Below are 258,726 nucleotides of genomic sequence, written 5' to 3' on the forward strand. Positions count from 1 at the left end.
CCACCAAGTATCTGAAAACACCTTTCAGTGCTCTCCAATGCTCCTTGCCAGGGTTAGCCATGAACCTGCTAACTTGGCTAACTGCATGTGCAAGATCTGGTCTACAACAGACCATGGCATACATCAAACTCCCAACTCCTGAAGCATATGGAATGCTCTTCATCTCCTTAGCTTTCACCTCAGTCTGTGGTGACATTGTCTTCGAAAGATTGACATGACTGGCTATTGGTAATGCCGCCGGTTTCGTTCCATCCATGCCATATCTCCGCAATACCTTCTGATGTAACCTCTCTGAGATAAATGCAACACCTTCTTGGTTCTATCCCTGAAAATCTCCATGTCTAAAATCTTCGTGGCTGGACCCAAATCCTTCATCTCAAATTTTCGAGATAAGGCTACCTCTAAGTCTTCTATAATTCCTCTACTCTTGCAAGCAATCAGCAAGTCATCTATATACATGAGTAGATATAATCTAGACTCATCCTCAAGAGTCTTCACATAGACACGAGGGTCATACTCACATCTGGTCATGCCAATGCTCCTCACATATGTGTTGAACTGCAAGTACCATTGCCTTGATGATTGCTTCAACCCATAGAGTGATCTCTGCAGCAAACAGACCTTTCCTTCTGACCCTGGCTCACCAAACCCCTTTGGCTGCTCCATATAAATCTTCTCCTCCAAATTTCTATGGAGGAAGGCTGTTTTTAACATCCATTTGCTCCAACTCCAAATTCTGGATGGCAACAATGCTCAACAGCATCCGAATAGAAGTATGTCGAACAACTGGAGAGAATACTTCATTATAATCAATGCCCTCCTTTTGGGAGTATCCCTTAGCCACTAACCTAGCCTTGTATCTGATGCCTTCTCTATATGAAAGTCCTTTCTTGCATTGGAACACCCACTTGCATCCAATGGGCTTCTTTCCAGTTGGCAACTGCACCAACCGCCAAGTCTGATTTTTCTGGAGAGACTGCATCTCTTCTGCCATAGCTTAGACCCACCTATCACTATCCTAGCGTGCCAATGCCTCCTCATAGGTCTCGGATCTCCATTCACAGTAATCAATGCATAAGACATGGTTTCGCCAAAACCATACCTCTCCGGCTGCCTCACAATCCGCTTAGACTTGTGCAGTACGACTCCGATGCTTCTTCTGGAATCTTGTTCCTCCCTTTGCACATCTCGTCTCCGAGTTTGCATCTCGCTCCTCTCCACATGTGGAGGCACCTCTAACTGGTGCTCCACCTGAATTTCATGTCCTTCTGGTGCACCTGCAAAAGGTAAAACTGAATAAGAAGTTAGCTGTCCAACCCTGTCCGGCGCTCTTCTTTCACCCTTTGCATCTTTAGGACTAAATTCTCATCAAAGACCACATCCCTACTGATAGTAGTCTTCTTCTCCAAGGGATCCCACAGCCGATAACCCTTGACTCCGTGCGGATATCCTATGAACACTATCTTTCGTGACTTGGCATCCAACTTGCTCCGCTCACTGAGATCAATGTGCACAAATGCCGTGCACCCAAATACTCTAAGATGGCCAACCTCCACCTTCTTTTCAGACCATAGCTCCTCTGGAATCCTCCCATCTAACTTTGTATGAGAAGATCGATTCACCAAGTAGCAGGCTGTGTCTACTGTGTCCACCCAAAAAACCTTGGGAAGCTCTGCCTGCAATCTCATACATCTAGCTTTCTCCATGAGAGTCCTGTTCATCCTTTCGGCCACCCCATTCTATTGAGGAGTCTTTCTCACTAAAAATTGCCTCTTAATCCTACGATCTTCGCAAAATTTCAGAAACTCCTTACTTGTAAATTCGTCATCATTGTCGGACCGCATACACTTCACGCAGCATTTCTTCTCTTTCTCTATCTCTGCCCTTCAGGCTTTGAACTTAGAGAAGACCTCTGACTTTTTCCTCAAGAAGTACATCCAAACTCTCCTTAAAAAGTCATCAATAAGGGTTAGAAAATACGTTGCCCCATTTTTGGCTGTGACTGGGGCCGGTCCCCAAACATCCATATGCACTAGCTCCAGGGGACCACCGTTGCGTGTAGTACTGGTAGCAAAGTTCACCCTGTGTTGCTTTCCCAACTAGCAAGGCTCACACACCTTTAGAACTCCTCCATCTAGATCTGATATCAGTCCATCTTTGCTCAGCATCTTCATACCATGATCTCCCATGTGGCCCAAGCGGTAATGCCACAAACGATATGCTTCCTGCTGGCCCTATGCCACTGCTGCTGTTTCAGATCCCCGCACACCACGGACCCTTCCATCCTGTACAAATTATTCTCCAACCTCCTCCCCTTCATCACAACTAGGGCTCCTGTGGATATATTCAAAATACCACTTTTGGAATGGCAACTAAAGCTGTAATCGTTCTTCTCCAAGTAGCCAAGTGACACTAGATTCTTTTTCAGATCCGGGACGTGCTTTACATTGGTAAGAGTCCGCACCATCCCATCAAACATCCTCACCTTGATGGTCCCAATGTCGGCCACCTTGCAAGGATGATCATCTCTTAATGTCACACTCCCCTCATCGATTTTGGTGTACATAGCAAACCAAGACCGATTTGGTGTGTAGTGATGAGAGCAGGCTGAATCCATTGTCCAGATATCCGTGCTGTTCCTATGATCATCCGAAACTACCAAAAGGTCATCCTCCACCTTGAGATCAGCCACGGCACTGACTGAATCATTGCCATTCTTCTCTCCCTGAAGCTTCTTCCAAAACGGACAATTCCCCTTGAGTCTAAACCTAGCCCAAGAATGACTTAGACCCTTAGGAACATAAATCATGAAGTCCCTAAGCCAGTCAAAGACCAAAAATTTCCGTCATTGACTGAATGGCACGCCTGGCACGGTGTTGGAGTCGACCCCCGCAGATCAGGGGTCGACCCCTCACAGACAGGGGTCAACCCGTCCTTCACTGGGGTCGACCCCTTTCTGAGACGATAGAAAACCGCTCTCTGTCGTCTCTCTGTGACTTTCTGGGGTCGACCCCACCTAAGACCGACAAAGAAGTGCTCTCTGTCGTCTCCCTATGATTTCTTGGGGTCGACCCTTCCTTCACTGGGGTCAACCCCAGCTCTTCATGGGTCGATCCCAGCTTTCCATGAGTCGACGCCAATCTTGCAGAAACTAAATTTTGAGCTGATTTTTCTTTGGATGCGCCACACATGAGCCTACACCGAGCTCGACAAGACCCAACCTTCCGAGCTCTTCAAGGGCCGAGGCCCGCCCGAAGAGGAGGCCCTTTTGCCCAGAGTGGGTGGTCTACGAGGATGACTCGACCCTCCACGATGCCCAAATTATGTGCCAGGTATTCGGTTGCACAATGCTTCCGGTCGACCGGGCCGAGTTCGAGGCCGCCGACTTTGGCAGCCTTGTCAATCAAACCTACTGCTCCGCCATCCGGGTAAGTTAGCTTCTTGCCTTAGCTTTCATTTTATTTTGAACTCTTGACCTTTGCTTACCCTCATTTTTTCTTCTTTACAGTATATCCAAGAGGTCGACATGTTGGTCGCCGTGGCGGCCGACTATTAGGACAAGGTTCGGAGGAGCCAGAGGGGGTAGGAGGAGGCCAAGAGGAAGCTCGGCGAAGTCGAGGCCTCGTGGAGGGAGGCCATTGCGAGGGTGGAGGCCGCCGAGGTTGGGCTGCGATCGGCGGTCGAGCAGCTCGAGGAAGAGAGGGCCTCGCATGCTCTGGCCAGGCGGAGCTTCGCACCTTCGAGGCGCATCTATCTGAAGCCCGCTCCGCGATCGTCGGCCATCAACACGAGGCGGGGATCGCCCGGCTGAAAATCGAGCGACTTGAGGCTTGAGAGAAGAGGCCTTTGGAGCAAGCCCAGAACGCAGTGCAGATCTTCCGAAAGTCGGAAGAGTTCCGCAACCTGATGGAAGAGGAGGCCGTGGATGGGCTTATCCGTGGCTTCGAGGACTTTCGGAGGCAGTGTTAGATGTATGCCCTAGAAGCCAATCTGGCTGACACATTGTTAATTCTAGGGACATAATGTTGTACTTGACTATTTATTATTGAATAAATAAAAGGCATCTTTTCATTCATATTATTTATGTGTCTATGAATCGTTCAAGAAATTAATAAGATGATGATACATATTCTCAAGAGTTGAGAATTTGAGCCATGTATCATTGGTGATTAATTTCTAAATGCTCCTGATCAATGGATCATCACGAGGACGGTGATCGATCCGATCAGTGCACAGATCACTTTTCTTCTGGATGGACGAGACTTGAGTCCACAGTGTAGGGACACTGAAGTGATAGTGCAGGTGCTTGTTAGAGAACAAGGGTACTGAGCGTGACCAAGACAAGAAGTCACTTGGATGTCTATCCACTCGTCAGTGACTTGCTTGATGTTGCAGTAGTGTGACTGGTCCTTTGACCTGTGGTGCTTCGGCTACTCACAGTGAGGTTATTGTAGTTTGACTGCACACATACATGGTCTCTACCCATATGGGTCCATGCAGTGTAGATTGGCTGCAGTAGGTTCACTGTAGGAGTAGGGTATGCACCTACAAGGAATCTATCGACCTTGATAGAAGAGGAGTGATCTTATGTAATTTGTTAGACTGAGTTCTAAGACCTTGGCCAGGGCAGTAATATAAAGTGGAGAAAGAGTTTTCCACTATCGAACTCGAGTCGAATAAATTTTGACATATGACAGACGATGGGGTTTGACGAGTTGTCCATGACCTCCGTCCTGTAGGGATCCACGATAGTAGGACTGTATCACATGGTAACTGCACCTAGAGGTTCATCTTTCTATTCTACTGGGTAGCCACTACATGCTGCTAGGTGTCACTGGTGGATGGTGGGACTCACAGGGATTATCTCGATGATCGATAAACCCTAATGAGTTGAGTTGGAATCGTTCCAACCCATTGAAAGGAGTTTTCAATGATATAGTGATAGAGATCACAATATATCTCACTACCAGTCAGAGTAGAACCTATGGGGTCACACACACTAGAAGTATTGACCGATCCGATGGTTGAAAAGTGATTATGAATCACAAGTAATCAATTCGATTGATATTTAGTTGAAGAAGGAACAAAGGGAATTAATTAATTGGACTTGAAACAAGAGTCCTACTTCGAGTAGGATTCCTAGAGTCCTAATTGGATTAGGACTGGGAATCCTAGTTGGAGTAGGACTGGGATTCCTACTTGGAATAGGATTCCTGCAATCCTAATGAGATTAGGAGTTTTGAATCAAAATTGGATTCCTACTTGGAGTAGGATTCCTAGAGTCCTAATCGGATTAGGACTTCGGATTCAAATAGAGTCCTAATTGGATTTGGACTAAAATTATATATGTCCTAATTTGGATTAGGGTTTCTTAAGTCACAATTAATTATTAATCTAATGAATCAATAAGACTCCTAATTGGATTAGGATTGAAGAGTTCAATTGAGTCAAAATTGATTTAAGTTCTAATTGGATTAGGACTTACCTAGATTGGATCCAAATTGGTTCACCCTTGGGCTAAGCCTAATTGGATTAGGGCTTGACCACATTAGGGCATTCCAATCCCTACCTAATATGGATTAGGGTTTACCATGAGGAAGGGGATAAGCCCCTCCCCTTTCCACGTGGAGAAGGGAGAAGAGACGGCGCCCCCTCTTAGGAAAGACATCAAGAACTCCTAAATGTTAGGAGCTCCACATGTCTATAAAAAGGGACTTGTGGGCGGCACCTAGGGCGTAGAAGAAGTCCTCTTCCTCCTTGCCGTACGCCTCCCTCTCCTCTCCTCTTGGTTCAGCCGCAAGCAAGGAAGAACATCCAAGGTGTTGGCGGCTTCTTCCCTGCTCCATCCTTGTTCCAACGCAAGGAAGAAAAGAAGGCTGCGTGGGGATTCTTCTTCTTCCTCTTCTTCATCCTTCTTCTTCCTCCTCTCAAGCATATTCAAGAGTTGAAAGAAAGAGAGGAGATCAGCCATCAAAAGAAGTCTTTGCAAGGGAGCTAGCACCCCGGAAAGACAAGAGATCTTTGATCAGGTCCTCTGCTTCGTGTGGATACCCGTAGAGGCCGGATGTTTGAACGGCTTCAAACGAACCCTCAACCTAAAACCACGAGCTTCAGTTTGCGGTGATCATCTACCCGCACAAGGTGAAGATTTGATCTCCCTAAAAGTTTTAAAAGTATTAATCCTTATCTAACTACGAACGGTCTAGAAACAGCGTTCATGCGATGAACGTCGATCCCGCTTATGCCGATTCCGCTGCAATCTGATTTTTGTTTTGAAATATCAGCGGCATAGGCGGATTCCCAACAGTGGTATCAGAGCCTAGGCTTCGTAGATTAAGGTAAGAATTAATTATCTAAAGGCTTATTAGATCTGAAAATTGAATGATCATGCATGCTGAAAATTTCTGCATGCAGATTTTTCAGGGGTGCTGATTTTTGCATGCTGATTTTTATGTGATAAGATGATGATTCTAATTGCGTTGTTAATGAGATTACAAAGTTTAGAATCATGATTAGCATGATTAGCAACCTATGTCATGATATAATCAGTTAGTTTTCAGATCTGAAAATTATAATTGTTGCATATGGTGATGATCATAGGATTCAAACTCTTTTGGTATCAAATGTAATGACCTGCGATGTGATCTGCAATGTCATGTAATTTTTCAGATGCTTGCATGCATCTTATTTGATGTTTTGAGAGGCCTGCGTGCCTCCTAAAAGGAGATGTAATTTTTTTTTTTTTTATTTACAATCTGGTTGTATTTGTGTGATGTGATGTACGTCAACGATCAAGTTGAAGATTAGGCATGAGATGAACAGGTGATCTAAGCGGTTGATGGCGATTGGATCAAGAGTTGATCAAGGATCGGATCAAGGAGGCTTGGAACCAATTCAAGAGTTGAAGACCAGTTGATCGATTGACGTGCATGTGCTTGTAATACGACCTAACTAGAATCCATGATCATCACCTATTTAAAGTTTAGCTTTAATTATTGCTGCGATTATAACTGCCTGCAATGTGCCGTTTGCATGTGATGTGAATGTGAGTCGGGTAGATAGGTTTACATGTGATGTAGCAAACCCAATTGAGATCTAAATTAAAACCTCCTCAATCAAGTCGAGAGTGAACCAACATGAGCGAGTCATATTAGATTAATTGATCTAATTGGTGTCTAGGAAAGTATGAAAGGTGGTTACTTAATTAGGACCTTACTCTCTGAGTAAGGGGAGCCTCCCACCTGCTTACCTGACCAATTGTTCGATTACCTCTTATGAAGAGCTCAGGTTGCAAACACTAAGACCTGATTAACCAATATTAAGTCAATAGGTCTTCCACTGTAGTAGAGCTGCTAAGGCCTTTCTGATGTTGATTTGTCTCGGCTGGACACAGTGGTCAAGTTGCATCGGGGGGCTGGACCTCTCTATAGACATGAGATGTTATAGGGTAAAGGTGGGGTTGGGCACCAATAACTGTTAGGTGAGGATCCAATGACGACTTTATTCCTACGTTTATACGGTGGGTCTGACTTAACTAAGAAATGGGACCAATAACTGTTAGGTGAGGTTTTCATGGCTTAGAGACCAAGTTGCACTGCAACATGCTTGAGAAGCATTGTACAAGAGTTGTACATTCATCAATCTATGTGTCACCAATAACTGTTAGGTGAGGTGGCATGTAAATCGGTGGGACCGCAGTACCCACTAGAAACCCTAGTCGTGTGGGATTTCCGTTTTCCTACCAGGGGAGTATGAGGAATTCGAGAAAATAGTGGGAGTTACATTTGTTCTAAAAGACCTTAGAACAGATTAGGATCAAGTACAAAAGTCTAACTAGAATCTTTACTCTCTGAGGATTATAAAGTCAGCTTCTAGACTCTTAACTCATATCCTATAGAACAACCGTTTGACCAAACCCAATTATAAAGATTGGCTCAGCAAATTTCAAAAATAGTTTTGAATTGTGAGAAATTCGAGTATATTCTAGACCATGGAATCCCCATGTTACCAATCCGTCCGATCACTGATCAGCGTAAGACGCTTGTTAAGTGGACGAACAATGACAATAAAGTTAGGTGCTGCACAATGGCATCCATGTCCAATGCATTACAATGCCAGCATGAGAACATGAAGACTGCCAGGGACATATTAAATCACCTGCAAGAGTTGTATGGTGATCAGAGTCACGCAGCTCGGTTTGAAGTGTCCAAGAGGCTCTTCAAAGCCAAGATGCACGATGGATAGTCTGTCCATGATCATGGTTTGACCATGATAAAGGACTTAGAGAAGCTTGAGAAGCTTGGCATGACCATGCACAAGGAATTGCAAATGGATTTGATCCCGCAATCCCTTCCAGCTTCATATGAACAGTTTATAGTAAACTACCATATGAACAAGGTTGTATGCACTAAAATAGAATTGTTAAATAAATTGGTAACAAACTTAGGGACCTTGAAGAAGTTCAAGGGGCATCATTTTCGCTGTCAAGTTGGTTTCTACTTTCAAGAGAGAGTCTACTTGGAAGAAAAAGAAGCCTGCTAAGAAGCAGAAAAAGGACAAGAAGCCAAAGAAGGAAGTTCCAAGAAAAAGGCCAATTGCAAGGAAAAGTATTTCCATTGCATCCTGGACGGCCATTGGAAGAGGAACTGTCCTACATACATGGGAAGCATAAAGAACATGAAGGGTGACAGACCTTCAGAAGGTATGCCAGATATGCTCAGGATACTTAGGGACTGTTACCTATTGCTAGCAGAAATTTGATTTCTGTATTTTATTTAGCATAGAAAGATTTTTTATTTGAAAAAATAAATTGATTCAACATGGTTTTATGATTGACAGTCTCTATCACATACATATGGATGTATCTGTGAATATACCTGAGCAAACAGTGAATACCATAGGATCTAATAGATCCAAAAATGAGATAAATCTAAAGTATTTGTGGCACCTCAGGCTTGGCCATATAGGAGAAGACAGAATAAACAAATTGGAGAAACATGAGCTTTTGGGCTCATTGACTTCCGAGTCATATTTGATTTATGAATTCTGCCTTCAAGGAAAGATGGCCAAATTATCCTTTGTAGGACACAGGGAGGTCCACTGAAATACTTACCCTAGTACACACTGATGTGTGTGGCCCATTCGATGTGCAGGCTAGGGGTTGTAATTTTTACTTCATTTACCGATGATTACTCACGGTATGGATATGTGTATGAGACACAAATATGAAACTTTTGAAAGGTTCAAAAAGCTTAGATATGAAGTAGAAAAATAAGCACAAAAACTCATTAAGCTTCTTCGATCAGATCGAGGAAGTAAATACCTTAATGGAGAGTTCCGTGATTATCTCAAGGAGAATGGTATAGTTTCATAATGGACTCCTCCTGGTACACCTCAGCTCAATGGAGTGTCAGAGAGGAGGAATCGGACTCTATTGATATGGTCCAGCCCATGATGAGCTTCACTGATTTACCCTTGTTTCTTTAGATAGATGCCCTATTTTCAGCTATTTACTTGTTGAATAGAATTACCTCTAAAAGTCCGTTCCTACCACACCATATGAGATATGACATGGTAAGAAGCCGAGTCTTGGTCATCTCAAGATTTGGGGATGTCCGGCCCATGTCAAGAGACTACAGGCAGACAAGTTAGAGGCTAGGACCATAAGTGCTCGTTTCATAAGATATCCTAAAGAGTCATTAGGATGCAATTTTTACGTCTCAGAGGATCACAATGTGTTTGTGAGCCGTCACGCCATCTTCTTGGAAAACCAGTTTATCCTTGATAGAGGCAGTGGGAGGAAAATTGAGCTTGAAGAGAAAGTCTCTGAAAAGCAATGAGTCATGGATCCTATTAAACCCATTCATACAGAGCCAGTACACGATGTCCCTCGACCACCTCGTAGATCTAGTAGGGTCTCCCATTCTTCCGATAGATACTTAGGCATAATAGAAGAAGATACCGAGAAAATGTTCCTAGTGGGAGATAGGGATCACATACAGGATCCCAAAACCTACAACGAGGCGATATCTGATATCGATTCCAAGAAATGGTTGGAAGCTATGAAGTCAGAGTTAGACTCCATGCATTCCAACCAAGTCTGGACCTTAGTAGACCCACCAGAAGGTATTGTACCTATTGGATGCAAATGGATCTACAAAAGAAAGATAGGTTCGGATGGAGAGGTAGAGACCTATAAGGCAAGGCTTGTGGCGAAAGGGTATAGTCAGCGCGAAGGCATTGACTATCAGGAGACCTTTTCACCTGTAGCCATGCTAAAATCCATCCGAACATTGCTTGCCATTGCAGCATTTCATGATTATGAAATCTGGCAGATGGATGTGAAAACTGCTTTCCTGAATGGATATCTTAATGAAGATATCTATATGGAACAGCCTTTGGGTTTCACTTCCAGTGATGGAGATCACAAGGTCTGCAAGCTGCAAAGGTCCATCTATGGACTAAAGCAAGCGTCTCGGAGTTGGAACACTCGTTTCGATGATGCAGTCAAAACGTTTGATTTCATCAAAAACGAAGAGGAACCATGTGTTTACAAAAAGGGTTAGTGGGAGTACTGTTGTATTTCTCGTACTGTACGTGGACGACATCCTCCTGATAGGGAATGATATTCCCATGCTAACCTCGGTCAAGGTCAGGTTGTCAAAAAGGTTCTCCATGAAAGACCTTGGGGAAGCATCCTATATTTTGGGAATAAAGGTCTATAGAGATAGATCTAAAAGGATGCTTGGCCTATCACAGAAGATGTACATAGAGGAAGTGCTGAAAAGGTTCAGCATGGAAAACTCTAAAAGGGGTCTCTTACCCCTAAGGCATGGAATTAATCTCTCCAAGAAGATGTGCCCCAACACATTTGAAGAGATTCAACGCATGAGCAAGATCCCCTATGCATCAGCAATAGGGAGCCTCATGTATGCCATGCTATGTACATGACTTGATATAGTACATGCTGTGAATGTCACGAGCATATGTCAATCAGATCCAGGCAAGAAGCACTGGATAGCTGTGAAGAACAGTCTTAAGTACTTGAGAAGAACTAAGGACATATTCTTGGTCTTTGAGAGAAGATCAGAGTTGAAGGTAGAAGAATGCACACATATTGATGATAGAAAGTCTACATCAGAATATGTGCAATGGTGGTTCAGTAAATTGGAAGAGTTCCAAACAACCGATTATTATAGATTCTACCTTAGAAGCTGAATGTTAAGCCGTATCTAAGGGTGCAGTGGAAATCTTCTGGTTAAAAGTTCATTGCAGAGATAGGTGTAATGTCATTAGATGCCATAACACTTTACTGCGATAACATTGGCACCATAGCACTAGCTATGGAGCCAAGGTCTCATCAGAAGTCCAAGCACATAGAGCGGCGCTTCCATCTCATACGCGACTATGTTGAGAAGAAATATGTAGAGGTGCAGAGAGTAGACTCCGCGGATAACGTGACAGACCCGTTTACTAAGCAGCTAAGTCAGCAAAAGACTGAAGCCCACCTTGAGAAGATGGGGCTTAGATATATGACTGATTGGCTTTAGTGCAAGTGGGAGATTGTTAGATGTATGCCCTAGAAGCCAATCTGGCTGACACATTGTTAATTCTAGGGACATAATTTTGTACTTGACTATTTATTATTGAATAAATAAAAGGCATCTTTTTATTCATATTGTTTATGTGTCTATGAATCGTCCAAGAAATTAATAAGATGATGATACATATTCTCAAGAGTTGAGAATTTGAGCCATGTATCATTGGTGATTAATTTCTAAATGCTCCTGATCAATGGATCATCACGAGGACGGTGATCGATCCGATCAGTGCACAGATCACTTTCCTTCTGGATGGACGAGACTTGAGTCCACAGTGTAGGGACACTGAAGTGATAGTGCAGGTGCTTGTTAGAGAACAAGGGTACTGAGCGTGACCAAGACAAGAAGTCACTTGGATGTCTATCCACTCGTCAGTGACTTGCTTGATGTTGCAGTAGTGTGACTGGTCCTTTAACCTGCGGTGCTTCGGCTACTCACAGTGAGGTTATTGTAGTTTGACTGCACACATACATAGTCTCTAGCCAAATGGGTCCATGCAGTGTAGATTGGCTGCAGTAGGTTCACTGTAGGAGTAGGGTATGCACCTACAAGGAATCTATCGACCTTGATAGAAGAGGAGTGATCCTATGTGATTGGTTAGACTGAGTTCTAAGACCTTGGCCAGGGCAGTAATATAAAGTGGAGAAAGAGTTTTCCACTATCGAACTCGAGTCGAATAAATTTTGACATATGACAGACGATGGGGTTTGACGAGTTGTCCATGACCTCCGTCCTGTAGGGATCCAAGATAATAGGACTGTATCACATGGTAACTACACCTAGAGGTTCATCTTTCTATTCTACTGGGTAGCCACTACATGCTGCTAGGTGTCACTGGTGGATGGTGGGACTCACAGGGATTATCTCGATGATCGATAAACCCTAATGAGTTGAGTTGGAATCGTTCCAACCCATTGAAAGGAGTTTTCAATGATATAGTGATAGAGATCACAATATATCTCACTACCAGTCAGAGTAGAACCTATGGGGTCACACACACTAGAAGTATTGACCGATCCGATGGTTGAAAAGTGATTATGAATCACAAGTAATCAATTCGATTGATATTTAGTTGAAGAAGGAACAAAGGAAATTAATTAATTGGACTTGAAACAAGAGTCCTACTTCGAGTAGGATTCCTAGAGTCCTAATTGGATTAGGACTGGGAATCCTAGTTGGAGTAGGACTGGGATTCCTACTTGGAATAGGATTCCTGCAATCCTAATGAGATTAGGAGTTTTGAATCAAAATTGGATTCCTACTTGGAGTAGGATTCCTAGAGTCCTAATCGGATTAGGACTTCGGATTCAAATAGAGTCCTAATTGGATTTGGACTAAAATTATATATGTCCTAATTTGGATTAGGGTTTCTTAAGTCACAATTAATTATTAATCTAATGAATCAATAAGACTCCTAATTGGATTAGGATTGAAGAGTTCAATTGAGTCAAAATTGATTTAAGTTCTAATTGGATTAGGACTTACCTAGATTGGATCCAAATTGGTTCACCCTTGGGCTAAGCCTAATTGGATTAGGGCTTGACCACATTAGGGCATTCCAATCCCTACCTAATATGGATTAGGGTTTACCATGAGGAAGGGGATAAGCCCCTCCCCTTTCCACGTGGAGAAGGGAGAAGAGACGGCGCCCCCTCTTAGGAAAGACATCAAGAACTCCTAAATGTTAGGAGCTCCACATGTCTATAAAAAGGGACTTGTGGGCGGCACCTAGGGCGTAGAAGAAGTCCTCTTCCTCCTTGCCGTACGCCTCCCTCTCCTCTCCTCTTGGTTCAGCCGCAAGCAAGGAAGAACATCCAAGGTGTTGGCGGCTTCTTCCCTGCTCCATCCTTGTTCCAACGCAAGGAAGAAAAGAAGGCTGCGTGGGGATTCTTCTTCTTCCTCTTCTTCATCCTTCTTCTTCCTCCTCTCAAGCATATTCAAGAGTTGAAAGAAAGAGAGGAGATCAGCCATCAAAAGAAGTCTTTGCAAGGGAGCTAGCACCCCGGAAAGACAAGAGATCTTTGATCAGGTCCTCTGCTTCGTGTGGATACCCGTAGAGGCCGGATGTTTGAACGGCTTCAAACGAACCCTGAACCTAAAACCACGAGCTTCAGTTTGCGGTGATCATCTACCCGCACAAGGTGAAGATTTGATCTCCCTAAAAGTTTTAAAAGTATTAATCCTTATCTAACTACGAACGGTCTAGAAACAGCGTTCATGCGATGAACGTCGATCCCGCTTATGCCGATTCCGCTGCAATCTGATTTTTGTTTTGAAATATCAGCGGCATAGGCGGATTCCCAACAGGCAGATGCAGCAGATCTGCCCCCAGTTCGACCTCAGTGGTCTTTAGCTCGGTATGAGGATCGTCGAGGATGAAGGCGAGCCCGGGGGTCCGGCGGACGGCGGTGCGACCAGCGGCATGCCTGCGAGCCCTGAGGCCGAACGGGAGACCATCGAGGCCGAGATCGAGGCGGCCGAGCAGGCTGCTCGGGAGGCTCTCCCTGAAGAAGTCGCCGAGGGCACCCATGAAGGAGCATCCGAAGCTGCTCCTGAGGTTGCTGGCCAAGCTCTGCCCAAGGCCTCTGCAGATGCTCATGGAGACGGACCAGCGGAGGATCTCGAGGCGGCTCCTACTGAAAATTTCAAGGTGATCGTTGTGGATGACCTCGAAGTCGGCGTCGAGGCTGCTGCTACTTCGGATATGCCCTAGGCCTTAGCTTCTTTCTTTTCTTCTTTTTTTTCGTAAATGAGGTCGGCTGTTACGGCCATTGTGCGGCCAGGTGGGTCGGCCTCCTCATCAAATTTTGTAATCGGCCTTAGGGCTTTTTATCAATGAAATGCATGCTTTCCTTAACTTCACTTTGAGTTGACTTTTGCTTGTGTAATCAATGAACTTCCTGTCTTCGGCTATATGAATTGAATTCCGCACATTGTTCGCTTCCTCAGTAGTTCCAGTGTTTTTTGGAAAAATTTTGCTAAGTGTTTGGGCTCGGCTTCCGGAAGAGTCCTCTTAAAACTTTGATCTCGAACTCCGGAGAAATCCCGCTAAGCCTTTAGGCTCAACTTCCGAAGAAATTTTGCCAAGTTCTTGGGCTCGGCTTTCGAAAGAATCTTGTTAAGTCTTTGAGCTCGGACTCCGGATAAATCCCGCTAAGCCTTTAGGCTCAACTTCCGGAGAAATTCACCAAGTCCTTGGGCTCGGCTTTCGGAAGAATCTTGTTAAGTCTTTGAGCTCGGACTCAATAGCAATGTAGACCGAGGCTGAGCTGCCGTCGGATCTTGTATGCTCTTTGATCTCAAACTTGGTCGAGGCATCGTTAGGCAGGACTTGAAGTTGAGTTCACGGCCAATGTGACTGGGTATCCCCGAGATTGGCCGGGACATCATCGGGTAGAGCTCGAGGTCGTCATTGCAGGCCATCTCGAACTAGGTTGAGGTGTCCAAACCTGGCCGGGCCTCTGAGCTCGGTCGGAGGATCGCGCGCGAGGCCGATGGAGCTTGGGCTCACGATCGGCTCTGCGGTGCTTTCCGAGGTCAAGGGAGACTTGGCTCGCGGTCGACTCAGCGGGGCATCCCAAGGTCGAGGGAGACTTGGTTCGCGGTCGACTCAGCAAGGCATCCCAACCTTGGTCGGGGGATCATGCACGAGGTCGAGGGAGCTTGGGCTCACGGTCGGCTCTGCGGTGCTTCGCAGTGCTTTCCTAGGTCGAGGGAGACTTGACTTGCGGTCGACTCAGCGGGGCATCCCGACCTTGGTTGGGGGATCATGCGTGAGGTCGAGGGAGCCTGGGCTCGCTGTTGATTCTGCAATGCTTCCCGAGGTCAAGGGAGACTTGGCTCACGGTCGACTCAGCGGGGCATCCCGATCTTGGTCGGGGGATCATGCACGAGGTCGAGGGAGCCTGGGCTCGCTATCGACTCTGCGATACTTCCCGAGGTCGAGGGAGACTTGACTCGCGGTCGACTCAGCGGGGCATCCCGACCTTAGTCGGGGGATCATGCATGAGGTCGAGGGAGCTTGGGCTCGCGGTCGACTCTGTGATGCCTCCCAAAGTCAAGGGAGACTTGGCTCGCGGTCGACACAACGGGGCATCCTGACCTTGGTCTGGGGATCATCCCGAGATCAAGGGGGCTTGGGCTCACGGTTGACTCAGCAGGGCATCTCGAGCTTGGTCGAGGCATTCCGAGCTTGGTCGAGGCATCCCGAGCTTGGTCGAGGTCTTGTCAAAGATGGAGATTAAACTTGGAATTATCGCGACGGAGCATCCCGAATTTAGTTGGGGCATTCAAACTTGGTCGGGCATCCGGACTTGGCTGGGCATCCTGAAGTTCACAAGTAGATTAACATCAGGAGAAGTATTGAATAATTAAAGAAGAGCCGTAAGTAGATTAACACGAGGAGGAGTATCAGTTATGTCCTCAACATCGAAGACCCCTGGGGGATTCATTGATAATACATTCGGAGATTCTCAGAGTTCCAACTTCGGAAAATGGAGGTCCCTATAAGGGAGCCCAACTTGTACACTCTGGGCCGCTGGACTCGAGAACTCGGTATGGCCCCTCCCAGTTTAGGCAAGCTTTCCTTACTCGGTAGGTTGAGAAGCTTTAGCTTTCCTCGGAACAAGATCCCCCACCTTGAAGAGCTTGATCTTTACCCTGGAGTTGTAGTACTGCACCACTTTCTGTTGGTATCTCGTCATGCGGACTCGAGCAGCTTCCCTTGTCTCCTCGACGAGGTCCAAGTTGCTTCTGAACTGAGATGAGTTTGAGGCTACATCGTAGTTCTCCACCCTTAGCGATGGAAGTCCGATTTTTAAGAGGATAATAGCTTCCGTTTTGTAGGCCAGATTGAAGGGGGTCTCGCCCGTGGAGAGTCGAAATGTAGTCCTGTAGACCTAGAGAATATTGTAGAGATCTTCGACCCACTGCCCTTTGGCTCGGTCGAGTCTGGCTTTGAGTTCTTGGAGGATGGTGTGGTTCGTCACCTCGATTTCTCCATTCGTCTGTGAATGAGCGACCGAGGTGAAACGATGGTCGATGCCGAGTTTGGAGCAGAACTTCCTGAAGCAGAGATTGTCGAACTGGCGGCTGTTGTTGGATATAAGGATGCGAGAAAGTCCAAATCTGCAGATTATTAACTTTCAGATAAAGTTTTGCATCTTTGGCTCAGAAATCCGGACCACTGGTTCAGCTTCCACCCACTTGATGAAGTAGTCGATGGAGATAATAAGGAACTTTCTCTGCCCGGTGGCTTAGGGGAATGGTCCCAAGATGTCGATCTTCGATTGGGCAAATGGCTAGGAGACACCGATCAAGGTCAACGGAACTAAGGGTCCGTGCTGAATGTTGGCATTTCGCTGTCACCGATCGCATCTCTGGACGAAGTCCACAGCGTTCTTTTGGAGTGTAGGCCAGTAATATCCTTGGTGTAGAATCTTGTGGACCAGGGCTCGACCTCTTAAGTGGTTTCCGCAAATCCCTTCATGAACCTCTCGCATGGTATAATCCACCTCTGAAGGGCGGAGACATCTAAGAAGGGAAGAGGTGAATGACCTACGGTAGAGCTTGCCTTCGTACAGGAGGTATCGAAAAGCCTAACGTTTAATCCGGTGGGCTTCGAGCTCGTCATTGGGGAGGACTTCGCTCTGCAGGTAAGTGACAAACGCATCCATCCAGCTCGGCTCGGTCTCGATGCAGAGAGCTGGTTCAGGCTCCTCGATGCTAGGTGCTTGGAGGTACTCGAGCATTGTAGTCTTCGAGAGCTCGCTAATGCGGAAAGTCCCCAGTTTTGATAATTGGTCCGCCCTCGCATTCTCCGCTCTGGGGATATGCTGAATGTCGAGGGTGCTTAGCGAGGAGGTGATGTCCCGCACCTTTTGGAGGTACTTCTGCATTGACGGCTTCCTTGCTTCAAAATCTTCCAAAGTCTGGCTCACGACCAATTGGGAATCGCTGAAGACTTTCAAGTTTCCAACCTTCAGCTCCTTTGCCAGCTTTAGTCCGGCGATAAGCGTCTCATACTCCGCCTCATTGTTCAAGGCAGGAAATTCGAAGCGTAGGGCCTGCTTTGCAACTACCTCGTCCGGGCTGGTAAGGATGAGGCCCACTCCGCTACCCCCCAAGGTCGAGGAGCCGTCTACATGTGGAACCCATGGCTGCCTCGGGGTTTCTTCTGTTGGTGTGAGCTCAGGCTCAGGATCATCTAGCAGAGTGCATTCTACAATAAATCAGCGAGCACTTAGGCCTTGACGGCCGATCTCGGGCGGTATTCAAGGTCGAATTTTTCGAGCTCGACCGTCCACTTTACAATTCTTCCCGCACGATCCAACCGTTGCAGAACTTGCTTTATAGGCTGGTCGGTCAATATGGCCACGGTGTGGGCCTGAAAGTAGGGTCGAAGCCTTCGGGCTAAGATGACCAGTGCATAGGTCATATTCTCCAACTTGGAGTATCGGGTCTCGGTATTCGTCAAGACCCAGCTGGTATAATATACTGATCTTTGAGACTTGTCCTCTTGTCGGACCAGGACCGAGCTTGCCGCCACCGGAGAGACGGCCAGGTATAGATAAAAGAGCTCGCATTGCTGAGGCTTCGTAAGCAATGGAGGAGAGGCAGGTGGCATCTGAGCTCTTTGAAGGCTTGTTGACATTCCTCTAACCATAGAAAGTCCTTTGGCCGCTTGAGGATCTTGAAGAATGGGAGGCATCGCTCGGCCGACTTGGAGACAAATCTTCCTAGGGCCGCGACTCGCCCCGTGAGCCGTTGTACCTCCTTGACTGTTTTTGGCGGCACCATTTCTTGCAGTGCTCGGATCTTCTTGAGGTTCGCTTCGATTCCGTGCTAGGTTACCACAAAACCGAGAAACTTGCCCGAGGTAACTCCGAAGGTATACTTGATGGGGTTGAGCTTCATCTGGTACTCTCTGAGGGTGGAGAACGCTTCATTGAGATCGGTGACGTGATGCTCCGTCGTCTGGCTCTTCACCAGCATGTCGTCTACATAAACCTCCATGTTTCAGCCTATTTCGTCTTTAAAGACCTGGCTGACCATCCTTTGATATGTCGCTCCGGCATTCTTCAACCCGAACGGCATCAGTTTGTAGCAGTAGAGGCCCTTGTCGGTAATGAAGGCTGTCTTTTCCTCATCCTTGGGCGCCATCCGGATCTGATATCCCAAAAAGGCATCCATGAAGGTCAGCAGTTGGTGTCCCGAGGTGGAGTCGACGAGCTGGTCGATCCTAGGGAGGAGAAAGCTGTCTTCTGGACAGACTTTGTTCAGATTGGTGTAGTCCACGCACATGCACCATTTTTCATTAGCTTTCTTTACGAGGACCACGTTGACAAGCCAGTCAGGATAGGAGACCTCTCGGATGAAGCCAGCCTCAAAGAGCTTGTCGACCTCCTCGGCTTCCGCTCGTTGTCGCTCCAGTGCGGAGCTCCATTTCTTTTGCCTTACAGGTTTGCAGGTCGGTTTCACCTAGAGTCGGTGAACCATGACCTCGGGATCTATTCTCGGCATATCTGTAAGCGACCAGGCGAAGACATCCATGTTGGATTGGAGGAACTCGATCAGGCGATCCCGCTCACGAGAGCTCAGGCCGGAGCCAATCTGCATGGTTAGCTCTGGGCAGTCTCTTCTCAAGGGAATTTGGATGAGGAGCTCACCAGGTTCCACCCGTTCTCTCTGAGGCTCGTCCCGCACTTCCAGGATTTCAATGGGCAGCACCTGGTCCGACACTTGGGCTAGCGCCTCAATTGATTGCTCTGCTCGGCTCGATGCTTTGGCCAGTTGCTTCGCTTTGAGGGTCGCCATGTAGCATTGTTTGGCTGTCATCTGGTCCCCACGAACCTTTCAAACGTCTGTAGTAACCCCAACAATTGGTGATAATTCACTACAGGTTTCGTCATACGAAAATGAGTGAGAAAAAGACGGTATGATCCAGGCAATGAGTTTAGTATGGCATCCTTCCCCAATTGATCATGAAGGAAAAAGCCAAGAGAGCTTAGACGCTCGATCAACTCAATCATGTACAGTACATGATCAGTTACCGAGGTCCCATCTTTCATTCGGGCGCTGAAGATGGCACAACTAGTTTTGTGCCTCTCAACGTCGTCAGGAACGCCGAATGATTCATTCAACACTTGAATGATATCTTCCGGCTGTGTATTCTCAAAACGCCTACTAAATTCATTACTCATTGCTGCCAACATGATGCATCGAACAGTGATCCGGTCACTGAGCCACTTCTGATAAGTGTCTCTGGCCGATCTTGATGCATTAGCAGCGGGCTGCTCAGGTGCTTGATCCGTTATCACATAAAGGATCCTCTCATGCTCTAGCACTATTTTCAGTTTCCTATGCCAATTATTGAAATTTGGACCAGTCAACTTGTCATTGTCCAACAATGAGCGAAGTGACAAATTAGTGGTCATTTCTGCATAAAAAGAAAATTTGGCTATTAGTATATGAATTGACTAAACTCAATAGACTTGGACTTTAGTCTAAAGGTATTCCCACTATTTTATACAAATTGGTAGCCTCTACCTCTAATTCGAAAAATTACTCCTAATTCTTTAGTGGGCACTAGAACCCAATAGATCACATATAGGCCCGAGTGTGGCTCGGCCAACCCATATGCACCTATTGGTAGGTTCTTAACCAATTGCTTCACCAAGCAACTTCTAGTGATGATTTTGCCCTAGGTTTTCCGGCAGGCGTGTGGCGCCTCCACCGAATACCCTAGTTAGGTCCAACCATTAAATGATAGGGTTAAGTCTAATCAACTAATAGACGACCAAGCCCGAGTGTGGCTCGGCTCACCTGACCGCCTATTGAAGGTACACTTAACTCATCATATATTGAATGACAATTCCAATGCTTGATAAGTACCAGGCGTATGGCGCCTCCAATAATTATCAAAATATTGGACCCATTATCACCCAACTTAATGGGAGGCTATGACCTAGTTATCCCCATAACCATTTCATTTTAAGGACCTAATAATTTTAGAGGATTTCATAATTAGTATAGATGAGAAGATTCGGTTAGTCTAATTTCTCCCACTGACTTCACCAAATCAGATTAGACTCAAACCGGTTAAGAAGACACCTAAATCAGTCATACTGATTTTTCTTAAGGCATGGGCTAACTCGAATCATTAAGTGATCCAATCAAAATGTGATTGACCATGTCGGCCAGGTAAGTGAGATCGATGGAAGGGATATGCCATTAACTCGACAAAGACGAATCAGTGCGAGTAGCTCCCAATTAAAAACCACCGGTCAAAACTGCCAAACTTACCTTAGACACCGACTGGTTAATCAATTTCGATTTGATTACTCAAATGACTCGAGCTACACCTCTGAGCCTAAATCAAGTTCCATCTTGGTCTAATCAAAGATATGGAATTGATCAATCTACAACTATTGTATTTAACCTAGAGTTTCCTTGACCTAATCTAGTTACTACTTAATTAGATTTGATCAATTAACTCTAATTAGACCATGTTTGATTCTAACCTTAGGTCTAACCCAATCCTAAGAACTTGATTCAAGCTAACCCATATGCCCAAAGAATTATGCAATGTCAATTAATTGAGTTACAATTCTATTTCATAACACTTAATTCTCAATTAAGTTTAGACTTACGAAAGTTTTGATCATTGCATATTTCTTTTTAATTACATATTAATTACAATCTTTCAGTTCTTAAAACATATTTTCAAATCTGAGTTTTTGTAATTAATCACATGTAATCAGATTTAATTCATGTTTAAGTCATTATGTTTTATGTTCATGCATCATATATACATAACAACATGAATTAATACAAACAACATACATCTTATGTATTTGTTTTTTCACTTTTATTTTCAGATCTGATTTGTTCATTAAAATCAGAGATCATATGAATCATAAACTTTATTTAGATCTAATCTAAATAATATTATGATTTCAGATTTATTCATGTTACTAATCCTAACACAAACATGCATCATATGCATCCAAAATTTCAGATCTACTTAATCATGCATAATCAGCAATTAAATCAATCATAAAAAGCACTTTAGATCTAATCTAAACATGTTAATGATTTCAGATTTAATTGCAAGAATTAAAACATAAAAGTTTAAACATAAATGTGGCTCTGATACCAATGAAAGTTATTCCTAGGTTCTTCGGTGTTTAACATGCTGAATATTTTTTTTTTTTTTGAAAACCATGGCTGAACCTGATCGGGTTGCCTACGTACCCCTTCACAAGGAGAATCAAGCCACACATAGTTCTTTTAAAATTTCAAAAATACAGCGGAAAAATGAATCAAACAATTTAATTCATGCATGCTTACAAGATCAAATCTAGAGATCAGCACATTAAGAACACATAGGATTATGCCGGAATCGTTTAAACAATTATGCTAAACTTTTATGCATGATTAACTATCAGATCTGAAACTTAAGAACTCTATTCCAATTAATCTCCGAATATCCATCGAATGGATTCTGGAGATATCTCCGTGAGGAGCCCCAAAAGAGGGTAAAACCTCGGAGAATCGGACCTAGACCTTGACACCATAATAAATGATTAATGCTAGATTAATACCTTTTATGATGGATGAAAGTTGTGAATCTGATTCTTGACTTCGCAGCCATGCACACGAATGGCCTCTACGAGAAGTATACGTGAAGTCCTGAAGGATCTTCTTCCGCAACAGTGCTAGCAGTTGCAGAACACTTGAAAGCTGAAATCTGCCGTCGGGATTCAATCAACTCTTGATCAATCGTCTTGAAACAGATGGAGATGAGGTTTGTAAGGAAAGTAGAGGACTCAGATCTGATCTTGAATCTTCTAGATATTCACCCTGAAAACCCTATCTAAAATGGAGAAGAAGAGGAAGAGGAGGCGGGTGAGGAAGAAGGCTGCAATGGATATATTTTTGGTGCCCATGTTTGACCCCTTTTAATGGCCTCCGAATTTTCATTCAAAATTTGAAATTTATTTTCAGAAAACCTCTTTTAGTTGGCACATGCAAAGGAATAGGAACAACCCAAATCAGATCTCAACCAAATCTGATTTAAATTTAAATTTTAAACACATGTGCAAGAGGGAAGGAATTTGAAATCCATGCGGCAAGGTAAAACACTTCATAATTTCGAAATCACCCCTTAAAATTCGAATTTAATCCATTCAAAAACTCATACGCCACCTTGGCTGATGGTTTGAGTGATTAAAATCATTTAACACATTGCTTAATGTTTGAATTTAAATTCAAATAACAAACAATGTCGTCATGTGTCAAGCAATGGGTCCATGTGCCATGCAATAATTTTGGTTTATTTAAAATTCATGAAATCCAATTCCATGTCACCAATAATTGCCACATCATCTGAGCCTAATCCCCTTGGGTTGCACCTAATCAAATTTGGTCAAACCCGAATTAAAACAAAGCAATTTGGTTGAACCCAATCTAATCAGGTCAGACCCTGATTGAGCTCAAATTGAATCCAATTCAATTTTGGCTCATGCAAACTCAATCAAATTGAATTAATTACTTTGTGTTGGACCTAATCCAATTAGGTCAATCCCCAATTAAGAACAAATTAATTTAAAATTAATTTGATCAGCTTAAGTCCTTTTTGGTTCTAACCTAATCCAATCAAGTCAAAATCCTGATTGAGCCCAAACTTGAATCCAATTCAATTTGGCTCATCCTTAGCACAATTACTCAATCAAATTGAGTTTATTAGTAATTTAATTACTAATTAATCCTTCAATAATTACTTTAATTATTTTATAAGATAATTTGCCAATCAAATTGACCAAATTATCCCTGAATGATTCTTAATCATTCATCAGCTTTTTTGATCAATCAGGAATCTTCTATGCGTGTGACCTCATAGGTTCGAACCTAAGCCGGTAGTATAGGAACAATTTTCTACACTAATTGATGTGACCATCTAGCAACGGTACCCAACGTCCGGATAGGCCGAATATATGCGAAGCAAATATTCTGGAACCCTGAACTATGGTTACTATATAATTCAATCCCTTTGACTCCTAATGCCAGGATGACTTAGAGCTCACTGTCAACCCTATAATTAGTACATCCATTATGTGATTAACTTTAGATATCCCGTGACTCCTCACTGGGATTACCCTGGCCAAGGTTTTGCTAAATTAATCACAAGACATTATCTCCTGTTTTCAGGAGGGGTCAATTTCATCTTGACTCACAACTGACTACGCAAGTACTTGACTGCACCCAGTGACCTTCCGTCACTGAATTAGATATTCAGGTAGTCCGGTACCAAAGTACAGTGAGTTGCTTGCTAGTCACAGGTTGCGGTCTCAGGTCAGAGGGCCAAACTTATACCCATATCCACTTGGAACATCTCTCGACAGTAGAGCGTTCCGGAATTGGTCACGTTCAGTGAAATGTACTCCTACACTTCACCTATGTGGCATACCAGTGTCTCCACACTTCTTGGTTAAGAGGACAACCAACGTATATGTCACACAACGACCTAATCTCGATAATGTTGTCGTCCTAGTAACAACATATCATTTGGTCGTGAACAAGTTTAAGGACTCAAAGATAAATCCTCCTTTATCATAACATAAGTCCTAAGGACTTCATCATATAAGAGTTTATTTGAAGATGAAATGATGAATAATGCCAAATAACACTTTATTAATTTGTCAATTCATTTACAAAATTCAATTATCAATATGCTGCGATTGACATTTAGGATACAAATCCCAACAGAAATGACGTTATTGAACTTGAGATACCACTGTCGGGATGATTGTTTGAGTCCATATATAGACTTATTTAGCTTGCAAACCTTATGACTCTGTCCTTCTGAAACAAAACCTTCAAGTTGTTTCATGTAAACTTCTTCCTCTAAATTTTCATTAAGAAATGCAGTTCTCACATCTATTTGGTGCAGCTCTAAATCAAAATGAGCCACCAAAGCCATAATTATCGTTAAAGAGTCCTTTGAAACTGGAGAGAGTGCTCTTAATGCGTGTATTAGAGAAGGAGTCTAACAGGCTATTTATAGCCCTCTCCAGGGACCAAACGCCCGTGAAGAGTCAACCCCCCATCAAGGTAACCCTTCAGTGCTGTGAAATTACCTCAATGCCCTTGTGATTATCAGGATTTACAAGTGACACTTGTCAAGATGTGAGTTCTAATTAAACAGGATCAGGGTTTAATTAAACGGGATCCAACATTCTCCCACTTGGACCATATTGACGACATTTGTCAATATGAGCCACAACTTGACGGGATCCCAACACTTTCACCATTGCTGTTGCTGCCACTTCTGGCCATCAATAATATCGGCACCTCCAATGCCTGTCACTACTACTATTATTTATGCTACCATCGCCATATTTATATTTTAACAAACATATTATATGTTTAAAAATTATGAAAATAGAAATAAAAATTTTATTCTATTTCTAAAATTTAAGAAAACAAAAGTGATGCAAAACATCATCTTAGCATATGCTACCTACCATAGCTTTTGTTTTCGCCTAAGAACATATCTTTCACTTTATTTTAAAAATAACAATAACACATAGATCATCTTTACTAATATTTTTTTTCTAAAGTTCAATTCAGCAAGGAAATATTTCTTTACTAAATAGATATCCCTCCCTTCAAAAAATATTTGCAAGTTATACTCAGATTTCAAGGTCTTACCTAGTGCATTATTTAAAAAATATTGATGAAATAAATTGTTTTCCAATCCGTTTATGCATTTTAATTACATTATCCGAGTTTTTAGTAGAAATGCAATGTCACGTTTACCCTCTAATAAAATATGGAAGGTAAAACATTCCTATACATGGAAAAAAGAAGAAGAATGTAATAGTTAAACTTTGTGAAACAATTTTGATTTATTTAACAACAAGCTGCAATGAATCAATTATACGTAGCTTTTTGAAGGGAGGGCAAGCAGGACCATCAAACTCGGGGTGACCATGGACCCAAAATTATCTGTACTTGTCATGGCATTTACTTGTCATTGGCTAAACCATGAAGCAATATTAGTTGCTAGAGGACATTTTTTGTGTTTCTTATATTTTTTAAAAAAGTTATTCACATAAAAATAAAAACCAAAAGTTAATTTAGCTTGTCCTAAAAATATTGTTATCAAACACTTATTTTTACTGTAAAAATATTTTATTATTTCAAAAGTGTAAATATATTTTTTTAATTAATACTCCGAACGATCAAAAAAAAAAAACTTGTAATATTTGAAGGGGTACAATAAAATGACTTTCCAAACAGCATCCAAAATTTATTTTTGGAACATCAACAACTTTAGATTTTTTTTTTTTTTAATAGAGAGAGAACAACTATTTTAACTACTAAGATATTTGCAGCAACTAATACAATAGATTAATTAACATGCTATTGAGATGGTAATGGTGATGCCCAATTTCGATCAATAGTCTCCACCCTCCTAAAATTTGCTGAATCGATCGCCAACCACTATAGATTTTGTAACGTTAATGGTTATATTTTCCTGTCTTTGCTATTTTCTGAGAGCATGTACACCAAAATCACCTAGACTCATCAGAGCCATCCATCCATCCATCAGATAGAACCAATCCGATGCACCTAATAGTAGCAATTAACGTTTTAGAAGCTTCTAGTCCGACGTCCCTTATCCGCACTTCATCGTTCCCTTCGTCTCCCTCGCATCGCCATCCAGTGATGGCGCTCCAACCCTTCTCGTCGGCCGCCGCCGCCGCCGCCGCCGCCGCCGCCGCTCGGAGGCTGACTCCTTCGTCTCTCCTCCTCCCTCCAAGAACAGGTGCCCTCCCCTCGCCATTTACGCCCTTCATGTTTTTATTTGGAAATTTTCACTCCCGAAACGAAACCCGCATGATAGAGTTCGCAAATTCTTCAGGTCATCTTGATATCCTTGAAAGTTCGATGTCTGTTAAACGTGTAGGATCCTGGATAGAAGCTTTCACTATCGTGGGCATGAACTGTTTGCATTAATGCTTCAGCAAAGTTAGCCATGTAGTAAAGCACTAAACCTTCATATATCTTAGGCAAACTGCCGGAGATCTTCTTATATCGAGGGCTTCTAATTGCACGAAGTATGATAGTGTACAAATATTTAGCCATCAGTTTTGCGCATAGAAGTCAATTTCCCTGGTGGTTATTGGTTAACATGATGAGGAAAGCCAGTTGATTGTTCATTCTTGACGAGATGCATTCTCCAAACCCTGATAAAAGCCCATATCATCGTCCATTATGTTTAACGATCCTTGGATATTCTTGGTGATTAATTCATCCTTCCAAAGTCCAAAACTTCTATAGCCGGTACATCTTAGTGCACTTCATATTTAAAATTTCTTTGCTGTTTTGACTCGACCTTTGTTCTCAATTTCTTATGGAGCCTTCATAATCAGCTATTTTGATTTCGATTTTCTGATTTTATATGTGGAGAAGGCTGGAGATTCCGCCATAGGTAAAGCTGGAAAAGGGAATTGATTTTAATTCTGTTTTTCTTTAAAAAATTATTGCTTTGTTTGTTTATTTGTTTATTTGTTTATTTTTAAGTTCTATCCTGCTTAGAGTCTTTACTCAATCTCTATCACCATGTAGAATGAAACTTTGAATGACCTGAAGATTCATGTTCAAAGAAAACCCACAGATCACCTATCAATCCTTCGTGCATTTTAGATTTGATTTGATTGGAAAGTAAACTTATCTCAATACTTTCCAATTAGTGATACACTTTCTGATGTTTCAATACAATTTAGCCAGAAAAGAGGGGAATTCATATATACTTGTCAAACAGGAAACAATCACTCTGGATTCCCTGGTACATGCATGAATAAGTTATCATGGAGCTCTACTGTAAACTACGTAAGACTACAGGTCGGAAATGCATTCTCAAGCAGGCACTTGGGTACTAAACTCATCAAGAAGAGGCAAGTGCATCTCTCCGTTTTGCTTTTTGTGGCTGACTTTCAAAGTGCACATTTTTTCCTTAACCATGTTATGCCTCATCCTCAGAGCAGGAGTCTTGAGGTGTGCAACTATTGAAGAAATTGAAGCTGAGAAATCTGTGATTGAGAAGGGTGCTGTAAGTGCATTTCTGATTGTTTTTGGAACTACAATATATTGCTGGAAAAGTTCTTGTGCTGTATTGGTTTTGTGCATTCAGTGAGCTTAAATGTATTTCAGAAAGAGAGGATGGAAAAGACCATTGAAATGGTTCAAGGAAATTTTAATGCAGTGAGGACAGGGAGAGCAAATCCTGCCATGCTTGACCGGGTTGAGGTATATAGCGCAGCTTTTTATTGCAAGTATACACTCCATGTACTCCATCTGTTATCCAGCAAGCACTTGCCAAAATCTAATTTTGATAAAAAATGGTGGCCCAGTGCATGAGGGTCCCGCTATTGTGGGTCTGGGAAAGGTAAGATGCATGCAGCCTTGCCTCCATTTGCGGAGAGGTTGTTTCTGTATTTCGAACATGAAATGGAGCAGCCAAGGCTTGCCCTCCTAATTTTGATCAATTATGATATCAATATAGGAAATGCTACTGCATCTATCAAATCCAGTTGGAAAATTTTGCTAGCCTATTGCTATCCTTAATTTACGTATTATGTGGAGTTTCTTTCCTTTATAAGTGTAACACTAAATTATATTTTTAATTTGGATGCTCTAAGTGGAAAAGGATTTAAGTTGCAGTAGCAGTTCTTTGTTGTCTGTGTGAAAGGTGATAATCAAGATATCCTAGAAAGCATACAAATATAATAAGTTATATTTATTTTGAAGTTTTTACTGGTGTCTTTATTGATGAACTTCATTACTATTATCTCAGTTTAAATGTCGAAATAACAAAAAGCTGTATATTATATGAGGAATTTGGGGCTGTTGCTAGTGGTACTAGCATTATAAAGAAAGATTTAGAGTGAGTTCATTTTGCAGGACACATATAATTCAGCCAGTTAAGTGCACAAAATGGTGCATATTGGTTGATGGGCACAAATTGATGTGGACTGATACAAGCTAATGTCACTGAGTAATCTTGTTCTCTTTCTCTTTTTTTTTCCTTTTTTGGGGAAGGGGGCATGTAAGCTTGTTTTGGATTTTCCTAACTGTTGGAACTAAAATATTTTTTTATCTTATTTTATTGTTGTTGTTGTTGATTAAAGCCTGATTCTTTATGCTCTATTAAATTATCAAATTAGTTGCTTGGCTTATTGATATTTTCCCACTTTGCTTGTTAATTTGAGAAAGGAAAGAAACTGCAAATTGTTAATATCTCAACGCCTTTTCTGCTACTTTTGTTAAAGCATTTTCACCAAGCAGAGTTGCATGCAAGAACTTAGACGGAAGCCTTCTGCCCATTAAGCTGTTTGTAGTCATAGCTTAAAACTATCAATTACTACAAATATTTTGGTTCTTTGTCGGATGATGATATTGGTTTTTCTAGGTTGAGTACTATGGAAGTCCAGTTAGCTTGAAAAGCATTGCACAGATCAGTACTCCAGATGGAAGTTCACTCCTTGTGCAGCCATATGACAAGTCTTGGTAAACTTCTTTGCTATTTAAAATATAAATTTTATGTTTGTCGTGTCTTCAGCCTTTCAAGTTTTGACACCCCAGATTTTTTTTCCCAGTCTAAAAGCTATTGAGAAGGCTATAGTCAATTCTGATATTGGTTTGACGCCAAATAATGATGGAGAAGTCATAAGATTGAGCATTCCCCAGCTGACATCTGAGCGAAGAAAGGTTTGCTGTTTGTTTTCTTACTCTTTCTTTTTTTTGTAAAAAAAAAAAAAAGCATGGGTTAGAAATCTGAATTGAAAACATGTGGCTGTCTTGTATGGTTCACAGAGATTATTTTTACCAATGGTATTCCTGGAGCTATCAAACTGGCTTTTATCGTCAAAGTACAAGAGAGCTCTTCCTTATGGTTTTATAGACTCATTTTGAGCTTTCTCATCTGATACTTATCGACTACTTAATTAAAGAAATTGGAAATGTAGCTGTATTCTTTGTTTGGAGTCTACCAAGTGATGGCATGAGAATTGTAGCTTATTTTATGTTTAATTAGAGGTCCTCTGAGTGTGGCTTGCATGTAATAGAAATCAAATCAAGTTACATCAACTTTGATGGCCATCACTAGGAATCCTTATTAAATAGTGAGAATTATTCACTAAATCTTCTTTCACCTTCATTCACATTGAAATATATATACATGCTGATGCACTAAATACAAATTCTCATTCTGTAATCTTCCCAGACATGTTCAAATTAAAAAATTGCTGGATAATTGAACTCATATCGCCCGTGTGTAGTAATGTCTAGTTCAGATTCAGCACTTAACTATCTGATAAAGTACACAAGTTGGTGGGGAAAAAAACATACCCAAGTACAAAGAATGTGTTTTTTTCCCTTGCTTTTTTTTGTAAAGCACTTAGATGATGAATAATTTGCTTAAAATTATCTCTTGACATCTCCCAGGAAGGACAGGACCAAGGTTCGCCGGTCGCCTACCAAACCCGGTACGGTTCCGGTTCGTTCTGGAACCGGCCGGTACGAACCGGCCAGCTTTTTCCTGCCGGAGCCGGGGAAGAAGAAGAGAAGGAGAGAGAGCGCGGGGAAGAGAGGGAGGAAGGAGACCCGTGGCCGCCATTGGAGAGCCATGGAGGGGTGGCGGAGGCCGGGGGGGCGGCGGAGCCCCCGGGGGGGGGGGGGGGGGGGGGCGGGGGAACCCGCAAGGGCACGGCGGAGGCGCGGCTTTTTAAATTGAAAATTTTAAGTGAAGTCGGCAAATGGGGTGCCGACTTCACTTAGAAATCCCCAAATTAAAATCCTCAATTTAAAAAACCGTCGAAACAGGGGACGCGGTTGTGGCCTCGGCCTCCGCCGCGCCTCTGCGGGTTCCCCCGCCCCCTGCGGACTCCCCCCCATCCTCCGCCGCCCCTCCGCGGCTCTTCGATGGCGGCTACGGATCTCCTCCCTCCCTCTTCCCCACGCTCTCTCTCATTCTCTTCGTTTTCTTCGTCTCTGGCACAGAATCGGCCCGTACCGGTTTCCACTGCTCCGACGTACCGGTTACAGGCCGGTACAGGATGGTACGGGACGGTTCATCAGATCTTGGATAGGACCTTCCAACTTTATTGGCAGAACTACTATTGCATATGCATACTTCTCAGTCCATGTATTCCTATTGGGCTTCTATGTCATTAAATTTATTTGCTGATTGACTTTATGTATTTAATGCTGAAATATGTCTGATATAGCTGCTATGATCTATACATTAATATTACATATTCATTCTTTATAGATTTACCATTTAAGAGATTTAACTTGGTAAAGTAGAGTTAATACAGATGTATTTTTCATAAGCTATTACAAAGAAGTTGATCTATACTTCTTGAGCTTGGTCTGCTCCATGACTATTTTAGTTGCCGCCCATCAATAGTGAATGATTCATTAGAAAAGATATTTACCAATTAAAAATAATTGAAGCTTTGCACGTTGGAGTTGAGGGTGCAATATAGGCAGATTGGGTTGGGTATTGGCTAATGTAAATCCAACTTGCCCAATGACACACTCAATCCCAGCCTGACTTAAGCCAGTAACCCAACTCTGCATCCATCAAGTAGAACACAATTTTGGGTGAGTTTGGTCTGAATCTTAGGTTGGGGTTTTCTAAATCGAAGCTGCACAGGGTTTTGTTCTAAGAAATAATAACCAATATTGGGATTGGTAAACTTAAAATGTATAGAGCACAAAGGTCTAGGTAATTTCCTTCTGGATTTGTAGAACTGGAAGAGACATGACCACACAATATTGTAAGGATAATGTGATGAAAAGCAGTTATTAACTGCAAACCAGACTTAACTCAGCTGTCCGGTATGCCTCTCCAGCTGGGAGAGGTCGAGGATTCGATCTCCATGGTGGCATCGCGACCGTGTTTCTCATGAAAGAGGAAAAAAATATAACCAACTATTTTTATCATGTCCTCACTGTAAGAGTCACCTAGTTGTGTATTGCTTATTGCCTGGGATGTATTACATGTTATTAATTACATATATTTTTTTATTTTTTGGTATTAATTAATTAAATATACTTATCATGTATATACCAAACTATCTGGTATAAGTTTTGGTGAAGTTCACGCTGGGTCGAGTTGAGGGTTTTGATACAATATCGATTAGGATTTGTTTCAGGTTAATTTGGGTTGCCCAAGTTATCTGTCCAAACTTGACCCAGCCTGAATATTTTTGTCTCCCGGTCTAAGTTTCATGTCTTGCCTACTCGACCCATATTACAGGTTAGATCAAATCAACCTCCCCTGATCAGTGTTCCTACCTGAAGGATAACAAGGTTCAACTGATTTCAGAAGTTACACATTGTTTATTTTCGTGATGCAAGCTAAATTTCAATTAAAAATGCTAAAAGAACTACATCAATCATCTAACATTTTGTTTTATGGCTGTAGGAGTTGTCAAAAGTTGTTGCTAAACTGGCCGAGGAAGGAAAGGTATGATAAGCTCATTTTATTGTTCCAAGAGTGGCGCTTCACTACTCAAGCAATATCTTCAATTTTTTGATTGCTGGGTCTTGATAACTTTTGATTTCTGTCTGATATTAATGAAATATATTCCTTTGTTTATCCATATCCGATTGCTTTTTGTCCTTTGAAGTTCACGTATGTGTATACAAACTCTAAAATAAGGTTGAATTACAGTCAGTACTTGTTAAGAAACTACACACACATACTCCTAAATATTGCCCTACATGAAGGTTGGAGTGTGTCTTGTTAGAACCTTTTTTTTTAGAAGAGATAATTAAGCTAATGCAATCTTCATTCAACCTTAGAGGGTGAGCCTTGGTGCAACAGTAAGGTTGCTCTATTAGGACCTAGTGTCATGTGTTTTAAACCTGAAAATAGTCTTTCTACATTCAGGGGTAAGGCTGTGTACATTTGATCCTTCCCATATGCTACAGTAGCAGGAGCCTTGCGGCCACCCTTTTTTAATCTTCATCGAACCTTAAAAATGATAACATATATCAATTAAGACTGCTGAGGTCCGGTTTCACGATCAAAGAAGTATATAATGGAATGCAAATAATTATCATTAGCTGTGATTAGAGCCATCCTTCTGTAGTATAGGCAAATAATGGTGTTTATTTTTAATCATGCCAAATACTGCTTTTGCATGTTTTAATTGTGGAAACTTTTTGTTTCTCAGTCGGTTAAAGGGACTTCTTGAAATGCCAATCATATGCTTTTTGCAGGTCGCTATTAGAAATATAAGGAGAGATGCCATTAAAGCCTATGAGAAACTTGAGAAGGTTGCAACTTTATTGCATATTATCTGTTAGGATGCTTCTACTTTTTTCTTGTTCATCTGGTAGGTGCTAAATTTTTCATCTTGTGCCTTTCTTTCATAGGAGAAAAAGCTTTCTGAAGATAATGTTAAAGATTTGTCAAGTGATCTGCAGGTGACAATATATCCATGCTTTTATGCTGCTATTCAATACCTTAGTATTTGCTTTCCCTGCTTATGCACTTTGACAGAGATACCAGAACATTTTCCTTCAAATGCTAAGTTGATGAGCTATCGCATTAAATTTTATGAACTTTAATTTGCAGAAAGTGACAGATCAATACATGAAGAAGATTGATTCCATCCAGAAACAGAAGGAAAAGGTATACCATCAGATAGTTTCCAGTAGCTTCTAATCTCCCTGCATGTTATTGTGAACACGTGTCAGGCACCCTCCCTGAGCAACCAATGGAATTGAGCATCTGTTAACATCTTTTGGTTACTTTCTGCACCACACTTACATAGCCATATAAATAGTGAACAAAGATAATGTTGGAAAAGCCATGCCAGTAGTTGCTGAAAGTGAATTCATTGTGTTTGCTTATATTGAATATCTCAACAGTGCACTACAAGAGAATTTTGTTCTAGTCTCTTTTCATTTGGGATTGATTTTTGAAACCTTTTATTGTTTGTAAAATGTGTATGTTCACCAGGCTCATGTAGGCAGGGATGTCAGTTTGTTTCCTTGTGAACTTTCAGGACAGTTTAAGAGTTCACTATCTCATGGTTGATGGTGGTTTTGAGTGACCACTTCAAAATTTTGCTAGTTGTAATGTTTATATTTTGTCAACCTGTTATAATATACTCACTTTTCTTTAATCAGTAATATGTTCTGTAGTTGTGGTACATTCTCACTTTTGTTTGTAAATTTCTATTAACATAATATGTTACACTTTAGAACAATGTCCACAATCTCGGTATTGGTACTGTAGTGGTTAGGTACCAATATGGTGCAGCATTGAATTGTATTGACACTCTGTAGGTAGATGCATACCGGTTAGGTACCGGTTCAGTATCTTTAGATTATGATTATAAGGGTATTTTAATGTTATTTCATATTGTTCTCGAGAGATTGTATGATCTCTTAATGCATGCAATTGTAATAATTGAACATAGATTTGTAACTCGATATGCAGATTCATATCATTGTATGCCCTGATTCTTGTCATCTATATCTTTCATCCAATCGTTAGATAATTTTAGCATGTTCCCCTATTGCTACGTCCTATTTCTGGTTTGTACCAGCTTTAATGCCCAAATTAGAAGTCATGTCCTATATATGCACTCCAAGTTACAAAATACCTAAAAAATTAATTCTAATTCAGATTAATATAGAATTTACTAGGGTACTACAAAATTTTGGCAAGATTTTTCTTGATTTTACCAATTTTGACCTATTTTAGGCATAAAAATGTATTAAAAAGAGAGAAGTATGAAAAGGAGGAAGGGCTATTTTAAGAATAGAGAGGAGAAGGCTACGAGATGATCTTCTCTATTATTGGAATTGCGGTGGCCCGAACCGCTCCGATTCAGGCCCCTTTTCTACCCGACCTATCTTTTCGACCCAATAGCATACTAGTTTTGGGTAGTTCCATTAGGTTTGGGCTAGTTCGGGCCTCTTACCGACCCAACCTACCCTTTTGACTTGATACTACGCCGATTCGGGTCGATTTGGCTTACCTTTCTTTAGAGTTCGTACATTTTAATCTTCTATCTCTCCAAATAAGTCAAATGTGATGCACCGTGCCTTTGTCTTGATATTACTCTTCCTTTTTGTAAAAACTTTTTTCAAAGCAAAGATTCTATGACTTCTTATATTCATGACTAGTATCATAATCATTTCTCTTTGTTTCCTTCTTGTAAAGATTACTTTGCCACTGTTAGTGTCTAGATTTCATTTTATCATTCTTTGCTTATGACCTTAGCCTCGTGATTTATCAATATTTTCTTACCTAAAAAGTTCCGACAGGCGTCATGACAAGTAGTAGTCAGAATTTCATTTTGTAAACTATACTTTTGCATTAGCAGGGATTAGCAAAAACACATACACACACGCATGTATGCACGTGGAGAAGGAACAACAAAAATGGCTTGCCTACATGTCAAGTAATTATTGAATAGCTAAGTTTTAGTCCGCGTGTTTTAAGACAATGATCTGCGTTATTGATTTATAAATGCCAAAAAACTCATTTTGCTAGTTTCTTGAGTAGCCACCATTAATGTTCACTTGGCTCATAAGTAAGAAAAATCTGAATTATGTGATTTTTTTCATTTTTAAGCATATTAGGTGTCATAGACCATGATAAAGGTGTAAAATCTCAATCTTGATGGCCGATTGTTTGATTTGCATTAATATTATTCTAGCTCAATTCCTTCTATGACTTGGTGTACTGGTCTTTACTTACTTTATTTCTATCTACTGCCTTTCTTATTTGTTTTATAATCACATAAGATTTAGATTTCTTAGGTCATATCATGAGAAGGCATGGCTGTCATAACAGATTTATGTGTATGGTTATCTGTTTTCTGTTTTGTGTACCATTGAATGCAATTAAGAAGGGCATGAACTACGCTATCAAGTTGTACTAGATATGATGATTGTGCAAGTATCACCTACCCTGCCTGCCTGGAGCTTGCAAATCTGAGGTCCACAATGGTATGCAACAAAGTTCGAGTACCATCTCAGAACATGCTCCTGGTGCTTGTGTTCCAGATAATATATGTTTATAGACTCATTGCATGCTAAAGTTTGTTGTGCTGGTTGAGGCCCTATAGAATTGTTCACATTTTTATGACATGAGAACAACCATGTTAACTTATACAATGAGACAGTGTTTAGCATAAATTCAAGGCTCCCGAAGTAATTCTTATGTTACGGATGTGCTCCATTTCGAGATGTTCTGGAGCTGTTACATGCAAAACATCCTGTGTCTTTATATCTCACCTGGTGTTATTGGACCAAAATTATACCCCATTCTGTTTCTACTCGGTCAACACAACCATATGTGGTTAGTGTATATCTTCTTTTCTACCCTCATGCATGCATATGTGGTTGTATGCCTCTTGTTTGCAGTTACAGATTCCTTTGCATGTGCCCATGCTATGTAATGATATACTGATTCGGATGGTACCATTTTATTTGACTACATTTACAGTTTTTTTTTCTTGTTCATCCTCACGTCATCTGTGCACTATTCTCCTTTTCATGCTCTGATGAAATGTGCTCTCATTTTCAGGAATTGCTGACAGTATAGCTATCTAAAAGCATGTTCAAATTCCTGTGTGATATCAACTGGTAGTGTAAGCTGTAGCGCTTCTCTTTTCCATATTATATCTGGTGATCATGTCAAAGTTGATCTCTTTTTTTTCAACAAAAAAGCAATTGATTTGATGGTTTTTCTTATGTTCACAGTTGAGCTACATTGTTACATGTATACTAAGCACTGAGAATTCTCTTATAATTGTCAGTTTTGACTTGGATATCAGTTGGCAATTGGTCGTGAATAGAGTTGAGCTACTATACCTGTTCTTGAGAGGATTTTGATGGATGATGATTCCAATGAAGCACCAAGCTTGCAAAGAAGTCATTGTGGACTTGGTATATATATATATCATGTTTCATGCTCATCTTTTTTCCTCGTTTGATTGTGTAAACATCAACAAGAAATTAATCCAAGTTGAGGATTAGTGCTCTTCTAGATGAACAATCACTAAGATGCAGCATTTTTATCTGCTATCAGCAAATCCTGCTTAAATTCTTTCCTTCGAAAAACAATATGCATCTCTCCCTGTTATGGAATCAGAGTTGTGCAGATTTTTGTTCACTGCTCTACAATCCTTTTGGGATCGTTCGGTCTAATGATCATTAGGAGAATTGTATTGAATACTCTATGGAAGCTAAAATGAAGCCCGGCCAAGCATACAATGACCATCGAACGAAAGAAGATGGTGAACCAGAGTAGCAGCTATATGAATCAGACTTGAGCTTCTTTTCCTTCATCTGGACTCCTTCCCAGTCCTACCTTTCTAGATGATTGCAGAAAGTTTACCACATGCTCTGCACCTCTCTTTGGCCTATGGTATTCTTGACCAAAATCTCCCACCAATGTGTAAATAATTTTCTCTGGTTGTGGAAGGTTATTGCTTCCATGCTTTTTTTTATTGACTACGGTCATCGCATTTGTTTCCAACAAGCAAGTTCAAAGTCATATCATGGGAGCTGAAATGGACAAAGTTCGGATGCCAAACGACACTTGGAGTTGGAATCTGGAGGAATAACGATATTTCGATTCTCCTGTGCTAGCTCATTTAAGACCGTGGATTCGTCAATCTAACTCCCCGAGAAGGCGCGGTTAAAGGCGTGGCACGGCTGGGCTGCTGATATTTTTGTGGATCTTCTGAGACGCGATACCATCGGAGAGCGACTTATTATTTATGGTGATAGAAACGCTTGTGGTGTTAGCCTTGGGTCTGGTGGCTTATTATTTTACGGTTGGCGACAAGTCAACAATTTAGCATGTACCTTGTCGCATGGCAATTGGGCAGGGCGCCACCAAAAGCTATCAAGTTGCCAGGGGCATGCTTTGAAGAAGCGAGAAAAAGAAGGGTTTCTGTCTGTTACTGGTCAGTAATAAATAAATCGACTTTTTTAATCCAGAGAAGGAAGAAGTCTTAAGTTAGCATATCTGGACAACTGAATCAGTCTCTTAGAATATCAATGCACCATTTATATTGGGTTGTTTAGGATCCAGGTGCTTGTGTAACATGGCTTCAGTAACAAATCTAACACTAGACAATGGGACATAATAATATATGGTGCTTCCTCGCAAGGGTCTAGTAGTAGAGGTAATCAGGTGAATTTGGTTTACCAAGATGTGGAAATGGCTGCAGACTTGCTTTTGCAATGGGGAGCAGCCCACTGGCACTCACTATTAAGTAATAGACAACACAAACTTATGGTGGTCTTTATTGGCCCTTTGCTTTCTTGCCTTACGAGCAAGCCACCATGCTCTCTCTCTCTCTCTCTCTTACTATGCATCCTTGACTTCACAGCCGCTCAAGTATTGCAGCTTTCTAGCTTGCATCAGGCACCATATGACCACCTTCAATTTTTTAAATAAATTTTTCTAACACTACATGAATTATGTTTAATTTGTTATCTATCAATCTATCTATCTGTCTGTCTGTCTATCTATCTGCGTGTCTATCTATCTAGTCATCCATTTATTGTGCATCCTTAACTAGACAACCGCTGAAGTATTGCAGCTTTCAAGTTTGCATCAGCCACCGTATGATCACCATCAATTTTTTTAATTAATTTTTTGAACTCCAAGTGAATTATGTTTAGTTTATTGTTATCTAGATAACTTACAAGTACAAAGCTTTAGTAGCATGAATATACAATAGGAGAAGATTTAAGGAGCACGGAAGTGAAAATATGGGGGTTGTGGAAGGCGAAGCTATAATAATCCTCTTGTATGTTAAATGTGTACATAATGGTTGGTTGAACTGACCTAGCTCTAATAAATCTAGCACATGTAACCTATGGTTCATACACGTGCCTCATATCACAGTGGCATCAATATATGTGGACATACATGTCATTGGTGGGGATGTTTCAACTTTTTCCTAAATGAATTGGATATTGAGAAAGCCCTTGCTGCATGGCTCCTAAAATTAAGTACAGAAAAATAATATAACCATCCCAATCTTCACTCTTAGAAAAGAACCACAAAATTTAACAGGTGGGGAGTGTAAAGAGGCAGGCATGTTTATTTTCAAAGAAGGATGGTTGCTAGAAAGCTGTCATCACCTCCTGCCTAATAATATACCTGAGCCCTTGTGTGCCCTCCTATTTTCTGATTTTGTTGGTCGCATTCACACTCGTCGCGTGTGAGCCGCCGCTGTACCAAGAAAAATGAAAGGATGGCTGTGACTTATGAGGGTTTTCTTACAAAGGTCGTCATCATGATACTGTTTATAAAATAAACAGAACTGAAATCAGGGTGGATAGAATGCAGTGATAGCTAAGAATTTTAGTTAGAAGAGTGAACTGCAAGCATTGGAAAGTGGATTTGGATGTTGAAGAGAAATAGCATGGTGGATGCGAGTAACTTAAAGGGTAAGATTCTCGGTAAGAAGATTTTGAAACAAACGGCTTGAGATGGTGACCCGGACCCAAAAATTTCAGAGGCTGTGCAAATCAGCAACGAAGATTTGCCAAATATTTTATAGAAGGTTGTTGGATATTGTCCATACGCTCCTCTTGTTCAACATTTTATAATTATGATGGGGCTGATAGACTTGGCTCCCCTTAATTTCAATATGGTCAAGGGAGGGACCAGCCTAGGATTGGGTCCCCCTCTTCAGGCATCTTCACGCACAAACCTTTTTAAAAGCTCAGGAAAAAGGAAGAGAACAAAAGGAGGGCTTCAATTCCAGTGTCGTGTTTCAGTGGACCGCTCGGTTGGCGACGAGGGTAGGCAAGTCCAATGCGGCACGTGAACTCCAATCTTCCACAATTTTTAACTCCTAACCTATATTAAACATCATGAGTTTGGAGTATGATATGATAATCCTAATATAAATAATGCTGTGCAATCCATCTTGTAGAGAGAATTTATATTCACAAAAAAAAATTATATTTCTTTGAATTTATCAAAATAGACTACCTTGCAGTTCGCTGCATTTATATAGTTTTACTGTAAATTCTTCTTTTTCGTCTACGACTACACATCGAATGAAATGCAAAAAAAAAAGAGTACTCATAAATAATATCTAAAAAACACTAAAAATGCATGAACCATACGTTCCGCCGAACACAATTTCTGCTGCAATTGTATGATTTTTTTTTATAGTTTACTTAAGTCCAAACCATTGGAATTATATTTTGCATGCATCTATATATATATATATATATAGATGCAATAAACCTACATTGTTTGTGTGAGCCATTTGCATACATTTTCAGCATATGTTCATTAATTGAATCAAATGTATGCCGACGTGGACAAATGCATGATGATAGCGTAATCAAGTCCAAAACAAATCAGTTTTGACAGGAAAAAAAATATATATATGTGAGGTCATGAGGTGACTATATTCGATTTCTGGAATCAACCATCTGACCTGCTCTTTATTAGTAGGCTTGGTTAAATTTGGGGAAACAGGGCAAGGATTGGTTCTTGCTGCTCCTACGGATCACGTTAACGGTTGAGGCACAAAGAAGCTGGCCCCATCCTCCACGTGGTAAGATGCGGCGCGGCCTGTCTCAGGTGGCATGAAAAATGTACATAGATACAACCCTGACGCCAGCTGCTTCCTTGCGCCCGCATACAATTTCTATGCCTCACACTATGTGATCCTTTCTAACCCTACAAGTTTAAATCATGATTTTTTTTTTTTTTCAGCAGCTGCTCATCCTACGCTGGTACAAGTACAGTCCTAATAAATCCAAAAAATCTCTTCGAACTGAGCTGCATAGAAAGCAATTCAGTCTGTGATGCAGTTCGTCTCTCGATAGGCATATATTATCTGAAAGATGTTGCATTCTTCCATCATTTGCTTTGTGGAGTAGAGGGTTTTCATCTTCCATCCATTCCTCCTCTCATATCCAATCATGACTCCTTCAATACTATTATTTTATTATAATTGTCATATGTATATCGGTCATTAAATATAAGATATTCTCAAATAGTTTTGCATTTAATTTTTAGTATGATATATTTTAAAACGGATTTGATAAAAATAAAAAAAGAATTGGAGTGCTTGCTCTGTTGAAATGTACCTATAAATGCAGAAGAAGGGTGGTCTACTGCACAGCGTACTAAGTTGTGCGGTGGGGACTCGCCTTCTGTCCCTCGTCAATGCCCTTCAACCTTGCGGGAATTTTGGGGAATTTTCATTGAGGAAAACGGTACCAAACATCGTGCTTGTGGGCCCGGCCCACCGAGACGGATCCCGTAACTATTGTCCCTACTCGGACTCGATGTCGAGGTCGCCGCTGTACCCACTAATGGTGTGGCTCTTGCACATGGAATCGCCGATTCTACAACCCCACCGCCGCCCCCCCCCCCCCCCCCCGCGGCGGTAAAAAAAGAAATCCAACCTCCATTCTATAGTAAAAAAAAACAGCATGACATAATGACCATCCCGTGATGTGATGTGCGTACCTATGAAGAACAATATACATATATAATATATAATTAATATATATATATATATATATATTTGTATTCTATTTTTTAGAATAATATACTATCTCAAGATGGGGGCCATGAAGATCCGTACGTGGGGCCCAAAAGTGCATGCTTGATGGAAGGCATGTAATGGGGGCCCACGGTCAGCTTGCCTAATCCTACTCCCCTCTCGCTTTCATTGCTTCCGGGTTCAAACCTATCCATCCGGAAACTACTTCTGAATGAATGAGATGGGCGACTTCAGAACGGCTCTCGACAAGGCGTCGGCTGGGTAATTGACCGGGGGCCTCAAAAAAGGAAAAAAAGGGGTTATATAATAGAAAGATTGAAGTCAGGTCTTCAATCATCTCTCTCTCACAGCAGCGTGTAGTTTCCGCGTGGGGTCCAGAGTTCGTTGCCGTGTGGTTCCTGGCCTCGTGGCCGGATGGAGTCCATAATTAGGTAACGAAAGGGCCACCCCACCCTTGACTCGCATCGCAATTGAATTATGTTATACTTTGGATTATTTTATAAATATTTTTCTAAAAATTTAAATTTATATAAATATTTTTAAAAAATTATATTTATTTTTATAAAATATTTTTTATGAGTATTTTAATATAGCGGTTTTTCTAACACCATTAATAAAAATCTTATTTATTTTAATTAAAAATAAAATAAAATTTCGAAATTATTTTTTTTTCCATCACCACCGTTTTATAAATATTTATTTTTACACATCTATCCATTAAAAATATTTTAGTCATTTTATTTGAAACCGTTAATTTTTTAAAGACATTAGATCGCGTGGATATATATATATAAATAAAAATAAGAAAATATATAATAGCAAAAACAAGCATTATACAATGGTATATATGCAAATATTAATTTTAAAAAAATATTCATGCATAATTCAATATCTAAAAGGATATTAATGTAAAAAAATAATATAATTTTTTTATAAAAGTCGTATACTATAGAAGGAGGGAATTTATAATTATAATTAATACTTCGATCATGGTCTAATTTTGCAAGCTATGGATGGTACCATCTTTCCAACTATTGACACATAAGGGGTCAAAATGAGAGAGCCAGTGATTTTTGCAGCATTCAGAAGGAACAACAGGATTGGACCATAAGAACCAGGTGTTGGGTAATTTAGCAGAGTTCCGGCCGTCCCAATTATTGTAGAGGTGATAGGTGATGGGCCATAGGACATGGATGTTTTGGACTTGTCCGGCAACCTGGCATCATGTGATTAGTGGATAATCTAGTGATTTGAAACACAGTTGGAGAGGATGCAGACTTGCTTTAAAGCGTGAAACAGCGATTCACATAAATGGGCCGGGCTCTACTTTACCGACCTCCACTTGCCTATAAAATAGGTGAAGTAAGAAGACAAGAGGATGAATTGACTTAACATAACCTTTTTACCACCTAAATTTCCACTACATTGCCAAGAATACGCTGGATTCAAGACTTGCGAGGGCCCACCAAAAGGAAGGGGTGTTTTTTTCTTCTTACCTGCTGCATTTCCAGAGCCAGTGAAGACACAACCCCAAGGGAGGAATCTTAGAAAATAAAACACGAGAGATGACATTGAAGTCCATGTTACCTTTCAGTAAAAGCTAAACACGGCCTCTTCCTATTTTATTGTAAACAATTCCAGAGAGCAGTTGGGCCCTTGCTGTGCTACTGAACCCCATAACATACTGCTGATGCTCTAATAATATAATGCACAACTGTCCAACTTGGATCCATTTCTTCAGAACTTTTCCATTTGCTTTTGAATCAAGACTTATAATAATGGGTGGGAATCTAGAATAATGATCCCATGCTGCTATCTCACCCTTCCACCGCTCACTCGCTCTGCGTGGGGCCAAGAATTCTGGCCACCTTTGACAACTCCCAAGCAAAAAGAAGACGCACATCATACTCCTTTGTCGATTTCACCGGATTAGATCTGCGATTTTGATCGATAATAAGATAAAACAAGTCCGCACTCTAGAATTATTTTATGATGATGATGATAATAATGATGTTGTGATTTATAATTAATCTCATGCACTCTCCGTGTCCATCGCTGACTCCCCGTAATTGCCATCACAAGACTGGCAAATGAATGGCAATATCCATTTAAAAATTAGATATATATTGTCTTTCTAAGCAATAATCATAACTGCAACAATACTAGTTTAAACAAACTTGTCGTGGGCAACTGCCATCTTCTCATAAACTAATGCACGAAAAGGACATAAATTGGCAGCACTGTGCCCATAGGTCCAAATAATTTGCTTTAGGATATTCTAAAATAAGACAGCATTACACAATAAGAGGCTTGCTCTTTTTCACTGTAGATTTCTCCTACGGCACAGATGAAAGCGCTGTTGACTAGATAGTCTCGTATGTCGTTTATTACGTTAAAAATATTTTATAGATCGGAAAAAAAATTATCTAAAGTGCTTTAGAATATATTATTTTTTAATTTTTTTGAATATATTCATACTAAAATTATATAAATTATTTTTCTCAGTAAAAAAAAAATACCGCCCGCCAGCCTAATTCTCTTAAAGTTCTCTGCAAGGTCATGAAAATCCCTACTTTTCAATTAAGAAAATGAGAGGAGATGAAATGCTAAAGCTCGAAAGATTGAAGTATGGTGAAACTGTGATTGGTGGTGTGCAGCTGTGCATGGATAAATCTAAGCATAAAATATCAGCTTTATGAAGTGGAGAAAAGAAAGATAAGGAGGGGAATGTAGTATTGGCTTCCAAGTTTGGTTGTAATCATAACCACGCGAAGCTTTGCATTCTGAGATGATTCCACGTAGGCATGGTGACATGGCAGACAGGTAGACGTGGAAACGTGGGGGTCGCACGCGTCAGGCACGAGCAAAAGGTTTTCCAGCTTTACTTCCGGCAATGTGGGTCCAGCGGCGACGATGCCGGAGGGGCCCACCAGGTATGACAACAGTGGCTCGCCACGCGTCGCGAAACAGCTGGGGAACACGTCTGTTAGCTCTGCACGTTGCACTACAGCGGTGCTTCGGGGCATGAGAACCTAATAGGGTTGGGGCCCCCGTGCCGGTGAGATGGTGTCGTTTTGGGTGCTTTAAAGGTGAATCAGCTAATTAGCATGGCCCCCACCGTTGGTTCTTCAGATCGGGCCCGGACATGGCTATGCTCAGCTTGCAGCCTTAGCCCAGTCCGAGCATGCAAAGAAGCCAGGCTCTATTCAGATGATGCCTGAGTTGGGTCCAAGTTTTCCTCTCTCTCTCTCTCTCACAATCACGAATAAAAAATTAACAGCTTACTGAAAACATATCATTCATCATGTTGCTGGGATTTTTGTATTCTCCAAATATCACTGCTGGGGCAAGGAAATTAGATTATACTATAGTATTTAAAAATTCATACACAGGTTTTTTTCTTCAATTTTTTATGAATTTAAATTCATACGCAGCTTTAGCCCACTTTCAAGTTTCCTCAAGGTCAACTTCAATCAATGCATTTTGCAGAGCGGTACGAGGGGAGGTGCGGGATTCATTGTCAAAGGTCAGGACTCTAGGATGATTGCGGCCGGGGGTTGCCACTTGTTTGGTACATCGGTGTCAGGGGCGGAGTTGAGAGCAGCCTGGTCAAGCTTGTGCTATGTTCGGCGTGCCTTGCAGAAGAGAGACGTCCTCCTGAAGGGTAATCCTGCGATGGTTATTAGGTGGATCCTGTAAGCTTCTAGGGGCTCAGCAACTATCATCCGCTGGTGAGAGATATTCAGGCCATAGTTTCTGACGAGCTAGTATTTTAGGCGAAGCATGTATTTTGAGAGGCTAACGGGGCGGCAAATTGGGTAGCTTCTTTTGTTGCTAACCACTCGAGGACCACCTATGAAAGGAAGAGGTGAAGTTGCCTACTGCTCTCCGTGATGCATTGCCTTTTGATTTTCTTGGTTGTATTCGTACACATTATATATGAGATTTTCGTTTTCAGCAAAAAAAAAAAAAAAAAGAAAAGAATGTAGACCTCAAAATTTTTAGATATAAAAGATAAAAATAATGTAAATGAAGATCGATCATGCACCGTGAAGCATGGAAGAATTATTGTTGCGGTGAAAGAGGGTGCGAAGGTTCAGCACTTTAGCTTTAGCATCCTAAAATAAAGGTCTTGTATTTAATACAAGAGTCCTCAAGCCTTACTCAAAAAAAGGGTGGAGTGTTTTCAAGATTCAATAAAGAAATAATCACATGAAACCTGATAAAGATGGTCAATAATCTTGTTAGGCTTGCATTATTATTTCCCAATCAAGGTCAGCCTAGTTGGTAGAAGATATTGCAGTACGTGTAACTCTTATCTTATTATCTCTTTTGTCCCAAACAGTGCGGTTTTGCATGTAAGTCTTATCTTATTGTCTCTTTTGGCCATAATAATGTTGTTTACGAGTATGTCGATTAGTTGAGCAGGTAAAGTTTTTAGGTATAAATACTAGGGGTGCTTCTCTTTGGCCCTCATCTTCTTTATCCTAAGGTAAAATTGCAATCCTAAGCATGGCTTCACCTGGCTGGCTAGCAACCATAAATCATTCACAGGAGCTCTTAGTTTTTATATTCATCAACTTGAATGTATAGAATTAGGGTTCGTATGCCGAGTCTCGTTATCCACTTGAAATTTAGGAGTTCAAAGTTTTGAAGAGGAGTATTTGTACCGAGTGGAAGTTTCTTGACATGGACTATGGAGTGGAAGCAACCCATGATACGTTAGGGGATTTTACACACAGTAAACCTCCATGTTTACTTCCTACTTCCTATCTCTTAAATTTTTTTCGAAAAAGAACATGCATTGACCAATAAAGACAATATATTTGAGAATGGAAACCTTCTAATGTATTTGCTAATTTTACAACAATTCATTTGCTGAATGAACAACTCATAGTCTAGATGCATGAAATGTTGTGATACACAAGGGACTGTAGATGAGAGATGTTAAATGACAAAGTTTCCAGTATAGAGTAGCACATCAATTAATAATGGAGGATTTTAGTGTAATGTGGAAAATATGGTACATTTGTTGATTTAGAGCTATACAATAAATTGTTCATAGACTAGAGACGTAAAATTAACAATATAAAAGAGATGATTACATTTTAAAAAAAAAGTTCTTGCTTATGCTTAATGTCTTTGTAGTATTTGTGATTCTCTAAAGAGAGAACAATGCATTCGGTGAATTCTTAAAAATATATAGTTTCTCTTTGATACAAAAGGATATAGATTTCATGAGAAAAATTATACAATTCATTTGATGTATTGAGGACTATCTATTTTTCAAATAAATAGTTCATAGTTTTGAGGCATGAAATCATTGTACATTCCAAATATATGCTTTATGTTTTGGATTTTTTTGCACGTATACTCTTAAAAATATACAAAATTGTATGAATATCCTCATAAAATTGCTATTTATATGTATACCCTTATAAAATACTTATTTTATATGTATACTCTTTATATATATATATACCCATACCATCTAACGCCGTTAAAAAATTAAACAATTTAAATTTAAAATGACTAAAATACTCTTATAGATAGATGCGCAAAAAGAAAACTTTATAAGGATACACATGTAAATAGCAACTTTGCAAAGATATTTATGCAATTACGCATATTTTGGAGGGTATATACTTACAAAAAATCAATAAAAAATAATCAAAATTCAGTAAAAATAATTCAATTATTCCTAATAAAAAAGGCAGCAACAAAAGATTGATATTATCAGAACTAAATGGAGAATAGCATTATCAAAATAATGAAGAATATACAGATGTCATAGATTTAATAATAATAATTATATCAGAATCAAATGGAGAATAGCATTACCAAAATGATCATCTAATATTTTAAGTTGACCGATTCATGATCTTAAAAAATAAAATTGATAATGTGGCTTAATTTTTTGTTGACGTGTCGATTCAACTGAATCATAAAAAGACTTAGCAAGTTCCAACGAAGTTTTTATCTTTTGATTGTGGATTTTTTGAATGTATATCTTTCTAAATATGAGAAATTGTATGAATATCCTCGTAAAGTTGCTATTGTATGTATAGATACAATTAGTAATTTTATGAGGATATTTATGTAATTTTATATATTGAGGAGGGTATATATATACAAAATTGTTTGTTTGGGAAGTGGAGCATTCAGTGAATTTAAAACCATCCATTTTTCAAACTAATGATTCATAGCCAGGAGCATTAATAATGACGAATATGAGATTATACACATAGGAAATCTCAATTTATGGTGCATCTCTTTCTTTTTAAATTTTTTAAAAGAAAGAGAAACCGATGCACCAATCAATTTGGAGATTGTATATTTTATAAAAAATTAATATGGTTAATCTCTAATTTTAAAACTATTAATTTTTAAGTGTACAGGGTTTATCTTTATTCTCGAAGGCATATGCACCAAATCTCAATGTTATCTTCATATTTATGTACCTCCACTTCATGGAAGGATGAGTAGTGCATTAACCATAAACAAAGAGCATGAATTTGGTAGGAAAAGCTACGGTGCACTTATTGATTTTAAAATTATCTAATTTCAAATAAATGATCTTTATTATGCACATATAAGGCATCTTCGAAATGAAAAGTTATAATTTAGCAACTAATATTTTTTTCTAGCACTAGCGACATCATAATATACTTCTATATATATTTAGCATATTATTTAACTAATTTCTCATCATAATATATTATCTTTATTTCGTGGCCTGTTGCTTATTGTTTAATTATTTCATATAACATATATAGCCAGTAACAACATATTAATTGATATAGATGAGTGAATCTTTATGCATCAATCGTCTCAAACTCACAGCTCTATGGGCCAGGGATCCCTAGATGAGTGATTAAGCTTGCTATTCCCATGCATTGCAGCATTTTCCAAAACATTGAATTAGGATAACCAAAAGAGGGAAACATATAAATAAATTAGAAGTCTCATAAAAAAAAAAAAAACCAGGGTTTGGGAATGTATCATTTGAGTTGTGGTGGGTTTTTTTGTTATTTTGACTGGTGATATAGTTTAGATCATAGTATACCATATCAGTCCGAATCAAATAGTAGGAAACAATTTTTGATACCAGTAGCGTGATATTTTGTATGCTAATAAAATTTTATATTGATATTATACTAATATAGTACTGATGTGAAGTTTAATGCTGAAACGACCTAAGTTTAGGTGTCACAGCTGCAGCATGTAGCATCTAACATTTGGATTCTTTTTTAGTTATTGAAATCGACCATTAAAGTCACCAACGCATTACGCGTAACGCTCCAAATGCCAGCCATCTGCATCCGGTCTTTGGCACTGGGATGCCGTCGAACCACAGCCTCACGAGAGGTCTATATTCCACTATTATTATATAATAACGAAATCAACAATAATATTATATAATAGTTATTATTTTTTTATTGACTTTTGAGGAGGCAGCGCGGTGGTGCTGGTGGTGGTGGGAAGTGGAGCCGGATGACGTCACCGGAACGCCACGTGGGCGACCACGACACTCCCTGCGACGAGATGGTACTCCGATCGGAAGCGGTTCCCGTGGGCCCCGCCAAGGTCGCGAATTTCGTGAGCTCCGCCTCGGAGCAACGTCAGAAGCACGCCCACCGTTGGATCATGAGATACGGAGAGATGGAGATGTCTCTATAGGCTCGGGAACAACGAGGCGGAGGCCCCTCATAGCCAGCTAGGCTTCGCTTCAAGCCGGGCGCCCCCGGCTGGACCATCTCTGCCTAACGGTACTGTCGCCACGTCATCTGCGAGATCGAACGGTTTCCAGTTTCCCGAGGAAGGAATCAAGAGATCTTCACCGTCGATATTCATCCCGGCACTTTCGCGGTGGGTCCCGCGGTCAAGTGGGCGAGAGAGGATGATTAGAAAAGGGCAGGCGGCAACCCGCTGAAAGTGGAAATTATGAGCTTGACTGGCCCTGTCCACCGCCTATAGCCGGTGCCGCCACCGGACCTTTCCCGTTTCGCCTGCTCGGTGCTACACGTGTCGATGACGGCAAGGTGCCTGAGTAATTCGCGGTCCTTGGGGAAGAAGGAAGCGATATTTATTACGAAGCCTGGCGGTTCAGTGCCGTAGCCCCCGTCAAATCGCACGGCGAGGAGTATTGCCACCGTGGCACCGCACAACATTGGCCGTCGGATTGAAGGAGGGGGATCGGACGCACCGGATTGAAGTGAGGGCGTGAAGGGGCGATCTCTTCCGTCGGTTTGCACCTCAAGCGGGGCTTGGCGAGTGACAAAAACCGTAAGGGGATGAGACGGGCGGCAGAAAGTGGAGAGGAAAGCAAACCAGAGGAGAGAAAACAGAGCAGAGGAGGCGGGGAAGAGAGAAGAGAGAGGAGGGCACAAAGAGGTGGAGGACAAGAAGATCCGAGCGCAGAAATCCTCCTTTTTCCGATTTCTTGAAGGATTCCGACGAGGCTAACCGATTCCATACCTCGGAGGGGGCGGTTTTCCGCGCGTTTTCGGCGAAAATCCGTCTAGAAACGGCGGAGATCTACTTCGGAGATCGGTTCTCGGAGGAGAGGGTGGTAGGAGGATGACAAGAACCGGGGAGAGGTGATCTCATTGGATGAAGGAGATCGAAGGGAGATGGAGAGGAATCGGGAAGCAAGGAGAGGAACCATGGCGGCTGTGAACGGTGGGGTGTCGAGGAGGAGGCAGAGGAGCAGCAGCTTGAGAGACTCTCCTGGTCCGATTCATCAGATCCCTCGTGCTGTTCTTTAGTTCTTTTTTTCTTTTCCTTTTCCGGATATTCATGGTTGTTTTTTGCTGAAAACTTTTGCAGAGGAGGATGGAGGGATGGAGTTGGCGGAGACGACGAGGCTCCGGGATCGAGGGAGCAAGAAGGATCGGGATCGGGATAGATCTAGCCGGTCCAAGAGGAGGAGAGGCGAGCGGATGCTGCACGGGAACAACAGAGACGAAGGGGATGATAGCTCCGAAGAGAGCGTCGACGAGGAGGAGGAGGACGAGGAGGACGACGTGTCCGTGGCCGTCCGGCTGCCGCCGCCGGCTCCTCCTCCGCCGAATCCGGCTTCCTCGTTCTCTTCCCTACCTCAGAGCAACCACCATCACAACCACCAGCAGCAGAACCGGAAGAGTTTTCCAACCAAGGTCTCGACGAGGACTCCGCCGGTCTGGAAGCCAGACGAGATGATCGGATTCTCGGTGCCGAGAAAAGCCCGGTCAGGTAAGGGGAGAAGAGAGTCACAGGGAGTAGATATGGCTTGGGATTTGTAGGGCGAAAGTTTTGCGTTTTTTGATTTTTTTTTTTTTTTTTGTTCTTTTCTATATCACGGTCCGACTGGTTGAAGCCTTTGGTTTTATTTTTTCTCTTGGTTGGTGTTGCAGCTTCTACGAAAAGGTCACATGAATGTTGGGTTTCAGGTGGCTCTGGAAGTGGAGAGCAGGTTCCACGGCAAGCTCCGGCCTCTCCGTCGAGGCTTAGCCCTGCCTCTACCACCCAGATCTCACCCTCCTCCAACGCCACCGCTCGCAAGAAGATGGTCCGACTCTCTCTGTTTCATTTGATCATCTTTCTTTAGTGTTAGTCCTTAGCGAGCTTATACTGATGGTCTCATTTGTTTCAGAAACCGATGAGTGGACCCAAGCACCGGCCACCGAAGGTCTCCAAGTCGCCGTCTTTGATCGAGGAGGATATCGAGATCGAGGTCGCTGAGGTGTTGTTTGGGATGACGAGGCAATTCCAATGCCCGCCGAAGCAGGAGAACTCCAAGATTGATTCCAAGGAAATGAATGGCAGTGCGGGCAACGAATCTAAGTCGAGAGTCTCCTCACCAAACGCGATCTCTCCTCCTCCCCCAGTATCCCAGACATCTGTTCTTCCTCCCTCGAATTCTACCTCTAATCCCAGTTCCTTGTCTGCTATTGGTGAGCAGAGTGGGCCAAATGCTTACTTTTTTTTCTCTTCATTTTTCCACACACTGTGACTAATGGCGTGACGCCGATGTTGCAGCTCCGAAGAGGAAACGGCCAAGGCCTGTTAAATTTGAGGATGAAAGCCCTACGAGTCCTGTTGGCCTAGACGCTCCTCCAAGCACATCTGTGTCTTCTTCAGCTAAGTTGGAATCTGAGCAACCGGGGAAGACCGAGGCTTCGTCGCCCAGATCAGAGAAGAACACTGCTTCTCCTGCCATCGAGAACGGTGGCGGTTCAATTGATGTCTCTGTCCCTCAGGTGGCTGCGACCGCTTTGGATGTACAGCAAGAATCGGCAAAGACGGAGAACAATTCAGTTCCTGATGCGAAGCTCTTGAAGGGAGAACTGAATGGCCAGAATCGGACAGAGAGCCGTAAAGAAGCTGCTTCACCTGCAAAGGAGACTTCCTGTGCCGATTTGGATGTCAATCATGTTGAAGAAACTGCAGCAAAGAGGTGAGCTTTTGAGATCTGATTGGTGGTCATTGATATTTATTCCAATTTAGGATTCTGGAGAGGAATTCTCATTTTTGTTTTGGTTTAATTTTACAGATCTCCAACGGCTGACAGCGTTCGGGAAGAGAAGTTTAATATTGATCTTATGGTGGGTTCCTCTCTGATTCTCTTAAAGTCCGCGAAAACTATTTGGGCAGCTTCACATATTAAAAAGAATTTTTTATTTTGCAGGTTCCTCCTCCAGAAAGGGATGAATTGTGTGATTTCGATGCATATCTCAAGTCGCAAGTTCCAGAGATTGACATGGTGGGCGATCTGTCTGCAAATTTGTTGTAAAGGTTTTTAGAATGATTTAGTTTAAGTTCCATTGATTCGGTTTTTTTTCTCTCTTTTAGGTGTCAAAAATAAGCAGGGAGAAGAAGGAAGAAGGAAAGGCGGTGGAGAGAACAACCCAAACAGATGAAATTCCTGCGGACGACCGGAAGGTTGAGAAATCCACCAAGGAGGAATCCAATTCAAATTCAAAGAAGCAGATGGGTAAGGAGAGGACTTTTGACCTGCAACTTGATTTGGAGAAGCCAGATAAGGACAGCCTTGATGGTGGCAGGCTGCCGTTCCAGAAGCAGCAACCAAAAGTCCCTAAATCAGAGCCTGAACCAGAGAGGACTGGTAATTGCCTTCGTTTCTATCTCAGTATTCTCTATTTGCTTTTACCTTTGTTATCTGCAGAGGTGATTTTTATTCTGTTCCTCCAAAATTGCTTGCAGCATCATCTGCTTCCGTGCCTATGCCGATGGCTGTCGCAGGCTGGCCTGGAAGCTTTCCATCTTTCGGGTGAGCAGTTTGATCTTTTTCCTTCTTCCCCTGTCGCTGTCGAGATTTCTGGTGATTTACCTTCTTCTCCATGGACAGGTATATGGGTCAAGTCCCCTCTCTGCAAGCAGCCGTTCCAATGGATGGAACGCCAGGGTCTTCTAGTATCTTGCAGGTATTACATGCTGCCTTTTTTCCCTACCCTGCTCCCTGCTTTCTGCCCTCCCTCTAAATCTCTGAATTCTAATTGATTCTGATATTGCAGCCTCCTAGCTTCCTTTCGCCGCAGCCCCGCCCAAAGCGCTGTGCTACACACTGCTACATTGCACAGAACATATCCTACCATCTGCGACTTGCAAAGATTAATCCTTTTTGGCCTGCAGCAGCCGGCAGCACGCCACCTATCTACGGGGTCAAGCCATACAATCTCAATGCTGTGCCACCGGCAGATGCATTCGCCGGCGGCTTCCCGGGAAGGAATGCGAGCTCCTTTCAAGACAATAAGAGGGCGGCTGCATCAGTGTCTGCGCTCTCCGTGCCTCCCTCAAAGGAGATGATGCCATCGGCCAAACATAGTACCGCAGAAGCTCCCCAGAGGAAGCAGCAAGGCCACCAGCAGCCACCGCAGCCTGGATCGGCAGCCAATTCTCTAGTGAGTCTTCTACCCTCATTTCCATTTATTTTACTCTGTATATGTTGGATTGAGAAGTTAATTATTCTTTTCTTCCTTTCCCCCCTATTTCTTGTTTTCAGCCTGGCCCTGCATTCGTTTTCCCTCTCAACCAGCAGCAGGCTGCTGCAGCTGCCGTGGCCGCTGCTGCCACCCGATCTGGTGTGTCAAAATCTACTCCAGGGCCGCCGTCTTCTGGTGCCTCTTCTTCAGCAGTGATGGGCTCGGCAACTGGCGGACCGGCAGCACCCATGAGCTTAAGCTTTGCGAGCTTGCCCCCAAATGAGACGCAGTACCTGGCTATATTACAGAACAATGCGTACCCTTTTCCTATTCCTGCTCATGTTGCAGGAGCTCCACCTTATAGAGGAGCAAGTCCTGGCCAAGCAATGCCCTTCTTCTACCCTTCCCAGGTGCTCCACCCGTCGCAACTCCAACAGCAGGGACTGCAACAACCTCCCCATGCCCAACAAGGCCGCCAGAATACGAGCACATCGAGTGGATCATCATCCTCCCAGAAGCACCTGCAGCAGCCACAGCAGGCTTTGGGAGGTGGAGCCAGTGGTGGCGGGAATTCACTTGGTTTTCCAGCCACAAACCAGAGGCAGCACCTGCTCCCCCACCAGGCTCGGCAGCAGGAGTCTGATAAGGGATTGGAAGACAGCCCCTCCACCGCGGATAGTAGGGTTTCTCAAGCACAGAAGAGCATCTACAGCCACAGCTTTGCAATGCCGATTTATTCTCAGAATTTTGCCTTGATGTCTAATGCCAGCACCGCTGGTGCATTGGGCACTGTTGGGGGACACAGTGACAAGCAATCTTTGCATCATCATCAGCAGCAACCACTACAGAACCAGACATCGTCCCAAGCTTTTCCAATGCCCTTTGCATTTAGTGGGGCTGGAGCAGCTCCACCGGGCCTTGACTTCCCTTCCATGGCACAAAAACATGCCCTTTTTCAGAGCTTCCCAGAGCAAGCGAGGCATGGATACCACCACTTCGCCACAGCTGCTGACCAAGCAGCGCAGCAGAAAAAGGCCATGGAAGATGGGAAGCCTGCTGCGGACTTGATGAATGCAAGTGCTGCGCCTGAAGAGGAGAGGAAGATGATGGCCGGCAGCAAAGCTCCAGCTAGTGGTTCACAGCATTGCCTTAACTTCTCCAAACCAGATAGCGAGCCTCCCATTTCTTCTATCATTGGCAACAGTGTCATTGAGAGCTCATCTCGAACACTGAATCTCATTCCAGCTGCTTCAAATGCTGGTCGAACTGCAAACCGGTCCGGTGGTGCCGCTCCCTTGACCACATTGGCTGCCACGGCTTCGGTCAACCTTTCCAATTCCCAGCAACAGCAACAGCTGCAGCAGCAGCTATTTCTGCTTCAAAGGCAGCAGCAGCTTCAGAATCTGCACCAGCAGCAGCAGCAGCGACATCTTGCATCAACCCATGTGAAGTCCTCTACATCAAGCAACGGTGCAAGTGTTTACTCCGATCGTCTCCCTGGAGGCTCTACCAAGTACCCACAAACTCTTCCCAATTTCCCTCAATCTCTCATCCAAGGAGGCAGCCCCACCCAGTCACCGCAATGGAAGGCCTCCGCTGCGAGATCCGGCACGCCTGCCCCCGCCCCTGCCCCTTCTCCTGCCCAGTCGGTAGTGAAGAACAACCATCTCCTTCAGCAACAACCTAGTAGTAGAGCGTCCCAGCAGCATCTTCCCGCCGCAGGCCACCAAACTCAGGTATCTTTTGGTGTGAACTCGATGAAAACGGTATCCACTGGAGGACAGCACCACTCCGGGGCAACCGGCAATCCATCTCCATCTCCATCTGCCACTCCCATGGCTGTTGGCTCCCCCTCAAATTCACTTTCTAAGACCGCCGGCGGCAGTCCCCGGGCTTCGGCAAGCGCAAAACCCGGTCAGCCAGCAACCGCAGTGCCTCTTCCCCCACAATCATCTGCCAAGAGTTCTGCGTCGAGTTCAAGCTGCAAGTCATCGCCGGCAAGGAATCAAAACGTTCCATCGATTCTGGGCCATCCCCACATTACTTCTGCCCCTAGCTCTGGTTCTAAACCCCACCAGACGCAGCAGCAGCCTCAGCAGTTCGCTAGACCGCATCCATTCCCTAATGCTCCGCTCATGTTTTCCAACGTCTACCCGCTGCTTCAAGCACGGTCTCCTCAAGCCAACGCTGCCGCGGCTGCAGCTGCTGCTGCCGGGTACTACCAGAGACACCCATCTGAACAACAGCTACCACAACAGTCTCAGCAGCAGCATCAACACCAGCCAAACGCGTCAGCAGCCTCCACCGGGATGCTTGCCCTCGGCGGCCCTTCTGCTCTAATGATGGCTGGTGCCTCCACGACAAACGACCCTGCAAAGGCTGGGGGAGCTGCCGCTGCAAGCAACATGAAGGGATTTTCCCCTCCAGGCGTTATGCATGCTGCGCAGCTTGCTGCGGCTGCCCAGTCTGCTGCTGGCGCTCCCCACCATATTATCCCCGGCTCATTCCCTTATATGATGCCGCCGGTCCCCGTGAAGCCTGCAGCTGATCAGAAGCCTGCAGCTGGTAATTAGCCATCTTCTCCATCCCTCTTTCTTACTTAAAAATGGCTCTCATTAATTGGTTGGCGGCGTTTGTCCGTAGTTGTTATGGAGGTCTCGATTTTTAAAGGAACGGTTGATTTGCCCAGGGAATGACAATTTGCATGCGTGCTGGCAGCCTGAGAAGAGATGATGGAGCTGACGCTGCTGCTGAGGCCGAATGGGACCCACCGATGCCCAGGCACGCCATCGGGGGGCCATCTTCTTTCTTGTTTGGGTCCAGCGGTGCAAGGGGGATGCTTGGTAGGCTTTTGCGTCCGCCATTTCGGAATGATGAAAGAGGCCGTTGAAACTTCGCCTCGGCGTTTACACAGGTGAAGAGTTTGCAGGAAAGGAAGTTGGTGGTCGGCCATAGTCGGGGGACGGACGGGCTTCTTGGTCTGGGTAATGCCTTGGTTTTCGATCCTTCTCTGCTGCCGTGAGCCGAAAAAGAATACGGGGCTGAGACCCAGAGGAGGGGGGTAGCGGGCGAGATAAGGACAAGCACCGAAGAAGACTTCGAAACAACGGCATCGATGTGTGTAGAATTTCCTCCTATCTCAATTTTGTATTTGGTGCTCTGATGCCTGCTGCCATCGTTTCCGCGCCTCTCTTTTTCCTTTTAAATTTATTCTAACTTCATATCAAAAAGAGAAGAATGACAGTGATTATTTTAGATTATTTTCTTCTTGATGATTGCCTGAACTCAAGCAGGTGCACCCAACATTTGGTTTGATCGTTCATACTAAGATCAAGTTGGGTGCCCGATTTTAAAACTGGGCAGCCCAACATTGGAAGCTAGAAACTGTGTGACAGCATGGTTGGCTCTACTGTCGGAAATGTAGTGAAATTTGTTGGTGAGGTTGGAGTATCTGAACACAATCGCAAGTCTCGAATTCTCTGAATGTAGTGTATCCATGGATTGATGTTGGTTTATAGGTTTTTCTGGATGGTGAGATTGATTTCCTTGTTCCTCTTTATCATGTTTATCTGACAAATCTGGCCCTGACTGGGCAAATTATGCCCCATACTGCATGCTCCGATGTGGTGGTGCGTCATGTTGATTTACCTTCACGGCATCCAAATAAGCCTGCTGTCCTGAAGTAGTAGGGGTGGCTGCAGGAGAACATCCTTCTTTTTGTTAACAGAATTGAAAACCCTACTTCCTAAGCTAGAGGTTTTCGTGTTGCAGTTGGTTGGCGGTTGTTTCAATCAATTTATTAGCCTTCGAGGTCTTTACATAAAGTGGATTGCTCATGGGCACACGCGACCCCTCCATTGACAGTAATGTCCCATGGACCTTGCTGCCTTTGCGTCTGTTTATCTTCAGGGTTGATAATTCTAGTTGCCTTTCTTCGTTGAGCGGTAGAAAGTTGCTGTGTACTTCTTACAAAGTGCAGACAGGCTAACTAGAGAATCTTCAGTTTGTTCATTAGACTGACGTTGTTATGAAATAATGAAAGGCCACCTTTATTGCATTGTGTTCGCTCTCCACTAATTGCGTGTATGCGTATTTGATGATCTACGTCTATTTACGTATTCTTTTTATTAGCTTCATTTAGCTATTTAGCGTAGGTGCCTTTCGTGCGACTTTTGAGTCCTGATCTAACTTGCCATCTGGCCCCCTCATGTACCTGTTCTGCCGGGATGTCATCATGCCCAGGCGTCAATTCTCTTCGGCACGACGAGGAGGATTAGACCGCGATAGTGATGAAATCCAAGGGGATGGGGCACTTGTTAATTACAATCACTGGTGGTTGAAAGTGTTAATTAATAAACAACAATGTTAATTACAATCACTGGTGGTTGAAAGTGTTTAAAAAAATTAAGCCAAAGTAGTCTCCTATGAAGGAAGTACTCTAGTTGTAATGCTACCAGAAACTTTCATCCTTAGCATCCCAATTATTTCCTTCAAAACGAATGAAGTATTCTACTTTTTCTTTCAGAAGGAATGAAGTATCCATGGCCTGCAAAAACTCCTATGCTGTTACTGGCTCCGAAAGCCAACCGTTGTCCCCATGGTCCAATGAAGTAATCTGATCATAATGGAACTCATAACCTGTTTTTGATTAATAAAATTTTTGAACCAGCTAGCCTCCTCCAGAAAAAGCGACGTGGAACATACTTCTAAAGCAGTCCACTTAACAAGGGCTCTAGAAACTATCGTTGCAAAGCATTAGTTTGTTTTATGTTGATATCAATATATCATTAAATTTTATTGCTTATTATGCAGTAGACATCAATGATGCTGATATTAATGTGCTCAACCATCACTAAAATCAATTACTTAATATGCAACAAAAATTTTGATATCAAACTCTTCTATTTATTATAATTTATATTATTGTGATATTATATTTTAAGAGTAGTTGAAAAACAAGATAAAACCATGCCCTGTACTAATTATGTGGATATTGACTATCAAAATTTTTGCATAGAGGCTTGACTAGTGCAGAATTCTCCATAAGCCATGTGGACGCCAGCACTAATAATGTATGTTTCTACTTGGCCAATCAGTTTCTATTATCATTAAAGCCTTTGCTTAATATGCAATATCTACTAGCAATTCTACCATTAAAGTGTTCAACCACGTGCGTCATGCATGGTCAATATTAAGCTTAGCTTGTATAGAATTCCCCATTCACTATATAGATGCCAATAATAATGACATAAATTTTTGCCTGAGCATTATTAAAGCTCATTATCTTAATATGCAACAAAACTTTAGCTATCAAAGTTTTTATTTGTTATAAATTAAATTTCTAGATTGTACTTTAAAAATAGTTAAACAAAAAAGAAAAAAATGCTGTACCATGCGTATTGTGTGGCTTCTAATTAAACCTCAGATCCCAAGATCAGTTCAAAGCTGTCTCTTAACCAAGCATGGTACATACTCTTGCTTATTTCTAATGTTTTATTTGTTTGATGAAGCTGGAATGGCGCAAAGAGATTGGATCTCGTAATTTTGAATTAATTTGGAAGGAAAGTGAGGAGATATGTTCGTACAATAATTACCCAGACTTAGATCTTTTCTAAGACGCATCATTAAAGAATTAAACTACATCCAAATTCTCTTGTCGTTAAGGAGAAGGTTATGATCATTGGAGCAAGCCCCGCTTCACTCACAAGGTCACAATCTGAAATCATCAACCAAACCTACCGATGAATGGATATTATTATACTGATTTAGCCGGTTGATTAGATTAATGTTTGATAACACCTCAAAGCACCGGCTGCAGTTCCGGACACACGAATCCCACGTGGCCGCTTTCTGGCCTCGCGCAACATCCGACGTGGCATCTTCCTAACCTGACAAATTGCGGGTCGATGTGGGCCCAGAATCCACTGCAGTCCCTGACGTGTCAGCTGTCGGAAGAAGATGAAAACGTGCGACAGTGCCCGCACCACGAGGAGATCTCCTCCCCCAGCAGTAGATTCTCTCCTCCCTTCCCCACCCAAAAAAAAAACTGCCGTACGATTCGGAGCTCCACCAACCACTCCACCGTTGGATCCTTCCCGTTTAGTACTGCCATTATTACTCCACCACCATGTCCTGTCTTCTACTCCCCTTTATCTTTTTGGAAAATTACTTCCCTTTGTCTCTGCGAACAGAGATTTTTTCTTTTTTTCTTTTACCGTGACCGGAAGCTCTGCAGCTAATTAAAAGCAGCCAAATCCATGCGGTGGGTGGGGCCCTTCCCCTCTCCTTCACCCATCTTCCCTTCTTTAATTTTCATCCCCGGTCGCAGCCAAATTTCGCCAGCGTCTCGCCCAGGCGATCCTGATCCGCAAGTCCTCTCTTCTAGAAACAAAGAAACAAGAGCCTTCCTCCTCCCTCACCTCATGGGTGGGCCCCAGTTGCTTCCCTCCACGTGGCGTCTGCTCTCACGTGGGACCCGTCGCTACAGAGCTTTTGTCCTTCTGCGACGCTTTGCCACACGTGGACCACAGGCCAGAGAAAAACCCGGTACCCCATCCTGACGCGGGGAGCGGGACGTGACCCCTGCTCTCGGCCCCCCATCCCGGCCGTCCAGTTAGAAACCAACGGGCCCAACCATCACGGGCCCATGCTTTTTGATAAGACGTGCGGATGCCAGCTGCTTTATGGGCGTGGGGCCCACAATATACCCCCGGCTTTGGTGGGCCCGCCGAGGGCTGGGGTTGGGATTCCGGTGACGCCGACGGCTGAACCAAAGCATCTGCCTTTTTATCCCTTTCCTTTTCTCTCATGCGCGGAGCACTGGAGCCACACAAGACAAGCTAACTAAAATGAGGGTGCTGCCGTGGGCCCGCCGGCTCCCATCCCATCGTAAATAAAAGATATCTCTAGAGTTTGCGTGAAGGGGAGCTCACCTCCGTCGGCCGGACCGGGAACTACCAAATTGGGGGGGAAGAGCCGCCTACGGCCTACCGCTTGTACGACTACTGCTGGGGCCCGTTTCTTGCCCTGTTTTAATAATATTTATATGATAGGAACAGACAAGGAGACAAAGTGGTAATCTACAATAGAGGTCACGTGGAAGCATGGAGCCAATAGAGAGAGAGAGAGAGGCACGCATGGCTTCTTCATTCACCAAACCCGGGACTCACGTGAGAGCCACCCAATTACATTCAAAAATCCAGTCCCGTACCCAAACCCAATCTTGGGAGCCATTAAAAAGAAAGTGCTTACAACTGTAGTCCCCACCATATGCAAGCATGTACTGTTTAACAATAAAAAAAAAACGTAGTAGATAGAAACATGAAGATAGAGACCTGGGAGAAACTAAATTAATCACCTTCAGTATTTCGTCTTTAGGAAAAAAAAAAAAAAAAAAGAGAGATAAGGGGTAGGAGTGGTGGGCATTTTGACCGCCGCACGAGGAAAAACTGAAACAGTAGGAAATCTAATACACATCTGCAAATCTGATTTCCTTGCTCTTCAAACTGTTCCCCGCCCACTCAGCTCTTGCACTCTCCCCACCTCTTCCTGGTTCTAGTACCCGAATTTCAAAAAAAAGAAAAGGTCAAGCTGGCCCCTCCTTTTCCGCCAATGGTGGCCGACCACCACCTTTCCTTCCCCAATCCTTTGCTTTCGTGCTCTCCTCTTTCTGCATCCTTCTCTTCGCAAGCACTTCACCAAGCAGCAGCAGCAGCAGCAGCAGCAACAGCAAAAGATGAAGTGGGGGCAGGGGGAGGGTAGAAGGATACAGCCTTCTTTCCAAGACGGTAGGCATGCCGGCCAGGTCCTCTCACATCAATAGCACCCTTAGGAGGAACAAAAATGGATGAACTCCACAGGTGCGCCTCTGAGCAGCAGCAATCCCCATCTCCATCATCATCTCTTCTCAGGCTGCCAGCACGCATGCAGATTGTCATTTCCTGGGCAAACCAACCGTTACTTTACAAATGAGACCTCCATTAGTAACCACCATCTACTACTACTACTACTACCATCACTACAACTAAAAGAGGCTTTAAACTCTTTTCGGTTTTAAAGAGCGCTCAATAGAGAGGAAAGAGGGAGGGACGGTTACCGGCTGCAGGCTTCTGATCAGATGCAGGCTTCAGAGGCCCGGCCGGCACAGTCATATAGGGAAATGAGGCAGGCATAAGAGGGTGGGGAGCGCCGGAGGCTGACTGGGCAGCCACAGCACGATGAGCAGCATGAAGAAGGCCTGGTGGAGGCATCACTTTCATGCCATTGGCAGCTGCCGCTGCTGCTGCTGCAGCTGCTGCAACAGCCTTCACAGGATCAGTCATGGTGGATGCACCTCCTAATGTCGCAGCTGTGGGACCAAGGGCCAGCATCCCAGAAGAACCTGGCGCAGAGTTTGACTGCTGCTGAGCTTGCTGAGATGGTGGTTGCTCGGATGGACGTCTTTGATAATACCCAGCGGCAGCGGCAGCACCAGCATTGGACTGAGGAGACTGGGCTTGCATGCAAACATTCGAGAAGAAGAATTGAGCTTGAGAGAATGGCTGCTGCTGCTTCTGTACTTGCTGAGCTTGCTGCTGTTGTGGTTTCGTGCTCGAATTGGGGGCAGGATCAATGTGCGGATGGCCAAGTATCGAGGGTGCATGTCGGTTGTTCGCTCGAGAAGACTTGTGGCCTGAACTTGATGCAGAACTCCTGACAGATGATTGGTGAGGCAGTGGTAACACGGCGGACGACAAACCGGGTTTCGCACTAGCAGAAGCCTGTGGGCTTCCATTGGCACTCTTGGACACTGAATTTGGGGGAGAACCAACGGTAATGGCAGAAGCAGATGAGGATGATGGGTTGCTTGTCCCTCCAGCAGGCACTGCTTTCATTGAATTCACACCGAAAGATATCTGGGTTTGGTGGCTTTGAGCAGGACAAGACTGTTGAGGTGCTCTGCCTTGCTGCTGGAGGGGAGGATTGTTCTTCACCACTGTTGGAACACAAGATTGGGTAGGGGCAGGTGTTGCCGCTCTAGTAGTAGAGGCCTTCCACTGGGGTGAGTGAGAGGAGCTGCCACCTTGCATGAGAGATTGAGGAAAGCCAGCCAAGGCCTGAGGAAACTTGGTTACGCTAGAGCCCGCACGCTCACTGGCATTATTGCTTGAGCCAGAAGACTTCGTGCGGGATGATGCAAGCTGCTGCTGCTGCTGCTGCTGCTGCTTTTGAAGTTGAAGAAACTGCTGCTGCTGCTGCTGCTGCTGCTGCTGAGAGTTGGGAATGTTAACTATTGGCACTGCAGCAGCTGAAGTGGTTGTGGAAGCGGCACCAGAAGAAGAACGGTTCGCCGGAGCCGGAATGAGACCCAAGGTCCGAGATGAGCTGTCTATGACATTGTTGCCAAGCATGGAAGAGAAGGGAGGTCCACTATCCGGTTTAGAGAAGCTAAAGGAATGTTGTAAACCACTACTTGGACCTTTGCTGCCTGTGATCATCCTCCTTTCCTCTTGACCAACAGCATTTGTACCCATTGATTCTCCACCAGCAGGCTTCCCATCCTCAGGGCGGGTCTTCTTCTGCTGTGCTTCTTGGGCAGCAGCTGCTGCTGCTGCTGCAGCGATCTGGTTGTAACCATGTCTAGCGGGGTCAGGGAGGGCCTGAAAGATAGCTTGGTTTTGTGCCATGGAAGAGAAATCAAGGCCTGATGGAGCAGCAGCAACCCCACCAAAGGAGGCAAACGGCATAGCAAAAGCTTGTGAGGTTGCGAACTCCACTTTCATACCGTGGTTCTGCTGAGGTTGCTGCTGCAACATAAGCTGCTTATCACTGTGCCCCCCACCACTGCCCAGTGCTGCTGCCGTGGCAGTAGTAGGCATCAAGACAAAATTCTGAGGATATATCGGCACCGCAAAGTTGTGCGCATAGGCATTCTTCTGAGCTTGAAAATTCCTACCATCTGTGGTCGATGGGCTCTCTTCCAAAGGCTTATTGCCCTCCTTCTGCCGCGCCTGGTGGGGAAGCAAGTGCTGCCGCTGGTTCATTGCTTGAAACCCATTAGTGCTTCCACCAGCACCACTGGCCCCACCTCCCGGAGCCTGCAGTGGCTGTGGGTGCTTCTGGGAGGATGATGATCCGCTAGATGTGCTTGTGTGCTGGTGCTGGCCTTGTTGGGTGTGGGGAGCTGGTTGCGGTCCCAGCAGCTGCTGCTGCTGTTGAAGCTGCGAGGGGTGAAGCATCTGAGAAGCATAAAAGGGCCCATTGAAGAAGGGCATTGCCTGGGCAGTGCTTGCTCCTCTGAAGGATGGAGGTCCCCCGACATGCGTAGGGATAGGAAATGGGTATGCATTGTTCTGTAGTATCGCCAGATATTGAGCCTCGTTTGGGGGGAGGCCAGTAAAGCTTAAATTCATCGCAGCTGCGGATCCCCCACCAGTTCCATTGCTCGCTACTGCAGAAGTGGAGGCACCAGAAGACGCACCCTCCTTGCCAGTCCCTGGAGCAGATTTTGACGCTCCAGATCGGGTGGCAGTGGCGGCAGCTGCAGCAGCAGCAGCAGCTGCTTGCTGCTGGTTGAGAGGGAAAATAAATGTAGGGCCATGCTGAAGACACAGAAAAATATTGGAGGAGGAAAGAATTAGAATAATTGCTTTCTCGAACCAGCATTTCACATTGTTACAAAGTGAAAGGAGGAGGATGAAAGCCTTACAAGCATGTTGGTTGCTGCTGATCCAGACTGGGGCATCTGATGGAGGACTAGCTGCTTCTTTTGGGCAGCTTCAGTGGTGGCATTATTTGCTGCCGGCATCCTCTCCTGCGAGGGTGGTCCTGTAAATGCTGCTACTATTGGTGGTGCCCCCTTGTTATCTTGAAAGGAGGCCTTGGTCCTCCCATCCGAAGGAGGCACGACACTGAGATTGTACGTCTTGGCTCCATACAGTGGCGCACCGCCAGCCGCTGCAGGCCAGAAAGGATTCATCCTCGAAATTTTCTGGTGGTAATCTATATTCTGTGCGATGTAGCAGTGTGTCGCACAGCGCTTTGGTCGAGGCTGCGGTGAGAGGAAGCTGGGAGGCTGCAACACCAGAGTCCGTCAGACAATAAGCAGGGAGGGTACAGAGGGAGAAGTTTGGAGAGAGGACCGGAGGAGACCTGTAGGCTATTGGAAGCTCCTGAAGCCCCATCCATGGGAACCACCGCTTGCAGAGATGGGACTTGACCCATGTACCTGTTAATGGGAAAGATGAATCTTCTTTCCAAACACCATGATAACAAATCTAGAATGAAGAACAAGAACAGGTTGCTCACCCAAAAGGAGGAAGGCTTCCTGGCCAGCCGGCAATTGTCATAGGCATAGCAGGGGGTGGCGCAGATGGAGCTACGGCCAATTAAAGGAACAGAGGATCCATATTAGATCCCTGGGACATAAGAAGGACAAAGCTAGCAAACAAACAAAACAAGTCATTCAACAAGAATTATTACCAGGCTTCTCATGTTTAGGCTCCACCTTAGGTGACCTTTGTTGCTGCTTCTGCAGCTGGAGTTTGCTGCTGCTGAGGACGTCCTTATCCGGTTTCTCCAGATCAATTTGCAGGTCAAAAGTCTTCTCCTTCACCATCTGCTTCTTTAGATCGAATTCCTCCTGCGTGGACTTGTCGACCTTCCTATCCTCCAGAACCATTTCATCTCCTTTTGCTATCTTCTCCACAACCTTTTCTTCTTTCCTCTCAATGTCAACTTTCGGCGCCTACGAAAATAAATAATAATAATAAAAACTTTAGACCAAACAGAGCGCTAACTTGTGCAAGTAAATTTACTCAGGTCTCTCACCACTTCAATCTGTGGACCCTGAGACCTGCGATCTGCATTGAATTCGCACAAGCTGTCCCCCTCTGGAGATAACTTCCCAGGGGGAGGAGCCTGCAGTAAACACAGATTGCCTCAAAATCCATGGCTGCCGAAACAATTCTGAAGAAATATTCGTGGATCGAAGAGGTACCCACCATTAGGTCAATGCAGAATCTCTCTTCCCGACGGCTATCCATTGCCGGAGCTCTGCAAAATTAACGAACAAAAGGAAAACATCAGGAATCCATCTCAGAAGTCTAAATAATAGCCTATAAAATAGGGGACAAAAAACTGGTCGGATCTAAAGCTTACGTCTTTGCTGTAGTTTCTTCCCGACGGTGGACATCCAAATCAGCACAGGGAGTTTCCTTTACAGGAGGAGTAGGTTCTTTCTGGTTCTCCATCCGATTTTGGCCATCTGGTTCGCCCTTCAAAAGCTTCGAATCAGGAACTGGATTGCTTTCTATCTTTGCTGATTCCTGCTGTACATCCAAGGGGGCTGCTGCAGCCGAAGGGACAGAGACATCAATTGAACCACCACCATTTTCCGTAATTGGAGATGCCGTGCCCTTCTCTGATCTCGGAGACGAAGCGCCTGCCTTCATCTGGTGCTCCGATTCCATCTTAGAAGTTACCGGTGCAAGTGGGCCCCCCGGACTCGAGGGGATTTCCTCCTCAAACTTCACAGGCCTTGGTTTCTTTCTCTTTGGAGCTGCAGAAGAGCAATAACACTATCAATCAGACAAAGGGAAAACAAAATTAGTGGAGAAAATTAGATCTTTGGTGCACGCTACGCACCAGCAGTAGGCAAGGAATTAGGGTTAGAGCTAGAATTGGTGGGGGGAAGAACAGATGGTTGAGATGCTGGAGGAGCAGGGGAGATCGAGTTCGGAGAGGAAACTCTGGATTTGGCTTCATTGCCCGACCCACCATTTGTATCCTTGGAATCAATCTTGGAGGTCTCCTGCCTCGGTGGGCATTGGAATTGCCTCGTCATCCCAAATAACACCTCAGCGACCTCGATCTCGATATCCTCTTGGATCAAAGACGGCGACTTGGAGACCTTGGGAGGCCGGTGCTTCGGTCCACTCATCGGTTTCTGAAACAAACGAGGCCATTAATGAAAGTTAGGAAGGATTAAAGCGAGAGAAGGACGAGCAAATGAAAAAAAAAGGAGTCGGACCATCTTCTTGCGAGCAGAGGCGTTGGAGGAGGAGGGTGAGATCTGGGTGGTGGAGGCAGGGCTGAGCCTCGATGGAGAGGCCGAAGCTTGCCGTGGAATCTGCTCTCCACTTCCAGAGCCACCTGAAACCCAATATTCATGTGACCTTTTCGCAGATGCTGCAAGACCAAACAAGAGAAAAATAAAACCAAAGGCTTCAACAAGTCGACCGTGGCATAGAAAGACAGAAAAAAAAAAAAAATCAGAAATGGAAAAATTTCTCCTTCCAAATCCCAAGCCATATTCACTCTCTGCCACTCTCCTCCCCTACCTGACCGGGCTTTTCTAGGCACCGAGAACCCGATCATCTCGTCTGGCTTCCAGACCGGCGGAGATCTCGTCGTGACCTTGGTTGGAAAACTCTTCCGGTTCTGCTGCTGGTGGTTGTGATAGTGGTTGTTCTGAGGCACGGAAGACGAGGAGGCCGGATTCGGCGGCGGCGGCGGCGGCGGCGGCAGCCGGACGGCCACGGACACGTCCTCCTCCTCGTACTCCTCCTCTTCGTCGACGCTATCTTCGGAGCTGTCATCCCCTTCGTCTCTGTTGCTCCCGTGCAGCATCCGCTCGCCTCTCCTCCTCTTGCTCCGGCTAGATCTATCCCGATCTCGATCCTTTTTGCTCCCCCGATCCCGAAGCCTCGTCGTCTCGGCCATCTCAATCCCTCCATCCTCCTCTGTAAAAATTTTTAGCAAGAAAAAAAAATTAAAATACAGAAATGGAGATGAAAAAAAGAACTAAACAGTAGCGAGACGGATCTGAGGAATCGGACCAGGGGAGTCTCTCAAGCTGCTGCTCCTCTGCCTCCTCCTCGACAACCCACCGTTCACAGCCGCCACGGTTCCTCTCCTCGGTTCCCTATTCCTCTCCATCTCTCCCTTCGATCTCTTTCATCCAATCAGATCATCTCTCCCCGCTTCTTCTCATCCTCCTACCACTCTCTCCTTCGAGAACCGATCTCGTCAATAGATCTCCGCCGTTTCTTTACGGATTTTCGCCGGGAACGCCCAGAAAACCGATCCCTCCGAGGTATTAAATCGGTTGGCCTCGTCGGAATCCTTCAAGAAATCGGAAAAAGGAGGGTTTTTTACGCGAAGATCTTCCTCACCTCGACCTCTTTGGACACTCTTCTCTCTCTTCTCTCGTCTCCGGCTCCTCTGGTATCTTTCTCCCCTCTCTGGTTTGCTTTCCTCTCCTCTCGGTTGTCCCCGCCCCCCCCCATCCTTTCGGTTTTAGTCCCCCCCAACCACACTCCGTGCGCCACCTGAAGGCCCGGATCGATTCCCCATTCCGGCTCTCAATCTCGTGCGTCGATTTATCGTCTCGATCCGATGGCTGTGATTTATCATGAGCCACCGTGGCTGAACTCCGACCGTCCGATTGTTTTAGGCAATGAGAGACCAGACTGCAGCGGCGCCTGATGGCCACGTGTAGTAGATTTCGCTCCTTTCCCTGCAAGGATCGCCAATTACTCGTTTTGGATTAGTTAAACGCTTTATCGTCGCCAACCGACACGTGTCCCAATTAGCGTTATAGAATCCCCAATTGTCCGGTATCAGCACCGGCTGTAGCCCGTTGCTTGGAGGTCTGGAGCCATTCTCCTCCCCATCCCGGGAGGACTCATTGCCTTCCCTTCTCGGGCTTGATTGCGGGACCCATGTTGAAAGCGACCGAAGCGCAAACCAACGGGTCGGATCACGTGATGCCGCCCCTGAATTGCTTGCATCCGTCCGATCTCCAAGCTGACGTGGCGACAGCCTTGCAGGTATGGTCAAAACTAGGGCCGCAACTTTCGCGAGGCCTAGCTGGCAGCCACGAGCACCTGCTCCGGCCGCACCGACCCATTCCGCCCGTTCATCTCGATAAATCCAACGGCTGATATGCCCTTATCTCTACTCCGAATCAGGAAAAGTCGCGAAATTATCTCTACGTGCCGGTGGGACCCGCCGATCGGGCAGCGACTATTTCCTCGCGCGCCCACCCTCCAACGTCCCGCTCCGGTGACGTCATCCGGCCCCACCACGTCACTACCTCCCCCAAAAAGTACATTAAAATAAAAAATTAAAATTACCATCCCACTTTGGACGGCCGTGATCGTCGTAGGCGCGGGTCCGCCCCTCCACCCGCCCGCCCCCTCCGTCCTTGTACCCTGTTGCAGTCCACGCGGTATCGGTGCATCACGGGGCCCTGCCAGATCGACACGTGTCCTAATTACATATCTTATCCGTTCTGATGGAAACGTGGCGACCACTGGGTATCTCATTGGTCCTCTCGGACCTGTTTATTATTGGGCAGCGGCTCCCACTTTCCCAGGCCAATCGCCACCAAATATCTTACAATTATCACGTTATTATATTTAAAACCGGCAGTAAATAATGACCTTAGTTTAATAATATTTAGTATTAAAAAAATTCGTGCTGTGGGCCCGGGTGTTGGTGGGGCCCGCGAGGGCTTGGTTGTCGCATGCGCCCGCTCATTCCCCTCGCTTTCCGATGGATGAGTCTCGATAAACGTGCGAGGCTTCCACGTGTTCCATCCTGCCACGTCAGTAATGCCAGCGTCCCCCGCGCGGTGGATGCGGGCCCGGGGCAGCCCGAATAAAGAAGGAAGTGAGATTATTATAACCATATAAGAGAATAAAATACCACTTCTTAGTTCTTATCCTTTCTCCTTTGAATCCAACAACCAAATATATTATCCTGTGGTCTCAACGTTTCACCTTTCTCCATCCTCGTGCCAATCTCCCACTAGAAAAAGAAGTTTTTTTTTTTTTTTTTTGAGAGAGAGGCAGGGTGAGAGCGAAACTTTGGTGCTATATTAAATTTCATTCTTTAATGGGAGGGGGGTAATTAATTGATTAACTATGTGGAACAGCTGAACTTGTGGGTGATCTCCAGTGACCTTCGTGCTATTTTAGCATTTGAGGTTTGCTTAAATGGAAAGCATGCCTCTTGGGAATATTTAAGGGCCTATTTATTGGAAAGATCGAATAAATTAATGTAGATCATGCTTTTATAGGGAGGAAATCCCAAGAGGGACGCCTTGCATCTGCACTGCACAAGAAACCCACGTTACAAAAGCACGAGCTTTTATTATATTATATCAATACTTTATTGCATTAGGATTATGCTATCATGTAGCATATTTGTTTAATAACCATCCTATAGCACTTTTTTTTTTTTATTGACTTGTGCTTATAATAGTGCTGATAGATCAACAACGATATTTTACAGGTTAGATGGCGAGTTGCCCAAGAGAAGATTGTTGGAGTTAGATTATTCTTGTCATGGAATCGATACTTGTACACCTTTCCTAAGCAGATGCTGCATTCATGTATTTGTCCGAGGAGAGTGCATATATTAAAAGAGAGTATTTGTACTGTCGTTGTTTGAAATAATTATTTTAACATCAAATTCTGCAGTGGTCTAAATTAATGACTTTAGGGTGCCCATTTTGGCCCCCGAATTGTCAAAGGTGAGGAACGCACCCAGCGGAGGGTTCCCGTAGAAGACTTAGAACATGGTGGATGACCATTCCAATTAATATATTCCCACTTTCAAAAGCAATTGTAAAACTTAGTATATTATTAGCACATCAGACTCTACTTATATATATATATATATATTTTTTTTATGAGTATCATGATGCTAGGGATATGAAATTGGATAATCTACTATACGAATAAAAAAAAGACTGCGGTGGAATTATTTAACAAGTAATTTTATAGCGCTCCGGTCGGTCATACAGAGAGTTATTTTATGCCATAAGATTCATAGGGATTGACATAGTTCATTGGTTTGATTTGAATCAGAAATAGCCACATCAGCATTAGCATGAAAAAAAAGATTAGGTGAACGAACTAGAACCCAATCATATTTTTCTTATTTCTAATTTACATAAGTTTTTGAAAATAGGATGACTTGTGCTTGGAATAAGATTGTTCAGTTTAAAAATATTTAAGTAACCAATAAATCCCAAAAGATTATAACCAGATTAATTAAATAAATAATTAGTCTAGAGGGAACCCGAACGAACACAAAATCATACCAATGCTGAATGATCCCGAGAGTTAGAACTGATGGGAGAAGAATCCCGAATGCATATTAAGTTTAACAACCAGGGTGGTTCGACATTGTTCAGGCCTATTAAAGGATGGCGCAGCCACTTATAAACTACCATAACTAAAAACTGGAGATATAGGATTCTCGCTAGGCTTAGGATTCGCCCTCTTTAAGCCAAAACTGGAGATATGGGAGGGTGGTCCGCAAGAACGGCGGAGAAAAAGACTTTGACTTGGTTGAGTGCGAAAGTTCCTAGTGCCGTGGACCATTCACTGTTATCCTGAGAGTCGAAGCCACTCCACCCAAATAAATTCAAAGAGAGATGCTTTAAAAGATCCAGCGAACATACAGAGGAAGTGTGCTTTCCTCTTAGTTTTTCGTTAGGACATTTCTTGCAACGCTGGATATTTGTAATAAAGCCTTTCTACGTGTGGCCACTCATGCCCTCGGCCTTCCCCACGACTACCACGCTAACCAGAGGCCACCTTAACCCCCAAGAGTTTAATAGAAGCCTGAACTCCAAATATAAGGCCAATCAGAAGTTACACGCTAAATGCAAGAAGGAAACTCGGGATCACAATATAAATGGGAGAGACCCCCCTAGTCCGTTGGTCTAACACCAACACGGATGGATCCAAGTGGCCCAACCACGAATTGGTGTTTCATTATACGGCCACTGCTAACTTGTGTTTGCCCGGAGCATATTTTAACAACAAATCTCGAATTGTGCTAAGAAACTATTGGATGTTCAATCAACCAATATTTAAGCACTCTTTTTACTTGTGCTATATATGTGCAAAATATTTTACAGTGATATTAATCAGTCTTCTGCAAGTTACCTCGTAATCATGGGCAACAAAGAGTAGGAACAAGCGAGAGCTAGCGTGCTGGAAGAGGTCTTGTGTTATTCCAAAGCCATTCACGAGCAGAACCATCAAGCAGAGGTGATACCTGCATTGATAATGCAAGAAGTTTTCGATCATCAGCAACATCAAGTCAATTGGTTGCCAATAAGGCTTGCCAGAAAATTGAGAATATCTAATGAATAATTTCTGCAACCCATGCAATCATGCACAATAGCAGAAGAATATTTGTTGGACGGCCATCCCATCAATCGATGAAATATTGGGAGAGTTTTGGCCATGAGGTTCTTGTATTTATAAGACGAAATCGATGGATGTCCTCAGCACTCAATCTCCATGATTTCTAGAGACAATCAAGCAATGTATCATTTGTTTAGATTCATCTCGTAGAATTGATACATCCACTCCCACAATGTACGAATAGATAAAGACAGATTTCTTAGTTAGCAATGTAAGAAGAAATGCCAGGGGCATCAGCAGATTTGAAATTAACATGTTAAAGATTTGTAGCGGCACTAATCAGATCACAGGGTCAATTTCACATATGGCCTATGGATGCAGGTCAATCATTCAAGATGTTGACTTTTTTCCTTCTTACCAGTAAGCAAGGTATAGTTAACTTTTACCAACTGATGAATCAAATGATAAAAAACAACCGGAAGGAGTTGATGTCCCTTCTTAGGCAATGAAGTAGTGAAGCATATATAGGACTCGGCTATGCTTTGTTTCTTGCAGCCAATGAACAAGGAAATATTCCCTTAATAAAATATTTTGCTTCTATGTTTATTCCCCCATTGTAACATCTCTTCTACAATTCTACACAAAGATCAAGCAATATAATACAATAGTTAGAGCAAGGTACACCATCTCTATACCGGGCCTTATACCGGTACCACTATATCCACTATGTCAGTACACCCAGTCTGTGGCCGATTTGGCGTACCAAGTGTCGGCACGCTCTTTATACCATGTATTGGTACCAAACCGGTACAATACCGTATGTTCTGTACTGTCTGGTTCGGTACAGTATAATGTACCATAGTTTAGAGCTATTCTAACCAACACTGTCAGTATACCACTAGCCGGTATATATTATATAATTGTATGATTGCATACTTGGTAAGTTTTACTAGATTGTGAATATCAGATTGGTGAGAGCATAGAGAAAATAATGGCATATTAGGATATAGGATTTTTAAGGTAACTGACCTTATCCCAAACTTGTGAATGGTAATCGTTGAGCCAATTGATCTCCATAGGAGATAACAGGGATACATCAACTAGTTTACTCTGCAAAATAGTGCCAGTAAGGAAGTAAAACTAGCATAGCTGGAATAGGACTTCTTATAATAAATTTTAACAAATCTTGATACCATGCAGCAAAAAAATCCAAGAAAGATGACAATAATAACATAATATGGGTTTATCAAAAGCCATTTTGGTGCTTCACAGATTATATCACTTTGTGCTACAATGTCGCATAAAGCATCAAATAGGAACCCACTGCAGTATGTTGTGTAACTAGTCCAACTGAAACTTGAACGTTTTTCTAATATCATATGCACTATATTAGAAAACAAAGAAATTCAAGATAGTCTAAACCAAAACTTTAGCGCTTATTAAATCCAGCTGAAATGTGACCTTCCTTGACAATGGTATATGCCATGATTCAAGTACAAGATTAGCTACTAAAACAAATATTGATACCAAGAATTTGAACCCAACAACTACATAAAGTCATGGGAAACCCAAGACCTTGTTCGTTTAATTTGATCGATATTTGTACACAAAAGGAAAGACAAATTTTTGAGCTGCCACACATTTGCATATATTCAAATCTTTTAAGAAAGTGCTATTTCACATAATGAATGTTCCAGTAGTTAATAGTCTCATAAAATTCCAAGTCAGTAAATTTAGTAGATGAACAAAACCATTTTTGATCAAGCCTAAAAACCTAATTAAAATACACATTCTGAAAAAAGTTTTTAAATAATGCATAACCCAAAATGTCCACGAAAATGATCTTGCTAGAATATCTATTTTCGTTCAATTGCATTGCTCTTGGCAAGTAAATAACCAGACCTCATATTAGCAGTATGAAAGAATTCAAGATGAATAAAAAGTCAAAGATGAGTTGTTAGCACTTTTTTGGACTGCAGGATTCCAGATTGTCCTGGAAAATAGGAAGGGTGTAAATAGTGATGGAATAAAAATTTTAAGAACAAAAACTCAAAAGATACCTGCCTCATTGGAATTTGTTTAGGAATAGCATTGGTGTGGATAGTGACTTGTCTAATGGATAGATTGGTTTCATAGCATTTTGTTGCTTAATAATGACAACCATCCATTTACAAATGTGGATGGGTGGCACTAACTCAGTATAGTTTGACACTATTCTGAATAATATTGGAAGCAACCTTTAAATTGAAACCATTCCCTAGGAGCACCATCCATATTTGATTCAACATAACCCATCAATTTTAAGTCATAACACAACTCTAATCCAAGTGATAACAACAAATAAAAAATCAAGGTATTTGACAACCCACCGCAATAATTGGTGAAGCATAGAAATCCTGTAACCAGCCCCATCCCATTACCCCCCCCCCCCCCCCCCCCCAAAACACACAAAAAAAAAAAAAAAACTATACATGCCACTCCCTGGCTCCAACCATGGGTGTAAATCTGGTGGTAAAGATATATGGTAACATTTTCTACATATTAAACCATTACAATTATGTATGCCAATTAACATAAATTACACAATGCATAAGAAAACAGAAATATAACAAAATGTCTAGATACCTGAATTGGGACAAATGTAAGTTTTTCAAAACCAAGATATCCTATGCCTCCAAAGCAATTTGGTAATTTAACCACTTCAACAAGAAGGAGATTCTGCAGAGAAACATGAAAAAGTGTAACATTTAAGCAACAGCTAGCAACCACAACAATTTTTTTTGGAAAAATTAGTGTCCTGCCAAGTCAGATAGAACATACAAACAATGGATCCATTTAACAAAGTAAAAAGACCACACAGGAACAACGATGCAAGAACAGAATAACAATCTGCCACTTCAAATTATGGAGGAACTGGACCTACTCACGATAATCTGGACTTTCAAAATTTTGACATTACTTAAATTGGATCGAGTAATAAAAAAAAATTACATTTAAAGCAGCATCAGGAATATAGTGTTCTTGTTAATCTAACATAGATACACTAAAAAATAAAAAGTTTAAGGATAAACTAACAAATTAGATAACTTTCTACAGAAACCAGCTTCAACAAACTAAAAATAAAATATTGATAAATCAGGAAACATGTTGGATTGGTGATTCTAAAGTTTGGAAAGTAAAATAAGCTCGATATTTGAAAAGATGAAATGTAAGAAAATGTTGAAACAGGTAGCTAAAAGTTTTCAGGTTGTTTGTCCCCATAAAAAATGTTGGTGGTTTCAAACCATCATTATCTTCTCCCATGCTCCACCTCTCTTCATATTTTCTACCTTCCAATTACTCCAATTTATCTATATACTACTATACAGGTGAATATCTTAAAGGAAATTCTTCTAGATTTTATGAAATACAATAATTAGGCACAAGTGAGTGAGCGAGAGCTAAACCAATTTGCTGTCTAACCAGTTGGCTCGTCTCCATACCATTTCTACAAATATAATTGAAATGAAATCCTTAGAACATATCATGAAAACTGAAATAAGCTCAAAGAAAAGGCCATAGAACGAGAGGTCAGAACTGTAGTTTAGACATAAAAGCTTATAAGAAAAATTCTATTAATGGGTGTAAAGGTTTCAAAAGAAGCTGAAACGCATTCCTTTTTCTTATGTGCTACAATTGATGGCAGGATTTGCAAGCTCAAGGTACTAAGCTTATAGGCATTCCAACATAGTAATATGGCATACCATGGTTAAATGATTTTCTAAATTTTAAAAGAACAGAAGTTCTTCATAAGGAGGGCGAGCCTTAGCATAATGGTAAGGTTACTCCAATGCGACCTAGTTGTCATGGGTTTGAAACACAGAAATAGCCTCTCCATATATAGGAGTAAGGTTGCGTACATATAGCCCTCCTTAGACACCACAATTGCGGGAGCCACGTCCACTAGGATGTCCTTTTTCAGAAGTTTTTCAAAAACGAATATTTACTGCATCACTAAAAAAGGGTTTCACCAACTAGGAAATTTTATACATCACTTTGGCAGTTGCATTCGTTCATCCACATCTACAATAGTACTACATCTGGATTATTAGTAAATAAGCAAGAAATTAGGCATAAGACATTTGCTAAATGAAACTTTATTGTAATTAGATGTACAATAGGCATGAACAGGCATTGAACGAATGAAGTATGGATAGAGTACTTTCAACGGCTTGCAGAAATTTTTGTGTTGAAATGTATAAATTGTCCAAATTGATACCTACCTTTTGTAGTCAGTTGATTCTATATGTCATATTATATAACATCAATATATTTGCAGACAAAGGAGATTCATGAATCTTATCTTTCAGGAATCAGACGAAAAGATTGCTTTGTGAACTAACAAATGAAAAATCACAATTTTTTTAGATGAAAAATAGCACACATATTAATTTCTTTGCAACAGAGAAAAAGATTGTCATAAACTAACATTTTAGCCAGATGTTAGTAGTACTACATGATTGTATACTAATTTAAGGAATTAACATTCAAGTGAAAGAGTTTGAAAGAACTGGCTCATATACCTTTTCGCTTAAATCAATCATCTTTTTAAACAATTTTGTCAGCAGAAACTTAAAGTTTACCTTTCCATGTAGGGCACAAAAACTATGAGCCATTGGTTGTGCATGACATTGTTTTTGGGAAAGGAATTGGTCATGTAACTTACATTATAATTTCATATGGGTAAGATACAGTATCTATAATATAACAGCACAGATGAACATAAAAACAAAGAAAAAAAAAACTATGAAACCTACCTCAATCCGAATACCAAATGAATTGTCTTCGTAATAGCCAGGTTCGTTGCTTACAACCATACCCTTCTGCAAAGCAGTCATATTTCCATATCGGAAGCTTATACTTTGAGGGCCTTCATGGACATTTAATGCAGCTCCCACCCCATGACCAGTCCCTGAAACATGTAAAGGTAAAATCCAACTTGATTACGTAGAAAGTATCGGTCTTTAAGCAGTCATAACATGTGAAAGATAAATTTGACATAGATCCTTCAAGAAAATAAATAGCTGTTTGAAGAGGAAACTACCATGTCTGTAATCAAGCCCAATTTTCCATAAAGAAGAACGTGCTAGTACATCCAGTACAAAACCAGGAGTGTGCTCAGGGAATACTGCCTGATCAAGAGCTATATGACCCTGAATGAATAAGATAACTCTATTTGTAAGGCCAAAATCCAGTTCAAATTACAATCAAGTGTAAATAACAAAAAATCTAGTAGTTTGCCAATGTTTACAAGCAGGCAAGAAGATATCTGGACAGGATCAAAACAAGTTAAACATCTTATTTACAGTTTACATACTATAGCATCTGTATACCTTAAAGGGAAAATGTCAAATGAACAATTTACATTAAAAAAATTCAAATAAGCAAGTCACCTGTAGAACTCTTGTGAAGCACTCTTTTTGTCGTGGTGTAGGTTCACCAAAATGTACTGTTCTTGTTATGTCAGTTGTACCATCAACATACTGACCTCCACTATCTAAGAGGAAGAGGTTCTTGTCATCAACAACACTGCAACTATCTGGTTCTGGACTATAATGTATTACAGCACCATTTGCACCATAACCTGAAACAAGAGTTACTTGTTGGTTAACTATTGAGACACTTTGTTCCATTTTAGCCAGTAATAAAGAAGAACTTAAAGCTAAATTACTCAAAAAGACCATACAGAGATATGTAGTGTAAGAGCTATAGCATTTATTCAAAAATTCCAATGGAGGATGGAACAATAAACCTGTCTTTCATGCCTACAACCTAAAGCATAGCACATCAAATTTGAAGTGCTAAACATGGAAGATAACAGTCTCTTGTCTGAAGGGGGGTTGTATGACAAGGCCAAACTATGAAGAGAAATATGAAATTGACAGGGATGGTAATCAAGTAAAGCTACGTATACAGCTTCGTTGATCCCTACAACAGACCAGGCTCAAGAAATAGCACAGCGGATATTCAAGAACAAGTTAAATAAAGGAGAGGGCTAGATAAGATTCAAGGGAGAGTTGGAGACAACTTTCAGAATCTGTTGAAATCGAAATATAGTGGATCTATAAATTTAGAAAGAGAACCAACCATGGTGGAAAGCAACTAAAAAAAGTTGGAAGAAACAGAAACTTTCAAGAAAAGCCAGGCATCTTAGTCAACAAGATCTAGAATGTTAATTGCCCGAAAGAGCGATTTAAGGGAATAGAGGTTAAGTCTGATATTGCTCAAATTACTTAAAGGTAAACTAATAAGTCTGAAAACAAAGATTATATAATTAACTATAATCTTCATAAAGACAGTTTGGCTTGTGAAGAAAGTTGCTATCAACTGAATGATTGTAACTTCCTAGAAACAAATGTAGCAAAAAATCATTAATTTCATGTGTGAGAATTTACAACAAAAACTGGTGGCTTATGGTCATACACAACAGATCAGTCTAGTAATATCTATACACTTGTGATAGATTACTTTACAGGTGATCAATCTGAAATTATGGTTGACCTGTAATTAGTGTTAATAACTGAGATGAAAACAAAGATGAAAAATGAATCAGAATTATGACAGGAGAACATACAATTGATTAAGGGTTACAAATAGGTCTAACAAATTAGAATCTACTGAGTGCAATTTCTGGGAGAATTTGAATTAAAACTGAGACCATTACAGAGATTGACAGCCAAGAAATGCCTTAGAATGATTACATTCACTATATCAGATCCCTGCACAAAAGAAATTTATTAGAAGTCAGAGAAAATGATGAAGTTATACCCAGAAAAGTTAGACCAAGGCAAATAAAATGAAGGACGGAAAAGAAAATGTCATTGTGGGCGTGAAGGATGTTTCAATAATATAAGCACAGCATTATAGAGAAGATGAGATCAAGGTGGTGTGCAGTAGAAGTAGAGTTACAAATACATATATTCGAGGAATTCTAGATTGCTGCCATAAAGGATAAATTGGTGTATGGCTGAAATGACACTGTTTGAATATCCAACATACTTAATGTACAAGTAGGAGTCCAAAAGAACATTGTATGACCTAAATAGTTGCATCAGTATCAATGAGAGAATCTGCAAAACTTTTGTCAGAATACATTTTAGTTTCAATAGGAAAAATGACAAGCAAGGGGCCATACATCAAAACCAAGGGGATAAGTTGAATTGCTCATTGATATGGCAAATTAAATCAATTTCCCTTTGTTATTATGAATAAACTAACATAACTTTCTCACAATGAATTTTGAAGTTCCATATTAGAATAAAATCTTGTGTAGACCTTCTCACAGGATCAGAAAATATTAAATTGTAGCATAGAAGACATGAAGAAATTAGGGAAAAGAAAAGAATGAAATAAATTTACCACTAATAGTATCAAAGCTTGTGTCCATGAAACCAGCTTGCTTTTTACGAAATTCAAGTAGCTTATCAGCCACTTCTACTTCTGTAAGTACTGCATTCTTATGAATTTCCTCTTCCATCCAAGCCCAAAACTCCACCAGAGCAGCTGCATCTCTGCAAGAGTTTGCATTACCAATGATAAATTTTGTGGCATACCCCTTAACTTTCATCTCTGAGGATAAAAGAGAAGGGTTGATGCAGTTGAATCTTATCAGTTCCGCTAACACTGTCTCAAAGATAACTACATACCAACATCTAATGTTGTCACATAAAATATATGGAGAGAAATAAGACTCCACATGCAACCCGTAGCTCATTTAGTCCTATTTAAGCAGGGTTTCAAGCATCTAAATTATTGTTTACTTGTAGCTCATTTCCTCTGCATGCCAACCCAACAGATAGAGGGTGGGATTGTGGGAGCAATTGTCATAGCAAGTGGTAGGAGTTCCAATAAAGTGTTTGCATAGCATTCTTGCACATGAGATACTATCCTAATTTAAGCTTGCTTCCACCTTTCAGTAAATTAATTAATGTAAAAATACCAAGGTTTCAAACTATATATAATATCTTTACTTCAAATCATTTTATACGGACTCGTGATAGCTATAACTGGTGGTAAAAACTAAAAGAATCTAGAAGCATCTGAAAGTGGGAGCTGGAGTAACAGAGAGAGTGGTTCACACAGCTAAAATATATTCAAGAGTGCAGCTTGTTTTTCAAATGGGTGCAAGCTGCTGCTGGTGGTAAAAACTAAAAGAATCTAGAAGCATCTGACAATGGGAGCTGGAGTAACAGAGAGAGTGGTTCACACAGCTAAAATATATTCAAGAGTGCAGCTTGTTTTTCAAATGGGTGCAAGTTGCTGTGCGTAAATGGATGCTTGCAAGAGCAAAAGCCATGGACTCACAGAAGCAGCCTTTCATTTGCAAGTGAACATGCATCCCACCAATCCTTAATGATGGAGCAGCAAAACACAAGCTATTTTATTTTATTTAAAAGAAATATATAAAGAATAATCAATGTTATGAGATAAAGAAACAAAAAGGATGTTAGGATTGCATCTAGACTTGCTCACTTTTTCAAATTTTGCTAAATATCCTGTGTTGCATGCACTAAATGTGCAGAACCAAAAAAGAAACATAACAAAATGTGTTATGTTGATCAACACTAAAGTACATACGCTACCATAATTTGGCATTTAGGGGAATATTATTTTTACTATTTGTTGTGCTATGTCTGATATACATTGTCAATACTTTCCCTATCAATTTAAGCTTTTGCGGTATAGTAAGTTACATTGGTATTAGAGACAAAGATCATGGGTTCAAATCCCATTCAGGCCAATTTTACCCATTTGGTTTCTTTTCTTATCTAGACTCATTTCCAGCTATTACTTGAATCATTGTTGACTTGTCATCTTGACTTCTTCATGCCTTCATCTGCGTGTTCCGGGCTGCACAGGTGTTAAGGCCTGATATGAATTGTTGATCCTATCCCTACTAGTTTAAGCTTTAGGGATTAGGTGGTTATTTAACAGTGTCAGAGCTCAGGTTTGCTGTAAGTCATGAGTTCAACTCCCCTCAAGTTCAGTTATTTACTTAATTATCCCTGATTATTTGTTATTCTTATACCGATCTTTCTTGACTCACTTACCCCACCACATTAATGGTCTGGGCCACATGTGAGGAGGGGTGTAAAGCCTAATTTACATTGTTGACCCTTTCCCTATCAGCTTAAGCTTTTTTGAATTAGTTGGTTAGTTGACACATTGGCAGTGAAACAACCAAAGCCTGGTGCTTCTTGTGCCCCACATCCAAGGCATAAAATGGCAAGACTCAAGGTGTCCGTCTGCATATGCTTTGTATGTGATGCATCTGTCTCACCTAGAATGTAACCTTCCCATGAGCCTCAAGGCATCTCTTCAGAGCCTTCCCTTAATGTATGAGGTGAGGCAAGTCCCAAATAGGTCTTTCTAAAACCATGCTGTCAAATAATTTTTTCAACACACAAATGCTTATATAGATAAAATGCATGTATATGCTATGGTAGAAGAATTTCTGTTTGGCTAATTCATGTACTACTCTAAAGAACTTTAGTTCTGACTAACCTTTTCAACACATTTCCTTCTTGGCTGCATAATTCATCCAGTTGTAATTTGCACCACAACTAAAAATTCGTATTATATTCTACAGGTTAAATCAAAAGGTACCTTAAATGACAACTGCGCATCCCGTCAATCTCTGACTTATTTTTCACTGCTTTGGCCAGGGTGACAGGGGAAAGCTTGTACAATCCAGTTGGCCCTTCAATCCGAATATCTTGATGCTTGTTTGTTGCCATATCTGGAGATGTTTCTCCGTCAACTTTTTTGTCCCTTGCTTGCTTTTCAAATTTTGCAAAATGTTTATTACAAGCAGATTTAAATCTGCTAACAATTGCAGCATTTACACTAGATGTATCCAACCAGAGTTTTGCTCCTCGTGCTGCCAAACTGAATAATGGTTATTATGAACATAAGAGCTTAAAAATAAAAAGAAAAGAACTACCTTATAATGGACACGACAAACTTAAAGTTTTGAAACTAAATTGAGAGATGAGATCATTTTTCCAGTTTAGATGCTTGGATGACGATAAAAAAAAAAAAAAACAAACCTGTTTGCCTAGTAAAGCCATTATACCAACAAGCTGTTGCAAAAGCATGTATGACACCAAAGTAGCTGCCTAATAAAAAATTGCACACTGAAGCAAGATAAAAAGCAATTTCCTATCAAACTGATACATGACTCTTTTTTGTTTTAATTTTTAACAAGACTCACAAGCATATTCCTATGACCACTCAAGCTAAACCAAGTCAGCTAGTTAAGAATAGTACTATGAAGAGTTTTATAAAAGTGAGTGAGAAGAAACACGGCCACCGCAAGACAGTGAGTGTCTAATGCTTAAAGAAATATATCAGAAACTGAAGCAATCAAAAGCAGGACAAAAATCGTCAAACTCTAAGTACCGACTTCTGATATCTGCTATGTAACTAATGAGGCCAACTCAAGATGTCACATAATACTACTGTTATGTAGCATCAAATTTTTGATGCTGGGAGAACCTCGATTATGCTTTGATGGTTGTTTGAGTTCAACTCATTTTGCAAATAAGCCAGATAAATCTGACCCATTTAAGATAAATCAAAAAAATGCCATATATGGCAGTATATATTGTTCGCAAATATCACAGAAATATAGTTAGCTGAGTCAAGCCAACTGTGACACAATCAAGACAAGACAGTCTTTTAAAGCCTGGTTACACAGTTACCAGTTACCATCACATTGATCAGCCAATCGATGTTATGTCCGGTTGACTCATCTAACTGAAAATCCATCATTATTATGTAGGAAAGGGAGAAGAGGACTTTTCAAGAAAGATTTTGTTGAAGGGCCACTCTATCAACAACACTCACATCTGAGAACCAAAATCACAGCCCTTGTAAATCATTTATTTCTTCCACATTCATTCTTCTAATCTCGCTAAGGCATCACTTGAACTTCATGCTTTAAGCAAAGTTAAATTTATAATGAGGCAAACTTATTTTTTCCAATCCAGAATTAAGAGTAAGCTATTGACTCAAGATCCAGAGAAGCATTTCATCTACGTCTATCATCTAATTCTCTCTCTCCACTTCAGCCGAAAACCTAAACATCCACCTCTCCACTCCCTAAAATTCATCCTTTTTATGCTCGCAAAACTTATGCTGCTAATTGAATAATTGATTGTCACACCCCGAGCCCGAAGCCCGACAGACGCCGCACGCCCGCACGGTGGGCCGTACAGGCGTGCAAGGCTGATCATAACAAAGCTATTATAGATGCTTAAAACTTACTTAAATATTTATATATATTCAAAACAATTTTACAAAGTTTCAAAATAGCATATGTCAACATAATTAAAGTATTTCAGCTAGTCTAACCAAAATTCTGATTTGAGCAAAATCTTCCAAAAAAATCCATCGCACTCCCCAATCTTGTGCAATCAAGCCTCTAGATGTGAAGAATAGACAGAATAGGATAATAAGCTACACTAGCTCAGTAAGCAACATAATACCTCAAAGTGGGGTCAAAGCATACTAGATATTTAATCAAAACACAAAATAATGACTGAAAATTAAGTCACAAATAAGCATATATTTTTTTCAAAACTTATTATCATTTTCACAATAACTCTGATATCAGACTCCTAACATTAATAAACTACGGCCACGTAACCCAGTGGCATGGGTTGCACAAGTGCCAAAAACCACTATTATTAACCATCAGTGGCAACGATGTCCAAAAACCACTATTCTAATCATCGGTGGCAACGTTGTCCAAAAACCACTATTCTAATCATCGGTAACAACGGTATCGAAACTAGTGTCTCACAGATACAAGTCGACAGGGCCAACAAATAATCTCCATTGGCGGGGCCAGAACATAGCCATACTGGGAATACATTCATACAAAATAGGTAACTTGCCCAGTCAAATTTTACATATTTCATAGCATATAACAAAATTTTCAAATGGTATTTAATATGTCTGACCCATTTTACTAAGTACAAAACATATCTCAAAATTTAATCCACTGATAATTAATTTATCAAATAATTTAGAAAATACACTTTGAAGTATTAAGTTACTTACCTCTTTTCGCTTAAATCCCACTTCACACAAACAAGTCAGGTGCACCTATTTAAATATCATTAGAATATAATTATTTTTTCATTAATCTCAGAGCTAAGCAAAACCAAAAATACTACTGGACACGGTCCAACAGGATCCCACACGGTTGAATTGAGCTGGGCTCACAATAGATACGACCCAAATAAGGCCCAACAAGACTGGACTGGGCCCAAGTTAGGCCCACAAAGGGTACGGCCCAACTGGGCCCAAGTTAGGCCCGCAATGAATAGAGCCCAAGCTTGGCCCAGTTCGGCCCACGATGGGCCCTTTTTTTTCTTTTCTTTTCTCTCTTTTCTTTTTCTTCTTCTCTTTTCTTCTCCTTTTCTTTTCTTGTTTTCTTTTCTTTTCTTCTTCTTCTTCTTTTCTTTTTTTCTTTTCTTCTTCCCGAACCTTCCTTTCCTCTCTTCTCTTCTTCCTCTCACCTTCCCCCCCTTCTCTCGTGAACACAAGGGAAGGAAGATCCCAACCCGGGGTGCTCAGGAGAAGAACCCACGGCGGAGAGGGAGCTCGGGAGGGGAACGGCATGAGGCCGGCAGTGCCGGCGGCCGGCCAGTGGTGCCTGCGGTGCCCGCAGCCCAGCCTCCTCTTTCCCACGAACACAAGTAGTCCCTCACCGGAGTGCTCGAGAGGGCCAGGCCGAGACCGGCGACGCCTACGGCGGCCGGCCCTCACCTTCTTCCCGTGGAGGAGACACGTGCACGGGTGAGCCCCCCCTTCTTTCTTTCTCTCTCTCTCTCTCTCTCTCTCTCTCTGTTATCCCGAGTAAATCAGGAGGAAGCACGGAGAAAAAGAAACGAGGGGGTCGGGAGGCTCACCTAGTTCCGGAGAGGAGTCACGAGCACCTTCTCCGACGACACAGACGTCCGTTCAGGAAGCCCCGTCTCTAAGGAAGGAGGAGAACAGTTCGACGACTGAGCCACCGTACATCAATTTTTCCCCCTCGAAGAAATAGGTAGTGGCCTCCAGATGGGCTGCCGACTTTGGTCCAGGTCAGCCCATCTGGCGGCCTAGTAGTCACATTCTTTCGTCCTTTAAAAAAATTTCGTTCTCGAAATTTAACATACCTTAGCTTGCAAAAAGGTCCGGATATTTTTCCATCTCGTCCTCCAATTCCCATGTAGTCTCACGTTTTGAGTGACTACTCCACTGGATCTTGACATAAGGAATCGTGTGCCTCTTTAATACTTGTTCCTTTCTATCAATCACATGTACAGGCTGCTCAGCATAGGTCAAATCCTCTCTAAGCTGCATAGGAGCTACTTCTACCACATGGCTCGTATCTGGAACATACTTTCTAAACATGGAAACATAAAATACATTATGAACTCCAGACAGTGACGGTGGATGTGCCAGCCTGTATGCAACAGCTCCAACTAAAGGGCCCACATAGCGCGGATTGAGCTTTCCGCGTATTCGAAATCGCATTACCCCTTCAGTAGGAGACACTCTCAAGATACATGATCTCCGACCTGAAATTTCAATTCTCGCCTTCTATCATCTTCATAACTTTTTTGTCTGCTCTGAGCTATCCGGAGGCGTTTTTTGATTAGCTAAATATTTTCTACTGTTTGTTGAACAATCTCGGGTTCCATAAATTTTTTTCACCTATATCATCCTAACAGATACGAGATCTGCACTTTCTCCCATACAGCGCCTCATAAGGTGCCATCTGAATACTTGCATGGTAACTATTATTATATGCAAACTCAACTAAAGGCAAGTGACGGTCCCAAGAGCCTCTCATATCAATCACACAAGCCTTCAGCATATTTTTTAAGATCTGAAAGTGGTCTCCAAAGCTTTATGCAGACTATCTCAAAAGTGAGATACAAACCGCAAGTCCCTAACGGAAACAATGGATATGGGTACTCCATGCAACCTCACTATCTGCTTAATATAGAGCTCCGCAAACTTTTTCAGTATCATTCCCACTTTGAATGCCAAAAAATGTGCTGACTTAGTCAATCTATCTACAATCACCCATATAGCATCATAACCTTTAGGAATACGAGGCAACCCAGAGACGAAGTCCATTGTGTTGTGTTCCCACTTCCATTCAGGAATTGAAAGGGGATGTAACAATCCTGCCAGTCTCTGGTGTTCTGCCTTAACCTGCTGACAAGTCAAACACTGGGCTACAAACTATGCAATTTCTCTCTTCATGTTATTCCACCAAAATATATTTTTCAAATCTGTATACATCTTAGTACTCCCAGGATGCACTGTATATCCAGTATTATGAGCTTCCCTCATAATTTCTCTCTTTAAATCAGAGTCATTTGGAATACAAATTCTGTTCCTGAATCTCAATGATCCATCCTCATGAAGTCTGAACTCTAACTGAGACCCTGATTCAATGTCACGTCTAATCTTTTGCAACTGAGGGTCATCTGCTTGAGCAATCCTGATCCTCTCTATCAACGTAGGTTGGACACGTAGATTTGCCAAATGTGCATCAAGATCATGCCAACATAACTCAATTTCTGCTCTCCTCAAATCTTCCAAAATTTTCCTCTGAGAGGTGAATAGAGCAGCAATACTACCAGTAGTTTTTCTGCTCAGTGCATCAGCCACCATATTAGCTTTTTCCGGATGGTAATGTATAGACAAATTATAATCTTTTATTAACTCTAAGCATCTTCTCTGTCTCATATTAAGTTCCTTCTGAGTAAAGAGATATTTTAGACTTTTGTAGTCCGTATACACTTTACAAGATTCACCATATAAGTAATGTCTCCAAATTTTCAATGCAAACACAACCGCAATAAGTTAAAGATCATGAGTGCGATAATTTTCCTCATATGGCTTAAGCTGTCGAGAGGCACAAGCAATCACCTTATCATTCTGCATCAACATACAACCTAATCCTTTCTTTAAAGCATCATTGTAGATGATATAACCTTCACCACTGGAAGGAAGGGTAAGGATGGGGGCTGACACCAAACGTTGCTTAAGCTCCTGGAAGCTCTGTTCATATTTATCTGACCACTCAAACTTAACTCCATTACGAATTAGTCGAGTTAAAGGCGCAGCAATGGGAGAAAAACCCTCAACAAATCGTTTGTAATATCTAGCTAGGCCCAAGAAACTACGAATGTCAAAAACATTGTTTGACCTACTCCAGTTGACCACTGCTTCGACCTTCTTTGGATCCACATAGATTTCCTCCTTAGATATCACATGTTCTAGGAACATCACACTGTCCAGCCAAAATTCACTTTTCTTCAATTTACCATACAGTTGCTCATGTCTTAGTGTTTACAGTACTGTCCTCAAATGCTGCTCATGCTCGGCCTAACTTCCAAAATAAATTAAGATATCATCAATAAAGACCACCACAAATTTATCTAAAAGGGGTCTAAACACCCTGTTCATTAGATCCATAAAAGCTGCAGGGGCATTTGTCAGCCCAAAGGATATGACCAAAAATTCATAGTGCCCGTAACGAGTACAGAAAGCAGTCTTAGGCACATCTTCAGCCCTTATCTTTAACTGATGTTACCCAGAACGAAGATTAATTTTGGAGAATACCTGAGCACCCTCCTGAACAAATAGGTCATCAATTCTTGGTAGAGGATACTCATTCTTTACTGTCACTTTATTTATCTTCTGTAATCAATACATAACCTCAAACTACCATCCTCCTCCTTTACAAACAATACTGGAGCTCCCCAAGATGAAACACTGGATCGAATAAAGCCTTTATCAAGCAAATCTTGCAACTATTCCTTTAGTTTTTTCATTTCAGCTGGAGCTATTCTATAGGAGGTTTTGGAGATTGGTGTGGTACTTGACAGATGCAATCGACAATGTACTTGACACCACAATGTTAGATGCCTGAGCATCCTGCTGAGTTAGTGCGTAAACACAGCCTGTGTGCGCGGTCTCTCCCCTTTCTGTTGCTTGGGAGAAGAAGGCTAAGCCGACTGAACTGGAGCAAGAGAAGCTTGCACTTGTTGGGTCCTTTTAGCTTGAGCCTTTGAACTGGTTGAGAGTCTTGTTGATTGCAAGGGACTCCGCTATCTTATGACCCTGATGGCCGCATCTAAAGCAGGCGCCAGATAATCGTCTGCAATGTTCAGTCTTATGCATACCACCACATGCATCACATTTAGGCTGGTCTTGCTGATGTTGAGTAGCCTTCCCATAAGATCCCCGCTTCCCTGATTGCCAAGATCTATTGCGAGATTTTGTAGACCTGACAGAATTTTGTCCACTACGATTATCGAAATCTCTGCTCCTCTTCTTTTGTTTTCCTTCTCTAGTATCCTGAGTCTCCTTCCAGATAATTTCTATATTCTTGGCCCTGACTACCAGATCAACATAGTTTACTGAGTGCACTACGGCCAAACCTCGACGTGAGGCTTCAACCCTTCTTCGAATCTCCTCATCCTGGATTCTACATCCATAATGAAGGTGGGAGCAAACCGAGACAGCTTATCAAACTCTACCTTATACTCATCTACAGTCTTGGTTCCTTGAGACAGATTAAGGAATTCCCTCTCTAGCTCCCTCAGGCGACTAGGAGAAAAATATTTGGAGTATAAGGCTGTGCGAAACTTCTGCCAGGTAACTGGCTCATGCTCGTCCGCAGACTTCCACAGACTTCCACCAATGATGAGCTCGGTCCTGAAGCATATAGATGGCAAATCTGGCCTTCTCTTCATCAGTGCACTCTATTGCCCTGAAGGCTTTCTCCATTTCATCTATCCAAGCTTCGGCCTCTTGAGGACTAGTGGTGCCCTTAAAGGCCATACAAGAACCATTTTTTTGAATTCCATAATAGTCCTTTGCTCAAAGGAACCAACATCCTGCTAGACTGATTGCTGAGGTTGCTACCTCTGTTCACGTACTAGCCCAACGACCTCTTCGATTAGTTTGAGCACCTGGGTCTGGTTTCCAACAACATTTCCTAGTGTCAATGTCGACTGACCCAGGGTTGGCTGATTCACCATTGATTGACCAGCCCCTCCTGGGTGAATTTTGAAGGCCTCATTCTGGTTAGACTAGCATAAATACTTGAATTACGTTAACGTATGCTATTCTGAAACTTTGTAAGATTGTTTTGAATGTATTATTTTGAATGTATTAATGTTTAAGTAAATTTTTAAGCATTTGTAATTGCTTTGATATGATCAGCTGCCTTGCACGCCTGTACGGTCCGCCGTGTGGGCATGCGGCGTCTATCGCGCTTCGGGCTCGGGGCATGATAGATTTGGTGGTATCAGAGCCTAGGTTTTAGGATTTCTAGGATCCGTTAGAAAGGTTGAGTGATGGGTAGAATTTAGACAAGGGGATAATATTAATTGTTTTTTGCTAATAACCTTTTGATTAAACTGTTTGGATGATCTTATGACATTTGCCTATTTTCACTAAATCAGAATGTCGCCTCGCCGTACTCGTAGTCCGAGACAGATGGCTGGGCGCTCTTGGAGTAGAGTTCCTACTAACCAAGCGGCCGAGGCATCGCAAAGCCCGAGGCCCCAGAATGAGGCCTTCGAAATTCACCAAGAAGGAGGGGCTAGTCAATCAATGGTGAATCAACCAATCCCCAGTCAATCAACAATGACTCCAGAAACTGTCGCCGGAAATCAAACCCGGATGCTCAAACTGATTGAGGAGGTCGTTGGGTTAGTACGCCAGCAAAGGCAACAACCCCAACCAAGGTCCGCCGTACCGGTACCGGTCGGCGTACCGGTGGCCGGCCGGACCGGTACGGTACCGGTCCGGTCCGGTACGTACCGGTCCCGTACCGGCCGGTACGCGGTGGTTTCAAAAACCACAGCGCGCGGCGCTGTGGTTCTAAAAAAAAAATCGTACCGGTGCGAACCGGCCGGTTCGCACCGGTACGAGGCCGGTACCGGCCGGTTCGGATAAAAAATCGGAAAATACCGGTTTTTTATCCGTTCCGGTACCGGTCCACGGCCGGACCGGTACGTACCGGCCCGTACCGGCCGGTACGGACCGGCACGTACCGGCCCGTACCGGCCGGTACGGGCCGGTACGGCATTCCATGACCCCAACAATCAATCCAGCAAGATGTTGGTCCTTCCAAGCAAAGGAGTGTAGAGGAATTTAAGAAATTGGCTCCTTCAGCCTTTAAAGGCACCACTAGTCCTCAAGAGGCCGAAGCTTGGATAGATGAAATGGAGAAAGCTTTTAGGGCAATGGAGTGCACTGATGAAGAGAAGGTTAGTTTGCCATCTATATGCTTCAGGACCAAGCTCATCATTGGTGGAAGTCTGTGGGGCGCACATTGGCACATGAGCATGAGCCAGTTACCTGGCAGAGGTTTCGCACAGCCTTCTACTCCAACTATTTTCCTTCTAGTCGCCTAAGGAAGCTAGAGAGAGAATTTCTCAATCTGTCTCAAGGAACTATGAGCGTGGATGAGTATGAGGCAGAGTTTGATAGGCTGTCTCGGTTTGCTCCCACCCACATTATGGATGCAGAGTCCAGGATGAGGAGATTCGAAGAAGGTTAAAGCCTCGCTTATGTCGGGGTTTGGCTGCAGTGCATTCAGTAAACTATGATGATCCGGTAAACAGGGCCAAGAATATGAAAATTGTCTAGAAGGAGACTCAGGATACCGGAGATGGGAAACAAAAGAAGAGCAGCAGAGATTTTGACAACTGCAGTGGACAGAATTCTGTCAGGTTTATACAATCTCGCAATAGATTTTGGCAATCAAGGAAGCAAGGATCTTATAGGAAGGCTACTCAACGTCAGCAAGAGAAGTCTAAATGTGAAGCACGTGGAGGTGGCCATAAGACAGAAGTTTGCAGACGGTTATCCGGAGCCTGTTTCAAATACGGCCAGTAGGGTCATAGGATAGCGGAGTGCCTTCATAATCAACAAGACTCTCAATCAGTTCAGAGGCCTCAAGCTACAAGGTCCCAGCAAATGCAAGCTTATCTTGCTCTGGTTCATTCGGCTCAGCCTTCTTCTCCCAAGCAGCAGAAAGGAGGGAGACCGCGCACACAAGGCCGTATTTACGCACTGACTCAGCAGGATGCTCAGGCATCCAACACAGTGGTGTCAGGCACATTACTAATTGCATTTGTTTATGCTCACGTGCTGTTTGATTCTGGTGCTACACATTCTTTTGTGTCATTTACATTTGTGCAAATACATGACCTGCCTTGTGTGCCATTAGATTATGATTTGCATGTTGGCACTCCTGCTGGGGATGGGTTGATCGCTAATCAGGTCTGTAAGACTTGTTCACTTCAAATAGTAGGTAGAGACATGACTGCTAATTTGATAGTCATTGATATGCATGATTTTGACATAATATTGGGTATAAACTGGTTAGCGACACATTTTGTTACCATTAACTGCCATGAAAAACAAGTAAACTTTCAGATCCTTGGAGATACTGAATTTAGCTTAATGGGTAGTGTATGATTTTGACATAATATTGGGTATGGACTGGTTAGCGACACATTTTGCTACCATTAACTACCATGAAAAAGAGTAAACTATCAGATCTCTGGAGATACTGAATTTAGCTTTATGCGCAGCGGTGCATATGCTTCCCCTCGAGTTATCTCTGCTATGCAAATAAAGCGGCTACTCAAAAAGGGGAATATGGCATATATCGCCACGGTAGTGGATACCAAACAATCAGACCAAAGATTGGAGGATATCCCAGTAGTGAATGAATACCCTGATGTCTTTTCGAAAGATCTTCCTGGCTTGCCACCAGATAGAGAGATTGAATTTGTAATTGATTTGATTTCCAATACCACACTAATCTCCAAAACCTCCTATAGAATGGCTCCAGCTGAAATGAAAGAATTGAAGAAGCAGTTGCAAGATCTGCTTGATAAAGCTTTCATTCGACCTAGTGTGTCACCTTGGGGAGCTCCACTATTGTTTGTAAAGAAGAAAGATGGAAGTTTGAGGTTATGTATTAGGAGATAAATAAATAAAGTGACAGTGAAGATAAATAAAGTTTGAGGTTATGTATTAATTATTAGGAGATAAATAAAGTGACAGTGAAGAAAAAGTATCCTCTACCAAGAATTGATGACCTATTTGATCAGTTAAAGGATGCTCAGGTATTCTCCAAAATTGACGTCGTTCTGGGTACCATCAATTAAAGATAAGGGCTGAAGATGTGTCTAAGACTACTTTTCATACTCGGTATGGGCACTATGAATTTTTGGTCATGCCCTTTGGGCTGACAAATGCCCCTACAGCTTTTATGGATCTGAGAATAGGGTGTTTAGGGCCTTTTTAGATAAATTTGTGGTGGTCTTTATTGATGATATCTTAATTTATTCCGAAAGTCAGGCCGAGCATGAGCAGCATTTGAGGATAGTACTAAAAACCCTAAGATAGGAGCAACTGTATGGTAAATTGAAGAAAAATGAATTCTGGTTAGACAGTGTGATGTTCTTAGGACATGTGATATCTAAAGAGAGAATCTATGTGGACCCAAAGAAGGTTGAAGCGGTGGTCAACTAGAGCAGGCCAAATAGTGTTTCTGAAATTCGTAGTTTTTTGAACCTAGCTGGGTATTACAAACAATTTGTTGAGGGTTTTTTCTCCATTGCTGCACCTTTAACTCGACTAACTCGTAAAGAAGTTAAGTTTGAGTGGTCAGATAAATGTGAACAGAGCTTCCAGGAGCTTAAGCAACACTTGGTGTCAGCCCCCATCCTTACCTTTCCTTCTAGTGGTAAAGGTTATATCATCTACAATGATGCTTCAAGGAAAGGATTGGGTTGTGTGCTGATGCAGAATGATAAGGTGATTACTTATGCCTCTCGACAGTTTAAGCCATATGAGGAGAATTACTCCACTCATGATCTTGAACTTACTGCTGTTGTGTTTGCATTGAAAATCTGGAGACATTACTTATATGGTGAATCTTGTAAGGTGCATACGGATCACAAAAGTCTAAAATATCTCTTTACTCAAAAGAAACTTAATATGAGACAGAGAAGATGGTTAGAGTTGATGAAAGATTATGATTTGTCTATACATTACCATTTGAGAAAAGCTAATGTGGTAGCTATGAGAAGATAATCCACTGGTAGTATTGCTGCTTTACTCACCTCTCGAAGGGAAATTTTCGAAGATTTGAGGAAAGCAGAAATCGAGGTATGTTGGCATGATCTTGATGCACATTTGGCAAATCTATGTGTCCAACCTACCTTGATAAAGAGGATCAGGATTGCTCAAGCAGATGACCCTCAATTGCAAAAGATTAAAAGTGACATTGAGTCGAGTTCTCAGTCAGACTTCAGACTTCATGAGGATGGATCATTGAGATTCAGGAACAGAATTCGTATTCCAAATGACTCTGATTTAAAGAGAGAAATTATGAGGGAAGCTCATAATACTGGATATACAGTGCATCCTGGGAGTACTAAGATGTAGACGGATTTGAAAAATATATTTTGGTGGAATAACATGAAGAGAAAAATTGCATAGTTTGTAGCTCAGTGTTTGACTTGTCAGCAGGTTAAGGCAGAACACCAGAGACCGGCAGGATTGTTACATCCCCTTTCAATTCCTGAATGGAAGTGGGAACACATCACAATGGACTTCGTCTCTGGGTTGCCTCGTACTCCTAAATGTTATGATGCTATATGGGTGATTGTAGATAGATTGACTAATTCAGCACACTTTTTCGCATTCAAAATGGAAATGACACTGAAAAAGTTTGCGGAGCTCTATATTGAGCAGATAGTAAGGTTGCATGGAGTACCCATATCCATTGTTTCCGTTAGGGACTTGCGGTTTGTATCTCACTTTTGGGATAGTCTGCATAAAGCTTTGGAGATTACTCTCAGCTTTAGCACAGCTTTCCACCCTCAGACTAATGGCCAGTCGGAAAGAACCATTCAGATCTTGAAAAATATGCTAAGGGCTTGTGTGATTGATATGAGAAGCTCTTGGGACCGTCACTTGCCTTTAGTTGAGTTTGCATATAATAATAGTTACTAGGCAAGTATTCAGATGGCACCTTATAAGGCACTGTATGGGAGAAAGTGCAGATCTTGTAGGGCCAATCTATAAAGTGGTCTGGTCAGAGAAATATAGCTCTAGCTTATAAATATATACAAGTAGATAGACATATAAATGTAGGTTTAGTCATGACCTGGTCGGAGAAATATAGCTCTAGCTGTAAATATATACGAGCAGAAAAACATATAAATGTAGGTTTACTCATGACACCTGTTCGCTTTAAGGACCATGCTGCTACAATCACTACTTTCTACTCATATCTTTTTTATACATGAAACTGCATAATATGCATAAATTCTAATTAACAAAATGAGAAGAATGGTTCGTGTAGAACAAACATATACGTGAATAAGAATATTAAAACATCGACCACCATTTGGAAGTAACATCAAGCACTAAATAGATATCAGAGACAAGAAGTAGTTTCAACAAGCAATAGCTTCATATTCACAAGATTACCTTTCTATTTCAGAAAGAATGGATTCATATGGTTTCAATTCTACTCCAGCACTTTTCAGGTGGTCCATTACTTCCTTGGTGACTTTAGCCTCATCAATAAACAGTTTAGCACCGTCGATCTCCACAATTAAGTAAGAATAGAACACAGGTGAATGTGGAACATCATTTCCTCTCTACACAATATAAAGGTGGGATGCATCCATCAGTCGAATAATTACAATGATGCATATCATATTAATGGAAAATCAAGACAAGATAGAAAATTTTGAAAAATAAGTCAAAATATCATGCTAAAGGGCACCTGGTATTTTAAACAAATTTTCTTTGACATGATGTGGAAACCTCCTATATATCTCTATAAAAGATAATCATATATAGGAAAATCATTTTCAATGAGCCAATTGCTATGGATTTACCCTATTGATATCTGGACCACTTAGATACTATCACGTTGCATTTATTAGTGCTTCTGCACCCAAAAACCTTTCACTATTGCATATAAGACACAAATCAAAGTACTTGTATCATTAAATATGGTAGGAGCTACCATGACTTTGATTATACACACAACCACATGAGGTATCATACCAAAAGAGTAATAAATACAACTTACAGTGTTGAAAAATAATTTGCTAGAATCTATACAATATATCTAGATATACTGTAGCAAATCTTTGGGCACCTCCCCATGCATATACATGCTCACACATGTACCTAAGAAAAAAGATATGGAAATGGGTTTTTTCCAATACACATATTGGACTGGATACAAATACTATATACAGACATGTAACTCCTAATGCACAAGTGTTTTTCCCCCTTATGACTTCTACATGTAACCCTCCGCCTGAGATTTTTATGCCCTTAACAATTGAATGCATCTGAAGATAATATTAACTACCATCCGCGTGAAACATAATATTCAGCATATCATATCAAAAAAAATTCAGCTTCCAGTTAATTCATATGCTCCAAATTAAAGTGAAAGCTTTAAATCATAAAAATATCTACCAACAAACATGTTCAAATGGCATAGGAACTTCCAAAAAAGTATAAAATCAAAATCAAACAACACAAAGCAAAATGCTCATGAGATGCTATCACACATTATAATCAAGAAAAGTCAGCAAGCAGTATTTTGCTTATCATCTAATGTTATGACATCACTTGGCAAATAGCATGATAGAATGGGTTAGAAAGTTTACCATATTTAAGAGCCAGGCAACTTCATCAAGCATTGATATAACAATAGCTGTACAACCAGTTTCAATCAGTTCAGATCTTAATGAAGACAATTTTGCTGAGACATCTACACCAGCATACTTAATATCATGGACTCTTGTTGGTTTCATGGGAGGTTTTGGTCTTGATTTCCCCCAAATCTCATCAACAAGATTATAGCCGTATATAAAAACTAATTCATGATTCTTCTTGGAAATTGCCTCCTTCAGTTCCTCTGCTGCATCAGAAGAAAAAAGAAACTGCTCCCTTCAAAAGTCATAAAGGACATGGCGTTATAGGAAATGCAAGTGTGATGAGAAAAATTATTACAACTTTGAAAATGAAAATTGTATATTATGAGAAATAAACTGAAATTTGATTACTCTGCAAATCCTAATAAATGGTTAATATATGGCATAAGATCGCTGAAAACTCAGCACAAAATATAAAGAGAATAACGAGATCTTGCAAACTTTTACCTCGAACACATAAGGTGCTGAAAAGCTACAATTCTCGATATGTTGATTAACAGTTGTGTGCAGGAATAGTACATAGCTGAAGTAAAAAATTGAGGGTTAAATTTTTGTCATTTGAATATCAAAACTACAGAGTACATAAAAGGTCTTTCCATTATGTTGGCATTGATGCCATTAGAACGGACGGCTAGGCGCAAGGTCCGCCGAACCGGTACCAGAACCTATGTACGGACGAAACCAGCAAGCTCTTTTTTTTTTTTGAGTATTCAAGAATATTTAATTGGTAATCACTCTTTTTGGACTTTTTCAATGATTTTAAGTCAAATTTGATATTTTTTTGGTATTTTCTTGATTCTTTTTAATATTTTTATGATCCCGATTTAACCTAAATGATGTATTTTATTATTTTTAAATGATACAAATCATAAAATGATTAGTGAGATGTTGCATGCTACAAAAAATAACATAAAATATCCTCAAATCAAGTAGTGACATGAAAATTATAAAATAATACAATTAATTACATACATGTAAAGTACAACATACATACCAATATCTAAAATCATGTCGAGTGGCGATGACTCTTGTAGATATCCGGATCATCAGCATAATCAGAAAGCACATCAACCCATCCCTCTAACCAAGTAGCATTGTAGTCTTGTACGTTCATCCCATAAGGAACACGTATCAGGTTATAAGCACTCTAAAATCCCTTGCTAAAACTGGCTCTGAGAGCTGTCCTCTAGCTGATAATACGGCTGTGGAGGGATCCATCCGAATATGCCAACAGCAAAATCCAACCCATGAGATTCTCTAGGCTGCGTAGGGTAGTAGCCACCGGAAGATGCCTCAGATGCACCATATTCATATTCGTATGGGCTATAAGCTGATCCAAAATACGACTCGGAACCTAATACATCTACGGATCCTACTCTACGTGTAAGGTCATCTGCAGTTACATCATGTCCTCCTGAATAACCTCGAGAATCCTGTCTTCTATATGCAATCGTATCATCCGGGCTCTACCAGATCGTGAATCGAAGACCACCCAGCGGTCATGTCTCATAATCAATGGTCTTCGGTCCTCCACTCTCTTCCGGGCCAGCAGATCCATAACCATCAAAACTGTCATCGCTGCTACTCCTGGACTCTAAATTTGAGTGTACTGACTCCTCCTCAACACTTTCGATTAGGGCTGCAGGTGCCTTTTGTTTTTTCTCTTTTGGTGTGCTAGGCAGCTGCCCCCTTTCTGTGGTTGATCAGCTGAAAGAATGCGTGGAATATTGTGCTCAGCCCATTGCCCTGCATCGATCCTAGCATCCCTAGCTATGAAAATGGTCGGTTGTGGAGGCGATCCTCGCTCATCAAGCTCTGACTCCTGTTGCTGGCCCATAAGCTATCCGATCATAGGATCATCCTCATCATCAACGAAAGCACTATGGATCGAATCTATATACTTAAGGTTCACTTCCTCCTAAATGCACTTCAGCCTCAACCTCATATTGTAATGAATATATACAAGATCGTTGAGGTGCTTCTGTGTCAAACAATTCCTCTACTTGCTATGGATGAAGGCGAAAGTGGACCAATTGCACTCACAACTACTCGAGGAGACCGTCTAAAAGAGGATCTGTATAGCTAACCGCTTAAAATTTCTTGCAAATAGCCCAAAATGAATCCACCATTCAGCTACAAAAATATTGAAAAAATTAGATATAAAATAGTATCATATTAGTAACCATATAACGCCAGATAAATGTCCTTCTGATATATAACATACTTGAATTCATCTTTTCTTACTTACGACAGCTATTGAGACTCCAAAGTTGCCACTACCCTCTCTACATATTTTAGTCTGTGAAAAAAACCGTTAATAATAGAAGATAACAATTACTTACACATGTCACTTAAGTTAACTTACCTCTTCTAGATATAGAGCTGCGACTTCTAGATCATGCTCCATCTTGTAACTGACATTACGTAAAGCGGCCAGAAGTTCATCATTCATATCGATTCCAACTACATTGTACTAAAACCGAGAGTTATAGTCTTAATAAAATTATATAAGTACAGGAACAATCTAATTTTTAATGTTCTTGCTTACCTGTTAGATGCAAGTTCCTACCCATCTGGTAGTCCCACCGCCGCTCAATGATGCCGATGTGCTCCTAAGCATGGGCTAGATCTGCCTCAGTGATTTGAGTCTTTATCCTCTCCATCATGTGATATAGAAAGCTCATATTGGGATACCTCTTACTGTCCACGGCCCAAAATACTTCATACGCTGGTCTCATAGCCTTCACTATCACAATAGCCCGCTGTCAGAATGTTTACCTCGTCACCAAGCCCTCGACACTACTTTCTTCAATACCGACCCTTGCACATCTACTTTTCTGCTACTTGAGACTGACAAACATCTGACGTAGGATTGCTTTCTTCTAAAAAAGCTATCAAGCACAACGTAATTAATAGCAAACCATGTGACTTCTAGTCTCAAAATCTCTTCTCTGCATACCTCCTCATCAGTGAAAGGACCCATATATGGTTGTAAATATACCTAGTGCCGGTTTGAGCTGTGTCCATTGTCTGCTGCACCCTACGAATTTTCACAATATCCATCCACATGAGGTCGATACAATGTGCAACACATGGAGTCCAGAAAATATGTAGCCGTCGGTCCATTAAAATCTCTCCGACGACCTTATATTGTGGCCCATTATTAGTGATGACATGCACGATATTTCTCTCCACCCTGGTCAATCACCTCCTCCATCAATTTGAGAATGTACTCAGCGTCGTACACCTCCTCCATCAATTTGAGAATGTACTCAGCGTCGTACACCTCCTCCATCAACAGACTTATTGAAAAAAATCTTTGTATCACAGTATGTCAAAAAGTTGATGCTCCGCCTGGTAGGATCGGCTAACCATCGCACATTACAGTCGGTCCATATGTGGGCCACTTGCTCTTATAGAAGGCAATCCATTTCTCTAGCTCCTTATTACTATCAAGAAGCTCACCGTAGATATTCTTTGGCCCTGAAGGATCTACACCGGAACTGACTATCTATATGGCGAAAATGGCATACCTGTAGTACGTATTATCTGTCACATTCACTGGGATGTGGCTGAAGTAAAACCAGAATTCAATAGCTCACCATATATCCTTCTTCTTATCCTTCTTCAGTATTGAGTCAACTCTCCACTGCTTCGAATCTTTGTTAGAGAAGGCATGTGGATCTAAATCATGAATTCGTGCTCGCCACATTCGCACCGAGTCTTCACCGAGCCAGTCGCCACATGACTCCTTGCACATTATATCAACCTCATGTTGATGTACATTGCAATGATTCATAGGGTGAAGCAGACAGTGGAGACAACCAAACCATCACCAGGTATATTTATAACCATACGCGAGTCCTTTCACTGATGAGGGGTATGCAGGAGGAGAGATCTTGAGATCAGAAGTCACAGTTTGCTACCAACTATGTTGCACTTGATAGCCTTCTTAAAAAAAGCGGCCCTACGTCAGATGTTTCTGTCCCGAGTGGCACAAAAGTAGATATTTGAGGGCCAGCACGGAATGGAGCAGTGTCGAGGACTTGGTGACGAAGCAGACATTCTGGTAGCAGGCCATTGTAATAGTGAAGGCTATCATACCATTGTATGAAGTGCTTCGGGCTGTGGACAGTGAGAGGTACCCCCAGATGGGCTTTCTATATCACATGATGGAGGACAAAGACTCAGATCATGGAGGCAGATCCAGCCCATGCCCAGAAGTACATCGGCATCATTGAGCGACGGTGGAACTACCAGATGGGTAGAAAGTTGCATCTAGCAGGTAAGCAAGAATATTAAAAATTAGACTGCTTCTGTACTTGTATAATCTTTACTAAGACAATAATGAACTCTATGTGCAGCATACTATCTGAATTCTAAACCCTCAGTTCCAGTACAGTGTAGTTGGAATCGATATAAATGACGAACTTCTGGCCGCTCTACGTAATATCATTTACTAGATGGAGCTTGATCCAGAAATTGCGGCCCTATGTCTAGAAGATGTAAGTTAACTTAAGTGACATGTGTAAGTTAATTGGTATCTTCTATTACTAACATAGTACAACATGTTTCTTTTTCACAGATCAAAAAATTTAAAGAGCGCATCGACAGCTTCGGGGTCTCGACAGCTGTCGTAAATAAGAAAAGTATGAATTCCAGTATGTTACATGTCAGGAGGACATTTATCTGACATTATATGGTTACTACTATGATACTATTTTATATATATATTTTCTCAATATTTCTGCAGCTGAATGGTGGATTCATTTTGGACTGTCCGCGAGTAATCTTAAGCGGCTAGCTATCCAATTTTCTCGAGTGGCTGTGAGCAAAACTGGTCTACCTTCGCCCATCCACAATAAGCAAAAAAATTGTTTGACACAGAAGCACCTCAACGACCTTGTATATACATTACAATCTAAGGTTGAGGCTGAAGTGCATGCCGAAAGAAGTGGACCTCAAGTATACAGATCTGATCTATAGTGCTTTCGTTGATGATGAGAATGATCCTATAATCGAATGGCTTGTGGGCCAGTAGCAGAAGCCAGAGCTTGATAAGCAAGGATCGCCTCCACAATCGGTCAGTTTCGTAGCCAGTGACACTAGGATTGATGCAGGGCAATGGACTGAGCATAATATTTCATGCATTCTTCCAACTAATTGACCACAATCACAACTACAGGAGAGCCAGTCACCATATGACTCCTTGGCCGGGTCAGATTTTGCTGTCGGCATATTCGAATAGCCCTCCACAGCCGTTTATCAGACAAAGAATAGCTTTCAGAGCCAGAGCTTCAGCGAGAGATCCGATGGTGCTTATAACCCGATGTGCATTCTTTATGGGATGGACGGACAAAACTACAACGCCGCCTGGTTAGAAGGGTGGGTTGATGCGCCTCCTGATTATGCTGATGATCCGGATATCTATGAGAAGCATCGCCACTTGACCTGATTTTAAATATCGGGCGTGCCAGTATGGAACCACACCCTACCCGTACCGGTACCGGTTCGGTACCGAACCCGACTGTCGACCGGTACTGGTTCGCCGGACCTTGTAAACAACAGTATATGCATATGCTTATGTTGTCTATTATTTTTTGATATTGGTCTAACACAAAAAATCAAATAGGTTTTTTTCATTCAAATAGGCTAACATCAAACTTTGATCAATCATGGTTGAGGCGTCAAGCTAACATTCTCATAGAATTTACTACATAATCACTTCCGTTAACTGAATTATTCATAAACGACCATACCAGAAACTAAATCCATTATAACTAGTGTCTGATCTCTATAACATTTTCAGTATCCTGTTTGGGGAGTTGAAGAACCTAACAACCGCTATTCTCTCTAGTTTCTTATAGAAAAGTTACAAGAACACAGCTATCGAGACTCCAATATGTACCGTATGGGACAAACATCAAAATGGTAAGAATTTTAGCATCTGATTTTTGTGTTCGATCAGCTTTGCTCCAATCAACTACTAGATGATGGTGAACTTTTTTTTTATTTCAAACCTAGACATTTTTGTAATCTTCTTCTTTGGTTTTGTTTTGTAGAGAAAAAAAGGTAGAGTCCATAGACCCTTAATGCCATGTAGACTGTTCCATGAAAAACTTTTGCAAATTGAACTGAGAAGAAGTGATGCACATTAGCTAATTGATTTACAATTGAACTAGAAAAAGTATATGATCAGCACTTCGGGGTCATCGACTTAGGTCTATCTGCAAATAATTCAAAAAAAAACAAAAACAAAAACAAAAGCATGTACATAGCTAATCTAAGTATTTAGTCAAAAGAACATGTCATTTGCATCAGTTAGAAAAATTTGATAAAGTGATTACATTTTTCTAAAATAATGTTCAATACTAAAAAGTTAATATGACACCAAATAACCTAAAGACTCACAGAAATCTTAGACATCGGGTATCATCAAGAATGTACAAAAGGAACAAAACATATTATTCAACCACATCAAACATTTGATTGGTTATCATAAAATTCTGAAACCAAATTACTGTTACAACACCATTAAGAGGTGAAATGAAACTCACAGGATCAATGCCAACTCTGCAACCAGGAGCCAAGACATCATTGAGCCACTCAGGAGTTGTAGGAACGCCAAGATTTCCACTGCGCATAAGCTTCCAATCACAACTCAGCTGCTTCTCGGCCTATTCATCATAATTATAAAAAATTGGCATTCCAAGTGCAATCAATATGCAAATAAAAGCTAATTCTTCAACATTATCAATGCAAATTTTAAAGTAAACATCAAGTTTTGTTTTGGAAATATCTAAAATGTGGATTTATTACCTGAAGAAAATATCGGCCATCAGTCCATAGAGCAGCCTTCTCTTTCGTTACTACAGCAGTACCAGCACTACCAGTAAAGCCTGTTATATAGGCTCGTCGCATGAAACATTCAGCAATGAACTCACTCTAGAAACCACAGCAACAGACATGGCGTAAAGACTATTTGTGTTGGGAAAATCAAATCAATTTTACCAACTTCCACGCTAATGTTAAAAATATGCTAAAGATGTAAAAAATATTAAACAAGCTCCTCACATGTTATAATGTGATTCTTTACCTGTTCCATATATACAATTAGAACCAGCCCATCATGACACTGGAACAATCTTAATACTCTCATGGCTAAGAACTATAGCTAAAGTGAAAAATCATAGTTAAATAGATTTTTAAAAAATCCCATATAAGGACCTCCAGAAATTTCACTTTATACACCTCAGTTGATCATTGTCTTTTGTGACCTGAAACAAGCATTACCATGCAGGAATATCCTTGGAGAGTAAATTGAATATTCATAATTTAAAAACTAACTAAATACACAGTTATTTATAAAATATTGATACGAACTTCATGCAATGAAACCTAAAAGCCACATAATCCTCTCCTAACCCCCAACACCTGCACACACAACTCACAACTCCCACACCCTCAATTACGCTACTTTCTTAATGTCATAAAATTTTTCATCATTCCTGGCATATTTAACATTCCTTCAACTTTAAAAATTCACATGTTAAGGATGGCATGTTTCCTGAATTCTTAAAATTCTAAAAGCCAAAATCTTGCAAATAAATAATTTCTACTCTTAAAATTGAGTTTAGGAAAAGAACCATCTTTTCCTATCTAATTTCTTTTATATCTTGTCTCTCTAGACGCAATGTTGCTCAAACCATTATGCCTAATAGGTTTAAAGAGTACTAAAGTGACTACAAGATTCAACTGAAGGCAATAGAGAAAGAGGTTACATCCAAAGGATAAATAGTTTTTGCATATTGTTATAGAAAGGAATGTAAAGCATCCTAGAAAAATACATATTTAAGGATGATCTTTAGAGATCGCATCATGTGGAATACAAACAGAACATCAAAGTTTACTTGACAATGCCACAAACTTCCCAACTAGGATACAGATGCAGGAGCATATACAGTTTCAAGAAAAAGGGAATAAAGCCGCGGGGTGGGGGTAAGGGGGGATAAATTATGCATATTTTGCATCAAATAGAATAAAGCATACTAGAATAAACCGATAAATATTAAGGATGATTCGAAGAAATTGCACCATATTGTCTGCAATCAATATTGAGGTTTTCCTGGCAATGCTAGGAGCTTTCTAACCCAGGAAATAAATTCAAGAGAATCTTTAGCTAAAATTGGAAAAAACAATACAATAAAGAGATAGTTTTATTTCTCTCTTCAATTATTTGTTTTGCAAGATTTTTAATTCTTTCAAGAGATACGCATCATTTTTACTTGGCTCTCTGAATTTTCTTAGTTAATCCATGAGAAATCAGGAAGACTGGGGTGCCAATGCAAGACAAGGGGAGGAAAAATTGAATCTAAGAAGGACATAACTGATTACGAAAAAAAGTTAAACAATTTAGCAGGAGAGAAAATTGCAGTTTAATTCATGGTTTTGAATGTTTATTTCCCGGGCACATGGAAGGCTAAAGCTATTTTGTGATTGATCTCCTCAAGTTCTATACCAAACCAACAAGAATGCATATAAGATCAAAGCTAAGAAGTTATTGGGGTTTCAGTGGCCTTTAATGCAGAAATTCAAAGTTTTTTAAGATCAAAGCTAAGAAGACACAATGAACACATCAGCCAACCAGCAGCAACCAACGTGGATAAGTGGAAAAAGGGCCAGAAGGCATCCTTATCCTTTACTACGAAATTGGAGAGGTCTTAATCCATCTCATTCATGTTAGAAAACAAAAGTTTTACTTGGTTTTATAAGGAATAGTTGACATTTTCAAACTGTTTCTGGGTGTGTTGGACAAGGTATTAAATCCTATTTTGTTTGTTCATCGATGGGTTCTTGCACTTGGGGTTATTTCATGCTTGTTTTTTTTTTTTTTGGGTACAACGGCCGCTCACACATATCGTGTGCGGGTAAGGCCGATAGAATCAGAGAAAAGTAAATGACACAGGGCGTGGGGCACCTCGGCGGTGTCGACCCAAATGAAACCTCCAGCATGGTGGGTTACTTCATGCTTGTTCTCTGAAACTTTCTTAAGAAGTTTTTCACGTATACAATTGATAAGAAACAGGGAGAAACCTAATAATGCGACCCCCTCCTCCACCCCGAAAAAAACAAAAACAAGAAAAGGAACGGAATCACTAATATCAACTGGCTCCTCCACAGTCCCCCAGGTTCAAGAGTCAGTTTCATCCAAATTGTATTAACCATCCAGATCTAGTTATAAGGAGAAGGGGCAAGGAACGTTATCCTAAATTACTTCAATAACATCTAGTCCAGCTACTTTCTTTAACGTCTAATTTTTATATAAACAGAATCAAGAACCGTATAGCACGTTGGAGTTCTCGATAAGGAAGGGAAAACCCTAACCTGGTGGGCGTCCTGAGAGGGGATTATATAAACGTCGATCCCGATACCGGGCCTGGAGAAGAGCTCGCGGAGCGCTCGAAGCTTATCGTCCTCGGTGAGGCTCCCGCTGGATTGCTTCTTCCGGAGCTCCGACGACGGCCGGGCGATGATCCCGTCGCCGAAGCTCCGTGCGGCGACGGAGAGCCGGAGATAGCGGGGTCTCAGGGCAACGCAGCGCCGCGTGTGGAGCTCGCCAAGAAAGGGGACGGAGAGGGCCAGGAAGCGGAACCCGGGCGGCCGGAGGCGGGAGGCGGGGCGGGAGAAGAAAGCGGAGAGAGGGGAGGAGGAGGCGGCCGCCGCTTCCATCGGAGAGGAGGAAACGATGAACGGCTTGATTAGACTAGGGGAGTGGAGTAGCTTGGAGCGGAGGCAGAGAGGAGGAAGCGCTGGCGATAAGAACCAAGAGGCGACCCGGCCTCTCTTTTTTCTTTTCTTTTTTTTTTTTGACCGATACTTTATAAATTATAATGTACGAAAACATCCACTAAAAATAAAAAAAACACAAGCTCGCGGTGTGCATGTGGCAGCTCCCCCTCTCCTAACTATAGAATGTACCTTAAGTGGTGGGCCGCATAAGCAATCACCAGTTGGCCGCCTAGTTGGCTTTTTTGAATACATGCTTGGCCTAGAAAGCACACCCCATCTCTTATCACCATCCCCATGTCCCGGATCAGATGGTGGTCCGTGCTCTCGCCCCTCAGCCCCCCCGAATCCATCTGATAACCGTGGCTAAATCGCCCTCTAGGATAATCAAACTAGCCTGCAGCACCTTCCGTGCATGTTGGAGACCTGCCCAGGCAACCTGCAACTCCGCTCGGGAACTGACGTGTCAAACAACTAGCAGCCACCCGCTGCCACCACCCTAGAGTGCGGGCTCTGTATAACAAAGCCCGCACCGCCCCGCATATCTCTATCTAGTATCGATCCATCGAAGTTGATTTTGAGGAAGCTCGGGGATGGGGGATCCCAGGTGAAAGACACCGTCTGAGGAGCTGCCTGAGCAGAGAGGGAACTTCAGGTGTTCCGAGTTGTCAAAGATCTATCTAAAGAAAGGATGGGTATGATCTCTGTCGCCTGTACTCGAGCGGACTCCGCAACAAACCTCGGTGACACCTTGCATTCTCCGAACGTACAAGCGTTCCTTGCCAACCAGATCTGATGCGCAGTGCAAGTCGCTCTAATGGCCTCCTGACATGTCTGCGAACTGGCCAACCATTGTCGATCACCTATAGAAACTGCAGCCTCTCACTTCAGGCCTCTTGCGGGATTCCTGTTCACTGCCATGTCGACCTCGCCTATGTGCACTGAAATAGCACATGATCCACCGACTTCTCTGCATCGTAAGTCCCACACTCTACGGGGATCCTCAAGCCATGTCTGCTCAGCACTGCTTTCGTCGGAAGGCGGTCCTATGTTATATTCCATAAAAAAAGTGCTGCCCTCGGATGAAGCCCAGACCTCCAAATTCAAGTACAGTCTGAACCAGCTCGTGCTCTGCCCTACCTTCTCAGAATAAGAACAGGAGTTCCCATCGGTCAAGAATTTATAATAATGGGCTAAGCCTTTAACGGCTAGTCGGGCCTTCTCAAATAACAATAGGAGCTCTAATGGGGGCCAGCTAGCCCAATAGTCAGCGGGCTGCGTAACTATAACAAACAGATTAGATTTGTTTTTGTTTTTTGACTGGAAGAGTGCAGCTTCAACTTACAGAGAGGCATTATTGTTTAAAAGAGAGAGAGAGAGATTTTCACAGGTTACTGAAAAAGTGCAGCCCCTATCAGAGAGGCTGCAGACTATATTGCCTCATTTACGGCTCACCACTCTGAAGGGATCATTTGGGCGGACCGTAGGTCAGTGCTAAACCTCTTATATATATTTTTTGATTTTATTGGCCGCATCACCACCACCGCTGTACCAAAAAGAGAGAGAGAGAGAGAGAGAGAGATATCGGTCCAAAAGGCAAAAACATGAAACACTTCAGAATGTCCGCAGGACAAATCTACCATAATTCCATTTTTTTCTTGAATCATGACAAAAGTTTTCCCAATGCATATTATGCAATATGTTGTGGGTGATCTACGGTCTCATGCAGGGTTACCTTAACTCAAATTTTTGGCTCTCTAAAGTCCTCATTTTTTTGTCATCGGCCCCGGGTCGTTGTTCTGGGGGTTGATACAAGCCTAGGATTAAACCCGCTTCAATGGGTAGCGTCCTTATGTGGTTACCCACCTGAGAGTAATGATCCAGCAGGAGGCAACACATTTATCCAGAAAAACATTAGTTTGTCAGCAAGTTGAGCAATGCAGCTAGTACTCCCTGTTTCCAAAATTATCAAAAAGATAAGCTAATTTATGCTTACCAGCTAACTAATCGATCCCGGGCTTCACAACTATCTGCAATATCCAAGCATTTGATGGGGTTTAAAGGGTTATGCTGCACAGCAGGGTGTATTAGCAGTGAAACTTTTGTCAGCCTTCCACATCAAAAGTAACATGTAACAATGAGCTTTCGCAAATGAGCAAATTACTTCTATTGGATTTCCTGAAGAGTAATAAAATAATTCTCTTTGAACAATTGATAAAGGGCACAATGCAATGCACAGTAAAATTTTCCTCCCCAAGAAGGCAAATTAAACCTGCCTCTGCCAACTTAAATATTTCTATCGTCATTCTCCATACACAAAAATATGGTGAGACCAATGGCAAGCTTCAGTAATAGAGTAAAATAGCCTCCACTGTAGCTGATCAGTTTGGAAGAAACTAAAAGTCTCGAAACAGGTGCTGGGAGATGCTGTCTTAATCAGCACTCGATTGTGTTGATCTGGATAACTTGTCAGTCAATTCTAATTCTTGTTGTTTCTTCAAATATTTCTGAGCAGTAGATTGCACTATCTTAACGGCGAAGTTCATGAGCATTAGCCATATGAAAGCATTCCAGATTGTCGTAAAGCTAAGATTCCACTGCTTTCCCTAAAGAAAAAACAAGATATTCAACTCGTTATCATCAAAGAAAATATGGTAAGTTGAAAATGGGCGGAATTTCAGATAATATGGACAAAATTAAAGCAAATCTGCTTGATGACTCCTCAGGTTTGGTGTCATGAAGATATATTCAAAAATGTAAATGCTCAGTCTTACCAGGTAAACAACATTTAAGTAAGAAGTTCTACCTTCACAGTTGAGGGGTCTGGAGCTGGAACAGGCACGGAAAATTTTTCCTTGACCACGTGCAATTTGGCAATAATGTCAGGCAGCATAACAGAGAATGCAGGAACCTCACCAAAAATCCAAATCAACTTGTTCTCCACCAGTTCTAAAAGTTGGTTATTGCATACAGAGATGATAAAAACTGTCTGTAGTAGCAATAAAAACAATTACTGGATAATACAGAAACACAGAGAAAATTGAAGAGCTAAAAGCATTAATTCTGTATTAAACTGTGTTTCAGCAATTTCAAGTGCAAAACCATGTTTGCAAACCCTCCACAAAGGGGTCAATGGTACCAAAGGGAAGGGAAGACCCACCGCATTTGCAGAATCCATTAACTTCCATAAAGTATATTAAAACTTCAAAAGAATGTGGAGAGATCAGTAACTGGCTGACAGCATACCTGTATGTGAGCCTTAATGATTGCCTTTCCAGTCAATGTTGCAAGAAAGAACTTCCAGAATGGGATTCCAAATTGTCCACACATGATACCAGCAAGATCAAAAAGCGGGTTTGGCACCTAAGCACACAGAAGCCATTGCAAGAATTACCATTTTTCAGCTACTAAAGCAACAAGTATATTAAGTAGAATTTGTCTTGGAATCAAAATGAATGCAGAGAGGCCTTTACAATATTGTTATGCAAGTTCAATCATTAGAATAGATGAAAGAAACATGGAATTCTTTTTAAGTTAGTAAAGACAACTTGAAAAGTAAAGGTGCAAGATAACTGACAGGGCATTAAAAAGCTACATTACACTCTTCTCATACTCTCTCTCTCTCTCTCCCCCCCCCACCCCGCATGTATGTTTTCAGTCAACCCTGTAAAATCCCCAGCTTGCCTGCTTTAGAACCAGATCTTTTAAGTAAAAATTTTTAAGGAACGCATTCTAAAATTTTTTGATTCAAAACTTGTGCCATTCAAGAACTACATACCATGTTCTTCCAATAAATAGGGAAGATAACAAATTGAGAAAAACCTCGAGAAAATAATAGGGAATATGCAAACTAACCGAAGCAAGTACTAAAATTGTAAAAAAGTTGAGATGTTGCGAGTGAGAAACAAGCCAGCGTTTAATTTGCTTTAGAGATGAAGATACAAATCCATCTTCTTTTGAGGAAGCAGCATCTAGTTCCTCCATGGCTTCCACTTTACTTCCTGACAAACGTGCTGCCACACAAACTTAGGTTAACATATTACCTCCACCAAGAAAAAATTGGATCACATACAACTAAAACATCCAAAACTCAAAAACTTTTCATGCAAAATAGATATAGTGCTTGCTTTCATCTACTTGACCAGAACACCTGATCACGGTAAATAGGCGAAAAATAATTAGAAGTCCAATGAACAATAAAAGAAAAAATCATGTCTTCTACCAAGTAGGGTTGTTTCATTAAAATGGAAGTAATTGCAAAAGATCAAGTGTCCACTGCTGTTTATTACTCTAGTTTACTGTATTTCACGTGTGCATATCTTTGGTGGTTCTGGTGGATTATGTACAGTATAGTTTATGGACATGAAACAAAAAAGAACAATCTAAACATGGCATCTGAAATTCTATATAAGGCACAGCTATAACATCATTTCAAAGGGCAAAATTGCTACAATTCAAAAGGCACATCAGATTTACCTGCAAAGAGAAATATTTTCACAATTTTTATTATCTAAAAGACACAATGTCATTGACAATTTTATCTACGTGAAGCTTGCTGAAGGCCAAAGTCAAGCTGCAAATTTTGAAGAATTGCTTGACTGCTAAGCCAATCTGCTCAAGAATTTTAAGAGATAATGTGCAATGCTGTTGAATACAACTACAAACACCAAGAATTCTTGAGTACAAACTGCAATGTGTCAAGTTCATCCCTACAACTGAATGCTAAAATATTAAATTGGCTACAGGTTCTGCATTCATCATTTAATAAACTACATGCAAGATAATATTTTGGGAAGCTACCTGCTCTTGAGATAAAATAAGGAGGAAGCTCCCCAAGCGCAGTACCAATGCCCCAAAGAACAGCTTCTAGTTGAACCTGGTGAAGTATTCTGCTGACTGGAACCCTAACTAGAGAATTAGTTGATGACGGATACAATGGAGGCCCAAATTCTAAGCAATCCTTTTCGAGCCATGAGGGTCCTTTCTTCAGCTGTATGGTATCATACGGAGCAGTTTTCAAATCAACTCTACCACATTGTGTGGCTTTAATTGTAAATAAGGCAATATGGGGGCCTAAGTACAGCACAAATGTGTGTAAACCAGATCCTGCATAGAAAACAATAGAAGCCGATCAGTATTTTAGAAACTTGATTTCTGCCACTAATAAATATATTAACTTACATACACGGAGAGACAAATGAGCACATGCAAAAGCATACATGCACATAGACACACACCTATGCATGCACATGCACATGAATGATACATTCAAGTGAATCTCTTTTGATGCACATAGTATGTGGACATGAAGATGTGCCACTCGATATAATAAGAATTAGTTCCGCATGTTCCAAAGAGAAAGCAAGAAAAATGGAAAGAAAATTATCTCAAAGTCAGAAAATGAAATAATAACAATAGGTCACAATGGCAAAACAACATATTAAACTATATAACTTACATAAAATTAAAACACAGTTATACTTTGCAGTTAATTTAGAACCAACAAAGGCTGATAACAACATTGCAAAACTGATGCAGGTCAGCTGGAAAATGAAATTTTAAAAATGGTATTAGTTTATAAGATTAAGGTAGTTACACTAAAGATTAACAGAAGATTTTACAAATCCAAAAAAAAAAAAAAACTCACCACTTGTGGTTTGGTTGAAGAATTTTATTGCATCTTAGATCTGAGAATTAACTTAGCACCCAGATACCTCTATCTTGAGCTCTGCACCAATCTGGAATTCCACTCCAGCATGTGCTTTCTGAAGCTTTTGCACTGTCTTAAATCATGTATCTTTTACCATTAACATTTTTTTATCAAAAATAATATTCCTCTGTACATAAAATAAAATTCATTGTTTTATCACAATTTTATCACCCGTATGTTTTTAATTACTAGAAAGTTTAAGTATTAGGCATGCATACTACAAATAATTCCATATTATTTTGTACCATTGCTCTATACTCATTTACAGCTCTACTTCGCACTCCCAAACCTGCTACAATTCTGGTGAACAAACTCCGTTGCTAGTATACATGGAATCTGTAAATCATATGTAGTGTAAGTTTGCAAGTATACATGGCATCAATGCATACAAGATGCAACAGGTTGTGAAAGAAGGCTTTGCAAATGATGGAGATAAAAGTATGCCCTTATAGCAACCTTAAAAGAACTGTATATCTGTTTCCAAACTCTTGGAAATATCAACAAAAACTGATAATTAGCCCCTTCTATTCTTATTTGCTAAGTAAAACCTAAATTGTTAGAGTTTCAAGAAATTGCTACAAATTAACCAACTTCTTCAGCTATCAATGAAAACAGATAATTAGCCTCTTCTATTCTTATTTGCTAAGTAAAATAGCATACAGAAGTAACCCTAAATTGTCAGTGTTGCAAGAAATTGGTACAAATTAGTCAACTTTTTCAGGTTTATGAAGTCCTTCAAGCTATCTACAATGTATGGGAATACCCATATAAATTTGATAATGGAATGCTAAAGTCTTGGTTCAATGTACCTGACCGAACCGGATAGTACAGGGCGTACTAAACCAGTATGGGTGGCGTACTGACACTCAGCATGCCGAAAAAACGCCATACCATACCGTACCAATACAGTGCTAGTGTGACACTGGTTTAGGGTCCGGTACCGAAATAGCAAACCATGGCTAAAAGTCAGATTAAACAACTGAAAGGTGCTTTCAACTTAGTTCCTCTAGATTAGGGACTGACTTGCCAGATTCAGCAACTCTCCTCAGTGTAAATATGCTACATAGGTTCAGTTCATGAGTCTTTTATCTTATTCTGGAAACATGCATTATGGCTGCTATATTAAATATCAGATTCTTTAAATTCATTTTCTATGTTGTTGAACTCTAAATATATAAATTTGATATCTAAATTACAAAATGAAAATTAAACAATCAAAAAATAGAACAAAACAAGCATACAATAGAAGGTTATTGAAATGTGTCTTCAGATGGGAGAATGAGGTCAATGCAAATTATTCAAGAACAAACGAACAGGGAGGTTAGATAGAATATATGAACAACCAAAATACTGATTCCACTCACCTAGTCCAATAGATGATGCCACACCTAGCGCCACCCACCACAAGCCAAATCTGGCATAGCAAAGAAACTCCTGGACATGCTGCAACAATGGCACAAAACAGGTTAACAGCAACTAATCAAATGATACATTTGAAAAGCATAAGCAGAAGCACAATCAGGTGAAGTAGACAAAAATTTATTTATGCCAACATGATAGAAGCCATTTTCTACCATTAAGCCATTTTCTACCATTAAGAAAATCATTGATAACAAACTTAGGAAGACTCATGAAATTTCCATCCCAATTAGCCTGCCATTGGCAGCAAAGTTGCCTCCTAAATACAGGATTTATTCGTGAAGATCACAACTTAGCAAAATAAGTTTCCATTTATACAGCATAAGAGGTTTCGAATTAGATATGAATTTGATATAACATAACCAAACCTAGCTTATAATTTCAAAAGAGAGATGGATACCTTTTCATGAGAGCCATCAACAGCCACGAGCACAAGAGCAAAAGCTGCTATCAGGATACTCAACACCTTAAACCAACCACCTTTCCTCAGAATATATAGAAGTGATTTTTTCAGATTTTGCACCGTAGCAAAAAAGAAAAATTTTAGTGTCCTAAAAGGCTGCATGATCAATGTTAAATTTTCCAGTTCCAATCGATGCTTCTTATGAAGTTCTGCAAAATAAAGGACATCTATCAAAATCAAGAACAAAATAATATAAAAAGCTTCCACTTAGCTCAAATTATTATTTCGTATATTGTTAAAGGTATTTCAGACTCCTTTTTTAACCCTTTTTCTTTTATCATTAAACAAACATACACCACATACTTCACATCTATGAGTTTCAAATCGTCCTCTTTTAGATCCTTTTTTTATACGAGGAATGATTGATTTTTTCCCTGTACAGGTTAGGTTATTGTGCCCATCACACTTCCAAACACCAAATTCACATGTCACTAAGTTAAATGTTGACTACTAATTGGGAATATCAACAATCAATCAAAAATGGCTCTGTACCCAGTGAGAATTATTGCTATGATTTATACCGACCTGAAAATCTAAAACTGTTTATTTCCTTTTTCTAAATACTCTTTGCTCAAGTGTCTTGCTTGTGGTACAAAGTTGCGACTATGGCGTACTGTTTGGGACAATAATTTTCATCAGTAATAACATGCAAGTTAAAGGTCAAACAATGTGATAATGTTTGAAAATTTTGTTACTTCATTGTAAACAAATTGAAGACTGATACATTTAAGACATATATGTGTCTCCCTTACAAGCACATGCAAATCATTGGCATGGTCCGACATGGTACTGTTTTCTATTATGCTTTAGCATGAGAAAGAAATCAAGATGTTCAAATCTTAAAGGGTCTATTGGTAGTTGGTCGCCAAAATCTGTTCGATTCAATTCGTTCATTGTTTAGATGGGAAGGCCTGGACAAGGCACAGGACGCGGAAAATGGTGAGTCAATATGAGAGCCCTTGCTGGTGGGTAATTTGGTTACTCCCCTGAAGTTGCATAGTTAGAGCACCATGTCACATGGCGAAGCATGATAAGCTTGGAGAGCACATAAAACCTTTATGAGTAAGAATATATCAAGATAAGAAAAAAAAAGATAAAAGAAGGATAAGACAAGAGTTAAGAAGAGGAGGGATTATGGAGAGAATTCATCACCAATTCAGTGTGTTACCAATCTCAAATCTCGAAGAAACCTTCTTACCCCCTTGTTGTTAGATATATAGATAGATCTCAAAAATATCAGTGCTAGAGAAATTCTAATCCAGACACTAGATCTGACTAAATGACTCTAACTATGAGTAAAATACCAAAAAATGGAATAAGTATATCAAATAATTACAAATGCAGCTATTGACCGGTATTTAACCCTGAAAGCACGGGAACATGGCCAAGGTCATGATCAATTGCAACGAAGACATATTTCGAACATGTTCAAGATCATTTAAGTATGCAAAAGGTTCCAGAATGTTGCTGATTTTTAGAGAATGCAGAATGCAAAATATTTGGACCATTCATTCAATAGATCTCCCAATCCATGCAGCACCAAAGTTTGAAGATGCATTTATTTCTCTACCTATTCTTGACATTAGCTAAAAATTAATTAATCTGAAAATGATGCATATGCGAGAGTCTTTGCAGTTACTTCTAAAATACTAAGGCAATCACATTTTGCACTCTTCATGTTTAAAGAGTAAAAGTGACCGCTGAAAATTACAACTTTGTCAAATAATCATGTTCTGCCTGAAATGAAGTGTGCAACATGCTGCGCTGACTAGAATTGCATCGCTCATAATTTTATTTTATTTTATTTTTACATCAGCAATTGCCCATGGAGAAAGTGACAAGACATTCTTAGCACAAGGCAACACTCTTACGGTCATTCAGCTGTATCAATTGATCTGGAGATGATTTGGCTTTGAAATTCAAATTGCTTTTGACCATTTCTGCTAAAACAATGTGCATCTTGTTTCAACCATCAATGATCATGTTGCATAAGTCCCACATGTTGACGTTGATTCAAAGATTCAATTGTGGAATTTGCATCAAGATTTTCTTATAGTGCATCCTCTTCTTTTCAAAAATGAGCAATATCAAAAAATTTTGTTGAGCTCTCGACTGTAGAAGTCATCTTAACACTTGCATCTCTACAAACAGAAACTAGTCTAGAAGGCAAACTAAGAATACTTGAGAAGGATGCAAATCTCAGCTTGCAAAGAAAAGCAGATCTAATAAAACTGCTTTGAAGAAGGAACTTCTCTGATTCATGTTCAGAACTGCAAAGATGGTTAAGGAACTTCAGCTGCTTCAGAATTTGGTGGTTGGTGTACACCTGAAGACATAGGTTAGGTATTTTCTTTGGGTCACCAAAATACATGCACAACAGGAGCACGTCCTCATCTCAAACAGAGCATTGATAATAAACACATCACCCCTTCATTCTCAGATGCTCCTAAACATAAGCTAGGTAGTTAAGATAGCATGTTCATTTGCATCTCATCCATTTTCTGTCTAATATGCCAGGTAAATCCAACAATGCATCAGATAGAGAGATTGCATTGATGATAATGTGCTTACTGATTGATTATTTTCACTGTTTGTTGGGTCACTCTAAAGACTACCCTGCATATGCTCAGGCAAAATCTGCTTAGTTGCAATGAAGTAGAAGGCAGAGGAATACAAGCAACTGGAGAGGTACAGATATTAACCAAGCCTAAAATCCATAATGCCTCTGAAATTTGGAGGGTGTGGTAGCACTCCCAGTTTGGCAAAGCGTAGAAACTAAACGAGCATACATTGTGCTAAGGATTTGCAGTACTTTGTTCAAAGAAGCAGCAGCCTTTGTCAGTCCACAAACTATTGCGCAGATCCGGAAGGTTGTGAAGATTAAAGGATTAAAATTTAGCACTGCAGTATATTGTCAGGACAACGGACTTTCAGTAAGTAATGAAATCATAAATGCAAAATTTTTGATAAGGCACACCAAGCAACCTCACCATAATTTCTTTAACTATTTTTCAAAAGGAGACTAAAGAAGTTAACACCAAATTATTCACCATATCATCTTAAGGCAATGCCAAAGCAAGTTCTACAATATCAATGCTTCCAAACAGCATTTCTTCATTAAGGTCCAGAAACATTTACAACCACACCCCCCAAACCTATAAACCATAACTAGCAAGGCAAGAAATAGATAAATACAAACAAACCTCAAAATTACTGCTTATGAAGTTGAATTCAGATTATGATCTTAAATCCGCGGCCCTCTTTCGTGACACTGTTCTATCTCATCATTCACATTTATTAACAAATCACCGGATCACCAGATATCACTCGCATTAATCAAGAAAACAGCAAGCAAATAGCAATAGAAGCAAAGGATTCAAATTCCTCAGCCGTGTCCATAAGAACTTAGATCATGAACAACAGAGAAGAAGAAACCCACCCGAGATCAACGGGTCGACGCCTTCCGACAATGAGGGAGACGCCTCCGCTGCTCCGCCGGACCCCATCGTCGCTCTCTACCTCCCGTCCCCGAACCCTAGAATCTCCCCACACATCAAGCCAAAACGATCGCCGGAATCGGATCTGGAAGCCTGGAATCAAGGCCGATCTCCTCGTTTCTAGGGTTCGCGAGCCGGATGGAGGATCCAAGAGGGCAGCACTGAGGGCAAAAGAGGAGGAGAGAATCGTTGCGCAGAGCCAATATCGCTCTCCGGAGCATAGCGAGAGAAAGGGATGGCTTAAAAAACGTTGTTTCCGTTTAAAAGCCCGGAGGCCGGACGCTGCGAGTCACCCACGAATTTATTATAGATTTCTTCGGCCTGCCGCTTGGTTCGGCAATTTCGTGCACGGGTTATCCCGAACAAAAAGGGCGTATGCCTTCTAGGCTTCGATAATTTATCGACAAAAGGACGGATGGGAATTAGATTGGGATAAAATTATCCCGGATAATGGGGTGCAATCACTACCGTTGATGTGCGGTCTCTGATGCCGAAATTTTCAGGAAAGGACGGACGCAAGTTCCAACATTCCATGGAATGTCTGTCTGAAGCGCATTGGTTCAAGTAAACGACCGGCCGTTAAAAGGCTCCAGATTTCAGAATCATCTCAATCTATGTTTATTAAGGCTAACCTTCCCATATAATAAGCGGGTCCAGGGAGGAGCTGCCTTTGTACCCATCAACCATTTGGGAGCGTTGAAATCATCATTTATTTCAAAAATTTAAATTTATAAAATAAGATAGATTTATTTATATATTTTATATTTTTTTATACTTTTCCTCATATATGGGCCAAATTTTTTTTTAATAGACGAGTCCTATTTTGCACCATGTTTAAATCACTATTTGTCCCAAAAATTTAAACTGATGGAATAAGATAAATTTATTTATATATTTTATATTTTCTTATACAGAGATGTCCTGTGAGCTGAAAAGAATGAGTTATCTAGAGCGCTCCAAAATATATTATTTTTTATTTTTTAAAATATATTTGTATTAAAATTGTATGATACAACCGTCTTACTAAAAAAACAGAAAAACTAACCTTGGACATGCATTTCCAAAACTGTGGTGTTGAAGAAAGAGATTTTTTTTTGTCCAATATATTTGATGCAGTACACACAAACTTCATGAGAGTACAACCTGACACTGTTAGGATCAGAATGGCTCCTACATAATATTGTTATCTAACATGAGCTTTTTGTAATAAGTAGCTTGTTATTGATCAGCAATTCCTTGATCTATTTCAAAGAATTCAATGAAAAGCTATAGCGAACAAGCAAGGGCTGTACTTAATTTCACTGTAACTATCAATGAGAGCCCCAGATATTTTTGGAACAATTAATGCTTCACTGCACCATACTATTATTCCCCGCTTCAATCCCCACTGTTTGGTGATGGATGAAATGGTACAAGAGATGCACCTGTATCTGTGCTCTCAGTGGGGAATAGAGTGGTGCTGAAAAGCAGCACTCATCTCCTTACGAGAGAATAAAATGAGTCAATATGATGGAATAGTGACATTTTCTGGAACCCTGTCTGATGTTCCTTAGATTCTTGGAATTCTTCCAGAAAATTGTCCCATTAATTTTATCTTTTACCCCTTCGTTTTTGCAAGCATCACTTACTTATTCCCTTGGAGGAACAATCGAATAAAGATCAAGGAGTGGATTGTGAAGGTGAATGCAATAGCAAGGGAGGGCTAAGGTGCCTTCCACGTTGCTCCACATACCATTACTTCAATTCCACCTTACGTTAGTGGATTCACTAAGAAGAGTGTTCCCGGCCAGTAGTATATCGATATGAACTCACTGGTGCGACGTGACGTATCATGCCAACTGTACCCGATAATCTTCCCCGAAGTGGTGTAAACCGCGATATTTTATGCCAAACCCGGATATTAGGAGGAGGTCGTTGCAGCGGAACCGCCGGATGCTCGTCATCGGCGAAAGGGACGAAACGGGATGGAGGGGAGAAAGAGGAGGAGAAGTCTCGCTTCTCCTGCTCCGGCGATTTGCTTGTTCGATGGCTTTTCCCCTCGCTTTGATTTCGGTGCAGCACCAGCGTAATAACGCTCTTAAAGGCAGGCTTATTAGCATTGGGACATGTTACAAACAAGATTTTATGCCCATGTGGTAGAGCTTTTGATGAAATAGAGGCGTTAGTGAAAAAATATGGAGCAACTATTTTAACTTTCTAGCAAAATTAAAATAACTTTTAGGAAGAACTCCAAAATGAAGTTTTTTGGAAAAATACTTTTAACATACATCGAAAAGCTATTTTAATTTATAATTTTTTATCAAAATACTCATAATAAAACATTCTAATTATAGAAAATATCTCTTTATATTTATTAATATATAATAATAATAATAATAATTTATATCTTTATTATTGTATTATACTATAAATATAATATTATATTACTTTATATCATAATACATTGGTATATTATGTTATATAATATCAAATTATATTATATTATTATGTTTTAGTATACGATATTATATTACTATATTATAATAATATAATATTACATTATAGTAATATTATACTATATCATATATTTATTATTAATATATATTATATTTTATTATACTCTGTTGTATAATACTATGCAATATTTTTTAGAGTTATTTTGTCATACCAAAAGTATTTTCTTGGTTTATTTACCAAACACATATTAAAATTTCACACCACTTTATAAACATAGTTATCAAATAGCAAATAGTTTTTTATAAAAGCTTTATTTTAAAAAGTTTTACTTTCGAAAGCTCTATAGCCAACAGCTATGCCAAACAGGACTTTAGTAATCGCATTATTCTATTTTAGCAGGTTTCATTGCAAAGTTGCTTCTTGATCGCTATAATAGTTACAATGTTGGTTATTTGCCTCAATTCTACAAGCATATATATTATCTCGACTTTCTAGTATTAAAATAATTACTATTATAAGAGTAAAGAGTTTTTATGATATTCTGTAATAAAAAATAATAGATAATGAACAGAAAAGACAGAGGTAATATTTTTCCAACAACCTCTCCATCTCTTTCTGAGGAAAAGTTGATAAAAAAATCAACTTTGAAAAATGATAATAGTAATGGAGGGAATCTGATATTGTTACGATGGTGGTTTTCGTAAACATCGGCTATAAGCCTATAACTGGATGGCTGTAATCCATCTGCTCCAAAATCTCTTATAGTGTGAAAAAACCAACCCCTCCTGACACGTGGCCTTGAAGTTTTTTTCTTGATATCAGGTTTGCACTTGAAAGCATTTTCCTCTTATCTATGTGGCACTGATAAATGCATTCAGCGTGCGCTTCTTTTTGTTTGAAGAGAGCATGAAACCAGGTGTCATGGAAAAGGAGGATCAGTATGCAGAGCTCCTGTACAGGAATGGAGTCAGTAGGTTTCGGTTCTTATACGAGATCACTAATGAACAAGTCCAGCCAAAATAAAAAAAATTGTGTATTCAAGTTGCTGAAACTAAAACTTAAGATCCTTCAAGCTACTGAGTGCTACAATGTAATTATCCGACTACCTGGCTAAAAAAGTTTTAACCCAATCAGGGTTCACAATTTTCTAACCATCTTGATCGTTTCACTACATTCTGACATGAATGCAAACACTAAGCCTGATCAAGTGCCCCTGCAAGAACTCTTAAACAAATTTGAAACAAATAAGAAGTGAAAGGCAACAGTAAATGCTCACACTCCAAAAGTAATTGCTGCACAAAATAGTCATCACTATTTTTTTTTCAGGAACCAGTATGCTCCATGAAAAATCCACAGATGACGCTCACTTCCCATTTACCACCAGCTGCTGCGCAAGAGTCGAGCACAAGGATCTAAAAGAACATGTCCAATAAGAGTGGGGATTAAAATCCTAGTAAAGCACAGGTAATGCTTAAGATGGCATTTAAGTCCGAATTTTGATAGCAGAGGCAAGACAAAAAAAAAAGAGAGGCAGAAGCTTCTCTTTTTTGTCAAAGCCTGTAATGAAAATTTTAAACCAGTCTTAACAGAGGCAAATTTGATCATGACAAAACATTGAGATCTAGCCAAATGACCTATAAACAATCAGGTGGAATATAACTATTTAGAACATCAGCATACATCTTCATGGAATATCTATACTGGTTTCATAATAGAATATGAAAATTATTCCTTTGTTGCAGGCATTAACTGAAGCCTTTCCTCCGATGTTGATTTGCCCACCCCTCTCTCCTCTGCTAGGAGAGACCGTAGATCACTCCCGTTAGCCAGGCTATTAAACTCAACCGATTTGGATGGGTTTGCTGGGTAGCGACGTTGGCAAAAGGTCATTAGTCTCTTCACAGACTGCAAGTACTTTCGAGTTGTCTCGTCATTCATGATGTGGGCCACACTATTAGTGTAGATCTTCTCACGAGCCGATCGCTCGTGGATGCCAACCATAGTCACACCAATAGGCCAGGGTCCATTTCCAATAGCCAATTTAATGTACTGATCCATTGCTGCCAAATAATCTCGTTTCATGCAGCATTCAACCACAACCAGCAATGCGTGACAGATGTCATCTGGAAGAACCTATGATAAGAAAAAAAACTTAGTGTATCACTACATGGTTCATTCATAATTCTTATTGCCGTGATTAGAAGAAACATCACAACATACATGGTACAAGACTCACTAATATGCATAGCAATAACTATATGGGCATATGTAACCCAAAAAGGACTATGGAAACATAGCAGAAAGAATGGAAAAAAAAAACTTGATAATTAAATTTGGAATTTTTTTCTGAGGGATTCCATGGTTATGAAAGTTTAAGTTATGCCCTAGACCCTGATCATTCTGCTAGGTCAAAATGGATTTGAACTGAGTGTGCCGACAATGGAATAATTAATCAAACATGAATGAAGATGTCATTACACGGACATTTCAGTAGACTTTCAAATTGTTGGCCATGTAGGCTGAAGATACAAGTGTTGGATCAATGATTAGCATATGCTTCCCTTTTGCAAATGTACCAAACATTTAATGCCTTTTGAATTTCACGTCCCTATATTAACCAAAGATAACAAAAGAAGCAGTCAAACACCTTTTTTTTGGTGAATAAAAATTATTCATTAAGGCAACACATGAAAAAAAGAATAATGGTGATACCAAATGGTGGCTTGAGGACCACCATGAGAACATCATGATCACCAGAATTGTAATTACGAGACAGAATATCTAATATCATCAGCAAATCAACCCTTATATGGTTAGAACCTCCAGGCAATGATCTAAACTGCTTAACTGCTAAACCAGAACAAAATAGACTTGTGAACAACAACTTCCTCATTCGAGCACATAAAAATGATCAACTTGGTTGAAGTCCTCAAGTTTCAATTCATCAGACTCTTAACAGGTATCTAGGAACATTGGAATTAAAAACAGGGGATAACCTTTATTGGGTTCCCAACAATAAGCTGGCACTCCATGTATCATGTATGATATGGCTTCACAGCTAATATTCATTTATCATCCACCAATACTCTCATGGTTCTCCATGTGGCCCATCCAATCTCTCCAACATCTGCTCCCTTAAGCATGGAAACAAACAAACATCTCAAACTCTCTCATTTATAGACAGGAACAGTCAAACAAAGCCACTTATAAGTTCCTACCCTAATATAATTAGAAACCCTGCAATTCTTTCTCATATATGGATCCTGATGCAGCCTCTATTAAAACACACACTCTTGGTCCTGAATTCTTTCTGTCTTATGTGAAGCCAAGATAGTAGGCTTCTCTGCTTTTTTTCATTTCTTGTAAGATTATACATTCTAGTTAGTTGTTTTTCTTTTCGTTGCTATTGTGATAATTTTCACGGTACACCAATCCCTACGTTGAATCTATGTAAGATGTTAAACCAAAATCTTATAGGATTCAGCGTTCTAGTAAAAGCAACCACTTATTCTTCAGGCTATAATGAGCATAATAATCCACTAGCTTAAGAAAGGATTCCCCCCTCATAAGCATAACGTAACTTTGCTTTCCAGATTCTGTGAATTCTCAAGTTACCTTAGTGGAAAGAGCCAATCACATTAAACAAGCTTTAAGTTTATTATATATACAATAACATGATGATCGGTACTATATTTTTTGCCTGAAATTATAAATTTGGGATGAAATAGGTTTAGTTTCATTTAGCATAAGCTCTTTAATGCATCTAGCGTCCATGAACGTTAAAGTTTTGTTGTGCCTTACACTAGCTAGAGAAGATTCTTACATGGACTGACCAAGCCAACAAATCCATTGCTTGAAAATCAACACGCACATTGGTTCCCCTAAAGTTGCTGTAAAGAATTATAAATATGGTTCAATAGAATTCGGTCAAAAGGTTAGACATGAAAGACATACAAAGTCTCCAAAATAATGTTTTGACCTAGCAAGGCGTAGGCTAAGTGCCCTCACTTGGCCTTCAGCAGGCTCACAATATTATGGAGTTTACTAGGGTTTAAGGTCGCCCTCGAGATTTTGTGTCAATCTTGATAACACTGAAAAATCTTTTTTGACCTGGGAAGGTATAGCTCAAGTGCTCTAACTTCGCCTATAGCGAGTTTAGAATATCCCAGAGTTTCCTTTGGTAAACTTTCCTTGTGTATTGGGGTTTGATGTCTTGAGATTTTACCTTAATCTTGATAATTCTACGAGGGAAATCCTTTTTCTTTCCATGTTGTGGGGGTGGGTGAGTAAGCGTGCATGCGGAAGGGGGGTTGGAAATCAGCACACGGTTGCAAGCATCTAGCCTTGACCGTCAAAGCTTAGGCTAACAATCTCCCTAGCTATACCACTTTTATTGAGCACTTTAGGTAGTGAGCAACCATCTGACAAGTTCTATGGTCATTATCCTAATTCAACTCCCACTTCCAACTTTCAACCACCTTGAATTCTAAACCCAGCTTCCCATAAACTCTATCTCAATGTGAGATTCCAAATCCTTCACAAATGAACAGTCAAATATCATTGTGTCACCTCCCAATGTCTCTCTTATCTTTCAAGCACCAACCATCTCCCAAACTTTGTGCTCGAGCAAATTCAGCAATCCCTTGTATTCTCATGGTTACAAAAAAATGATGCAGCATCAATATTCCAAAACGCTCATACAAGTGTTAGAAGATTTAAATAAATGTTATCTATTTCATGCAATGAGGAGAGAATCTACATTTCATGTACGAAGTAGCCCCCTTCACTCTTTTTTCTCTCTCTTCCATCCTTGCTTTTAGATCTGGAAACTAAAACGGGTATCAAAATCTCTAGAAAAATGACACCATTTAAGCTTCATTTGTTCCTCACATAATTCCAGATTTACATGCTAGTCACATCAAAGAGAGAGGGCTTACAACCATGCAATGCAATAAATTATAAATCTGCCAAAACTTCAGCATCAATTTTCCATCCAATAGTAGATGGCAGCATGGGCTGAAGGGGCAAATTTCTACATCAAAAAAACTTAGAACTAGTATAAGAGATGGTAAATAACAAGACTCGTTATGCTTGAGGTTGGTGCCCTGCATTTAATTGATCTCGAGCTTGACCACAGACAGTTCAAAGCTGGCATAAGTCTCTCCAAATCTAGCCTACTAACAACCATGGAACCATATGCCAAGTAGCTAGTTGGTTGAGGCATCATAAACCATGAACCTGAACCCCCCATCCCTGGATCGTATTATTCATGCATATTTTTTTAGATAATTAACTGACTTGTTCATAAGCATGCTTTCAGTGAGAATCTAATAATCATACAAAAAGCATAGATTGACAACGTCGAGAACATCCGTGATGAATCAAATATGCATAAAAATAAAGAGAAATCCAAGTTGCTAACAATAACAAGAAGAAGAAGAATGAGGCGGAGGAGGACTCCATACCTTTTTCCTGCAGAACTTGAAGAGGGGATGCAGGTAACGAGCGCATTGCTTAAAAGTGGCGACCATCGACTTCCCCTTGGCCGTCCTCTTCTCCGCTTCCGTCATCTCCTCGAGCTCCAGATTCCACTCATTCAGAAGTCTCTTGAAGAACACTAGAATCTTGTCCTCATCACATAGATCCTCAAATTTGGTCTTCATCCGCTTCAAATCCTTGTCGGTGTTCTCTCCTGACGACCCTCCGTCCGCGCTCAGATTCTTGCCCCCATCCGCATCAGCCCCATCGTCCTCCAATCCAGCCCCGTCCTCCCTCTTGCTCTTGCTCCGGTCATGGAGGAAGGACACCGAGCCGGACTTCTGGCGCTTGCGGAGCTCGTCGATGTCGCGGAGGAAGTCGTTGGTCTGGCCCTCGATCATGTCGCTGTCGATCTCCAGGACGCCTGACTTGAGGGTGAGCTTGAGGCGGTCGAGGCGAGCGTCGTCGTCCTCGCCGAAGAGGGTAATGGGCTGCTTCAGGATGCGGAGGCGGCGGATGACATCGTGGCGAGGAAGGACGAGGTCGTCGATCCTCTGTTCCTCGGAGCGAGCTTCGGAGGGCTTCTTGGAGGAGGAGGAGGAGGAGGAGAGGGTGGGGGGGAGGGAGGCCTCGGAACTAGGGTTTTGGCCGGAGGATGCGGTGGAGGGGGCGGAGGAGGGGCGTGATTTGGAAAGGCGTTCGCGTTGCTCCTCGGCGCGAAGCTTTTGGATCTCCTTCTGTTCGATCTCGGAGCGTTTGAGGAGCTTCTTGCCGCCGAAGTCGGCCTCGAGTCTCTCCCTCTTCTTCTGGAGCTCGCGCTTGAGGAGATCCATGGCGGTCGTTAGGGCTCTTTTTCCGTCGTCCCCAAATCTGAACGCAAGGGGCCTAATATGAGGCGTATCCAGTGGCCAGTCTCCGGACCCCAATTTTCATAAAATTATTTTATAACAAATTATGATAATTATTATGATATAATAAATTTTATATCGACTCATATTTTCGTTTAGCTATATTGAATCCAGAATCCTCCTAATTCTAACATTGAAAGCAAACTCTCACTCTCTCTCTATATATAACATAAGTAAATATAAAAATATAAAAAAATTGGCCATACTATTGGTGTTAATTTAATTTTTTTTTCTCGTGTATGTTCTATTTAATTTTGACCGGTTATCATTATAGTTTTAAGTATCAATTGATATGTAGATTTTGATTTTGTTTCAATCAAACTAAATATAAGCAAAAATTTAAATTTGTTCTAAAGCAATTTGATTTTTCCAAAACCAATCGGCTACTTCCATAATTTCTTTTATGTTGCAATCTGTTTCAGACTATTATAATAAATGTTCATTAAGTTTTGAAAATTGCTAGCTCTTGATTAATTAATCTACTAAAATCATGTGCTAAAGTAAATCTAAAAAAACTGGACTCAGAACCGAATATGTTTATTAGTTACGTTTACTGAGAGTTTGAAGCTTATGATCCAAATACAACTGGATTTGACTCAAATTTGACCCATTTACAACCCTAGTTGCACAAATTAACCCTTAGTTGTAATTTTATTAGATATAACTGCACGCACTGCCTGCATTAACTAATAATTTATTGATGTATTATATATTTTTATTTATAGAAAAGGAATATTGGGTGGATGGATATAATACAAATAATTAACTTCAATAAATAAAATTAGTAAAATATTTGCATAGAATATTCACAAGTTTTTATTGTATTTGCCATAAATTTTATATTTAGAAACGAATTTATAAGAAAATATATGCAAGAAGAATGGAGATACATGCCTACTTTCATAAAAAAATATTTGTAGATTTTGCATAAAGATCTATTTCTTTATCAATTTTATAAGAAAATATCAAATTATTTTTTTCAAAAATATATATTTTTAGGGATTTCTAAACAATTGTATCTTGGGCCTAAGAATAAAACATGCCATAGTCTAAACAAATTTGTATCAAATATTAAAAATATGTATCACCCATATTTAAATTTATCCAAAACATTCTAAATATGCATTTTTTTTCCAAAATAAAAAGGCGACCATTTTAACAAAATCAATAATTAAGTAGAACTTTCATCCAAAATTTATAAAATATTTTGTGCTTAGAATTATGACAGGAGCTAAATAAATAGAGGATGGAGACACATGAGCCCCTTTCCTCTTGCTATTCTTGTTATTAAAGTTAAAACTGAGCTAACATGTATTGATTAAAAATTTGAGTATATCTTGAGATGTTGAGTAGAGATTCACAACCACATGTATAGGAATCAAGGACCTCCATCATAATTTAGGATGTTGGGGCCCAATGATATTTGGGACAAGGAGTAGCTAAACGATTATGGGCTTCCTTTAAAAAAAATCAAAAAAACATAATAAAAACCACCTAATTAAAATTTTGATATTTTGAGAATAGAATAGCAATTGTCATATCAACTATAACTAGACCTTACAGTGGAAAATAATCGACAATAGTTTCCGAATAATTTATGTCATTAGGGTCAACTCAACCATGAAAATCTTCCAACAAAAGCATTAGGTTCTGATATAATACAAATATGCTGCCTATAACTTTGTTTTTACTCCTGCTAATCAACCAGTGAAACAGAAATAATCCATAATTAGATAAAAGTAATTTAAATAATAGCATAATATCTACCATTATAATGGCAAAGTCTTTGCAAATGAACTTGGCAATTATGTAGAGAGATGAATATGCATTCCTGTTAGGGCCAGGTTAGAAGTATGAAAATGTTCCAAGGGATTTACAAAAGTTCAAACTGATACTGATTTATGGACCAGATCATACATGGTCACAACTTTGATGGATAATGTCATGCCCCAATCCAAAACTCGGGTCCGAGCATGCAATACAGCTGCACATTCTCTAGGACAGAGCCCTAAAGAATATACAAAGCCTAAAAATATAATACAACCTCAATATCCGTAACCAACAATGATCTCATTCATACCAAGCAATAAAGTTGATCCAATTACAAAATTTGATCATCCAACCTAGTATCGGAGATACAAATTACATAGTACATGACTATGATTGAGATTATAAGTGGAAGTAATAATAAAATAGAGTATCACTGATTATGGGGTTGGATGATCAAATTTTGTAATTGGATCAACTTTATTGGTTAGTATGAATTGAGATTATTGTTGATTGATTTTGATGTTGTATTATATTTTTAGACCTTGCATATTCTCTAGAGCTCTGCCCTAGAGAGTGTGTGGCCGTATCGCATGTTCGGACCCGAATTTTGGATGCGGGGCATGACATATAAAAGGTTTAAACTGAGGAAGCTAGTTCAGAGATATTTTCTAGCAGTAGATTCTTCTCCCGTTCCCCAGCATGGAGGCTCCCAATGCTTTACTGAGTAAATTGTTTCATTGCTTTGCTAAGAGAGCCGCCATTACTTGGCAAGTATGGGAAGCTCTGGTTTCACTCTTATTTGCACCAAGCTAACCTTTGTGGAGAGAAACTAGGCTGCAAACTCTGGATTAAAACAGAAACAGTTCAAGTACCCGACGACACTTCCACAATATCTTGCTCCCAAGAATTGCACCTTAGTAAAATTTTGGATATGGAACAATCCTAGTTCCCGGCAGTATTCCTTGCACCACCCTGTGAGCTTATAAGGTTCATTAGCAACTACATTAATGCTGGGTACCTGTGGCTTGAAGCAATTACTGAGCATGCATTTGTACTCACATTTTTATAGTCCCCTGTAAGCTTACGTGCTTCATGAGCAACTACATTAATGCTGGATACCTGTGGCTTTAATCAATTATAGAGCATTCATTTATACCCACTCTTACAGTGCCCATCAGTTCATGAACATTTAGACAGATTCCAGGCATCTGGTTGGAAGGCATCAATTATTATCCCATAAGCTAAAATTTCCATTACTTAGTGAAACATAAAGTAGTATTTGCAAGAACTATTCCATCGAATGACAAAGTCTAGCTACATTACAAAAAGAGCTTTTTAGATCTCTCCATCTCCACCCACCAAACTCACTCACAACCTTCTATGTAGACTGGAACTTGGGACAGGTACCGTGACCGTAGATGAACTTAGCTGTGTGCTCTGTGTACACCTGAGTTTCTTTTTCTAGGCTGCCAATCCAAATCAATCAGATAATATTCTTAGTAACTCAATGGGGCAGGTTATAAGGAGATGGATAAGAGACTTACGATTTCCTAACAGCTTTGCTTAAGATTGCAGCAGATGCAAAGGTCTTGCCATCAAGATATCTGCCTTCTCCTTTAATTCTTTGTCTGATCCTCGCATCAAATTCCTCCGCATCCAATGTAAATGGACAATCAGATGCCTGCATGTTTCACGCACTATTTAGGAATAATTCTTCATATACATGCTAATGATCATGCTAAAAGTTCCCATTAGTTGTATCGTAAAAATTTCGTAAAATATCACCGCCAATCATCATTCAGCGAAAGGATAATCACAATTATGGGCTCTGGAACTTGAAGAAGCCAGCTAAGGGTACTTACTACTAAGCCTTGAACACACTAAACCAAATTAGCTATATATGAGGCTATGGAGAATGAGATGGAAGTTATGATTATATGTATGTGTCCTACCATGACCCAGCCCCAAGTGTCGGCGTAGGAAGGGACATGAGCTGAGTAAGGCACAACATCTGCACACAAAACAGTAATTCTCCAAGTCAATGCTGAAGCTCTAAAAGAGAAGGGAAGCAATTCAGAGCACCCTAAGGTGAAGTATTGAGTGGCTCTCTAGTCACTACATACATCTGAAAACCTGTCTCAGTGTGTTGTAGATGCAAGAGAAGACCTCTGTATGTGTAAAGACTCCTGCTGGCCCTGCCTGCATTAAGAAGAAGGAAGTCAATATATTCATATGCACCAGTCATGGAGGTTTTAGCAGGGGTTGAGTTCATAATTAATGGCTTCCAACACGTACCTGCGTCACAAAGATGCCACCCTCATTTAGCTTAGGTTTGACTGTTGACTCGTAGAAGGATTTGGTGTAGAGTTGGTAACATGGACCTCCCTCGAGGGGATCGGCCAAGTCTCCTATGATCACATCAAACTGATCCTTACTCTTCTCCAGCTGAGCTCTGTATTTGCCATCGATTACTTATTAGAAAATTCCGAAGCTAACATATATAACATACTATCCATTGCTGATCATACTGGTATCACTAACAAAACTAGCCATAAGTCGCTCAACAGATGAGATCTTAGCTATAAGGAAATTGAATTCTACAATGAGATCATAAACTAGAACAGTGGAACATATCTTCTTTTTTCTTTTTTCTTTTTTCCGAACAAGTAGTTGCAAATCTTCTACACTAGAATAGGTTGGTGGTCTGCCTTTAAAAATTAGAGAAATGATTGAAAGTGGAATTACTATTTACGCCAAGATTTGAGATTACCGAGCATCGTTGATGACGAGTTGAAGTCTTGAATCAAAGAATGCATCTCGGTTAGCAACCAAGTGCGATTTGCAAAAGTCCACCACTTCCTGCCATGAAAACAAATTTAAATAAACCAAAAAGACTGTAGCAACAGAGTATATAGCCTTGGCCGGTGATTCTGAACTACCAACCGCAGCGAAAGTTCAGAAAGTAAATTTCAGTTATAAGCCCACTTTGAGAATAAAACTTATGTCTATGAGAAAACCCAAGATACCAATTTTATGTCACAAGAAATAGTACAAACAAATCCAATCCCAAAATCGAATTTGTAATCCATAAATATATATTACAGTGATAGAATTTCCAGCAATAACTTGAAAAGACTGAATTTTAGTAACATAAAGCTAATATCTTTACCTCATCTATGTCACACATGACTACCTTCTCCACTGTCCTGTGCCTAAGGATCTCTCTTGCAGTGGAACCTTCTCCTCCACCCATTATAAAAATCATTTTGGGACTGTAAAAGATGATCTCATGTCATTCTATCTCAATTATATTAGAAAGAAAAGAAATATTAAAGTTTCACTTTTCTACGAGGAAAAAACAAGGAAATCAATAAGAAAAGGTACCTTGGGTGGTGCAGAAGAGCTGGATGAACAAGGGATTCATGGTAGATAAATTCATCTATCTCCGTGCTCTGAAGCTTTCCATCAATTACTAAAGCCTGCAAGAAATATAGAAAGGAACTAAAATTCCATTTTTTTTTTTTAAAAAAAGAAAAGGAACCTAAGAGATATATATACTCTTTTTGATGTACAAGAGGTATATATACTAGAATAAATATTAGTACAACCGTTTAATTCTCTGTACAGACCTTTCCAAAGGGTTTTGTGTCCAGCAAAGCAATGTCCTGATATCGAGTAGCTCCAGTGTGCAGGACGCTGACAACAAGAACATTTAGACAAAAAAAAGTCGAATTAATGAATTTTTCTTTATGAAAAAATAATGCCTTTTTCTATTCTTTTTCTTTTTTTGTTGTTTGTTCACTGGTATGGTTGGGCACTGGAAATTTTAACCCTCTCTTTCAAAAGAAAACTGAGTTTTACTTCGGGAATGGCAGATTATTTGCAGAAAAAAAACTAGAGAAAATAAGTGAAAAGAAAACATAATCCATTCCAACATCTGAAGAGCCCTCATTGTAATAATTATAGTAGCATGCGTCCAAAAAGCAACATCAACTGCTCCAAAACCACCAAGCAAAAAGCCACTCCTTTTTGTTCCCTTCTCCCTTCTCAGGGATAGTGTACTGCTAAAGTATTAAAAAAAGAGGAAAAGAAACTCCTCCATGTTTCAAAAGGTACAAATAAAACTTCATTAAAGAGAAAACTAGTAAGTCTGCAAGTGTGTATATCATCTATAAAAAAAAAAATGATAAATGCATGCGAAATACCTGTTGAGAGCATAACACCATCTCAAGTTCTGTGCAATCTCTTCTTCATACCAACAATTCTTCCTCGCACCCTCTCCATGAATTCCATTCCCACTCCCATTCCCCTTCCCATTAGAGCTCGAGATATCACCCATTTCCCTCGACCAAACAAAAACCAACGCGAAAGAGAAGAACCGAGACGACCCTTCTTTTCCGACTTCCAAGGACAAGGGAACGAGAACACTCGCTAGAAAAAGTGATACCAAGTTATCAACTTAGCAGAGGAAGAAAGAAAGGAAGGAACGTGAAGCAGGGGTGGAGTGGTGGGTTGGAATATAAGGAGAGCGAGGGAGTGGCGTTGGCAGCGGAATCGACAAGGAGGTATGATTTCAAGCGTTTGGAATGAGATAGATCTTTATCATTAATCATACTCTTTCCCTGGAGATGATAAAACAAAGCGGTGGGGCTTCTTGTTGCGCTCGATTCTATAACATTTATTTGACTACGAGGGGGCAGGCGTCAAGCTGGGAACGACGGAGAGAAGGGAAGCGGGGAAAGAAGTGGAATGGAAACGTGCGAGGAATGCATGGGTACTGGAGAGGAGGCAGAAAAAGAGAGAGAGAGAGAGAGAGAGAGAGAGAGAGAGAGAGAGCCCGGGTTCTGAGGTTGATTTGAGGCGCCTGCCGCGCGTGGGCGCGAGTTTTCTCGGGGATTGGCCGCTGCCGCGCGGCGTTTTGCGATGGCCATCATGGCCGTGATGATAACGATATCCATCACACCTGGCCTTGCCTGACACCCGGATCGCAGCGGATTTCGTCCCCACCCCCGGGCGATTCCTCGGCAAAACATCGCCGGCCGAAACGTCCGGAGTAACGCCGTTTCATAAAAACCCCCGGCACCACGAAGATTTCCACATCTGTGAGCCACCATTATACCAAAAAAAAAAAAAAAATCTAAAGTAAACGCTATTTCATAGAAACCCACCATTTTTTTGTTTTATACAATGGCAACTCACACGCGCAGGAGTACACCCAATATATATATATATAATAGATATAAAACTCTTTCAAATTTATTTTTTTTGAGCATGATAGGAGACAATCTAATCATCAGTAACATTGTTCGTCTCTTAAAAAAAAAATCTATCATGATTTGCAAGCATGCAACAACTCTTACAACCATTTTAATGTTATAGCAGGCGTTACCCTGCTAAATAATTTAGGAAGCCATGGCGATGCCTTAAGTTACGGTCATGGCTGATAATTAAAACTAGGACCACATTAGAAGTGCAGGTGCTGCTAGAAATCCGTCGTGTTCTGGAATAACTCGCTGACACACTGTAAACGTTAAATTGATGATGTATGTACATATCGATGATGATGCATGATTGCTTTGCATAATGGTGGTGCAGGAAAATACGGGAAAGAAAGCTCAACAAGATTTTAGAGAGAGAGAGAGAGAAAAAAAGCTTGTGAGGAGACGAGAGTGAGCGTGCCACTGGCCATCATCATCGTCGTCAAGAAAGGAAAAACAAGAACATTATTAATATGATATCGAAATAGATGCGTGCCAGAGCAGGGGGCATGCCCTTATAATCGCACAGCTCCATCCCCCCTGCCATCTTCCCGCTATTAATTGCTACAGAGACCAGAATAGAGCCATCAAAACACACCCACTAACTTAAAACCAACCACTACTGAGCTGGGTCGTCACTTTGCACAAGCATGACGTCACCTCGATGTATAGCATTGCTGCTTTAATTCTCTCGCCGAGTGCTGCAACCATTTGATCGTTCCCGATTGTCATGATCTTGTAGAATAGCTCTGATCAAATATCTTGTTTTTTTTTTTGGGTTCATTTGAGGGAACAAGGATTAAAAAAAGGACTTAGGCTATGGAAGACCCCTGAAGTACATGTCAAGCATGTCCAGGAGAGATAAAGGTTTTTTTTCTAGTACTGTACTTGATCAGAACTAAAACCTATTGGAATGTTCTTAGGTGAAAAATGCTAATCTAAAACTCTAACAATCACTTGGACTTCGTCAAGTTAAAGCATGGGGAGTTGATTTTATGAGACAGGAATTCACCTACCATACTTCTGCTGTAGAAAAATCATTGTCGGGTTCAAGCTTAATTATTAGTAAAAATTTGAATAAATATTTTTTTTTTATTTTGTACTGAAGCGGATGACTCCTGCAGTTCTAATATTGATACATCCAATAAGGTTATAAAACAACAAATTCCGAAACACTCTAGGCATCTTCTCTTTCCCAATTTATAGGATGCTTTCGGAATGATTAGTCACATACGAAACCACTCAGTCTGAAGCTCTATTTTACCGAAAGTCACACCACCATATTACTGTAAATTGTTGAAAGTTAGTTTTGTCCGTGAGTTTTCAGTGGTTCTGCAGGTCAAAAAAAGTACTCATAAAATCATGGTAAAATCATCATTCATGGCATTATAAATTCATTTTCTTAGCAGGTGCTATTGATATCAATACTTTTTTTTTCTTGGCTTTCTCAATATTACAATTTTGTGATGTTGCCGACCAAGGAAAGCTAAAAAAATTGCAACAGCTAAAGAATAATTATGAAAAAAATATATAAACATTATTTATAAGAAGACAGGAGAATGCGACGCAATATCTCAAAATATTACAAAAAAATAAATATTCTCATCAGAAGCTTTTCAAGATGTAAGACATGAATTTCACATGGCAATTCATAATAGAGATATTGAATGCTTGCAATAGCCAAGTAATCAGATACAAAAAACTCAATTGGAAAAAATGTTGTCATGCATGATAATCTGAAACTTTTTTCTCATTCAATTCACATTTCTACCAGATTCTGAATTCTCTCAGATATAAATTTTCAAGTTCTGTTGATAGATTGAGATAGATTAGAGACTATTTTATTGTGTCTTAGAGATTCGGTTGTTCCATATATTTTTATAATAGGGAATCCATGGTCTTGGGCTGGTAAAATGGAGAACATAACACAAAGGCAGCATTCACAGCTGTCCCCTGTCTGTGCCATGATGAAGAGGCACCTCACCGCAGATCCGGGCAGCAAAGTCTCCCACTGAATCATGCCTCCCAAAAGGGTCATCATAACTCTACCATACTAATGGCAAGTACCTCGCAAGCCACCAAGCGGCTTGTGGTGATTGAGGAGAAAAGAAGGAGAGATATCTCTCTTGGAGATGCCAAAGCTTTTGTTATCATTCCAATTCTCCTTGTAATACGTTCCATTTGTTAATAATGACAGGGTGTGGACTGTGGAATAATTCCTTGATGTTAGAAAGGCCTTACATATCAATGCAAGCAATGTTGCAAACACTATGGTTTTAGCTGTTCTACTTCTACAAAGACATTTATCAAAACCATGTTGTGTGCTGCATATCCCAATTAGATCTTCCAAAGTTACAGCTTAATTACAACAACCACATGCCTCTGCATTATTAACATAATGATTGTTGTGTATATTTGCATTATTTTAATTTAATTATGACTTCAAATACAATTTAAAATATTTCATGACACAATTTTTCAGATACTAGATTTCATTTGTGAGCAAAATTGTGTTGTTCTTTTGTTTTAATGAAATTTTTTTTTTCTTTTTTTGATTGTAAGGGAGGCTAATACAGACATGCATGCCATGAGGACGCTGTATGGAAGTTATTAATTACAATGAAGATTAATGTAATAGAGTGACATGATGCTTTATGAATCTATACATGGTACATATGTTTGTTAACTTGTTGTTTGGGGAAATTGTTGATTAACATGTTGCCATAATATGTAGAAACTTATTAGAAGACATAGGCGATGTTGGTCATATGCAGATTATCATAGGGGACGCACGAACATAGGTGCGTATCAATGGTTAGGTCTGAACATGTGGGGGGATCGTATAATGATCATTTTCAAATCTATGCAGGCAGATGAATGAAAAAGTTCAGCATACTTTGAGATCTGTGCAAAAAGCGATACAACAATTTATGCCGTGAAAGACATCATTCTTTCGCACAAAAGATACAACTTGAACCGACCAGGCTTGGGCAAGCTTCGGCATCAAAACTGATCTAGCTTGCATATACCCTATCTATCTTGTCCTTCACAAAAAAGATGGATATTATCAGGCTAATTTTTGAGGTCGTCAAGCATATTTTCCCATAAAAATAAATAGAAAAAGATGCAAGTATTTATGTCCATTCATGTTGTATGCTGTAAGGGATTCATGTAACCAACTTGGTGAGTGTGGATTCTCTGTAGCCGAAGTCTCTTGGCAATTTCTTTGAGGTAAAATCTCTTGGCAATTTCACCTGCATGGCATGGGCCAATTACCTACAAAGGCCATAAGCAAGTATAATTCATTACTGTGCGCTGCTATATGTTGCACCTCTTAAAATGACATTTGTTTTCAATAGATTCGTTGGATCCAAGTTCCATTGTTCATGACGAGACATGCACGAACTAAGTGGTTAGCTCAATTAGCGTCTGATTAGGCTGAGTTTGATAGAACTTGGTTAGGTTGGGTTGGGTGAATTGAGTTCCTTGAATTGATTGGTTTGCCAAAAGTGTTGGAGACTCTTGGATCTAAAGTTACAGGCATGTTTCATCAAACAAAAAAAAAAGTGACAGGATATTTAAGAAACTCAACGTCTTTTAGGATTTGATCATTCTCGGCACTTTTTTTTTGGTTTTTAGTAAGATGGAGGGAGGCCTCCACGCTCAGAAACGTTACACAAAAGTGCTATCACGGTACAATAAGACTCTCTATATATCTCTTCAATAAACCCCTCCCATTATTCCAAGTGCTCAATGCATTGCTGCGAATTTGATAAGATATTTTAGTCTTGTTGGTGAACGCATGCTCAATGTGTTCTAGCCAAATACTCGAGTACTTGAACACGCGCGCATTCTTGGACACATTTTCAGCAGGTGGATACCTGATCATTTCATATCCTTTTGGATGGATTTCATCAAAAAATATTCCTTTGGATGGAGAATAAGGGGGGTTATTTCCAAAAGTGGAGAATATCCTGCGAAGGACCAAAAAATTGGAGATAAAATAGGTTTAATACCAGAGGAGAGGATAAGTAGGTGATCGAATTTATAATTTTATTCCACGATTTAATTTTGGTGAAACAGACTTTTACAATGGAATAGAAAAAAGTGATGGTAATTTTGATTGTGTAACATTGTGAAATCGGATGCACATCAAACGCAATTTATTCTCTGCACTATCCCTTGAACTAAACATCAAGATCCCTTGAATAACTTTAATCATTGGTATTCATTATCTGGTTGCTGCTCCCATGATCAGTGAGATAAAGTTTGTGGAAGAAATGATAATGTACAAATAGAGAGCGAGCTACATTTAGATGCTGAATAGCTAGCCATCGCTCGAATAGCTTTAGCCACTATTCACCCTCTAACCAGTTAACCAACCAAATGTTATTTCATTATTTGGATGATGCTCCCAATGGTTCGTGCATGGGATAATGTTGTGCAAGGAGTGAAAAAGTAGCGTGAGAGAGTGCTTTGAATGGTTAAAATTATTTCCTATGCTCTCTCGAATAACTTCAATCAGGTTAAGTACCTTTTTTTTCAGACGTTGATCAAACATGTTTATTTATCACTTTTTTGGTGAAGTTTGGCTGGTTTTTTAGATAACTTTATTTTATCAGCCTTTAACGAGCAATACAAACATAACCCAAAAAACCTCTACTAGCTAGTACATAAGTTCTACTCCTCCAATAATATCTGAATAAATTTATTCATCTACCAAATACAACCTTAGGGTGATGTAGAATATAAGCCCCTGAGTTACACCCTTTTCACATTGCAAACACAATCCAATTTCAACCTGTAAAAGCCAGGGCACTTGAGTGTGATACATAGATCAATTTTATAATTTAGGAAATTATAGTTTTTAGAACTTTACACAGTTGAGCACCATATTGTAAAAAATGAGATTCATTTTAAACATTGAATTCAATAAAAAAAAAATCATTAAAATGTTTAACATTTGTTGAGTTCTCTTCTTTAATATTATTTAAACTTTTTCCTTAGAGGTTTCTGGTTTAAACAACCAAATACTTTCAAAAGTATAATAGTTCTCAAAAAGTTAAAAATTGTGATCTTAAAATTTTAAAATCTGCAACGTAATTAATTTTAATCATTCAAGAAATTCATAAACAAACCAAGCAACAACTTAAACCCACCAATTAATACCACCCTAACCTCAAAAATCCATCAGCAATACCGGCCACCTAATTGCACGCAAGAGAAGAAATTCTCCTTAACCAAAACCAAAGATATATTGCATAATATGAATATCAAAGGAGGAGAGAGAGGGGCGAGATCATAAAAATATAGAATTACAAGCGTAGCACCGATCGCGAGATCACAAATCATACACCTGCTTGCCCGTGAACTTGACCTCGATAGGACTAGCGTTCTTCCCGATGGAGCGGAAGTTCACTCCCACGCCCTGCCTTCCCGGGTTCACCTTCTCCGGGAACACCCCGTCCTTGGGGTGCAGGTACTGCACCTCTCCGTTGGGGAACACCCGGTAGAACTGGTACGTGATCTTGTACTTGGAGCGCAGCCTGGTGCCCAACGCCAAGCACTGCTCCTTCCGGGCCAGCTTCAACAGGTTCGGGCCCTGCCGCATGATGGCGGCGCCGCCCGTCGGCATCTCGAAGATCTGCTCCTTGGGGGAGTCCCATGTTATCACGTAGAACTCCTCCACCTGGGCCTTGCGGAGGAGGCCGCCGGTGCTGCCGCCGAAGATGGGGGAAGGGGTGTTGGGGTCGAGCTGCGGCGGAGTGAAGCCGGCGGGGGCCTCCGTCTTTTCCTCGGTGGCCGAGACTTTGATGGTGGCGTTGCGAGGGGCGATGGAGAGTGTGAGGGGTCTCGGGGAGGCGGCGAAGGGGGAGTTAGTCCATGGAATGGCGGCGGAGCGGGGAGCGGCGGGCTTGGATGCGGGGAGAGTGGGAGGGGTGAAGAGGGAGGCTTGGGTTGCCATGGCCATGGAGATAGATAGAGAGAAAGAGAGAGAGAGCGTTTGCTCGTTAGGATGGAGATCGAGTGGGTTGGAGTTTGGGGAATGGGGGAAGGTGGCAAGGTTATGTGTGGAGAGGATGAGAATACTAGGGATGGGTGGTTTGCCTGGGAAGTAGATAAGGTGATATGGGTTGGACCAATGGGAAGGGGTGATTTTGATACCTTCGCTTGCCCACACCACAATTGGACCTTGGCCTTCTCATGTTGCAATTTCGTTTATTGGTTATCATATCTAGAGTTATTTGTTATTTGGAATTATGTTTAAATGGGAACGCAAGCAGCTAAAACTAAGTAGCAATAAAAAACGAAGTTGCATAACTAGTTTGATATCTTGATGGATGGTTTGGATATCCCAACAAATTATTAAACTATAAGTTTGATGTCTTAATTTGCAAATCATTATTTGATGGAACCATAACTAAGTCATTGACCCTTCTCATTGATCCTCTTCCACCTCTGAGTAAAGTTTATTCCCCGTTGTTACAAGAGGAAAGACAGAGAGAGGTTGGAAATAGCCCAGTCCTAGACTCTGTTGCTATGATGGCTAAAGGAAAACTATCACTGCAGGAAAACCAAACTTTTCCGGCGATTTTTGCAACCTTTAGCGGCGCTTATAAGTGTTGGCTAAAGCTCCCAGAAGCGTCGGTGATACTAGAGTGGTCTATATATACACTGGGTTCATCGAAGAAGGAAAAATTATTCTGTACTCACTGTAAAAAAGATAACCATACCATTGACAAATGCTTTGTCGTTCATGGTTATCCACCCAGGTACAAGGAAAATAGATCCAAAGGTTCTTTTGGTTTTAATGCTCTAGTAGTTGCTGTTATTGGTGCTAAAGAAGAAGGGGCTGAACCAGCAAATCATCATTAGCTTTTTCATTTACTCAGGAACAGTGCGACCAGCTTCTTGAACTCCTCAAGAGTAAGAGTTCTTAGCCCCTCACTTCTACTTTCTCGATAGGTACTGGTTCCAGTTCAAACATGATAGGTATTCCCACTTCTCTCGCTTTGTCTGCTCATATCATACTTTTGGTTTTATCTTCACAAAACAATTTCTCAAATGGTGCCTGGATCATTGATACGGGTGCTTCAGATCATATCATATCAAATGTCTCTTTCTTAACTCATGTCAATGCACAACTGAATTCCAGAGTTCAACTTCCAACTGGACAAACTATCCAAGTGACACACATAGGCAGTGTTAGATTAACAAGTCACCTCTTATTAAAAAATATTTTATGTGTCCCAACTTTTCATTTTAATCTACTCTCCGTTCAAACACTTGCCTCTGACCTTAATTGCCAACTTACATTCGAATCTTCTTCGTGTCATATTCAGGACCTATGCAGTAGGAGGATAATTGGTCAGGGTAGTGTAGTTGGTGGACTTTATTAGCTGCAGGTGTCTAGCTCTCAAAGTTTAACTAAAAATTGTTCTACTTCACCTCCCTCTTTTAGCTGCCTAACAAAATTTTCTACTGTAGACCTTTGGCATTATCACCTCGGTCATTTATCTTTTCCAAAACTTTATATGTTACACAACATTGATTCTGCGATGAATTCTAGTTCTACACATGTTTGCCCTATATGTCCTTTGGTTAAACACACTTGGTTACCTTTTTCTTCCAGCATGATACGTACTAAATTCTCATTTAAATTAATCCATAGTGATGTTTGGGGACCATATCCCATTCCTGCAAGAGATGGTTCACACTATTTTCTTACCATTGTTGACGACTTCACACGGAGCACATGGTTATACTTAATGAAGAATAAGTCCCAAATAGAACAAATCTTTCACAATTTTAGCATGCTGGTGCAGACACAATTCAATAGCAAAATAAAGGCCATTAGGACTGAGAATGGAATCGAATTCATCATGAAAGACTTTTTTCAAAACCATGGGATAATCCACTAGTTAATATGTGGAGCCACTCCACAACAAAACTCAGTCGCAAAACGGAAACATAGACATCTTCTTACGGTGGCTAGAGCTCTTAAGTTTCAAGCCTCACTGCCTATAAAATTCTAGGGGGACTGTGTTTTAACCGCAGTATACATTATCAATAGAACTCCTTCCAAAGTTTTAAATAGCACTGTATGAACTGTTATTCTCATCTCCATCAACCTATGATCACATGCGGGTTTTTAGATGTCTTTGCTATGCATCCACCTTAGCTCATGACAGAAAAAGATTTGATACTAGGGCTCGGACCTGCATATTCATTGGATATCCTTATGGAACAAAAGGTTATTGTCTTTATGATCTGCATAATCATTCTGTGTTTGTATCTAGAGATGTCATCTTCCATACCATCAGAGCGACCGTGCAGCCATCCATGTATCTAGCAGATCCTTCGCCGGTGATGTCTCTTGTCTTCACACTATCGGCTAGACTAGGTATCTGCTGGTGAAGAAAAGAGAAAATGGCAAGACCCCAACTATATGAACCTAAGCGGTCTAAATCATCAACATATGAACATAATGCTTTAGGAACATAGTAGTGTATAATTGGGAAGAGGATAGTCCCAAAGAGATATAAAATCCATAATTTTGTGAAATCCTCCACATCTTGTCGTCCGGTCTTACCAATAAGGTATTGTAATCTATTTTTAATTGTATCTCTATCAGCTTTTTTGTGGTCACCCTCAAAAAATCGGATGATGAGGTCAGACGTAACCCTCCCCTTCCACTTCATCACCCGTGGTATTCAAACCAAGGATTAGTGCCAAGTCAATCCCTACAAAAAGCACTAGAACCCTATCAAACCAAAAACCCTCCTCAACATCATCCCAAAAGGAGAGCAATGTATCCAACACAAGCCTACTCTGTATTATATATGATAGACCTAGCATGTGCCCAAAAGGAGTGCTACTCACCCTTTTTTTCTGTTCACGAGACATACACGGAATTAGGATGACCATAAAACTTGCAAAGTGGGTGAAGTAACAGCTTCATTGACCATATTAATGGGGCCAAGAACAGGTGTTTTGCCTATAATCTGCTTTAGGACCATCTACGATGTCTGCATCAGAAATATAGTCAAAAAGAAATTTGAATAATATCAACTCAAAATGAATCATCTTAAAAACTATAATGAAGAACACAATTAGCACGGAATAGTCATATTTTTTTATAACAAATATCTCAAATGTGCTACCACGACCTCTCTGTCCATTAATTCTGCAAATCCTAACCATTCCCATAATTTAAAAAGTAATGCCCCAGAATACTACATATCATGTTGGTGTTCAAAAAAAATAATTGGAGAAAGTATGTGGCAACGGTTGACAAACCGGTTGAAGAAAATGCAGAGATGCCTCAGAGAAGGTTGGAACGAGCAATGTCGACCAAAGCTTCCGCTACAAACAAACAGGGCGAAGTCGTTCGAAGGTCGACTCCGAGGCCGGACGGAAAATATCTCCTTGCTCCAAAAAATCGGATCGAAAGGGTTCTCCTTTTCGATGAGGAGAATGGCTTAACATGAGAAAAGATAAAGATTGAATATTGGTAGGATACGGTTTGCAGTTGTGAGGTTTGAAATCGAGGCATAAAAATCAAATGGAATCAGGCGAGAAGAAGAAGATTTTTTCCGTTCGAAGAGAGGATTACCAAAGGAACTTTGGGGATGAAACGAGGGCTGGAATCGGTGAAGAGAATAGGGCTTCTGTTCAAATGAACAAAGAAGTATATAAAGAAGGACGGAAGAGTGGATGGGTCAGGGGTATTTTGGTCTCCTTATGGCATTTTGAAATGTCAATGGACCGCTTGTTATAAAAGTAGTCAATAGGGACTAAACGTTATAGCTGGGTCTAAGTTTGGACCGCCAAGTAATTTTTCCTAAAATTTACTCGCCCGATTTGTTTGATTGATTGATTGAAGTTTTTGTTATTTATAGTTTTCTTGGAAAGATTTTGAAGAATCCTTTGTCGAAATTCCATCTTTGGTTTCGGAGCAGCATTTTGATTTCTTCAAGTTTTCGCCTTTTCATTCCAAATGGATTATTTTGGATCATAGATTGGAGCATTGTTAATTTTGCTACGAATTATCAGAGAAGCCGCCTCTATAATGATCAATGTTGCATGCTTTTGTTTGAACTCTGTGTAACAACCTAGAACCTTATCCAAAATGGATAGCCGAAAGATATTATTTGGGTTCCTTAATCCTGTATAAGTACCCAAGATCTAACTGATGTGGAACTAAACACATGCTTGTACGGATCCTCACATACTCCCTCTGTTCAAGTCTTGACGTCCTCGTCAGGCTAAGAGTTCAAATCTATTCAAATCTAATCACAAATACCACGATTGGCTCGTAGTCAGCCCCAATGAATCTGTGCTGTAGTGTCCCCTAGTCTACATAGGTTATGGGTTGGGTTTGCTCTGATACCATTTGTAACAACACAGAACTTCACCCAAAATGGCTAGCCGAAAGGTATTATTTGGATTTCTTGATCCTGTATAAGTACCCAAGATCTACCCAGCGAATAACCGATGTGGGACTAAACATATGCCCGCATGGGTTCTCATACTTTGAATACCTTCTAAGATCGGTTTTAAGTATTACTGTTTTGATTAGGCTAGTAAATATTTCGATTTGAGGATGGATGACTATGGACCCTGTCCGTGTAACTGCATTAACTGTGGCAATTGTAATTACCTGGGTTTTGCTCTTCCAGCTTTAAGCTGCTCTATTTGTTTCCTTCACTTTTGGTGATTGAAACGTTGTGAGGACATCACCTTTTATTTCCAAAAAAGAAAATAAATTCAATCACCTATTTCTGGTGACAATATTGATAGCTACTAGAAAAAAGGTTGAGTCCCTGCCCTGCCATTGTGCAGTGATTTAACCTGCAAGAAACACTTGGTCTGGTGCTAAATTTCTGGCTGATCAATGAAGGGTTGTTTCTTAGGCATGAACTAGTGAATAGCAGGAGGGATTACTATTGCTGACTGCAGTCCAATTAGCTTGGCAACTAGAGATTTCTTTTGGTCTTGGCTTCTTCTCCTTGAGTTGGGATGGCATTTATGACTCTTCTAGCATCCTTCATTCCTGAGTATTTTTAATGTGACCTAATTTGTAAAATCTGGTCGAGTATGATTCAACTGCCTCTTGATCTCAAATTTCTCTAGTGGCAAATTGCTTTACCCACTCTCACCTTTACCGATCATTTATCGGTGCTCTCTAAATAGATTTACGCGTCTATGGATTTATATATTTTGGGTTGCCCTGTTAATTGGGCTGTTCAGATTGCTTTTTAGTTCCACTAATTCCTTATTCGACCTCTTTGGGTTGATACCATTGTTATTTGCTAGGCATTCTCTTCTCTGTCCATCCTTTGAGTAGTTCATGTGTTTTGGCAATTTTGCCAGTTTTAACCAGTGTGATCAAGAATTAGCAAATGTTTGGTTAGTTTCACTTGTTTCAGCCAAAAGTGACATACATTAGTCTAGAGTTCTATTTTGGTGTTATCTCTGTTTTCTTCCCCTTGAGTCGTACCTTCATTGGGCCCTAATGTAGGGGAGTGATCTTTAAAGGTCTTGGAGACCTGTGGGAGAGGTTAAACTTAATTATATGCAGGATTTTAGTTGCTTAGAGAAAAAAAGGGACAAGATCTTAACACTAAGAAGGGAAAGCTAGGTTTCTAGGATTCTGTTATATTTAAATGTCAATAACTCATTTGATAGGAATGTTTCTCTCAGAACTTGGGACTCTCATATTGCTGTGGTGATATGTAACAAATATAATTAGAAAAAAAAAAAAACAATAATGGGTTTCTGTACTTCCAGCAATAGATTGATTATAGAGTCATCCTAATTCAGATTATACTTTTTCTCTATTTCGTATCCTACAAATATTTCCACTTCACTTCCAGCTGGTTTCAGCATAGAGTTGAACTATATGGATATCCTCTGTAAAAGGTCAAAGAGTGTGTTAATCAACCTCTGCTTGTTAGTGCAAATTTGTGGAAGATCAACTACAACAGCTCTTTAGCTTAATTCTTTTTTCCGTTGGAAGAATCAAGATTTTGACTACTGTTGTCTTCTTCACCTACTCTGTTTCGTAACTATTGATATTGGTGATGCCAATTAATTCAACTAGAAATATGCCTTTTTTCTCAGCTATTCTGTTCAAAGAAGATAGAACTTCTGTTACTTTATAATAATGGGAACCATCTACATTGTTATTTATGTATTAATTTTTTTTAGCAAATTTATTTTTACCTGCTCAAATATTCTTTGCGGTAGTACTGCTTGCATTCTCAATCTATTGGCGTTCACATTTACATCTTTTCCATTTGTCGTATGACTACGTTGTACTCGTTCTCCTCCTTTTCTAGGCTTAACTGCATCCATTTTTCACAACTTTGCAGAAGCTATGGAAGTGCTCCACTGAAAAGTTTTTAAAGATATACACTGGTCATGTCAACAGGAAAGACTCCATCACATCAACATTTTCTGGTGCAAATGTTAAATACATTGTCAGCGGTCAGAAGATAATCGTGTGTATCTGTGGGACCTGCAAGGCAAAAATATGGTTCAAAAACCGGAAGGCCATGCAGACACTGTCATTTCAGTATCCTGTCATTCTACAGAGAACAAAATTGCTTCTTCTGGCCTTGACAATGGTAGAACTGTGAGGGCATGGATTCAGGTCTAGGGCAAGTTATCAAGGTTGTGTCAATTGCATGGAAAACTACTTCATTCTTCAGGTCTTAATTTCATAAGTTAGTGTGTTTTCAGTTAGTAAGTTAGTTTTGTCTGCATTGATGCAGTACTGTTTATATTCTTACTTGTTGTATCCATTACCTTTAATATTGTCCTTGTGGTGCATTTCCAAATTTGTGCATGAATAGAGCGTATGTCATTAATTTGATCCCATGAACCGTGCAGAGTTTGTCACAAATGGCATTCTAATTAAATTTTCCCTCTACCATGCAACTTCAAAAGAGATGAGAGGGTCAAGTAGGTTCAACATCATCTTACCTTGGCATTTCCTATGTTGAGGCTTCCAGGTAGTAAAAATTTTAGAAATGGCGAAGAAAGTAATGAATCCTAGAAAGCTATACATGACAAAGGCTCTCATCAGAAAAGTCTCATATAGCTTGCTAGAAATGAACCCTAGATCCCATAACTGCCTCCTAGTATAAATGACTCGTATCTGAGCGTGGTCATCATCACCAGAGAGTAGAGAAGTGGCCCGTGCCCCATTAATGATAAGCCAATAGCCCACTATGCTCCCCATCACAATCTTCTTATTTGGATTTACCGCCGATAGGTCAGCCAGCTTTGAATGGAGCTCCAACCATGCGTCGGCCTCCATCTTGGCTATCTTTTTGACGATGGTCGAATAGCTCTTCCTTGAGGTGCTGCCATTGGTCACCCTAACTGTCTTAAGCATGAATTTTATAAAGGAATTGTCGGAGTCGTCGATGTCATGGTCAAAGTAGAAGGCGATCAGATGGTCGTCGTAGATCCTTGACACACTTTAGATCTGACCATTGCTGGCCTAATCAGGCCGACTAATGAAAACTCGCCATATGGCCTTCGCTAAAGGCACCATAAAGATAATTCAAGCCCACCCAAATGGACGGTTGTTACTGCTCGACTCATGCATAATTAAAGCTCGCAATATGTACAACATGCTGATAGTATTGCTTGCCAAGCAATTAAGACGCACATCGACCTTTTTTGGTAATTGACACCGACCCTCATTGTATCTAAGCTACATCTGAAGAATCTTCGGATACATTGTGCTACTCTTGCTTTCATAACTCTTTCAAATCTTCATTATACCTTAAGATTTGGCTTGACTTGAGCATCAGCCGGACAAAGTCCAGCATCCTTTTATGCTTGTCCTATTCTCTTTTGCAGGTCCATTTTACCATTTCAAGCTCGTTTTGATCTTGCTGATCAAGCCAAGCCCGTAACGTTACTGATTTAGCAAGCACTAATCTTAAAGTGCAACCGGATTAGGTTAGATTTTGGTGGCAAGAATCTCTAGTGTTCTTTGCTAATAACGTGCCATATTCATTGTCGTCGGCCATCATTTGGTAGGCATGCGTGCATGACATGCCCTGGACTTGTAGAAAATCTGTTAGTGATACCTAGCTAGAAGGACAAGTAAAATATCATAATTTTGTGATAAGAATGTTTTCTTTCATTAAAATTCTAGAGGCTAGGCGATTCAAAGAACTTTTAGTAAAGTTAAAGGAGAGCCAAAAAATAAAGCATACCATGTGAACCATTATTATCTCATTGTCACGCCATACAAGTCCAAAGCCAGCCCATATGTTTTTCTTCTTTTTTTCCCCCTCTTTTTCAGAGAAAAAGAGTTGCCGATACCGAGTTGGTTTAATTCGACACTTACCTCGATGGATTGGGATCCTCTCAAGTCTCAACTTGGCACGGAAAGGGTCTGTCTGCCAATCATGCCCATGTGGGATCAGCATGACATCCATGATTGCCTGAGGCCCATCAGCATGCTACCCTATGTACTGGACCCTATCCAATCATGACCATCGCATTAATCATGGATGGCTATAATTGGAAAACAGAATCTCTTCAGTTCAAGCCAGTCCAAGAAGATTCAGACCCAACCTAATAAGATAGTGTGATTTATGGTGCCGTAGTCTCATTATATATATCATTGGACCTGGCCATGTAAGCAAGTTATCTATCCTAAGCATATTTGGTTGGAAAAAAATAGTAATACGTTAATTTTTCAAAACTCAATTTCTATTTTTTTATTTTAGTATTCAAATACTATTCGGGTTCCAATTTCGGTTCCAGCCATGAACCAAATATGCCTGAAGATATAGCTATTCCAATTTTTATCTAATCCATAGATTCTAATTTCGATTTTGATTTCGATCATAAAACTAAATACACCCTTTGTGTAAAAATATAAGTAGAAGGCTAAACCCCGCTGGTGTAATGTAGGATAAGATATTGGATGACCAAAATAAAAGAACTTAACCAAAAAGTGGAGGGAAAGAAAGGGGGGAGAAAAATTAAGAACATAGAATCTGTTGCTGGAAATTAGACCCGGGGGGCGGCCGTGGATCGAGGAGGAGGAGCTCCGGTGCGGGAATGGCGGATGGCGGTCCGTCGGCGGGCGGCGTTCTTCGGAGGACCTGCAAAAAGCCGGTGGCCTGAGTTTCCGGCGCCGGCCCTCCGATGCTTAAGTCAGAGGGGGGCTTAATTTTGGAGAAGGAGAGGGACTGTATGTAGAAGTCCGAAGCCTCCCTTGGGAGGAAGAAGCCCCTTTTTAGAGGGAGAAGCTCCCCTTTTATAGGGGGAGTGCCAGGGTTACCTGTGATGTGACTGGGCGAGTTAATGGATTACCATCACGATTGGACGTGGGCATGTGAAGTGATGAGTTGCCGTAGATGGCCCGTTCCCATCATGGGAGGAGATGGCGTGCAGCCAGAGCTTGCTTGTGGCGCCCAGTGTAGTCCATTCTTAGGAATGGTGAGGCGTTGACAGTCGTAGCAGGGTATGGTCCCTGGTTGATATATCGTGGCGTGGCCGGCAAGTAAAACACGGTATGGTGAGGCTGCTGCAGGGCATGGCTGCAGCATGTGGATGACGAGGTCGGTCTTTTGAGGGCAGCTTGGCCTTCTGTGCTCGACCTTTTGAGCTCGGTCTTCTGGCCTCGGCCTTCGGCTCGAGGAACAACATTGAAGGCCCTAAGCCGACATCCCCGACATCGAAGTGAGTTTTGTAGTACCACTCCTTGGAGGGATCCATGTAAGGTGCGAAGATTTCTTAAACATAGCCCTCGTACAAGACACTCCGACAAAGGAGAAATTATTAGATTGACCAGATCCAGTGGACCAATCCAAATCCCAGGGCACATATACGGTGGATAACAGGATGAATTCTCATCCTTGTTTGTATCTTGAATACTTAAAATACAAGAAGATAATGTGGCAAGTGACTATTAGACCGGTCTATTAGATCTGGTCCATCTAATAATTTCTCCGAGCAGGGGGCTTTCTCTGTGTCCTGGACTGATGCTAGGAAGATGATAAGATATTAAAGGTGTTAGGTTCATGTGTTGATATCTGTACTAAAATAGTCACTTCTATATCTCAATGCAACAAAGGGAAGTGGTCTGAATGATCGTAACGACACAAGTAAATCGGACCCTTGCAAGCCAGCGAGAAACTGTTCCTATATATTAAGGCCTCGTAGAGGGCCCACTTCCAGTTGGGCCTAGAATTGGTTCATTTTTGGCTGTTTGCATTATTTTGATGATATCAGAAAAAGTTGACGGTTGCTAATGGGTGGAGTAGGACATGGATCAGTATGTGTATGCCATCTAAAAACTAATCAGTATGTGTATAAAAAAAAAAAGAACAGTAAACAACGTTAACAACCCATTCAACATAAATTATGTCTAAATTCTTTTATTATTGTATAGTGTATACTACCAGAAAGGGTGGTGTGTTCTTGGTCTTCCATGCGATCAAATATGACATTGGCAATACTTCAAATGTTACATCACTAAGGTGAAGTCATGTATGTTGAAGCTATTGTAAGGTATAAATAGGCCGGTAGAATGATAGCATGATCTCATCTTCCACCTGGTACATCCGGCTAAATTTGTTTTTCTTTTTTTTTTTTTCCGAGAGGGGCAAAACCCTATGAGTTGGAAAACCCTCCTGTATGGGATAGGTGGCAATGCTTAATTTGTTTAACTTGATCCAACCTATTGTAATTCGGATTAGGTTACCTGTTTAATAAAATGATCAGGCACAAGTCTAGATCTTTGACCCATCTAATTAACATGTCAAACTTAGATTAATAGGTTTTTGACCTATCCTATATCTAACCTAATCCATATCTGGTTCGACCCAACACGATTGCTACCTTTGTATGGGTTAAACCAGTGATGATGAGTTCCACAATTAGGGCCATTTATGAATCATGCAACTCGTCAAGGGTTCTCTATGCATGTGCAGCAGATTGAGGCCCAAGCAATCACATGCCATCATGTTATTCATGAACTTGTAAGATTACAAAATTGGTCCTTTCCAACTCAATTCCAACCTAGAGAGTATTGCGACTCAAAGCCTATGTAGTTTCTTGATAACTCCCCTGTTTTTTCCCTTTTTCCTACTTGTTTTTTTTTTCTTTTCCATTCTATGCTTGTATCTTCGCCTTTGATCTTATAATTCTTATTTGTTGCTCTTCTCTTATTTCATCCGCTAATTACGAGGTAGCTTGCCATCATTCTGCTAGAAAAAAATTATATTATGCCTTGAGTTATTAGAACTCAAGGTATACACTTACACTTAGTGATGAGGTTTAGTACTTTAGAGAGAGAGAGAGAGAGAGAGAGAGAGTAGTGCTCGACCATTTATCATAATTTATTGTAATTAATTTTTTAAATAATTTTTTGTAATGTCTCTTGCTAAATTTATTTTTTTCTTCATATATTTTCATGTGTGAGATGATCTTGGGTCTCATACAATTTGCCTACATTGCTCCTTGTGATTTTACATTTTATTGGAGCTAGGTGAACGTTCATTATGGTGATAGAGTGCAGCTTAAATTGAAAATATTCATAGTTTCCTTTTGAAGCAAGGATCATGCATGTGGTGACTTGCAAAATTTGTGGTTCGATGTAGATTGATCTTTAGGTCATACTTGATAGGGCAAAATTTATTAGATATTTTGAATAGCCTAAAGATAGAACAATGCTATGGTAACCAAAAAGAATCACTCAAAAAAGATACTTAGGTGCCGTGCACCAATCATTTTACTTCATTTAATTGCGCACCTTAGAATGCTCATTCAAAGGGAGAATGGCAATACACCATGCCAAGTGAGTAACTTTTTGATTTTTTTTAGTTACTAAAGTATTTTTCTTAAAGCCAGTGATGCTATCAAATATAAAGATAGCCATTGCTAAAACCCAAAAAAGTAAAATGGATCTCGAAGTTACCATATAGAGAAGGAGAATTACCTACGCATATAGAATATAAAGAAGCCGAAGAAAGTATAAGATGTTCTTATAGCCATCCACTCACAGCTTAATAATATACAATATCAAAGGATTGTCAAATCAAATTCGCTAGATAAATAGGCATTCGAGCTAAACTTGAAGAATGAAGATGAGGAGCAGGTCTGGTTAGATAAAAAAAGGGAGAAAAAAGAAGACCCTGAGGTTGGGGGAGTTTGATCGAAAGATGGCTATGCAAAGTCCAGAAGAACATCAAGATAGGATGAGTAAAGATAAGTTAGGTCCAAATGAAAATCTGAAGTATGAGGACCCTAATTAAGCAATGCTAAGTCAACCCTAAAATATATCGGTAAGGCTTAATTGTAGTTGTGCATATATAGTGTCAGATATTCCTTGCATTGATTTAATAGCCTATTTGGTTGAAGAGCTGGCTAGCTTTAATAAAGCTGCATGAGAGATCAGATGATTGAAATGTGTTACATATTGGGAGATAGACCTTGTAAGCATGGGCGAAGCATAGTGATGCGAGAATGTGGTCACAAAATGGAGAAGATTAGGTTTAGATATGTGACTACAGGCACCTATGAACGTGGCCAACGCAAAGTGCGCGTGATGACTTTGGAATTTGGCTGAAGCTACTGGTTTGGTACTGCAAATTAAGTTTATTACTATGTATGCTTGGATTGGCAATGCAATGAGCAATAATTATAAGCTTTGGCAATGAACTATTTGTTGCTCCTTATTAAATATTTATAGAGTCAATGCTGAGAAGGAGTGTTGAAATCGTTGTCTATTATGCGCATGCAATGCACGTTTGAGAAAATAACAATAATCAAAATATTGAAATAATAATCAAAATTTATAGTGCTTTGATGATATCGGCAATTATTAAGGGTTGCAATTGGGAGCAGAATGGATCTAGACCATTCAAAATCTAGACCCATAGGAGAAGTATGATATTCTTCTGATAATCCAATGATAAGTAGGTTTGGGCAACTTCTCTTTGCTTCGAAATGGGGCCTCTGAGATGATTGACTAACTTAAGCTCATCAAAGCTTAAAGAAGCAATTACTATATATAATATAGTACTCTAATTATTATATATAATAAATTCTATTAAAAATTAACAGCATGAATTGGTTACTAAGTAATTCCTAAGTCAATTATACAATAAAGCAACAAATGAATAGCATGTACATTATGAATAACCTATTCTACATGGGTTTAAATGATAACTACTTATATATTATCAAGAGAGCATGTCATGCTTGTTGGGCTCATCCAACTCAACATATTGGAAGGTTAATGAATTTGATGAGCCGTGGCTGGAGGATTTTATTGTGTGGTGGATTTTGGAGACTTTGGAAAGGGTTAGGGGGTCGTGGGGATGACAGTACCCAAGCCGTCAAAGTTTGGTGTCAAAGTTGGCCGGAGAGAGTGAGATGCAGTTGCTTGCTAAAGCTAGTACGGTTCCATATATTGATGTTACCTGAACCAAGGGCCTAGTAAGTCCATATTGATATACAATTAAGCTAGTATTAGAAGAAGACATGAGACCAATTTAATATAGCGTAAATTAATTTCCAACCCCCCCCCCCCCCAATGACTACAGTGTAACGCTAAGTCCCTGTTGACCCAAACCGAGCTTTCCGGTCCAAGATTAGAGTTAATCTTAATTACCGATCCTTAAGAGAGGTTTGTTTTGTTTTTTTTTTCCGAAGTTACCCTTTCGTTGCCGTTATGGTTTTAAGAGAAGAAACAGTTGGAAAATCGTCCGCAAACAGGGGAAACAGTTCGGCTTCTTCGTTTCTGTTTGTTGTAGCAGAAATAATCAAGTGGAAAGAAGAGATTTTCTACATTGGTATCGTGGTTAAGGAAGTATCTCCATTAGTAGTCGTCCGCAAACAGGGGAAAGGGGAAACAGTTCGGCTTCTTCGTTTCTGTTTGTTGTAGCAGAAATAATCAAGTGGAAAGGGGAGATTTTCTTCATTGGTATTGTGGTTAAGGAAGTATCTTCATTGGCAGGGAGTCGGGGAGAGCTTCTCGGTTGGTTCAGCGCCCACGTTTCTTTTTCCTATTGCGGTGAGTCGGGGAGAGCTTCTCGGTTGGTTCGGCTCCCACGTCTCTGTTTCATGTTGCGGTAATTATTGATTCCTCGCGATATCCCTTTTGCAAACTTATCTGTTGGTAGAGAGTCGGGGAGTGATTCTCTATTGTTAGTGAGGCAAAGGAATGCTAGATGTTATAGGTGAACCGTTGAAGAAACAGAGAGTTTCTTATATGTAAGTTGGCGAAAATTCAGATTCTTCCTTATTTCTTTGCTTAGAGTCCCTTTCGATTTTTAGCTGCATGGTTTCATTGCACAAGAGTATTAGAGGTTGAAATTCTATTCCGATTTCTCATAATCCACTGAAACATCCCTATGTTCTTCTCTGTTTTCCGATTGTGATCAAACAAAAACCCTGTTTTAGCTAGATTAGCTTCTTGTGTGTCTGCCATTGCTCATATTCTGTTTGGAAAACTTCTTGTGTGACTTCAATTGCTGATATCCTATACGGAAATAGTTCCTGTGGCAGCATTTCCTTTGCTTCATTGTTGAAATAGTATTCGGAACTTCAATCAGTTCATCCCTCTATCCTTTTTCCATTATCATGGCTTCAAAAAAAAAAACAAGTAGCCCTGTTTTCATGGCTATTTGTTCTTATGGTGGCGAAGCTCTTATTATTTCCATCTCCGAGGACAGAAATCTCGATCAAATTTACACAAAAATAGTGGAAAGGTGGAGACATCTTTCTGATACAATGGTAGAAGTTAAATATTTTATTCCAAACAAGTCTAGAATGCTTGTTACGCTCCTGGGCGATAAGGATGTTCGGAATATGCATCAAATACACGTCAACTTAAATGCGTCGGTGATTGAGTTGGTTGTTAGTCACATTTTATGCTTGATCGAAGCAGCCGATGTCGTCATTGATATGAGGTAATGCAGAAGTTAATTGCATCTATTTCTATTTTGGTAATCTTAGTTTAAACTTTGTTGTATTGCATATTTCATTTGTAAGTTTGTTCATGTTAAGCACAAATTTATTAGTTAGTATGCCGAATTTTTGTTTAACTTATTGTAGGGATAGTGGCCCATTCCAAAATGTCGAGTGGAGTTGCAGATCCAAATTTTTTTCAAAGGGTATCTCAAGTAATTTCGGTCGAGTTGTTGAAGAAACAAGAGCTGCAATTGAAGAGCAACCTAGTCAAACAAATTCTTTGGATGCTTGGAAAACCTCTATAGAGGGTGTTGGTCTGGAGTTCAATGATGTGGAAACTCTTCGCGACACGATTCGCAACTTCTGCATTGCAAATTGTAGAGATTGTCTTTGTGAAGAACGATCATCTGCAACTGACCATGAAATGTGCATACGAAGGATGTGAATGGCGTATTCATGCTTTCCGACTTGGGAATTAAGAAAGATTTGCAATTAAAAAAATGAACAGTCAGCATACATGTGGCGGAGGGTTGCAAGTCCGATCGCATCCTAAGACTTCGAAACGTTGGGTTTCAAACATTGTTAAAGAAAAACTTCAAGATATGCTATTATATAGGTCGATTGATATCGTAAAGGATATTCGTCGAGAATATGGTGTTGAATTGCCATATCATCAAGCTTGGCATGGGAAGGAGGTGGCTATGAAGGACCTTTATGGTCACAGATCAAAATCTTATGACCGGATACGTTGGTATTGCGACACCATTCTTGAGACCAACCCCGGCAGCATAGCTGAGTATGAAACTATTGAAGGTCGATTCAAACGCCTATTCATTTCATTTCATGCTTCAGTAGTTGGTTTCATAAGAGGATGTAGACATCTGATTTTTGTGGATGGAACATTTATAAAGCATAAGGATGGAGGAGTAGTATTTAGCGCGACTTCCAAAGATGCGAACGACGATATGTTTTCTATTGCTTACGGTGTGGTCGATACAGAGACTAATGACAACTGGGACTGGTTTTGTCAGATTTTGAAAGAAGCAATTTATAGTTGCAGCGAGTGGCGAAGTGAGCAAATCACATTTATGATGGATAGACATCAAGGAATTATTAAATCAATGCCGAAATACTTTTCTGGCAGTTACCACTCATATTGTTTCCGTCACGTGAAAGACAACTTCAAGAATCAGGTACGGAATGTCATATTCTTAATTTCAACCCATAATTTATCTAACTAATTTAGGATATTGTAGATCTCATCATTTGATTATTGTTAATGCAGGCGCTTGTCTATTATCGTACAAGTGAGAGAAAGAGGCTACTCGATTTACTAAAGGTTGCTGCCTATACTTCAAGGCTGAATGTTTTCCACAAATTAATTAACAAGCTTACATTAGAAGCTCCAGGGAGTAGAACTTTTCTCCTGCATGCAAATCCGAAGCATTGGGCAAATGCAGTATTCCCAGGTCCACGATGGGGTATTATGACGTTTAACATGGTAGAGTGTTTCAACAGTTGGATCATGGAGGCTCAGCATCTCCCCGTTCCTCAAATGGTTGACCATATCAGGCTTCAAATAATGACATTGATGCATGAACGGGGTAATCGAAGTTACAATATTCAAACACATCTATGCCCTGTTCCTGAGAAAGTATTGCATAGAAATGCAGAAGACGGTCGGAGATTATCCGTATTTACGTCAAACATAATGATATATGACGTAAAGGATACAAACTACTCGTGCAAAGTTGACCTCCAGAATAGCAATTGCTCTTGCGGCGAGTGGCGAATATTCCGCATGCCATATAAGTATGCATGTGCACGCATTGAGAAGGCTGGTAGATCACTGTACCACTTTACTGACAATTGTTTCCAAACTAAATTGTACAGAGCAACATATGCCGAAGCTAAAATTGACGTAAAATGGCTGAAGTAACCCCTACCGTTGACCATATTTTTTGGGCCAACAGTAGGTGCTTTGCGTCTAGTCTGAATTGGAGCCATCAAAAATGTCTGCAACACAAATATATTCAAACACTAATTGTGAATAAAATCAACTCAAATATAGAAATATATAATTGAGTAAAACATAGACGGGATAATGAATGATTTTAAAAAACTATAACAACGAGCAGAAATAGGACCAAATAATCAGGCTTTTTGAAGACAAAAATCTCCATTTTGATATCACAGCGTCTCTGTTTGATAATTTCTCAAATCCTAAGCATTCGTACATTTTTTAAATAAATGCCCTACAATACTATATAACAGTTTGTTGTTAGGAAAAACAATTCGAGAAAGTATGATGCAGGGTTTACAAACCGTCGAAGGACTGGCAATACGCCTCGGAGAGGGTTTGGGAAGCAATATCGAACGAAGCGCCGTCGACCAACTATCAGGGCGAAGTCGCGAGCGTCAAGGAAAGCTTCTGGAGTGGGACTCGACAAAATGCCGTCGACTCAGAACTCTCAATCGGAGACTTGCCAAAAAATAGTGTCGACAGAGGAACGGATTAATAAGATAAGGGAGCAAGAGCGATTTGCTGGTGGGAACATGTTTACGGTCTTAGGGTTTGAAACAGGGGACTAAAAATCAACCGGAATCGGTGAGGAAGATGGAAAATTTCGTGGGGAGATAGGATTACAAAAGGGGAAAATATGAAACCCTAACGATGAGAGCTATTTCCGTGTGAAGATAAGAGTGAAAAATGGGAAGAGATGAAGCCGAATCGGTGAGAACTTCAGGGCTATTTTCGTCTCAAATGGAAAGCCAGAAACGAGATGGACCGGCTGTTACAAAAAACAGTCAACATGAACTAAAACTTATAGTCCGGTCCAATATTGGACCGGCCATTAATTACTCCTTTAATATATCCGGTTCACTAAATCAGATTATCCTTAGGTGAGCAAAGGTGGTTAGAAGAATAGACATCCAGTGACGCCAGGTCACATACTTTTTGATAAGGTCACGTAATTTTGATAAGGTAAAAATATACATCGCTCCGTGATGTGATTTCTATCGGCTACATTAGCCTAGGGCCTTCAAATGCTAAACAAAGACTGCTCATAAAGAGGTCCTCCTCTTAACGGTAGAACAAGACAAGCTTCTAAAATACGTGGAAAAAAGGAGAGAATTCAATAAGCTAACCAGCCTTAGCTGATATCAAATTAACAATTCAAATTTATTGTGCCAAAGAATCTAACCTGGACAATCTGAAGACTTAGCGCCTTTAGTTCAGTGACTTTTGACTAAAAAGAAGAAAAAAAATTATAGCCAACAGAAAAATTTCAAATAAAAAAATAAAAAAATAGCATTTCTGTAAAAATAAAATTTTCATATTTTATAAAAAAAAGTTTATAAAAAAATATTTTTGAGTCATCAAAATTCATAAGTAAAAACTTTTCACTTATCAAGAGTATAATAGTTATTTCATATTTTTTTTAGAAAAGTAGATGCTCAATCAAATATAATTCACTATAAGTATTATTTTTTTTATCAACTAAATATACTAAAATTATTTTTTAAATATATTTTTATAAATTAATTTTTTTAAATATTTTGACGGGAAAAAATTCTTGCAACCAAACTTTATAGCCAACAACCAAATGCAGTGCTTCCGTGGCATGGTGGTTGCCAAAAGGCCAGTCACTGACAAAAGTACACTTTAGCAAAAAAGAAAAAAAAATCCACTTGACCGATAATATCTTATGCACCGTTCTAAATAATTACAGAATAACCAGCAAGGTAATTATCTAAGACTAAGATTAGGTGTCCAAAAGCTGCCTAAATTCTCGTCTAACATTATATAAAACTGGATATATTTTCTAACTTTTCAATCTCCCATAATAATGCTGTGGGTCCCAATCATTATAACAAGGGAGTTTACCCTCATAGTTGTCATGCCAGGTGGCAGTGATGATTAGTGAAACTATGAGGTTTGGGTTCTAAAACTTTTTTATCATTTAAAAATTTAACCTACATTAAACTTCTGTAAAAAGAAAAAAAAAGAGCTGATATTGCTGGATGTAGGAAAAATTGATGGGAGAAACTCTCCTCTAGAGTTGGGATATTTCAATGCATAATAAAAATTTCATGCCAAGGATCCAAAATCATGACAATTTATGAATCCAAATTAATAATTTATTAATTATAATAGCAAACAGATTCTATTTAAAGATTACATTTATACCTAATTTATTTTTAATTTTTTTTTAAAATATCTTTCTAAAAATTTAAATTTACATGAATACTTTCTTAAAATTTATATTTATTTCTATACCTTCATAAAATACTATTTTTTATAAATGCTCCTAATATAACAATTCTTCATTAATAAAAATCATATTTATTTTAATTAAAAATAAAATATACTATTTTGTCCTGCATCACGATCGTCTTATAAATATTATTTTTTGTACATCTATCCATTAATAATATTTTATTCATTTTAATTTGATACCGTCATTTTTTTAATGGTATTAAATAGCGTAGATACATATGCAAAAAATAAAAATAAAAAATAAAATAGCAAAAGAAGTATTTTATCATGATATATATATATATATATATAGTAATTTTAAAAAAAATATTTGTGCAAAATTTGATATTTAGAAATAAACCTAATTTTTAAATTATTTTATACTTGACATGAAATATTTAATAGCCAAGTGCGTGGAAACTTCTAAAAGGAAAAATTGATATAGTTGCTCGGTCAGGTCAAACAACACTTCCTCGGGCCCGCGAATCGTCAAAAGCCAACTTAAGTACCAACCACCGCTCTTGTACGACACCTAGTTTCCACCAATCATCTCTAGCTACGTGGCAGGGTTGGCCTGCCACGTGACCGAAGGAACCATCCCTTCCATGAAGAATAAGTGGCATTCATGAAAGCAGTCACATGCTCGCCAGGGAAAAAAAAAAGCAGCCACATCACATGGGAGGATTCGATATATTTTGTTAGGTTGTGTCACCTTTTTTGCTGCACGTCACATGCATTTGAGACTGTTCTTATCGTACACTGCGGCCGATTGGGAAGCCGAAGCCGACCAAAGATAGCAAACAAGGTCATAGCCCAGAGCCCAGGCCTACGGAGAGCCCAGTACCCTAGTAATCGTCCCTCGACGCTGGATTAGAAGATTATTGGACCTCCCAACAAAAGAAGCGACAAAGGGATGCAGGGGGTGGCTCCCGTAGTGGAAGCGGCCATCTTTTGTTTTAAAATATTTGGGCTGATATGGCCTTTGAGGCTAAGCATATTTTTAAAGAAGTAAACTAGGTTGCAGACTGAATGACTTCATATGTAGTCCGTCACTTCAGGGCACCTTATAAGTCGGAGAAGGAAAGTTGTTTAGAACGCTCTGGAATTTGTTGTTTTCTGATTTTATTGGATGTACTGTACTAGAATTATATTAATCATCCATTTTAGTATTAAAAAAATAAACTTCTAATGTAAAAAAATATATATATCCTTATAGATATCATGCCTTTGTAGAACGTTGGGCCTGACAGCCGAACTCAGGTTCAACAATCTATGGTCTCTACCAAAAGCCTAGTCCATGGTGTCAAACCCAGGTCTAGACTTTTTTTTTTTTTTTGGGCTGTTCCTGCCGAGTTGGCCTAGCACATAATAGCTCTCTAGGCTTTATATTTTGAAAAAAGATAATTTTCATAAAAGAAATAAAATGCATTTTTTCCTTTTTATTGGACAAAGGGAGAGGCTTGCCAATTTTTTTTTTGTACCCCCGTCATTCTTCTTATTGGATAATATTTTTGATTGTTTGAAGCTGTTGGCCCCGAAATATCTTTAATTAGTTTTTGATCCTCACAACAAATTCAGCATGAACTCCAAATATCCTGGTTCATCCAATCATCCCTATAGTTTTTGAAGGGGATAAAAATAAGATGTTAGCCTTGTGGGTCCAATTTTAGATTCCAGTGTTTCAAATTCAAGTTGTTGCATGACCTACTACTTGTAGGATTAAGGTGTGTTGCTCATGTTTGTCATGTAGGTTGGCTCCCTCTTCATGCTCTCATTTTGAATAGTTCCATTTCCTTAGATCAGTCCCACAAAATTTGGCGGCATATAAATTAGAAAAAAAAACTATTTGGGAAGCTTTTTTTTTTTTTTGATGATTGATGTTTGTTTAACAAAAAATTGACAAACTGTTTGATCAAATTCAAATCCTTTCACCTACACTGATAAGGACATCGATCGATCGATATCCTCGCTTTGACTTTATTTGCAATTTAACAGCTCGAAGGTCAAGATTAACCAGAAACCATTACCAGCTGCAAAAGTGGTAGAATTCGATACCATTTGACCAGCCAACATCTTGACTATGTAAAAGTTTTGAGCTAATGTAAATTAATAATAATGTAACTAAGAAGAAAGTCTGCCGACTGTAGAAGATATTCGATTAAAACTAATTACCAAGTCAGTCTGTCTCAATTTCAGCAATCAATGTCTGCTCCATGAAGAACAGACAGACTTCCACGCATGAGACAACCGATGACAACATCCATGAAATTTTTTTTTAGATTAATGTCAATCAGTTGATGTAAGCAAGTGGCACCGAACAAATGCCAGTGAAAGAGAAAGCTCTACCCACAGAGAATTCATGCTTCTATTTGTATTTTAGAACAAGATGCAGGCCATCAGTAATCCTGCTAATCACTGAAATCAGAATTAATCGGAGGTAAAAGCCACGATTGGGAACAAATGGGATCCACATTGCTTCTGGGCTTCTAAACTTGTTGGAAATATCTTCAACCACGAGATCTCTGGAAATGGACATGGATGCAAAGTCAAATCTAGGATGGCCCATGTAGACAACCTTCTATCTTTTAACTTGATGAAAAGATGCAAAATCTAGATGGGATAGCCTTGATATCTATCATTACATGCCAGGGGAATGAAAGAAAGGAGTTAAAGTTGGTCGGAACTCGGAAGGGAGAGGAAGCAAGCTAAGGTAAGAAAAGCTCCACCAAGCTCGAAAGCTAGCTCTTGGCATGCACCCCCTCATTATATTGCGTATAGCCTTTTCTTTCTCTCTCTCTCTCAATGTATTCAGGCTCTATAGCTAGCCATAAGATTTTTTTTTTTTTTAGCAAATCGGCTACTCACACAGCTCCGGCATGAGCATAGCTAGCTACATTACTAATGAGAAGACTGCACAACATAGACGGAGAAGTCTGCTGGATCCATAGAAAATCTCTTGAATGATGAGCAGCATATAAGGCGACTCAGTCTGCAGCTCGGTTCATCTTTCGGAGAATATATCTGACTTGGACAGCATGACACTCCCGCATCATCCGTCGTGTGTCATTGAGAAGGGCGCTCCGACACAAGCATCTTGTGTATTAGCATTGCACAAGCAAATGTTCCCCCGAGTGTCCGGCAATCATCATGATAGGATCAGATGGCAGCGGCAACGGGACGCTGAGTCTAAAGTTGGTGGGTCCTTTGACTGGTCATGGGCCAAAGGTCTTGATCTCTCTACTAAGACCTTTGGTAAAGGAAAAGGCTGTGATCGTAAAAGCTTAATATCCCATGGATCTTGTGCAGATGAGATTCCTGAGTATTTACAGGAGATAAGATCGGCCATTGACTGTGGAATCCTTCCCTTCTGTATATATGTTTCCACGCTTCCCAATAATGATATCTGGTAGTGAAGTAACACCAAATAGAGTACATATGGGTTAGGCCTGTGTACATCGCAGATATTGTTGATAACTAATCACAGTAGAGCTATTCAGGGAAGCACAGGAAAAGCCATGACTAACCTTGAGGCCCTTCAAAATTTACATGGTAACATAGGATCCATACTCTATACCCAAACATGAACATGATCGACAAACTCAACTATGTTCAGTGTAGCCCTTTCAAAGTTAAATAGCAGCATCATGCTGCTAACCCCATGAACCACACTCTCAATTGTTTTTGTGCGTGCTTTAATGTCCAATAAGTGTCTCTTAAATAGAGATAAGATCAACTAGCTACCCAAGTTTCAAATAATGGTTTCATTTATGCAGCATCCAATCACAATTAAAACCACTGCTTCAACAACCATTCACTTTTTACAATGCATTCTTTGTTGCATTTATTGGGTCCTCAAATATCAACTTTGTTTCCACATTTTGCAAGCCTTATCATCACAAACAATCAATGCTTTCATGACTGATTCATCAATTATCCTTAAATATTTGATGCTACCAATTGAGTACCATAGCAATGGCAGAATGTGCCCAAGTGGTTGTGATTTTACCTAAGTTTGAAGCCCAACATACTTTGGACTCCGCTGATGCCAATAAGCATCGGTAGAGACCAAAATGGGCCGATGCTTCTCTACCGATACTAATTAGCGCCGGCAGAGTTCAAAGCAGGCCGACCTAAAAAAGCGTCGAATATTGGCCGACGCTTATAAGTGTTGGTGAACTCCAAAACAGACAACACTTAAAAGCATCGACATATATTCAGTTTATAATCGGAAAGAAAAAATCCCACCCTCATCTGTCTGGATGTTTTTGGAAGTGGTTTATAAGCGCCGATAAAAACTCTAAAAGTACTAAATAATATTTTTTTTTGTAGTGATAGGAGCACAATTTTTTCGGCCATCTTCCAATCGTTACGTATAGTTGCGGTTCCCATCACTTTCGACTCATCCCCGTGCAGTAAGGGGCCCAAGCATACATGCCAAATGCCAGCGAATCATAGACACAAACGCGTGACTCCCACGCTTGCATGAACCGAAAGAATTCCATATACTCAAATGTGACAGATCATCCTCAATATAAAGGTTCCGGGCTCTGACCTCTCACTAGGAAAAGGATCTTAAACCATAAGAAAGTAATTCCTCATCATAACATGCAACCGGTGGCGTTGTGGTTGTCATAATAAGGAAGAACAAAGTAATATCGTCCAATTACTTAACTACTACCACATACTCGATACAACAAAAAAAGAAGAAGCACTCGTATAGGCAGACCAAATATTTTAATGCCGTTGCGGTTGAATTGGCTATGGATAAGATGTTGCCGTTGCCCGTCCATGTCATTTCATGCGGCCATTTGAAGGGCATTGAGGGGAGGTTACCCATCTTCTTTCCTAATTAATGCCATCTCGTGGGTGCAGTTAACTGGGGCCAGATCCAAAAAAAAAACTGTTCACCTTCTCATTGAGAACAGTTAGCGTACTATGATGCCTCTTTTTAATTCTATAATTGCTGCCGTTTCTTTATTTAAACCCCCCTCCCCCATTAAAAAGAGCAACCCCGCCCCCCTCTTCGTGAATCTTCCCCAATATTATTATTATTATTTATTTTTGAAGCAGGCACTCCATATATCATAATACACCTAATAGGATTCACAAATAAAAGATCCTAAAATGCACCAAATATCTCACTTTCTCCAACTCATAAGGTGGTTTTCACGTATGCCGCCATCCAGTCTGCCGTCCCGTTAGTCTCACAATACATATGCATACTAAAATGTAATATTTTTCTTCACCACTAACCAAATATTATGAAGTAGGGGATGAACTTCTCGATCACTGTTCGGCCTTTTCAGATCCAGCTGATTACCATGGCCGAATCACTTTTAAAGAAGATGGAGTTCGTTTGAAGCATTTGCAGCTGCGCATAATGCAATCCCATCTAAGCCGTCCGTAATTCTGCCTCTGGAATTGAGATATTGAAGGTCTGATATATATATATATTTTTTTGCCTATGTTTGGATGGAAGTTTGCACATTTGCATTAGTTAATCATCTGCTGTAATTTACTCAAATAACAACAACAACAACAACAAAATCTGCTGTAATGCATGTGATGACGACGGAAGCTTTTATTGTTAGATATCGAATATATATATATATATATATATATATATATATATATATATATATATATATATATAGTTATTATTGTGGGTGTGACATGTCAGGCTTGTATTTTGTTGATAGTAACGTTGCTGTCATTGTTTTCCGAGTTCAGAGATTTGAGGGATTGAGTCGAGGGGAACCCACCCACGCGTCCATCCCGTTCTCAAGGTCTTTTTGGACCTTCTCTTCGCCTTCCTTCGGCTCTCGCGAGCACTGATGGTGGATGAGTTGGCCGGAGGCATCTGGCAGTGTAAAGAGCGCGCCCTGTTTGTCTGCTTTTCCTTTTTTTCTTTCCCTTTGTGTTTTTTACCCGCGCACAATCTCCAAGCTTGGCCCTGTGGGCTGTGTTCTTTCCCTCATACTTTCTTTTCCAACCCCGAAACCGGAAAAAAAAATCCCATGGTTTTCTCTCTACCTCTCTTGCCCATGGAAGCGGTTGGAGTTCTTGATGCATTGAGGTAGGCAGGATATAATCCCCTCCTCCTCTTCTTCTTCTTCTTCTTCTTCTTTATACTTCGGAAAGGTTTGATTGGACGATGCTCTGAAAAAAAAAATATTTTTTGGTTTCTTGGCATCTGTGGAAGAAGAGGGGAGAGAACGGGGAGTTTTTTTTTTTATTTCTCTCTCTCTCTCTCTCTCTCTCTCTCTCTCTCTCTCTCTCTCTCCCTCTCCTGGAGTGATTCGTGAATTCTTGATTGTGTGGCGGGAGGGGCCTCTTACGTTGTAATCTTTCTTTCAAGATCCTTTTCATTGTTGTCCAAGAAGACTCGAGGGGATCTGCTTTTGAGTTCTTGACTGGATGTGGTGAGGGGGAATCTTTTCGGTTGCAAAACTTTTGTTGGGACGAGGGCGAGCAAGACTGGTGTTTGTGGTAATTCCCTTAGTTCTTGATTGGATGAGGCGAGTGGGGCTTCCTGTTTCTTCGTTCTGAAAAACCCTATCTGATCCCTTTGTTTTAGTGGAAGGTGCCTTCCGGGAGATTGAATTCTTGCCACCAGAATGAGAGATTTCCCTTCTTGCTTTGGGGAGAATGGGGTTCAGGTCGCCGATTCCTCATCGTCGTCGAGCGCCGGCAAGACGGCGCAGAATCTGGTGACCTGCGTCTACCAGACGCAGCTCTGCGGCCGGTCTTGCTTGATCACGGTGACATGGAGCAAGAACCTGATGGGCCAGGGGCTTAGCATTGGGATAGATGATTCTGCCAACCAGAGTCTCTGCAAGGTGGAGATAAAGCCGTGGCTGTTCTCAAAGAGGAAAGGCTCGAAGAGCTTGGAGGCGGAGAATAGCAAGGTGGACATCTTCTGGGACCTCTCTGCTGCCAAATTTGGATCTGGGCCCGAGCCACTGGAAGGTTTCTATGTTGCAGTGGTCTTTGATCTTGAGATGGTGCTCCTGCTTGGAGATTTGTCCAAGGAAGCCTACCGGAAGACTGGTGCGAGCCCACCGCCTTCGAGTGCAGTGTTCATAGCCAAGAGGGAGCACATATATGGCAAGAAGATCTACTGTACAAAGGCTCAATTTTGCGACAATGGGCAAGTTCATGATATTGCAATTGAGTGCGAGATGGTTGGGCTCAAAGATCCAACCCTTGAGATTCGCATTGACAAGAAGAGGGTAATGCAGGTGAAGAGACTCGTGTGGAAGTTCCGGGGAAATCAGACGATCCTGGTTGACGGGCTCCCCGTGGAGGTGTTTTGGGATGTTCACAACTGGCTTTTTGGGGCACCTACAGGAAATGCTGTCTTCATGTTTCAGACTTGTGTCTCAGCTGAGAAATTGTTGCCATGGTCTTCCTCACAGATTTTCAGGGAATCTCAGTTGCAAGGGCTTGGTTTCTCTTTGATATTGTATGCTTGGAAAAATGAATAGGTGTAGGCAGGAGGCAATGACTACTCCTCCCTTCTCCCTTGAGTTCTAACAAAATACTTTAGCAAGTGATTTGTTTTTAACAATGTGCGTAAGGTTCCCATTTGTTTTTTTTTCTTTCTTTTTCCACCCCTTATAAATTTGATCTGTTTGAATATATTGGAAACATTCTGAAACTTCTAATCGGTTGCTCTCGATGTTTTTTCTCGCTTCTTCAGTTTGCATCTTATGTTGGAGCAGTTTTTGAATTATATCTGTGGGAAACAAAAGATACATTGTTATGTAAACTCATTCCAAATATTTTGGAAGTAATACAGGTTATATGTTGATATTAAAACTAAGATTCCTTTCAATGATATCCTTATTATCACATATTTATCTAATGTCAAATTTTTGTTGATTTTTCCTTGGTATTCAGTCTTGTTGAATTATCTAGCTTCTTGAAATTATTACAAAGAGTTAGCAGACTATTCTGCATTGTAAGATACTCTGTTCTGAGCTTAGAAAAATACTTGTCCCAACTGTATAAACAATGAAAAAGAAACAGGTGTGCGGCAGTATACTTATTGTATCTGGAATACATGCATTGAGTTCTCTTTACATTCTTCTTGTGGGGACTAAGATCGCAGAAAATGGAGGTACTGAAGGAAAGCATGGTGTAAGATCATCCAATTTTCTGACCTTCTTAAACTGTGGAAATTTCTGTTCGGTTCTTTTGCTACTCTGTTTGATATGCCTTGTCCATTTCAGGAGACTAAATTATTATTTTCACATCCCCAAAGAACATTTTAACTGGCATATGTTCTGCTTGAATTGATGGGAGGTCAACTAGTCTTTTCACAGGTTGGGAAAATTATGTATCTCCTTTGATTAGCAAAATTATTGATAATTTTTAGTGGTTAAAATGTCATGCTACTTCTAGGAGGGCAGTTTCATAAATTATCTAAATTTGTTTTCTATCGAGCTGACTTGTCAATACTCCTCAGGATTTACATCCCTATAATTTCTGTTGCTTGTTCATAGGGATCAATTAAGTATGTCCATGGTAACCTGTCTGAAGCATGCAGGAAGGCCAGAGAGACTGATATATTTCAGTAAGTCCTTCTTGTGCTATTGCCTAAAAGCTTGTGTATATTCTCAAATATTACCGTAATGCTTTGGAAATCCATGGGACTGTGCATTTAGGGTCTTTTCTCCTGACGCTATCTTTCCATGATGTATGTTACTGCGGAGGAGTAATTTATGCACATATGAGTTCAGTCGATCAACAATTCTTTCTCCCAGTCTACACATCATGAGCCCCACCTCCCATAGTACATATTATAGTTCAGACTTCTGATATAACACTTTTTCCATGATTTTATGCTTCATCTAGTTGTACTTGTCAAGTGATGACATTTGGTTCCAAAACTTGCTTTATTCTTTGGCAAATCTTTTATGCTAAGATGTTAAGATGATACATTATTCTTTCTTCTCCTTTACATCCTGCAAATTTGAACCAATGTGATTCTGGATATTTGCTGTATCTACTATTTTCATTTTTGGGGCTTGAGGAGATGCAAATCATTGCATGGCAAAATCTTTAGGGCTATACAGATCTTGGGAGAAATAATTTACCGACGTGAAAGTATACAATTAATCATCTTTCAACCCTAAATGCCTGACAAGATGGTCAACTTTTCTCATCTTTTTAAAAAGAAAATGGTGTAATTCAAAACAATGTCATTCTAGTGAGGTATATCATGGAATTGGGATTGCTTAAGCATTGCATGCTCAAGTAAATGAAATAGTTTTTGTGTTTCAACTATGTAACTACTGGAAAAACTTGGGGAGCACACACCTGAGTGCAAGCACAACCTTGTTACTGCAGAGTCAAAGCTACATGGTCATCATGGAGTTGAGACACTGCAATAAGGAATGCAAGAGTTTTGATAAAGCAACCTGATATACGGTATTCAGGAACATGCATGTTTAGTGTATTAACCATATGGGTTGTACATAGTGCATGCTGCGAGAAAGATGGACTGGTCACTTGATATAGAGTATATCCAGCAATGGAAAAGAAAAAGTGTTTAAGTTGTTAACAAGCACACATAAAATATTAAAATGCATCAGTAGATAGTGGCCTAGGTGATGGGTCTAAAGATATATATATATATATATATGAACCTTGAGAGTGCATCACTGCCGAAGACTGGGAGCATCTAAAGGCACTAAGGAGGCCAATGAATGGAAGCTATGATTTCTAGATGCCGATGAAGATACAAATAAACATGGTAGCAAGAGGCATTGTTTAGAAGCTGACCATCACCATGATGGTACCTCATGTTTATGAGAGCAACCAAAAAGGAGTCTCTATTTTCATTAAGATTTTTGAGGCTGACGGCTGACTGTCCGAGCATCCTTGAAATGCTGAGGTGGACGATTTAAACCCATAAGCTTGTAGTGAGATGAATAATTTAACAAAGTTGAGTGTAAAGGGAGTAGCTTGACTGACCACAAATTAGCTTGTCAGGCGCGTTTTAATACTTCAATATTAGGTTACAGTCAAATATTTAATACCAGATTTACAGGCTACAGAGCTAACATGAAACAAGACACAAATATTGACCACGTGAAGCGGGGAAGAAAGTAACTCTTGTGGAAGAGATCTTTAAATGCTGATAGGGGAATGAAGAAGGACAAGGTTTAGAAGCTGATGTGGCATGGAGGCAGCTAGATGGTCCCAAGGTCAGGAGAACCTCAAGGAAATGGAACAAGGGCTGCAAATTTAGGTCAAAAACCTGGTGCAAGTATGGTTGGGGAAGTGATGATACATGTTGCTTCTATATAATTGTAGATATGATGGAAAAAAAAGGCTCTTCAATGTGAAAATTAGCAGCTTGATTTTGGGTTCTGCACCAAATCATCTGCTGGATTAATATTTCAAGTTGCGGAAACTATCATTTCCAAGTTATTCTGTAAGTTGCAAGAGGATTTCATTGGTAATGCAGATCTACCACATAACTTGTTGATTCATTTTGCCAATAGTGAAGATAGAACCCTAGATATTGATTTCGAAGTTAATGCAAGAAAGGGAAGCATATGTGTTGAAGAAGGTCTTGGATAAAAATATTTTAAACCTGAAGAACCGGATAATGGTTAGACATAAAAACCCATGAGATCTAAGGGACTTGAGCTAAAATAATAAGGTTCTGGTTTTCTGGTAAAGTAAATAATTTAAATATATGGATTATAATTTGGTCAAGCTACTTTAGAGTTTAACCTTTGGGAATGTTGGCAATGGGCATTTGAGGAAACTCAGTGATAAAATGGACTTGCTGGATAGTGTACTGATCGTGAAGAGAAGAATAGGGAAGGTAACTTCAATCTAGGAGATGGTTTTGATTATAATGATGAATTATTGTTGGCTCTAGGTAGATATGTGAAATTCCTATGAAATCTATACAATTATGGTAGAAAGAGTGCTAACCATTGCATATTAATAAAAAGGTTTGACTCAGCAAGTCACCACCCTTAAAATCTCAGGGTAATCACATGGGGTTAAAGTAGCACGCAGACTCATCACTATGTATATTGAAAAATTTGTTTAAATTCAAATCGAATCCTCAGAGTTCATTTAAATTTGTCACTCAAGTCAATAGTTTTAAAGTCAATAGTTTACTTAATTGTCATGAAAATAAACTTGAGAAATCAAAAATAGAATGCATCACACAAATAAGGCTTCTTTAGAAAAGAGCTCTAATCCACTCCTACAATTCACAACTTAACAAAAGCGTTGTACTAATATGACATCCCAACTTAATCAGCTCATTTTAAGAGGCGTAAAAATTAATTTCATAATAATATACATAAAATCTGAAATATACCTTTAGCAAAATCTAAAGTTCTTCTCTCATGGTCAAACTATTCCAAGATTTCAAATAGCGTACTTGCTTCTCTGTTCTATTCTCCTTGAACTTGATCATGTATTCATTGTATCTCTTAATTTGGATTTTTGTCCAAGAGAAAAAAAAGAAAAAGATGAATTAGCGATCATCCGTAAAATTGCAAATATCCTTTTAATTTTGCTCTAATGTTATGTCTTAAAACAAATCAAGGACTGTCAAACCGTCCCAAATCAAATGGGTCCGGGGCATACCAAATCAGACCGGTCGGTTATCAAAAAGGTTCGGCCAGTTGATCCAGTTTTTGAACCAAATCCTTTTTTAGTTAAAACCCTTCCCAGCGGCCTGATCTTCTCCCTCTCTCTTGATTCTCCTCTCCCCTCCTCTCTCTCGATGCTTCGTGGTGACGATGGCTCCGCAATGATGACGATACTAGGGTTAGGGTTCTACAACAAAGATGGCTCCATATCTAGGGTCGGTAGGCCTCTTTCTCTGTCTTCTCCTATCTCTTCCTTTCTCTTCCTCCGTCTCCTTCTCACTTTCCCTCCTCTCTCTTTCCCTCCCTTGGTTCTGCTATGCCTCGGCTCAGTATAGTACATACATAGTATCATACCAAACCAGTCGTCGATTGGTACAATGCCTAGTACCAATTTGGTAAACCTAGGATCGAACATTTCCAAATGGCTCTTTTTGTACTTGTGATAATCTTTCTTCCTATAATGACATTTTCCTTTGAAATTTATCCATCACCTTGATACTTATGTTAGTTTATGTTAGTTCCTCTTGAAATTCTCGAATTAGGATTGGATTAAGCCTGCTTGTATTTCTTCTTTTGGATTTCCAGTTCTATGTAAGCCTGTCTTCTTTCATGTTTTGAATTTTAAGCATGTAGAATCTCAGGTTTACATTTATTTGAGTACCGGGGATCATTTTTGCCCCTTCATGGTGACCCTCATTTCTTTCCTATCATTATAAGTGTTTCCAATATAGCTTTGCAGCAAATTCCCACCTTTTGGTTCCTATTCTACTGTTTCTTCTCATTTTACATATGTGACCCCCCCCCCCCCCCCTTCTCTTTGCATTTTAAATTCTTGTCACTTATTATATATTTTATAATTACTAATCCGATGCTCTTCAACATACTCATACTTTAGCACTGCAACCCCCATATGGGTGCAATTGTGGACTATGGTGGAATTTGCCAACCCAAGGCTGGCCTGGTTTGGACAATTTGTCCAATCCTGCCCATAGTTTGAGTTTGGCTCAGATTGGCCTGCCCAAATTGCAGCCGTAGATGAGATTTGGTGATGGACAGCTTCCACTTATAGATATAATTTGGTGTTGCAATACATGTCCTGTTACCCGCACCCAATTCTCGGGGCAGGATTGGACACATATCTTAAGATCCATTTAGTGGAGTCTTTGTGTCTTAAGATCTGGAGATAAGATGGATCTGCTTTTGAGACACACACCCCCACCTGACACCCATACCAAACACATATAACAAAGTATGCCTATGCTTATTGTCTTTGAAGATCATGGATGACATTTTTAATTCATGGTCCTTATACAAGCCACTTGATATTTTTTTGTTTTTTCTTTTTGGTATTACAGAGGGTGATTCAGACAGCCTCTCAGTCTTATGTTTGAAGGATAGTTTTTTATTATGCTGTTATAAATTCCTTTTTTTCACTTACGTGTATATATCCAACATATTGGTCTTTGTTTCAACTGCATGGCCATCTTTAAGCCATGAAGCACCCAGGAATATGGTAATATAATAATGTTAATAAGGCATTGAGATTGTGATTCATGCACAATCCTCTTATTAGTTGTATTAATGCACGAGAATCTGGTGCTGAGTGCAAAGCACAAAAAGCACGTTGTTTGTGAGTCATGTCCTATTCCTACAAGCATTTTCCTCAACAAACTAAGGGACTTATCCATATGCTTGCTTCCAAATGATGTAGAACATCATCTGGTAGGTGTGGTTTTGTGGAAAGTCTATGAGGTAATTGATGACCTTGTGGAAGACAAAATAAACTCTGCTAGTGATAGTTCACTGCTTCTGTTTGATTCATCCTGCTGTTTGGCCATGCTTTCTTGGTCTATATGTGGGTGGCATGTGGAGTATTTTGCTCTCTTAGCAGATGGCAGGTGTAACTATTGGTCACTTTTTCACTGTTATTTGGGTTGGTTCTTGGTTTCCCTGCAATTTGCTTTGCCAGTTGTATATGTTTATATGCGTTGACTGTTTCTGTTTCCTGACAGTGTGAGTTTGGTAGATCTATGCATCACTTGTGACTCCTTGTTTCTGCTATCACTTTGAATTTTCTAGGATCTCTTATTTTTTTTAAATGTACTTTTGCTTCATTTCATTTTCTTCTTATTATCACTACCTTTTAACTCTTATGTTTTCTTTTATTTTTCCATAAAGAATGGTTTCACTTGAAATATCAAGAAAATGAACCCGTTGTTTCAGTTAAAATGTCAAGAATATGAGCCCACTAATACACCCCAAGGAATCCATTTTTATATTTTCCATGAAATTATGTGCCTAGGCATCCTGTCTGATATAAAAGGACAATTTTGAAAACTAGAACATGGGCAGAGTTTGGGGGCTTAGTTGAAGATCAAAGCTCGGCATGATTTCTAATGTCAACGATGCTTATGTTTTATATTCATACATATTCGAGGCTTGCAGGTTAACCAAAAGGGATGATTATACACAAGATGAGTGTTCCAAACACACAGACATTAAGGTGGATGTCTGATGACTCTGAAACAAACACTTGAGCAGAATGAACTGATTGAGATAGAGTTGGACGTCAAGGAGCCATAGAATTGCACCATTATGGCAATGGAGTGGTGCAAAATTTGTTCTCATATGGAAGGTTGGGAAGTAGGGAATGACATACCTAAGAATATCTAAATGGATTACTTTTGAAAACGATTTGAGAATGCTTCTTTTGATGATTTAGCCTTTGAGAAAAAGGGTAAAAAGGGTTAAAAAAATGATTCCAAGAATGTTATGGTATGTTGATCATATTTAGCATGTAATATTTATATATGCTTTCTAGAAGCTTACCTCATCTGGTGGTGTTTTAACCAAAAATCAGATTGAAGTGACTAAGGATAGAGATTTTCGTTCAGAAGGTTGCTTCTATTTGTTGGTTGTTGAGCTGCTCATTGGCAACTACAGTTCTCATACATATGTGGGCTATTCCTTCTTGTGGACAACCAATTACAAGCATTTACAAATATTCACTTTTACATCTGCATGTCGTAATAGACATTATTAAGAGAATAAATAGGTAAAGATAATTTCCTTGATAAGATCTCTTTTGCCATTGATGGCATCAAATGGGTTACTCACAGGTGTGATGTACAATTTTGTCCAACAGTCTTTCTGAAAGGTTTGTATTAAAGGATGCTAAACCGGCCGGTACGGGCCGGTTCAGCCCATACTGAACCAGTCTGGTCTCTGACCGATCTAGTTCGGCGCTAAAAAAGGTATCGGCCCGTATAAGCCGATACTGGCTAGGAACCGGTGCGAACTGGTCGGTTCGATCGGTTCCAAATTTTTTTGGATGTGTGAATCAGGCCAAACCAGTGGTATCAGCTCGGTTCAGTCCTAATCAGTACCGGTTCGGCTCGGTCTGTATCAGTGCCGAACCGGTCCGGCGGCGGACCGGTATACCTACCGATACCAATTCGGCAATCCTTGGTTTGTATACATGCTTGCTGCCTGAAATGAAGATATCAGTGAAAATACTTGCTTTTGGAAGTGATAATTTTCTTTGGGGAAGAGAATTTTGAACTTCATGTTCAGAGAAAAATTGTAAAAGCTTGATTGCAAGTATTTGCTCAATTTTTGTCCGACTACTCCTTTTCATGTATTATACTTTTTATGGCCATTATATATGTAATAGCATTGGACTTGTGGGATATGAGCAGGGGTTGCGTAGTGTCGTACACTACTCAAAATGTGTGTGGAAAGACAGAAAAGTTCAATATGCCGGAATCATCTTAAACTCAGATGCCACTTTATTCGTTCCCTTAAGCAAAAATTAAATCCTCTTGGTTGTGTGGAGAAAATTAAAAGGCATGTATAATGGAGATGAACTTCAACATCTAGCTTAAGAGGTGATATGAGATAGTGGGTGTTTCCTTTTTGGTTACTAAAGGCATTAGTCACCGGAAAGGTTCTACCTGAAAAGAACTTGGTATGAAGATGGAAATAGCTATTGAAATGAGAGACAAAGGTATTTGAATGGTGGCAAACTTAAGGATTGCCATCTTTGGATAAAGATATGTTGTTTCCAGTAGTGATGGTGACACGGTGACTTTCGAAGCTAATGCAGGCCAGGGCTACCGCCTGAGGATAGTAGGCCCATGTGCTTAAGGGACTTACACTTGCAATCATAGTCGACGAAACCCTCCCAAACCGCTCGGTTCGGGGTGTCCCGAGCCGTACTGGCAGCAGACCAGGATGGAGGGGGAGAAGAAGGAAAAGAGAAAAAGAGAGAGAGAGAGAGAGCCCCTGCCCTCCATTGGCAGAGTTTCTCTGCCGGCATCCCCCTTTTCTCTTTTTTTCTCTCTCCCATTCTCCCCTCTTCTACTCTGTCGATACAGGGACGACATGGCACGGCGTGAGGCCGTACCAACCCGTGCCACTGGGCAATCGGTCCGGGGTCTGGTACCGGTACCGGCACAATAGATGTTGCTTGCAATAGGCTATATCAGATACCTGCATGCCCAGGCTAGGGTTTTTATCATTTAAGAGGAGAAAAGGGTTTGGGGGGGGGGGGTGGGGGGGGGGGGGGGAGTGAAACAAGATTTTTAGGGTCAAAAAAAAGGAGAAAGGGAGATGAAGTAGAGGACAAGGAAGGCTAAGGCTTCCTACCTTCAGGAACCTTTCACCACTGGCTTCGCAGACCTTTCTTTCAATAAACATTAATAAAACATTAATATTTATGACAATCCTTAATCAAACCTGTGTAGTATCCTTGCCCCTATAGTACATTATCATACTGTTAGCTTTCTCCCTCAGAAGGCACCTTCCAACAAGAATGTCTCCACATACCTCCTTAGGCTGTTTTTCCATCTCCTCTGACATTTATTTCCACCCCATGATGATAGGAACAATGCTAAACTTTGAAATTGACAGAACATATATTAATTGCATCATGACTTTTTGTTTCAAAAAACCCTCATATTTTAGGCTTGTGGAGATATGGTCATTCAGCCAGGTGACATTTCTGGTTTTGCTGTGTAAAATATGAAGGGCAATGACCATGGGCTTGGAGTTGCAAACATTTTAAACTTGTATTTTCATGACCTGCATGTGTGTCTTAAAAGGTTCTATTATCTTTTTGAGTTAATATGCAGTGATTGGCCTGCCCTGCCTTTAGCAATTGGAACTCTGTGACATGTTTCTTCTATGATCTTTTGTTTCTAGGTTCAAGATTTTGTCCTATGGAGTGTGGACAAATGCCATGAGTGAGACATGGTGTGCTCAGAGCATACATGTTGGTGTAGTCTGTAGTGTTCTAAGGACCTATAGAGCTACCGGTTCTGTTAATATCTACATAGGCTTTTTTACTCTGATTAAGTCCCTTAACTCTTTTCATTAGACATACAGCTAGTTATATGTTCATGCAAGTAATTGGAGGCCTGCATTGTGAACTCCAGTTTGGAAGTTTAACTTCAAATGCACTAACCATCTTTTCTAATATTTTTCTTCCTCTTAATATTTCTTGTGCTCTGGGTAGCTGCTTGTGGACATTCAGGTCCTGAACCTCCTATTGAATGCTACCACTTTACGAAGAGGGCTTGTATCTTGGGAGAGGATCGGCAGCAACTTACTGTGCCAGGTTACAATCTTCTACCGTCATGCCTTGAATACCAGAGGATAATCGTGATCCTTCTTAGAGATTATCCTAAACTGTATGCAGAAATCTCCAGTTCTAGCTTTCCCGCATGCTTCAATGTCAAATTATACGAGTTCAGATTGATTATTATTTTGTCATAAGGGCCAACATTTGTATCATTATGAGTTTCCAGGATTTTAAAACTCCAGTCCCACCAAGACCATTGAAATCTCAGAGACAGACAAGGATGCAAACAGAAAAGACAATCTAGCAATAATATGTAAGAATCGGATGGCAAATCAAGATATTCAAGTGAAAAAAGATGCTTTTCTCGAGGTATTTTTTTAATATTTTCCACAATTTTTTGCCTTCATCTTAGTTCAATGTTGTGTATTAGCCATTATAACGATGTTGTAACAGCTGCTTACATATTATTAATTGTCATTCCCTTGGGCACAACAAGCGGAGTCATGGTCACCAAAACACGGACATCTCACCGGTGCCACATATTCTTTGCCGACGGACTCCATGGCCAGGCCTACTGTGAAATATCAGTGTCTCAAAATTAATAATGGGCCTCCTTGCGAGGGACCCTTCGCTTGTTTTGTTGACAAATTATGAGATGGTGGACCACCTGCACAAGTTAGATTTAATAGGAGCCAAAAAAAGGTCATACGGGCTGAGTTGATATCATACAGAAGGTAGGAAGAAAGAGAGTTTTTGTTTGTCTTGAACTGTAAGAAAATATAAGCCCGGCTTATCTGTCTATTGTTTATAGTATAGAGGGCAAGAGATTCTATGTTAGCAGGACAGCTTGAGAGGGAAGTGTTTGAGGTGGAAAGTGACAGAATACCAAAAGAAAATGTTTTCCATGATTGGCCTGCAAGGGAGTTGAATGTGGCAGGAGGTATAGTGAAATAGACTTCACCCACGCCTAAAGCAAACCAATAGCCACTTACTCTCCACCCCTCTCCCTCCTATTTCCCCACCCTCACTCATCATTCACCCCATCGATGAAACAATAACACCTCCCACTCCTCCATATGGGGTGGCTTCAGTACCTCATCTCCCCACTGAAGAAGCTGTGGCTTCGCATGCATTCTGCTCACAGGAAGAGTATGTTCAGCTGCACTCCAAGTTATCTATAATGTTTAGCATCTTGCCATTCTGGTGTCATGTTCTTCTGTATCCTATTCTTTTGATATCAGCTTTGGATAATCGCATTTGCATTGTCTCCATTCTCCAATCGTACTTCCTCTTGCTCTTAATGCACCATGCAAATCCTCTTCTAGCATGCTATGCTATCAGTGGAAAACCTTTTAGATTCTGTTTATGCATTTTACTGTTCTCTTATTCTTTTGTGGTTAGCTGCTCTTTTCTTGTTCTATTTTTCTTTTAGGTAATCTATGGTTAACTTTTCTAATAATCACTGTTTCTTGCACCCATTTACATAGCCTAGCAATTCTCTAATGTTGTTCTTGTTATTGTTTTGATAGATAGAGGGATATACATCCTCTATGAGGATGTGAAGTCATGCCCATACGAAGATGTGCACGTCCTCTGGTCGATCCTCGTGGAGTCGCACCCTCCGCCATTGAGGTTGAAGCAATGAGGGTTCATGTGCTCGTAGAAAAGTGGAAAAGCTAAAAAGGAAAGGGACAATGAGTGAGGTTCTGATGTACATAGATACTTATACACGCATATAGGTTTTGTTCGAGTTGCATGTTATGTAGCTTCCCATGTTCGATGAGTAAGATTAATGAGCTGCTTCTCATATGGCCCTAGTTCTTTCTCATCATGTCTATTTGCTTACCAAAAGAAAATTAGAAGTATGACTTCAATGTGTTGGATGAGTGAGGGTGATATTTTGTACATACGTGCACATCATACAAGAAAAAAAAAGTGAAAAAAAGAATAAATATGTCACAGGATTTGGTAGAAGGCTTGTTCCTCTTCTTTTTTTAAATGGGTGGTTTGTCCATAGAAGGCTTGTTCCTCTTCATTTTTCAAATGGGTGGTTTGTCTATTCTAGGTGGTTGGGGGTTGCAGGGATTTCGTTTTCGTTTGCTTCAGGGGTTGCTTGAGGTAAGCGGCAATAATACACAAAGTGTGTACTATTACTGCTCATATGGCATGCACGTATTTAAGTCTTAACGTCATTCTGGGAATAAAATGTTGGGAGGTTGGGTTCTATCGGGATTACCTCGTGGCTATAAAATAAATGCATATATATTCTGCTGGCATGGGGATTTCGAAATCTGAAGCCCGATGGATGGTAGCGTCTCTTGAAGATAAAACCAAATAAATCTCCGAGCAACTTACCTTGTTCCTCTCATCCTCTTCCTCCTTTCTTTTTTTTTTTTTTTTTTTTTTTTTTTTGTAGAAAATAGGAGGGAAGGGGGAGGGACCAGCCCACCCGCGTAGCAGCCCCACTACTAGGCCTCCCTTCCATTAGAAAATATTCAATACAGATTGCAGATTTTTGCATGCCTTTTTCGACCCGTGGGCTGACCCTACTGGGCTCACCGCCTTACGTGTAGATACGTCATACCAGCGCCACCTCGATACAAATGGAAGGAAAGCATATCTGCCAACGAGCCCTCCGGATGTGGGGCATCCAATCTTTTAATTTAATCGACGCCCGCGCGTTTCAAACCCAAACAACTCAGTGGAATTATCGCCTCCTTACCATCAAGCTACCACCTTGGTGGCCTCATCCTTTTCTTCTGTGTCCAATTTTTATTTAGCTTTTTTTTTTCCCCCATGAGTCGTTTTCATGGCATTCCATACAAATTGCTCAATAGTTTGTTGAAATAACCAAAATAAATCCATTTTTCGAGCAAGTTTTCCTGTCCGGTTCCAGCTACTTTCACCACAGAATCCTGTAATTAGCCAAAACGGCTTGTAAATAAAGCATGATCCATTTATGGACACACCACTCAATGCCTAGACTCAAAACGAAGACCTCCAAATGAGAGTCATCGCCACAGCGTAAGCGGTAAACCCCAGCTGGTCTCCATGAGAGGCCAAACTTACGAGCATGGCCGCACGGTTACACAAAATCCCTGCATATTTCCGTGTTAAATTAAACTGATGACAAAATCATTTTCATTGCTGGAATGAACAAGACGAACCATACCATCAAATCATTTTTTTTCCATTAGATGATATAACGAAAGTGTTTTAAATAAAAGAATTCCAGCAATAATCAAGAACACAAAAGATCAAAGCACTAAGAACCACTTAGAAATAGTATAAAAGATCATATACGTATTCTAATTAATAAAATAGATATTACAAATAAACAGAAAATATTAAGAGGAAGAAGACATGATTTTTTCATGTTCCACGCTTGAGCAGTATCGTGACCAAATGATCATAATTGCAGCAGCAGCAGCAGCAGCATCTGTCCATCACTGTAGTTCTATCAAACCGTATCTTTCAATGGGCCCCAGCAGTGGAAAATTGGGACACCAGTTCCTCAAATAGAAGCAATCACATGTACTTGCCAAGCTCCATCTTTTTCTTAATTGCTCGTTGGCCATGATAAATGAATGCATCAATTATTCCAGAAACTGTGAAGACACCTGAGCATCATCAAAATTCTTAAAATCAGGTTCAGGCAGCTTTGTCCTAAAACATAATTGTCTCAGCGAAGAATAACATACAAGCAGTATGAATTCCGTCAGCTAATGAACAATTGAAGATGGTGCATACAATGGAGCAAGCTGCTACAGCCAGTTTTTAGCTCCAAAATAGTAAAACATGGATGCATACGTTACGTGAGTACATGCATCCCATTTCAGGTCATGATGGTAATGAGCACTTTGCCCTTAAACTTTTTCTTCTTAAAAGAAAGCAAAAAAAAAAAAAAAAGTTACTTAATGGACCCTGACAAACTTAAAAAATGCTGATTATCTTAATTTCTTTCAAGGATGAAAACAGCAAACGAAAAAAAAAGTATAAGATGGGGCATTAATTGTATTAATCCTAAATTTCTTTAATGGATAGGTCAATAAGTGGTCTTTGACAGGCTAAATTTTAAGATAATTTCCAAATTATATTCAAGAATGAATTTCTTAAAAAAATAAAATGAGTGGGGTAAGCTGCATGAAACCTCCAACTATAGCGCATAGATTTGTCAGGAAGTGCAGCAGCGATTTAGTTTCTTCTGTAAAGATCACCTGAAACATATTTATGAATTAATTATACAATTAACAGGTGTGAGAAAGATACAGTAAGGTGCTCCGCCGAATATAAAATACCTGTAAATAAAAATAACAGTATATAGGTTTAGTAAGAAGTAAAGCAAAATGTGTGCATATATGCATGTCTGTATGTCAGAGAACGACAAAGGAGCAGGGGAGATTCACATTTCTAGATATTCCACAATATGTACCCTTGGAAGTCCTGAAGTTGAAGTTGCATCCTTAACATTTTGGTGCGATAACCTACATGTATCTCTCATTTTAATGAAACCTATGCCCATATCCATTCCTAACAATATACTATCTGCAAATCTTAATTATCTATAATTTTTTGTTATCTGGAACTAAATTTCAAGATTAATACCCTTTTTTGGTACTATGGCTTCTAATTGGTGCTAGCCTCAAACTTGCCATATGTATTACCATTCGTCACGACAAGAGGATTAGTGTTTCAGATTCACCATTGATATGTTATATTCTAATGACTCAAACTCATCTCGTCATTTAAAAAGGAAAATAGATTATTATGATGCCAATTACACATCCGGGTTGCTATCTGCGTTATTCTTGGCCGATTGGCCGGAGTCTTCAACAAATCTCCTATTGCATTTGCTTTTTATGTAGGTATGCCTTAACAAGCTCCCCCTCCCTTGACAATCTTACTCAAACCATATTTCTCTAACAATTCCTCAAAATATCAACTTCTTCCTCACCTGCCAAGTTCCCATTAGGCCCATTTATACTAGAATGACGTATTTTCATCTGGCCAATTTCCTTGCCACTTCAAAAGACAAAACCTGCTTCTACGCTTGATGAAACCAAGCTGAAAATCAAGCATTGATGGTGAAGTTGTACCAAAAAAAAAAAAAATGGTGAAGAAGAAATTGGAGCAAATAAGTCTAGAAGTTTTCAGACAATTTGCTGTGATTTCAGTATGATTTTAATTGCTTTCAGTCATTTCTGGTCTTAGGTCTGATTTTAGGTGTTTGTATGGGTTATTTTGATTATGTTAAGTGTCTAGTTGATGGATGGCTGAGTTAGACCTAGCGGTGGTCTTTGGAGTTTAGTTTCTGCTGTCATTTTTGCCAAGTCAGCAAACAAATAAAAGTGAAGCCATACAGTTCCCTATGTAATAAGAGCCTTCTGCCCCGTTTCTCCCATCCAACTGTTAACAACAATTTTTGTATATGGTTTATTGCCAACTGTTGGATATATCAGGGTTCCTAGTGTCCCTAGGATCAAATTAGGGTTTCTTGGGCTAATTACAAGGAGGAATAAAGCTGTAAAAGAATCATTTTTTGCAGAGATTGGATAATTTTCCAGATTTGTTGTTTTCTTCGTCCACCTGTTGGCTGATTTGCTCTAGCCTGAGGCTTGTTCTATGCCTATGGAGGGTCTTGATGCTCCCACCCTGCAAGTTTTCTACACTTCATTCTGTTGATTTCAGAGTGACCTGAAATCAGAGCCTAGAAGTATTGTAGACTGGCCTTTGTAGAGTTGGCCTACATCAATGCTACTTTTATGCATGATTTCTTGCTTACAGCCAAATAGCATCTAAGAACCCACTTATCTTGTAGCTTGTGACCCATATTCACTCAGTATTTCCTTGTTGCTATCTATGATCATCATAAGCCATGGGCATATAAAGAGGCTGTTGTAAAATCTTAATGTCATCAAGCTGTGGTCAAAGAACTTTTTCCTCGACACAATTAGACCCCAGGATGCTCCTTCTTTTCGAAGGATCCTTTATCTTTCAGGAGCTTACAAGCTAAAATTCACTCTAATGTCAAATTCAGTAAAACAAAAATTGATTGGTAGCTTATAGATTTATCCAAGAGAATAGTAACCTAGAGGTGAAAGCTGTTTCGAGATTGGGGATGCATAGTTCTAAAAGAATAATAACAATACACGTAGGGAGTCTATGAGAAAGATAACAATGAGTTTGAAGCAAGTGCACCACCCTTGCTAAAAGACTTGAGCAACTGAGCTCAAGATTTTGGTGTGGATTGCAGACATGTGCTCTTGTTGTTGTTAAGATGACATTTAGCAGACATAGGTTGTTGTTTTCTTGTTGAACTTTGACTTTCGCATTCCTTCAAGGTGATTTTTTTCAGTGAGGTCTACCTGCATCCCCTCCTTGTCATCCATATTCATTCATTGTTATCATACTCGTTTACTCCTCAACAATCATTCTTTCCTAGTTTACATGTCAATTACATGATTATTACAGGATACGACCCTCATCATATCTGGTCTATCAAGAAGCAACTTGACAACAGTTTGACATCAAGGATCCCAATCATTTTCATCGCCTCCTTTGTTCTAAGACATCCTATAGTCCTTGATATCTAACCTCGCATAAGAAATACAGTACTGATATTATTTCCCATGCTCATAGTCTGATACATTCCTGCTCCTATTTAGCTTTATTAGAACATAGATTGATCACTGCGTTAACATCCTTCAGAATCTCCTGTCTCCGTGGTACATGAGCACTCTTTCTTTCATTGTTTTAGCATTTTTAGCTTGAAGCTAGTGCAAGCTGGGTTAGCAATGATTATCCGTTATTCATTTTTATCTTCCTCAAGATTGTTGTTATTTTTCAGCTCAAGTATTGAGGCCATAGCTCAAACCTACACAAATATCACTTGCCTTTGTGGACCTTTTTTCACGTGAGGGTGTCTATCCCCATGCTTCTACCTTCCTTTGCTGTGAGATATGTTTAACTTGCCAACAATTTGATGTTCTATTAGTGCACCACAAACATCATTCAGGATCATCAACATCAATCTTGTTAGGATATGACTTTGATCATGTATTAATTCCCCAACTCAACTTGCTAGCTTCTTAACAAAATCACACACCACTCAGAAAGTTACATGTCTATCCTGACAAGAGATACAAAGGAAACCATTTCCAACAAAGGACAATTTTTAATTCTTACTAGGAGACAGCATAAGATGAAAAAGAAATTGCTTCCCCCCATATATATAGGATTTGTGATCAAAAAATGTTTTCACAATTCTAATTTGAAAATAGCAGCAACAGAATTATTTTAGATTACAGAATACTTTTATGAAGTTCAAACACTTTCTCATTTGATTGCTTTATATTTCAAGAAGGTAAAGATCACACACAGAACACAAGATGATGCTGAATTAAGTTGATTAAAACATTAGAAACTTCATCCTACCTATAACTAAGACTGAGCATATGCCATTTGATGGAGCCATTTATCAAGCATCATTTTCACAGATATACATTTGAATCTAATCCTCATATTGGAAGATTAAGCATTCTTTTCGATTGAACTCCAAATAAAATTCAGAACAAGCACATATGAGCCCGCTGGATATATTATTTCACTCACCTTAATTGGTGAAAAATCATAAAAGAAGAATACCCCAGGAGGAGGCTTGGGATAAACATTTCCATCTTTGAAGTGCTCTGTCACTGAGAACTGCAAGTAAAACAACAGCAAAATTCAGGTGCCAGACTGTGTACTAAATCACCAGACAAGAGTTACAGATCAAATCAACTTCACCTGGTTTGAGTGAATTTTCCGTCCTCTTATGTCAGTGTAAATTGTGGGAACGACCTGAGAAATACCGAATTACAGTCCCTTAATGATGCTTGAGTAATCACACATGATGTCAAAAGAAAGAGCTAAGGAGTTTATAGGATAGGTGCAAAGGTAAGGAAACCAAACATTTCACAATTAATTGGATGTATAGAAAAGAGGATAAAGACTAAGATTGTCCATTACAATCCAGTCAAAAGAAGTCTTCATGACAAAAACATAGCAAGTAATGTACTCACTTTTATGAAATATTGGTACATTCCAGATGAGGCTTCTTGTGTCCACTGTGCACTGTAATTTTTATCAAAACCAAATAAGCAATCAAAAGATGTGATCCTAAATTCTTATATCTGAATGGTTACAGTTACCAGGTAGCTGAAAACTTGAGGTAATCCATCCAACTTACCCATCAAGTGGATTTATAACACCTGGAAACTCTTTTCCAAAGGATAGCTTATTTATTTTGTGGCTTATCTGGCGTTTTTAATGGAAGGGTGTTAGTCATGATATTCTGTTAGACAAATGAGTTAGACTGAAATTCATATATATCCAAATATAATGCAAGAAAAAGTAACTTATGCTACTCACATCATAACTTTCTGTTGGGAAAGCCAATAAGTCATGCACACGAATTTTAGAATGGTGGAAGCTTTTTCCAGGCATAAAGTGAAAATTTCCAGCTACTTTATTGACATCCAAGAACCCATGGATGTTGCATCCTTCCCCTTCTTCTTCCTTTATCTTTTGGAAAAAGCCCTCTCTTATGCACTGAAATAGCATTTAAAATCAGCATCAAATCAAGAAAAGCAAAAGCCTAAAGCGCATAAAAAAATCTTCGAAGAGAGAAAGTTAATGATTTAGCATTAAAGATGCTTTTAGAACATTTATAAGAACAAAAAAAGAACTGAGCATCAAACAAGCACCATGATGTAAAGTATCTGGCCAGTAACTAAAGCCATTATGGAAGAGCATAACCTACAGCTTTTGAGCATATAGATAGTAAATAATCCCTCTTGAAACTTGTAATCAAAAACTACTGAAGATAATTGTCCCATATTTTGAGCTTAATTTGCACTACTGTAATTTACCTTGTACAACAAGAATTAAGAAGATGGCATTAAATAATGGTATCCCTATTTATAGGAAGACAGCACCCATATGTCACAAGCTTCAAAAGCGGAAAAGAAATGTCAACACACGGTCATAAGCCATAACTAGCAGTGCATGTGAACTGCACAGTGCATTTGAGACTAAAGGATATATTAGGTTCTTTATTTCCATTAGAAGCACGAACTCAAGTACTTTACCATTTTGAAACTTTTGAAATTTCTAGCATCTCTGAACCTAAATAATTTTGCTCCCTTTTATTCCAAACTATACGTTGTATGTAAAATTGTGCAAGCATGATTTGAAAAATATGAGTTACTTCAGCTTCATATGTTATAGTCAAGAAAGGAACAAAATCTTATTACAATAATTTAAGAACTATAATTGGATTTGAACTTTATTCTTCCAATTCTCATTGACAGTGCAATGAGACTAGATCTTCTCAAAATGTCAAATGAACCTAAGATAACACTGCATTTGCATTATCTCTAATGGTGCTCAAGTTACTTGAAACATCTAGATTGCAAAAATACCATGTCATATGCACAAACAACATTTATCAAAACTATTATCACGGTTGATGGATATTCTCTTCTAGAAAGCTGGGTAAAACAAACCAACCACAAGACTAGCACCATGCTACTATTTCTTGCTGCAGTCATTTACAATGCATACATTTTGCATTTTATGCAAAGACTCGCAGATTATGCCATGACTGGAAAATGTTAATAATATATGTTTCAGACAACATTAAAGAGAATGTAATATTGTAATCTATATTCTGAGCTGTCCTTGGCAGCTGTAGAGTTGTGGTGGAGATGAACACCACTTGCTAATGACATCCCACAAAACCAGCAATTTGAATCCTTTTCTTGTCTAATGTGCATTTATAGTCATGCTCAACCATTTAAATCATTTGGTTAACAATATTTATGAGGAAATACATGTCACTTGTGCCAAATCCAAAGCCAGTTCTAAATTATAACTTTTTTAAAAAAATGACATGCTTCAAAATCAACAGAACTCCGAGAGTGGTAAGCTTAAAATGGGTAATATCATTATGTCGACCTGGTCAATCAAATCTGGATTTGATAGGGCCCATCCTTTCTTCTGATATGCTTCTTGAACTTCTTCGCATGAGTTACAGCAAGCATCATCTGACTGCATCAAAAGAAGCAAGCTCTTACATTTAAAGTTGAGAGAAGGCTCACAATCTTTGAATCTAATCCTAAAGAAGAAGAACAATTGACATGGCAGAGTACCCTAAGTAAAAGATCAATGCATCCAAGAAGCAGTATGGACTTCAGTGCAGTTAAGATAACATACCTCTTCTGCACCATAGCAAGAACCACAATAAGTCTCGTTATGCTCAAGCCTTCCTCCATGCCTTTGTAAAGGCCTTTCGATCTGTATGAAAGAAAGAAATATATAACTGCCTAAATATTAAACGAGTAAAGAATATAATATATTGCAGACACAAATGAATACCGAAGTTTGTAATCAAGAAAGAATATAAGTTCTATAATGAACACCAAGCTTGCATTCATGAATTGCTATGCACTATCAGATGAGAAACATTCAATAGAACATTTTCACAACCACTGAAAGTCCACTATGAGCCACGCTATTCAGAACTTCAAGAGAAAGAGCACCTTCAAAGTTCAGAAACTCAAGCATCGGACCTTAAACTAAAATTGGACAGGACTGACAGGAACTGTCTGAAACTACTAAACTCCAAAACTGTGGTCAATCTCGGATAGATTTTAGCCAAAGAAATCATTTTAACCAAAACTAAAAACTTTGTTGATCACATATCTATCAAGTGATTTGCATTCCAATGCACTATTTGACACATATCTTTTGTTGATATTATATGCTATTGAGACAGTTAAACTTACAAATATATTACACACTATTTGATACTATGTGCTATCAAGACACTTAAAGATATGCTATATTATTTATTGATCTGTAATTTTTGGTATACATGAATTCACTGTATTGTATGCCAAACAGTCAACCACCAAGCTCACAGGTACAATTGAAACCACCAATAAATTGAATTTTAATACTTCATGTTTCCTAATACTCCTACAACATACGCACTTCATAAGCATTTAATGTTCTTGTATACCTTGTGATCATGAACACAATCATGGTTTACGGTACCTAGGCTAGAAGGGTCATAGTTGCCACTTAGTCTAGATTCTTCATAAAATGACTTCTTACCATAATAATGCAAGATAAAAGAGACTGTCAATAAAGTAATGAAACAGCTTAGATTGGGTTTAAGCAGAGAAATTTTTACACATTTATAAAGAAAAACCTCTATAAAACAAGCAAACAGTCAAACACAAAAACTGAAGGAGACAATTAGATCTTTTGTTGACCTTTGCACAACAGTTTTTGCTGTCATATACAAGCCTCCTATCTTGAAGGGTAAAATATTAGACGAGTGAGGTTTGTGGAAAAGGGGAGTTCTTGTTCACCAAGAACAAGTGTTTTTTCCTTTATCCAGTACACAACAGAGTGCGCATTTCTTGATCCAAGGTCAGGTCTCTTAATAGGATCCCTGCCTGAAACCTCACAAAATTCCACCAAAGAAAAAAAGAAAACCTTGATACAAAGCCTAATAACCTGTACTATACCCTAGTCTTTAGAGAACCAAGCAATATCATGATAAAATGGCAAGAAATTGCTCCTATAAACAACGACTGTCCTCAAGATCTTCTACAAAAAAAAATGCTAAAGAGCTGAAAGAAAATGAGTTTGCCAAACACAAAATAACTGCAGGTTATCATTTTGATGCAAGAATGGAAACAAAGTGCAAGCATATTACTTGGGCAAACAAGTATTGCCAATGCTCATGCTAAAAAACATCTCCCACAAATATATCTATGGCTTAACATAGAGGATAACAACTAGATGACATTATTAAAATTTAAAAAAGGGATATTTTTTGTGATAACTTGCGCACAAGTTCTTTACTAATACTAATAGAAGGCAAGGCAGAAATAGCTACTTAGAAATGAAGCAAGGGACTAATTAGAATGAAGGATGGATAAATGGATGAAAAGTCTATATGACTGCAAGAAATGCCTAGAAAATTTGAAAAAAAAAGTCTTAGACAGGAAAATAACTATATATAGTATAAAATTACAGTTTCATGAAGTGGGATTAAATATGGCTGCAAATGCAAGTGATGAAAGCCTTTTTAAACATTGAGATGCAGGACAGATTATGAATAAGGCTAACTTTAAAAAACAATGATCACAAAATTAATTAACTCAAAAGTGATTTGGGCTAATTCATGGTACTAAGGACTAGGTTTCATGGTACTAAGGACTAGGTGTTCATGTAGTAGAAGACAGTGGACTGTCAAAGAGGAAAAAGGCGCAGTACTCTAAGTAGAAGGTTCCACAGTTGAGCTTATGACACAAAATTAAACCGGCACAATACCATCAGGTACCCTCAAACTAAAATAATGCAGCTTATATCTGTACTCCAAACTGACAGACTAAAAGGTGGCCTCGATTAAATTTGTTTGATTTAAATTTGCCTCGATGATATAGAATATATCTAGAAAGCTCTCTATTTATATCAAACCGCCACTAAAATTTATTATCAAAAAGATTAAAGATTCACATTACACACAGAATCTTAAAACACAAATAAAAAAAGACTCTAGCATATCTCCCAAACCACTTGAAGCTCAGAGTACAATATTTTCGACCTTTGCCTATACTTGCAAGAAATTCTATGTTATTTTACAGGCTGATATCAATAAATATCAAGGTTAAAGTTTCAACCAATTTGCTAGTCAGTTATTTATAGTTAGTTTCAGATGACTCCAATCAACTTCAATTGTTACAATTTTAGATACAGATATATCTTGATTGGTATCACTCCAAAACCACATATTATGGGATTAGAAAAACTATTGTGAGTCTGCCATGGAGAAAATCCTATCCCAACATGCTGCCTTCAATCAGCATATCAAAATATGGAAGTCATGTCAGAAAGATTTTATCTCAAACGAATCAAAATCATGGTTAAAGGTGTCTCACCAATTAAAGAGAAAGTGATGGATCGCCAGTTTCAATGCACAAACATGTAAAATAGAAATTTCGCAAGGAACTAGTAAGGACGGTAGTATTTATTGAAGGATTTAGCAAGCCAAGAGGAAGACCCAAGCTAGTTTAGCCTGGATAAAGGTGGAAGCATGGTCTGTCGTACTACCCCGTACCGCACAATACAAGACATACCGTACCATATTGGTAAAATTGGTACGAAACTTAACTTTAAGTCGGTACAAGCCCCATACCGCCCTATACCGAGGTGTACCGACCTATACCGAGGCATATTGAGATGCGTACGGACCTATATCGAGGCATACTGAGATAAAAATTAAAAAAATGGCTAGAGAGCTATTTCAGTACAGGGATGTACCATACTGTACCAAACCAAACGGATAAGATACCAATACAGTATCCGGTACCGAGATTGCGGACCTTGGATGGATGAAAGTACATGAAAAAGTTTGCGCAACACATCAAAGATAGACATAACATGAATAATTAGCAAGTGAGGATTCATAAAGCTGACCCCTAACAATGGTGGCATGGCTTGTTGGTTATGGTTATGATTAGAGATCAAAAATCACGCTGCATATCTTGTTTATCTACAGAACTCAGTACGCTAAATAACAAGGCTGTGTATGTCTCTTTGGAATGTTTAATGGTTGCAGCAAGCACATATCATGTCCGCTAACATCAAAGTTTCATAACCGTGGATGTTGAATATATCATCTCAATACAACCATCAGGAAGACATTTATAAATCACATTGAGAATATGAAAATTCAAGCTAACCATTTATCTCTCATGATACAGCCAATCTAGAAAACAAAAACCACAAATAAGAAAGGTTGCTCAGAACTTGCAAGAATCGTCAAGCGCCAAAGCAAAATAATTTTCATGCAGAGATAACTGCAAAGGGTTTAAAAACTATGCATAAGCTGGAAACAAAAAAGATGGACATAACACATACATGTTTAGAAGTATTAATTGCTACCAGGAAGCATATTGAATTTCAAAAGTCACCAAGTTACCAACCTTGGGTGCGCCAATACCATCTTGTCTTGACTCAATAACATTACCAGAATGATCTAATCTTTTCTTTGTTATGTCATGCCTCTGCAAGTAAATAGACATTATGACGTAGAATGTGTGTAATGTTATAATAAATGTGTTTTAGAACATAATTCACAGCAATGCAGTTTGATATGATCATCAAGTCAGTTGAAGATAATGAAAAGAAAAGGTGTAAAATATCTAGCAAAAAAAGAAAGGTAGGTATATGAACATACTATATCATAGTGCTGCTCCCCGCTTATATCCACGGTATCAACACTAACAAGTGAACAAGCAAGTGATGGAAAGGTAATATCAAACTGCAACATAGAAATTGTTATTATTCAGTTTCTATTGATGAAACAGGTTAATGTATCACATAGCTTGCACAAATGCAATTTGAATAACTTAATAGCTATATATTAGCCACTCAAGGATCTAAATTCAGAACAGGCACATCAGGCATGTGATACACGAAGTCATCGGAATACAATCAAAATGCTTGAGAATAATTTCAAACTCTTTCCAAAGGATAGCAGGTTAAAATTTCAACAAGACAGGCATTTCTCAGATTTCTTAAATCACAAAATAATCTGTTAACATAGACTAAATGCACCAAGCAGTCTATGTGTGTAAGCAACAAATCTCACAAATAACTGACTGCATGGAGTCTAAATACTGACATTGATTCGTAGCCTTTCTCCTCTTGAAGTATCTACTATCAGCTTAGTCTCAGTTTCTGAATAAATATAAAGTCCTGCAGCGAATGAATAAAAAAAAATGACAATAGTGCTTTTTACATGTTGAAGATCTACAGATTTCAGTGTAAATGATTTCTACTTAGAATACATATGTGAAAATTACAAATTACAAATACATATGTGACAAATGCAGATCACCAAAAAACAAAATCAAAAGGTATCTGATTAGCTGCCACAGGAGAGTTAAGATGAAGCTAATTTGTTTCATGAAGCAACATCTTACTTTAAATGCAAATTGTAAAATTCAACAACTATTTAAAACCAACATAAAGAACAGTTAACAAGTCTGAATAACAAATTCATGCTGGGTAAACCTTTTAAATTCTATCACATTCTTCTCTATCTAGGCCCATCTCTTTCATGGTAGTTAGCTCCCTCCTTGTTTATGTCCATATTACCATCCAGGCTCATTTCTTTTAATTATAGCAAGTTCTTCACGTATCTTCCTTTAAAGTACAACTTGTTCGCCATAAGTCTTACCTTCTCTTTAAAGATCAGGTACTTAATATACGTTTCTTCCCTTATTCAGGCCATGTTTGACCCTTGTCACACTTGCGGCAGAAATTGCTGAGATAGCCAATAGATTTCCGATCATCTTATGGAGAACAAGTGGCAGCTCCCTCCCTAACTTCTCTTGGGGTAGTGAATCATAAGATCATATCCCCCTATCTTATCCAGGCAATATGTTACCCTCCTTTCACATACTGCCAAGCTCTCTCTCTCTCTCTCTCTCTCTCTCTCTCGCACGTGCATGCATACATGCTAAAAATGTTTAGCATTAACACTTATCCTTAAGAAAACCTAAAATATGGTTATTAACTAACAGGTCCTAAGTTCAAAACTTTGTCTCTTACACTTTCACATCTTTCAGAAAAAGAAAAAAAATGATGACCATTGGGCTGCATGTTTTTAGGCTGGCATGCTTTTGGGTCTTGTATCTCCAGTCAGTTGAATTAAGCTGGCATACTTCTAGGTCTTGTATCTCAGGTCCATTGAGCTTGCACTGAGTTACTTGATTGCTGCATTATATCAAGACTTGTATCATATCAACCTTGAGCGGGATCGGGAAAAGTGGCATTGCTAAATCCTTAACCTAACCTTAGGAAACATAAAACAACTTGGTTCTGGAAAAACCAAACACAATATTTATCTGCCGACAAGACCGAAGTATGCAGAGATACATGTCGTGCAGGCCCAAATTGCATTCCTAGAACTGAAGGGTATTAAAATAAAAGGATACAGGACAGAAACAGTGAACTTGAGTCATGGTTTCTAGGCCCACTATATATGACAGTGCACTAATATCTGTGAGGGAAATTAGAAGATTTTAGACCAAACATGATCCTTTCATCATGGGCTAGACGGCTTCATGCACATTTAAGCCTTATTCAATGCACATGTTAGCCTAGACCAGTGCACCTTTTTGCTTCCATTGTTTGTTTTTAAGCCAAGGTATATATTAAGATACCACCTCTATAGGCTCCATCATAAAATTAATTGTACTTAAGCTCCAAAATCAAATTGATCATATGGGCACTACAATGTCAAGATGCAATGCTTATTATCAGATCCATTAGGGATTAATATTGACCTTATGATTAAATGGAATGTTGCATATATTTTCAGCTTACAAAGGTGATCTAGAATCAATTTAATGATCATGAATGATCAGGGATTTATTCCAAAATACCTAGAAGCATCAACCAGTTTGTATCAGAGCCAATTAACACATGATCATGCACTTGTATCACACAATACTTTTCTTCTAAATCAACAAAGTAGAACAAAAGCCTGGTAAACTCCATTTGAACCTGTCTTCCCACAAGCACAGCTCTTTAAGTTGGGTTTGAAGAGTGAATGTACCTGCAGATCTTTAGTATGAGGGAAACCAAAGGTTGAGCATGGCTGGCCCTATTCCCTGACCAATTGAAAACAATTGCCGACAGCAGCCAACCATGAACAAACATATATTGTAGTGCCGATTTGAAATTTAAATATAAAAAAAAAAAACTATATAGAACTAAAACCTTTTCATGTTCAATGGTCTAACATACTGCCTGTAAGATTTACACATCTTCAATGGCCGCTAAGAGGCACATCTCACTTATTAAAGCAATTGGCTTATGTACACCTATAAACTAGCTTGATAGGCTTGTGCAGTCAGCAAGGATTTGTGTAGTTTTAAATTTAAGCCCACATGACTTGTGCAGCCCAAAATTATGAAGCTTGTTACTTCGCTTGCCTTATAAGAGCAACAACGCAAAGAGATCCTGATGAAGCTAATTTGAAAAAGACCCATTGGATTCATATTGCTAGAAGATGAGACAGATATGATGGCTTAGAGAGCCACTACCCAATGAGTTTGAAGGTGGTGCTTGAATGACTGATTCCATCGATTTGGTCTACCATGGAAGTTTGCCAAACTCCATGCAACACTGAGCAGATTAACTTGTTAAAAGTAGCACAGTGTCTGCAAATCAAGCTTCGCATGCATATCTGAAATATCTTTGATATTTCAAACAATTTCGTTGCACCATGTAACATAGCTAATCAGTAGTTCAAGTGAATCTTGTGCTCGCAGTCATTCATGCCAGCAATTAGGATTAGATCAAATTGGATATTTTTTTGTTTGATATAACTCTAAAAAAATTGTGGTTAAATATGCCAGAAAAACTAGCACGAGGGAGCTCATAACAATCTAGTTGTACCATAAATTTTCTTTTTGTAATTGAAGAACTGAATCAGTGCCTGGAGGATCATGGATTCAATAGACAGATAAATTCCATAAAAACCAAATATGCCATCAGAAAAGTAATAAAAGTTTAACAAAGAAAAAAAAAAGACTCAAAGAAATTTGAGGTTGAATAAATAAATCAACTCAAAATCTTATTTTGTTTCAACCCATAACCACATGATGCATTTTTTTGAATCTTTCTTATTATTAATCACAAACTACGAACAAAAGAGAGCCTTCTCAAAATCCAATTTTTATTTCAACCCATGACCCCATGAAGCATTTGCTTAAATCCTTATTATAATAAATCACCACCTACAAACGAATAGAAACCAGTAATCGAGAAAAAGAAACTTACTGGCCTCGGAGATGAACAGGAGGATTATAACGATGGAAGAGATCATGGTGATGAGGCCTCCCGAGAGCGTCCGGCTGTAGAAATCCTCGTTAATCTTGGGATAGGCATCGAGATTCTTAAGCTTGTCGAGGATCCCCATCTCGAAACGCCCTGGAATCGGAGCCCGAGAAGCCGAACCCACCGCCGGAGAAAATCTAGGGTTTTCTCCAGCAGTCTCTGACCAGCGCTCGGATTTCTTTGCGTTCCCGACGGAGGCCTCCCCACAAAGCTTGAGACACGGACGGAATCCCCTGGTCTTCGGTCGCCGGCTTTAATATATAGCGGAGATTATGGTAGGTTTCTTTGTAATTCTGGATTCTAGTAAGGGGTATTGGAGTAATTGAGATGCACATATTTGGGTCGGATTTGTGGATATCCGCGGGGAAAGCGGTTGACGGGATTCGGGTTTCTAAATTGACTGAAACACTCCAGATTCGGTGTATCTTTTACGCGGAAGAAGGATTTGCCTTTCTTCCCACGATCATCCACTGGTTGCTTTGAGATCTGTACAACATCACGTGGATTCGATCGAAGGAAGGCTACTCCTCCTCTTGCCTCGAAAGACACGCCCCCGACCCCGTGGCTGGTAGACGGAGGAATTGTGGCGAAGGGAAGTTGTAATTTGGTCTCAAGAGTATCGGCCTACGCCGCCAGAGACGACGCCTTCTCGCCGGATAAAAATCCACAGTATACCGGAATCTGCGCTCCAGCTGTTTGGCTTGGAATCTGGCAATGGAATCCGGAAGATTCATCAACATGGGACGATTATTGTGATCATCGGATTAACGAGGTCTGCTGAAAGAATTAACCACGTCCACTCAACTTCTAAGGCATCATTTGTATAGAACTATTCGCAATAGGGTTTTCAAAAATAAAATTTTTGAAAGTATTATTTTTATAAAAAGCTATTTACTATTTGATAATATCAAGAAATTTTAATATGTGTTTGGTAAACAAACTAAGAAAGTAATTTATTATGGTAAAATGACCATAAAAAATATTACATAGTTTTATACAACAAGACATAATATAATATAGTATAATATTATTGTAATGTAATATAATATTATTATAATATAGTAATATAATATTATATATTATAGCATAATAATATAACATTATTTGATATGATAATTATAACACATAATACATTGACATAATATTATATTTATAGTATAATACAATAATAAAGATATAAAATATTATTATTATTATTACTATATCTGTAATTATTATATTTTATCATGGGTTTTTGGTCCAAAAAAATTATAATTCAAAATAGCTTTCCGATGGAGCCTAAAAGTGCTTTTCAGAAGAAGCTCCAATCTAAAAAATTGTTTTAGCTTTCTTTCAAAGCTAAAACAGCTTTCCAATTTTTTTAAAACTAAATATTTCTATTCAATCTAAAAGTGCTTTTGGAGGGCTGGAAAGTATTTTTCGGCTCTCCAAAAGCTCTACCAAACAAAGCCGAAGACTATGGTAGAGACGTTTCATGAAAGACTCTGAAAGGTTCACGTTAGACAAATGTAATTAGATTCAAGTTGGACATAAATTCAAGATATAAATTATTCTGCAAGATTTAATTTATTTATTCAATATATTAATTTCAGATTTAGTGTTCTCGCCTGTCCACTCTGTTTTTAACCTATATGATAATTGGACCGCTGGAGGGAGTAACAACACAACTCGTTTAAAACTAGTTTAAACCATTCGTGACTCATTTAACCTGCTAATACTCATTTAATCTATTATAACATGATATGAAACTGATTAATATGTTAATGAGTTTCACGTGCCAAGTTAAGTTACCTATTTAACAAACAGATTAGGTTCTATTTTGGATTTTTGAAACGTTTAATAAATGGATCAAGTTCAAGTAGGGAGGTTTTCTTCAATACCTCTGTTTCAACCTAACCCGATCTAATTCATTGCCGTGCCTAATCTAATTCAATTAAAAATAGTGTAGCAACCTCCTGCTTAGTCGTATAAAATTTTACCAGCCACATGGCACAGTAAGATTGGTGCAACTCAAAGGACTAGTGCAATTCACAAAGACCTGAACAAAGTGCTGGAATTTTTTTTATAAATGCGGGCTTTCATTGTTTATGCATTGATTTTAATTTGATTTATTAAGTAATACGAGCTAAGTTGCCATCTGAATGAATGTTTAAGAAACTCATAATTAATTGGGATTATATGGTTATTTTGGGCTTTATTGTCCTGGTCATGTGGTGTAGCGAGTATTGGTATAGACATGATTTGATTAATAAGTTATGTAATGGATAGATCCATTAGCATTACTAACTGGGCTAAGTCTCCACTCCACACCTATATATATATATATATATATATATATATATAGAAAAATCTTAAGATGTCAAGTCCTCTATATTCCTGTAGAGCATCTATCCTATTGAGGAGATAGATATTAAGGAAGAGATTGAGAGAAAGATCTACCTCATTTTTGTAGTTTCTTCTTCAGCAATATGCTCAGGACTCTCAAGGTACGCTTCTATTTTGGTCTAGTTTATTTGTGTTCTAATCTTTTGCATAGTATCCATAAAAATTCAACATAAAAAAGCTACCAGGCAAGCACCATGTAGATCTAAAAAAAATAATTGCGTGATTGACTAGTGCCCCTACTATTTTTTTAATTTAAATTTCAAGGGTCAAGCGAGAAAGAAGAAGAGGAGGAGCAATAGAAAGCTCTGAGGTAGGAGTCCGAGAGGAAGCAAAAGATGAAGCACATGAAGAATTTGGAGAAAGAGATGCAGGAGAAGCTCGAGAAGATTCGAGCAGTTGCGGAGACTGAAGACAGAATCTGCAACAAGGATGATTTGGAGGAGCATTACGTTCCGGAGGAATAGGATAGGAAGATGAGGCAGATGTTTGATATGATTCCGAATTCGGGATTGAACAAGAGGGGAGTTTGGAGAAGCCAGATTCGGACATGAAGGACAAATTACTTGGTCTTCCAAAAGATTGGATTTTGAAACAGGAGGACGAAAAACCACAGAGGGATAAGAAGAGAAAAAAAAAAAAAGGAAGATATCTCTCGAGGACAAAGTGGATCTTGATGAAGAGTTGTGCTATATATTGGTAGATTTATATATATTATATTTTTTACATTTTTATTGTGAAATTTTTTAATAATAAAATTAAAAAGTGAGGAGACAGGATTCGAACTCAAAATCTCTACTATGATACTATGTTAAAATCACCACTTATCTCAAAAATTTAAATTGATAGAATGAAGTAGATATATTTATATATTTTATATTTTTTTATACTATAAAATGGATTATGAGCACACAATTGGGGAGTTGAAGACTAGTATAAGTCTGTTCCTGCTGACGGCTATCGTTTGCGTGTTGAAGAGACTTTAATGGAAGGGCTCTCTATAGACAGAATATGTTTCACTCATCCTGAAGCCATATGTTTCACTGAAGAAGTTTTCTCCTTGCAGACAGAATGAGTGGAAGGTGACATATCATACGAAGTTATAAGATTTGATTCTTAGAAGAGGAAAACTACATGAGGATGGTAAGAAAATAAAAACTTAGAAAGCTAAAAGCCTGTTTGCATATTCTTGCAAAAATATTTTGTAGGAATTGGGTGTACTGACCAGCCCAGCCTATAGTCTTTTAAGGGCTCATCCAAGTCCAAGCTCGTGGGCCATTAGTCTACAGGAAGAAAAAAAAAAAAATCTATGGAGTTTTAGTTTTTCCTCCCCCAAGCTCTGCGATGGGGGTGGTGCATTGATATAGGTTATGCTCAGATGGGCTGTACAAGCCGATTACCCAAAGAAATCAAATAATGAAGCGAAGCAATTAAACTTATTGTAAAAGCAAGCCGAGTTGAAACTACTCATGGCTTATGGAAAGATTCCATAAGACCTCAGAAAACGCACAGGATTTGATGGCGTACAGTACATGAGAGTTTAAAAGGAGTGTTGGGGGAATGTAAGCCATCCCTAAGCACACGAGCGCACCAACGGCCCACGGCCTCGGAATCGCCCGACCCCGGACGCCCGACCTAGCGCCCCACCAGGCATCTAGCTTCAGGGCTCTTGACCTTGGAAGTCCGACCTCGCCGCCCACCTACCGCGGTTACATCCTTTTGAAGTCCGGTCAGGGGCCATACCCTGCCACCGCCTCCAGCGTTTAATGCGCATAGTCTCTGCAAACCCCCGACTCACTCAACAATCAATGCATATCTCCGATTCACTTAACAATTAATGTGCGTGGCTCCTATTATCTACGGATCTTCAGTCCTCCACGGTAAATTAGCTCGGCTGCGATCAATCAGCCATGACAGCTCCATGATTCCGATCTCATCCTCTACGGCAAGGCATTAATTCACGTGACCGTGCACTAATACATGCGACATGCTCAGCCATACTGCAGCCCGGTCCTGTCGTATCACAGGTAACCCGGCACCCCACTATAAAAGAAAAACTCCTCTACCGCACTAGGGAGGACCCCTTTTTTATTGATATATTCCCCCTCTGACTTGAGCATCGGAGGGCCGGAGCCGGAAATCCCGGCCACCGGCTTCTTACAGGCCTCCAGGAGGACGCCGCTCACCGACGGACCGCCGCCACCCGTGCCCCGCTGATTCCCGTTGGAGCTCCTCCGCCTCAGCCCCGTGATTGCCCCGGGGTCCAATTTCCAGCAACAGTTGGCGCTAGAGGAAGGGCCCGAGTTGCGGTCATGAAGTTGAGAAGTAACGGAGCCTCTAATACCTCCCGGCGCCCTGCGCCGAGTCCCGGACATTCTGTCCTGAATTCACCGCCAAGACTCCCGGTAACTCCAGTTCCTCAGGTGCAGCCGGAACAGTTTGACATCCTGGTTCGACAAGTCCAAACCCTGGCCGCTGCCATCCAAAACCTGCAGCGGGCTGAGGCGCCACCCATGCCGCCTCCCCAGGCCCCGGTCCGGCCGGCCCTTCCCCCGAACGGACCGGCGCCCCAGACCCGAAGCCTTCATGGCTCTTCGAGGGCCAATAATGAAGGGCGAGCATCCCCCCAAAGAGAGCTACCGGGGGGAGACGTAGATAGAAGACTACAGCCCTCGGAGGCTGAGTCCGCCCCGGACCGACATAAGCCGGAGCAGACTACGGTGGCAATCCCCCAGATTGGAGAGCTCGACAGGAAGGTGGAAAAGCTCGAGCGCCAGATTGAAGCGCTCCACAGTAAAAAGGCGAAGCGCGAGGGTGACTTTGAGTTCACCACCAAGTCCCTCTTTTCTCGCCAGATCGAAGATGAGCCGGTCCCACTAAGGTTTAAAATGCCCCAGGTGGAGCCTTACAATGGTACAACCGATCCCCTCGACTATTTGGAAAGTTACCGAGCCCTCATGGCTTTGCAAGGGTCTTCGGAGGCTGTGCTCTGCAAGGCCTTCCCGGCGACCCTTCGGGGGACGGCTCGGCTCTGGTTCTCCGGGCTGAAACCAGACACGGTGTCGTCCTTCGAGCAGCTCGGCAGGCAATTTGCCACCAACTTTGCTGCCAGCTGACGCCAGCGGCAGACGTCAGACTCCCTCCTCGACGTCAAACAAAAGGAGGGAGAATCCTTTAAAGACTACCTCGACCGCTTCACCGCTGCGACCTGGGAGGTCCGTGAGCTTGATCAGTCAATGGCCATGTCGGCGTTGAAGACTGAGGCTCGCTCCTACAGATTCCTCTTCTCTATTGAGAAGAGCTTCCCTGCCGACTTCACAGAAATGCTGGCTCGAGCTCGGAAGTATGCGAAAGCCGAAGAAGCTATCGCTTCCAGGAAGGGCGCGACCGAGCAGGCCTCGAAAAGGCAGAAGCGCCGCGAGGAGCGCAGCCGCCAGAAGAGCCAATCTCCTCGCCGAGGTAAGAACCTACCTCGGCTAAGGAGTCCACCCCGGCGGCAGAGACAACCTCGACCAAGGTCTCCACCTCGGCCGAAATCCCCACTGCAGACTCGAGTGTACCCGGGGAAGTACGAGAATTACACTCCTATCAACGCACCCCGGACCGAAATCCTAATAGAGATCGAGGGTCGGGACTTTTTCCGGCCCCCGCCCCCGATGCAGGAAACAAGAGTCCCGCGCAACCCCAGAAAGTACTGTCGCTTCCACCGGGACCACGGCCACGACACGGAGGATTGTTTCCAGCTCCGGGATGAAATTGAGGCGCTTAACCGCCGCGGGGTACTCAATCGGTTTGTGAAGAACCGACGTGAGGAAAGGAGGCCGGTGGAAAACGCCGTGCCGCCCGAGAATCCAAACAACAACATGCCCATTGCCGGCACAATCAACATGATCGGAGGAGGCCCGACCGAAGAGTCAATCGAGGAAGGGACCCATCTGAAACGCCCGCGCACCTCCGAAGCTATCTCGTTTTCGGAGGAAGTCTTGAAAGGAGTTGAGACTCCTCACGATGACGCTGTGGTCATCTCCATAATTGTAAATAAGTTCGATGTAAAGCGGGTCCTAGTTGATAATGGAAGCTCGGCTAATGTTTTGTACTACCACGCCTACCAAAAAATGGGGTCAACGGAAAGCCAGCTTCGGAAAATGAATACCCCACTAGTCGGATTCACCGGGGACTCGGTTCCGATCGAGGGTGAGGTCAGCTTTCTTGTTACGGTTGGTCTCGCCCTCCGAGAAAGTACTGTGAGGATGGACTTCCTTGTGGTCCGCCTACCCTCAGCCTACAACGCTATCCTCAGACGACCAGGGCTAAATGCCCTCCGAGCCGTGGTCTCAACCTACTACCTACTCGTGCGATTCCCAACCAACCAAGGAGTAGGCGAGGTCCGTGGGAACCAATTGATAGCCAAACAGTGCTACATGGCGACCTGCAAAGCGAAGCAACCAACTGAAGCGTCGAGTCGGCAAGAGCTATCAGCCGAGGCGCCAACTCAAGCAATGGGCCGCACGCTGCCTATAGAAACCTTGGACGTGCGGGACGACCTTTGGAAGAAGCAAGTAGAGCCCAGTGAGCTCCTTAATCAAATCCCTTTACAAGAAAATTACCCAGAGCTAACTGTGCAGATCGGCTCCGGCCTATGCCCCTGTGAAAGGAAGCGCCTGACCGAATTCCTCCGGGCCAACATTGACGTCTTCGCCTGGTCGCCCGCCGACATGCCGGAAATCGACCCTGAGGTCATGGTCCACCGACTCCAAGAAAAGCCGATCTGCAGGCCTGTAAAACAAAAGAAATGGGGCTCCGCCCCGGAACGGCAGCGAGCGGCAGCCGAGGAAGTGGATAAGCTCCTTGTGGCCGGCTTCATCCGGGAGATCGCCTACCCAGATTGGCTTGCCAATGTGGTCCTCATAAAGAAGGCCAACGGGAAATGGCGCATGTGTGTGGACTACACCGACCTGAACAAGGCCTGCCCGAAGGATAGTTTTTCCCTCCCCAGCATCGACCAGCTCGTCGACTCCACCTCGGGACATCAGCTGCTAACCTTTATGGACGCCTTCTCAGGATACAATCAGATCCAAATGGCGCCAGAAGATGAGGAGAAGACGGCCTTCATCACCGACAAGGGCACTTATTGTTACAAAGTAATGCCATTCGGGCTGAAGAATGCTGGAGCCACATACCAAAGGCTGGTCAGCCAAATCTTTGAAGATCAGATCGGCCGAAATATGGAAGTCTACGTGGATGACATATTGATGAAAAGCCGAGCAGCAGAGCACCATGTGGCTGATCTCAATGAAACATTCCCCAAGCTCAGGAAATACCAAATGAAGCTCAACCCTACGAAGTGCGCGTTCGGAGTCACCTCGGGCAAATTTCTGGGCTTCATAGTAACCCAGCGTGGAGTCGAAGCCAACCCCGAGAAGATCCGAACGCTGCAAGAGATGACACCTCTAAGGACAGTCAAGAAAGTGCAGCAGCTCACTGGGCGGGTCGCAGCTTGGGAAGGTTTGTCTCCAGGTCGGCCGAGTGCTGCCTTCCATTCTTTAAGATCCTTAAGCGACCAAAGAACTTCCTATGGTCGGAGGAATGCCAGCAGGCCTTTGAAGAGCTCAGGTGCCTTCTGGCCTCCCCCCCGCTACTCACTAAGCCTTGGCAAAGCGAGGTTCTTTATTTATATCTGGCCGTCTTCCCGGTCGTAGTGAGCTCAGTCTTGGTCCCGAAAGAGGACAAGCTCCAAAAGCCTGTCTACTATACCAGTCGGGTCCTCAGGGATGCTGAGACCCGATATTCTAAGCTTGAGAAGACAATTTTTGCTCTGATCATTTCAGTTCGGAGACTCCGGCCCTACTTTCAAGCCCACACCATAGCCATACTGACCGACCAGCCCATTAAGCAAATACTGCAGAGGTCGGACCGCGCCGGAAGGATTGCCAAATGGGTGGTTGAGCTTGGGGAGTTCGACCTTAAATACCGGCCCAGGCCAGCTATTAAAGCTCAAGCACTCGCCGATTTCATCGTAGAGTGCACTTTGCCAGACGACCCCGAGCTGCCACTCACCCCAATAGAGGAAACCTCGAGGCCGCCATGGGTCCTATATGTGGACGGCTCCTCGACCTCGGGGGGTAGCGGAGCTGGACTCATCCTTACCAGCCCGGATGGGGTGGTGGCTGAGCAGGCCCTACGCCTCGAGTTCCCAGCCTCAAACAACGAGGCAGAGTACGAGGCGCTCATTGCCGGGCTCAAGTTGGCAAATGAGCTGAAGGCAGAAGACCTAACGGTCTTTAGTGACTCCCAACTAGTAGTGAGCCAGGTCCAGGGAGATTTCGAAGCAAAGAAGCCATCAATGCAGAAATATCTTCAAAAGGTGCGGGAACTTATATCCGCCCTAGGCTCTTTCAGCATCCAGCATATCCCCAGAATGGAGAACCTCAGGGCTGACCAATTGTCAAAGCTGGCGACCTCTCGCATGAGTGAGCTCTCCAAGGCAACGGTGCTCGAATACCTCCAAACACCCAGCACAGAGGAACCTGAACCGACCATGTGCATCGACATCGAGCCAAGCTGGATCGACAGGTTCATCAACTATCTGCAGGATGGGACCCTCCCTCACGACGAGCTGGAGGCTCGCCGGATCAGGCGTCAAGCCCCCCGGTACATACTATATGAAGACAAGCTCTATCGTCGGTCATTTACTTCTCCCCTCCTTAAATGTCTCCGCCCCTCGAAGGCAGACTATGCTCTGCGAGAGGTCCATGAAGGGATTTGTAGGAACCACCTGGGAGGCTGAGCACTAGCGCATAAGATCCTGCGCCAAGGTTACTTTTGGCCCACACTTCAGAAAGACGCAACGGACTTCGTCTGGAGGTATGATCGGTGTCAACGGAATGCCAATATCCAGCGCCGACCTTCAGCCCCGCTGACCTCGATTATTGCCCCCGGGCCATTCGCCCAATTGGGGATTGATATCCTGAGACCTTTCCCCCTAGCCACCGGGCAAAAAAAATTTCTGGTCGTCTCCATCGACTACTTTACCAAATGGGTCGAAGCCGAACCTGTGGCCCGGATCACCGAGCAAAAAATGCGGGACTTTGTTTGGAAGTCCATAATCTGCAGATTCGAACTCCTCCGTATCCTTATATCTGACAACGGCCGTCAGTTTGACAACATCCACTTCAGAGAATTCTGCTCCGAACTCGGCATTGACCACCGCTTCACCTCGGTCGCCCATCCCCAAACAAACGGAGAAACTGAGGTAACAAATCGTACCATTTTGCAGGGGCTCAAGGCCAGGCTTGATCGGTCCAAAGGACATTGGGTCGAGGATCTGTACAACATCCTCTGGGCTTACCGGACTACGTTCCGGTTACCCACGGGCGAGACCCCCTTCAACCTAGCATACGGGACGGACGCCGTTATCCCGCTCGAAATCGGCCTCCTCTCCTCGAGAGTAGAACACTACGACGCCGACTCCAACTCTTCTCGGCTCAGGAATAACTTGGACCTCGTTGAAGAAACACGAGAGGCCGCCCGAGTCCGCATGGCAAGATACCAGCAGAAAACGGCCCAGTACTACAACTCCAGAGTCAAGCCCAAGCTTTTCAAGGTAGGGAACCTCGTCCTCAGGAGAGCCGAAGCTTCTCAGCCCACCGAGCAAGGAAAGCTCGCTCCAAACTGGGAAGGACCATACCGAATTGCCCGAGTACAACGACCCGGAGCACATAAGTTGGAGTCTCTCAAAGGGACCCCCATTCCACGAAGCTGGAATTCCGAGAAGCTACGGATGTATTACCAGTAAAAACCCTAAGGGGTCCCTGGTGATCGGGAGCATGAATCCCGCCTCCTCACGATTGCCTACCTACGATTCTCCTTAAATTATACTGCGTTTCTCCTAATATTGGGACATTTGCGATCCTCAGATTACCTGACCAAGCTCGAACGCCCAGCACGGCTCGGATGCCTAAAGGGTTCGGACGCCCGACTAAGTTCAGATGCCTCGGTTGGACTTGAAGTGTCCCTCCGCGCTGACGTCGAGCCCGGCCTCAATCTCCCTCAAATACCTTGACCAAGATCGGGATGCCCCGTGTGTCGACCGTAGAGTCTCAAACTCCCTCGACTTCGGGAAGCGTCACTAGGTCGACAGCGAGCCCAAGCTCCCTCGACCTCGTGCTCGATACCTCGACCAAGGTCGGGATGCCCCGTGTGTCGACCGTAGAGTCTCAAACTCCCTCAACTTCGGAAAGCATCACCAGGTCGACAGCGAGCCCAAGCTCCCTCGACCTCGTGCTCGATACCTCGACCAAGGTCGGGATGCCCCGTGTATCGACCGTAGAGTCTCAAACTCCCTCGACTTCGGGAAGCGTCACCAGGTCGACAGCGAGCCCAAGCTTCCTCGACCTCGTGCTCGATACCTCGACCAAGGTCGAGATGCTCCGTGTGTCGACCGTAGAGTTCCAAACTCCCTCGACCTCGGGAAGTACCGCCAGGCCGATGGCAAGCTCAAGCTCCCTTAACCTAAGGAGACCGAGGACAGTGCCTTGGCAATCCTCCGGGACATTCGACAGCAACAACGGAACAACGCTCGCGAAAACCTCCGACAACGGCAATACCTCCCGGTTCGATTGGTATTCCCGAAACGGACCACAAGCTAAAGGCCAACTCCGAAGGCCGGCCAGGAAACAAAACGACCTACTCCAGCATGAAGCGCTCGGTCCCGGAGGTGCAAGAGGTACATCCCACTTGACACCCGCTTTGTTATACTCACCTACTTATGTACTACTAGCGAAATCCCAATTGAGATCGGGGCCTCCTCCCGGCCAAGGCCGGGATGCCTCTCTGAGTCGATCCAAGACCGAGGTCCCACCGACCTCATGCGCGCCTCCTCCACTTGTGATCCCCATGTTAATTCATACAAACCTCTCTGCATAAGGGCTCAACTCAGCCCCCATGCATCGAGACATCGACGTTAACCTGTGGAAACAACCTCGACCACAAGCGCGCTGATTGGGCTCAAGAGGGCCAAGGCACTCTCTACAGGTTCCGACTCTACTTGACCAGGACCTCAACTGAGCCCGAGGCCAACAACTGCAAAAGCCCCGATGACAGTTCGGCTATTGGCTCATGATCCCCTTTAGGAACCAACCCTAACATTTTTATGAACCTATGCTCGAAAAAGCCGAGCTCAAAAGCTTGGCCAAATACCCCAGTAGTGGCCCATGCAGGTCTAACAATACCCCTCTTGGGGGTCCGAGGCCCGAGCCTGGTGCCTTAGAAATCTAGAAGCCAAACCCGGCGACCCCTGCGAGCTTCAAATCCGAGCTCCAAGACTTGGTGAATCTTCCTAGAGTCCGAGCTCGGAGTCCCCCTAATCGGCGTGATCGGAACTCGAATACATAGAACTCAAATCTACAATCCTAACCGGGCCCAAAGACTTGGTGAAATGTCCTAAGACCTGAGCCCGACCCCAAAAAGTCATTTTTATCGAGCCTAAGCCTGATAGTGTAGCGAGCACAGTCCAAACTTAAGTCATTGAGCTCAGCCGGGCTCGAATACTTGAACAAGTCAGAGAAAAGAAAAGCAAAACACATAGCTAAAAAACATGTTTCTATTGATAAGCAACCTAAAGGCTAGGATACAAAATTGAGGGTCGGTAGAACAGTAAGTTGAAGCACCGACCTCGGTTACAACTGAAGAAAACGAATGAAAAAGAGAAAAAGAATTCAAGTCCTAAGGGGCGGCAGTCGTGCCAGCGTCACTCTCGGGGTCATCTATAGTGATGACCTGGGAGCCTTCAGCGGACGCGGGCTCAGGATCGACCGCAGGGACCTTGGCGGGCGCCTCGGGAGCGTCTTCGGCGACTTCCCTAGGAGGAGCCTCCATTGCCGCCTGCTCGGCTGCATCCGCCTCGGCCTCGACAAACTCCTCCTCGGACGCGAGGGCTGCGGGAATGTCGTCGTCGGATTCGGCGCCCAACTTCATCCTCGGACGGATCGTTGGGAGATCGAGCTGGGGGCAGAACCGAGCCATCTGCCTCCGAAAATTTTCGAAGCCGCGGAGAAACCCATCCACGGCCTCCTCCTCCAGCATGTCACTGAATTCTTCCGAATCCTTGAAGAAATCCACGGCATGCTCGGCTCGCTCGAGCGCCCTCCTCTCCCGGGCCTCAAGTTGCTCGATCTTCAAGCGCAAGACCCCGCCTTCGTATTTCAGGCCCGCAACTTCAGATTGGGCCTCCATCAGACGCGCCTCCGAAGCGCGCAGGGCCGACTTGGCCAGGGAGTGAGCAGCCCTCTCCTCCTCGAGCTCCTCGACAATGGCCAGTCGCCCAGCCTCCGTCGCCTCCCTCCGCGCTTCGGCCTCCGCTAGCGCGGCCTCCAGCTCGGCGACCCTTTTCTTGACCGGATCCAATTGCTGGCTGAGTCGCCGAGTCTCTTCCTGGCATCCTTGGGCGATGAACACCAGGGTATCGACCTCGTGAACATGCTGCAAAGAGAGCAACCATGAGTGAAGACAAAAAATATATATTAGTGACCAAAGGAAAATTAAGAGAGTGGCTTACCCGAACCATGTTGCGGTAGGTTTGATCGACGATTTCTTCCAGCGACAAGCTCCGGAACTCGGCCCGGTCCGCTGGAAGCATGGCGTGCCGGAACACCCGCGCGCGACATCGGCATCATGGAAGGCCGAGCTCCCCTCAAGGATTGGGGACCCTGGCTCGGCCGATTCTCCCCTTAGGCCCCTCGAAGAGCTCGGCTCATCCGAACTCGGGGCGCCAGGATGAGCGACACCCGGGACCTCGGGGCCCTTGCTCGGCTCGGGCCCCGAGCGCCGCAGTCGGACGATCGTCCGCCCCTCCCGCTGGGAGACGGGGGCGGGGTAGGATGGGGCCGCCGAACCGGATGCTCCCGCAGGGTCCGAGCTCACGCGCTCGGCGGCCGGTGCTCGCCCTCGGACGGCTGCCGAGGTTCCCGCTTCCGGACCTCCCACCTCGGCAGAGGCGGAAATGGCGCCCAACTTGGACTTCTTCCGAGGCTTAGGAACAGCCCCACCAGCTTCAACCCCTCGCTTCTTCAGCCGAGCGAAGAGGGACATGTTGCTAGTCGGCATGCTAGGAATATCTGAAACAAAAAGTCTTGCCAAATGTCAGACTAACGTTAGAAAAACAAGAAAAAGAAACAAACGAAGTAAACGTTAAGAGATGAAGGGACAGCACCACTGCCCTTACCCGCAGGGCTCGCCGAGCTTAGGCCGGCCTCCACCAGAGCTTCCTCGGTTAGAAACTTGGTCAGGAGGATGTCTTTCCCGAGGCTTCGTAGGGCATCAAAGGCCCTCTGCTTGTCTACCGAGAGGCCACTGAGTCTATTTGAGGCCTTCAAACTCGGACGTCCCCACCTTGGGTCGAACCCCCACGAGAGCTCGAAAGAAAGGAAGAAAAATTTTCCCCTCCACTCATGAATGGAGGAGGGGGCGCCCCGAAAGAGCGACATACCGCTCCTCCAGGCGAAGTACAGCCACTCTATATCTGCCGGGTTTGTCTTCAATATGAAGCAATGGCGGAAAACGCTCACCGAGATCGGGATCCCGTGCGCAAGGCAGAGGGACATAAATCCGATAATAGTCCTCCACGAGTTCGGAGTGAGCTGTGCGGGGACAAGCCGGTACTCCATCAGCAAATCGCTCACGAACTCATGGAGGAGGAATCGTAGGCCGGCCTAGAGTGTATCGACGTACACTCCGATCCAACCCAGTGGAGGTCTGGTCACCCGATCCTCCGACCTTGCGAGCTCGAGTCGGAACCCGGGTCGGAAGAAAAAACGGGAGCGGACCAGCTCCAATTCCTCCTCGGTCAAAGTGGACCCGACTTCGTCAGGACCAAGCCCCATCTCGAGAAAGGAGGGAGCAAGGATCAGAGACGGAAAGAAAGAAGAAGACACAGAAGGAGAGAAAGAAAGAGATGGGAACAGAAAATTAAAAGCTCCCGAGCTAATGTGGAAGAGCGACCTACTATGGGGGTCGCCGGGAATCGCCCTTAGGTCGCCGAAAATCGCCGTTAGGTCGCTGGAAATCGCTCCGGGCGTCGCCGAGGAGACGGCGGCAACTAGAAAGCAAGAGAAAGGAAAAGCAACAACAGAAGCAAACAAAAGCCTCCTTTTCTAGGGACGACACGAAGGGTTTATATAGGCCCCTCCAACGGCCCAGATCGGCAACCCCAGATCCCGTCTCTCGCCTGGATTGCGCCACGTATCTACCTCGAAAGCCGAAGTGGCGCACTTACTCAGGACGTGCGCCTCGGGTATGGAATCGAAGCGCCGTTCCATCGGATCTCGCGGCCTCGTCATTAGCCCGCTACGCCGAATCGCCTCGAAAGGCGAACAAGTGTCGCCCCCACTCCCCTCATTAGAGGGGCCCCGGGACGCGCAGAGCGCCGACACAATTTTAGCCTCCCAAGTCCCCATTCGGCCGATACGAGACTAAGTGCGTCCGATCTCGAGCGACTGGCTTGACATTCAGCCCCGAACAACTGACCTGGCTTTAGGCCCCGAACGGCCAATCTAACATCCGACCTCAAAGCGTTCAACTCAGTAAACATCCCCCATCCAGATCACACCACGTGTCCGCCCCGAGGATCGAGACAGCGCATTTATTCGGGAAGGGCGCCTCGAATACAGAATCAAGGCGCCGCCCCACCAGGTCCTAGGACCCCAGCATGAGCCCACTATACGAAGCGATCTCGAAGGGCGAAGGGGCGTCGCCCCCTCTCCTCCCATTAAAGGCGCCCCGAAACGCGCGGAGCGCCGGAATAATTTAAGATTTACCGGCCCCCACTAGTGTAATAATGACAGTTACTTCCTGAGCCCGAGCTCGCGAAACGACTCGAACTCGGAAGTCGGAGGGTAGTGTTGGGGGAATGTAAGCCGTCCCCTAAGCACACGAGCGCACCAACGGCCCACGGCCTCGGAATCGCCCGACCCCGGATGCCCGACCTGGCGCCCCACTAGGCGTCTAGCTTCAGGGCTCTTGACCTCGAAAGTCCGACCTCGCCGCCCACCTACCGCGGTTACATCCTTCCGAAGTCCGGTCAGGGGCCGTACCCTGCCACCGCCTCCAGCGTTTAATGCGCATGGTCTCTGCAAACCCCCGACTCACTCAACAATCAATGCATATCTCCGATTCACTTAACAATTAATGCGCGTGGCTCCTATTATCTACGGATCTTCAGTCCTCCACGGCAAATTAGCTCGGCTGCGATCAATCAGCCATGACAGCTCCATGATTCCGATCTCATCCTCTACGGCAAGGCATTAATTCACGTGACCGTGCACTAATACATGCGACATGCTTAGCCATACTGCAGCCCAGTCCTGTCGCATCACAGGTAACCCGGCACCCCACTATAAAAGGAAAACTCCTCTACCGCACTAGGGAGGACCCCCTTTTTTATTGATATATTCCCCCTTTGACTTGAGCATCGGAGGGCCGGAGCCAAAAATCCCGGCCATCGGCTTCTTACAGGCCTCCCGGAGGACGCCGCTCGCCGACGGACCGCCGCCACCCGTGCCCCGCTGATTTCCGTTGGAGCTCCTCCGCCTCAGCCTCGTGACTGCCCCGGGGTCCAATTTCCAGCAACAGTGCTCATGGCATACAGTACAGCACCTAAAAAATATTATTAGATTTTTTAATCTTATACCAAAAATTTATCTAGTGTATAGCCAACATAAATAAATGCACGTCCATATGGGTCCTCACATACGACCTTCGTTTAAGCCCTAACATTTTCGCTAGGCTAAGAGTTCAAATCCAATCACAACTATGAGCACCACAATTAACTCATGGTCAGTCCCAATGGACCTAAAGTGCAATGTCTCCTAATCCATATAGGTCTAGATCCACTCTGATATCATCTGTAACAATACTAGACTTTATCCCAAAAAACTAGCTAAAAAATATTATTTAGGTTCCTCAATCCTGTATAAGTATCCAAGATCTATCCAATACATAGCCAATATGGGTCTAAACACATGCCTGCATGGATATTCATATTAGAATTCAATTACAGACTCTAATTTAATTAGATGCGATTGAAATTATAGTTGTAACAAATTAGCAAGGACCTTTATTTGGATGTCTGTAATTAGAAATCGCAAATACAATTACAGCTATTTGGTTGTTTAATATGGAAAGACAGTCATCATGTAATTGAGCTAATAAAATTCTCCTAGAAATAATGAATTGTTCAATATTTTTATTACATTATAATATTTATCATATTATTTTTATAGTTATGATAGAAAATAAAAATACTATTAAATTATCATTGGATTGGTATAAGAATAATTATTATAGTAAATTAGTAATATGAATATAAAATAATTTGATACCATAACTACACATTATTTATCATATGCATTAAAATAAACAATAATTTTTATAATATTATTTTGCAATTATAGTTATTATAATAATATTATAGAATTGTGATAGTGTTAAATATAATATATTTATTGATATTATAATGATGTAACATTAAAATAATTATGTTGTAGTAATATAATATTATTATAACATTATAAGGTACAATGCTAGAATAATACTAGTATATTATAATATTACAATATAATATTAACAAAATATAATTTTAAAAATTATAATAATAGTATAATATAATATTATAATACAATATTGCTATTATTGTAATTATAAACTACTAATAATATAATATGATATGATTATAATATTATTATAATAATATCAATATTATTATAATATTACTATTTGTAATAATGCTATTACAATAATACAACATTAATGTAGTAATAATATTATAATATTATTATTTTATCCAAAGGATTTTCTAAATTACAAGATTCTTGTAGTTGGAAATGCAACTAATTTTGGCTATTATTATAATATTATAATATTACAACTTTTGCTGCTTTTTACGATTGAACTGCGTCCTGCAGTTGCAATTGCAGGCATCCAAAAACTTTTTTGGGGTGTCTATAATTCCATCGCAACCAACTACAACTACAGTTTATCAATTGCAGTCAACTAAATAGCCCCATAGCCGCCGAAGAGAACAAAAGATGCTCAACAACAGATTACTAGAGGTACCAATGAGCACGAGTGCTCAATCCAAACATTAATAGCATGCACAGTTTAATCTTGGATGGTACAGGAGCTATAGCATGTGAATGCACACCATAAGAAGCTTTGTTGAACAAATGATCTCATTTCATTTATACCTAATATCATCCATATAAGGTGAGACATTAATTTATTAAATCAGTCATATATCCAGATTTTTTTTTCTATTTGACCCTTCAAATTCATCATTTACGATTAATAAAATGACCGACCGTGCCATAGGAAAGCTTACTAGGTATATGCAAGATTTACCTCGAAGTAGAATTTCGGGGTCTCACATGAGATACAAGCATTATGTATCATAATTATTGGAATTATTAGAACAAAAAAATGGATATGACTATATAGTTTTAATCTCACTAGCCCACAACTCAAAAATCATCATGATTTTAAGCAGATGGATATGCTCTGGTTCAAACCTATTCAGGAATGTTTAGGTGACATGTATGTGAAAAGTCAAAAGTGTATAACCAACCTTGAGATGCATGATCTCTGTGTCGACACTGGAAAGTAATGTTGGTAGTCTACGAAGTTTACATAGACTAGCTGAAGCAAAATGCAGGATACAAGACCTTAGGTAAGACATTAAATGTGTACCAAGTGCTAAGATAAACTTGCTATCTGCGTTGAGACCAAAAGGAAAAACTCACTGTCTGGGAAAAGCTGGTGGTGTTTGGCAGCATTAACAGCTGAAGGTTACTATTAAATATCACATAGTAGAAAAAGTTTCAGTGGACATGATCCTCATACATGCAACTAAATCTTAAATGTATCAGATATGGCTGTCCACAATAACAGCGATGAAGGGACAGCTGATATCCACAAGGACTACACAAGCCTGAAGCACAGTTTGCTTTAGTGAATCTCAGGTGGCAACCAAAATAATCAGGTAATTGATATCTTTAATGAACAGATTCATTTGCTGGGTCCTGCACAAAACAGACAAGGAACCTGAATTCGATTATCCTGATTAGTACATTGACATTGAATTGGATCTTGTGACAGTTGGAAAATAGAATGGATAAATTTAAATAACATATTAACTCTACAATCTATCGTCAAGTTTTGCGGCAAAAAAATTCCCATGATAGTCAGCTTTCAGACGACATTTGCCATAAGCATCAATCAACCAAAATATTCCACTTAAAGAAAATTGTTTTCATAGGCGTCTTTCAAGTGAAAATTTTCAGAAAAAGTAGACTAACTTGATGCCAGTTTCTAGTACCGCAATTTTTGCAAGCAGGGGAGAATGAAGTTTACCACATCTAAGATCCCTATCAAAGAGGCAAGGGCAGGAGCATGTTGCACAAGGAGATTATTTTAGGACTGGAAATGACATGAAAAGGAGGGCAAAAATGTAAAGTTGGTGAGAAAGGCTAAAGATCACTCCTGAAGAAAGGTATGCATAAAGAAGGACATTCTTCAGGTATAGTTCATATGATGGCAACTACCAACTGCGAGTACAACAGTGTCTCCTTAGATCATCTCAAAAAACTACTGGGAAAGATTTCTATAATATAGCGTATGTTCCTGAAGATAATTTTCTTGGTAGCTAGAGTAAAATTCTCCTCATAATCAAAGAAAACAAAAGTAGAAGTCTCACATTCAAATCCATGCTCCTTGATAAAGTCAAAAGCCACTGATCATGCAGTATTCAGTTTAACATGTCATATAAACTATTTCTAAAAATTAAAGATCTGGTGCTGGTAAGGAAATCTATTTTTGCATGCATGATCCCAGATCTCTTGCTAAACATGGCAACCTAATAAAGGAGTAAAAATGTCAGTTTTTAGAGACAATCATCCAAAAGAAGTGTCTGTAAATCTAGAAGGTGCAAGACCAGGGAACAAAGGTGAAGCAACAAAAAAGATTAAAAAAAAGGAAGGAAGAAGAAGAAGACCCAAATAGTAAATAAGATTTTAGATGAGGTTACAACTAAAATGTGCTATTTTCTGATAATAATTTCAGCATTTTCACCTTCCATCAAGAGTTTGTGGTTAACAAGAACATTGCATAGTGGATAAGGCCTACTTGAAGTAGTCTTGTGCATGAAGACCACATTGTAGATATAAGCATATCGGCAAATTGAAGGGTCAAAACATGTTGAGGGATGTTATCAACATCAAAGGCTGAATGTAGAGGATCATCTAACAGTGTTGAGAGAAGAGAGAGAGAGAGAGAGAGAGAGAGAGAGAGAGAGAGAGAGAGAGCAATGGTGATGAAATGTCACTGTATGAACCCAAAGCATCTTGCTAGGGTATGGGAGAGAAGATCAGAGAGGCCAGGAAAGGAGCAGTAACATGGGGATGACAACAGTGTGTATTGGGAAAATGAAAGCTATGACAGCAAATAACACCACGAATTTATCTCTTCTTTTAATTCCTAAATACAGTAAAATGTGCAGCAATGGTTATGAACTTAATGCAGATTTTATTCGGCCATAAATATATCCAAATTTCACATGGCTATCAAAAAATAAATAAATTCAAGAAATAGACTTAACAAATTACTGCAGCAATACGTTATCAATCAACAAGCTCTCTCTAATATATATATTTTTCCTGTAGTTGAAATTTTCATTCTCCTCATAATTTGCTAAAAAAAGTTCCAAGCTTTTCTCTGTTAATAACATAAAGATGCAAGGAAACATTCTCAAAGAAACTCAATGATCAGCACATAGGCACAGGTCAGTAGTTCCTAAGAAAGAGAGAGGTTGGAAGGAGAACTGATACAAATAATTAGAATGGACATCATCTTTTGTAGAAGTATAGTACTCACTTTTATAAGGAGGATGATGAATAATCAGCCAAATGCAGCAGCCAATCTTTAAAGTAGGTCATGGCATCAGCCTCCGCATGAGAGAGGGCACCTAGAGGGGTGATTGTAATCTGGGAACATTACCAAGAATTTCCCATAATTAGTTGCTAATTTCAAATAAAACTATTAAAAAATAATAAACAGAGGGTGAACTAACATATCCTTCTTGAAGGGCTTTATGGTCTGTGTCCTCTGCTTCGTCCTCTTCCATCTTTCTCTTTGAAAGCTGTTCAAAATGCAACAAAGTAAAACAGATGTTCATTCAGATTTTCTGTTAACAGGATAGCACTTTCACGCTGATAAGTTTTGCTAAGCAAATAAGAAAACATAAGCATGTCTATCTGTGTGCATGTGTGCATTGAACGAATATATATAAACATGGATGTATATATTATATAGAAGGGGAACCAGGGGTTTAAGCAAAATAATGGATAAGTTTCATTTAAGACGTGATGCCAGGTGAGTTTCATAGTGCAACACAATTTAAAAAAACACCCATTCAATAAGAAGCAGGATCTGAGGATAATCCGATATGCAAGACCATGTCCAGTGGTGATACAAAGAAAAGGCCAATGAATATACAGCAACACAACCAAATATTTTGCCATGCAATAGATAGCATCATCTAGTAAAACATAAACTCAACTTTGGGTAAGTATGCCTTTCCATTCATAACAAAGAAAATTTTATGTCTCACCTACTAGAGTTGTCACAAGAACTTAGAGTTGTCATTTGGTAACATGTCCACATCCACTTATTCAAAACCTGTTTTGATGCCTGCATCCATGTTATATGACAACACTTCCTTCCAATTATAAATGCTAGTAGAAATTGAAATTTCTTGCTATGAAGACATAGTTGCTAGAAAAAGTTTTCCACATTAAGACACAACAATTATAAGAATCAAATCTAAAACCTCCTAGGGTTTTTTGCATAAATACCCTTCTAAAATTCGAATTTGCGTGAATATCCTCTTTAAATTTATATTTATTTCTGTACCCTCATAAAATACTGTTTTTGCACAAATGCCCCTAATATAACAGTTCTTCTAATACCGTTAATAAAAATCATATTTATTTTAATTAAAAATTAAAGAAAATTTTGAAATTACTTTTTTGTCCCCCATCGTGACCGCCTTATAAATTTTTTTTTTTTTTTGTACATCTACCTATTAAGAGTATTTTAGTCATTTCAATTTGAAACTATTAATTTTTTAACGGCATTAGATGACATAGGTACATATGCAAAAATAAAGAGAAAAAAAGGATAAAATAGCAAAACAAGTGTTTTACGAAGGTATACATGTAAATATCAATTTTGGAAGGGTATTCATGCAAAATTTGATATTTAGGAGGGTATTCATGCAAAAAACTTCCTATGGAATTAAAAAAATTCCTTCAAATGGTAAAAGTGATGGGAGGGGTCAGAGGAGAAGAGACAAAAATGAGAGCACAAGACTTCAAGATCTCATGCAAAGAAGAAATGAGAGAATAAAGTGAGAGAGAGAGAGAGAGAGAGAGAGAGAGAGATCAAAACAAGAAGGATTTATCATGGTTTACATTTACAACCATCTGGTTCCGGGAAAATGTAATAAGCCAAAAATTGAAGGGTCCAAAACAACAATTTTGTTCTAGTGTAGGTACATATAGCAATGAATAATGGAGATATATACAATAAAACTGATTTATTCTCACCGAAGAGGGAGTTAAGGTCGGGCAGATTGTTAAGATGTAATTTATTTGGCCCATTAATGTATTGCTACTATGTTTGTTTGTTGTAACTTGATTTTTCCAATATCTTACTGAAAAACTTGTTTTCAAGCTATTAGCTCCTTATGTGGCAAAGGTAGAAACATGACTACTTAGTGAAATTCAATATTAGACACATTATATTTAAGTGACCTATCTTAGACCAAGGCTTTGACGTGCCAACCCTTGCTGATTGGCACATATTGTGTCTGTCTGACCAGTAAAGTCACCGCATCAGAACAGCATAGCACCCATCAAATCCTTTTAAAATAATTAAATAAAACGGATTTTTTAAGTTACTTTTAATTATTTTGGTATGCCTTGTGCCATTGGTACTCAAGTCATTGCCATAGACTTTCAAGTTATAAGATGACAAGTGTTTCACTCGAGTAAAAAACCTAAAGCTGATCTAACTCCTTGGTGGCTGCACTTCATTAACGGAGGTTGCACATCTTCTGTTGCATTTTTCATCTCTCATACTTTTCTCTATAATCTGCTTCTCCTCTATGTTTCTTTCTTTGTCATCATCTCTTGATTTGGGTAGATTTTGCTCAAGACTCGTCTCACCCATTGTTGTTTCTAATTCTCTCTTGCAAACAGTGATGATGCTCCCCAAAGCAAAAAAATCCCCTCTTACTCCTGCAGCAAGCATCCTTTCATGTCCTTCCATCTTCTTACTAGTAAACACCATCCTTTCTAAACATGCTTATATTATTTTATTGATAACTCATACTTTAATCTAACCATATTTGCACCTTACTAATAGCTCCCCTTACCCCACCTTAGTTCCATGAAGCATTATAAACAAGGATTGCCAAACTGGCTGGTTTGACACGTATCGAACTGGACCGGTTGGTTACCAGCATGGTTCAGCTCATATTTTCAAGACTATTCAGTGGTACAACCCCTTGAATACTATTCATTAGCTCAGCCCTGAACCCGAATATTCGGCCAGTTTATTTTCATGATGGTTTGAGTCTTCAAGCGATTTAATTCGCCCCCCTACCCATCCACAATGCTCGCTATGGTTTAGAGTGCGCTCTCCCTTGCCCGCTGCTCATGACCCCCTCCGCCATTCAAGGGTTTCGACCCTCTCACTGATAAGCCCTTCCTCCCTCCCTCTCCCGCACTCTCTCTTTCTCTCTCACACTTAGGGTTAGGGGTTGAGGGCCCCTCTCCCTTCCTCCCTCCCTCCCTCTCTCTCTCTCTCTCACTTAGGGTTAGGGCTAGGGTTTAGAGAGCCCCTCTTCCTTTCTCCCTCTCTCTTTCTCTTCCTTTTTCTCTTCCTCTCTCCTTTTCTCCCTCTCTCTCCCCCTCTCCTTGTTTTCAATACGCCCTGAAATGACACAATACAGACTCGTACCATGCCGAACCAGTTGCTAGCCAGTACACCCTCTAGTACCGGTTTAGCTCACCTTGTTTATAAATTTTTCATTTTAGCTTTCCCTTTTCAGTTAGCAGCGCCCATGTCATTATAACCATACTTAGTTTTGTCCTCTAGCAAAGGTTATCGCACTTCTTTTGTACGGCATTTTGAGCTAACACAAATTTGCTTTAGTATATTACAATGGTAGACTATTTCAAATTACATCTGTGCTATGCAGCAGGACTTGGCTTGTTGATCAACTTCTCTTTTGCTGAAATCTCCTTAAGTTGTAACTTGATTTTAATTATTTAAGATTGATTAACACTGCATATATTGCTGACATTTGTCAGTTCAGATTACCAGTAACTTGACTAGATGTTTTCCAAGTTTATTTTCATGTGTATGCAGCTCTAATAGTAGAAAATCACTAATAACCCCTCATGTTACAAGTTTGAATTTTGGAAAGTTACCATCCAAGAAACCTCTATGTGCACTACATCATATATTCAAAGGAAACCATCATGTTTTAGGCAAACAAAAATTCACTGGAAAATTTAATTACCAAATTAGCCAATTTGTAGAAAAAGATCAATGAAAGAAATATTTTTTCACCACTGTTCCTGTTTCACAAAATTTTGTTTTCTTACACAGGTCATCTGGAGACAAGTTAGAACACACCTGGTCCAAGCTCACTACACAAATATCATGTAAAACTTAATCTGGATCAGAATTATTCTGTAAAACGACAAGTATTCTTAATTTTTGAGAAGTAACCAGGGATCTGCAAGTTGATTAGTTGCAAGCTTGACAAATTGGATTCTGATTTAATACTGCAGCAGTGCAGCTGCTGTTGATGCTTTTATTTAACATGGAGGAATGTTAGGCCTTGAAAAAAGGTAGTAAGCTTTGTTGACAATTTCTCAATTTATCTTGCCAACAGGTGGTCCGGAGCAGTTGCAGATGTGGCATAAAGACAATTTTTCACTCACTTTAGACACTAGCAAATAATTGGGATATATACGTTAAAACTATCAGTTCCATAAAGTACAGTTGTTGAAAGAACATAAATGCAATCAGCAATCAATCCAAAGGTAAAATCTAGTTATAAAGATTTTAAGCAAACTACAACAAATGGGTAAACATTCTATTGCAAGAATTAACAAAGAGGAGATAAGTACTTATCATGCCTTCCACATGCATAATGAAAAGTTATGCAAATTTAATATTTACTTCAAAAGAAAGCAAATTTACCACTCTCTTGAACAAAAGATGATTTTCTACTGGAACCGAGGCATTCTTTTCAGAGATTGGTGTCATGTCAACATCAATATTTGCTGTTTGATAGCTTTCCATGCTTGGTGTGTTTTCATTTGTCTGCTCCCACCCAATCCGGACCATGGCCTTCCCCTGTTTTGTGATCTTAAATCCCTAATGGGAAGGCAAGAAAAGCAAGAAAGAGACAGGAATAAGATGTTTACATCATTTCTCGAAAGTAATCATCAAATGTTTCATCATTACCAAATCAAAGCAAATTGCAATGAAAAAATAAACAACTATATTTAATTGATTGTTCAATAACCAGTTGCAGAAATATCAATGTTGCATAATTTAAATGACATACATGTAGAACTACAGGTAGAGACCTATACTCCATGTTGTAGCATTATAGCTAAAGATATAAATAGCCATGTCAGAGGAACACTTCTATTTGCCTTGGATTGGTTTCAAAAATGACGCTAGGGAAATGGATGAAGGTAGTTGTGTAAAATCATAACGATGCAAAGGTGCCACCAGAGGGTTGTGTAATGGATGCATGCTGAGACAAATAAAAGGAAAATTAAAGAAGGAAACAAGCTGACTGTATAAATTCTGACAAATGTTTTTTTTAATAAAAAAAAAGAAAGAAAAAGCTCTGCAGTCCTTTTTTGGCTTTTGGTCAGCAGGAAACTCAGACATGGATCACATTTCAGATATCAAGATGCAGTTCAGGTCAAAAATTGCTCATCTATGAAGAGCGGAACATTAATTCCTAAGATATAAGGATTATTAAAAATTCAAATAGACTAAGCATGTTATGCCCTTTCAAAGGTTTGGTTGCAGAATTTACCTTGTGATGTGCAACATCTGTTGGCACGTCTATATTCAAAAATGAACCTTCAGGGTATGTCTTATTTCTGAGGTCAGTCAACACAGCATTTATGACAGGCAAGCAAACCTCTGCAGCAAGTTTGAGGTCATTGACAGTGCTCTTACTGCCCATCCTGAAAATTTATTCTCCCAGTGATACAACAAGAAGCACAAAGCTAATTCGTAACCACCCTATCTCTTGCTCACAGTAATGAATACAAGCTATGTCATGAAATCTGCAGAGTAATAAAGCCATAACTAGATATAAAGTTTAAAATGATTCATGTCCAATTCGACCTAGCCAATCACAAGCACAGTTATCTTCTATAATTCCACATCATATGTAATTAATGCTTTACATGATCAATTCAGAATCAGATTTATGGAGACTTCTTTGCAATCTGCTGGGTCCACAACCAATATGAAAAGCAAGCCATTCCAAAACTATGCAACAGGAGCTTTTAAGTGACACATAGCACAACAAAAGAAATGTATCCTGAACAATTTCAAATTTTCATCATCATCCAAGCTTTCACCATAAAACATGGGATGGCTGCAAAGAACAACTCAAAGTAGAGAAGGCTCCGTTGGAGGAATATGGAGATGTCACGACCAACTGCCAACCTAACGTCAACCCTCTAAAATAGGTACTGAAATCTTGGCCAAGAAAAAGTTTCGGCAAGACAGAGGCCTACTGTAAATCCTATGAAACTAGGGGTTCTCCCTTATAGGTTGCACTTTAAACTCAAGCAAGAAGGGAGGATCTTGTATGATTCCCTTAGACTTGCCAAGAGTCTAAACGAAGTCATTTGATGATGACATCTGATATAAGGAGCTGAGTTCATCTCAAATGCACAAATAAGCCAAAGAGCCAAATAAAATGCAGTCCTATTAATCAATTTCACAAATTTAAAGCATAATGTCTTAAGAAAGTGCATTTCACTATAGTTAAGCAGGATACACTGATTCATTCTGATAACCTCAAATTGGAATATCCTTCTCAGTCATGAGTACCAACCTAGCATAGGAAACTATAAATTTTTTTGTTTGCGAGAGTGGTGCCATAACTTTGCTGAACAAAAAACTTTTAATTTAGAACAGCCAAATTATATGGATCTTTTCATCCATTTCTACGCAAGTGTAAAATCAAAGCATCACCCTAACCCTTTTCCTCTTGAGGTTTATGGGGCAATCTAAACAGTACAGCCAACGCATCCACAAGTTTCTGTCATGAGTTCTAAAAAGTGAAGTTTTTATTTCCAATTTAGTGATGGAAGGATAACTTATAAAGCCAAGTTTCTTCAATAGTCGTATACTTGTGCATCAAATAAGTAGCAACAGTGTGATGCTAACACCCTGGTGACATGTAGATATCCAGGAAATATGCAAAGACTGACTATAAACTAGTCAACTAGTAACAGTGATTAACTTTTGTTATGGTACTATCCATTCACACAACACCAAAGGAAAACCACGCTACCAAAGAGGTCATGGTTCCAACATTCCTTAGACAAAATTATGCCACCAACATACATGGACAGTTTCCAGTCATATGACTTGACATGATATATTTTATAAGCTGCATTTGATAGTATAATTTTGCTCAAATGATTGAATTCCGCAAGCAAATAAAATTGAAGATGATGCTGATAAACTCATATCAGGATATATCAAACAAATGCAATATCCTAACAGAATTCTTTTTCTTTGAATATGAAACTACAAGAAAAGTTATGAAGATTTCAACAAAGGCAGAAACATCTTAGACTCACCAATTATGTGATATAGCTAAAGCAGGGACACCATATAAGAAAGCCTCCCGAGCACCAGCTACTGTCCCAGAGTAAACTCTAGAGTAATAAATGAGAAATGCTCATGAGAGTGCAAGAAATATTTTGAATATGAAGTTTGAATTTACACGACTATGTTGTTTTAACTTTTGACTACCAACCAACAACACAACATTCAACAAGAATTTGTAATCAAGCTGAAAGATTAATGGATAAATATGTCAATATCAATAATGCAATACCATATTATCAAATATCCAGACAAATGGGAACTTCAATTTGGTGAATCAATGGAATTATTGTAAAAGAACAACTTTAGACAGTGAGGACCAAACAAAGAGGTTCCAGTCTGGCCTTCCCAAGCCAATCCAGAATTATTAAGCAATTTATAATAGCATATCTCACATTGATAAAGCGTATATCTTTATAATTTGCCAGAGAATATGGTGCATAATTTATTTATAAGTATTGGTGCAAATACAGGAGGGAGACATCAGGCATAAACTCTTAGAGACAGAGATCCCTTTATCCTACAGATGTGAAAAATACTTAAGAGTGTGGAAGAAGGATGCCAAAAGGAAGAAAGTAATAAGAACAAAAAAAAATGTTAAAATAAAATCAGCACAGAGAAAAGCAAGGATTGAGCAAAACTCCATTCATCACCCTGAACTGCTCAGCTCCTGATTTGGGAGTTCCAGTTTTGCATCAACAGATAAGATTTTTTGCAACCAAAAGTCTTTTTGTTTCATTCCAATCATGTAACCTAGCAAATGCCTTCCATGGTAGCTCGTCTGTCTGGTCATTTCTAACCTTCTTCAACCATCAAACAAACATCAGAAGCTCTTGCTGGTGAAACAGGGACCAGTTGTAGAATATGGCCATTATTAAGCCGGAGAGCCAAGGAAAAGGGATGGCAAGTTAGGAAAGGGATCATATCTCTCATCCTTTATATGGAAACAGCAACTACTATGCAAGCACCACCTTTCATTTTACAAGCAAGGACAAGTCAAATGTGGTCATAGTAGATCATCAACAAAAAAGTAAAAATCCTAAAAGGAATCGAGAGATTCCAAATTTTCATCAGAGATCGGCTACCACGTAAACCTGCATTCTTACAAGATAAATGTTGTATATCATAGATTGAAGGAGATTCATCATCTCTAACAAATAAGCCCGCAAATGGGTCGGGTTGACCCGTGACCCGACCCGTTTTGGAGGACCCGTGTGACCGGTCGGGTCCTAAAATTAGATTTGTTCCATTATTCGGATTGGATCTGGGTTTACTGAATTCATACCCGACCCAAACCATTTAAAATTTAGGTAATTTTGGATTTTCAATCCTACGACCCGCCCCGACCCGACCCGACCCGAATATGTAATTTTGGGTTTACCCTCTAAATCACACCAACCCTATCAACAACACCAAATCTACTTTTGTGCCATGTCCCGTATTAGTGGCGTAGGACCACCATTCAGCACTGGGTCATTGGTGACTAGAAAAATCCCATGTATTGTCTGAAAAAAAGAAATCTCAAAGAAAATAGTCACACCAGTACAGGGTAATAGTCCAAAGCAAGGTTCGCCGTACCGGTACCGAACCCCGTACCGGTGCCGCACTAGTATAGGCGTACCAAGTGTCGGTACGGTACCGTACGCTCAGTACCGACCGTACCGACATTGGTGTACCGATACCGGTACCCATCGGTACGGGTACGGTACGCTCGGTACCGACTGGTACCGACCGGTACAGCGAACCTTGGTCCAAAGCACAGACCCCTAACCATGGCACCCAAAAAAAGAAAAGGGAAAAAAAGAGAGAAGGTCCCATGTGATAGATGTGGCATCCAAATGTGGTGTAAAGGACAGTGACGGACGACACCAATCTTATCACAACACCTGGCAAATAACTTTCTTAGGCATCAAAATGTTGGACACCAGAGAACTTAGCATTCAGTAACCCTTGCACATGGCGCCACATTGGACTTCAGACTAAAGCTCACATGTTATTTGTACCAAACAAAAGAAAAGTGTACAACTTTGTTTTAGGGTTAAATCATGAATTGTCTTTGCAGTGTTGAACGGATCTCACATCAGTTCTCAATTTGGAGGGCAATTCATGGGCTTGCATATTATTGACTGTCACATTCTACAATCACCTTCTAAGTGATTGAAAGTATAAGATATCTATCTACCAAAAAAAATAGAGGTATTGTGTAGGGGAAGAGGGAAGTCATGGATGGGTTGATCATTACAAATAATAAGAAATTTTTTGCCAAGACCTGAACCCGACCCAGACCCGAACTGGATCTGAATTTTTTGGGTTGGGTCCGGGTTATACATGGACCCAACCCGATCCGAATGACCCGTTGGGTCAAAATTGTAGCCGTGGACCTGAACCGACCCGACCCGATCTTCTATTGGATTGGGTCCAGGTTCAAAATTAGGATCCAAACAAGGAATCGGGTTGGATCGGGGTCACTCATGATCCAGTCCGACCCGACCCATTTGCACCCCTACTATCAAATCTTTCAACTTTTATGTTCCTTCTCATGCCACAAAAAAGGAATCAAGTATCACTTCTTATGTTCATGTTTGCCAATGATGATGATATCACATGGTACCATACCATGCCAATGTTTTACATGAATAGTCCGGAAAGAGACACAATCAAAGAAAACTAAACCATCTGCAATCTTTTTTTAAGAAAAAAAAGGCTTATCTTCCATTACTTTCCAGAAAGACATCAAAGCAATTCAGATATTGGCCACTTCCAGTTAAAAAAAGGGACACCATCACAAGATCTGGGAAGGGTCAGATGTACACAACCTTAGCCCTGCATGCAAAGAGGCTATTTCTGTATTTCAAGCCCATGGCCTCTAAGTCACAATAGAGCAACCTTATTGTTGCACCACGGCTCACCCTCTGGCAAGAATTGTTGTTTCAGTACCAAAACCCGTATAGATTGCCTGACAGCATGGTTCGGTACGGTACCATGCCATCCCATACAGGGCCCGTACTGACACAATAGAGCCGAAGGAGGGCGAGGAAGAGGAAGAAGGGAAGAGAGGAAAAGAGAGGAGGAAGGGAGGGGTATGGCCGGAGGCCAAGGAGGGCTGGGGAGAGAGGAAGAGAGAGAGGGAAAGGGAAGGGGATGGCCGGAGGAGGGCCATGGAGTGCCCAGGAGGGGTGCTTGCCGATTTCACTTATAATTTTCAAAATAAAAAAGGTCTCCCCTCGGGGCCTTTGAACAAAGGAACCGAGGGTAGAGCCCTTCCTCTGCCCCTCCTCCAGCCATCCCCCTTCCTCTCCCTCTCCCTCCCTATCTCCCTCGTTTCCTCTCTCTCCTTCTCCCTCTCCCCCACCCTTGCTGATTTCTCGGATCGAGGGTCAGAATTGTACCAGTCCACCCCCGGTACAGCTCGATATGCCCTGAATAGATAGTTCGGTGTGGTACGGTGAACCTTACTCTCTAGCAACTTCTAGATACTTTCTTAGAAAAATAGACATGTTTGAGCGGCATCATATTTTTAGCCAATTACTTAATTCTAAGAATGCTCCTTAATAGTTACAAGACTTTTACACAATTAACATTAAAAATAGCTTAAGCAATCAGTTCTATAGCACTATTTACTAGTTTAGAGTAGTCAATAACAAAGTATCTTCCTAGAAATTTGTTGGTCTCTTGGCTTCTTGACTCAAAATGTAGCTTCAAGTGAAACTACTCCAATTTCATCAAGATAATGTAGTTCCAAAGAAACATTGTTCAGTTATTGACACGAGTAATTAAGACCAACATATTGAACTAGTGTCATTCTTAACAACAACTAATACAACCTATGCTAAAAGCTCACCTTTCTTTCACGAATCATTTTATATCTTCTTTAAATAAAATTGCTTTTCAATTACAACATGAAAAATGCCCAAAAGGCCAAAATCATCTGAAATATAGCAGAACTACCAAAAATACTTTATCCAATGGCTAGGATAAATATCCCCAGAAATTAAAATTCTGATCCTTGTAGTCCATAGCGGTCATCCAAATATTTATGTAGCAACAATGGCATTACAGTTAGGCATCGTATGGTTAAAACACTAGAATGGTTGCCTGTTCTCTTATGCCAAATCCGCACTAAAGCATTAGCCTGCAGCTAGATATGCATTTTGTCAGTTTTTTATAAGAAAATGCTGTGGTTTTGAAAAGACTATGAAATCCATATACGATCAACTAGTAAGTATAAGACCAACATTCTGCTCAATTTATCAAACAGGATCCCTCTTCCACGTACAACAAAAGTATCAGAATGATTTAGCTTCTAAGTAAAGTTCATGTCAAATAGAGTAGCATATGATTAAAGAAAGCATGAATGACTTGTTACTAACACATGATATCCACAATTGCAACCAATGTTGATGCCGCTGATTACCTGCATCATGTAGCAGTAAATTAATGATTTATCAAGTCATTTAAACATTCCAATGCAAATTGTTTGGAGAGATGTGTTCTTAAATATAATTCATATTAGCTAAGAATAAGAAAGTGGCAAGACTAACTGAGAATGTCAAGAAAATTCTACAAGGATAATCATATCAAAATATGTTGTAATCTAAAATTTTTCAGGCAGCTCAAGGATGATAGTACAAATTTCTCATAAACATGCCTATATATCAGTCTAGAGCTTACCAAATCAGGAATTATACCATCAAAGAGCTTTCCAGAAATACCCAAAGAAGCAGAATCTGCAGGAGTTCCTGTAAATTACAGAAAAAAAACTAATAATGAAGTTGTTTTTGATATGTTTTATTAGACTGCAGAATATGGTGAGTGCCAGGTAAAAGATTGGTTGAAAAAAAAAGGTGCATGGTCGATGTTTGGTTGGAAGCTTGCTAAATAAGAACATATTTCCTGATCTCTAATTGGGAACAAGGGTGATGGTATGACCGAAAACAGGTAACTTTTGCAAATAAAATGAGAAAACCTATGAAAATAGAAAAGGACCAAACCAAATTATTGAAGACAGGTAACATAAGCAGCATTTCTAACCTAAGAATGATTTCTTTATTTGAAGTCTGCATCCAGCCGAGGGTCTCAGCAAGCTAAGCTAGCACAAATGCCTCAAGACATGGGTCAGTGAAAGCATATCCATGCTCCAACCAAGTCTTGGACCAAGCTCAGCTGATTAGTCTGAGTGAACCTAAGGTGTGCATGGCAGTTCAAACTACACTATACAAATTAGCCAGTGAGTTAAATATAATAACCAAGCCATCTATTTGACTTTCTTCATAACTACATGTATATCATGTAAATGTCCAAGACTTTTATGCTCTCAGCTTCTTGATGATATTGAACCATGGGTCAATAATGTTGTAAATACCTTAGTTCGATGGTCATATTTGGAATGATCAGGAACTAATACAAAATTTCAAATTCCTCAGATCCACTTCAAGTAAATGACCAAAAAGAATGCTTTTGACATACCAGGTTACAAAATTATGTACAGGGCAGGTAAGTAGAAATTAATTCAACTTCTGTAATATACTGAAGATTCCTTAGCAATCATTTCTAGATATCTAGAAAGACTAGATTGGTGTTGCTGTGTTTTCACTCCACACTTAAGAACAACAGCAGTAGTGCTTCTATCTGCTATACTGAAAAAAACTCATGTTTGTGCATATATTATACTACTGAACTGCATTTGCTTCAACATTTCACAAGTTGCCTCAAATACATATGAACAAGGTCCGTCGTACCGGTACCGGTCGGCATACCGGTGGCGGCCCGGACCGGTACGAAACCGGTCCCGAACCAGTGGCGTACCGGTCCGAATCGGTCCCGTACCGGTTCTTCAACAATAAACTACCGCTACCGGATTCCACGCTGATCCGGTACAGGTCCCAGGCCGGACCGGTACGTACCGGCCCGTACCGGTATTTCAGACCATGCATATGAACAAAGAGAGATTAAGATGGACAGCTTACTTACAGTTAATATGTGGATCATATAGAGTCCCCTTCATGTAGAATCATTGAATGCAATACCTTGTTGGCTGAAATGGATAAATATATTTTGATACATCCCATTTTCTTATGACACTTTTCAAAGGACTAGGAGACTCTTTCCTTTCTACTATCTTGAAAAAAAAATGATTATATTTACATGAATTTTGAGCCCATTTCATTTGGAGGTATCATGGGTTCAATTATTTTCAAGTTTCCAGGTTTGAAGCTTCTAGCATTTCTAATATTATACCTGGTTGAACCGTAGACAGAATGCACAAGGATAGTGAAATCACTGAAGCGGCATTTAAAATGTCCCAACTATTTATTCAGAGGCTATCCTATGGTGGTTTCTAATCATGTTTCTCTTTTTGTTTCTGATGCAGAGAGCACATTCAGGTCCTCCAATTGAGGATGACAAAAGTCCTTAATTTTCTCCTGAGGGCATGCTTGGCAGGGCTTTAAGAAAAGTGTTTTTATGACTTTTAAATTAAAAAAGCAGTTTCTGAAAAAACAGGTCTCTGACAACATTATCAAGTTAACATTATTACAGAAAGAATTTCCACAAGAAGAAGAGTCAAGAAAAAAACTTTTAGGAGAAGCGAAAAAATCTATCTTTTGGCTTCTTTTCTTTTTATAAAGCAAAAGCAACACCAAACACGCCCTAAAAGATTTCAATTAAAACGTAAGGACACCCATGCCACCTCCATTCCCATTTGGTTGACAAAGGATGATCTGCTCTATAGGAGATAGTTGATTCATTAATATACAGTAACCAACCTTTCCATCCAAGCATTACAAAGCAACTCATAAGTTGCAAATGACCATGGGGAACTTCCTATGCAAGATTGCTTTAAGCTATGTGCAACTTTTCCAATGAAAGATTTTGACGGGAAAACCACTTAGATGCAACTCAAAAAGATTCACATGAAACATAAATAACTTGGCAGAATGACAAACCTGAAACTGCAAAGGCTGCAGCACCTTCAATTTCAACACGTTTGGCACTGAGAGGATGACGCCACGTGACGCTATGGCTAACACCTGACTGGTCCCTGTAAATTATTGACGAAGTAATAATGATGATACTGAAATTACCATGTCAGTCAAAAAAAAAAGTGCCTTTGGATTGCTAAAAATAAAGAAGAAATCAGTGCTAAGTGTCTAAGTAGATGAGTGATATAAGATTCAAGAACTTGATCAATCTAATTCATATCTCCTACGGATACACCAACGCCATTGTAATGAAGATGAGTACGAGTGTCTGTGAAGGCCATGAGATCATTGTGAAACGTCGACAATCTCCGATTACAAAATTGTGCAAGCCGCTCCTTGCAGCGAGGCAATATGTTATTACTAGCATTACTGTTGAAATTAGCAACAGGCATCACTGCCCCGGACTTATCGAATTGAATTTATATACTTAAAAAAAAAAAAGTTAAATGGATACAAACGCCGGGAAACAACCAACAACCATTCCTTCATTTATATGTCCGACAAAAAATCCAACCAAGATCGCATGCCATAGAGGTGATATAAAAAAAAATTCCAAGTTGCGTGTAAGGGGAATGGAAAGGATGGAAAGGAACGACGAGACTCACGAAGCGGGGGCGCAAACAAGAACACGGTAGCGATCGGTGGCGACGAGGAGGTCGACGAGGAAGCGCAGCCCGGGGGCATCGATCCCGTCATCATTGGTGATCAGCACGATCGGTTTCGAGATCGCGGCCGCCCTGGCGTCCATCGTTCGTCGGCCAAGAGATGGGGGATGGAATAGGAATCAGATGGTTTGTGAGGCTAATGACGAGGGTTCTTCTCCGAAAGGGAATAAATAGGATGAACGAATACGATGGGTTCTGATGGCACAAGTCCGTCCGCCCGATACGCGCAGAGAGAAAAAGAGGAGGATGCCGGCACGGGACACGGGAATAATACCAGTGGGATAAAATAATCTCCGCCCGTCCCGGCTGGGCGTCAAGCACAGCGAAAGAACGCCGACGTGGCAATGCAATGGCAAGAAGAACGGAAAAGACGTCCTCATACATGGAAGAGTGATCAGATAGATTTGATGGCTCGGTTGAGAGGGCGTGGACTGCGTCTTTTTCCGTAATGGTCATGGATGTCGGCATTGATTCTTGTTTTTCCAATTTTTTTCCGGTGTTCCATCCCACAGCATTGGACTTCTTTTCTTTTCTTTTTCTTTCTTTTTTTTTTAATATTTTTAACAACGGCACCCACACAAAACAACAAAATATAACGAAGAGAAAAAAGAACGGAATGATGAGCCGCAAAGAAAGAGACCCATTCAACAGTACTATTAGACTTTCAATAGATATGGATGGCTCGAAAGAGCCACACCCTCTCACTAGTTTGAATATGTCATAGAGCAGCAGCGGTTGTTTGTGTGTATTGTGAATTTGTAAAATAAATTAAATAATAAATATATGAATAAATAAATCTGACCTCAAATGAAGATTCAACTATGTTAGATCAAGGCTAGTGTTTGACACTATGTCCTTAAGACAGATTTCGCCCTCCACACAGGTGCTTTGGATCTCGTGAGCGTCTGCCTCCCAGGATACAATGATCTTCACAAACAAAAGGAGCACACCAATTTGTTTGTACGGCGAACCAAAAACTGAGTTTTTGTACTCTCTTTGAATGAACTCACTTATGCTCTCTAAGAACTCTAGAATGAGAGAACTAGATGAATTGGAAAAATTCCATTTTTAGAATGGTTGGAGGAAGGCTCTATTTATAGAGTTCATGGTGACTTTTCAGAATAGATACCAAGTGAAGAGACATGTCTTTTCTATTCAAATGAATAGACACATCCCTATGAATAGTTATATCTTTCATGCTAATAGTCATGTCTTTTAAATGAAAAGATGCATCCACACAAAGATGCAATGAAAAGATGCATCCATACAAAGATGCAATGAAAAGATGTAACTCTTTTGAAGAGACATACCTCTTCTAAAAAGCATCCTTTTCAAGTGGGTCATTTTGCAGCCTATTTTTTCATTCACCTATTATAATCTAACAATCCCCCACATGAATAGAAAATTGGCTGAATGCATGTAAATGTTAATGCAGACACTTAAGAGAGTACATTGCGAAAAGATTCTGCATCGAGATAGGTAGCTTTTGGCCTTGAACCTTCTCTAGTGAAAGGCTATCGGATTTACTGGCTAAATAGTGAACAAGATGTCTTGAACTATTCAGCTGATTAAGTAAATCGAATCAAATAGACTTCACAAAGTCTCTTTTCTAACACAGTTAGTTCTCATGATTGTGTTCATTTTGGCCCTGAACAACTCCTGGTATTCATGAGTGCTCTAGAGAATTCAGCCTTATAAAAATTCTCATAGAAGCGGCCCCTTCACACTCATATAGGTGACTCTTATTAGGAATATCCTGCTATATCCCACTTAGATTTTCAAGATATAAGAGTTCATTAAAAGCGAAGCTTACCCTTAATTATAAACGCTGCAGGCAGCACTAGTTAATCTTAGGAATAGGTTGGAGATTTTGTCTCCCTAGTGCTTATGTTAAGCCACACATAATTTGGTTGTCCCTTTGAACCTAGATCTTGGGATCTCCAGTCAACTAGGTTGGGTTGCCATTATGATGATTCTTTAATTTTAGGCTTTAATCCCATTCCCCTCGATGTGCAATTTACTTGCTCTCTAGTTAAACCTTTAGTAAGCGGATCCGCAAGATTCTCTTTAGACTTTATATAGTCTATCGATATAATTCCATTTGAGAGCAATTGTCTTATGGTATTATGTCTTCGACGGATATGTCGAGATTTACCATTATACATATTACTCTGTGCCCTTCCTATTGCTGATTGGCTATCACAATGTATACATATTGCTGGCACAGGTTTTGGCCATATTGGAATATCCTCTAGAAAATATCGAAGCCACTCTGCTTCTTCTCCTGCTTTATCTAAAGCAATGAATTCAGATTCCATTGTGGATCTTGCAATACATGTTTGCTTAGAAAATTTCCAAGACACGGCACCACCACCAAGTGTAAATACATAACCACTTGTGGATTTTGTATCTTTGGTATCAGATATCCAGTTTGCATCACTGTATCTCTCAAGTACAGCTGGATATCTTGTATAGTGCAAACCAAAGTTTAGAGTGTATCTCAAATATCTAAGCACTCTAATAATTGCCTTCCAATGATCAACTCCAGGATTACTCGTATATCTACTCAATTTGCTAACTGAGTATGCTATATCGGGTCTAGTGCAATTCATGACATACATTAGACTACCAATTATACGAGAGTATTCCACTTGAGAAATGCACTCTCCAGTATTTTTGGCTAAATGAAGATTTATGTCAACAGGTGTTCTAGCTACATTGTTATCTTCTTTGTTGAACTTTTCAAGTATTTTCTCAATGTAGTGAGATTGAGATAATATAAGTCCATCAGATGTTTTAGAAATCTTAATTCCTAATATAACATCTACAACACCTAAATCCTTCATGTCAAACTTACTGGATAGCATTCTCTTGGTAGTTTTAATGATTTCATTATTACTACCCAGAATGATCATATCATCCACATAGAGGCAAACAATGACATAGGCTTGGCTATCATTTTTGACATAAACACATTTATCACATTCATTGATTTTAAATCCATTTGTGATCATGTGTTTGTCAAATTTCTCATGCCATTGCTTAGGTGCTTGTTTTAATCCATACAGGGATTTAACAAGTTTGCACACTTTCTTTTCTTGTCCTGGAACAATGGTACCTTCAGGTTGTTCCATATAAATCTCCTCATTTAAATCACCATTTAGAAAAGCTGTTTTAACATCCATTTGATGTATTTCAAGGTTATACAATGCTGCAATAGCAATTAGCATACGAATGGATGTTATTCTCGTAACAGGCGAGTAGGTATCGAAATAATCAATACCTTCCTTTTGCTTGTAACCCTTTGCTACAAGTCTAGCCTTGTATTTATCAATTGATCCATCAGCTTTTATTTTTCTCTTGAAAATCCATTTACTACCCAAAGGTTTACTTCCAGGTGGAAGATCTACCAATTCCCAGGTGTGATTTTGCATAATGGATTCAATTTCACTATTAACAGCTTCTTTCCAAAAAGGTGCTTCAGGAGTGGACATTGCTTCTTTGAAGCTTTGAGGCTCATTTTCTAATAAATATGTTAGAAAATCGGGACCAAATGACTTTGCAGTCTTTGCCCTCTTACTGCGTCTAATTTCATTGCCTCTTTCTTTTTCAATGGACTCATGATCCATATCACTAGTTGCAACATCATAAGTTCTTTTATGAGAACTTGTATCACTTATATTTTTGCATGAAAAAATATTCTCAAAAAATGATGCATTTCTAGATTCAATAATTGTATTGACATGTATTTCAGAAATATTAGATTTATGCACAAGAAATCTATAAGCACTACTATTATTTGCATATCCAATAAATATGCAATCAATGGTTTTAGGTCCTATTTTGCTCTTTTTGGGAGTAGGAACTAATACCTTAGCCAAACACCCCCACACTTTTAAATATTTGTAGGAAGGTCTTCTACCTTTCCATGCTTCATAAGGGATTTTGTTTGTTTTCTTATGGGGTAACTTATTGAGCATGTAATTTGCAGAAAGCAAAGCTTCCCCCCACAAATTCTGAGGTAATCCTGAACTTATCAACATAGCATTCATCATCTCTTTTAGAGTTCTATTCTTTCTTTCAGCAACGCCGTTTTGCTGAGGTGAATAAGGCGCAGTAGTTTGGTGAATAATGCCATGTTCTTGACAGAACTTATTAAGCGGTGCATCATATTCACCACCTCTATCACTTCTAATTGCCTTAATTCTTTTGCTAAGTTGATTTTCAACTTCATCCTTATATTGGACAAACATATCTAATGCCTCATCTTTGCTTCTAAGTAAATACACATAGCAGTACCTTGTGCAATCATCAATAAAAGTAATAAAATACTTTTTTCCTCCTCTAGTTTGAACATTTTTCAAATCACATATGTCAGTATGTATCAATTCTAAAGGTTCAGTACTTCTTTCAATTGAATGAAAAGAGGATCTTGTTAGTTTTGATTCTATACAAGTCTCACATTTATTACTAGTATTAATATCAAATTTAGGCAATAAATCTAAACTTACCAATCTACGCATAGTATCAAAGTTAACATGTCCTAATCTACCATGCCACACATTTGAGGACTCAATAATATAAGCAGAAGATAAATTCTTATTATTAATAGATGGTACAATAGTCATTACATTCATCTTAAAGAGCCCTTCGCTCATGTACCCTTTGCCTAAATAAATTCCACTTTTAGTGAGTACAAATTTGTCAGACTCAAAAACCAACTTAAAGCCATTTTTGCTCAACAATGACCCAGACACGAGGTTCTTTCTAATATCAGGCACGTGCAGCACTTCGTTTAGAGTAAGTTCTTTTCCCGAAGTCATCTTCAATATAACCTTGCCCTTGCCTTCAACTTTTGAAGTGGCAGAATTACCCATGAATAGTTTTTCACCACTAACTGTTTCATAGGAGGTGAACATGTTCTTATCAGAACATATGTGTCGAGTAGCCCCAGTGTCTACCCACCATGTCTTGGTATTGGAAACCAAATTTGCTTCAGATATGACAGCAGAAAAATTTAATTCTGCAACATTCGAAGCTAGCTTATCCACCTCGGTTATATTAGCTTGTGGAGACTTTTTCTTGAAATTCTCGTGTGCCTTTCGGTAGCGACAATCCTTAGCACGATGGCCGGGTTTGTTGCACACATAGCAATTTCCCTTGAATCTCTTTCCGTTGCCACTCTTGGTATCTTGTTGATCATTATTCTTTCTTTTTCTTTTGTTGGTCTTTTGTCCCTCTTCCACCACATGAGCCTTGGACTCTATGAAATGGTTTCCAACCTTTTTCTCAGAATTTCGATTGTCTTCTTCAATTCTCAATCTAACAATCAAGTCTTCAAGTTTCATCTCCTTGCGCTTATGCTTGAGATAATTTTTGAAATCCTTCCAAAGTGGTGGTAATTTTTCAATAATTGCAGCCACTTGAAAAGACTCACTTAGTATCATCCCTTCAGCATGAATGTCATGGATGATCACTTGGAGATTTTGAACTTGACTTATGACATCCTTGGAGTCGACCATTTTGTAGTCTAAGAATTTGCCCACAACGAACTTCTTTGTTCCAGCATCTTCCGTTTTGTACTTCTTGTCCAAGGATTCCCATAGTTCCTTTGCCGACTTGAGAGGACTATACACATTATATAATGTGTTGTCCAATCCATTAAGAATGTAGTTTTTGCATAGAAAGTCAGAATGCTTCTATGCTTCTACAGCGGCCATAGTTTGAGCACTCTCTTCACCCTCGGCAAGAATAGGAGCCTCTTCACGAAGAACCTTCACAAGATTCAACGTTGTGAGATAGAACAACATTTTTTGTTGCCATCTTTTGAAATCGTTCCCATTGAACTTTTCGGGCTTCTCTCCATGGCTCACATGTGAGGCAATGGGAATGGCGGTAGGCACCACATTGCTTGAACTTAAAGCCATCTCTAATTACTAAATAAATGAATAATCTCAAATTAGAATGAGTAATATCAAAATTTAGTTTGTCAAGTGAATGCAAACCAACAATGAACAAATTTTGCAAACAGAATTAAAAAGTGTATATATATAACTATTTGCAAAAAATTAAATAAATACAAAATCACAATATACACAATATAAAAAGTGGAGATCTGTCTTAAGATTGTTGTCTGTGTGTATTGTGAATTTGTAAAATAAATTAAATAATAAATATATGAATAAATAAATCTGACCTCAAATGAAGATTCAACTATATTAGATCAAGGCTAGTGTTTGACACTATGTCCTTAAGACAGATTTCGCCCTCCACACAGGTGCTTTGGATCTCGTGAGCGTCTGCCTCCCAGGATACAATGATCTTCACAAACAAAAGGAGCACACCAATTTGTTTGTACGGCGAACCAAAAACTGAGTTTTTGTACTCTCTTTGAATGAACTCACTTATGCTCTCTAAGAACTCTAGAATGAGAGAACTAGATGAATTGGAAAAATTCCATTTTTAGAATGGTTGGAGGAAGGCTCTATTTATAGAGTTCATGGTGACTTTTCAGAATAGACACCAAGTGAAGAGACATGTCTTTTCTATTCAAATGAATAGACACATCCCTATGAATAGTTATATCTTTCATGCTAATAGTCATGTCTTTTAAATGAAAAGATGCATCCACACAAAGATGCAATGAAAAGATGCATCCATACAAAGATGCAATGAAAAGATGTAACTCTTTTGAAGAGACATACCTCTTTTAAAAAGCACCCTTTTCAAGTGGGTCATTTTGCAGCCTATTTTTTCATTCACCTATTATAGTCTAACAGCAGCTGCCTGCCAACATCGCTGTGCTGGCCTCGAACTCACTCAATCACTGGAACTATATCGCTTTCAAGGTGAATGCAAATCACACCCAAAATAAGTCCCGCATAGGTGATGCCCTCCTATGCAACTTTAAGCTCTGCTCCAATGATAGTAGGTGATACCCTCCCATGCAATTTTAAGCTCTACTGCAATAATAGTACTGTTGAAGATCTGCTAGCCCTCGACTGCCATAAGTTCGGCATTGCGATCTCTAATAATAAAGCCCACTTTCCTGCTGTCTCCTCCCTCAGTAACACTGTCGTCGAAGTTTACCTTAAGAAAATTAGGAGATGAAGGTTTCTAAAAGACGAAAGCAACCCTAGTCGCTGTAAAAGCTGAGCAGAAGTCCTAGATATCACTAGCCGTCCCAAAAGAAACCACCACAACGGTACCAATGATCTCCGCAGTATGAAGTAATGCTCTGTTCACTATTATCCTCAGGTGCATCCTATTTTTAAAGATTTGGGCGTTCCTATCTAACCATATATGATAAGTCAAGTAGGCATATCTAATTCTCCACCCCACGATGCTGAGCCTTTGTGAGGATACCTTTAAAAAGCTAAGAAAAATCTCAATCGATGACATACCCTGCCACAAGTCGGAAAAGACCGTGGTGCACCTCCAGATCTTTGCCGCTATTTTCTAGTTGCATAGACTAGCGTAAGTTTCAAAGCTAGATTATTGGCAATGTTAGATTGGCAATGTTAGATTTGGCTGCATGGCTTCTAACATCATAGCTCTTGGAATTTCTACAGTAATTCCATCCTGATTTTGATAGACATGTCATGTCTAGTTGAAAGGATCCTCATCATATGGCAGTACCTTGAGGCTTTATCCTTTTAATTTGTCTTTTTCCTGCAGAATTATCTCCTACATTGGAAATCTTGATATCATGTCTCTCTCACGCCCTTCTCAAGCAAATCTCTACGATATATAATACAAAAATCTCTATTTATGATCCAACCTATGTAAATCTACTGATATTATCCTTTTCTGTCTTGGGTACAGCTGATTGATATTTTAAACAAACTAATTGAGTGTATCATTGGGATCTTTTTTATATTTGAAGGGAAATCAAAATCTCTCTTCTTGGATCAACTATTACAATTGGAATTTTGTTCCAAACTATTTTAGCATAAACCTAACAGAAATTTTCCTTTGAAAAGTGTTTCTATCATGCCCATCAATCTCTCATTCCATGATGATTGATGGAGCCCCTCTCCATTAGAGTTATATGAAATGAGTGGCCGTTTTTATCGGGAAAAAAAAGGAGCGCCTCTCCATCTCTCAAATTTGAACCTTGGTCGGTCAACCTACAAGGTTCTTCAAAATAGGTAATTCAATATATTTGTTCATAACCATTTTCTTCCCCGTCAAGAGAGAAAGCTATTATATATTGTTTCAAACTTGTATATTTTATAAGGCAATGCTATATGCCTATATTTGCATATCCATAGACAACAAAATATTAGGAGAACGAGAACAAAAATCAAATAGACCTAATCTACCGACTCATTATTCACACACATACGAAAAGATTATCAAGCCTTTCCATATCAACCAACCTTCTAATGTGGCAACAAATCTTATAACTTGTAAAAATTCTCACTTTGTACGCAGCAAAAAAATTGTTCATATGCTCATAATAAAAGCCCTATAGCATTACTCTTTTGATACATTTTGTAAATAAATTTTGTCATAGCGATGGATTCAACGACATTGTTTTGTTACAACCTTCATCAAAACCATTAATTAATCATTATAATATTCACAACAGCTATTATTTGTCCTAAAAGTGAGATTCAAAATTTTTTTGCATCATAGAGATCGTTACAGCCACATTATCATAAAAATAGTGGATAACAATAAAAATAATGATGTTATCTTTTAATAAAAAATAATATTTTCTGGCCATATAATATTTTTGAGAAAAAAATTGCTAAAAAAATGATTTTTTTAGAAGTTCAATATTTAAATTATTTAGAGAAAAAAAGGGAAACCACAGCTATTATTTGTATTTCAACAGATTGTTATAATACTAAAAAATCAGTTATAAAAATCATTGTCTATTTCCATTATCATTAGTGTAGAGGCCTCAAAACCGTTCTAACAACTATTATAACATTATAGTGGTCATTTTTTAAACCTCATCCCTCTTGTCTTCCAATTTTGTTTGGAAACATGAACATCCCTTCTAACATCATAGTTTTTGAAATGTCTATACCAACTCCAATTTTTGATGGACCATCATGTTTGATTGAAGTAATGATGTTGATTGTTGTGCCAATACCATCACTCCTTCCTCCTAGTTTCTACATTTCTTTGAAGATATCCTCTTAGATTAGTGAATCTTGCAATCATGTCTCTCTCATGTTCTTCTAAAGTATGTCTCTACATGGTACAATGTAAAAAACTACACAAAATCCAACTCATGTTGTAAATCTATTATTTATATCCGGCTTGAGTACTAGAGATGAGGTAGGTGCAATCATAAGGGCTCAACTAGTCGAGAGAAAATATAATGGTCAACTTCTCAAGCAAGAACAAGGCAAAGGAAGAAGGGAATCATCTCAGGCAACATAGTTTTTGATTCCTCTTTTTCTTATAATTTGAAACAAAATCAAAATTGACCCGAAGCCGCATCCTTTCACAAACATCATTAAGCTATTAAAACATTGGGTTATTCAAAGGAATGGGAGCTTTATGCTCCGAAACTAAAAGGTGCTATAGAGTGGAAAAACAAAACAATCATTAAGCAAAGTCTATGTAAAAAGACCATGGTTATAGGAGCAAAAAAAATCATATGTAAGTGTATGGGGGATTATCTTCATAGCAATATATCCTATCCATTGGCGTCTATGCCGAGAGACATTTGGTGCATGAGCTGTTCCTTCCTAATAAATACATGAATTGTTAATAAGGATTTTTTACATGCACAATGTCAACGGCTTTGTTCAAGGAGCTGTGCGTCGCACAGATTCGCATAAAAACAGGAAAACATGTCATGCTGCGTTGATTTTGCTGTTGGATACCATTGGGTGCAAGTCCAAAACTCTATTCATCTGAATCCAAGATGATTTTGATGTCTTGCTTTAAATATTCTAGAGTTTTTTTTTTCCCCTTACAATGGATGATTCATACGAGTTCAATGTGAATACATCCAAAAAATTCAAAAAGTATTTCGGAGCGCTCTAGGCAGCTCTCTCTCACCATTGCAGAGTATTCCTCCAATGTGATTTGCCACAAATGAGGCCACCCAATCTGTAGCTCTATTGATCTCTCTATAGACATACCTGGCCTGAAAGACAACGTCTCTACCTACCATACCCTGAATGTCCCAAAGCAATAGATGACAACCACCTATGCCACCAATGCACCCGTAGATCTAGCCGATCGTTGTAACTGAGTCACCTTCGAGCATGACTGTGTTGGCCCGCAGTACGCGCTAGGCTTGACACAGATTAGTCCAAACTACCATCAGCTCCCTCTAGGGACAGAAATATCAAAGATCTGGCACCCACCTGCTACACCACCCTAGAATCTGGGCCTCTGATTATAAAACCGCACCACCCCTGCTGTCACCGTTCAACACACCTTCGTCGAAGTTGACTTTGAAGAAACTCAGGATGGGAGCTCTCGGGTGATAAACACTATCCATGGTGCTACAAGAGCAGGTGTAAAGTGCCAGATGCCCTGAATTGTGATGTAAATGATTTATTTTTTATTAAATATTGGTTTGCAAAAAAAAACACGCATACAACAAATTTAGATATTTTTAAATATAAAGGTAGTTGGAAATCCCCTATCTTTGAATCATATAATTATACTTGGGACTGAGATTTTCTTCCAAGCTATCTCAACCTACTATGGTGATTGCTAATTCTCTTCAACCTACATCCAAGCGGATATCATTTTCTTTGACCAGTACAGAAGCACCCATCCACCTTTCAAAGTTAAATTTGCTCAGTTACATGCAAGATTCCTCAACTATGATCAGGATCATACCAAACAACTTGATATATATTGATCAATCCATCATTTCCTTTCATATATGGAGAATAAGAATTAAAATAAAACCTCTAAAAAAACATGCATGTACAAATACACTCCTAGTGCTTGTGGTCGTCCTCATTCACTAAATATATTGTGTAGGGACTGTAAAGTCCCTAACTTGTCTGCAAGAAGTGTCTTAAAATAGTAGTAAGTACAGGGAACTTACATGTAACACTTGCTTCATAGGTACTGTTCCATGTAAAATGTCATATTTTGTTGCTCCTACCATGGCAATATGCCATTGAGCTTCCCATATACATCAAAGTGATAAAATTTTTTAGACCTGGTAAGGATTGCTCCGATGAAGAAAAAAAATGGCAAACCGGATTGCAGGTCTGATTTTTACATATGACCACAGAGACAATTGAACCGGCTTAAAACTATTGGCTCAACTGGGTGAACAACAGATGAACTACCCGTTTCAGAAATGCTTCAAAAGTTTTCAAAATTATGCTTGAGCAGGGATTTGAACTTTTGTTCTAGGGTATCAATAACAACCAGGATAACTAATTTATAAAAATTTACTAAACGGCAATATATATACCATGCACTAAAAGATATTATTTTTGATAATCAATCCTTTTTAATAGAAAAATCAACTCCTTTTCTCTTTCTTTCGAAATTAAACTAAAATATATACTACATTTTATACATTTGGAAGCTTTAAAACTTTGGTATTTATATATATATATATATATATATATATATATATATATATGTGTGTGTGTGTGTCACTTTTCTATATCACATACAACCTTGCTTACATTTTTAAAAAAGTAAATAAATCATGATCTTTTATATTTATACTACAACTAAAAAGTAGTATAAAATGTAGATCTAACATATTAAGTAGTATCTGAAAGGAGTGTTGTGCTTTCTAGGTTGTGCACGTGTTTCATAAGACGAGCAGAGCTGCTGATTGGGTCGCCTCATTTGTTGCCCAATATTTTGGAGGAATTCTCTGGACTCGGCATGCTTGTGTCTCTCCGCCACTGTGTAGTCTTCTTTCCATGAATTTAGCTGGCTATGCTCATGCGAGATTAATGTGAGCAGCCGGTATACTAAAAACAATATAAATAATTATTATAAAATATGAATATTTTTAAATATTTTATATTATCTTTATTTTATAAATATTTTAAATTTTAAATTAATTTTATTATGATGCAGTCCGATTGATTGATCCGGTGTTTGGACCAATGACCTGGTGACTCGAGCCCTGGGGCCGGGTTGGTTTATTCCTAAAGCATCTTGATGCAGTCGGCAGTATGTTTACCGAAATTATTTCACTCTCTGAATAGAAATGGCGTCGATATTATTACATTTCTGGTGGTTATTGTCTGATTCCCTTCGCTTCCCTGCTCACCCTCCCATGCTCTCAGCAGACATAAACCTCCGACTCAAACCTTCGCCATGAGCATCTCTCCTTATAAGAAAAGAATCCCCCTTTCGTTTCATTCTTCTCCTCCTCTCCCTAAGACTGGCTAGGGTTTCTTCTCTCACTTCGTCCGCATTCTGGACCTAGCGATGACGCGCGCTTCTTGTTCTTCTGCCTGCTTCCCGAGGCGCGATCTCTGCGAAATCTCCGAAATGTTCCAAAAGGGGAGGATTCAGCTGGAATCGAAGGTTTCTGGTAAGTTTGCAATTGGTGGGCTCCGTTTCATTTTGTTTCTCTCTAAAGTTTCGTTCCTTTCCGTCGATAAGCTTTATCGACGGATCTCTTGGTTTTAATTGAATCTATCAATCCATTAACTTGTTTTGTGCAAACATACCAGACCCTGCACGTGCTGCGGCACAGCTCAACGATCTATCCTCAAAGTTCTGATTTTTCCCTGAAATAAGCTTTATCAATGGATATCATGGTTACAGTTGAACCAAGATTCCGACTTCTTAGGTTATCAAAGGAGTCCGTTGACTGAGAAATTTGTGCAAATATGTCATACACTGCATGCTCTGTGTCACAACTCAACAATCTTTCTGTAAATATTGACTGTTATAAGAGCAGCATGTGGTGGCATATGTGAATTAAGAGCAGTAGCAGTCCAAGTAGGACACAACCCCTATGAATCCATTCAAGTAGGAACAAGATAAAGAGGGATAAACTTTAAAATTTAGGAAGGTTGACTTTGTAAATTATTTTTATCAATAATACAATTCAATTGACACATTAGAAGGATCCTAATTTGGATAAAAATGCTCTTTGCTTTTGTGAAATAGATAAAGGTATTCACAAGGATGTCGAGTCTGCTTGAATCCTTAAGCAGCATAGTAATTCCTGAAGCAATAAAATTTTCTTTTGGACGAACTTTGAACTAGCATAGTATACCTACATGAAGCATAATGGGTCTAGCACCTTGAACTTGCATTTCATGTGGTACTTCATGGAGCACAGTTTTTGCATTTAAAACATTCCATGTGTATCTATGATTGTTCTGAAATTATCTGACTAGCATAAAAGATATCTATTTGTTTAGCACTATTATAAACGAGAATCCACTTTCTCCTCGCACAACTTAAGTCTATTTGTTAAATTATTTTTTCCCTTTTTGGATTACTTCATTCTTTTATATATTCAAATGCTCAAAGAAGATCATTGGAATAACATTCTTTGCCCCTATCTCTCATTGTACAAATGTTGTTTATCCTCCCCTGCATATTGTATTATGAGATGATTCTTCTTGTACTTATTCTGTTCGTTTCTTAAGTGATTTTAAATTATACGCATCTATTTATTGATTTTACCAACAACATGAATTGTTTCCAAGAGTTCACTCACTTTCGACCATAACCAAAACCAATCTTTTCTGCACTTTCAAATTAATAATGAGGAATGTTGTCTTTTAGACATGTATATCCTTTGGTGAGCATTTTTCAGCAAATAGGTTCAACCATAACCAAATCAGAATTGTAATTTCTACATTTCATTCTAAACATGTCATTTCAACCTTTATTGTTGAGGGCTATCTTTGCTACGTTATTCGCCGCTGGAAGGAGTCATAGTATTATTCTAACCTAGATCAAACTATTCATTTTAGAATTAGCATAAGAATGAAATGTGTTTCTGTACATATCTGTTACACAAAAGAGTGGATCAATTTCTCACTTAGGTTAACTGCATAACAGCCTTTTCTTCTATTCCCTGCTGCTGCTTGTGCTCATGTCTACTCCCCTGCACTGTAGATATTTTTGTTGCTCCTATGATGTGTTATTTTGTGGACAGCTATCTTTATTCTGTAACTTGTCATTCTCCGGAATTATTCAGGTGCACCAAGGACTCAGCTCTTATTTCGTAGGAAAACTTCACAGGGACTTCCATTTGAGAAGGAACACAGATTTGGCCGTTCATGGATTGACCCCAGTCGTTCAAGGAAGTTAGACTGTAAAGGATGGTCTCTTCAGAAACACTATACACCTTTCATCAAGGCAGTTGCTAATGTAGCACCAAATTGCTTGGTTCCCAGTGAGGATGACCATAAATGCAATTCCAATTCGCTTTTTGGTTCTGATTCATATTCTCAAGGTTATCAGTCTTCAAATGATGTTTCATCTGAACAAGAAGACGGGGAGAAATTAAGACGAATGAGGATTTCAAGGTCAAACATGGGGAGGGTTCCATGGAACAAGGGCAGGAAACACAGTGCAGGTGAGGAAAGTTACAGGTGCATCATTTTGTTTGGTTACACATGACCTTTTATTGTACTGTTGCTGTTTTTTCTTAGTTTGTTTCCTCATAGCCAACTATCAACATTGGATGCAGAAACCCTTCAACGGATCCGAGAAAGGACCAGAATAGCAATGCAGGACCCTAAGGTGATGTTATGTAAGAATCCTGCAGAGTACAGCAAGATACTTTTAAACTAGTATGTCATAAAATCTGTAAAAGGATTTTGTTTGATTTACATATTTGTTTTGAAAAACATTGAGATGTCGAGATAAGAACAATTTATAGCTTTTTATTCTTTTTTTGTGGTAATGATTTGTTTTGTTTAATGCACTTAAGTTACTTTAATTTGATCTTTTCTGTATATATTTTTGAGTTTGTTGGCGGCATTACATGGAGAAATTTGTGGTTTATGTGGTAGACTAGTTTCATGAAGTTGTGTACGATTTTAAAAGATTTAAGAATCAAATTCCACTTGACGAATCTGCAATAAGTTTAGCTTTCCATCTGAGCATCTATTTGAATACCTGAATCTTTTGATGCAATAATATAAATTAGGCATTATGCAATTTGTTTTCTTGTTATGCAGGCTTATTGCATCTGGAACTTTAACATCCATGTCTCCCTGTTTGTACACCACTTATTGCTGCAAGATGCAACAGATGCTAATCAGTTTTTAACTTGATGAAGTTTTATTTTCATGATGGTCTCATCTGCAGGTTAAAATGAAGTTACTGAACTTGGGGCATGCCCAGAGGTGGGTGAGTTGGCTAACTTATTTACTTTTGTGGATGTTAACTTGGAAATCGCTAGCTTCTTTTCTGATAATGTTACCACTGTCAAAATATTTCTGTTGATGAGATATTTTAGTTTATTGGGAAGCATCTGTTGTACCTGATGCTGTTTAAATTTGAAATTGAGATCCACAATGAACCTTAAACTTTATCCCTTATTTTGTTCGAGAATCTCCCCCACTGCCATGCCTCAGACAAATCTTGGCATGGATCATGGGAGGGTTAGCGTTGGATTGATAGTTGATTGTAAAGAAAATGCTAAATATTGCTGCAGGATGTCTTGATAAGCACTGTAGTCACACAAGCATTGATATTGTTGCTGCTATTTTGATAAAACTATGTTTTAATAATTCAAATGCTTAGAGGTGCATGCACAATGATTTGTGTTGTAGAAAATACTGATAGCTAAGTTGAGGTTGGTTTGTAATAGTGTTTGCTATAACATGACAAAATCCAATCTGAATTTCCTTGGCCATATTTAGTAATAAAAACCAGAGAGTCTGGTAGAAACAGGCCGCAGTGCCGGCTCGAGCCTTAGGCGACTGAGGCGGTCGCCTAAGGCCCCCGGCCCAGGGAAGGCCCCCACCGGAAGATGCTGCAGCTATACAAATACTCATTCCTTCCATTCTCGTCTTCCCCCCTTCGTCTTCCACTCTTATCTTTCATCCCTTCTCTTTTTTGGTTTTGGTCTTGGTTTTCCTTCCCTCACATTACTCCTGATCCAGCTGGGCCATCGGGAAGAAAGATAGGGGGATCGGAGATGGACTTCTTGGAGGGTGGAGATTCTTTTAATTTTCTCCTCTCGGTTTCTTCTCCCCTCTTGGGTGGTAGAGAGAGAAAAGGAGCTAGAGGGAGTTGAATGGTTGCTGTACTGTGATGTTGCAGTTGCTGCTTGGGTACTCACTTGAAGGGGAGACGGTGGGATGGGACTTTTATTTATTGGATGGAGTGAATTTCCCATAATACCCCTACTTTCTCTTATAGAGAGGTGCAATTTTTTTATTACCTTGACAATGAAGTGGCATGAGATAACCATTTCCTATTCGGCTTTTGCTTGACATGGTAAACACTATTGTCAAGCATTATCTTAGTTAATTAATCAGTTTCATGGCGCTTCTTTTCGAGCAATTACTTTTATTTACTTTCATTTAAAAATTATATTAAATTAAAATTTTTTTTACCTATTTCTATTAAATTTATATATCTTTATTGAAATAGTATACTTGATAGCTATCTATTTCTATATCATTTTTTTAAATATTTTATATTTATTAAAAAAAATTATTATTAAAAAAAAGAGGCCTCATTCATTGGATTTGTCTTAGGCCCCCAAATGTATTGGGCCGCCCCTGAAACAGGGTTATGACTTTCTCGACTTACTAACAGTTAGTCATGAGGAAGCAGGATCAACAAAGCTTGAAAATAAATGCATGCTAGTCTTGTCAGACATGATCACTCGACCATGTTGAGTTGCTGATCAGTTCACCTTTTCATTGACTTTCTCTTGTTCAATGATTTTTTGTTTATAATTGACTATTAATTGCAAACTGTAGTACATCAGTGTTAGAAAGGAATCACTTAAGGCAACTTCAACCCTTACTAAGTAATGGCAATTGTTTTTTTTTTTAAAAAAAAAATCAGACTGAAACAGATGAGCATCCTCATTGGTTGATCAATATGCGATCTTATTATCTGCGTTGAAGTCTAGAAATTCACGTATTAGTTATTACGTATGTTCTTGATCCGTAATGCCATAGGAAACTTGTTTTTATGCACTACATATCTTCCTCAAGATCCCTTTCAGCTCGTCTGAGGTTTTAAATTAATATGATATGTTGTCTACAAGCATTGAGTTTCATTCGCCCATCTTGTCATGTAGTGAGGAGACAAGGATAAAAATTGGCATGGGAGTGCGAGAAGGTTGGTGCCGCCGCCGCGAGAGATTGTTGGTACAAGAAAAATGCTTGTCAGAGTGGCAAAAATTGATTGCTGAAGCCTCTAGGAAAGGATATGCTGGTGAAAAGGAGCTGCATTGGGACTCGTATGAAATTTTGGATAAACAATTGAATCAGGAGTGGCTGGAGAGCATTGAGAAGAGAAAGACAATGCGTAGGCCAAAAGGCAGCAAGAGAGCACCCAAATCCTCTGAGCAGCGGAGGAAGATCTCAGAGGCCATATCTGCCAAGTGGGCAGATCCTGTAAGCAAAAATTTTACTCTTTTAATCAAAATTAGTGTTAATTTTTTAGCATAAAATCATTATTTGATTATAATGCTGTCTGTGTGTAACTGAGATGTTGTATGGTTATCTGTGATCCTCTATCAATTTCTACAAGGCTTACCGTGAGCGGGTTTGCACTGCACTAGCAAAGTATCGTGGCACATGCATTGGGGTTGAAAGCAAACCAAGGAGAAAACCAATTTGTGAAGTTCCTGTTAGAGGGGAGTCCATGAAGAAGAAAGCTACTCAACCTGAAGATATCAACAGCAAAGCAAATGTTATCAGGAAAGCAACATCTAGAAAACCAACAAATGCCGCTCCATCATACAAAGACCCAATGGCAAGGTCCAATTTAGAGGTGATAAAGAAAATAAGAGAACAAAGGGAAGCAATGGAAGCCAGGAAGGGAGAAGCCATTGATAGAGCAAAGTAAGTATGACTCGTTTCTGTTTCTTATTTGGCTATCATCTTCATATGTACCAAGTGCAATCCCCTTGTGTCAGATGCTAATTGTCATGTTCTAAATCTCAATGTATTCATTACTAATTGATCAGGTTATTAATTGCTAAAGCAGAGAAGGCTGCAAAAGCTCTCGAGGTGGCTGCATTGAAAAGTGCTCTTGCACAAGCTTCACTTTTAGAAAGCAGGAAGTTGATAGCTGAGGCAAAATGGTATGTTGAAAGCACAGAGACTGGAAAAATTTCCCAGCATAACCGTAGAGATGATGCATCCTTCAGTTTTTATGGACCAGCAAAATGTGTACAGACTAGTTTGGGAACTCTAAATAGTGATACAACATTAGATAAGAAGCTAGTAAATGGCAACCATAGCCACTCTGTTAACAACAACAACTGTATTGAGAATACCATCAACAAACTCAGACAGCAGAATGGCATGAAAAGTGGTGAGACTCCCTCAACAGTGGAGACTTCAGAAAACTTCACTGTGATAGGCCAAGACAATATTTCAATTAACTTACAGCAAAATAATGTTGGAAGACAATCATGCACTGCAGATCCACAGGAGGGTCAATCTGTAGTTAACAATTCTATTGGACATGGTCACTTGCAATGCAAGGAGGAAAACAAAGACGAAACTTTACAGACGGGAAAAGGGGACAGTTCCATAACCTCTGCAACCAAAACGAAGAAAAAGTGGGTGCGAGGGAGGCTTGTTGAAGTTCAAGAGGATTGAGAGTTGTGTTTGTATACTGATGATGACTTGATACATTCAGGACCAAAAAGCTTTTGGTTTTGTATCGATTGCCTAACAGCTTTTTGATTTTGTTGATGTGGTCAGAGACTGCATATGTGAATTTGATCCATGTATCGTTCTTGCAACTTTCGATCATAACGTATCAGTAAACTTCCATAGAACTTCTATGAATGTTCTATTGCGGAATGAAGGCATCTGTGAGGCTCATTTTATCTAGTAACATTAATTTGAAAGGCGAGCCATGAATTTATGAAGGATTGCTGCAGTTACATAACTATTTCTATTCATGATAAACTTGTTGAATGCTCTTACGATGCATGTTGAAAACTATGAGGATGAGATTGGGGAATCACGGCCATTATATGCTTGCTCTCATGATGCAATGGAGACAATTGTGACTGTTAATAGCATACCCCATTACTGTCATGTCTGTTTTAAGTGAATGGTTTGACAGCAAACCATGCCTGCCCACTATGGTTGCAATAGGCTGTGAGGCCATCATCTGGCCTTTCCGCTTTCTCTATAATCTCCCAGCAACCAACAATGTATTCAAGGTGGGTCAAAATGCCCTATAAGTAATTAATTTTGTCTTCCACCCGAAGAATGTGTTATAACTTGGAAATTTTAAGGATTCGTTTGGTTCATTGGAAGAAAAGTAGAAAAAATGTGATCAATGGAAAAATAAAGAAATGCTTTCATGTTTAGTTGCAATTTTTAAAGACAGGGATGGATAAAATTTTCATATTTTATAGAAAAGAAAAATTCATATGGCTGAAAATTATGATAAAATTTATTTTTCCATGGGCTGGAATTAGCATTTTTTTTTCAAAAAGATTGAGGCAAGATTTTTTTTTCTTTATTCTTAGCATAGTAGGTTTTTTAATAATTTTTGCAGAAAAATAGATGCTCATTTAAATATAAGCCATTCTGATATGTGCCATTTTTTTTATAGTCAACTAATTAAAACTACTTTGGTAGGCATGATATATTAAAGCACCAACTGCCTCAAAAAAAAAAATAATCAGTGAGATAAAATTTATTTCATGAACCAAATGAGTCCTATGTGGATTCCAGAACATATAATGACCCCAGGAAAGGAATTATGTTAATCAGGCCGTACCTCGTGACCATGCAAAATGCTTCATTCAATGAAGGACCTGGACAGCCTGGTAGTGTAACAGAGCCACTCCATCCATTTCTTTTCCAAATCTAGAAGGCAGGAGGGACTGGGGGTGAAAAGCTTGCAAGATATGAACGAATTGTTGCTAGCAAATTGGGCTTGGATTTTTCTTTTTGTAAAACTGAAAATACCCTTTGGAAGAGGACAATTCAAACTTCTTATTATTCTAGAAGAAGGATTGGCATGAGAAGTAGGAAATCTTCATGTTGTCACTCACCACTATGGAGGGATATTATAACAAGAGCCTAGCACCGTTTTGGAATCATGTTTCTTTCAGACTAGGCAATGGAAGTAATGTCGTGGGCGGGTAGAAAGAAGAGAAGGAACCCGACTTCCCTCGATAGATAAGGGAGGGACTGTTCATGTCGCTATTAGGTAAATCGATTCAGAGGTTGAGGATCAAAGAGCCAGCCCGATGTCGAAGGTTCTTTTTATCTCGACCCTGCGTACCACAAAATATTCATGCTTGAGCACCTGGGGTAACAGCTCCTGGTTTCAACCAAATTTCTGTCTACTGTGCGGCACTAAGTAGCCCACTTAGTCAGCGGAGTAGTTTGACAGACAAGCTCTCGCTAATACTTCCTCTTCGTAAATCTGGTACCAATCAACGTCCTCTGGGAGGCGTCGCACGCCCGCACAAAATTTGTGCAACTTTGGGAGGATGGATGGTGCAATTGTATGCCATTGAGGGCAACCTTTCCATCTCTTTATGCCGGAGTGTTGAAGAAGAATGTGTCGGTGTTTTCCCAATGGAAGTGAAGGAGCATGGCTTGGGCAATATCCATTCGACCCCCTCTTCTAAATCTGAACTGGAAGAGTTTAATAAGCTCAGAATGTTATAGAGAATGTTATATTGTGGAAGTTAAACAAACAGCAGATCAGAGCTTCTCTGTTAAATCTCCGTATCAATTCGTGAACTATGGAGGTTTATCATATCCATATATGGAGCTTTGTGGAAGATCTCAGCTCCAGAGAAAATTAAAATCTTTATGTGGCTTACCCTGAAGATCAAAATCTATACAGAGGATTTTTTTTTTTTTTTTTTCATACTAAGGGAGTCAACAACCACCCAAGACTTTATTAAAAGAATTGGTAATTACAGAGAGGATGGTTACAGAAAGTAGAGAGTCTGTCAGATCAAAATTGTAGGTGACGGTTCTAACTAAACAAACCCATGGAAAAGCAAAGAAAATAGCAATTTGTTAGTTGTGTATAAGCTAGAACAGAAATTAAAAAAAAAAAAGAATTGTATCATCTTTCGAAAAGCAAACTAACTCCAAAACACCTTTTGTTGCGTCGAACTTTTGGTGAGGAACATCTTAGAGTTATGCATCACCTTGCAAAACTCCTTTTCTTCCATCCAGTTTTTATTGAGAAAAATTCTAAAGTTCTTTTTTTCCGAGCACCACCACACAATTTCTACCACTAGCATAAGAAAAGCCTATTATATGCTGAGGAGTTTCTATTAAGGAATATTCTTCCATTTCTCTCAACTCAGCAGCATTATATAGTTTTTTGATAATGGCTGAAGCTTGAGAGTTGGCAAATGACAGTAAGCATATGTTGAATAAGAGATGTAGCTGAAAGAAACAAAGTTGCAATCCCTTAATCATTCAAAAGACTGATTGCAGCTGAGGTATAGGTTGAAGGCGAGCGAGGCTGATCTATTCTGCTATTTCTTTTCTTTAAAGGACTACATGACAGTTGAATAGTAAGCAGTACATAATATACTCCATCATATATGACTTCTAAGAGGATATCTCAAAGAAGATGTAGCTGGCTGAAACTTCATCATATGCAACTAAGGCAGAACCATGCTGACAAATACGATCCTCTGCTTGAACAATCTGAAATGAGAGCAATCAAAAAAAAAAAAAAAAGGAAGAAGATCTCCGGTAGCATCCTGGTACACTCATCACCTCGAACTTATGACAGTCTCCGCCGGCTGTTCCCTGAAATTTTATTAGAGTATATGGCACGGGAAGGAATCAATGTGGTTAATCATGGTCGCGATTAAACCATTTAACCATTAGGCCCAAAACAAATAATGGCTCTCTTTGACTCCTTTTTTTTCTCCAAAGAAATAAACAAAAGAAAGGAATTACTGGAATAAACAGCTAGAGAAGGTCAAGACAATGATCTCTTTTAAGTTCCCATCCCAGGCGAAGCAAATGCGAGCGAACGATCTCATTAGAATGTCCCACATCCCCAAATGCCACTTTAAAACCATTATTTAAGTCCTAGACTTTCTTAACGTAAAGCAGATTAAAGTAGTATGATCAACAATAATGTATATATACAGCATCAGAACTCCTTCAGCCTCATTTCTCTATGTTGTAGTCACAGAACACCAAGCCACAGATAGCATGAGGCCCTTTCCCTCCCCTCTGCCTCTGCTGCTCCTCACGCTGAGCCGTATTATCCACCTCCTACAGCCCACGGCAGCTCTGCCCCCTCTCGACGAGCTTGCAGTGAATCGGCGATGAGTCAGGCTGGCTGGGGAAGCTGGACGTACGGATAAGCTACTACTGGATAACATCTTTAAGAACTCGTTTGCTTACGTAGAAATTTTTTTTTATAATTTCTTTTTTGTATGTTTGTTTAATCATAAAAAAACCATGGCCTTTATAGATAGACTGATAGAGAGAGAGAGAGAGAGAGAGAGAGAGAGAGAGAGAGAGAGAAGGGGCGTTGCTATGTGAATCTATCACAAGAAAGTGGTGTTTGGTGATCCATATCACCAAGATAATTTTTGTTCTGAGTAATTTGATTCTCGATGACTTAAAATCATCATATTTGATAATTGATATACATTATTCTAATGATTAAAGATTTTCGAATATCCACGGGTAATTTGCTTGGTATTCTATAAAAATTTTAGATCATTGGCTATATAATATCAAAACTATTTTGATATATTTTATAAAAATATATTTATTAATCATATTGATGCAGGACGGATGTAAGGGATGGAAGGCAGCGTGAAAGAGGAGAAGAAGAGGGGAAGAAGAAGAAAAGAAGATCGAGAGGAGGAGGAAGAAGAAGAAGGCTAATTTTCTTGCATTAATTCATTGAAAAATAAACAAATGTATGCCCTATATATATAGGGCCACAAAATAACAAATAAGTTCCAACGAAGAAAACAATTCGAAAGAGGTCCTCAAAAGACAATATGTAAATTAATCATACCCACATAAAATAAATAAATAATAAAAATAACATCAATCAATCCAGCCACAACGAAAGTGGCTGGACCATCCTCCTGCGACAACCATGATCTCGCAAAATAATCAGTCCAGTACTCGTGTCCGCACCAACTCCCCCCAGGTAAGAAGAAGTCGACCCCGACGAATAACTCTGGTAGTACTCCAAGAGATCTGGGTCAATGCGCTGTAACTCCGCACGTGTAATCCATGTAGCATCAGACTCCGGGCGTCCTCGCCAGCGAACCAGGAAACGCTGAACACCCCCATCACTGGTAGAAACAGTCTGCTCATCTAAAATGGCATCAATATGTTCTTTTTGTGCTGGTGGTAAAGCTAGATGGGTCGGAGATGGTATGGAATCAAGAATAGTATCATCAAGCTCAAGTGATGGTTGAGTGAAAGGATCGGTAGGAATAGAAAGGGGGCCCTTGTAAGCAACCAAATCCTCAATATTAAAAGTGGAGCTAATACCAAAATCAGAGGGAAGATCAAGAACGTAAGCATTAGTGCACACTCGTTGCAATACCCGAAAAGGCCCAGCACTACGAGCCTGCAGTTTCTTGACGGTTCCAGATGGAAACCGCTCAGGCCGAATACGTATCATAACATAATCCCCAATTTGTAATTGTTTATCTCGCTTATGAGAATCAGCCTGTAGCTTATATTGAGCATTACTCATATGAATGCGCTTGCTAATTTCCTGACGCAGATTATGAATGTGTTGTGCAAATGCATGTGCAGACTCAGAAATGCGAATATGGGGGGACATAGGTAGGAGATCTACAGGTTTGCGAGCTTTATAACCATGGACCACTTCAAATGGACTCATCCCGATAGATCTATTGACCGACGAATTATATGCAAATTGGGCGACAGGCAGAATAGAATCCCAGTTACGATTGTGATCCCCTACTAGACTTCGCAGAAGGTTACCTAGACTTCGGTTGACGACTTCGGTTTGGCCATCGGTTTGAGGATGATAAGCAGTAAAAAATTTAAGTTTGGTGCCAACCAGATGCCACAAGGTTTTCCAAAAATAGCTCATGAAGCGGACATTCCTATCGGAGACAATGGTTTTTGGTAAACCGTATACTTAACAATCTCATCAAAAAATATCTTGGCTACTCGAGAGGCATCAGAAGTTTTGGAACAAGGGAGGAAGTGGGCCATTTTAGAAAAACGATCCACAACCACAAAAATGGAATCATGTTTCCGAAATGTGCGAAGAAGGCCGAGCACGAAGTCGATACTAAGGTCAAGCCAAGGGCGATCTGGGACAGGTAACGGAGTGTAGAGGCCAGTATTTTGTTTTTTATGTTTAGCTAGTTGACACGTACGACACTGTCCCACAATTTTAGCAACATCCTGTTTCAAACTTGGCCAAAAAAATTGACGTTCAACTTCTTCTATGGTCTTATCACGTCCAAAATGTCCAGCGAGACCGCCGGCATGCACTTCCCATATCAAGAAATCGCGTACGGAAGTTCGCAGAATACAGAGCTTGGAAGCTTTGAACAAGTACTCGTCTTGAAGATAAACACCATCAATCAAAGATCCTTGTCCATCAGCAAGGGCATTATAGAGGTGGCCAAAATCTGGGCAAGACAAGTAATCGAGCTTAAGTCTGTCAAAACCGGTGATGGAAACAGACATGGCGGATAACAGAGTTACTCGTCGACTTAGCGCATCAGCAGCTATGTTCACAGCACCGGACATATGCTTGAGGACAAAAGTGTAATCCTGAAGGAATTAAACCCACTTGGCATGGCGATGATTAAGTTTTTTTTGGAAAGTAAGTAAACAAAGTGCCTCATGGTCAGAATAGAGAACAAATTCATTTAGATAATGTCGCCAATACCGTAGGGCCTGGACTATTGCATAAAATTCTTTGTCATAGGTGGAATATTTTTGTCTAGCCTTATTCAGCTTTTCACTAAAATAGGCTATAGGATGACGTTCTTGACTAAGCACACCACCTATACCTAATCCAGATGCATCACATTCCACCTCAAAAACTTTGCTAAAATCAGGGAGTCGCATAACTGGCGCTTCCGTCATTCTTTTCTTGATGTCACTAAATGCTTTAGCAGCTGCGCGTGTCCACTGAAAGTCACCTCGTTTAAGGCAATCTATGATAGGTGACATAAGTGTACTGAACCCCTTTATGAAATGACGGTAAAATGTGGCCAGGCCGTGAAAGCTACGGATGTCAGTAATATTCTTAGGTTCAGGCCATTCAACAATTGCAGTGATTTTCGCAGGGTCAGCAGATAAACCCTCAGAGGAGACTATATACCCTAAGAAGTTTACGTGAGGAGTGAAAAATGAATACTTCTTAAGGTTAGCATAGAGGCTCTCATTGCGTAAAGTCGTACAAACTTGCCTTAAATGGCGTAAATGTTGCTCCTTAGATTGGCTATAAATAAGGATATCGTCAAAGTACACGACTAAAAATTTGCCCATGAAAGGCCGTAGTACTTGAGTCATTACTCGCATAAATGTACTGGAGCATTTGAGAGGCCAAAAGGCATTACAAACCATTCATAGAGGCCATCTTTTGTCTTAAAGGCTGTCTTCCATTCATCTTTTGGACGAATCCGGATTTGATGGTAGCCACTTTTTAAGTCAATTTGGAGAAAATCGTGGCACCGGCCATCATATCCAACATATCGTCGAGCCGAGAAATAGAAAAACGGTACTTGACCGTGATTCTATTAATAGCCCGACTGTCTACACACATTCTCCAAGTCCCATCTTTTTTTGAGTAAGAAGGGCAGGTATGGCACAAGGACTTAGATTCTCCCAAATAAATCCCTTTTGTAGGAGCTCGCTAATTTGCCTTAGGAGCTCTGCATGATCAGAAGGGTTCATCCGATAATAGGGCAAGTTAGGAAGAGTAGCTCCCGGGACTAGATCAATGGCGTGCTGGATATCACGCAAAGGGGGTAAATGATCCGGAAGATCCTCAGGAAAAACTTCTTTGAACTCCTCGAGGATAGCGAGGGATTTAGCCGATAATGTGCTTTTAAGATGTGGCTGAAGTTCTTTAACTAGCAGGGCAAACTCCGGAGAGTTATTAAATACGTCCCTCTCAAATTCTGTGGGACTAAGGATATGGAGTTCCTTTCCCTTTGATTTACTCTTGTTCGTACTCTTATCTAATGTTTTGGACTGTAAAGGATTAAGCTTAATCTTTTTACCCTAGAATACAAAAGAGCAAGAGTTAGTTCGACCGTAGATGGTGACATCGAGGTCGAACAACCAAGGTCTTCCTAATATCAGATGACCTACGTCCATTGGGAGTACGTCACACCAGACAGTGTCTTTATAAGAAAGGATTTGAATAGGTACAAGACACCGTTCCTCAATGTAAATGGACGACGTGTCGATCCAGGAGACCTTATATGGTTGAGTTTGGGACACAGGAGTCAGACCCAAGCGAGCGACAATGCTGGAAGATATCGCATTAATGCAGCTCCCGCTATCAATGATAACTTTACAATCTTTTTCTCCGCACTTAATGTAAGTGTGGAAAATTGAGGTTCGTCTCCAGTCATCAGTCTCCTTAGGCTGGGTAATTGCACACCGTACATTCATAGTGGATTGGTCAGGTTCGTGGGCAATTATCTGGAGAGTAGTTCGGATACAGCCTAAAGTGTGTGATTCTTCCTCAGGTTCATTTTTGACATCTTGAATATCATCTAAATTAGGTTCATAAATTTGTTCCTCCAAATTATCTATATCATCCTTCTGTTCTTGTGCATCAATAACAAGGGTCTGATTTGCACATTGGGAGGCAACATGACCAAACCCTTGGCATTTAAAACACTGAATTCTTGAGCTTGTTTTTGGAGGTTCACCTAAAATTCCTTTGCCTTTAATATCTCGGTTTTGGATAGGTGGAGAAGAAAAGGGTTTAGGTGGGACAAAACTGACTGGGGGTCTGGGTCCAGATGGTTGGGCACTAGTGGGAACCCGCCTGGAGTCAGGGCGCCTAGCAAACATAGATTTGGAGAACTGCTCATAGTTTTGCACAAATGTATAGGCTTGGTCTAAAGTGGCCACTTCACGAAGGACAAGTTCTTTCCTAAGCTCATCATTTAGGCCTCGTCGAAACCGGCTCAAGATCATACGTTCATCTTCAGCTACATTACTTCGCATCATAAATTCGTCAAATTGAGCGATGTAATCAGTAGCTGTGCGGCTACCTTGTCTTAAATTGTTCCATCGATCTAGGAGGTCAGCTTGATAACTTAATGGAAGGTATTTTTCTTTTAATTTTTCTTTTATTTCTACCCAATCCGTAATAGCAGGTTGATGTCTCCGGGCTAACAGTTGTTCAGTGTTTTGCCAAAACAACTTAGCTCGACCAAGGAGTTTCATTCTAGCGAATCAGATCTTTTTTTCCTCCGACAGATTGTACCACTCAAAGAAGTGGTCCATTTCACGTAACCAATCGGGGAAGACCTTCGGATCAAGACGACCATCAAAAGTGGGGGCTTCAATCCTAATGCCTCGCATTACATCTTCATCAGGGTCACGAGGTTCTCTGGGTTCTACAGTATGTTGGTGACCTCTATCAACATGAGGAATGGGACTAGGTCCTCTAGGATGAGGGAAGGCATGATGGTGACCTAGAATAAACCTATTATCAAAGTTGTTCTGCCGAACCGAGCCTTGTTGTTCTAGGATTTGTTCTAGGGTGTCGTCCTCATCAAGACTCGGTAAATGGGGAGTACTAGCTCTTTGGGATTCAATAACCCTTTGAAGTGAAACCTCAATTGAATCGAGTCGGGCATTAACATGGGTGGACATTGTGGTTAAGTCATGAATTTGGGCATTGTTTGCTTGGACTTGGGCATTGGTATTTTGGACTTGAGTATTAGTTTTTTGAACTTGGGCATTAGTGTTTTGGACTTGAGCATTAGTGTCTTGGATAGCTTTTAATAGAGCTTCGATTTTGAAATCCATGTCTAGGTGAGATTCAGAATAAGATGCGACACGACCACTACGTAGATGCATAAAATGAATGCAATATGTATGTTCCTACCAATTATAAAGGTTCCTAAGTAGACCTAATGCATGAAAGTAATTCGTAATTGCAAAGTTTATGCCTAATATAAGCTTAAACTATTCCCTAGTAAATAAATATTGCAAACTGAAAATTACTATGAAGCGCAGGCCAACAAGTAGTGCAGTCAAGTAGTACTAAGTTTTCGGACTATGCAAGGTGTCACGGAGCCACGTACGTCTCCCCGATTTGATCTAGCTCCACAGTTAATATTAAAAAAAAGTGCTACTACTAGGGTTTCTGTTTGTCTTGTGAACGTGTGTGATCGCGTGTATTTTTGGATTTGTGGAACGTATTACCACGCACAAATTAAGAAAATTAATGCCAGATTAAATGAGCAAATTGAATCCGCAGGAAAGGAAAAAACAGAGCTGACCTGGTCTGGAGAGAGACTTGTGCACGCGGAAGACGATCAGGCTGAAACAGGATCAGGAGGGTGGTCTGCGGAGCCAAAGCTGATGCAGGACAGAAACTCTATGACAGCTTCCTTGAAGGTGGTTGGGGCAGCTGATGGCGGCTGCGGTCGGGACGGCTTGTGACAGGGACTGTCGGAGATGACAGTGGTAACCGACGGCGGCAATTTCAAGCGGCGGCGCGGCGGCGACTAGCAGCGGCAAGCGGCGGCAAGGAAGAGCAGGGGCGGCGCGCGACGCAGTGGTGCAGCAGCAGGCGTGGCAGCGGTGGTGGGAACGAGCGGGGGTGCTGACAGCAGTGGAAGGTAGGGATTGGCGGTGGTGGGAGGGGCGTGGTAAGTGGTGGTGGACATGGACAGGCCGGTGAGTGTCCGGCGGAATAGCAATAACTGCGGCAGAGGGGAGAGGCGGGCGACGCGGTGGTGCGGAAAAGAATTGGCGGCGGCAGCGGTGACGGTGGGCGGAAGTATTGACGGCAGAGAAGGGGCGGCGTGGGGCGACGAAAAGCAGTGGTCGGAGGAAAAACCCAAGCAGAGAGATAGTCGGGAAAAATAAAGAGGGAAAGAAGAAGCCCCCGCACGTGCGTGACTTACGCATCACGTGCGGCAACTTAAATTTTGAATTTTTTTTCTTAAATGACTCAAGTGGAGTCGGGTTATCGGGTTAACAGACCCAACCCACTAAGACAGTCCGATCTGCAATTTTTTTTTTTTTTGAAATGATTCGGGTTAATGAATGATGGGTTAACAGGCTAACGGGTGTAGACCTTACCCGCACTGTAGATCATCTTCTTTGTTCGACGAATCCGACGGTTCACGCCTGATTTTGCGGCGGTAGTTGCGGGGAGGCGTTGCGCCGGTGGAGCGGGGCGGCGTCGAGTGGGGCGGCGGCGTCCTTCTCCTAGATCCGACCACGGATGGTGGCAGCAAGATGCGGCCGAAGCTACCGGGGAGGCACGGTGGCGACCGATGGCGAATCGGCGGCGCGGCGAAACGACTGTGGTGGTTGATGCTTGCACAGTGACGGTTGGAGGAGAAAACGACGAGGAGGCCGGCTTATTGTCTCCCGGGCCGCTTTGGGGGTATCCGGCGACGGGGTTTTTCTTGTCTGTGTGAGATACGAGAGAGAGGGAAGGGAGACAGCGGCGGAGGCAGTGGCGGTGGGGAACGAAGGCGGCGACGGCGTCTTGCGAGGGAGACCAGTGGACTGGCGCCGGGTAGAAATCGACCGACGGGAGGGCTTTGCCCCTTTTCTCTTCACGGTGGGTGAGATGATGGAGAGGGAAGAGAACAAAGAAGAAAGGGAACGACCCTTCTTTGGAGTGCGTGCCGTGCGACGATCCTCCGTGCATTCCGGCGTTTGCGGTGCAAATGCTCTAGCAAAATGCAGATGAGGGAAAGGCCGAAAAGGAATCGGCGGGGGTCCGTCCATAAACTGGATCCCTTGACTTCAGCAACAGAGGCAAAGTCAACCCTGCTCTAATACCAAAGCTGACGCAGGACGGATGTAAGGGATGGAAGGTAGCGTGAAAGAGGAGAAGAAGAGGGGAAGAAGAAGAAAAGAGGAGAGAAGGAGGAAGAAGAAGAAGGCTAATTTTCTTGCATTAATTCATTGAAAAATAAACAAATGCATGCCCTATATATATATATATATATATATATAGGGCCACAAAATAGCAAATAAGTCCCAACGAAGAAAACAATTCGAAAGAGGTCCTCAAAAGACAATATGTAAATTAATCCTGCCCACATAAAATAAATAAATAATAAAAATAACATCAATCAATCCAGCCACAACGAAAGTGGCTGGACTGTCCTCCTGCGACAACCATGATCCCACAAAATAATCAGTCCAGTACTCGTGTCCGCACCACATATCAAATATATTATATTAAAATATTTATTTACATATTAATTATTAGTTCTATAAATTATTAGTCCAATAAAAATACATTAATTATTATTATAGAACTAATATTTTATTTATACTTATAATATATTATTTCTTAATACTAATATTTATTTTGATTAGAAAAATAAGGCAAATAAAATTAATATATCAAATAATTTTATTATATAAATATAAAGTACAATAATATACTCCTACTATAATTGAAAATTATTATTGAATAATAACATGATAATAATATAATTAATAATATATTATAATATAGTATATTATAAATACAATATATAATATCAATATAATATAATATATTAATGGTATACTGATATACTAATTTTTTTTACTAGACTAATCTTGATAATCTAAGATCACCGTGTTTAGTATGCAATATTTCAAGAATTAATTTTTTTCAGATATCCATGAGTAACCTGTTTGGCATTCCATAAGAATCTAAGAAGACTGTCCATATAATACCAAAACCAATCTGATATATTTTATAAAAATATATTTCTTAATCATATTGAATACATTATAATATAATATTAACATATTAAGTATTAATATATTCCATTATTTTCATTATTTTTGCCGGCAACTTTTTGTTTAGTTGGTTGGCACTTATCTTAGGAGGTCAGGGATCAAATCTTGGATTTTTTTTCCAATTTTTTAGAGGAACACTTTTTATTACTTTTGTATTTTCTCTATTTCCATGCAATGATCATATGGTAATTTTGAGATAATATGAAAAACAGAAGATAAAATTAGTTATAAATCCATATTTGGACGACAAAATTAGTTTCAAGTCGATGGGTCATGATATCAATGTGAACTTTTTTTTTTTGGATACAGTATCAATGTGAGCTTAAATAGAAGAGCTTGATGCATTTTTAAGCATAAAGGAGCAAGTTCATACCACTTTCACTGCAAATAAC

At 40.3% G+C, this 258,726-nt stretch overlaps 14 protein-coding genes across 35 annotated transcripts in view; 5 read left to right on the forward strand and 9 right to left on the reverse strand.

Annotated features, from left to right (window-relative positions):
• The window catches only part of LOC120104686 (secreted RxLR effector protein 161-like), a 762-nt gene extending 566 nt beyond the window's left edge, over positions 1 to 196 (reverse strand). Inside the window, exon 1 of the mRNA XM_039116246.1 lies at positions 1 to 196. This exon is cut by the window's left edge and continues 268 nt beyond it. Within this exon, the coding sequence (XP_038972174.1) occupies positions 1 to 196 (196 nt within the window).
• A 26,067-nt stretch (positions 197 to 26,263) lies between these two features.
• Positions 26,264 to 36,699, forward strand: LOC103721717 (ribosome-recycling factor, chloroplastic). 7 transcript variants are annotated; one of them, XR_005507040.1, is made up of 13 exons: positions 26,264 to 26,433; positions 27,433 to 27,565; positions 27,651 to 27,720; positions 27,822 to 27,917; positions 29,080 to 29,177; positions 29,267 to 29,378; positions 29,484 to 29,539; positions 32,101 to 32,142; positions 32,901 to 32,957; positions 33,057 to 33,107; positions 33,259 to 33,315; positions 36,229 to 36,287; positions 36,461 to 36,699. XR_005507040.1 is itself a non-coding variant. In XM_039116186.1 (12 exons), exons 1-11 carry the CDS (start codon positions 26,334 to 26,336, stop codon positions 36,244 to 36,246), a joined length of 834 nt encoding a protein of 277 aa, XP_038972114.1. In that variant the 5' UTR covers positions 26,267 to 26,333; the 3' UTR covers positions 36,247 to 36,292; positions 36,461 to 36,699. The 7 variants fall into 7 exon arrangements, 5 of the variants coding, with proteins under 5 accessions (XP_038972117.1, XP_038972114.1, XP_038972116.1 ...); XR_005507039.1 differs by having other exon boundaries at positions 36,229 to 36,699; XM_039116186.1 differs by lacking the exon at positions 29,484 to 29,539 and having other exon boundaries at positions 26,267 to 26,433; positions 36,229 to 36,292.
• A 13,167-nt stretch (positions 36,700 to 49,866) lies between these two features.
• On the forward strand, positions 49,867 to 56,639 carry LOC103716450 (protein TIME FOR COFFEE-like). The gene is made up of 13 exons (XM_008804447.4): positions 49,867 to 49,933; positions 50,030 to 50,434; positions 50,596 to 50,750; positions 50,835 to 51,135; positions 51,221 to 51,638; positions 51,735 to 51,786; positions 51,870 to 51,944; positions 52,034 to 52,307; positions 52,406 to 52,472; positions 52,551 to 52,626; positions 52,717 to 53,103; positions 53,205 to 55,689; positions 55,843 to 56,639. Exons 1-13 carry the CDS (start codon positions 49,867 to 49,869, stop codon positions 55,845 to 55,847), a joined length of 4,767 nt encoding a protein of 1,588 aa, XP_008802669.2. The 3' UTR covers positions 55,848 to 56,639.
• Positions 56,640 to 60,268: 3,629 nt separating this feature from the next.
• LOC103716451 (protein TIME FOR COFFEE-like) lies at positions 60,269 to 67,367 on the reverse strand. Of its 4 annotated transcripts, none has more exons than XM_026808223.2 (13): positions 66,942 to 67,367; positions 66,444 to 66,845; positions 66,134 to 66,291; positions 65,881 to 66,049; positions 65,263 to 65,662; positions 65,106 to 65,157; positions 64,933 to 65,022; positions 64,585 to 64,849; positions 64,411 to 64,480; positions 64,255 to 64,330; positions 63,812 to 64,177; positions 61,220 to 63,704; positions 60,269 to 61,064 (listed from the first exon to the last, which is right to left on the reverse strand). In XM_026808223.2, exons 1-13 carry the CDS (start codon positions 67,039 to 67,041, stop codon positions 61,021 to 61,023), a joined length of 4,677 nt encoding a protein of 1,558 aa, XP_026664024.2. In that variant the 5' UTR covers positions 67,042 to 67,367; the 3' UTR covers positions 60,269 to 61,020. The 4 variants fall into 4 exon arrangements, with proteins under 4 accessions (XP_026664024.2, XP_008802672.2, XP_008802670.2 ...); XM_008804450.4 differs by having other exon boundaries at positions 60,269 to 61,035; positions 65,749 to 66,049; XM_008804448.4 differs by having other exon boundaries at positions 65,749 to 66,049.
• Positions 67,368 to 70,784: 3,417 nt separating this feature from the next.
• LOC103716452 (aminopeptidase P2) lies at positions 70,785 to 104,960 on the reverse strand. Of its 2 annotated transcripts, XM_008804453.4 has the most exons (13): positions 104,495 to 104,960; positions 101,930 to 102,055; positions 101,668 to 101,787; positions 95,063 to 95,338; positions 93,858 to 94,030; positions 80,919 to 81,200; positions 78,672 to 78,823; positions 76,706 to 76,896; positions 76,357 to 76,465; positions 76,070 to 76,224; positions 73,899 to 73,991; positions 72,303 to 72,383; positions 70,785 to 71,181 (listed from the first exon to the last, which is right to left on the reverse strand). In XM_008804453.4, the coding sequence occupies exons 1-13, from the start codon at positions 104,837 to 104,839 to the stop codon at positions 71,110 to 71,112; spliced, it is 2,175 nt and encodes a 724-aa protein (XP_008802675.2). In that variant the 5' UTR covers positions 104,840 to 104,960; the 3' UTR covers positions 70,785 to 71,109. The 2 variants fall into 2 exon arrangements, with proteins under 2 accessions (XP_008802675.2, XP_008802676.2); XM_008804454.4 differs by lacking the exon at positions 95,063 to 95,338.
• Positions 104,961 to 107,039: 2,079 nt separating this feature from the next.
• On the reverse strand, positions 107,040 to 116,339 carry LOC103716453 (vacuole membrane protein KMS1). Its single transcript, XM_008804457.4, has 8 exons — positions 115,928 to 116,339; positions 112,426 to 112,637; positions 111,971 to 112,049; positions 109,697 to 110,002; positions 108,752 to 108,909; positions 108,143 to 108,259; positions 107,703 to 107,885; positions 107,040 to 107,502 (listed from the first exon to the last, which is right to left on the reverse strand). Exons 1-8 carry the CDS (start codon positions 115,992 to 115,994, stop codon positions 107,329 to 107,331), a joined length of 1,296 nt encoding a protein of 431 aa, XP_008802679.1. The 5' UTR covers positions 115,995 to 116,339; the 3' UTR covers positions 107,040 to 107,328.
• A 3,537-nt stretch (positions 116,340 to 119,876) lies between these two features.
• LOC103716454 (pre-mRNA-splicing factor 18-like) lies at positions 119,877 to 124,797 on the reverse strand. The gene is made up of 2 exons (XM_008804458.4): positions 123,887 to 124,797; positions 119,877 to 120,554 (listed from the first exon to the last, which is right to left on the reverse strand). The coding sequence occupies exons 1-2, from the start codon at positions 124,730 to 124,732 to the stop codon at positions 120,147 to 120,149; spliced, it is 1,254 nt and encodes a 417-aa protein (XP_008802680.1). The 5' UTR covers positions 124,733 to 124,797; the 3' UTR covers positions 119,877 to 120,146.
• A 2,992-nt stretch (positions 124,798 to 127,789) lies between these two features.
• LOC103716455 (thermospermine synthase ACAULIS5-like) lies at positions 127,790 to 131,386 on the reverse strand. The gene is made up of 10 exons (XM_008804459.4): positions 130,783 to 131,386; positions 130,207 to 130,273; positions 129,962 to 130,056; positions 129,747 to 129,849; positions 129,348 to 129,436; positions 128,873 to 129,029; positions 128,701 to 128,776; positions 128,530 to 128,588; positions 128,122 to 128,258; positions 127,790 to 128,043 (listed from the first exon to the last, which is right to left on the reverse strand). The coding sequence occupies exons 1-10, from the start codon at positions 130,914 to 130,916 to the stop codon at positions 127,956 to 127,958; spliced, it is 1,005 nt and encodes a 334-aa protein (XP_008802681.2). The 5' UTR covers positions 130,917 to 131,386; the 3' UTR covers positions 127,790 to 127,955.
• A 5,679-nt stretch (positions 131,387 to 137,065) lies between these two features.
• Positions 137,066 to 149,196, reverse strand: LOC103716456 (photosystem I reaction center subunit II, chloroplastic-like). The gene is made up of 2 exons (XM_039116190.1): positions 149,169 to 149,196; positions 137,066 to 137,824 (listed from the first exon to the last, which is right to left on the reverse strand). Exon 2 carries the CDS (start codon positions 137,804 to 137,806, stop codon positions 137,177 to 137,179), a length of 630 nt encoding a protein of 209 aa, XP_038972118.1. The 5' UTR covers positions 137,807 to 137,824; positions 149,169 to 149,196; the 3' UTR covers positions 137,066 to 137,176.
• A 3,417-nt stretch (positions 149,197 to 152,613) lies between these two features.
• On the forward strand, positions 152,614 to 154,732 carry LOC120104689. Its single transcript, XM_039116250.1, has 4 exons — positions 152,614 to 152,792; positions 152,938 to 153,219; positions 153,410 to 153,986; positions 154,079 to 154,732. Exons 1-4 carry the CDS (start codon positions 152,614 to 152,616, stop codon positions 154,730 to 154,732), a joined length of 1,692 nt encoding a protein of 563 aa, XP_038972178.1.
• Positions 154,733 to 162,795: 8,063 nt separating this feature from the next.
• LOC103716457 lies at positions 162,796 to 176,239 on the forward strand. 7 transcript variants are annotated; one of them, XM_039116193.1, is made up of 5 exons: positions 162,796 to 165,381; positions 165,562 to 165,632; positions 174,200 to 174,374; positions 174,492 to 174,634; positions 175,795 to 176,239. In XM_039116193.1, the coding sequence occupies exon 1, from the start codon at positions 163,672 to 163,674 to the stop codon at positions 164,539 to 164,541; it is 870 nt and encodes a 289-aa protein (XP_038972121.1). In that variant the 5' UTR covers positions 162,796 to 163,671; the 3' UTR covers positions 164,542 to 165,381; positions 165,562 to 165,632; positions 174,200 to 174,374; positions 174,492 to 174,634; positions 175,795 to 176,239. The 7 variants fall into 7 exon arrangements, with proteins under 7 accessions (XP_038972121.1, XP_038972122.1, XP_038972120.1 ...); XM_039116194.1 differs by having other exon boundaries at positions 174,200 to 174,301; XM_039116192.1 differs by having other exon boundaries at positions 162,796 to 165,196; positions 165,289 to 165,381; positions 174,200 to 174,634.
• Positions 176,240 to 177,434: 1,195 nt separating this feature from the next.
• On the reverse strand, positions 177,435 to 192,477 carry LOC103716459 (endoplasmic reticulum-Golgi intermediate compartment protein 3-like). Its single transcript, XM_008804463.3, has 13 exons — positions 192,179 to 192,477; positions 189,009 to 189,082; positions 188,562 to 188,645; positions 188,308 to 188,388; positions 184,520 to 184,600; positions 184,262 to 184,354; positions 182,675 to 182,854; positions 182,493 to 182,560; positions 182,326 to 182,377; positions 182,051 to 182,104; positions 181,877 to 181,966; positions 178,416 to 178,482; positions 177,435 to 177,885 (listed from the first exon to the last, which is right to left on the reverse strand). The coding sequence occupies exons 1-13, from the start codon at positions 192,315 to 192,317 to the stop codon at positions 177,794 to 177,796; spliced, it is 1,155 nt and encodes a 384-aa protein (XP_008802685.1). The 5' UTR covers positions 192,318 to 192,477; the 3' UTR covers positions 177,435 to 177,793.
• Positions 192,478 to 210,274: 17,797 nt separating this feature from the next.
• LOC103718615 (5'-nucleotidase SurE) lies at positions 210,275 to 227,627 on the reverse strand. 5 transcript variants are annotated; one of them, XR_005507043.1, is made up of 11 exons: positions 227,202 to 227,627; positions 226,561 to 226,655; positions 224,288 to 224,355; positions 223,987 to 224,030; positions 219,589 to 219,666; positions 217,797 to 217,950; positions 216,941 to 217,117; positions 213,273 to 213,340; positions 212,733 to 212,801; positions 212,537 to 212,646; positions 210,275 to 210,709 (listed from the first exon to the last, which is right to left on the reverse strand). XR_005507043.1 is itself a non-coding variant. In XM_039116197.1 (10 exons), the coding sequence occupies exons 1-9, from the start codon at positions 227,342 to 227,344 to the stop codon at positions 212,539 to 212,541; spliced, it is 936 nt and encodes a 311-aa protein (XP_038972125.1). In that variant the 5' UTR covers positions 227,345 to 227,627; the 3' UTR covers positions 210,275 to 210,709; positions 212,537 to 212,538. The 5 variants fall into 5 exon arrangements, 2 of the variants coding, with proteins under 2 accessions (XP_038972125.1, XP_038972127.1); XR_005507041.1 differs by having other exon boundaries at positions 213,273 to 213,352; XR_005507042.1 differs by having other exon boundaries at positions 210,338 to 210,687; positions 213,273 to 213,352.
• Positions 227,628 to 239,458: 11,831 nt separating this feature from the next.
• Positions 239,459 to 246,205, forward strand: LOC120104676. 2 transcript variants are annotated; one of them, XM_039116201.1, is made up of 7 exons: positions 239,459 to 239,763; positions 241,393 to 241,773; positions 241,888 to 241,940; positions 242,511 to 242,548; positions 244,465 to 244,783; positions 244,920 to 245,233; positions 245,379 to 245,889. In XM_039116201.1, the coding sequence occupies exons 1-7, from the start codon at positions 239,658 to 239,660 to the stop codon at positions 245,464 to 245,466; spliced, it is 1,299 nt and encodes a 432-aa protein (XP_038972129.1). In that variant the 5' UTR covers positions 239,459 to 239,657; the 3' UTR covers positions 245,467 to 245,889. The 2 variants fall into 2 exon arrangements, with proteins under 2 accessions (XP_038972129.1, XP_038972128.1); XM_039116200.1 differs by having other exon boundaries at positions 239,462 to 239,763; positions 245,359 to 246,205.
• Positions 246,206 to 258,726: the final 12,521 nt, after the last annotated feature.

Source organism: Phoenix dactylifera, unplaced genomic scaffold, assembly GCF_009389715.1.
Source record: "Phoenix dactylifera cultivar Barhee BC4 unplaced genomic scaffold, palm_55x_up_171113_PBpolish2nd_filt_p 000076F, whole genome shotgun sequence".
In the NCBI taxonomy this organism is placed as follows: domain Eukaryota; kingdom Viridiplantae; phylum Streptophyta; class Magnoliopsida; order Arecales; family Arecaceae; genus Phoenix; species Phoenix dactylifera.

Coding starts and splice junctions, on each gene's coding strand:
- LOC120104689 (XM_039116250.1), top strand. CDS start 152,614: ATGGTAGAAGTTAAATATTTTATTCCAAACAAGTCTAGAATGCTTGTT. Junction 153,220..153,409: donor TCTGCAACTGACCATGAAAT/GTGCATACGAAG, acceptor GCTATTATATAG/GTCGATTGATATCGTAAAGG. Junction 153,987..154,078: donor AAGACAACTTCAAGAATCAG/GTACGGAATGTC, acceptor TTGTTAATGCAG/GCGCTTGTCTATTATCGTAC.
- LOC103716453 (XM_008804457.4), bottom strand. CDS start 115,994: ATGGGGTCCGGCGGAGCAGCGGAGGCGTCTCCCTCATTGTCGGAAGGC. Junction 112,638..115,927: donor CGTCGACCCGTTGATCTCGG/GTGGGTTTCTTC, acceptor TTTATTTTGCAG/AACTTCATAAGAAGCATCGA. Junction 108,910..109,696: donor TTATTTTATCTCAAGAGCAG/GTAGCTTCCCAA, acceptor TTTGTGTGGCAG/CACGTTTGTCAGGAAGTAAA.
- LOC103721717 (XM_039116186.1), top strand. CDS start 26,334: ATGGCGCTCCAACCCTTCTCGTCGGCCGCCGCCGCCGCCGCCGCCGCC. Junction 29,178..29,266: donor CAGCCATATGACAAGTCTTG/GTAAACTTCTTT, acceptor TTTTTTTCCCAG/TCTAAAAGCTATTGAGAAGG. Junction 29,379..32,100: donor TGACATCTGAGCGAAGAAAG/GTTTGCTGTTTG, acceptor TTATGGCTGTAG/GAGTTGTCAAAAGTTGTTGC.
- LOC103716454 (XM_008804458.4), bottom strand. CDS start 124,732: ATGGATCTCCTCAAGCGCGAGCTCCAGAAGAAGAGGGAGAGACTCGAG. Junction 120,555..123,886: donor TCAAGTTCTGCAGGAAAAAG/GTATGGAGTCCT, acceptor TTCTTATCATAG/GTTCTTCCAGATGACATCTG.
- LOC103716452 (XM_008804453.4), bottom strand. CDS start 104,839: ATGGAAGCGGCGGCCGCCTCCTCCTCCCCTCTCTCCGCTTTCTTCTCC. Junction 102,056..104,494: donor CCTCTCAGGACGCCCACCAG/GTTAGGGTTTTC, acceptor TGTGGTTTCTAG/AGTGAGTTCATTGCTGAATG. Junction 94,031..95,062: donor TTGCCTGGCTCTTAAATATG/GTAAACTTTCTA, acceptor TATATTGTGTAG/AGAGGAAATGATGTTCCACA.
- LOC103718615 (XM_039116197.1), bottom strand. CDS start 227,344: ATGGACGCCAGGGCGGCCGCGATCTCGAAACCGATCGTGCTGATCACC. Junction 224,356..226,560: donor TGCAGCCTTTGCAGTTTCAG/GTTTGTCATTCT, acceptor TGTAATTTACAG/GAACTCCTGCAGATTCTGCT. Junction 217,951..219,588: donor TTAGCTATATCACATAATTG/GTGAGTCTAAGA, acceptor ATAAATTTTCAG/GATGGGCAGTAAGAGCACTG.
- LOC120104676 (XM_039116200.1), top strand. CDS start 239,658: ATGACGCGCGCTTCTTGTTCTTCTGCCTGCTTCCCGAGGCGCGATCTC. Junction 241,774..241,887: donor GGGCAGGAAACACAGTGCAG/GTGAGGAAAGTT, acceptor CATTGGATGCAG/AAACCCTTCAACGGATCCGA. Junction 245,234..245,358: donor GAAGCCATTGATAGAGCAAA/GTAAGTATGACT, acceptor CTAATTGATCAG/GTTATTAATTGCTAAAGCAG.
- LOC103716450 (XM_008804447.4), top strand. CDS start 49,867: ATGGCGGCTGTGAACGGTGGGGTGTCGAGGAGGAGGCAGAGGAGCAGC. Junction 49,934..50,029: donor CAGCTTGAGAGACTCTCCTG/GTCCGATTCATC, acceptor AAACTTTTGCAG/AGGAGGATGGAGGGATGGAG. Junction 52,473..52,550: donor GGAAGCTTTCCATCTTTCGG/GTGAGCAGTTTG, acceptor CTCCATGGACAG/GTATATGGGTCAAGTCCCCT.
- LOC103716459 (XM_008804463.3), bottom strand. CDS start 192,317: ATGGGGATCCTCGACAAGCTTAAGAATCTCGATGCCTATCCCAAGATT. Junction 184,601..188,307: donor ATGGTATTGGCGCACCCAAG/GTTGGTAACTTG, acceptor TCTTTCATACAG/ATCGAAAGGCCTTTACAAAG. Junction 181,967..182,050: donor GGAAAATTCACTCAAACCAG/GTGAAGTTGATT, acceptor TTTTACTTGCAG/TTCTCAGTGACAGAGCACTT.
- LOC103716456 (XM_039116190.1), bottom strand. CDS start 137,806: ATGGCCATGGCAACCCAAGCCTCCCTCTTCACCCCTCCCACTCTCCCC.
- LOC103716451 (XM_008804448.4), bottom strand. CDS start 67,041: ATGGAGAGGAATAGGGAACCGAGGAGAGGAACCGTGGCGGCTGTGAAC. Junction 66,050..66,133: donor CCTCTGCTCGCAAGAAGATG/GTCCGACTCCTT, acceptor CGTTTGTTTCAG/AAACCGATGAGTGGACCGAA. Junction 65,023..65,105: donor GATTCTGCATTGACCTAATG/GTGGGTACCTCT, acceptor TGTTTACTGCAG/GCTCCTCCCCCTGGGAAGTT.
- LOC103716457 (XM_039116191.1), top strand. CDS start 163,672: ATGAGAGATTTCCCTTCTTGCTTTGGGGAGAATGGGGTTCAGGTCGCC.
- LOC103716455 (XM_008804459.4), bottom strand. CDS start 130,916: ATGGGTGATATCTCGAGCTCTAATGGGAAGGGGAATGGGAGTGGGAAT. Junction 129,437..129,746: donor TCATGTGTGACATAGATGAG/GTAAAGATATTA, acceptor TTTTCATGGCAG/GAAGTGGTGGACTTTTGCAA. Junction 129,030..129,347: donor CTCGTCATCAACGATGCTCG/GTAATCTCAAAT, acceptor TGGCAAATACAG/AGCTCAGCTGGAGAAGAGTA.